Raw genomic sequence first — 243,793 nt, 5'->3', positions numbered from 1 at the left:
AGCTCCCCGGCCCCCCCCCCCGCCGCGGCCGCCGCGCACCGCCCGCGCCCACTGCGCGCCCCCCCCGCGGCGGGGCGGCCCCACGGCGGCGGCCGGGCCCCGGAGCCGCGCCGCCCCCGCCGCATTGGTTTGCGGCCGCGCCCGTCACCGCGGCGGCGCCGAGATTGGGCCCCGCTGCCGGCGCCGGGGGCCCCCCCGGGCCGCCTCCTCCTCCCCCCTCCTCCTCCCTCCTCCTCCCTCCTCCTCCCTCCTCCTCCTCCTTCTTCTCCCTCCCCGCCCGCCCGCCGAGCGCCGCGGCCGCGCTCGGCACAGCCGCTCCGCTCCGCTCCGCTCCGCTCCGCAGCGGGGCTCGGCGGGGGCGGCGGGGGCCGGGCCGAGGCGAGGCGAGGCGAGGCGAGGCGAGGCGGGGGGGGGGCCGCGCTGCCCCGCCCGGCAGCGGCGATGTGAGCGGCGGCTCCGCTCCGCTCCGCGCCTCCGCGGGAAGATGCTGAGCAGGTGGATGAGCGGCAGCAGCAGGAACCTGGACCGCGAGTACAGCTGCACCGTGCGGCTCCTGGACGACAGCGAGTACAGCTGCACCATCCAGGTGCGGGGCTGCGCGGGGGGGGTAGGGGGGGTCGCGATCCGAGCGGGACGCGGCGGCCGGGAAGTTGCGGGGGGGGGGGACGGCGCCGCGCCGGGGCTCTGGGGGCCGGTGGGGGCCGGTGGGGACCGGTGTCCCCCCCCCCCCCTTGGCCGGGGACCGCGGACAAAAGGAGCGCGGCGGCTCCGCGGGCGGCGAACAAAGGCGGCGCCGCGGCGGGAGCATCGCTGGCGGCGGAGGGGCTGCCCGGCTCCGCGCCCCTTCCCCTGCGCCTTCCCCTGCCCCTCCGCGGCCCCTGCCCCTCCGCCTTCCCCTGCCCCTCCGCGGCCCCTCCGCCTTCCCCTTCCCCTGCCCCGAGTTGCAGCGCGGGGGACGCGGGGCTGGGGCGGCGGGGAGCCGGGTCCGCGCCCGCGGAGCGCCGCGGGGGCTCGGAGCGGAGCGGAGCGGGGCGCGGGGGCCGCCGCCCGCACGTGCGGGGCGCTGCGCTGGGCTGCGCGGACCCGCGGTTGAAGAATAACCTGGCGAACCGCCCTCGCCCCCCGCCCCTGCTGCTCCCGGGGCCCCCGGCGCCCTCTCGCCCCTGGCCAGCGGCCCGCTGGGGCACCGCGGCTGCTGCCTGCCGGTCCCGCCGGCCCCGGTCCCCTCCGCCGGCAGCGGAAAAGCGGGGCCGGTTTCGGGTGCGGGTGACTCAACCTGCAAATCGCGGCGGCTGCCCCGGTCCCCGCCGTCCGGCGCCTCCGCGGGGGCGGGAGCTGCCTCGGTCACCGGCAGGGACGTGTCTCAAACGGTAGCGTTGAAGTCGGGTTACGGCGGGCGCTGCCGGCTGCGGGAGGCACCATCGCTTGTGCTCAAACACTCTGAAATAGATAAATAGGGTGTTTTGTGCAAATAACAGCTGAAGGGTGCTAATGCCGCTCCTTCCCCCCTCGCCTCCCTCCTGCGCTGTAAAGTGTGACCCAGTAAACAGCGATAATGGCAACCTGGTTTATTCTGCATAAGCAAAACTAATTTGTCTCTCAGAGGTTGTTTTTAATACAAATTAAATGGAAAACTGTAGTTTAGCAGAGAAAGTGTAGGCAATGCAGTTTAGAAAAATCTGGATATTCTGCCCTTACTCTGGTTCAATAAGGTGTCTTTCTTTTGCACGTCCTTTTTTAGAGAAAATACTACTTGATCACGTATTTCAGGGACTTATTTTGTGTTTAGCATAGTGAAGAGTGAATCCCGATATTTGGTATGCATGACTTAAGGTATAAAGAATTATCCCGTATTACCCTCACAATCAAGGTTGCCACAGTTAAACATTTGTTTTCTTTTGCTTTCATGCTGCCTTAAAAGCAAAGTATTTATAGTCCATGCAAAATTAAAGCGTACATAGTAGGAATGTATAATGTCTCGCAAGTGAGAAAATCACCGTCAACATCCAGGCTAGGAGCAGCGAATGAGTTTTGAAGGTCATTCCCTCACGAGTGCAGATATTTCACGTCTTGCTCGGACGCGTAGTGCTTCTTCATCTAGGCAGCTTTTAAGCCTGTTGTTTCTAATTTACGCATTTCTATTTTTACTTAAATATGGAGAAACCATCCAAAACAGAAGTCGTCCTTTTCGTATGCGGCACTGTTAATCACGGCGCACGTCTGTGGCGTGAAGCCGCTCGGCGGAAGTTTGTAGCGTGCGTTTTTGCTGCTGTACCCGTGTGTTTGTGCGGTTCGTTTCGTATCAACAGCGGGTGCGTGCGCGTATGCGCTTTGCACCCTCCTCTGAGCTGCGCCCGGTCGGGCACGTTATCGGGCTTCTCCATTGCTGGGGGAAAAACCCCGCTCGGAACCAGGTCTGATCTTGAGAGGTCTTGTTTACGCCTCAGACAATGGCCCGGGTTAAACCTGTCCACAGAATTAACCTCTGGCCGCGCTTGATGAAAGGCGTGCGAACAGGGCTTGTGCGCTGCCAGATAATGGCTGCGAAGAGTCGTTTCTAAATAAAGCCTTTTTTATTTGGTTATCCGGAGTTTACCTTGGTAATATTCCAGCGTTAATGAACGGTTCATCGGAGCTCAGGTGAGTCCTTCTCCTCCTCTGTCCTCGTTTCCGCTCCCAGACATCCAGCCCGGGTGGGCAAGCGGCTTCGGAAGGCTTCCCGGCTCCTGCCCCGTGGGGGACGCGGTGCCGGTGCGCTTGGCACCGCGCTGCCAGCCCGGAGGCGGCCGAGCCGGGGGGATCGGGCCTGGGCCGCCGTAATTCTGGAAATTGTCAGATTGGTCATTTGTGACTCTCTGGGGGCAGGAGGAGGAGGAGGACCCTGCCCTCGCTGCCGCCCCTGCCGCGCTGGGGAGGACGGCTGCGACCCTGCAGGACGCCGGGGCCCCGCGGCAGCTACCCGGCAGCACGCGGCGGCTCGGGAACGCTTGTGTTTTAGTAGTATTACCCGCCCCGAGGCACCTCTTGAAAGCAGTAAAGGCCGTCGCTTGCCGCCGCTTCCCCGCGCGGGGATGGTGAGGTGTCGGCGTGTGCCCGGGCTCTGCTCTGGCTCCGCTCCTCGGCAGCGTTCACGGACACGACTGGTATTGAGTTTCTGTTTCCCACTTCATGCTCCGTGGCTCCGAACATAAGAAATAATTTACCAGAAATGCAGTTTTATAACATTTAGAATAAAGCTTGCATTGAAAAAAATGGCAAAGGCTTTTGCCTTGCATTTTTTGTCGGGCCGAGCTACTTGTCTGAGGAAATGTTTTAAATTCTTCACTGCAGCGTCAGTGTCAGTATAAAAGCCTTAAAATAATTAATGATTTGCCATTGCCTGATGCCTCAAGTATTTTCCTGAGAAGACAGTGGCATTTTGTTTCAAAAATCAGTAGTATTACGAGAACTTGGGGATGCGGGAAAATAAATGTGAAAGTAAGGTTTCCTAGACTCCAGATGGAACAGTTTCTTATATAAGAGTAGAAATAGTGGAAAAGAGTGCTTGTCCCTGCTCTTGGACAAAACCCGTGTTTTCCCCATGAAGCAGAAAGTTCATTAGAAGACCTGACAGGATCATTAATAACAAGCAGTCAACACAATAGCGAAACCTCTCTCTCTTTTTTTTTTTTTTTTTTTTTTTTTTTTTGCAGCACTGGCTGCTGTGAAGGTTATTTGTTCATTATCTTTTTATCTCCTGATAGTTTCCAATCGCTTTTCCTGGGAAATGGGTTAGCAGACCGCGCTCGCCCAGCGGGGCTGCTCGTCCGAAGCGCGGCGCGACGGCGATGTGCTCCGCGCCCGGGGTTCGCTGCCGCTGCCGGGAGCGCGGGCAGCCGCGAGGCACCCGCCGCAGAGCTCCTCGGTTCTCCTGTCCGCTGCTGGGCGCGTGGGTCCGGGGGGGCGGCGGTGGGCGAGGGCAGACCCCAACCCGCTGCGGGTCCGGGGAACCCGCCGCCGCGGAGCATCCGGCCTCGCCGGCTGACGGCTGCTGCTGGTTTCCTATTGACTCTGTTAAAAAGTAATGTGTTTATTTATGGCACTGAAGACGTATTTGTAACAAACCCATCGCTCTTGCCCAGCTAAATCTCTGCAGACCTGAATGCTGTCTGCGCAGCAGCCTAATTCCCTTCCCAGGCCGTTAAACACATATGGTCTGTGCGCTCAGCGAAGGAGGAGAGCTGCACGAAACGCTCAGTGAGTTTGAAGACAAGTAATAGCCAGAACTGAAGGTTTCTTGGTTTCATCTCCTTTTTCCTTTTTATTTCGTTCCCAAGTGTATAATTTTGAACGCGAAGGGTACAAAAGGCAGCTGGTGAAAACATCCACTAAAGGTCCGCTGCGAAGTTGGAGACGCATTTGCTGTGGTTTCCGCGGGAGGCAGAGGCGCGAGTTGTTATGGATACCTGTTGAAAATATTTCTGGCGCTGCCATTTCTTCAGCAGCAGAAATGTCTATTTTCTATTAACTTTCTGCACTGGCCCCCGTTTGGGAGCCGGTTTCCCCGGAGAACCGCTGCGGTTAGCGCCTTTCCCGTGCAAGGTGTTGCAGACATGTATAGTCGGTGCTGCGGCTGGGGAAGGATCCCGGCACGGGGCGTCACGAAGGGAGGCGTTCGGAGGTATTTTCTGCTCCTGCCGCGCGGGAATTAGGCGATGCTCGGTGGGAGGCCGGGGGTGATGGGGGCCGGGAGCCGGCCTGGACCGCGCCGGAGCCACCGCTGCCTGCAGCATCTCTGCCGCTCGGGGCTCGGACCGCGGGCTGCCCGGCCTGCCGGAGGAGGAAATTAAATTAGCGTAGAAAAGCCCCCAAAACCACCGCGCTCGCCGCTTGCAAGCAGCAGAGGACGCGTGGCAGCGCCGGCGCTTGCCGTAATGACGGTACGTTACCGTGCAGGCAGGAAGATGCCACCCGAGAAGCAGCGCTGTGTTTTATTTGCTATCAATTTTGTCAGGAATAGATGGTGCCTCGTTAGCGCAAAGGTCAGAACTGGTGCTGTTACAGTGCCGTTACAGCACTAACCGGGCGATGCCTCTGCCACCGGCCGCGTGGCTGTGGTCACAAACCCCGTCGCCGTTTGGCTACAGGAAGCTTTGGAGCTGTCTCTGCAAACAAGGAGGCTCCAGGTCAAATTCTTCTCTTGGAAAATTTTCCGGGGTAGATTATCGCAGCGGTGTGAAAGCGGTTTCCTGCTGATGCTCCGGACTCGTCCGTGGACGGGGGTGGCCGGGGCTGCGGGGCCGCTGCCTGCGCGACGCGGGGTGGCTCGAAGGGGCGGCACCGGCTCCCCGGCTGCGGCGGGTCTTTATTTTATTTTTGCGCTTGTCGATGGTAACAGCCTCTTGGAAACTCGGGAAAACCACCCCGATTGGTTTTTCCTCAGCTGTCTCTGTGCCTCTTTCCCCTCGTGCTCGGAGCGAGCCGAAGCTGCCGCGGGGGCTCGCGGCGGCGGCGGGGGGGGATCGGAGGCTCCGGCATCGCCGCCGGCTCGGAGCCGCTCTCTGGTGGCGCCCGTAACGCCGGCGTTTCTAGAAAGCAGAAATGTTGGTATTAGACAGTTTCATCTATTTTTAAAGCGTTTTGCTTGTAAGAAATGACTAGAACTGGGATGAAGTCCCCCGAAGCGCAGCCGTGGGCAGGGACGTCCCCGCGCGTGGCTTGGCCGAGGCCCCGGCCCGCGGGAACGGCGGCGGCTGGAGCGGGAGGCGGCTGGAGCCGGGCAGGACGGGCGGCAGGCGAGGCGGGATGGTGAGCTGCTGAATCTGGGAGTTTTTTCCACCTAAGGAATATGGTTTATTCCACACACAACGTGAGATGCCATCATCCTCTCTCTTGCTTGTCACTTATAGAAAGACAGCAGGGATAAAACACGGTGAACTCTTATTTTACCCAGTAAGGTCGGCAGCGGTCTCTCCGGTCTCTCCGGTCTCTCCAGACCTGCTCTCCGTGGCAGGTGCTTTGGGTTGGGAAAATGCAGGATTTCCCTTTGCTGGCCGACTGTGCCGGTGGCTGCTGGAGGGGGCAGAGGAAGGGTAATTAAAGCCGTTACTTTGCAATTAGGTACTCGGTTATTTGCAGAGCCAGATGAGCGCCGTGGTTTTATTCCGGCGGGGAGCGTTTGCCCCTGCTCCCGCTCCCCCCACAGCCGCTGGCCCCGGCGCTGGCGGCAGCTCCCGTTTCGCAAAGCCGGGGTGGGGTTGGACGTTTCCAGCCGTTTCCCACCAGCTCTCCGTCTCTGGAAGCAGCAGGGCGCTCGATGCTGCACGTGGAGGCTGGAAAATGCCACGGCGAGAGCAGGACGGGGACGGTCCTTGGGACGGCGCGCGGGGAACCGGCCGCGTGAGCGCGGCGGTGGACGGGGCTGCTCCCACGTTTTTCACGCGTTTTCTTTCGGCTCCCGAGCCGGGGCGGCGGCGGGGAAACCCGTTTTTCTGCCCGGGTTTCTGCACCGACGGGGCATCTCCTTGGAAAGCCAAGGCTGGCCCATCGTTTCATCTTTCCTGTCCGGCCGTAGAGGATAAAATCACCGGGCTCCCGAGCACAGGGAAAAGTCTTAGGGGGGTTTGGGATGCTGAAAAAATCTTAGGGGGGTGTGGGATGCTGAGGGGGGGCGAAGGTACCCGCCAGCGCTCACCGCCTGCCTGTATCGCACCAGATACGTGGGGCGAATTCATAAATAATAATTAACAAAGGCTTTGTGGCACTGTGGTTTGTGAGTCCACGGAGACCTTAACGAGTTAAACTTCGATGTCAAAATTGGATCAATGCTGCAGCTGGAGGTAGGATGTTTTGGCTGCATGACGTCCGTCACCAAAGACTTTAATTATAACGGTGTATCTGTCAGGTCTGGGCGGTTTTTCTGTTTTTCAGCGGGTTTATAACATGGCTGTTTCAAATCACATTGGCTTCTAGCTTGGCACATAAGCTGCGATCCCAACAGTAATATCTGTCTAGCTGCCTGTGTGAAATTTTCTTTAATAAAAAAATTACAAAAATTGATTAAGCCGTTCTGGAGCTAGGGAGAGACTTTAGGACGTATGGAGTGGGTGGTTTATAGCGATTCTAACTGTATGCTATCCATATAGTTAACTCACAGTGAGGACAGCTTATTGGGACTGAAAAAAATGCCAGAATCCAGTTATCTTTGAAAAACAGACAATAACATGCTGAGCAGGTACTTTTCATGAATCAATTTAATTCTCATTAGCATTGCGCTCTACATCATGCTGACTAATATTTCTGGCTGGCAAACAAGGATGGATTTCCCAAGGAAACGTGTAATGAGAACAGGACGTATCCGGGATCTGGGATGCAGGAGGTCCTGGGGCTGCTGGGGATCGGGACCGCCGGGAGGAACCGCTCCGAAACCTCCCGGCTTCCCGCATCCCGGCAGCCCGGGGCGTCTCGGAGGGGCCCGGCCGCGCTCAGCCCCTGCCACCCGCCGCGTGCTGCCGGCTTCCCTCCGAGCACGGCGCTCCTGGACCAGTTTCCTGCCGAAATCCTTGTGTTCCTGCCTCGTGCTTCGACATTCGGGTCCTTTTCCTGTTTCTGGGCATTTTCTTTTCTTCTGTTCCAGGTCCTCGTTACTGCTCTCTTGCCTTTCACCTTTCTTCCACCCCATTTTTTTTTGTCATAGAGGTAAATAAGGCATTAATAAAGAATTCGTTGCAATGTGCTGTGCCGATGGTGTTTCGCACCTTCGCTCGCTGGGTGCTTTCCGCCGTTGCCGTTACGATATCGCCCACGTGGGGAAGTGCCACGGAGCTGCGTAAAGCTGCAGCCGCTGGGGCCGGGAGGAGAGGGAGAAGGCCGAGAGCCTTCCTTGGTCCCCCGCACCGCGGCAGATCCCATCCCCGTGTCCGTGGGGCTTTTTGGCAACGAGGGGCGTTTTGCTCCGAAGGTTTCGCTGCGCTTCGCAGGGAGCGATGTCCGTGCGTGCGATTCCCGCGCGCCGCTGGGCTTTTCCGGAGGAGCGGGGAGGCCGCGGGCGCGGGGTGCACGGGAGGAGAGGGGCTCCGCGAGCATCGCCTGCTCTTCTGCTCTTCCTTAACAGGCCTCTTCAGCTGTTTGGGGCAGGGAAGCGACCCGCCGTCGCCGGGACGCGGCTCCCAGGCCAGCTGCCCCGCCGCTCCGCGACTCTCCCGGACTTAAATTGGGAGCGCGGCGTGGCTGCACCCCGGGACTGATGCGGGCGCGGGGGGATCTGCGTCACTGGCGCCAGGGGCTTTGGCTCCTGTCTAGTGCGGAGGACGAGCGCCCCTGATCTCGCCCTTCTCCCTCTTCCTCATTTATTTCATCTGAAAGAGGCTTGGTTACGGCTTTGTGCGTGGCCGGGCCGCCCGGCTGCCGGGAGCGCGGGAACGCTCTCCGGGACGAGCGTGGGAAGCGCCGCTGCTCGCAGGAAGACGTTTCTTCGAGGTCTGTGAAGAGCTCCGACCTGCACGGCGTTAGCCTGGTTCAGCAAGGCGTTAGCCTGGTTCAGCAAGGCGCCAGTGCTAGACTACGCTTCCGCAAGCTGTGGCCTTTCAGCTTCTTGAAACAGTCACCCGGGCTGAAAGCACCACGGAGGCAGACGCAGGGCCTGGAAATGGTGTTTCTTCCACCGTTGCAATCGGATGAACGGCAGAGCAGCTCCGCCTCTCCTCCAGCGGAGCAGATGCTCCTTGAAGCGTTGTCGTCCCGGCGCAGCGGGGCGTTGGGGACGCGTCCAGGAGGAGCGACGCTGCTCGGTGCCGAGTTCCCCGTTCCGCTGCCCGTGCGGTGCCGTGCCGGCGGGACGCTGCCCGGCCTCCGAAACGCAGACCTGCGGCTGGGAGGGGAGGACTCGCAGCACGAGGGGTGGAGTCGCCCGGAGAGCATGTCTCACACGCGTCCGAGGTCCGAGAGCCGCGAGCGGGGCCTCCGCCGAGGCTGGGCGCGGGGCAGACGCCGACGCGCGTGTCCGAGCCAAGGCCGCCCGCGCAAGCGCAGCTGCTGAGTAGCAGCCTTGAGGCAAAGCGGGGCAGGATCCAGCTGAAGCAGGTAAAAACAAATGCGTAAATAAATAAATAAGCAAGCCCTTTGCACGCGCTTTTGGAATAACGAGATATGCAGCTCTAAGCTGACGGTTGTCCTGGTGCCGTGAGAGCTTCGCTAAGGCAGCGCACGTCGAGGTCTCGGCGAGGTTTGGGCTCGCTGGCAGCATGTGCAGAGGCATCAGACGGGAAACATGTCAGATGTCGTCTGTGTTCTTCGATGCACAATTTTCCGTAGGTTCTGCGGCGCCTGTTTTGAATTACGGCCACCGGACAGTGACTATGACGGTGCACAGAGCTCCGAGCGGGACGGCACCGGGGCAAACCACACGGCTTGTTTTGGCAAAAGGTGGAGGCCCCTCTGAACGTGCCTGGAGAAGGTCGCGGGACAGGGGTGCTGGACGTATCTGCCCCAGCTTGGCCAGCGGCTGGGGCAAAACTCCCCACCAGGCAGGACCCGAGCAAGGACGGGCGCGTGGACCTGATGCTTCAGGGCTGGGTAACGTCTGGAGCAGGATCTGCACGTTTTGCACTTGACGGGTGCTTGGCTGTGCTTGTTCCTAAGGTGTGAGTTTGTCTTCAGCGTTGGCCAGAACTTGGCCCAAAGTGTTCCTGGTGACTGTAATAGCTTGTCTGTAAGTAATAGGGTTATTTGAGATCTGCGACAGCTTCCTGGGCCAACTTGTGCTGATGCATCTCGTGCTGCGCGCTGGCAGCGTTGGCGTGTCGGTAGCAAAGTGCCGTTGCTGGAATGGCTCTGCAGCGTCCTTCGCCGGTGGCTGCTCGGGGCAGGGGACGAGCTGCCGTTGTGCTGCCGCGCTCCTCCGAGGGAGCAAGCGGGCGTGAAGCAACCCGCCATGCACCAGGCCAGCACCAAGGCAGGGGGGTTTGTGGCACGCTGCCTTTTAGGTGTGTTAGGGAAATAAAATCATCTCACGGACTGCAGGAGCCAAAAGAGACTGTTTTGAGTGCGCGTGGTTCTTCTGCAAGTGCTGCGGTTATTCTGGTCCTTCTCAGGTCGGTGACGGCGACAGCCCCGCGGTGGAACGCGGACCGCGTCTGCTGCCGGGGGGGCGGCGAGGGGCAGCGAAGCTTGAGACAAGGTTAGCGACAGATTCGCTGAAGCTCTTGAAATATTGATGGCGTTGTAATCCGTACGCATCTGAAGTATATTTGACATCATCCTACGCTGCTCTTGTATCTGTCATCGCTCGTGAGGCTCCAGGGAGCATCCCGGGAAGGGTGGTAGGTGGCAGCTTCGGGTGGCAGCGTGCCACATGCGTTTTTGTAGCCGGGACCTGGAGAGGAGGCGTCAAGCCTGTTCCTCCGGAGCGGTTCACGGTGCAAGGAGGGATTTTGCTCCGACGCTTGGGCAGGCACCTGCTCGCGCGGGACGTGGGTTGGGATATCGGGCGCGGGTGCCGGCTCTGGTGCTCCCCGGCGCGGGGCCGCTGCCGGCGTGGCGTGCAGGTGGTCCAGGAGGCCCCGCCGGTGCTGATGCGCTGGAAACCCGGCCAAGATTACTCGGCAGGAGATGGGCTTTAAAATAAAAAAGAAACGGAGCTGGAAATCTCAGTATCTCCTTCCTCTTTGCCATGGCACAACGATGCTTTTTTTTCCATTTAAAAACACTCTGGATCTTTTTCTCTTCTGGTTATTTCTTTTTTTTTTTAAGCATCTCTCTAGCCCAGAGCAAACCCTTTTATGTCTGACCGCATCAGACGTGCTCCACCATCTCCCTTGCTCCTCCGTGCCATGTCGGGCTCTTCTGCACCGCTCTCCTCCCTCCCGCCCGCCCCGTCCGCCGTGCCGGGCCCGCGGGACGCCTGGGCTCCCCGGGCCGACGTCTGCTCGGTGCCGCGCGGGCTGCGGTGCTTCTCGCGGTGCCGCGGGGACGGCACCAGCGCTGAGGATCGGGGAGGGGACCGGGGAGAGCTCCTTCCTCCTGCCCCCCGCTCCTTTGGCAGCGACGTGTGGCCAAAGCCCCTGCTCCCGTGCCGCGGGGGGGAAGGTCTCCTCCTCCGTCTTCTCCTCCATCCTCCCTCCCCAGCCCAGAGCCCCGGTACCCCACGTGCCCCGGGATGGTGATAATGGCAGTCGCCGTGGCAACGGGGGAACCGGGGCTTTTCCTTTCCTCTCCGGCCAGGGCTCCCAGGTGCCAGTGCCTGGGGGCCCCGGCGTCCGGGCCCGGGGCTCAGCACCCTGCCTGAGCACCACTGCCGGTGCCTCAGCTCTCCGGAGGGAGAACAACTTATTTTCCAGCCAAAAAAAGTCAGTTTTAATAAGCGGGCTGTCTTGCTGCTTGAGGGATAATTCTTGTCAATCTGCCGCTTCTTACACTGGCTGCTAAAAATAGCGCATTATTTCCAGGCAGTAATTGCACATCCTGTCGTCGCAACGAGCTCTTAAGGTAATTACCGTGGGGTGGGAAGGCGCTGAGGGCCGGGTGCGCGCGGCTGGGAAGGCCGGGCCCGGCGAGGTGCCCGCCGGCTCCGCGATGCCCGGGAGGGAAGAGCATCCCGCGGCCCCGCGAGCTCCGCGGCCGCCCCGCGCGGGAAGAGGCGAAGGCGCCGTCGTGCAATTCGAGCGACAACCTTGGAGCCTCGTTATCGGCCCGTAACGAAGCCCGGGTGCTCCGGCAGCGCTTCCCGGCAGCACACGTGCCGCGGCAGCGGAGCAGCGCGTCGACGGGTCGCGCGGTCCGAGCCGTCGGAGGACGTGGCGATTGCACGCGTTGGCTGCACAGCGCTGCGGATGCAGGGGTTACGGGCCAAGGCATGAAATCTTTATCTGTTAATTGGTTAACGCCATGTTGCAGCACCTAGCTGGTGCGGGACATTAGCGGTAGTTAATCCTAATGAGCGTGCCTGCCTGAGCGGGTTGCGGGAAGCTCTTAGTCCCGTGCACTTTCCTTCCTGAGTTTTACTGCTTCATTTCAGTCCCGACTGCAAAGAGAAGTGCGAGGTGCCCATGTCCGTGCTTCACCCGGGGGGGCCGGGGGCTGCTGCCGGGTCCGGCGCCAGGGAAGCGATTCGGGAATGACGACCACGGGCTGCTCTACGTAGGGTTTTTTCCCGCACCTTATCCAAAGCGGCTTTGTGCCGGCGTGCTGCTGGGCGCTGGCGTTGTGCTGTTTGGGTGCTGCTTTGCTCCCGAAGCACCCGCCGCTCGCGAGCACTCGTCCACCCGGCTGGAGGGAGCCGTCCCGCGAGGGATGAGCCGTGCACGCGTGGCCCGCCGGCGTCCCGGGAGCAGCGCGAGCTGGGCCGGGCCACGGTGCTCCCCGGTGCTGCCCGCGGTGCAGGAGGGCCGCGCGCTCTGCAAGCCTTGAGGGCCAGCTGAGGGCTTTGCACCCCTGAAAATCGGTGTAGACACGTGCATCTTGGCAGAGGCTCCACGTTAAGTCTCGGGCAGTGCAGAGCCGCAATTTCCCTCTCCAAACCCCGGGAACTTTGTCGGAGGGATGGACAGCGAGCGCTGGAGCTCGGGCACGGCGAACGGCTTGAAGACGCGTTGCGGTGTCGGGCCCGAGATGCAGACTCGCTGGCGGGAGGAGGCCCAGCTTTGGTTCTGGGGAGCCCAAATCCCTAAAACCGGGAGGCAAAGCTCCCGTTGGACTCTCGCCCGCGTGCGTGTTTTTGGTGTGCCATCAGCCCTGACCATGCGGCTGCCTTCGTTTTTTAGCAGCTCAGAACGGCAGAATGGTGCTTCCTCCTCTCGCTACTCGTCCATCCCTTTCTGCAGAGCAGGGAGCTCGCTGAGTGCACGATCCATGGGCCAGCAGCTGAGAAGGCATCTCACAGCGCGCTGTGGTTTGGGGGAGCTTTTCCTCCGGGGCCGCGTGCAGCCTGTGTGCCGAGAGCCCCCGGCGCGGGGCCGTGGCCCCGGGTCTCTCCGGAGGGAGCGGGGACGACGCCAAGCCCACGGCAGCATCTCCATCGCAAATGTCCGTGTTCCGCTCAGAAGAAGAAAGATGCGTGTTGGACCCCGCTGCAGTTCATCGGACCTGGGTCTCGCTCGGTCGGGCGTGCTGCTTGGCGAGACGCGTCCCGGGAGCGCTCCCGCGGCTGCAGCTCGCGACCACGGTTAGGAGAGAGAGATCTCGGAGCAGAAAAAGGCTCCGTGTAGTGACGTGAAACACGGTTACGTCGTCTGATCAGGCAAGTGACCGACACAACTTGAGAAGCCCTGAGGGTTTCCCAAAGGTCGTTAACGTGAAACACGTAACCGCGCCGCGCGAGTCCTGCGTGCTGAGCTGGCCTTTGCCGAAGCCGCAAGATCGGCGACTTGCGTTTTTTTTTTTTCTTTTTTCCCCACCTTTCCCGCTTGTGCACCAAACCCAACGTCTGGAGATGGATCCGTGTTGTCCAGGTGTCGCAAACGCTCCTCACGCTGCCGCGAGGCTGCACGGGGAGAGGCGAGGAGCGCGAGGAACGCGTCTGCCTCCTCCGCTAGAGCCGCCCTGGCAGCGCGGGACCGTCGCTGCGCGGGTAGAAACCGCCTCGATTTGAACAGGTTGGATGAAATGAAACACCCTGAACATCCCGTGCGTAAATATAACCGACCGAGGTCGGGGGGTTCGGCACGGGCAGCAGGCGTTGCCGGTCGGCGTCTCCGCGGGAGCCGGGGCGTCGCGGCGAGTCGCGGTCCCCAGCCTGCCCGCCTGAGCCGAAGCTGCGCGTTTTCGGCATTCCTCTAAGCTCGAGTGCTGCTTTGGCGGCAGGTTTTGCACGCAGTGACGGCTTTAAGTGCCGATCGGCCCCGGGAGCGCGGTGGTGCCCGCCGCGGGGACGCGCTGGGGGGGCAATGCAAATACAGAGCCACTTCTGTCTCTTTGTCCGCGCCCAGCGCCTGGGGTGTGTGTATTTGCACAGAGGCACGCTGGTGTTTATGCACTCGCGTTGCGAAAACGCACTGTTCATCTTGGGAAACAGAGACGGTGTCGGGTCTGTCTGTGCGCTTTATTAACCCGGTTGTTCTCCCTGTTAATGAATTAGAGGTTCATACCTCCCTGTGGCTTTAATTCTTCCCTCGTTACTCCAGTGCCGCTCGCTTGGTGTTGCTGGAGATATTCCAGCAAATGTCTCCATGAGCGAAAGTCCCCGTGTCCGCAGTGGCTGAACGCGGGGCCGCTGCCTTTCCGCCTCCTTTAGCGACAGCGGAAAAGCCCTCAGCCCCCTTTCCCGGCTATTTAAGCCCAGATTCTTCTGTAGAGTTTCTGTGGGTGGGAAACGCATCCAAGTAGCTGAAAAGGTTTAATACAGCTGTTGAGGAGGAGCAGCCATGCAGCAACGCGTCTGGTTCGCTGTAGGACCACCCGTAGCGGCGCTCGGCTGCGGTTTTTACCCGTTTTCAGAAACAGCATCTCATTTTGAAGAACTGCGGCTCGCAGTTTTCTCGTGCTGTGGTTTCCCCCAGATACGCTGCTGGCGTCCCAGCGCGGGGTGCGGCTTTTTAGCTGCGCGTAGGAATAAAGGTCGCAAGCAGCTCCTCTTCGTTAGGAGCGAGCACAAAGCTCCCGCGAAGACGGGGAGCGCCCCAGAAGATGGGGCTCGGAGATGTTGCTCTGTGAAAGCGTCAGGGAAAAACCCTAAGTGGGAGCAGAACAAAGGTGTTTTCTGCCTTCCTTCTCCTTCAGTAGGTGAAAAATTATTGCAAAGAAGGAGGAAATAGGTTGCACTCCGCACGCAGCGGATAAAATAAGAAATTACGTGCTGCAGATGCAACGAGGGAGATGTAGGTTGGAGACGTGGAGCAGGTGCATGGTGGGGAGGGAGCGCCGGGGATGGGAGGCCTGCGGTGGTGGCCACGGCCGTGCCCCTGCCTCCGCTCCTGCCTGCCCCCCGGGGGGGCCTGGAAGGGGAGCGCGGTCCTCCGAGAGCTCCGAGTTTGCAGGAGGCCCCAAAGGGCGCGAGGCCATCGGCCGGGAGAGGCACTGGAGCAGGGAGGGGAAAAGAGACGAGAGGGAGCAAGGAGACAGGGAGAGGGAAAGAGAGACTGCTGCAATTTGCAGAGCCCTTGGGACGGTGCCCGAGAGCTGTGAGTTTAGATCTGGTTGTGTTCGAGCACAGAAATCCTCCCCGTCTCTGAAGGCATCGGAGTGTGATGCAATGCCAGGGCAGCGCGAGGTCCGGGGGCTCCGCCGCGGTCTCCCGCTTTCCCGAGCGAGTGCGTGCGCGGCTGCCGCCGGGAGCGCAGGAGAGAGAAAAGCGGGATGCAAGCGTCGTACGTGTCTGCGGGCAGACGAGAAGCCGTTCGTGGGTCGGCTTTTGGCTCTGGGCGGGTGACCTCAGCCCTGCCGCATCTCGGTCCTCGTCTCAAAACGAGCCCAGAGCTGCTCGCAGACCCGCGGGGCCGCTCGGGTCTGGCAGACGCAGCGGTCCCCCCGCTACCCACGCCGGAGAGCGCCCGGGCCCCGGCTGTGCGTGCCCAGAGACCCCCAGCTTCACCCTTTTTGGCCTGTTCTTGCAGTCCGCCCTGTTTTTGGGACGAGCTGGCCTGAGCCTGGGAGCGGAGGCGGAGGGTTCGCAGCCGGCCGTGCCAGAGCAGCGCGCTTGCACGCTCGTGCGTTAAATACCCTTCCGCTGGGGAAATACTCGGGGGTCTGGCAGCGTTCCTGGGACGAGGGACGGCTCGCGCGTGAAGGGACGCGGTCGCCCGCGCTCGCGGGGATGCTGCGGGCAGAAGCCCCTCGCGGGGCCCCGGGGCACCGGCACCGCTCCGCGGCCACGCGCTGAAGACCCAGAATCTGGTGCCAGCTCCAAAACTCGCCCTGCTCCTACGTTAGCGAGGAAAGCAGCCCGCTCCCCCCGTTGTAGTAATTTGCGCTAGAGGCAGGTGCGTTGGAAAGCCCTCCCTGGGTCCTGGGGGCTCGTTGCCGTGGGGGACGTCTCCTTTCTTTTTGGCTTCTGCGGGAGAGCATAAAGACAGGAATTATGCACTGCAATAAGCTGTTGCAGTTCTCTGTCGCCAGCAGCACCTCAACTCATTAAGCCTGAAATAATTTTAATTGCACTGGGAATTCAGCAGGGATCTTTCCCGTGCCTCTGTGCTTCTCCTGCTCCGCGGGGCTGGACTAGCTGCTCCGACGTCGTGGCAGCCGTCACGGCGGCGGGGGACGCGGCTCCTCTCGGCCCGGGGTTACCCTCCGCGGTGCAGCGCGCCGTGCTTCTCCTACAGCCACTCTCATGTAGTGGGAAGATGGCGAGATAAATGTTTCTGCTTCCTTCGGAATAGGTGAACACCGGCTGAAAAGCTCTAAGCTGTTTATTTAAGTTCTTGAAATTATTTCTCCGGTTTATTGTAGAGAAGCTCTTTTGATGCCCTGTTCACAGTGGAAAAAAGATCTGTATCTGTGGCGGAGACGTACCTGCCGGTCCTTCTGGGATTGATTTAGGTATGTGCGGAAGAGATAAAATTTCAATTAAAATTTCAATTGTGTGTCCCAATTAAAAATGAGGCATTTATCTTTGCAAATTGAAAGATAGATCAGTGCTTCACCCACACAGATATTCTTTTCCAGTTAATGTGTCTACAGAGTGCATGTGCTGCTTAAAATGAATTAGGCGTTAATCAAACAGAGATGATTCAGTGCATTCACTACACAGAAAGGTGGGGAAAAAAGTAAACATGAAAAATTCCATTTAGATAGACCGGCCCAGGAATATTTGCAGGCCATCATGCCGTTTTGCTCCGTGTAACGGCGATGAAAGGCTTTAGCTTCTTCTGCACGTCTTGGAGACGATGGCGAAGTACTGCAGGAAAAATCAAAGCTGCCGTGTGGCTTAAAAATAAATTGTAACTTCGTATAGCTCTGTTGTGCTTTCAAAATGGTGTTTGTGTAGTGGTTAGTTTCCGTTCCTTTACCTGGAGAAGTAAAGCCGTAGCACCAAGCTCGATAGACTAAGCATGAACGTTAGCTTGGGATATGATCCTTAACGAAAGGGACTCGGGCTGGATTTCTCCTTGCCGTAGGTGTTGCTCTTTCCAAACGTTGTATAACGAATGTTTTCTTACTCGTGTTGAGAAATGCCTTCCACGGGAGGGCTGTCCCTGAAAGCTGAATTTTCTGACCCTCCGCTTGCTGCGTGGGGTCTTGCTCTACCCGGCACCGTCTGTGCGGGAGCAAATCCCGCCCGGTGCCTGGTCCGTCATCCTGCCCCGGGTGCTCGGTCCACGCTGGCCGGCGGGCACGGCGTGAGCATCCCGCACGGCGAGCATCCCGCATGGCGCGCGTCCCACGTCAGCTGCGGTGTCGGCAGCAGGTTTGCACCCCGCGGCACGGCGGGCGGAGGGTATCCCCGGGGCATCGCCGCGCTCGGCCGCAGAGCGGATTTATCGGTTTTCTCAAGTGCCTGCGCCCAGCGGTGCCGCTCGGGGGGGGCTGCCCCTTGCTCGGGCGCCTGCGTCCTGCCGATAAGCAGCGAGGGGAGTTAGAAGCTGCAATCGCGTCGGGAGTCCCTATCTCGCTTTTCCTCTCGCCGCACGAATCAACAGGGTATAAAACAAGCAGAAACACGAGCGCTGGTTTAACGGCTGCAAGATGCGACGGCTGCCCGGTGCCGGTGCGGCAGGGTATTTACCCAATACAGCTGTACTGACGGGGGGGTGGCAGGGCGACCTTTCTTGCTGTGATCAACTGAACTTCGTAGGGCACCTGGCGAGAAACCTGTCGCGGGGAAACTCATGGCAGTTTGCGGGGCGGACGGCGAGCTTGGTCGCGTGCCTGCGCAGGGAGCCGGGAGCCCGGCGTGGGAACGGCTCGTCCCGGCTTCGCTTTCCGGCACGGCAGCAGCCGGGGGCCGCTTCAGACGCGCGCGGAGGAGCCGCGGGAGCGTGGGAGATGCGGCTGTGGTTGCCCAGGGCTCTGGTGTCCGAACAGCGCTCGGCGTTGACGCCGCGCTGCTCTTGGCTGTTGCGATGCGGTGGTGGGAATGCGGTGCCGCGGGGCGCGCGGCTCCCGGGACAGGCGCAGCGGGGGGGGACGGAGGGGGACGACTGGGAGCCGCGGGGCGCGGGAAGGGCCACGGGGGTCCCAGGAGCGCTTTGCGGCATCGGAGCATCCGGCAGCTGGCACGAAACGGGCTTGGAGTCGAGAGCATCGTTTTGCGCACGGGCTCCGTAGCTGGTGCTTGGTTGCCGACGCGCACAGTTTTCCTGCGCCCGTGCACGTCACCGGTGCCGGGGGGGACGCTGGGGACGGAGGATGGTGGGGAAGTGAAACTGGGGCACGGGAGTGGGGACGGGAGCAGTGTGAGCAGTAGCGAACGGTCTCTCGGTCGAAGGAGAAGGAAGGGTTGTAGAGAGGGACGGGAGCGTCCGGTGAAGCAAAGCCTGGACCAGCGCTCTCCCTCCTCCTGGCCTCACCGTGCCAGCCCCAGGGTATTCATCTCCTCTCTGCTCTTTTTCCCTGACTTTCTCGTAAGTACCCACTTGTGCTGTTGCTCAAGCCATGGGCCGGTGTCCCTGCCGGCGCGTGACGAGCCCCGGCCCCGCGCGTGGCCATGAGCCGAGCGCCAGCCCCAGCGCTCCCTGCTCCAGCCTGTTTCTGCTCGAGGCCGTCCGCAGCTTTCCATGCTGCGGTGGCTGTTTTGTCCCTTTTGGAGCCAAACGCCAGCCCAGCGGAGGTCACGGCTCCGGCAGCGAAACGAGACGCCGACCGCGCTGGAGCCGCAAAGAGCAGCTCGAGCGGAGCCGAGTTTCCTGCGCCGGCGGCGGCTGCTCGCGATGGAGGGTGACGAGCAGGACGGTGATGGGCCAAGGGGGACCTCGCGGTCAAGCCGGAGGAGCAGGACTCGGAGGACGCGGCTGGTGCCCTGCTTGGCTGCAAACCCCCTCCCGGCCGTCGGGGCTCCTCTGCCCCTCGGTGCCGGGAAACCTGCCGATCTCAGGCCCCGGCGGTTGGGTAGCGAAGCTCGAGCCTTTGCAGACCATGGGTTTTGGGGGTGCCAGGCGCGGGGGTGACGACCCGCGCTGCCGGGAGCAGAGGATGGTCCGTCCTGCCGTGGAAACTGGCCCTCGATCCCAAACTGAGTCACTAAAACCGTGGCAAATTCGAGAAGTGTGTCCTGAGCTGACGGCGGTGCGTTTCATCCGAGCGAAGCCCTCCGGGGTGGCGGTGCCGGTGCCGGGCAGTCCCGGCTCTCCGATCCCTCCAGCAGCCTTGGGCACGCACGGCCGCCCAAGCTGCCTCTCGCGCACGAGCATCGTTAGACCCAGGCGTTCTCCTAAACTTACTGGCTGCCTGTGCAGCTGCGCGGAGGTTGATGAGCTGTCGCAGGCTAGCTGGCGTCGTCTTACATCCGACATTAGCGTGGTGACCGCGATGGCGCGGGTGCCCAGCGCTGTGTTTGCTGTTAAAACAACCTGTACGGCCCCCGGGTCAGAGATACCTCGTCCCTTCCGCGTCCCGCGGCGGTGCGTGCCGATGGCGATGCACCTTTGCTCCGTGCTTTCCGCTCGCACCGCGTGCCGATGCCGGGATCTGCTCCGGAGGAGCGAGAGCTGTTCGTGCCGCTGTGGCAAAGATGGAGCTAGTTCATGTTCACAGAACCGACTCCTCCTCCTCCCCGTGTTACTCAGATATCGCAGGGGAGGAGGAACGGCGTTTTCCATGTTGCCCCCGTGGTTTGGGTGGGTAGTGGGAGCGCGGTGGGGGCTCCGGCGGGGCTGGCCATCGCCTGCGACCGGCACGGGAGCACCGCGGACTTCGTCTCCTCCGACCCCCGATGCACTCGGTGATGTTCGGTGGGTCCGTCGTTTCAGCTACGTCTTTGCTCGGAGGACGCGTGTTGGGCGCGGCCGGAGCCCGCGGTTGTGCTGTGCGGGGATTTGCACCAAACGCGAATCGGCGAGAGCGCAGCCCCGGCTTTGCCACGTGCGCGACGGGCTTCTCGGGCGGCAGCCGCTTCGGCGGCAGGGCGGCTGCTCACGGCAGCCGAGCAGGAGAAGGCGGCCGGGACGCACACGTGCATCATCTTCACCACCTCCCTGCTGGAAAACACTTTCCCAGCAATTACACGGTAGCTGGAGCTGAGTGGCTTTGCTGTGGCCTCACCTTGTCTCTGCTCCTCGTCTCTGCTCGGTAGCATCAGGCTCGGGTTTTCCAGCACTATCACAATATGAATGTCAGTGCTGCAGACAGCCGGGAAGCGCCTGACGCATCTTCACACGGCTGTGACCCTTCTCTGCTGCGTGGTGTTGCTTCTGCGCGTTCAGGTTCTGGGGATGAAGATGGGCAGCTCGTGGAGGGAAGAAATTAAGCATTTCCTGGGTTTGCTTTTTGGATGATTTCCCATCAACCACAGAGTAGTGGATGTGACGAGACTGCGTAAGCAGCCTGCCAACTGTGAGCGCCCACCCCAAGGCCATTTTGTGCTGTTACGAGCCCAAATCAAACTGGCAAATCTGTTCAACTACTTTATGTTTCTGGAATTTGAAATCAAAACCTTTTTTGGTAAATACTTACATATTAAAAAAATTCCCAGGGCTGAGATTTTCTGCTGCCGGTTTCGTTCAGCGCGAAGGCTTTCGGTGACTCCTGCAAAGCTGTTATCTCCAGCACCGATCGTTACGCAATCCTCATTCGCATGCTGCAAACGGCTTCATTATGAAAACATAACATCAAAGCAGACCCAGAAACAGTCCAGTTTCTGTTGAGAATCCAAAGCGTTTGGGAAGGATCAAGAGTTCAGTCTGGCAAACCGCTCCAGCGAGCAGGTCGGCTGCTCCTGGGAGGATGAGGAGCAGCTTCCTCCCCTGCGTCCCGACCAAAAGTTGTGGTTTATCCTGGATTCGTAAGCAGGGGTAAATGTGGACGTCCTTGCGTGGTCCAGCAGGCACGCTGGGTTAACTGGGAGTGAACGTGGATCGTGGGTGACACGGAGGGACAAGCAGCCCCGGGACTGCTGCGCGGGGAGGGCAGAGCTGGGGCGCGGGGGGAGACCGCCCCGTGCACGTCCCCGCTCCACGTGCCGCCCTCCACGCGACGGGAGCCTTCGGGATCTGCCGTCGGATACACCCCTGTCCGACGGACGTGTCCGCAGCTGCAACGCGCAGCAGCTCCGCAGCGTCCGGAGGTGCCCCGAGGGGCTGCTGGTGCCGCGCTCGCGGCCCCGAGCAAAGACCACGTGTGCTGTGAGATCTTTCCTCTTCCCCAGAGCCGTCGGAGCATCGGCTGCTGGATTAACGCGTGTTTTCTGGTCCTCCTTAACCAGCCCGCTTGCCTCCCTGCGTGCTGGGCCGCGGAGCTGCTGCTCCTGCCAGCACCGTCGTAAATCCGTATCTCCGCAGCCTTCGGAGAGGTCGCCGCGTTCCCGTCAGGGTGGCCGAGGAGGGTCCCCATCTCCAGCCTTGCCTTAGAGCCGGTTATGCTTAGCTAGAGACGCATCGCAAACAAAAAAATGGGAGTAACTGCTCTCTTTTCCTCCAAATTTCAGGATTTCTGATTGCGCGGGAGCCCAATCTAGGTCATCCTGTGCTGGCTTTACCAAACCATTTTCCCTCTGGCAGTTTTGATGAGACTGAGATTTTTGGAGTACGCACGTTGGATCCAACACGAGTACTAACGATTTGGCATTGCTCTTAGTAAATCTGTGTCATTTCTCCTCTTCCTCAGTGTAGCACAGTGAAAAGGAAAGAGGAATCGGAGAGGGAGGGAGTCGGGCATGATTTTAAAATGTTGGAAAAGAGAAGCAAGCAGCACAGATGGGAGCAGCTCCTACGTGACGGGTGACTCAAGCGCGCGTTGACCTCGGCAGACCGCGGGGCAGCCCTTGCGCGAGGGCGAGCGCTCAGCACACAATGCCCACGGTGTGCGCGGCACAAAGCGCCTTTTCTTCCTCCAGAGCCTGCGCATCCCCTTGTTCCAGCTCCGTTTTTCCCCCGCCAGCAATGCCAGGAAAATCTCCCTCCGTGCCGGCGCTGGACTTCCCGCGGGCGCTGTCGTCCCGGCCCGGGCAGGGACCGCCGGCCGGTTCTGCACCCGGACCCGGGGTTTTCGCAGCCTTCCTTGAGCACCGCTGTGCCGTGCAACGACGGCGGCGGGTGGAGGCTTCCCGCAGGAGCCACTTCAGCCTCCGCTCGGGCACCGGGGCTGCGCTTTGCCCCCGAGCGCGCGGGAAGCGGCCGAGCGTGTCCTCGGTCCCGTCCCCTGCAGCCGTATCGCGGCAGACCGTGACGGCTGCGGTAGCGAGGCTGGCGCGCGCTGGGGTTGCGCGCTGGGACGCGGCTGGTGGGTGCGGGGCAGAACTGGTCCCCCCCTCGTCCTCGGTGGCTCCGTGCGACGTTCGCGTCCTTCCTGCAGGCAGGATCTGGCCAAGGGGCCCTGCTCTCCTCGGAGCCGTAGCAGAGTTCCCGCTGAGCTCAGAGGCGCAGGGCCGAGTCTCCAAATCAGTATTTAAGGTGTGCAGATGGTGACGCAGGCGGCTTGTGTGCCCTCCTGTCCTGTGCGAAAATGGACAGAAAACTCATGGTTTTGCCACGTTATGCTGACCGGCGCTGGGAGCGGGACTTGGCTGCACGGAGCGCTGTCCCGGCAAAGCCCGGGAGCTCCTGCGCCCAGGACACCCGCCCCGGGTGCCCGGTCTCCCCGTGTCGCCTGTGCCAACAGGCTCCGTGGAAGCTCCGCGGTGGGTCGGTGGGTGGCCCAGGCTGCGTGAGGGCGGTGGGTCCCTGTGCAGCAGCTGGACGGTGGGGACAGGCCGGCGCTGGTGCATCCCGTCCGCAGCGGGGTGGTCGCGGGGGAGTTGATGGAAACGTTGCTTGATGCATCAGAGGACTCGGCTCCCCGGTTTCAGAGCAGGGCTTTGGATGGTAATAGCAGGAAGAGCATCAGCGGTATGATGATGATAATGATAATAATTAATGAGAAAGCTTTTTCGTCTTTAAACCTATTCCTTTTATCTCGCTGAGTGCTTTGCACACATTAGCTAGTTAATGCCGCCAGGCCCCCGCTGCGCTTCCCGCGGGGCCCCGGCCAGCTGTGCCCGCGGGGCTCGTGTCCTGCGGGTTACGCGCTGCCGCTTTTATGTGTGGTCATTTTGTTCAGAAGCTTGGATATTGCACTAGATATGACAGGCTTCGTCTTTAGTTTACTTTGTGTTTTTGAGAAATTTATTTAAATAAATTGCTAGATAAAATGCTGCTTTCAACTCACTGACCTGCTGAGGTATTTTAGCCTCGCAGCGGTGCCGCCTGGGAAAATCCAAGCGTCAGAAGTTTGCCTGAGATAAATGAATTGCATTATAGGTGTTTTCACATATCGAACCCGCATTAAGTGCAAAGTGGGTCTCAGTGACTGTGTTTGTTGGTTTAGAAAAGAAAAGGAAAATCTGAGTTTCCTCGGAAGCCTGAATGGCCGGGACGTTCACCCCGGCTGGTTTTGGCTGGCAATGAAGTGGGAAGCTGGGAACGAAGCGTAGGGCTGAGGTATAACAGAATACGGCAAAAAGCTGAGTGCAAAAATGAATCCGGTGCCTGATTCCTGAGGCTGGCAAGAATTGGCAAGAATTGTACAGAAACCTGTTAATGGCTGTGATTAAGAGCTGCTTAGGATATGAACATGTAGATTAGACGAAATACATTTTTAGAAAAGTTTTTAGGTGCTGTTTCTCTGGAGCCCTCCTCAGGGTGATGTTTCTAGACCAGGACAAGGCGAGCGAGGTTTCGGCTGCATTAACCTGCCTTTTGGGCCGTGCCTCGGCCAGCCCACGGTCTCCGGGAGAGCGGGAACGCTCGGCGGCGGCCGGTTCGGAGACGCCGTGTGCTGATGGGGCTCCCGGAGGTGGAGGAGCTGCCGCCCCGTTGCCCTCCCTCCCGCGCGGCCCCTCCGTCCAGCGCTGACGCAGTCGTAACCGCAACCGGCCATTTATTTTCCCTTTTCATTGCGCTGTCAGACCTGGGCATCATTCAGGGCGTCAAAGCGGGATTTATGCTCCTGCTCGAAGGCCCTAAAGCCAACGCTTGTGTGATGTTCATCCAGCAAAACGACTCGCAGAAGCAGGGCGCTAACTGAAATAAATCACATTTCATGGTAGCACGAACGTAACGTTTATTCAAAGACGTTCGACGTGTTTAAGCGCCCACTTTGCACTATTTCTTGGCCCACTATCATTTACCCGGCGCGGCGTGGAAGCGGACGTGGGCCGTGCTCGCTCAGGCTTTCCCAGCGCTGCCCACGTGCAGCCGTCGCTCACGGGCAGCGTTTTGGCGTTTCTGGGGTGCTTTTCTGCCCGCAAAACAGACAATAACGGAACAGGAGAAAAGGCAACAGAAAAGGAGTGTGCTGCCGTGTTAGATACGGCACATGGCCCTTCATGCGGTCCCTCGGGAGAGCGGGACTCCCCTCGCCCTCTTGGTGGGCAGGAAGGGGCGAGAGTCCCGGGAAGGTTGGCCAACGTCTCCTGTTGCACGCTGTGAAGTCAATGCGTCCGGAAAAGCCTTTGGGGCCGTGGCATTCGGCTGGACCAGATTCTTTGGGAAGTGCTGACTTCTTGCTCTTAATAAACTCAGATTTTGTTACGAGCTATGTAGGCTCTTTGCTTGAAGCCGGGGAGGCTGGTGGGTCGCCAGGCTCCGTTTGCTGGCGGGTCCGGGGCGAGGCTGCATGTCGAGAGCCGCGGCCCGGAGCGGCGGGGGGCTCATTGCCTCTGCCCCGCGCGGCATCGCTCCTGCCTTCCCAGGGAGCGGCTGCGGTAGAGGTCCAGGATCCCAGGGAGCAGTTGCCGTAGAGGTCCAGGATCCCAGGGAGCAGTTGCCGTAGAGGTCCGGCATCCCGGGTGGACGGTTTCCATGAGGGTGTCAGGCAGAGAGGACTGCATGCACTGGGGTTGAGCCCTGCTGACGCCAGTAAGGTTTTGCAGTTCCCTTCACACGGGGAATAATTTAACAGTACAGAAAAAGATATTGCTACATTTATAAGTAGGAAAGTGATTCCAGGTTTTACTGGCATGATTTTGCTGTTATAGCGGGGGTGCACTGGGTAGCGTTTTGCGTAGAGCCAAACCCTGTTGCTCATCATCATCATCGTCAGTCTGAAGTGACTCTTGCACAAATCGCTGGGCTGCGATGCTGCCTGTGCCACCTCGGTGCCGTCTCCATGCTGGTTTTGGCGCATTTAAATCAGCAAAAACTGGAGGCCCCTGGGGAAGCGGTGGGATGTTTAAGCTGCGGTGTTACTGCAGCAGCGTTTGCAAACCTCCGAACGTGCCGCGGTCTCAGGAGAGCGCGTGGCGGGACGTAGCTGAGCATGAGAACCGGTCGCATGTCCGAGCTTCGGAGAAAGCGCTGCATCGCGTGCGGGCGGTCTGTCCGTCCGTCCATCCATCCATCCATCCCCCCCCCGCCCCGGGCTCTCATTCCCCCGGCTCCCCGGGCAGAGCCCGTTAGAGCTCAGCTTCAGATGCATTCAGGGCAAAATGGCACAAAATGGGGCGTAATGGGTTGTTTGCAGCTGTGCTGTTACTAATCACCGGTCAGGTTACTGGGTTTGAAAGCGTGTGGGCATCGACGGAACTGCCGGCAAGGCAAAGCACTTAACTCGGAGTTTCATTTCTGGCATCCGTTCTCCAAGGAAATGCTCTTTAGGTTTTCCTCGAGAGCTCATTAAAGAGACAATAAAGACACATGATAAATAGGATGCAGCGGTTATGAACGGAGTCCCTAGAAACCGGCCTGAAAAGCTCAGCGCTCGGACGATGAAACCGTGGCCCTGGCTTGTGCGGTGGGGCGGTACGGCCCGTTCCCGCGGCTGCCGAACCGGCCGGCATGGCCCCAGCCCCAGCAGTCGCGGCTGCTCCAACCGAGCCTCCGCTCGGGTCCGTAGCTTTTGCGTGTTTGTTTTTTGGTGCATTTGCGTTTTAACGCACCGGGAACGCCTTCGCTGACAACCACGGGACCCGCAGCCGTTTTACCGAGAGCTCTGCTTTATTGCTGCTGCTTTTGCAAATCCCACGCTTAACGCGGCCGGCGGAGCCTTCCCCGAGGCGGACCGCGAGCGCGGTGCGAGGCGAGCGGCAGAGCCTCCCGCTTCCCGGGCATCCCCCGCGCGCCCGGCCGGGCCGCCGGGCTCTCACCGCGCTGCCTTGTGCCTCTCGTCCTTTCTCTGGAAAAAAAATTAGCAAAAAGTGACCCTTCGATTGCACAAGCAGCTGTGCAAAGCTGCAGGCAGAGGCCGCAGCGATCGGCTCAGCAGGAGGGATAAATGGATTTCAGCTGAGCTACACGGCTCTGCGCCAGCCAAGTGGGACCTAACGGGCTTCTCCCGGGTACCGTATCTGCGCAGGCTTCAGCTGCGCCGACGTCCCGAGAGAGGCACCAGCCTGTGTGATCCCACCCCGTCACGGCCGCGGTTTCCGCTGGTTGCATTTGGGTGAGGAGGTGCAGGAGAACTGCTCAGAGCCCTCTCTAAAGCAACACGCCAGCTTTCATCGAGCCGCTGAGACCCGCGCTTGGCTTGGCCTTGACCAAACACCAGCTGAAGACCCCCAGCAGCATCCTGCAGGGAAGCGTCTATGGAGGAAAACTGGATTTCAAAGTGTCTTTGCACTTTTAACCTGGAGCAGAACATGGGGGCTTTTGCTGCCTTTCCCTTCTGTTCAGCGTTGCTCCGGTGTTTCTTGCCAGATTTGGTGCGTGTGGGTCCGGCGACGGGGAACTTAGGTGCCCTGCGACCCGGGAGCTGCAGCTCGGCGCTGCCCCGGCGAGACCCGCTGGCTCCCAGCAGCTCCTGGGAAGAGCTCCACGGGCTTCCCGCTTCGTTTTTCTCGATTTTCCCCCCTCGTTTCTAGCACAAAGCGCACAGGGATCAAGCGCTCCTGTGCACCGGACAGTCCCCGTCACCGTAGCTGGTTGTTTCGTGCTGCCGTGCCGAGAAGGCTGCGAGTCTGGGACGGCAGCTGGGGAGTGGAGCACGGGCAGACGGGGATGTTTCCCTGCGGCCGCGTTTGGTTTCCGTGGGCAAACCTCTGCCCGGCTGTTCCCTGCCGCAACGCGTATCGTCAGCGCCCGTCTTCCCGTGGAGCACAGGCGCACCGCGTTGCCCTGGATGAGGGGCAAATCACAAAAATGTAGTAGACTTTGACTAGAAAAAGGTCTCTCTCCGGTGGAGGGCTGTTGGCAAACGGCTGCGTTTGCCTCCGTCCGAGGCACGGAGGTTTGCAGGGCTTCTCCCGCGGTGCTGGGCGCGGGTTTTCCACATACCGGTTTTGACAGCGTCGGTCCATGGATCTGCTGCCGTTTTGCCCCGCTGCCCTGGTGCAGCTCCCGGCTGTCGGCGTTGTGTTGCGCGGTGCCGGCGTCGCCCGGGTCCGGCTCGGCTCCTGGTTCCGGCCCCTTCCGCCTGCCTCTGGCTGGACGGAAGAGCTCGGCTCAGAACGAAAGCTCGCGGTGATGCTCTGTGCTAGAGAAGAGACAGAAGCTCAGCAACCAGTCGTTTCAATCAAACGCACTTGTAGTTTGCTTCCAGACCATGAAGGCAAAAAGTAGAAGGAGTAAATAGAAAAGATGGAAAGTGGAAAGAGCCAGGGTCAGGGACATCGTTATCGCTGGGGGTGTTTTGCGGCGGAGGGGACGGGAACGCGGGCGGCTCGGCAGCAAGGAGGGTCCGTGGGATGCGGGGCCATCTCCGTGGCTGGGCTCGCGGGACCGCTGCTCCCGGCCTCGGCCCCGGGTTCTTGAGAGGCCAATGGATTTGAGTGCAGTTTGCTGGAATTAGAGAACAGCTACCAGCGAGGACAGCGATAGCTGCTCCCACGCCGCGGGCAGTGCCGGAGCTGCGCTGCCGGGCAGCGGCACCGTGTCAGGCGGCGGTTCAGGTCCCCAGCTCCAAATCCATCCACCGGAGCCAGCAGAGCTGCCGGGAGGCTGCTCTGCCCAGGAAACCTCCCTGCGTCTCTGCCCGGCACCTCCCGCTCGCCTGGGAGCTAGTGATGGGCTGCTGCGATGCAAAGTTTCTGTTTGGGGCAGAAATTGCTATTGATGCATTTGCAAAATGAAAAATGAGAACAAAAATGTTGCCACATCACCTGCACCATTCCGGATTTTGGCTAGCAGAGATTAAAAAAAAAAAGTGGAATTCACAGGTGTATCGGCTTGGTGTCTGTGAACTGCAGACACATCGTTCTGCAGGGTCCAAAGCGTGCGCTTGAGACCACCCAGCCTCGAGCAAACGGACAGGAAAACCCAGTCGCTGCCGCTTTTTGAAGCGGTGCCTGGGCGCGCAGCGTGCCCGGGCCGGCGTGCCGCGTACGGCGAGTTTGCCGTGCTCGCAGCGTGCGGCACCTTGTCCGCTGCTGACGGCGACGCTGCCCTTCCTTTCATCCAGACCTAGCAGCGAGGCAAGAAGATACACGGTGGTTTTAGATGTGTCGCTGCTCAGGGAAGAGGCGTGCGACAAAGCAGGATGTGTATCGGGGAGGAGCAGAGCGTCTGCCTTATTAACACAGCGCTTGCAGACCGCTTCTAATTCATCGGGATCTCTGCTCAGTGCGTGACTTCGAATTAATGCTTGGGAATAGCGGTTCATCCGCTGGGGATTCCCAGGCCGTGGTCTCATTAGCTTTGGACTGCTGATACATCTGATATTTCTTCGGTCGGGAATTTGGTTTCAAATTCACAGGCAGTGATTTCCCTGCATCCCTCTTAGTTCAGCTGTGAGCGCTGGGCTTCACATCGCAGCCTTGCGACGTTCCTCCGACCCTTTCCCATCCAAAGGGTTTTGTTCAGGAAAGCAGTGAAGGTGAAAATTTAAAGCAAAAGAAAACACAAAGAGAGCATTGAGAGCAGGCAAATTGGAAAGGAGACTTAGTGGAAGGCTGAGAAAAGGCCCCAACATACAAGGAATTGCATGGTCAGAAATAGAGCTAAGCGAAAGGCGAGCTAGTTGCATGTTTTTCCCCAAGAGAGTTAATTAAAGGCTAGTTCCCAAATTTGGGGGGGGCTTTCTGCATTTCTCTGCCCACACTGCTCCACTGATTTTACGGAGGGCCGGCACCGTGTTTTTGGAAGCGCCCCGGAGGTCTCGGAGCGTGGCTCGGCCTCCGGCACCTCTGGAGGAACCCGCGGGCAGGGAGGTTCCCGCCTTCTCCCCGCGTCCCGGGAATGGCTGCTGGCTGCCACCGCATCCCGGCCGGAGGGCACCCGGGAGCATCCTGCGGGATGGGGTCACGCTCCCCGCTTTGGGTAAAACAGCCTAGGATAAGCAGTGCCTGTCCCAGACGGGTGCTTGAAGCGCAGACGAGGGCTCGTCCTGCATCCACGTCCTGGAAGAAAGCGCTTGCAACGCGGGACGTGGGAAGAGCCAGACGGCCGAGGATGGGGACGGAGGAAGGACGTAGCTTGCCCGAGCGGTGGCCCGTTGTCGTGGCCTCGGAGCGGCAGCACCGCCGTGCGCCCCGCGTTAGGGGTTGGGGAACCTCGTCGCACCCGGCCTTGGCGCCGCGTTGGGTTTTATTGAGCCTCGCAGCCCGGGATGAATCCGGAAGGACTTGGTGTCTCGCGCTCTGCCGTCAGCCCCGGGCACGCTGCGAGCGAGAGTAACGCCGGTGGAAAATGGAGAGCGCCCAAGCCCGAGGGTCCTGAGCAAACGTGAAAACCAAAAGAAAGCGAGGACCTAACGCTGAATCTGGCCAGGAATGGGTGCGGAGCACCCCGGGCTGGGCTCCTTCTCCGAGGGCTGCCGCTGCCCGGCGGGATGCGGGGGGCTGGGCGCGGAGCGGGGGGGTGTCGGGACCACGCCAGGCTCAGCTCCAGCGCCGGGCTCTCTCCCAGCGCCGCGTGCAGCCGCCCTGGGGCCGGGCTCTGTTTATCCACTTCTCCGTGCGGCTCATTGAGCATCTGTAAATGCCTTAAAGGAAAAAATCTGTAAAGCAAACACGAAAGCGCTAGCTCGAGCGTGCGGCGCGTGGGGAGGGTCCTGCTCCGTGGGGCGCTGGGAGAGGATCCGGCGTGGGCGTGCGGCGGCTCTTCCCGGCGGGAGCTGCCCACGGAGGTGGGAAATCGCCGCCCAGGAGGGTCTAAGAGCTGGTTAAGCACGGACTCCCCTGGTCCGGCGGAGGGGTGGGCAGCCGTGCCTGGACCTTGCATCTTCTGGAGGGCTTGGCCATCTTCTTCTGCATGGAGATGCTGCTGTTGGCTCGACTCAGCTGGCCAGTGCGGCCCCCTCCTTTGGGGCTGACGCTGGGATTTTGCTCCATACCAGGGTGGGTTTTGGCCGCCTGGAATTACGCTTTGGCAGATCCGGGTTGGTCCAACCTCGGATGAGAAGGAGGGAATAAGGGACGAGCTCGCGCCAGGGTCCCCTGCGCAGACCCAGCGCTCGGCGCCAGCCCTTCGCCCCCGGCGCGGCGCCCGGCATCCAGCATCCGCTCGCCGGGGCGGCTCCGCGGCCGCTTCCCACCGCGTGTCCCGGTGCCGCCGGCCGTGCCCAGCACCTCCGCGCGCGGCCGCCTTTGCAGCGCTGCCTCCTGCCCCGGCCGAAGCAGCAGGTTGCTGCGTGACCTTGGCGAGACGGGGGCTCCTCCGCCGACGTCCGGGTGACATGAAGCAACGTGACACTTCTGCGCCCGATGTCACGCTCGTACAAAAATACTCGTGGCTGTCCACCGAGATATTTGTACAGCAGCAGCCGGCAAGAGCCGAATCTGGGGCATCTGCAACCGTGTTGCCTAGGGCAGTGAATTTCCATATTGTCGGGTGCAGTTAGTAATTTTATTCATCCCGAGCCCTTTTCCCCCAGGAGCGAGAGGTAGACGGAGGAGGTTTAACACTGCAAGGCCTGAGTTTTGTCAGTTGTTAAGACGGACCGAGAGATGCTCCGATCTGTGGGAGCCGTCCGTGACCGGGCAGGATGTCCGAGGGTTCGGGAGGATAAATGAGAGCAACTTGGTTGTATCGTCTGCTGGGGGGCCGCAGTGTCAATTATAATTATGCATTAAGAGGACGCTTTCAAGGCGAGTAAGCTGCAAATATGCTTTTGGTCTCTTTTTGTATCTTGCCATAGTCGATGTTTGCAAGCGAGTCGCACGTTTCAGAGGCTGCGCGTCGGGGCGATGCGCGGCGTCGGGGCGCTCCCCCGGCCCCCAACCTCCCGCGGCCCCCGCAGAGCCCGGCTGGGGCTGCCCCGCGCGCAGAGGGATCCCGCCCGCAGCAAGCGCAGACGGAGCCCGTGCGCACGCGTGTGCGAGCAAGTCTTCCTCCTCCTCCTCCTCCTCCTCGCAGCTGTACGAGGGCGGCGTTAGAGCCGCTGCCGCCAGCCCGGGGAGAGAAGGGGTCCAGAAGAGCAAAGATTTCATTTGCCAACTTTCACCCTAAAGCAAACTCGTGTGCCGATTACAACAGCAGCTAATTAGGCGTTTTTAGTGGGAACGGCACGTATAGCGTGTTTGCCGGCCCTGCGGCAGACAAGCCATCAAAGAAAGAAGGATCTTTAGGCTAAGCTGTGGGCCACAGTATTGTCTGCAGTTTGTCCTTGCTGGTGCAAGAGAGCTAGTGACGGCAGAGTTCGTGTTTGCAGCGGTGCCCCAGACCTCGCTCCCCGTGGGAGGGTCGTTTTTTGGCGCAGTACCACGTAGCCAAGCGAAGCCAACGTCCCTGAGCGAAACAGCCGGGCGAAGATCCCTGCGAAGGCTGCAAATGAGGCCAATAACCCTCTACGGCAACTTCGTAATTGCTCCTTGAAATCGCTGTGAAATTGGAAATTATACGTTATTTTCTGATTACAAGATACAGCGGCAGGAAAATTGCATTTTAACAGGAAAAAGCGTCGGTGTTTCAGGGTGTAAAAAGCCGGTTTCGGGTGCCCCGGGGACGCACCGAGGCGCTGTGTCCCGAGCGGCTGCTTCCAGGCATTTGCAGTTTAAGTCTTACCATTTTTTTGCCACAACTCGTTTTGCTGCGAGGTGTCTGAGGAGGGGTCAGGCTTCTTTTGCTCTGTACGGCTATCCTAAAACTGGATTTACTGTCTCAAGGAGCCGTGGCTCCAGCCCCTCGTGCTTCTGTGCCGATGTGCTTGGTAATCCTCGTCCCTGGGGATCTAATGCCTGGGGAGTGCTGCGAGGGGTGATTTCGTTATTGCCGGCATAACTGGAGTGTAAAGTAAAAAAATAGCACAGTTTCCTATCAGAAAGTCTCCATTTCAGTATTTCAAAATTTGAGTAATTCTGTTTGACCGTTTTTTCTTTTCTGTGACTTTTTATAGCAGTAATTAGTCAGAAAGTATCGCGGTGATGACGGTTGGGCAGAGCTGCTCCGGGATGCTCATTTGGTGCTTGCACGTGATGCTGTGTTGCACGGGAGGGCCGCATCCGCGCCGGCTTCGGAGGGGGCCGCGACGACAGCAGACCGCGATGCTGCCAGGCTTGCGTGCTGCAGCGTTGCCTTCGGAGGGCAGAAACGTGGGCCTGCTTTCCGCGTAAGCGTTGCACGAGCGTTTTAAGGCATCTGATGTAGATGTCCAGAAAATACAGAAAATCCCCAGAAAATGTAGATCTCCAGAAAATACAGTGTAGGGGAGGCTTTAGTAAAGTACGTTGTTGCTATAAGCGGTAAAAAGCTCGGGTGAAAGGGAGCACGCCGCTTCCCCCGGGCGCTCCGGCGTTCCTGGTGCAGCCGGGGCTTGCAGTGGCCTTGGGGAGCCTCAGTGGCGGCAGAGCTGCCGCGAGCAGAGCAGGGGATGTTCTGCAGTCTGCAAACGGTAGCACGCACGGCTGCGTGCACATCTGTGTGCACATCTGTGCTTTTGGCCTCCTCCTGTCTGAGACAAACCTGCTGTTCGGGGTTGCGGTGCGGGGGGGCCTCGCGGTTTGCGGCAGAAGGGACGCGGCTTTTCCAAGGTGGCAATTGCAGGGTTTGCCTGTGCTCCGAAAGGCGCCCGACCTTCCTTAGCCTGCTGCCGCCGTTCCTCCTCGGGTTTCACAGAAGTCACCACGTGCTGGCTGATGCCGTTCTCCAGAACTGGCGGCTCGGTCCGGACCGATCCGTGTCTCTTAGCCGGGGTTTGGGATTGCACGGATTAGCGACAGCCGGCAGCGCCGAGATGATCCCAACTCCTGCAGCTTCGGTCACAGCAGTTTCCTGGTGCTGTCTGCAAGGCAGATAGCGCAGGTGCTTCTAAGGCTGTGGAATAAAAGGAATTTTAGGAAGGAAGTGGCGTTAGATTAAACCATTTACTTTTGCTTCCAAATCCTTTCCTGTGTGCTTTTAACTGCTGTTACGTGTTGGAGAGACATTTAAGTTAGAATAGCTACTGAAGAGCCAGTAAGAGATGAAATGCTCTGACATCCTTTGAGCCTGGCTGTTTAATCCATCACAGAAGTGATTATTACACAAAATGGCCAAAAAAAAAAAAAAATTTGAAGCCTAGAAAATCCAACTTAAGAAGTTTGGTCTGGCTGAGCAAGTGGAGGAAGGTGGAGGGATTTGGGGAAGATGCCAGATATTAATTGGGTTTTTAATCCCAGCTAGTCGCCAAAATACTACATGATATGGTCACTGGGAGCTGCAACTAGATGGTGTAGCGTTGGGTGTATAGTGCATTGTTTTTAACAGAAAGCGTCAATAAGTACTGAAAGAATTTACCAAGGGACATGAATTGTCGTAGACTCTCTGTCTAATTCAAGTTATATAAAGGCCTTGGGCTTAGTTCCGCCATATGTTGTTGGGTTAATGCATGTGTTTCACTTTGTGATTTTTTTTGCTTTTGTTATTCAGAAGGTCAAATTAGGTGATCAGAGATAAAAGAGATGAGCCGGAATGGAGTCTGAGTTGCCTGTGGTTTCCTTGGGAAAGCCTGGATGGAGTCAGTTCGGTTTGCTGCCGTCCGTTCGATGCTTCCCGTGCCGCGCGGAGCCGCGCCTGGCTCTGCGCCTGGGTTTGCTGCCGCGGTTCGCCGCGGCGGAGGCCCGGTGCCCGCTCTGCGTGCCGGCGCGGCGGGATGCCCGGGGAGGGGGTGGCTCTGCGCCCCGGCCGTGCCGCTTCCCGGTGCCCTAGCAGTTTGTGTCCCTTCTCCTGCAACCGCAGCGGGACACGTGGTACCATCCCTGACGTCAGGAAAAACACCTCCAGGGAGACAGAGCCTTCCTCTTTATTAAAAATACACAATACATTTACATGTGACCCCCCCATTTTGTGCTTTAATTTATTTATTGCCAGCCTGGCCTCCCGGCTCCTCCGCCAGCGTTGCCCTGTGAACAGGGCTACCACGGCTGAGACCCTCTGCAGACGTGCGGGATGCACCAGGGCCCATCTCCTGCGCTGCGCACCGATGTCAAGTGCTAGTAATAATAAAATAATGAGGGGGGTTAAGAGTAACTATAAAACGGGTTCATCATTGAACAACATTTCTCAGCATTCCCTTTTAAGGGACTTCTACGGTGGAGCAGAAAAGCTGATAAATAATAATCTGTGCTGGTGATGGATGATGAAGGTTTGCTCAAGATGGAGTAGAGCTGTTTTAAAATACTGCTTAATATGCAATTATTGCTCGTGGCCATATGTTATTCTGAGTGTAAATAATGAGGAGATATTGTCATCTCAGCTGCGGGAGCGCAGCAGTTTGGCACCTCTGGCGTCGTATCTCAGTCTTGGCAAATATGCAGAAAACGGAGATCTGCAAAACACAGACGGTTACAGCAAACAGTACTTAACGGTCCGCCGAGCGTCACGGGGCCCGCTTTGCGGTTAGCCACGGTCATCCTCGCACGTGCTGGAAACGTTGGGTGTCCTTTGCACCATTTACATACAACTGGGTATCTTACGTATCGCTTGCATTCTCTCCTAAATGTCTGCATTCTCCGCACTGTGAAATCCCTACCGTGCTTCATCCCAGACAGAAGTGTGGTGAAGTGCTTCCGCCGGTTTCAGGGTAGAGCCGTTCTGGAAGATGCTGGAATAGATGCACAGCCTCGGTGCAGACTGTGTGACCATAATCTACATTTGGTTTCTGGACAGGGAATATAGCTTACTTCTGTGCATTCGACAGTGTTATCTTCGTTTCCGTGAGTGTCATTAGGGTGTGACTTAGGGAAAGCATCGCGTTCATCTTCGCGACATATGTTGACGTTGAGGTTCGGACCTGAAAACCCTTCCCCTGAAAGCGAAGGTGGCAGTCGCAGTGGATGACTACAGGAGCCCTGATGCCACCGTTAGGGCACGGGAGATGGGGAAACGCCATTGGGGCATTAGCTTCTTTGCTCTTCTGTCATTAACGGAGCTGAGAAATTCTGTTTTACCCCGAGAAAGATTCCCATTTGTGTGCACACAGTAGCTTTCCTGTAATGTACAATATATCAAGGTGAATTGTGAATTGACATTGCAACTTGCTGACTACCGCAGGAGTCCCCAGGAAATCAGAGATGAACCTCTGCTGAATGTTTATGGCTTTTAGGCTGCTCGTCAGCGAAACCCGAAAGGCGACTGTTGACGAAATTCAGAATCGGGGGTGAGATGCAGAAGCAAAGGAGGGAAATCTGGGGATGAGAGCTGCCGTCTGCCAGGACGTCCCGTTGGTGGGGGTCAGTACCCCCGCGCTAGGCGGGAGCACGGCAGGATACCTCGGGGGGTTACAGCCGGCCGCGGTGTCCCCGGAGCTCCGTGCGGCCGGCGGTGCTGCTGCCGTCCCGGCCCCCTGAGCTCCGTGGGGTGGGAAGCCCTCGGGGACCCCCGGGTTTTCGGCTCCGGCGGTGCTTGGCTCCGGGGCGCGACTGACGCCGTGTGCGGTGGTACCGGCCTGGGAAGGTGCCCTCAGCAACCTCGTCAGGCTGGTGGTGGGTCAAAAATACAGCGAAAGAGCTGAATCCTCGGAGATTTAAGTGGCAGGAAGAAGCGTCGGCCCCACCGAGGCTGCCGAAATTCAGCATCGGTTACCGTAAAGGCAAAGTGTTCGGCTTTTTTTTCCCTCTCTCTTCTGTTTTTCTGTCTTCAGGACAGTGTTTGATGCTGAGTCGCAAGTGTCTGGGTTTTGGTAAGATTAAAAATAGATCTTGAACGCAGCGACCTCCAGGTTTGCTTTTGTGATGGCCGCGGGTGGCTCGGGCCCCTCCGCCGCTCGCTGCGGGTTTGGGTTTCCCCGACGCTCGTGTCCAGCTTTGATCCTGTTTTTGCGGGGAGAGATGGATGCCTTTAGCTTTGCAAGAAGTGGGCGGATGGGATGAGCAAGCAAATGCCTCCTGCTAGCGCTGGGTTATACAAAGCCCGGGAGGGATTTCCCGGCCTGCTGCTCCCGGCCGAGGTCTCCCGTGCTGCGGTTCGGGAGGATCGGCGAGCTGGGCTGGCGTTCACCGCACGCAGCGGTCACTGTGTCCCCCGTCCCGAGCAGCACCGCCGTCCCGCGGGTCCTGCCTGACCGATTCCAGCCACAACGGCCGGCCGGAGGCTTCTGCTCGCTCTTGCTTCGTCTGCGCTGTTTTTTCTTCTGTGGATGTTAAAATCTTTGCTCTAACTTTGACTACAGAAATCACTCACGGTAATCTCCCCCAAACACACAAAACAGCCGTAATATTTGCATTTTAGTCAAAATAAACTGTGAAGAAATTTGAAAACAAAACAGAAACATGCCCTGGGTGTAAACGTCACGGAAGTCCATGGCTGCTGGCAGCTCCTCGGAGGACGTTGGAGCTCAGCTTTGCATCAAAAAGGATGAAATCCTAATGTTGATGGGGATGTACTTGTGGAGGTATCAGCTCGTGAAAAGAGGCTTTTAAGGCTCTTGCTCTTTCTCTGCCGTGGCTTCCGCACGTGTTCGTGTGTCAGACCCTTCCCCTCGCCCGTGGGTAAATCAGCACCGGCGTGTCCCCTGGCAGCCCTCCGCCTTCCCCCGCGTGTCCCCACGGCCTCCCCGGGCATCACCTCGGCGTCGCCGCCTTCCCCCCCGCTGTCCGTCCTGCCCCTGATTCTCCTTTGGTTTTGACAGACGAAGTGCCGGGAGGTCTCACCGCCCTTGCGATGTGCTGTGGAACCGGCTCAGCTTTAATTCTTTCGGTGCAGAAAGCGTCTCTTTTCTGAGCCCAGCTTTGATTTTTAATTTAAGTGCCAGTCTGATGTTTTAGCACCCTTCCAGGGAGACCTTCCTCCAAAGGTGTCCCCGGAAGGTGAAGGAGCTTCCTGCGGATTGATGGCTGCTTATAAGATGGGAGGCAAGGCAGAAGCTGTCGTTTTCCCGGAGGGAGGGATGGAGGGATGGAGGGATGGCGGCCGCCGGTGGGATGGGGCGAGGGTGGTGCCCAGAGGCACGTGGGAAGCGGCTGGCCCAGCGCGGACGCTGCGACGGTCACGTTGGCCGGTGCCTTGAGCAAAGCGAGGGCTTGTGAAACGATGCATCGAGGTCTTGTTGCCACTGCATCAAGGTCTTGTTGCAAGAGCCTGGAAGCTGAAACGGCGAGAGAAATTCAATGTCGATAGGCGACAGGGGCTCGTAGAGGGGAAAGTGTGTCTGCACATTGGTAGCAGCCTCTAAATCAGCTGTTATTACATGTAAAAGAGGGTTGGAACTGCTGTGGGAGCCCTTAAAATATGAGCTGAGTCCTCAGTGACAGCCAAAAAACTGTCACGATGTGGATGCTGAGGTTACAGGTCTAAATGTGACTGTTTAAGATGCCCCCAAGCTGTTGACTGCTAGAGGCTGGGATGGAGCAAGCGGGGGAGATTGACCCTCTTTGCTGTTCCCCGTGTTCTCCAGCCAAGCGTTCGTGTCGGAGGCAGGACGAGGGTGGGCTGAGGCTCCGCTCTGGCCCAGGACGGATAGTTTGGTCCTTGTGACGCTTCTCTGGGGCTGCTGAGGCTGACGGCAGTCACGCAAGCGCCAGGTACGAGGTAGCATCAGGTCTCAGCTCCCGTGCTCCCACCACCGACGGTCTCCGGTTCCCTGTGCCCTGAGACAGGGACTCGCCGTTACCTTAATGGAGAATATCTATGCATGCGCTTCCCGTTCCCAGATGTGTGCACTTCATCGGGCAGAGAGAAAATATTTATTTTTTATTTGCATTTAGTTTACCGAGCAATGCAGATTGCCCTGTATCAGTGGCATAGCGTCTTTGCTGTCTGCTGCTGTGTTGTTTGTATACTTTATTAGCAATGGGCTTTCTTTTCTTGTACGTCTTTGAAAAAAAATCTTAGGAGTGAGAGCTGTTTTATGGAAGATCCGTATTAGAAACACCTGCTCAATTATTTTAGTGCTCTAATTGCATTTCAGACATTTAGTCACCTTTTAATCCATTTAATGTGTCATGTGGATTTTGTGTCATTCTAATTTTTAATCAAAATGTCATGCAGTACCAGGTTAAATGTCTTACGGAAGTCTAAATTTATTAAATCAACACTGTTGCCTTTATTAACCAATTTTTTATACTCATCATAAAAAAATCAAGCAGTTTTGACAGGGTCCATTTTTCATAAGCTGCATTTAGCTCCAGTTCTCCAGTCACAGTGGCTTATATCAGCATTTCCCTTATTTTTTCCATCGTCAGAGTCAGGCTGGAAGGACAGTGGTTACCCATGCGGATGTTTTTATCCTTTTTATCAACTGGCAGAATTCTGTTTTTCCTCAGACTTTTGCAACCTCGTTGTATAGAGGAGCAAAACGTGATGGGTTCCCGAAACCCTGGCAATCTGCATGCCTGACCAGCCGAGAGATCCTGCTCTTTGAGTTGAAATGTTTAAATTCTGCGACTGAACGCAGACCTGTGCGTTGGGTCCTCGCTGTCCGCGGAGGAGCAGGAGGAGGCAGGAGCCCGTTCCCTCTCCTGCCTCTTCCGCCTCGCACGCGTGGTGGTTGCAATCCCACCCCGGACTAATTCATGATAATTATTTTTAATATTGCTTTTACGCGGCAATATATTGTTTTAATTTCATAACAATGCAGCGTCTGATATTAAGCCTTTCCAGCTTGACTCACAGGATATACAAGCTCCCCGAGGCGATATTTATTAAAATCTGTTTTTCCTCCATATTTCATGTTTATTATTGCCATCTTTAATTAAGAGACGTAAGTATTGCTGATGCGGGTTGAGGAGCCTTTTTAGCATGAATAATTGGAAATACATCCAGTAATGGAAGATGCACCCGAAGTGGGGAAGGAGCTGCCAGACCTTATTAGCTGCCTCCTCCTGCACCGCAGCAGGACGGCTGGGAAGCGGCACGGGTCGATGCCACCAGCCCGGCACTGGGAGCTGGGGACTTTTTACAGGTAATGAAGAGGTTTTGTCGGGAAGGTGATTTTTCCTCCTAGGTTCTTTGAATCTCTTGAAACTGCTGTCTCAGCCGGGGGACGAGGGATAGCCCGGAGACACTTCTACCCGTGGATTTTGAGCCTTTAATTATAAACCTCTCCTTTCCTTTGCAGTTCTTCCCAGGAACAGCCGCGTGTTGTTGCCCTTTGAGCCATTTTATTATGAGGCATTAAAGTAAAAGGCAAAAAAGAGCGGAGCTTGAGGTCTGCTTCTCGCAGAGGCGCTCCTGGGTGTGGAAAGCAGCAGTCTCGGAGTTTGGGTTGTAGCAGATTTAGTTTTAGTGAATTCTTCCAAATTGTTCCTTGCTAATCTCCGGAGAAGCTTTCCATGTAATTCTCTATCCCGTGTTCACACCCCCAGTTGGAGGAAGGAGAGGGGAAAACAGACCTGAATCCGATGCAGTATATTGCTAGGCCCTTTTTCACGATGCATCTCCTTAAACCGCTCCTCCTTTCCTTTGGGTAACGTTTCTGCGACGCGGGAGCCGGCAGAGGACTCAGCGGATGGGACAAGGCTTCGCGCGGAGGCAGAGCGGGGCCCACGCGGCGCGGCGCGTTTCGACGCCTCGGGACGTTGGATGGGGCCGCGCTGCTGTTCCTCCCTGCCTGCCAGCCTCACGTTTCCCATCTCTCACTGATGGAGCTGTTTGTTTCCTGAAACTGTCCTTTTTCGAATCGTTTGCAGGTGACGAGCGGTACGCTAGAAAAGGAAATGGGAAATGGTGCTGTTCAGCAGCTACAAGGACTGGGTTTGAAAAATAAGATCAACTTTTTCTAAGATAGATTCAATAATATCTGCTGCGAAGAGTGGTTTCCTCACATTTCTTTTCTTGTATTTGAAGTGGCACTTGATCTCTGCATTCAGATATGTTTTACTGCGTTATAAAACTTCTCCAGCACCCATTTCATTAAGTAGGGAGCCTTCCATTGGAGTTAATGGGTTTAACTTTATGCTTTTCATGCCAACGGCAGTATATAATTGCAGGTTTTCTCATAATTGCACGGATTCTGGGATGTGTTTTGGCGTCCACTATTCATGCTGTTGTTTTTTGTTGTGGAGAAAATAAGATTAATTTGTATTCCAGTAATACTTCAGATCCATTCTTTATAGATTTGGATAAAGGAGGAACCTTTAGGGAAACTGTCAGATATTGCAGAGCTTGCACTGAGATCCTGGGTCCTGGCCTCATTGCCATGGTGATGAGCATCTTGGCGTATTCGTAATGAACTGTAGCGAAGACAGATCAAACTTAATTCAAGTGTAATCTCGCTAGCTTTGGTAGGCTTTCACGGGGGATGATTTTGTCCTCGTAAACCAGTCACAAAAAACAGGGCCCCAAATAATAACAGCACGCTGTGAAAATTTGCAAGAATGAAGGTTGCTGAAAGATGGAGTAAATCAGCTTTTCCCAGCTATTCTTTCTTTGCAGGTGTCTGTGTTGTTTCTTGGGGTTTTTTTTTCCTAAATGTGGTTGTCTGCATGCAAAAAGGAGAAACCCGCTTACATTGCGGCTCGGTGCCGGCACGGTGCCGTCGGCTCGCGCGTGCCCGCGGGAATGTGCCCGGTGCGCGGGGCTTCGGGGACATCGCCGTCGCGCAGGGACGCTGCCCCCAGGTCGACTGTCCGGGATTGGCGGAAATCTGCTGCCAGGTGTTTGCACATCGGTTGCCCTCTGCAGATCCCAGTCGTGAGAGATTTTAATTTGGAAAATGTCCTTTGGGGCCACGTGGGTTCTCGTTTGCGGCGTCTCTGGGAGGTGATGTGGGAGCCTGGGGGGTGTTCGCGCTTGCCTGTGTTCAAAGGAGAGGGTTTTTTTTTGCCTTTTCCGTTTTGGGCCTACAGAAGTGGGTTTTTCCCCCGTTTTTTGTTGCGTTTCTCACATCCTCGCTGCGGGGATGCTTTGCCGAGGCCGAGCCCCCGTTCAGTCCGGTTTTCCCTCTCGCTCGTCTCCCCCCGCGCTGGGCAACGTGACACAGCTTTCCCGCGAGTCGCTCCCTTTTGGGACATCCGTCCCGGTGCCGGAGATCGGCGGGGGGTTTTGCTGGGACGGGTCCCCGGCGGGGCGAGGGCTCCGCGCTGCTCTCCCGGCTGCGGTGAAGCGGGGGGCAGGGGGGGCGGCGGGGGGGTCCGGGCTGGGCGCTCGCTGCACGGGGCTCTGCTCTCAGCCCAACGCTGCGGCGCGGAGGAGACCGTCCGCCTTGGGGCCTCGTCTTTCCTCCAGCCTTGGAATAGTTAGACTTGATAGTGCAGGCGCGATGGCTTCATTTCTGTAACTGTTTTCGTTTCCACTACGCCGAGGCCTGGGGCCGCGCGCGAAGACGCAGCCCGCGGCAGCTGCCCGGCTCATGCCGCAGGGCTTTCGGACGGCAATAGCCCACGGACTTTTGAACTAGCTCCTATAAAAGTTATTTTTCTTAAATGAAACGGTGTCCTCCTCAGGACAGACCTGCTGATGCTGCGGACCGGTCTGGTTTAAAGGGGAGAAGCGGGAGACTGAAAGCTCTCCTGGCAGCACCGCAGAAGTGCCCAGGCTGCAGTGACTCATGGGCTGCTGCTACTCTGAATAAGCAAATGCGATCCGTGACTGTGCTGTTGATTTCATTCCTGAGTTTTCCGTGCATTTGCGTGCTAACGTTATAAGAACAACTTGCGCACTTTATTAACAGAGCCCGAAAGCAGCCGAGGAGAGGGCAGTCCCGGAGGCTGGGAAGCAAGGCGCTGCGTTCCTGCACTGCATTCCCATGCTGATTCCCGTGGGAATTTTGGGGTTGGGATCCACTGCCGGGCTCGGCTGCGGAGAGCTGCTCGTGGTCAGAGCCCCGCGGACTCGCTGGGCTGGCGCTGGCCTCGCTGCCGCCCCGCTCGGCTGCGGAGAGCTGCTGGAGGCTCGGAAATCACAGGGCCGGGAGGGACGAGGGAAAAATCTATTTACTATTGAGCTGTGGCTAGCGGAGTAATCCAGCGTTTCATATTTAAGGTATTCAGCTTACATTAACTTCAATCAAAGGCTCTTATGGGAAGTTTCCTTCCATTAAGGCGTGCAATGCTCATCTGCCGATCTTGGCTATGGCAATGCTTGCACAGGCAGCTGCGCCTAAAACAGTGTCTTTTTTACATTAATCAGAAAAACCTTTCTGCCTAACAGCATTGAGGAATAATTCCGATAAAATGCGAGTGCAGGGGGCAGGGGCCGAGCTCGGGCTGCCGCAGCCGTTTCCGTGCCGGGAGCTGCGGGTCTGCGTCGCGGTGCGGCGCTGGGACGGCATCGCTGGGACGCGGCGGTCGCGGCCCCCGGGGTCCCGGGCGTCCTCCCCGCTGGGGGTGTTCGGGGACCGGCGCGTCTCCGCCGGCGGCTGCCCCGGGCAGTGGGACGCAGTGGGGCACGGTGAGGATGAGGATGCTTCCCAGTGCAGAAGGGAAGTCTGTTTTCCACAGCCCCCAATTCCACCTAATTTGCCCACGTGCCCTTTTTTTTAAATAGCAGGACTGTGACCCCAGAAAGTGGTACTGTCAGCGGAAATCTGTCCTAAAATTTGGGTTTGCAAAAATCCAGCTTCTGCTGAGCTTACAGGACCGCTGAGGAACCTGCTTCTGTGCTTATTTTTAGCTATAAATATTAAACTCTCTCTAAACAGCATTTAAAACTGATAACGTTACCTTTGCAGCAGTGAGAAGCAGACTGGCCTGCTTTGGCCGTCCAGGGGACTGTGGAGTGGAAACAGGAAACCTGGATTCTGGGAAGTGAATTGAGACTTTTAAGCGTTTGTTTTTCAGGATTGCAAAAATCTGATCTTACGAGCGATAAAGTGATTCGGCTCGACTTGCCGGAGTCTGGTTAACGAAGCGGCCGGATTCAGCCGGGACGGCTGTCGTGCTGGTCCGAAGCTCCCGCGCGGTGTCGGCCAGCCGATGCCCGTGGCGCTCCGGAGCTGCATCCCGGCAGCGGGGCGGGAAGCGCCGCTCGGCAGCACGGCCCTGACGTTCGTGTCAGGGGAATTAGTGCGATTTATGCAGTGAAGGTTCAGATGACATCGCTGTCGTTTTGCAGTCGTGTTTTTAGCCAGGCAATAAAACATTGCAGTAATTAAGGACGACCTTGCTGGCGCGGGGTGGTGAAGCCGGCTGTCGAGCTCAGCCTGGTCCGGGGAGCTTCTCCGTGCGCTGCGCTGTTGGGCTGTCGGGCACCCCGGGGGCATTTTCCTTTCCTCCCCCGGAGGAGGAGGGTGGAAACCCCCCCTCGCTCTCAGGAGCTGGGCGCGATGCAAGCGCAGAGGCTTGTCCAGGAGCACGCGGGAGCTTCACTATCTTCGTGGTGATAAAAGTCGTTTCTGGGTGAACGGAGGTGCGTGTTGAGCAGGGGAGCTGGGGGACGGCGCGGCGGGGACGGCGGGATGATGCGTGCTGGGCGGCAGGGCTGTCCCCGCAGCCCTGGGACGTGTTCACCCAGTCGTGCCCACCAGAAAGCTTGCCTTTCCTCCTCAAAATGTCACTGGAGGAAGCATTGCCTAGATTTTTATTTCCAGATTTGCATGAAACTTGATATAAAATAAATGCATACTTTGGATTTCAGTTTAAAATTAAAACCTCCATGACTTCTGAGACATTTTTGCTCACTCCGGAGATTTGCATTTGCTCCGGAGATGCAGCTGTAGCGGCTCGTTAGCAGTGTCCCTCGCGGAGCTGCCCGAGGCCCTAACGAGGGGTCTCGCTGCTGCAAACCGTGCTCGTGGTTTGTCCGGGATCTTCCATAGCTTCAAGAAAGGTGCTTATATGTCACTTATAGATGCAACGTAAAGTAAGGGAATGAAATCACAAGAGCTTCTATCATTTTGGCGACGGAAGGTGCAGGAGCTGCCCGAGCGGTGACTGGTGGCTGCTCAGCCCTCCGCTCCGGTCCCCGCGCAGGTCCGGGACTCGGTGCCTCCGCGCCCATCCCTTGGTTGCCGCCTTGGCAGAGCAGCTTCATGCTGCCGTTTTCAGAGTATTTGCTGATTTTGAGCGCTGTAGTGCAGTCGTTCGTGCCTGCATGCGGGTGAGAGCAGGGCCCTGGCGATGCTGCAGCTCGGCCGGCCGGGGGCAGGTCCAGCCCTTGCGCAGCAGCAGCAGCAGCAGCAGCAGCAGCAGCTTCCCCTGGGGCTCCACCCAACCGGACCAGGGCTTGGAGCGGGGCCCCGCGCCGGGCGGACGGGGATCGCTGCCACGGGTGGGGAGCGCGCGGTGCTGCCGAGCCCGGACTCCCCTTGCTGAGCCGGGAGACCCGAGGATTCGCTGCACCTGCAGCGCGCGGAGCTGCGCGGACGCCGAGCTGAGCTGCTGCCACGTGCCGGCTCGGCAAGGAGGGTTCGAAACGAAGCGCCACGGGGGCCCCGGAGCCTGGCGCGTGTGGTTCTCTCTCTCTCGCAGGTGGTGGGTTTGTTTTTCTCGTTTGTGGCTTTTCCCGTCACGCGTGCGGCCGTGCTTTTACGGCGGGCTGCGTGTTCCCGAGGTTGCAGCCCGTCACTGGGAATTGCGCCTGTTCTCTGGTCTTTCGTGCAAATGCAGCAATACCGTTCCTTTAAAACGTCAGCCCACCTGCCTCTACCGACTGCTTCTCACCTCCGGACACGATGCCTTGTCAAATGCTTTTTTATTTTTGAGTGGAGAATCTTTTTTTTTCCGTCTTGTTTTGCAAAGTAAACAAGTTAATGCGAAAGCATCTTTCCAAGGCACTCTGGGTCTTAGCATGCAGCCAGACTGGGCCTCATTTTCTTCTCAGCCCTCATCCAAATCCACGCTGTGGTCTTTAGCATTCAGAAGGCATCGCGTGTGTGGTGCCTGCTGTACGTATGGAATTAGATTATTATAGATGGTGATGAAAGGAATATACTGCAAGAAAAACGTCCAAGTCATTAGCATGGATTAGGTCACTTTACACTAACATGGGAAAGTGCTCTCCTGGAAATCGAGGCTGGTCTGTGTTTGCTTCCTCCGTGCATGGCCCCTTGCTGGAGAACGCGGAGCTGCTTGAAAAATGCGCAGGACGGCGGTTTTCCGTCCACTTCTCCAGGAGTTTCTGGTGGAGGGTGGCACATCCTCCGTGCAGGTCTGAACTGCAGATCCAGCCTAAACCCGCAGCTTTGAGTATCAAACAAATGCCATATCTGGTTTTTAGCTTGTGTAGGAGCTGCTGGTTTTTTCCCAGCTGGGGTTTATCTGGGCTGCGTTTGGGTCCCCGCAGCTGGTGCCTTTGGGTGTCCCGGGAGGCCTCGCTGGCCAGGCGGGAGGGAGCCCTTTTGGGCTGCTTTTGTTTGCAAAACTCCTGCTTTTTCTTGCATTTCCCTCTCTGGCTTTGAGCTCGAAAGCGCCTGACGCTTGCTGACATGTTTTCAGCGAGTTCCTGCAAATACCAAGCCTCTGTTTCCTGTGGGTGTTTGCAGGGGAAGATGTCAACCCACATAACCATTCCCCCAATCACGTATTATCAAGTAAGTGGGTTTTTTGCCCTCTCGGGTTAATCTGAAAGGTCATGTGTGACATTAGCCTGTAGCTGCTGGCTGGAAGGGTTGAGGTCGTTGTTGGGCTTTCTTTAAAAAGACAAAAAAAAAAAAAAGCAACAGCTGGCCAAGCCCCTGTTTGCAGCTGGAAACGTCCCCCCGCGGCGTTGGGTGCTCGGCGGGAGATGCTCGCCGGGGAGCTCGGCGCGTGGTTGCACGGGTGCCTTCAAACGGAGCTGCTGAGCTGCGGCGTTTGTCCGGATTTAAAGGAGCGTGGTCACATGCTAAGCAGCGGAGAAGTGAAAAATCCGGTGCTAGATGGACTTCCCGGCTTTTCCGCTGGCGGGGTGAGGGATGCCGAGCCCAGGTTGCCTGGAAGCCTTCGCGGTGGCAGCCGGCCCGTGGAGGAGATGGAGCTTGGTGGCCACGTGTGGCACCCGCTGGCTTTCCCCAGCGACAGCGCGGTGAGATGCTGGAAGAGCCTGGGATGGGAAGATGCCTTGTTCGTAACGCCAGCCTGGCATGGGGCCGATGGAGAAGGAGGAACCCACGGCAGGTGGAGGAGCGCCAGGTCTGGTCCCACCTCGGCCGTTTCCCGGGGCTCTGCCCCCCTCCTGGAGTGGGGGGGGGGGGGGGCCTGCCCCATCCTTCAGGGCCTTCCTTTACGGAACAAAACACAGAGAAATGGAGACTAAATGCGAAAGTTCAGTGTTCGCTTCAGCAAAAGCTTTTGTTGGGTCTCAGGTGAAGCCAGAAATTTGCATTTAAATGAATATATATTTTGAAGCATTAAACCCACAGGCAAAGTAAAGGCCTTGCTGAGATGACCAATATATCACTTTGTGTGCTTTTTGTGACATTATACCAACCAGCCCTTAGAAATAAAACCATGTGCCAGCTAAAGTAATTTTTCTTCCTTTTATTTACTGAAATCCGTAGCCTATTGTGAGTGCTTTATTCCTCATGGGGACCCGAGCTACCGAAATCTGAACCGGCAGAAGAGAAGAAGCGGCTTGGCGAGGTCTTTGCTGACGTGCGGGGAGGTGACCTCGGAGCCGGTCCGCAGCGCCAGGTCACCTTCCCTTTGGTCATGAAATCCTAATAAACAGAGAAAAACGCGTTTAGCAATGCAGACGTGGGACGCGGGCAGGGTTACGCGGGCAGCGGGGCCGGGGCTGCCGCGCTGGCTCTGTCCCCTCCAGCCCTCCCGCCCCGCGCTGGCTTGTGCTTAAGAGCTTTCTTAGCTCTTTGGGTGCAGCCTGGAGCCCACCCGCGGCTTAGTCCTCAGCAAACCGGGCGAGTAGAAGTACGGAGAGCGCGTGCCCGAGTCTCCCCAAGGTCCCCCCCATCTCGCAGGTCTTCGGGGGCGAACGGGCCGCAGGACCTCGGGACCACGGCCCGGCCGAGTGCCTGGATGGACCCACCAGCCCTTTTCGGCTCGTGCCCCCCTCGTTGCTGGAGGCCCGAGGAGGTTTGGGGTAACGAAGCTGAGCCTCTCCTGCTGGGAAGGGGCGTGAAGCTGCTCCACAGGCATCTGCTGCTGCTGAGCAGCATTCCTGGGAAGCTAAGTCACAGAGAAGGCTGAGGTCCACCGCGTTAAGCAGCGGGGAGCTGTTGGGATGCTCAAGCCGGAGGCGGTGCCTTGTCCCGGATCCGTCGGCTTTAGGCGCGGACGGCAAAGGAAGCTGGGGGCAAGCGGAGGCCGGGGTAGGTGCAGACCGATGGCCCGGGCGGGCTCCGGGGAGGTGCCGGGGGCCCGTCCTGACCCCCCCGGGCATCGGTTGCAGAGCGAGGACGCGGGGCAGCGCTCGTGCAAAGCAGCGCGCCTCGGGGACCGGCACCGCCACGGCACGGCCACGGGCTCCTCTGCCGTCACCGGTCCTCGTCCGCGCGTGGTTTTATCCCGGACCGCTGATGGGAACGGGGCTGCGATCAAGCGCTCCTCCCGTCCCCCTCAAACCTCCCCGAAACCGTCACCAGCAGGCGCAGAACTCAGCCGGGGCTGCTGGGGAGGGAGACGTGGCTGCAGGATCAGTGCTGAAAACCAGACGGGGAGAAGGGACGGGCAGAGACGGGAACGGGGTCCAAGGGAGGGGCAGGAGGGGGCGTTTTCGGAGCAGCAGCAAACGGCCTTTACGACACCGCTGGGGCAGGGCGAAGGGGGCACTCGGCAGCGCAGCCCCGTTCCGGCGGTGGCTCCTGCCGGGCTGCTCCCGGCGTCTCCGCGACGGCCTTCCCCTCGGCCGCCCGTTTGGAAAGCGGGTCGCCAAAGTATTTCCCCGGCTTCAGCTTTTGCAGAGCGAGGTGCAAAGCGAGCCCCAGCGCGGAGGCTCCTCTCCCGGGGCGAGCCGAGCGGGAGGGGTGCTGCGAGCGCGCTTTGCAGGAGGGTTGCAGCACGTTTTTCCAATATTTATTCTAAAGTGTCATTTTACTTCTTTTTTTCTGAAGGCAGTGTCAGGTTTATTGGAAAGTTGCTGATTTCTTCCCCTGTGCCAGTTGGATTATTTGTCTTAAAATTGCTCTACTCTGTTTCCCTGGATTGCCTTTTTGGGAAGACTGACGGTCTTGCAGTCAGCTGATACCTGCAGTTTAAAAAAAAAAAAGCCTCTGTTAATATTCGGTGAGAAATGCAGCGTCTCTGAGGACAAAGATCGTGGTATTGCTCAGTAAATCAGGGTTCATTATCATGTTAATCCTGCTGATTGCATTCTCCCAGACGGATCCTACATACGGTCAGTTCTGTAACACACAAACAGCATCTGCTTCGCCGTAAGGCCAGGCTTGGGCTCGTCAGCTCCTTTTCTGACCATTTTTATTCATAAACTGCATTCAGGCAGATTTCAATATCAATTGCTTTTGAAATTGCTTTAATTTTGATTCAGAGTCAGGTTTTTGAATTTGTAACTTGTGTTTGGATTCAGGATTTGTCCTTTTTATTTCTTTGGGTCTGTAGATGTGCTACTGGTACCGGTTTCCCCTCTATCCATGATGCCGCACAAATGAGCTTCTTCCAGGGGAAATAATTCTGGGAGAAGTTATAAACCTTGGCATTAGTATTGGTAGAGGATAGGGCGCAAAAGGGCTAATGTTTAAATTCAAGCTTTTTATCTGCTTACTCATACGTCTTAGAGAAGCTTTTGGCCCAGGGCTGTTGAGTCTAATTTCTCATATCAAGTTATTTCAAAGGCTTATGCAGCGCAATAGCAGGTGCTTTGTGGACACTCGAAGGGTATTACCAACAAATTAAGCGGCTTGTTTCATCGTTCTGGGCATGGTTTGGTAGTTCGGGTTGTGGCAGCCCTGTCTGCAGGACGTGAAGCCTGCAGAGTTGTCCCTGTCCCGCATCAGCCGCGATCGGGAGAGGCCGGCGTCATCGCGGAGATGCTGCTCCGTCGCTCCCGGGCCGGCGGCGGCTCCGCTTCCGCGGGCTGCTCCAGTGGGGCTTAGCGACTTCCACGTTGTTTGCAAGCAGGGTGAAATCTGGAGTCAAAACGTGGACTGTGAATGCAGATAATGTGTGGTTTTATGTGAGCGATATGGAAGAATTATCCGTCTTCCTTAATTTGCATTAAAAACTAAGGCACGATCCTTGCAAAGCAGAGAAAAGCTCTTAAATGCAATGAACCCCACAGAGGATGGGTTTAATGCAACAAACTATGCTTTATTCAGTTGTCGCTGAAGATCAAATTACATTCATATTTCAGAAACATAAAAGGAAAGGTGACCAAGCTGCACATAGGTAAATAGGCTGCTCGAGCCCAGGCCGGCTCGTCGGCAGCACTGCAGCCTCGTTAGCGGGGACTGTCCCGGTGCCGGTGGCCTGGAGCTGCTAAACGCTCCCTACGGCGTCTGGCATTGCCGCATCCTCTTGCTGCTGGCACGGTGGATAAGCCAGAAGAAGAGCTCAGCTCGGCTTTGGCTTTACAGGGTGTTTTTGTACCTGTTGCCGCTGTGTTCTTCCTAGCGCCTCAATTCACTTTCATGAAAAGTAAATTTTTTATGAACCATTTATACTTTTCTTTCTTTTCTCCCATGAGCTTTTTGCTGAATTCAGTTGCTAGCAGAAAAGCAAGCTTCTTGGCAGGAACAGTGCCAAGAAACCTAAGGTGCCTGTTTTTCTGCTTGTGAGTAATACACATAACTTCGGTTTTTTTGGTTTTATTTTATTTTATTTTTATCCGTTGTGTGTGCAGTAGCATTATCCACAAAGTGCTGAGCTCATTCCTGCGAGGTCTGGCAAGGGACACGGCTCCGAAACGGAGATTCCCTGGAGGACCTTGCAAATCCCGGTCCTTCTGGGCCTTGGTCCTGCAAACAGTAACCTCCAGGCTGGCTTATGCCAGATTTTGGGGGGTTTTCACAACACCTCTACGCTTACTTGAGGCTTACAGCAGTTTAAATGAGAAGATGCTCGGGCCTGACTGATTGTAGTCGTTTCTGCTGCAAGTGCCTTCTCTCCCTCATAAGGTCCAATCCAGTTTTGCTGAAGTCGGAGGATGCCGAGCCACAGCCGATGCTCCTGGAAAATACGGGACTCAAATCCAAGAATTTGGTATCAGTTTATACTAGCTGCTCTACAGCCAGAGTAGCTTCCAGGCGTAAATGCAGCAGTTCAGGTACAGCATTACTTGACACCAGCCGCAGGGGAGTCTGATAATGCCTTGGAGATCAGTGGAAGCCTGCAGAGTGGGCACCAGGGTTTCAGTTGCTTCTTATTCTAGTCTGAATATGCAACAATCCAGTTTTTTGTTTGCAGAAGCAAAACTAGACACCACTGCCATTCACTCGATCATGCAACCGTTGCAAGTGAAGCTGTAGCTGAAGCCTTTTCAGTCGCAATGCACTACAAACAGCAGGGCTTGCATTGACAGTATATCTTCTTTGAATGTAGCAAGTGGGGTTTACTTTTTGACAAGGCAGTATTCATCATGAAGGGACTACTATGAATGTGTTTATCAGCCTCCAAATAATGCATATCGAAATTAGTTGTACCAAGGATGTTTCGCATGCTAATGGAAAAAGCGGCAATTTAAACGAGCACACATGAAGTCCCTCCAAACGTTCAGGAATGAAAAAAGTGAGTTCGAATTACAGGAGAAACCAATTTGCTTTTATGGAGAGATGTTTTCTGTGCCTCTAAATTATGGATTTAGAAATTCTGAATTTATTTCATGGAGGTTGTACAGCAGCAATAAGTAGCAAAATGCAAGGTGACATGTCATCAGTCACCGGGAGGTAACGTCAGGGCCGTGCGCCGGGCCGGGGAGCTGTGTGCCTCGTCGCAGGCGCTGTGGCGGGACCTGTGCTGGTGCCAGCATGGATCTTGTCACTCCCGGGCACGATTAGCAGGCGGCTACGTCCCGCCTTGCGCCGAGCGATGGCTGGATGGACGGAGGAAGTGACAGTAGCAGTGACGGAAGAAATCGCTGCCGCTCTTAGAGTGATCCAGGGGCTCCAGGTAACCCCAGAAGTGTTCAGGGAAAACACAGAACACTGTTTCTCACCTTAAATTCATCAGGGTAGGTAGCTTCTTCACAAGACAAAATTAAAGTGCCTCAGGCTTTCCAGAGTAGAATTTGTTTTGTTCTTAGCCCCACACGTGTGTGTTCAAGTTTTCCATTGCCGCGTTGCACACCACGATGTTACAAGGGAATCGCGTGTGAGCGGCGTGCGGCGGCGTGAGCGGGGTCTGCAGTGGGATCTGCACTGGAGGGGAAGGACCCCAACCCCACCTGACGCTGGGGGCAGCTTTGCATGGGACGAGGGCTGGGGATCAGGATCCCTAGATTAAATCTCCGGGGAACAGATGGACCAGCAAGAAGCCAAAACGGCAGGTCCTGCAAGGATGTCCCACTGGCTGAAGCTGGTCTTAAGTAATATTTGTGATTTGTGCTGGTCTCTCTGCACGGCCAACGTCACTCAGAAACCTTCTCCAGTGGCCCCAAAGGACACTGCCTGTCTTTACATGATGGTCTGAACTCCTCCTCTGTCATTTTTGCGTTATCTTGGTGCAGAACAGTTCCCCATCTCCTGTGAGCGAGTCAAGCATAGCAGCTCACGTGTTAGCATCTCACTTTCACCCTAACTGGGTTTCCTGCTCTTTGGCTGCTCGATAACTGAAATGATTATCCCTCAGGGTGTTGCAGTGGCCAAGGTTTCCTCCGTGCCCACCAGCTCTTTGCCGTCTGTGGCGGTGGAGAAAAGCATGGGTCTCCTTGTCCCCATGGTGGCTGGGCACATCCTGCCCAAGGACTAAACCTCGCCGCTTTCCCCGGGTCATATCTACCCGACACTAAAAATGAAGATGGGCTGTTCACAGCGAACTTCCTATATAATGTCTTTTCCTTCTTCTCTCCCAACATGGAGTGAGTAGATGCAAATAAAGTTGGTTTGCACAAGTAAAACCAAAGGTTTCCAGGAGAGCGATTCCTTGCTTTTCAAATGAGTTGGCAAATTGTTGGGGAAGTAAACGCTATAATAGCTCCCATTTACCCGTGATAGTATCTTAACGATTGAAGTTCTGTTCTGGTACGATCTAGATTGGCACAGAAGGACTGTGTTAGCCTTTGGGGCGTAATGAAAGATCCCTAAGTAGTAAGTAAAGAGCTGCATACAGGCTTGCTCGAGTCAGTGTTAGTGCCACGGAGGTGCTGGTGGGAAACGTGCACTTTGATCGGATACCTTTGCAGTTTGTGCCGGCTGCAGCCCTTAGAAATAGCAGAGCCGGATGGGATGCATCAAGTTATTTTTCCTCAGTGAAAGGCGCTTATCCAACCCTATTTCCAGTAGAATCACCCTCCAGTGATACAAAACAAGGGGAATGTAATTGCTTTAGAAAGGGAGAGCAAGAGAAGTTCCCATCTGTGGCTTTCCAGCTGGCACGGGCCGGCTCTTATTTTCTGGCTCTCTCAGCAGCCTGCGTGTTGCCAGGCTGTGCGTGTTACCAGGTGCCTCGGGATATGTACACACGGGTAGCGAAGGCAGCAGCCTGCCAGGGTCCCCGGCCCAAAGCGCTTTAGCTAGGACGGCTGCCCAGGCAATCCGGAGGCGTTTGGGGGATACAGTGCTGCCCTTCTTCCTCAGCCCCCGGCAGCACAGGGTGGTCCGTCCCGTGCAAGCTCTCGGCTCCTCGTTGCTGTCCGCCTGCCGAGTTTTGCGCTGCGGCTGCTCTGGAGGAGAAGGGGCTGATTTTGGTGAGGCTGGGATCCGTCGTGGTGGAGGCGGCCCAGGGGCGCGTGCCGCTTTTCGCAGGGCCTCGCGCTGCCCGCTCAGCCGCCGAGGAGCCGCGCCACGGCCGAGCCGCCGAGTGCCGCTTCGGTTTTGTGCGGCCCTGGAGGCATCGCCTGTGCGGGGCCCTTGCTGCGGGTGAGCGTGTGCCGAGCAGCGCTCCCGGCTCCCGGCAGCACCCGGATGGAGGTTTCGGGGTAAGCTAGCTGAATACTTCATCCTTTAATGGAGCTCGTCCAGATCATGCTAAAAATAAGTAAAAATAACAATGGGGTTTTCATTTAAAAATCAAATACAGCTTTGAGAGTCAGACGTGTCATAGGGGACACAGATTTCCATTACTCAATATTAACTTCCCACGTCTCTTGCATATATTACCAACCTGGGTTTTAGCAAAGATAAAATTTCCCTGCTCTGGGTTTCATTTTCAGAAACAAGACTGCTAAAGATCTAAAGTACAGCTTGGATTTCTTCTGAAAAATTCATCACCATCTCTTGACATTATTCTTTAAAACTGACTGTGAAACAGAGCTAACCAGAAACACGGGTCTGCACTGCGGGGATCTCGTTACGGAAAAGCGGTCTCAGCCGGGAGAGGGTATCTCCGGGGAAAGGCGCTAGTGGAGGGGCGTGCCTGCTCCCGCGGGCTGGCTCCGCATTTGCATGCCTCCCGCGTGGACTGCGGCGTTGCTGGCAGCCCTCTGCTTACCTTGTTGGTTTTACAGCAGGCCATCTGGAAACCGCGAGTGAGTGCAGTGTGTTTGTCAGAATTATTTTTTAAATTATATCTAATTTTTTGTGTTAAATACTTTTCAAAAAGCCTCTGTATTTAATCCACGGTTAATATTTGAATGGTGTTAGATTTACCATTCTGGCAGAAACTCGTGTCATACTTGTCCTTAATTGTGATTTGTGGAAGAGTGTTTTGATGTGAGAAATAGCAAACAGATGGCCCTGTTACAGGCAGCGGGGAAGCAAGGCTCGAGTCTAAAGAAAAGACGTTTCTGATGGAATTGCTCAGGTTTATTTTGTTTTGCATAAAAGGTAGTCTCTGATCACTAGGCAAAACTGAGATGCAACCCAGTAGCGTGCTGCGGACGGGCTTAGCTCTTGATGAAGTAATGGCAGTATTTGACTTGGAAGCTGGTCTGATGTCTCCATTTGAGCATTTTCGAGGAACTGGAACTTGCAAGCACGGGATTTCCAATGGGTGAAGAGCTGCCGTCCTGGAAGAGGACAGTGGCCTCAGCAGTGAGGCGTCTTTTGGCCAACGTGGGTCTGTCCAGGGCCTTTCCAAGCTTTCCGAGGATCGCTTTTGCGAAGAGCATGGCCAGCGGTGCAGAATCGGTGCCTGCGGGTGTCTGATGGTGCCTCTGCAATGCAGGGGCTGCGAGGATGTGCTAACTTCACGAGGGAGGACGGAGCGGTGGGAGGACAGAGTTGTTCTGCTGTTTCTCCTCTCCCGGTTTCTAGCAGCATATTCTGCCTAGCTGAAAAAACACCAGTTTCATAGTAATTGTGCCCCACTTGCTCTGGTGCAGTCCCTGTTACTGGGGCTCTGTAACATTAGGGGAGGACAGAGGATAAATTTTCAGAATCCTTTGGGAAGGTAGACCCGTCAGAAAAACGTTCTCATCAAAAGGGAAGGTAAAAGCTTGCCAGATTAAGCAATGAGATATGGCCATGTTTAGAGCCATTTTGTTTGATTCGCTGCTGGGATGCTGGCATGTTCTAGCAGAATTAAATCCCTGATTCTGGAGGATTTTTAAATGTGCTTAGTTGCTGTCCCGAAGCAGAATGCTTTTTGAAATTCAGACTTAAGTAAAGAAGTACCAGCTGCTGAAATTCGCAGTGATGAGATCTGTGACGGACCTTTCATATTCACCAGCATATCAAAGGTTTTTAAAAACCTGTTTGTGGATTAAAACAAGGGATCTCTAATCTGGAGTTTAAGCCTCCAAGAGCCACTTCATTAGTAACATTAATTCTCAGAAGATTTCTGAACTTCTAGAGAAAAGTCCCGTGGTGAGTCTCGAGGACAGAAATCGTGCCGGTTAGGAGGAAGGATTACAGATAGCAGGGAATTAATCTGGAAATGCATATGCTGTAACAGGATTACATTTGAAGTGCTATGTAAAACCCCTCTTCCCATACTCCCAGTCTGCTCTGGTGGCCTGGGTAGCCCTGCCGCTTCTCGTGGTGAGTCCTTCCTGCACTGGTAATGTGCCCTGGTGGAAACACGCTTCATGGTTAGCAAAACGCCGCGCCTGCATCGCCACGGCTAGCTGCTTTGACTGCCGTTTGCTCATCAGGTGACTCTGCTTCTGTTACCGTCTTGGCTAAAATGGCTTTTCAGCGGGGAAGGTGTTTCTTCCTTCGAGTGGCAGGTTGTTTTTTGCTGTTCGTGTTTCATGGAGCCTGTTTGTGGAGCACGTACGAGCCGTGGGGGCTCACTAAACCCCGCGGGTGGACGGCGGCTCCGGGGTGTCCAGCTCCACGGACTAATCCCCGGCGGATCGCCGCTGCGGCTGGTGTGCCCGTGCTGCCTGGGTTTCTCGCCCTGCGTGCTGCCCCGCAAAGGCTCGTGGCTCCCGCGCTCTCCTGCCCGGAGCTCCTGCCTCCGTGCCCGGCTGAGCCGTGCGCTCCTGCCCCAGACCCCGCTTTCGGCTTCCTCCGTCTCCTTTCCGTGCTTCGGGGGCAGCGCCGGCGTGCGGGACGCCCCGGGATTTTGCATCCCGGTGGGAGATGCTTCTGTTGCCTCCCGGCTTTTTCCACTGACTTCACAAGAGGGGCCAGCGCTGGAGACGAGCCTCTTGCGAGACGAGGAGGCGGCTGATGTGACGGAAGGTTAACGGTGCAGGACGCCTACGCGCGACTCCCGCGTTGAGACCATTGCGATGTTCTCTGCAGGGCCGTGGGTCGGGCTGGTCCGTCAGCGCTGCCGAGGCGGGGGCTCGCCGTTCGCCTGGGCGCACGCTCAGCAGTGCCCTGGGAAGGGCTGCGTTTCACATCGACTCACGTCAGAGAAACAGGAGATTTGCAGTGGCCAGGAATGCACCCTGATTTTCCCTTTTTTTTTTGTTGATCTCTGCAGCACTGTCAGAATTAATAGGTGGCACAGCAGTGAAAATTGTCTTCTGCCTTTGCTCCTTTGGGTCTGCGTGTCCCTGTTTAAAGTCCTCAAGAGCCACCTGATTTTTTTCTGTGCCTTTTATCCTCATTTTCCCCGCAGGATGCTGCTCGCCGGGGCCGCGGTTCCCCCATCGTGCAGCTCAGCAAGACGCTGAATTCAATCCCCGCCAGGCAACGCATGGAAATTAGTGCCTCTGCGGTGCTTGAAATCAGAGCAGCAGGACTGGACCGACGGCCTCTGGATGGGTTGGGAGGGTCCGGTGTCAAAGTCCAGGTCAAACACGGCGTGGCATCAGCAGAGGCCGGCTTTGTCCTTTTGGGTGGTTACCTCTGCCCTGCCCGGAAAAAAGGCTTTCCGAAAGGACAGACGGAGAAACCCGGAGATTTGCTACAGAGCTAGGAAGACTGTGCTCTGGCTGTCCTGGCACGTGTCACGTCTGCGCCAGCGTTGCCCGTGCCACCTCGCGTGCAGGCCAGCCCGGGAACACACCTGAAGCGCGGCGAAGTGCCGGTGCCCCGCGGGCCGCCGCTCCTCCGGGCACGCGACGAGTCTTGCGGGGAGCCTTGGCCTGGAAGGGAAGCCTGTCCACGCTGGGGTGCTGCAACGACTGTGGCTAAAGCAGGATGTATTTTTCCTTGTTTGGGCTTATAAAATGATTTATATCAGGTGATACGTTACTAGTCAGTTAAAATCCTTAGAGATATATTTCAGGGTGCAAGCAGGTCTAGGCTGGGGATCCAACAGTTCATTCTCCGTTTATTACCCACCTGGAAGATGTGCTGTTCTGAAGAGGCTACAAATTATGTTCGCTGGGTTCACAAGGGCTCCCTTTATTTCTGAACCTTCTGCCTGGGTTCTCTCTCTGCTTGCTAAAACTGTGCCTGCCTACAATGAAATTAGAAAGAGGAGAAGCTGAAGATAATTCACAGGTTGTCACTGAAAGGTGGTGAGCGTTAAAGATTTCTTAACACGGCACCAGAAAATGCAGCTGCAGCTTAAGCAGTTTGCAGAGCAAAAATGTCCTTCTCCCCTTCACCAGCCCTGGGCTCAGACGTTTGTCTGGAAATGTGCCCCTGCTCGTGGTACCTCTCCTCCCAGCTGCAACCAGCTGCTCGTGGTTGTGTTTCGTCCCCCTTGAGTCTTCTCAGAAACCAGGAGTCTGTCTTCCAGTGAAACCATCCCTAGAAACATGCTCACTCATTTTCCTTAGGTGCTAACTTCCAGAATGGCTTTGACATCATCTTCCCATTGACTTTTAATGACATTTAGGCACCTGGTATTTCTAAGCAGTTTTGGAAACAGGGCTTAGCTCCTGCTGCAGCACGCTTGAACAAGTCATCCTTGTGCTTGGTTTTCGCTGTTGGCCAGGCGATCTGCATGTTCCAGCTGGAAGTTTTGCTTTCCAAAATCGCTGGTACCTGCAAAGGGTGGAGAGCTGGATCCCTAGGTAGGGTGTGATGCTCTGCCTTTGGAGGTGCTGCATCCTTCCTCCGTGTCTGAAGACAAGCTGCTGCCCCTTCCCCTTCCCGCTGACGCATCGGCACCCAGCAGCGGGAGCAGGGAACTGCCGTCCTCGAGCGGAGGATGGCAGAGCATGCCGCAGCATCGCCCGCGTCGCCTCTTGGGGACTGCGGTGGGTCGCTCAGGGCAGGGGCCTGTGATGGTCTTTGCAGAGAGATAAATGTCACCGTTTACAGGGAGCAAGTGCATCAGATTAACATGAAAGTACCAATGTGAGTAGCTAACTCCGAAAGCCTCCCCTAATGAACATATTTGATCTTTGTTTTTTGTTTTCTCCTGTAAATGCAGCAAATCATTTTTCCTTGCTTTGCTTTTTGGTTGCTTCCCTGCAGATGCGGTAGGACAGCTGACTGGAAACCGGCCTAATGATATCTAGCATCTGACAAAGCCTGTTTCCCCTCCACGGTTCAGGGCTGTCTCTCGGGTTACGACACGTGATTGCAAATGTCCCTCAGCCATTTCTGCGTGGCACCGTGTCAAGAAGTGACTTTCAAAATGGGGACTCTTGTTTGTCAGCTCCACGCAGATTTTGTGTAGGTGCTGGCTGTGCACGAGTTGGAGGAGAAGCATGAAGAGAAGCCTTGTTCTTTTTCTGAGATGATGTGATTTCAGCAGAAACCAAAATAGTCAATAATAACTCTTCTTTCTGAGGCAAGGAGCCTCTGAGCTTCCCTCTCCCTGTCTGAAAATGAATATTCTCGAACATATTTCTGTCCATTTCCTCCTTCTACTGCAGTTCAGATTAGAAACCAGCTTGCTTTAAGGGCCAGCTGAGAGAGCTGTCAGTTAGGAAGGCTTCGTCCTGCCTGCAAATTCAACATTCACTTTGTCCTAGGGATAATAAATTCCAGGCTCACACAATACAATATAGAATTTTGAAAATGAAACATTTCAACTGCAATATTGCAATCGAATTGCTACTGAAAATCTCTTCATGCTGGCAGAGGAATTGGTGGGTCTTTGATCTCTTCCAGCTTAGATGTTGCTGCCAAAAAGATTTAAGCTTAAACTTCACTTTGTAAAATAGACTTTTTTTGACGGTTTCCTTTAAAAAATAATCTCCTAAGCTCTTGAGGCAGGGGAGGAATGGCCAACCCCACAATGAGATTTCAAAACCCAGTAGTGCAGAAAGGAGTGGCTTTCAACTACTGCTATTTATTTCCTAAATCCTGTACTTAATCCATACAGTTTTATGTTTGGATAATTCATCATTTTGGCTGGAGGAGCGCGGGTGCTGCGGGTTTCGTTAGTCCGGCGGGATGGGGCTGGTGCTCGTCGGGGCTGGGGGCTGGCGGCGTTGGCAGACCCGCGCGGGGCTCTGGCTGCTGTTGCTCGCCCAGGTTGCGGGTGCAGGAGATGCTGGCGGCCTCGGTGCCTCTGCGGAGGCCGATTTGGGGACAGAAGGGACACGGGTGACCGGATTGCAGCAAACCCCACTGCAACCGGGTGCAGCCTCACTGGTGCTGTTCCTCCCCGCGCCGAGCTGAATCCGGCTGACCCCGGAGGGTGAGGAGCAGGAGATGGAGGACCAGGCATGAAACCCGGATGGAAACTGCTGTTTCCTACTAGCCTTTGGGGATGGCGTGAAGCCACTTTAGTGCTGAGGCCTGAGCTGAGCCTGGCAGGTTGTGATGCTCTCGCGTGCCTAACGAAGCCCGTTCTTGCTCTTGCCCAGCCCTTTTTAGCCACATCTGTGGAACATATCTAACCCTCGGCAGCTCCCGAGGGACGCGTGCTCCGTTAGCAGAGCTGCTTTGCTCCGAGCCTCCTTTGTGTCCCGGGCAGCTCGCGCTGCGGCACTCTGCCTCTCCCGTTCAGCGTGCTGCTCATCCCGTTCCCGGAGCCGCGGCACGACGTGAACCGCGTGCGCGCCGACAGTCACGGCAGAGCAAAGATCGCTGCGAGTTTCCCTGGAAGGAAACACGGAATTAGGACGTTGGAGGGGAGAGGGAATCCACTATCATGCCGCTCGGAGTGGTTTTGGGTGACTTTCTCCGGTAGTTAATTGGGCTGAAACGCAGGTACCTGTGTTCAGCAGCTTTTCCCAGCCTGCACAGAGCTGTGAGCTCGTCTGTGCTTTTGTGCATCCGCACCGTGAAGCCGGAGAGGCTGCAGCTCTTCCCCGTGCCCGTGGAGCTGCGCTCTGCCTCCGCGCTCGTGCCGGCGTCTTTCCTGCTTCCCTGGGAGAACGGCTCGGGAAGCTGGGAGAAGGCAACCAGCCAGCGCACCGGGGTAGGAAATGCGCGGAGATCTCTGTATGGCCGAGTCGCCTCGCTGAGGATCCTGCCTTGGGAAGCCTGGTGCTGAAGAAGAGTTCAGAATGAGGGATTTGGGGCCATAAAGGCTAAGAGGAGCCTCTCGTGTCTCCGCCAGCAGTGGGGGGTCTGTTCACTGGTGTCTGGCACCAGCGGGATGTTGGGACGGTCCAGTGTCCGGTTCTGGTGTCCTTATCTTAAGCGGATGCATTGGAGAGGTCTGGGGGATCTGCGGGAACGACCGGAGGATGCGTGCTTTACTGCGATGAGAGCGGGAGCTCGGTCTGACTCTCAGAGAGGCTTCGACCAAAGATTTCGGCATCTGGGGATCCGCAATCGGATGGCGGTTCCTCTGCTGGGATGGTCCCGTCCCGCGACACGAAGCGCTGCTCATCACGGCGTGCATCGCTGTCACGTCGCGTTCCGGGGCTGTCTTGTGAGCAAATGGGAAAAATTAATTGTGCTGTGTGAGCAAAGCTTGTAATGGGTCTGTCAGCTAAGAGCCAAGGATAGTGCAGAGCGGAAGAACACGCTGACAGATAACAAATCAGGTGGCCTGAAAGCATCCGAGCCGTCTCCGTGGCTGTGCGCGTTCCCCGTTGAAAAGCGTGCTCCCAGTGTGCGCGGCTCGGGGGCTCGGGGGCTCCAGGTGCCGCTGCCTTTCGGAGCGCGAGGAGAGGGACAGTGCGTTAAACAGGCTTTTCCACGAGGGCATTAAATTGAATGTGTGCCACCAATGCATGGGTGAGCAGTTTCCTGACACTGTAGTACCGCTTTGTCTAATTTATTAAGTGGTGAAATGTAACATATTTGGGCGACTCAGGGGAGTAATTGAACAAAAATAAAACTATTACACGCACAAATGGTGTAAAACAGGAAATTATGTAGCACTCTGGGCGGGCGGGAGGGAATGGGAGACCTCGTCTGAGGTTCGGTTCTGTTTCTGTCTTTGTCCTTCGCTGGGCAGCTGGTGGCACTGAACATAGATGCCGTGAACTCGTGTTATTTCGGCTAGTGGTCTCGTCTCTGCCGGCCCAAACTGGGCAACAAGGCGGTGAGTTATTCTTCTTGCGTGCAAGGATCCGTTAAACAATCCGCTTTCCTGCGTATGCGGTACCAAGACCGTACAGCTTCATCTTCATCCCGGGTTGTGATCGGTAGCAGCAACGGTTTGGTCTTTTTCTAGCGGTCCCTGCAGCAGACGCTGACACCAGGCTCTCCCAGAAAGTGGCATCCTGCTTGCCAAGGATTTGGGAACGAACGCAGCCTTCCCCCTTGGAGCAGTGAGCTCAGCGGATCAGGGCTGTGTTGGCTGCAGGAGAAGGGGGAAGCACGAGGTCAGGCCAAAATGGAAGCACAAATAACCGCAAAGCAGAACCACCCCGTCCTTCCAGGCTGCCGTGCCCCTCTCCCGCACCGGGGGCTGCAGCAGCAAGCGTCCGCGTCCCTGCCCCGTCTCCAGCCCGCGGGAAGCGGTCGAGTCTGGGGGCTCTGCCGCCTGGTCGGGGTTCGCGCCGGTGCTTTACGCAGAGGCCCGAAGGCGGCTCGCAGCAGACTGCTGCGTTAGCGCTGCCGTAAAGGTGCCGTGCCGGCAGCTGCCAGGGGGGTCTTGGCGGAAAGGGGCTATCCCAGGTGGAGCTTGGGCTTTTCCTTGAAAAGCAAGCAGCCTCTCCGAGTCCTCCGGGCTCTGCCCACCGCAGCACGCGGGGCAGCTGGTCACGGTGACCCGCAGGCACAGGTTGAGTTCGTCGTGTTTTGCTGGTGCAGGTGCTGTATTTCCCCAGTTTTGCAGTTTAGCTGATTTGAACGGAAACACCCCAGATGTTTCAGCACCTCCCCGCAGATGACACTGCTCTAGGTGCTTTTAGGTTGTTCCCTTTGGGACGATTGCCCTGATCCTCCGCAGATGCCTTCGCGGGCTGCTCACCGCCCTGCCTCCTCCCCTGCACCGGCAGCTCGCGGCTCGTCTCCCCCAGGCTCGGCCACCGGCTCGGCGAAACGCGCTGCGTGGGCAGGAGCAGCGACACAGAAAGGAGGATCTAAGCCAAGCTGCTGTCGTGTTCTCCTGTGCCCAGTCCCAGAGTTTAGACTTAATTGAGGACAAAGACTGACCACACCCAGAAAAAAACGACCAAACCCCAGACAACAGCCCCCCTCCGACAAACTCCCCGGCCCCTTTTCCAGAAAAGCAGAACATTCAGGGCACTGTGAAAGTAAGAGCTGTTGAGTATTACCTGAGCCGTGTAATAAAAAGGGGGGAACGTGCTGTGTAAAGGGACCGTATTTAAAGCCTAACTCGTTAATCTACATGGGCATTGGTCCTTGTCAGCACTACTGTGAAAGGCTTGTCCCGGAGTTCTGTTCCACATCTCCAATCAAAATCGCTAGAGAAATGCAAACGCTTGGCCCTTGCCCTTCCGAGTTGTATTGAAAAGTGCAAAGGTAGCCCTAGAGAGGGGCAGAAAGTAAAATATACCCGTTTGCTCGGCGTTTCCTTCTAGCTAACTCGAGAGGGCTCAGCGCCGAGCGCGTGCAGCGTCCGACGTGCAGACCCTGCGTCCCCGTCGCTCCGTCCCTGGCGGCACGAGTTCCCAGCTCCCAGCTCCGCGTTTCCCACGTGCACGGATGTGCTGCTGGAGAGCCGCCGCGCTCTGCAGGACAGGGAGCGCTGCTTTCTAAAATGAGGCCTGTCATTAATTTTTAGATGAGTTGCTATTATTAATTCTCACTTTTATAGCTGTGGATGACCCTAATTTTGGCTAAGGAGCTTAGAAAAACTAAGAATGCAAGGTTACTTTAATCTTCTTAAAGTTTAAAAATCATCTGGGATTCTTGTGTTTGATAGAGTTGGAGGCATTTATCTCCCTGCAGAAGCCTTGCTTCTATTTTGTAGTAAGTCATGAAAAACTTTTTTGTGGTGACAAGTTAACAGTAATAAAGTGCCAGCGTCAGAATTTTGCAGTTTGTGCAGTCTTCGTCCTAAGGAAATTTCATGTCATTGCGACAAGGGGCTGGTGGGACTCTCGCCGCAGCGACGAGAGGGAGAACCAAGACCTGGAGCTGACAGCGTGCGTGCTGCAGCCCCATAGCCAAATCGGGCAGGACGGGAGTTTTTTGACCTCTTCTAAGCAGCAGACCATTAGTTCCTCATCACAGCCTTTGCTAATACATAAATCATTTAAAGTTTCCTCCGGGTGTGCGTATGGTGGGAGAACTAGATTTCCCTTGAACTGAGGCTGGTTCGGATAGCAGAACTAATGAACAGCTATTAATCTATACTGGACTTCATCTTAAATTCTTGGTGCTTCTGTTATGCAAACAACCCCTCACTTTTGACTGTGCAAATACTCTGGATTTATCCGGGCAATACGGTCGCTGAAGGTGTTATCGCACCCCTGGGTAGCTGGAGGTGCTGTTGCATCCCGGGTGCAGTGTCACCCGGCGCAGCATGGTGTGACACCCGCTCAGCTTGGTGTGGCACATCGTCACGGCCTGATTGCTGCGTCGTGAGATGAGCCGGCTCCCCATGGGAATGGCTGGCGTGGAGGTGTCTCCCCTGCACGGCTACCGACGGGACGAGCCGAGAGCGCGGCGTCGGGCGGTTCTGCGGGCGTTTCGTGAGCCGGGCTGTCCCTTTGCGGTCCCGGGGCCTGCGGTGGGTGGACGGTGCTGAGGTGGGATGGGATGTTCCTGGTCGCGATGCCTCCAGCTACCAGAGTTGTAGAAAGTAATTACAAAAGCTGCTGCTGCGACACCAGCATGGATCTCATTAAAAATTGCATAGAGAACAACTGAGTCATGGCTAGGAATATTAATGCAAGTTTGGTTGTGAGATGCACATGAGCACATCGCTGCCTGGTTGAGGGACTGGGACTGGGAGTGAGGAGCCGGGCTCAGCCCGATGCACCTGCACCGCGGAGCGGCTCCGTTGTCCGGGGAGGAGCGTGCCCTCGGAGCCCCCGCGGCCCCTCCTCGGGGACCAGCCTCAGCCACCGGCACTTCGTCGGCTGCCGGGGATAGCGCGTCCGAAACACCTACTTTGACTTTTCAAAATATCGTCCTAGACGTAAAATTGAATGAATGACGCTGGAAGCCGACCCTGGAAACAGCCTTGCTTTGAGCCGTTGTATTTCCACGATGAGTCCTGTCGTCGTCAATACGCATACGCGTTTGTGAGGGCGGTAGGGCAGGAGCAGCGCAGCCGTGGATGGAGGATGGTCCTCTGCCAAGGAAGAGCTGGGCTGGTGAGCAGTGCCCAGAGCGGCGGGCAGCGACTGCCGAGCCACTGACTTGGTGACCGAAAAGTCACGGGAGGCCCTCGCTGCTGGAGGCACGGCAATGCGGGTCCCCCTTCTTCTGTCTTAGTTTATCCTCTCTAAAAGGGATCGTAAAACCTGCTCGAAGAGGTCATCCTGCAGCCGCTAATTTATATTCGTCTCCTCTCCCATATGGAGAATAATAAATCGCCCTATTGAGCTATTACCGACATTTTAATGCTAGCCGGGCACCTCGTAGAGATGTTTAGGGCTTGAATGTGTCTGCGAGTGCTTGGAAGATGGGGAGCACTAATAAGCTGTTATTACGTGTTTCTTTCACGGATCCAGCAATGCTGCTCTTTTTTTGTGTCAGCTCCTGTTGCTCCCGTCTTGAGCAGGTTCCTACTCGTTGGGAGTCACAGGGTGGTTTTGTCGTAGGTGCAGAAGGGCTCCAGCGTGATGCCGGACAAACTCCCTTTTCAAGGGGGGTTTTAAACCACCAGCAGATGAATTTGTCAGCGCTGTGCTGGAAAACAGGCCCCTCTCCTGGTCTGCAAGCTGCCTGCTGTATCTCCAGGCAGGAGCAGCACTTTCTAAAGGGCTTTTGCTGTTGTGAAGTGTTTGTATTTATTTAGTGTGGCAACTAAAGCGGAGATCTTCCCATTCCACTTTTCCTCTTTTATTGCTGTGATTTTTTCAAGCAGATTTCATGCTTTTTGCATTTGGATCCATTTCTTTCTGCAATAGGAGTATTTGCCGCCATACTGCTGTTCACTTAACCCCTCGGATATTTCCTCAGAAGGATTTTGAATTGACCTAGTTTTTCCAAAAGTCTTAAGGAGACTTGTGCTATCTTCTCCGCGATGTCGCAAGCGGAATCTGCCTCCCTCGAACACCTCCCTGTCGCTCCCTGCGGCGTCTGTGCTGCGGGAAGGAGGCTGGCGAGCGCTGAGCCACCCGCGCTGCTCCGGCACCAGCCCGCGGCGTAACCGGGAGAGAAGAACAGATACTTCTAGCGGAGCACAAAAGCACTGATGAGCTCCCCTCTCCCTGGGACTCTGGTTGCAGATTGCAAGAGATGAGGCTTGCGCGGACGCTGTGACGCTTCTGCACGGTCTCTGCAGCCCGTCTTACGTCTAGGCTGTAGTCTCGGTGCAGCCCTGGAGGAAACAGGGTCCGGCCCCATCGCTGGTGGGCAGGAGATCGCTCAGGAAAGGCCGCGGGCAGCCTCATTGGGCAGACGACGTTTCCTCGTGAACTGGGCAGTCGTGAGGCTCCCTGAAGGACCTTGCCACTTGATGTGGTGGGTTTGACAGGTCTGTGAAACACGGTTCTACCCACTTTTTTCCAGAGAGGAGGAGGAGAAATGATGCATAAGCATCTGCTGCTTTGCTAAATATTATCTGTGTCGTTGTGCTAGGTAATCTCTGTGCTCTCAGTCTCTGCTCAGTCCCATGTAAGATGCTTGATAGAGGACCAGCGCTTGCTCAAGCAGCAGTTGTCTAATCCTGCTGTTTTCTTTCATCCCCTAATGAAGGAATAATAATGAACAGAGACGTGAAACCCTCCCGCCCCAAACACCCACGTACACACAGGGTGGGGGATTGGTCAGGTTCATCTCTATTTTATAAAGGAGAGAGGTGTCACAGCTGTGTAATTTTTTTTTCTTTTGAGATTGTAGACTCAAAGTGACTTGAGCCTGGAAAAGGCATGAAGGGAAGAGCAAGGAAATCGTTGCTCGTCACCTACCCTGGTGGCAGGAGATGACTGACAAGCGTCTTGCTGAACTGCTGCACCAGCCACCAGCACAGCACAGCAACGTTATCACGGAGGGTTCATCTTACTCGAATATACAGTTTGGTGAAAGACTCCGAACCAAAGGCAGGACAGACAAGGCAGTGGCACTTTGGATCGCTGTGTGTAGCTGCGGTCCTGAAGGCTTCTTTTGCCTTGGTTCGGCACAAGTGCGATTACGTGCGGAGGCCGAGCCGAGCAGGGCGCTGGCGTGGCGTGGCGTGGGACCCTCCCGTGCGTGCCGTGGGGTTTGGGTGCTCGTGGGACCCTCCCGCGTGTGCTGTGGGGTTTGGGTGCTCGTGGGACCCTCCCGTGCGTGCCGTGGGGTTTGGGTGCTCGTGGGACCCTCCCGCGCGTGCCGTGGGGTTTGGGTGCTCGTGGGACCCTCCCGCGTGTGCTGTGGGGTTTGGGTGCTCGTGGGACCCTCCCGCGCGTGCCGTGGGGTTTGGGTGCTCGTGGGACCCTCCCGCGCGTGCCGTGGGGTTTGGGTGCTCGTGGGACCCTCCCGCGCGTGCCGTGGGGTTTGGGTGCTCGTGGGACCCTCCCGTGCGTGCCGTGGGGTTTGGGTGCTCGTGGGACCCTCCCGTGCGTGCCGTGGGGTTTGGGTGCTCTGCAGCAGCGCGGGTGCAAAGCGGGACTGAGACGGTCTGCGGCGAGGGTGGCCGAGGCTGCGGGGCAGCCGGTGTCGGCGCAGGGCGAGCTGTCAGTGCTCCCTCGGGATCCGTTCCCTCCACGGGGTTCACCCTTCATCCCTTCCTCCTCGGAGAAGAGACTCCTCTTCCTTGGCGGGGGCGGCGCAGCGGGAGCACATCCAGGCTTGCCGTTGTCGGAGGTGGGCAGGATTAACAGAGCAGAGCAGAACGAGCCCTGCAGACGCCTCTGGCATTTGCCGTTAGATGAATCCGTGAACAAGCTTGGTGCTGTACGGACACGGAGCGCAGCTGCAGAGAGGTGTTGCTGGTGCCCCGGAGGACAGCGGGGTGGCTCTGGGTGGCTGGCGGGTACCGAAAGAGGGACGTGAAGCTGGGTGAGAGCTGGGACGGTGGTCCCGGCTGAGCTCTCTGCTCTGCAGCTGGACCACAGCAGCTCACCTGCATCCCACCGCGGGCGCAGCAGCGAGCGCGTGTGGCTGTATCTCGAGACAGTCCACGATGCTGAGACTTTCCAGCCTGAGGTCGGTCTTGTTCCAGAACCTGCTCCTGCTGCTCTGTCCCCAACCCCACCTGCAGCCCTGGCAAACGTGGAGCCGGTCTGCGGAGGTCGAGCTGGGCTGCGGGACGGGTGCTGGCTGCGCGCTCAGGGCTTGAAGGATGCAGCGCCAACGGGATGCAGCGAGGTTCGGTTTTGTCCAGAAAAGGAAGCTGTTGGTCTCGGTGACCCCCCAGCAGCCGCAGCCGGCAGCGCTGAGGACGCAGGGGCCGAGCCGGGGGGGGGGGGTCCGGCTCCCCGCTGCGCTGCCCTGCACTGCAGCCCTGCAGTATTTCACCGCAGCAGTGAAACTTTGGGTTGAGCTCGTGCTTCAGGGCGGTGCTCCGCACCGGCTCTAGCGCGCCTGTAAAGGATGCCGTTCGGCTGAACAGGCCGATGGAGACCGCTTTGCTGCCGCGCAGCCTGACCTCGCTGGGCCCCGTCTGCCCCGTGCCGTCAGCGCGTCCTGCGAGGAGCAGCGCGGCCGCGCCAGCTGTTCCAGCTGTTGGTCCCTGGGGCAGAGAAGAGCGTGTGCCGCCAAGCTGCCGTCGCTTCCCGCTTTCCTCAGCCCCGCCGGGGAGGGCAGGGAGCCTGTCCCGCTTGACTTTAAAAAAAGACCATTTTTTCAAAGTAATCCTTGCATAAAATTTAATTCAAGAATTAAAGGGGCGAAGCATTCTGCGAGCTAATTGGACACAGAATTTGTTACTTCAATTCAACAGCTAAGAACGATTCTCCCACATTAACCATGACAGAAGAATTCCCAAGATGGTATTAGGCAAAGAAGCATTCCCAATGAGGACTTTTTAATAGACAAATTATACCACCTTTTTAGAGAAATAAGTTTGCAGATTTTATGACTTAGTGTGCCATAATGCAGCCTTTTGAGAACAGTGGCACATTTTTGCCTAGTCTTGTGTTAAATGAGATGAAATTAGGGACTATTATGAATCAGAACAATTCAGTATGGTATGTCATGAGTGATTGGCAATCTGTATTATCCTTAGCAGCTTCTACGCTGAAACCAACAGCCAGCAGAACAGAACTAATAGAGCTGTGTGGGCTCTTGGCGCACCAGCTGTCTGTGTCTGCATCTGTAAACGGCGTTCCCGGTTCAGGCCTGTTTATTATCTTGTGTGATTGCACAATTGAAATTAATAATAAGACACTGCCCTACAGCTTCCAGATGTATCTGAGATATCATGCCATGTTTATCTGTAGTTCCTCAAGTTTTTAAATGTAACATGTTTAAGATGGGAAAAATCATTAGCAAGTATTAGTATTCAGCAGCAAGAAATTCTGCGTGGTGCATGTCGGTTTAGCGTGGGGTATTCCAAGTGTGCAGGATCGCCATGGATCCAGGGCAGAGTAATTCGGGGGGAGAGGGTGGGGAGAGGGAAGCTGCACGTTTTTATTTGTTTTCTTTTTTTTTTTTTTTTGGTAATGGTAGATATATCCTTTCCATTAGACTACTGCACCCTGAAAGGCTGACCTCAAAAAAGCTAGCAAATATTAAGACAGATATAAGTCTTACTTTATAAGAACATATAAAGATCAAAACACAGAATTTTTAAGCTGATGTTATGCAATAGGCAGCTCTTTTAAGTTCTGATTTGTAAAGACAGTTCAGATAATTTCCTAAAAGACATACTCATTATGATTAATTTAGAATATGCTTAATTCAAGTTAAAGAGATCAAAGAGAAATTTTTTTCCCCTGTAATGCCATTTACTTTTTTATACTTTAGCCATATTTCATTGGACTGGGGGAAAAATGTCTGATTTGTTCTTCATTGTGATTTCTATACGTGTCGAAATTGCAAAGGAAAGCGTTCTGCAGATGTCAGTGCTAATTTGGGGCAGGGTTAGCGCGCGAGGACAGCCTGTAGCAAACCCCTGCAGAAGATGGCTTGGGGCGGGGAGGAGGGGAGCGATGCTGGGGGGGGAATCAGCTCCTATGCTGTTCCTGTCTAGCTGGAAATATTAATACTCCTTGCAGTTTCCTCTGGCGTTTTTCGTGTCTGTTGTCTGTAACAGACTTTTCTGAGTGTGAACGTTAAATTAACATTAATATGACAGAGTTAAAGCTGCTGTAAAGCAGTCGGTGGCGTCCATGGCTCCTGATCCCGGCTCTGCCTCGCTGTAGCGCACGTTTCCAAGCAGAGCTGCTGGATGTGTTCTGCACCGCTAGCAGCAAAGTGCCAACGGAAATTACATTTGTTGCATGAGCTGCTTCTATTTTAACAGCTCTTCAGGTCTAATTTGGAAGAATTTACAAGTATGTCTTTATTTATGTAATTTCTGTTATGTAATCAATTATTTTAACTTCTGTGGCTATGTCGAAGGTACCTTTAATTCAGACTGAGAAATGATCTTTTCCATCAGAAGAAACGAAAATTGGTGTTAATTTCTAAGTATCTTGGTTACAACGTGCTGTGGGAGGAGGTCTGTTCTTCCTAGCATACATAGCACACATGATCTTGGAAGGTTATTTCGTGCGTGATACTTAAGCAAGGCTCCGATGTTTTACTTCTCAGAAGATGTTGCTGGAGTTTTTCTCTTCTCAAGCTCCATGTTGTTCCTTCAGTTCTTTCACTGAAAACATAAATATTATTTAACTAAAGAACAGTAACTTGCTCTAGCCCAGGCAGGAGGAGTTTAGACGCTGGAAGGTTTTGTTATTCCTTTCCGTCCTGTGCCTTTGTATCTGAGCCGTGCGAACAGCCTGTGCCGGGAGGTGGTTGAGTTTGACAGTGATGAATAATATACTCAGAGACGCAATTAGTCTATTAATAAAGCAAAATCTAGGCCGCAGGTTTCCGAGTTAGGCACCTAAATCCATACTTAGGCTCATAAATGAGTGGCCTCGTTTCCAGAGCGGCTACGGACAGACCACGTTTCCCGCGGACGGCGGGCCGGCGAGCTCGCGCGCGTTTTCGCTGGGAGCTTCTTGCTCCAGTTCCTTGAGTGCAGCTGCAGGAGGGAGGTGGGAGTCGGGGGGGACAGACCTGAACCGGCGCGGTCCCCGTCGGCGTCGCGGGCGGTAGGAGCTGGCAGGTAACGCAGCAGAGTGGAGCAGCCCGGGATGTTCACAGCCGCTTTCCCGGCTGGAGCAGCGGCTAAGGGGGGCTTAAATAGCGATGCACCTGCAAACCGCTGACGTGGTGCAGGAGCGCGAAGCGTGCGTTCAGGGTGCACCGTGGAGGAAAGGAAAGGAGCAGGAGAAGAACACCAGACTGCTGTAGAAGATACACCAAGATATCCATAACTTGGGAGAGGCCTTTCCTTGGAAGAAGGGTTGCTTCCCAACCCAGAGGTGCTACCTGGGCCGGGGCGGAGGCGAGGGAGCTGCTGCTCCGGTGGCCCGTCCTGCACAGCCGCGGCCGGCTGAGCCCCGGGAGCAGCGCCCCGGCCGTGCCCGTGCCCAGACCCCGTGACGGTGCCCAGCCTGCGGCTTCGTGAGCGGCTCCTGGGCTGCACTGCCGCGGCTGCAGGGGCGTAGCAAGAACTGGCTTAATTGCAAGGCTGGAGTGGCTGACTAGCATCGTTAATGCAGCCTGGTGATTATCCAGGGAGAGGGGCAGGCTCCTGCTGGTGTTAGCTGAAATATTAGTCTCGATATCTGGATATGGAAATGTGAGTCTCTCTGCCGAGCGCGCCTGCGAGCGACGGGCCGGCCGCCGGTGCTGAGCCGTTCAGCGGCGTGGCAGCGCGCTGGCAGTGGAGACGGGGCGCTCGCGGTGCCGAGGGCTCTGCAGCCGTGCTCGGGGGAAGAGCGCGGTGGCAACAGTGGCGAGGGACTTGCACAAGGTGCCTGATTCGTCATCGAAATGTTAGAGGGGAGAGGTGTTGGTGCTGGAGCACCGATAGACGTCATCAGCCACAGTACAGGTTGTCAGTGCTTAGTAAGGTAATCCCAGACGCAGTGACGGAGCATCCTGTGGCAAGACATGGTTTTCCTGTTGAAGTTCGCATCACCTATGGTTACATCGGTCATTTTAGCACCGACAGGCTGCTTGGGCTGGTATGACCCGTGTTTGTGCGACCGGGAGGGTCATCTGTGGCTGAACTTCACGAAATCTCTTGGAAAAAATGCCTTTTGCCCTACTCGCAGTTTGTGATGCCAGGTGACTGCTTGCATTTACTTGGCACCTTGTGCGTCCCGCCAGATTTGCTATGCAAAACCCAGGAGTTGCACACTCACCATGGAGCTTGAGTGAGGGCTTGAAGCATCTCTGCCATGCAAAGAGACGGGAGTCTCCTGGGTCAAGTCTCTTGGTGACTACCTGCAGCATGAGAACTCTGCATTGCTCTGCAGTGCAAATGGTGGTTATTTAGATTTACTTTGGTGAATGCCCATTGCTTGGAGTGGAGACCTGCACAGTGCAGGCTGCATTTGGACATTAGGGAAGTATCATAGGTCGGTGCCATTAAGCTTTCACTCATGGCTGTTACCATCCTGTGCTGCTCCTCTTCCAGCCCCTGCTCACACAGATGGGCTGCTTCAGAGGGATCGTGTACTCACCTGGGCAGGAGCTGCACTGTCAGATTAAGAACAATTACAATAATTAGTTGAGTGAAAAGGCTCTTCTTTTTCTTTTAATTTTAAGTGTTAGAGTTATTACCGTGTAATAGGCACTCCATTTTCTCCAATTCTCCTGTAATTTAAACTGTTCTTAGATTTATTAGATTAATCAAACTAACCTCAGACAAATGAATTGGAAGAAATTACCTGGCAATGTCATCCCTTGTTTTTCACTGGCACCTCTCATCGCATTTTCAGAAGCGGGTTCTCTGCAGCCGCTGCTTGCGAGGTGGCGAACGCCCGGCCCCCAGCCCCGGGCCCAGCTCGCCGGAGCTGCCTCGCTGCCGGCACGGCCTCTCCAGCCGTCTGGCAGCCGGCGCTGCCAGGGACTTTGCCGGACTTGGACCCCGGTCACCTTCGAAGCGGTGCTGCTCGCAGCCGCCGCGGGCTGGGGCTGGGGCTTAGCAGGGTCTCGGCCTGTCCTCACGCCACCAGCAAAGTGGGAGCGAGGGAATATAAACAGCCATTTTAGGTGCTTTGTGCACGCCTGGGTCATTTTGCTGTGTTGTGCCTATGAAGAAAAGGATGGGGAGAAATACGCCCAGGAAGATGATGACTGACAGTCAGTTTCTTAGAGTTCTTTTAAATGGGAATTGTGCTCTGTGCTGGATGAAACGGCTCCTTGCGTTATTTCTCAGTGGTGCAATCGTGTTATCTTCACAGAAGCAAATACAATAGTCCGGGGAGAAAATAGCACCTCCACGTCACACGTTTGGACCTGTCTTTCCCCTTGCTCGCAGCCCACGCTGGTGTTGTTTGCTGCCTTGCTGAGGGCCTTTGGGGCTGGTTATTGCTCAGGGCGAAGCCCATCTGGTTTTTATTATTGCATGTCTAATGGACAGGTAGGTGGTTATCAGAAGTGATGAACCAAGCACGGCAGTAATTCAAACAACTTGCTGCTAGCACTTTTACAGGGGCTAATAGCTAGTAGCTAATAGCAGGACAAGTCATATTTTATACTCTTTGCTTTCTGAAAGCGTGTTGCAAACATTCGCACTGCAATGGGCAAGCAATATTGCTCCTCTCCCTGCTTTGTACATAGATAACAGGAGGGGAAATTCTGCCTTTCATGCTGATATAAATTCAGAGAAATATGAGGGCTCCACCAGGCTCAGTGATGTCAGGGAGACCAGAATTTAGCCAACTATTCAGTAAACATTTTAATAAAGTATCGAGATGCCTGAATGTGTCACCAGGCATCTCTGCAGGTTAGAAGCCTGGTTCCCACTGACGTCCTTGGGCTTTAACGTGAAACCCCCCAGGATTTTCAAATGCATCGGCATATGTTTATGGGCATCTCAGCACCTTTGAAAACCTTAGCTGTCTGCGCTCGGTCTAATGAAAGAACCCCTCCCAGACCCATTTATCTTTTCAGGAAATAAGTATAAACTGGCCTGTTAAGTGGCTTTTTCCACACTTGCACCATTCAGTTTTGCGCTGTGCCAGCTTAGTTTCTTTGTTCAGGGTGAGCACTTGGCTCAGATGTTTGGCCTGGGGAGGGCAGGAGAGGAGAGTGGGGGGGGTGAAATTTTGAAATTTTAACCCCCATGTTGTTGGAGCTTTATTTCCATCAGATGGCAGAATTTTTTGCCTGCAGGGAGTTCTGTTTGTTTATGGTCTCAGGATCTTCCAAGGACTCAGATGATTTTTGGCAAGACCACCGCATGTTCAATTCCAGATAATCTCCCCCCAGCTATGCTTCTGCTGCAAAATGCTTTAGCTGCTTCAGATCAAACTCTCATGATACCACTCTCAAAGCTCTTCTACTATTTCACCTTCTCTCTGCTAAGAACAGCTGTCTCAAGTCTCCGTTTCCACAGCAAGGAGAATCACTTAAAAATTCAGTAATAAATTGGGGAAAAATGCGAGTCAGATGAGCCGAGCTGCTGTTTCACTGCTGTGCCCAGTGAGCAGCTACTCTCAGCTGCAGGTTTTGCAAGCAAGCTTTTGGCTTCTCTGCTGTACGTCAACAGCAGAGCCCCCAAACCCAGTGCTGTGTCACTTCAGTGTGAGCCAGTCATCAGTCCTTGTACCGTCAGGCTGCAGGTTCAGGTTCATCCAGGTGAGAGTGAGAACGACGTGCTGCTCCGTGGTGACGGGGTGGCAGCCTAGACAGCGTGAGGATGGTTGTCTCATCGTGTGCCAGGTAGCCTCATGGTCCCAGGGACATCGATCAGTGCAGCAACCACGGAGCCTTGGCTGCAAAGAAAGGCAGAGGGACGGGCAGCGAGGGGCCGGGAGAGAGAGGACTGCAGTGAGAAATACCACGCTGTTGCATGGTGGCATGTGCACCAGCATGGTGGGGTCGGCAGCCGGGAGGACCGCATCCCCGCTTGCGTGGCAGGAGGGTGTTTTGGGAGAGTGTAGTGGCTCACCAGCCAAGGGGCAGAAGGGCTTTCCAGGCTGAGCTCCCGCACGGTGTCAGTGAAATGGATGAGAACAGCATCGTTTGCCTGCCCAAACCTCATCTGTGCTGGTGGTCTCCTGCTTCTGCAAATTATGCACTGATTAATTTATGCATTCGGATATTTGTGTTGCTCTGTGTACCCTCTGCACACCTTATCACTTTTGTTAAGTAATTATCATTTACTAATTGCAGTGATTTTGAAAACACATTAAGTAATCTTAAATTACACACAACTAAGTAAGAATCTATTCCTAGCCCTTAGTTCCACTGGTTACGTATTCGGCTTTGATGCATTGATATCTTTTGTCTCCTTACCTTCAGTCTTAAACGACCTCTGTACCACATAGCCAGAGAGGGGAAAGTGAGGTCCCTGAACGGAATTGCTTGTCCTCTCGCTCTTTATGCATCTCGTCCGCATGTGGTACCTTTGGGGTGAGAGACTCTAGTGCCCAAGGCAGTGTCCATCCCGGCAGAGGCCTGTGCACCCCAGGAGTACGAGGGAATTATAACGATGCGGGGTGGATGGATGAGACCAGCCTGGGGAACGCAGTGCAGGCTGCAAGCGTCGATCTTAGCTGACATCCCTGCCGCAGCAGGAAAACTCTTTGCTCACTCAACCCGCTGGGGCGCTGATCGCCCTGGAAGTGTGGGAGCTTGGGAATGGCAAATCTGTGCTTCACCCAATGAACAAGAATTGCAAGTTATTTGAATATTTTATTAGATTGGAAACTTTGTTCTCTAGGGCACTGGGGGGTTTTTTGTTGTTTGTTTGCAGAGGTATGAACAGAACATAATTACAGAAGTAAGATCACACTCTTCAAAGAAAACAGAATTTTTTTAGCTGATATAAATGTGTAGTATTGCTCCACATACATGTCCTTGATCCCTGTTATTTTTAAGATGTGTACAGCATGGCTTGACCCAAAAGGCATACATTTTATCTGTTCTCTTTACTTAAAGATCAAACAAAACCAAGTTTCCCCAAAATAAACATTAGCCATTAACAGAAGAAAAGCAGCCCACTCTCCAGGCAAGCCTCCACCGAGGTGGGAATGGACTTCACAGCCCTGGGGGTCACTTCCCAGCGCTGACACCGCGCAGCAGGTAGGAAAAGCAGTCCATGCTGCAGGTGTGTGTAGGGTTGGACCTGCAGGACCTGGAGCCCCTGGGACAGGGAGGAGCTGTCTTGGGCTAAGCTGCTCCCTCAGCCTCCCCTGCTCTTTAAGTGCTCCCCGTACATCGGTGCTCGTTTTTCCCTTGCTTGAGGCACAGGTGTGGCGGTCTGGTCCACAGCTGATGCTTGTGTCGTCTTTACTCCCCTTTTCTTTAAGTAGCATGCACGAGTCGCAGCCAAGTTCTTGTTGCTGCTCTGTGAACTGGGGTGTCCATCCTTTGGCAGCTCTTTGATGGCACGCAGCTTCGAGGTCCATGTTTGTTCCTCACATAAAGCATCGTCAGTCCTGAGAGGGCTTTTTATTCCCGTGCACGCTCCCAAGCAGGCGGGCTGGGTCCTCCGGCACGGCTGCCCTGACCCGGGCTGCCCCCCTCCTCGGAGGAGGAGCTGCTCCTGCTCCCCGTTGAACCCAGCGTAGCCCCGCGGCCGCGTTAGCACCCCGGAGCAGGCGGCAGAGGACGTTTCCAGCGTTACAGGCGTGAATTTGCGCATCCCCACGGAAGAGCTTTCCTGGGGCCTCCACTAAGCTTCGCTGCCTCCCCGCCGGCACGCGCCAAGGGGCACAAACCTCTCGTTCCCCCGAGCCCCCTCGACCGACTCGTGGCTGCCGTGGGGCGGAAGGACGGACGCGCTAAACGGAGCTGTGACAAGATGGACGCGCTGAGCCGAGCCGCCTGTTACGGCAGCGCGGGCGCGACGGCCCCCCACGGCCGCGGAGCCGCCTCCCTCCTGTCCTCGCCCGTGGATCCCGCTCCTGCCCGCGCTGCCGGGACCCTCCACAGATCCTCCCCCCGCCACAGGACAAAGTCAAAACTCACTGAAAACAGGGAGCGATGGATCCGGCTGGGCGCGGGGCCGAGTCGGGCACAGGGCCGGGCCTGCCTTCCTGGACGCAGGCCGCGCGACATGGCCGCCGGGCTTCTCGGAGCGGGTGGATTTCCAACCCGTCCCAGGTAAACGGGCTGGAAGGAGCTCGGCATGCTGCCCGCGGGACGTGCCGTCGCACGGCCTTCGCTGAAGGAGAAACCCCGCGGCCCGCTAACGGAGCGGTCCAGGCAGAGCGAGGCCTCCGGGCCCGGCTCTGCAGCCGTGGTGGCTGGTCTGAGCGGCATCGGGCCTCAGCCGCGCGGCGTCGATGACTGCCGGCCATCGGGCGCGGGTGGAGGGTCTCCGCGGTGGCAGGGCTTCGTGGCTGGGATCCGGTGCTGGTGTGGCCAGAGGTAAGATTTCATTTGTTGTTTTGATGAGTGCAGATATTGTGGACTTGCTATCCTTGCTCCTAAAACGGTGTCTTGCTTGGAAACGTTTTTTTAGTATATATTTTTCCTCGCCTCAGGAGTGTAGCCTAAGGGGAAAGGGTGAGGCTGGGGAGCCGGGCGATCCTGTCCAGAGAATTCACCCCCGGGAGCCTAATTCCCTGATATTCTCGGAAAGTTTTAATCCTTCTGCGGAGCTGCCATGAACCTGCCCAACCACCTTGCCCTGGAGCATGAAGTGCCCTTGGCTTTGGCATCGCTTCTGGTGACGTCAGGTCCAAGCCAAGACATTGTGGATCCGGTGACCTCGTCCAAGGACCCCTTGGTCCCCGGTGGTGTTCCTCTGCGGGGCTGGCCGTGCTTAGCCAGCCTTTCCGCCGGTGGAGCGGGGAGCGTCGAGGGGCCGGCAGCCGGGAGGGGATGGCGGCCCCGTTGCAGGGGCACGTGGTGTCACCCGGGCTCCCGCCGTGGAAACCTGCCTGGGAAGGGGCCTCTGGTTCCCGGCGGAGATGCTCCCAGCGGAGAGCCTGGGTCCCGCTGCGCAGCTTTGGGAGGTTTGCGTGTGCCCAAGCCTGGGTCTGGCCGTAGAGGTGTGTGGTGCTGGCTGCTGGAGACCCGGCGTGACGGGCGCGCGGGTACCGCTGCTGTCCAGCGGACATCAGAAATGCAGGAATACCATGCTTTAAGGTAAAAGATACAGGAACGGGAGACAGTGGGGAGAGATTTATAGATGTTTAACTTGCCTAATGAATTTCTGTGGTGCCCGTAAATAGAGCAAAACGCTGAACGGTGCCTGAGCCCAGGCTTCTGCGTGCGTTGCCTCTGATGCGAGGAGAGGATGGATGCTGGGCAGGCTGCACTGGGGGGGGGCTGCAGCCCCGCGTGGGCTTCACAGGTGCCTGCAGGAAAAAACAAGAAAGCAGCGATCACGGGGACCAGCGTCTAGCGTGCTCCCCGCCAGCCGAGGCTTCGTCGCGTGCCCCAGCAGCTAGGGCCCAGCTGGGTTTCTGCCCCGGGGAGCTGTCGGGAGCCGGCGGGCTCGACCCCGGGATGGATCCTGCAACTGGGGTTTATGGCAAAGGGGGACGGAGGGGCTCGGCATCCTCCCCGGGACGAGCTGTCCCACCAGGCCTGCGGCAGCCGCCTCGCAGGGATGCATTTGTCTGATGCCTGCTTGCAAGGGTGGAAAACCTCGATTTTATCCTGTGCGAGGTTGAGCACAAAGCTGAAAACCTGTTTATTGGTACCTAGGTGTTTCTATACGCTGCATAAAACTTGAGCTTTGCGCACTGCTGCCTGGGTCACTCTGTGCCTGGCACGTAGTGAACAGCGTGCAGCGCTGCTAAGCTCAGCCTGCCGGGGCCCACGCTCAGCTGATCTCGCGGGAGGACCCGGCTGTTGAGGCTTTAGTGGGAAGAGTCTTGTCTGCTCGGAGGAAGCTCTTGCCTGTGTCAGTTTTTCTCTCCCCGTACACACACCGTGTAGAAACACAGCCCTCGGGCTAACGAGGGGGCTCTATTTAACCGGCAGAGACGGCACTTCTGAAAAGCAGTGATCTTGCTTCTCCCCCTCAGCACAGCGAGAGTCAGATGCTTAAATATCCCGGAGGATTTGGGCTTCAGTTATGTTTTGAACCACTCTTTAACACTGTGTGTTTTACAGTGCATCAGCTGTTATATAAAAAGCTGTCCTTGACAACATCACAGACGGATCAAATCAAACACGCTTGCAAGAGGAGGCTTTTTAAGACTTCATTTAAACTTAGCTAATGACTGTGCAAATCCCAGGCTGTTCTGCAAGCGAGGAAAGGGTGGAGGACGCGAGCAGGAAGGTGCCTCGACAGTGCTCGGAGCTCCGAGCGCCGTGGTGGCTCGCTCAGAGCGGCAGATCGGACTGTGCCCCGGGGCTGACGGCTGGGAGACGGCCCCGGGGGAGGCCTGGGACTGCAAGGATCAGCCTTGGGGGCAGACGAAGGAGCCGCTCCAGCGCCTGGGAATGCTTCAGCGATGCTGTCATGTGCGTGCCGCGAGCGCGGAGCTCGGCTCCGGGGAGAACCGTCTCCCTGGAGCTTGAGGAAAATGCAAGTATCAAAGGAGAAGGAGAGGCTGTGCCGCGAGGGCTGGAGGCAGAAAGGAGATGGCGCGGTTACAAGGCGGGAGGGTCGGGGCACAGAGTCACCAGCTTCCCAGCACAGGTTTCCAAAGAAGGCTTCGAGTCAGCAAGCACTTCAAGGTCATCAGCTTTGCGGAGCAGCCGAGCAGCGCCGGCACCGATCCCCTCGGCAGCCGAGCCCACCGCTGTGCTTTGCCCGGGCGGCGCTGATTTTCCTCCCTCTGTCACTTGGCCCGATGCAGGGGCTGATTTTTCCACTTCTGCTGTTTTAGTTGTAGCAGGATCTGATGTTTCACTCCCCCGTCTCAGGCAGAGCCCTCTCCTCTTTGCTGCATAGTCGTTTCTCACTGCTGACTTCTGTTTGCGACTGCCCAAAATACTCGATCAACCTGTTACCGCTGGCTGAGCGCCAGCTCAATGCAGCAGCCTTGCAAGCAGGACAGACCTCCGCTTGCGCTTCCCCGTACAGACGCAGGGCTTTTGGTGCGGGGAGCGGGACCAGCCCTCCCGCCCCTGCGGTCGCACACCAGATGGGTTCGTGGAAGACTTGTTGCTAGCCCCGGAGACTGCTTTGCTGTTGGTAGAGGTCAGACACCTCAGCACTGAGGGCTTATGTGAAGTAAGCAAGTCATTTTAGCATTTGCATAATTTCAGCCTGAACTTCATGGCTGTAAACGAAGAACTATTTATTTAAAATGCAGTGACATTTATAATGTATCAAACTGCAAAAATGGGTTAGTGCTAGACCTGCAGGGGTTCCCTGATTGCATGGTCTATTTCTGTTGAGTGATTATTTGATCAGATAGTATATGCATTAAATGTATTTGTAGGCAAACAGAAACCTGTGTTATCTTACGGAAGCACTGTCGGCTGTCAGGAGCAACATTTGATCTGCGCGAGATGAAACGCTGTAAAGCAGGTTTCACACTGACTTCAGAACAGGCAAGCATGTCGGTTCCTCTGCTTGGTCGCAAAGCAGACGGTGCTGGGTGGCTCTCCGGGCTGGCCGAGGAAGGCTGTCGGGCTGATGGACCAGATCCTCTTGGTTTCGTCAGCGTATCCATGGCAGCCCAGGGGCTCCGGTGAAATTCCTTCAGATTTGCCCTGCTGTTAAGTAGCCAGAGACAGCAGGAGTTGAACTGTTTTCACCCTTCTTCTCTGGTCCCAGGCAAGAAATGTTCACATCTGAAATTTTTCCAAGGCCGGGTAACATGCTTTAAGCTTTTCAGAAATAAATAGGGATTCTGATGCTAAACCTGAATACCAAAACGACCTCATTCTCGGTGAGTGCTGAACACCTGCCTCCGAAGGCGGGACCGCTCCAAATGGAGCATCCACGTCTCTGGAGACAGCTCCCGTAGGCGACGTCTCTGAGCCTCGAGGGCACTTACCGCATCTTGGGGTTGGGTCCCCACATTCTGGTGTTAATTAGGTAAGGTGTGAAGTTGACAGTATGGCTCCATCTTTGCTCTTAACTTTGATTTGTGAATGCTACTGGGGTGCTACAGTGCTTTGATGTTATCTAAGGAAATAAGTGCGTAAATCAGCGACCTGCGTCTCAGACTGCTCGGGCAGGGGTGAGCAGGGACGCGTCCCGGCGCGGTCCCCAGCGCGATGGGGCTCCCCGTCCCCAGCTCCATCACCCTCCTCCTCCGAGCGTGCAGTAGGAGAAGGCGTCCGAGCGCGCTGCGGCTGCCGGGAGCGGTGGGATGGAGCGCGTGTTTTAGTCCGTGCATAGTGACAGCCTCCTCCTTGTATAATTTTAAGATACAGCATCTTTTATTTCCTCTTTAATGCTTATTCTCATGATATCTGTAGAGGGTACAAATTCTTAATTATTTTCCCTTTGGTAAAGGGTGAGGTCTTTTCCCCCATGATGTTCACAAGAGCTAGAAATTACCTGTGGCCCTTCCTTTTGGTCCTTACGCCAGTATTAGTGGAAATGGAGAAGCACACGAGCAAATCGTGGTGCTGCAGGCGCCTGCTTCATGTGTGCCTGGCACGGTGGAGGCCACAGAGGTACCTGAATTGTGAGGGTGCGTTTTAGGTCTTGTCCACGCACTAAAAGTTAGTGGTTGATTATAAATTGGATTTAAAGCTTTGGAGTAGTTAAACTAATTTAATGTAGGGCTTTTATACTGAAAGTTGCACTGCTTTACAATTAACCTGTGTAAATCACACTGCTGATAAACCAGCTCTCATTTGTGAGCTCAGCATCCCTTATGTACACGGTTCTGGAGAGCAGAGGAAGTATTGAACCAAAAAATATCTGCGTAACTCCTTATCCTTCTCAGCTTCTTGACTTCAAGCCTTTAGTAGGCGAGTAAGCCATTTCTAGAAAAAATGGTGATCATCTCTTCGAGAGAGGTTACGCAGCCCATCCCCAGCAGTGACCTCGGCCGCCGGAGGGGCTGCGAGTGGCCTTTTCCCGTAGTCCTCGGGACTCCTGGTTCTGCCGCGTGCTGCTTTCCTTACCAAATACGTGACACACCGAAGTGTCCTGGGCACAGTAACGCACTGCAACGGCTCGGAGTGTGCTGAATTATGTGGGTGGTTCAGTCTTTGCAGGCCTGGAAATTCAGTTTTTAATAATTTGAGATATCTCAAATTTTATATCCATAATACTTTAAAATTCCTCTGCAATGTTTGATCTGGTTCTATCTATAAATTGTACCGGCACACAGGCCCTTATCAAGCTGTGTAATTTTCACTGCTCAGACACATTTTTCTTTCCACAGTCGCTGCCCCAGCCGCTCACTAAAGCCGCTGTAATGTGTTTGATGTATTTGCTGCAGCGGTTGTGGAGCGAGAGGGCTGTGCTGCTTTGGAGCTGATTAAAGAAGCTGGCCAAAAACAGGGCTAATTTCCTGAGACAGTCTAGCAGATGTGACTCAGTGCAGGGGACTGGATAGCAAAATCCAGAAATAACACGCGGTATTACTTATTCCCCTGGCCAGGCCTGCAGGGAATGTGCCGTTTTAGACGTGCCAGGGAGCAAACCTACTACGTGCCCCTGTGGAGGTGAGACTGGAGCTCCGGTACTCCTCTGCGGCGGTCCTGGCCCTTCCGCAGCGGTAGCTGGGCACGGGGGGCATCCCGGGCCTCCAGGGCAGCTCTGCAGCGTTCAGTGGCGCTTAGCTGAGCGGCAGAGCGCGGATTAGCTGTTTCGTTTAGGACCTGGAGTTCCCGGTTTCTCCAGAATGGAGTTCTGGTAGCATAAGCTGGCCCTGGAAGAAGTATATCGATGTAGAGTCCTTCTCCCACAGCACACCATACTGCAAAACCACCAGGGATAAAGAAAAGAGGTATTTTTCCTAGCCAGTCAATAAAAGAAAAGGGCAAAGAAGAAATGTGCTTAAAAATAAACAGGTTAGCACTGGAATCGTATAATGGTGCAAGGCTAAAGAAAGACTACTTAACATAGCCAAAGGAAAGCAGAAGTGAGTTGACCGTGATCTGTGCTGTGTATACTGGAAAGGGATTTTAAGTGACAGGAAATGTAAAATACCGTGACCTTGCTTATCTGACTCCCTAATAACAGGGACCAGAAAAGTGGACCAGAAAATCTTGCTTTACAGCTTCCCTATCGAACTCTTCACTACTATTAGAGCTGCAGTGTAATTTTCAGGAAGACCTCTGGCCTTGCTCATAGTTTTCGCTTATGCTCTTAAAATAATTTGAGTGTCTTGTTATTCTGGGCGGTCGTTTCTCTGCTCCCGTGCTCGCGTGGCTGCTCGGTGATGGATGCTCCTGCTGTGCACCCCAGGCAGCTTTGCGTTCATAGCGGTCTTCAGATCTGTCTTGTTTTTACCACCTGGAAGCAGATTTGTTGCAGAAGCGTCAGTATTTTTCAGGCAACGTAGTGATCTTGTGATGATCCCCAGTCCGTCTCGGCAGGCTCGCCTGGGCACGGCGTTTCAGGCCGCTGTGTGCGGAGCGGGGACCAGGGAGTTAAACCGACCGAGCGTTAGCTCCTGCTCCCGGCCGCTTTTGCGCAGGATATGGTCTGCGGAAACAAAAATATCACTGGAGGAGCTCGAGGGAAGGTGGGGGGGTTTGTACCTTCCTTGGCGTGTCCTCGCAAGCCCAGCGCACGTCCCCTTGCAGCAGCTACGCGGGGCTGTGGGGTGCTGCTGCGGGGCGCGGGGGGCACCCCAGCTCTCCTCCCCTCGGCCGCGCTGCCCGTGCCGGTTTGTGAACGCGGTGTCCTTGTCTTGCAGAGAGATGCCAAGGGTCAGTACCTGTTCGACCTGCTCTGCCACCACCTGAACCTGCTGGAGAAGGATTACTTTGGGATTCGGTTTGTGGACCCTGACAAGCAAAGGGTGAGTGTCGTCCCCGGCGCAGGCGCGGGGCTGCACGCGGGCATCGCCGGCACCGACGGATGCAGCCCTCCTGCTGCCGGAGGCCGCGTGGTTTGGGTCCGTAGCACTTAAAAGCTGTCAGAACTGCTCCCGCACCATGACTAAGAGCTAGCACGTGAAGCAAAGGAGTAGATAAACGGCAAAAATAGAATTCAGTTCAGCTATTGATGAAGGAAACTTTCCCAGAGATTCCTCCTGCCTCTGCTGTTCAGCAAAGGCACCGGCCAGAGCGGTTACCTGCGCCCTAAGCACGGGGCGAGTAGCCTTGCCCGTGTGAAGAGCAGCTACTCGTTTCTGCTCTGTTGCGCCCCAGGGGAGACCCCCGGCCCCTCCGCGTTGCTCCCGAGGACAAGGTGTGGGGTGGCTCTGACGCCGGCATCCCAGAGACCGCGCAGCCCCAAAACAGGGAGCGGGATCTACCCCGGTTCACGCGTCAGCAGCACTAGGGCCCTGGCTCCAGCTGACGAGTCCTCCTCACCGGTGGGGAGGTGAGAGCCAGGAGGAGCTCGACGTGGCTCCGATTCCTGCGCGAGATGGTAAAGTGTCTTGTGTTTGTAAAGCGAGAAGATCTGATACTATAGCAAGGCAGAATAGTGAAATCTGACACGGGTTTTGCAGGATTATTTCAGAAGCAGAGCCACGTTTTAACACAGATTAGGCCATGCAGCCCTGCTGCCTTTGTACCCGCAGTGTTAATGCTTGCGGATGTTGCCTTCAACAACGGAGAATGAGACAAAACATCGCAATACGTGGCCCTGAAAGCTTCTGCGTTAAAACCTGGTCTGATCCTGCAGCGCAGTCTCCCAACGTTGACCTGTCCCCGCATGTAAAGTCCCGTCTGAGTTCGTGAGAGACTGCACGAGGTCTGAAGGAGGATGGTAGCTGACCCTGTTGCAGGAGCAGAAGCCGACGAGTCTGCCCTGTGTGCCGGAGCGTGCGTCACAGTCTGACTAGTTGAATTTACATGCGATAGATATGAATGAGCTCTGCCACTTCTTCAAGGTCAACTTTGCACTTCAGATTAGTCTTTCAAAATGCACACAGAATGCAAACCCTAGACAAACATACGTTAAACCACTATTTGCCATTAAGTGTCGGAAATATGTGAATGAAAAGCATTCCGAAAGGACTTGCAGACACAGCTGTATACTGATCTCGTGCTGAATTTCCTGCTGATTAATATAAGCCCCCATAACAGATAATTTCTGCTGGCAGAGTGGACTCAGGGCTCAGGCTCAGCGCTGCTGCCTTGGGAGCAGGCTTCCCTCCCGCCCTCCTAGAGCCAAGCACCGACACTCGGGTGGCTTCTCTCGCCCTTGGTGCGGTAGCCTGCCTTCCTCCTGTTCCCCCCTTGCTAAGCTGCGGCGGGCGGCAGCTGGGCCGTCCTCCTGCCTTTCCTGGGCTCTCCTGACCGGCGGGCTCCCAGGGCTGCCTCTGCCCTCTGACTTGTTTTCTGCGCTCTCTCCCTTTCAGTCGTCTTTCTCCAGTCTTTCCAGAATTGCCTGCTTAAATTTGTTGTCGACACTGATGAATAACCTCATTTGAGGGGGCTGCTGAATTTGTAATAGACTGAAGTGGTGGCTCTTCAGTGCTGGAGAGCCGCATTTTTCTTGCAGCGATACTGACTGATCGTTAACTGCCACTCCACTTCTGTTGACTCTTTGTTTTCATCCATTTTGGTGAATAGCCTCTTTAAATATATGTACAAATAAAACACTGTACATAATGCATTATTATGCATTGTCTCTATGGGCACGGTCATTGAAAGGAGAGCACTGCGCTGAAATCAGCATTTGCCAAGAGCTGCACAGTGTTTGTGAGAATCTCGCAGTACAGCTGCGACGTGGAGTAGGGGAGGCTTGGGTTTTGCTTTTCCTCGGAGCATCTTGTCGTGAAGCAAACAAACGGACAGATGGAGAGCACAGGGTCCACGGTTTGTCTGATCTGAAATATTATGTCAGTTGATGCAAGGAGAAAACATGTAGCTCTGCTGTCATTTGTAGAGGTGTTAGAAATTCCGGGCTAGGATCCTGCCCATTGCTCCTGGTAAGCTCTGGATTAAAGCCCCCAAACCAGTGGGCAGTGGCTGCCTCCGACAGATGTGTGAAAGCCACCCGAGGAGAGGAGGAGAGGGGCCATGGAGGCCGAGCTGGCACCCTGTGCGACGCTGGGGAGTCCTTTCAGTGGTGCTTTGCTTGTCCTGCAGATGAGCTGATTCTGCCGAGGCCGTGAGAGCCGGGGCAAAGGCCATCGCTGGGCTTTGAGCAGCGTTGCCGGATGCGGTGGTTTTGCGCTGATGCTGGGGAGATCCTCTGACACGAGACCCAGCCCTGTCCCGGCAGTTCATGGGACGCTTTTCCCGTCACAGAGCTGACGAGCTTCTAAATTGTCTCAGTTAAAAGTGCTCCATTTAAGGCAGTGACGAATTAAGCTGTCTCTTCAGTCCATTATTTCTGGTGCACAACTAAATATTCCTTATTCGGAAGTGGAGTGCCTGTGCCCTGCTGCGTGCCTGATCTGAAGCACGGGTGGCGGCAGGGACCGGGGGGCTGCCCGGGCAGCGGGGGAGCGAGCGCGGAGCGCTGCTGCCGCGCAGGAAACACGGTCCCCGGCCCGCGGCGAGCTCCAGCCTCAGCTCGGGTCTGTGCCGGAGGGGCGGGCGGTGGTTATGAAAACTTGCTTTTAACCATGGCCTAGGGACTGCTGCAGGGGAGGTGTGTCTGTGCAGAGCACAGGGCTGTGGACAGCAGAGATGTTCGAAAGCAAAGAAAAAGGGGAAAAAATCCTTCCTCCTCATCAGTCTTTTCCCCGGTGTTCTGTTTCGCCTCTGTCCGAGATCCCTCGTGCTGGGACTAAAACCGTTCCAGTTCAGTCCAAAAGACAGCGCTGCTTCTTCACGGCATCACGGGGCCCGTCACGATCTGGAGGTAACCTCGGTCCCGAAGCCGGGGCGTCCCGGAGATGGGGCAGGTGTCCGGGGCCGGAGTCGCTGCAGGCTCCCCTTCCCGACCCCGCACCCCAGCACTGAGGACCAGCCGCTGCCGGAGGCCGGGCACAGCCTCCCGTTGCCTTTGGCCTGACCCCACATGTCAGTTCCTGCGAAATTTCCCTTCAGTTTCTTTGATTTGGGACTTCCCAGTAAACCCTGTGATAAAGGAATTCTGCCCTGTGCTGTTCATCATCGTCCAAGTCACGGGAGTTAGACGGGAGAGAGGAGACTCCAGGTAACAGGACTGCCGTGTCCTCCTCAACCATGACCGGTGATTTTCCCCGTGCTGACAACAGCCTGTCCGTACCGGGTGGCAAAATGCCCCAGAAGTGCTGGAGTGAACCCAAACCCAGTTAGGACATCCCTCCACCTGAGACGTTAGTTCTGGGTCGGGGCAGCAGGTCACGCCGGGGCAGCGCGGGCTGGTGACTTCTAGTACTCCTCCAGCAAGGCTGCTGCCGGTTTGGGCGTATTTGCACTGTTTCATTACATGATATGGGCATGCCCGTTCTGGCTTTACCTATTGCATGACTGGTTTTGCTTCCATGGTGGACATATTTAGAGTTTTGTATGGCAATCCCAGATTTTAAATGATACGTCTTTGTGGATTTGTAAACCTTTGTGCTAACTAGCCTTTGCCTTAATTGTAGTCAGTCATTTTGCTTTGGTATTTTGGGTTTACCTCTTCCCAACTTGCAGGCGTATGAAGCCACTTATTGATTCAAGAAGCACTTTTATTTCCTTAAATGTGCCTTCTCAAATGCTGTCAAATCCAAGCAGCAGCTATTGCAGAGACTGTGCTGCATGCAGAACTTAATGTTTTCCTTTTGAAGGCATAGAGGTATAATTTCAGAAATGTGGGCTCAAACTTAACCTTCCCCATGTCATGTTATAATTACAGATCCCGGGTTTTTGTTGAGGTTAGGTTGGGTGATTTCAATCAATTGTTCCAGGGTCTGTCGCATAGCAAGCACCGTTCCCCTGCAGAATCATGCTAATTGCACACTCCAGTCTGTGCAGCACTTCAGCGGCACAAAATAGGAGCAAATCATTGAGAACAACACTCAGCTGAAAGGCTGCTGTTTGGATGTCAGCAAGAAATTGGGCAAAACCCTGGGGTAGCTGGTAGCTCCACATCCTCCAGGGCGATTAGCAGGTGGAGGGTTTGCTTTATGCTTTTTTGTGTACAAGGCCTGCATGGTTTTGATTTAGACTTTAAAAGTTGCGTATTGAAGTGACCAGGTCGTGCGCTCTTGCATGCACACCATGGAGGACGTATGTGCAGGGATGTGACACCAGTCAAAGATGATTTCAGCACGTGGGGATTAGACCCCTCGGCAAAGGATTGGTAGCTGCTCCCTGTGCGTTCTTGTTCGGCTAGCTGCCATGCAGAGGTGCTCAGCCAGGCGAATGGAGAGCAGGAGGGTGCTCGGGCCGAAGAGGAATGCTTTTGGCGTGTAACTTGTCCAATTTGTCGTCACTAATAGAAAACTACACTTGACCTTGGGACATTGCGTCTTGTTGAGCAAGGGAAAATGCCTCCGGAAAGCTCCTGCTCTGCTCGGTGCTTCGCCAGCAGAAGCCGCTTCTGTCTGGGGCTGACAAAGGAGCTCTTGTTCAGCGCTGAGCAGGGGGAATCGCTCGCCCCGTGTCTCCGCACCGGCTGCGGCACCGCGTCGGACCTGATGGGGCCCTTAGAGGGGACCCGGTGCTCCCCGGGGAGGCGCAGAGAAAGGACCGCCGTGGCGGTGCCGCACGTAGGGCGGTGGAGCACCCTCCCGCCACCCCCAGCATCGCAGGCATGCCCACCCTGGGGAGAAAGGGCTCCCCTCCTCCTCCTCCTCCTCCTCTTTTTCCTCCTCCTCCTCTCTCTCCTTGTCACAAGGACAGAGGGAATAAAATGTCTTCAAAAGCTTTTCAGCTTCAGGGTGACATTGCTGCGGGGGGGAGCAGTTTCAGATGGTCTCCTGTCACCCTTGCCACAACTGGTGAGGATCCAGGGCCTGGCCCGTTGCAGAGGGCAATGCCTCTGAAATGCAGATCCTCCCGGGCATCCTTCCTCGTGCGTCTGGGATGGATGGACACGGGTCGCAGCTGCTGCCTGTGCGTAGTCTCCCTTCCCCGTTGCTTTATGAGCCCTTCTACTTTTGTGCAGCTTAGGGGTTCTTCCATAAAATATGCTTTTATTTCAAGCAGGGTTTTTTGTTTCTTTAATTTTGCCCTGAAGAGGCAATGTTATTAATTAAAAATACTGGTTAGTGAGTTATTTTAATTCCCTTCTTTTTTGTTTCAGCATTGGTTGGAATTTACAAAGTCAGTTGTGAAGCAGATGAGGGGTAAGTATGGCTTTTAGTGCATTTCAAAACATGCACGTGTCCTGTGGAGGTGGTGCATGGTCCCTTAATTTTACATGTATTTCCATTTTCTCCACTCATTTGGTTTTGAGGTGAATTCCCTGCACATCATTTAGAAAAGGGGCCTTTTTGTTTATCTGTAAAGCTATTCCATCTGGTCGAAAGTGAAATAACTCTCCGTAGGTCACACAGTAATCACAGCTGTAAACACTCCATTCTGCATATGGGAAACCTGCAGAAACCCTGCAGGTCGCCTGCACGAGACCAGTAAGTGAATGATCTGAATGAGCAAAGCGAGGCTTTGCAAGCGCAGTGGTCCATGTAGCAAGCGAGGGCTTTCCTGCGTGTCCGGCAGACGATGCCGTGGGCCCTTTCAGACCCCGGGAGCATCTGTTCTCTCTCGTATCCGCAACATGCCCGGCTCATGGAGTGCCCTCTCCTCTTCCCCTGCCTGCCGTGGTGCCCGGGGGTCGGCACGGGGGGCTGAGGTGCCCGTGGGGCTGGAGCCCGGCTAGCCCCAGCGGCGCTTGGCACATGGCGGCAGCCCCGGGGTTGGCAGGGCCCGTCCCAGCAGCAGCCCCCCGAGGCGGGACCTCCGCCTCTTCCCAGCGCGCTCGGGCTGGGACGGGGTTCGGGGTTAATGCTGGAGGGTAAAGCAGACGAAACCTGTAGTTTGACTGCGGCATCACTGTTCCCACTGCAGCCCAGCCTCCGTTCACCATGTGTTTTCGTGTGAAGTTTTACCCCACCGACCCCGCCGCGCTGAAGGAGGAAATAACCAGGTAAGGTGGCGCGCTGCCCCGCAGCTCGGCAAGCCGGCCGCGTCCCGCGAGGCACACAGCTCCCCGGGGCACCTGCTGAAGGTTCAGGTTGCTTGCAGGACCAAACCCTGTAAAGTTTTACTTTGTATTCGAGTTAGTGCAACAGCCATATGATGTTAGATATTTCTAAACAAACAACAAACCTGTACGTGTCTGAATTGTCACGACTGGGAAAAGGTATAAAATACTCTACATGTGTTTTAATAGCTTCTAGAGTCACTGTGCCTGGTGCGGATCATTAAGTATTGATTTATTTCCGCTGACTTGATCTTCAGCTGCAGATGGCTGTGAAGACCAAGTTTGCAGAGCAAAGTACTCAGAGTACAGTATATTTCATAATAATGTCTGGGGCCGTAATGACTTCTGTAGCATCCTGCCAAAGCAGACTGATTCCCATTCTGCACCATGCGTATTGCCATTCCCTGTAACTTTCCAAAGTCTCCGTCTCTCCAGTTGGAATTCTCCAGTCTTGGACAGTGCATGAAAGTGATCTTACTGCTTCTAGGTTCAGGCAGGAACAGCGTTTCACCTGTGATAATTAGTTTTTACTTCTAATATTCTTTCCACATTCTAAAGATGTTATTAATGCAACTGCTTGAATACATCCTCAGACTATTACTGCATGTGCTAAATCTGTTTTCAAGGCTCTGAGTGTCTCTAGTTTCCTTGAAGTCCCCTGAAAGTAATTAGTTGCATCCCTTTCTAAGTAGGGGGAGTGAATGCTTTAGAGGAAATGGATGATAAACTGTGATTCAAAAACTCGACACTGCTTCTATCCAGTTTCTATCTTTAGGGGCTCTTCATGCTGCTTTTCCTTCCAGAAGGAAGGGCAGATAAGCATGATGTGAAGAACACTTGGTGAAAACTCACGGAAGTTTGGGACAACAAAATGTGATTGTGAATTTTGGTACCAGAACAGCACAAGCTTCCCCCCAGCCTGCGTTAGCATGGAGATTCATATCTTCTGTGTGATAAAGCTGTGCTAACGATTTTGCTAAAAATTTCTGAATTCCCCTCTGGGATCCTTTTGCCACTATTACTGCAAATAATTTATAATTTTCTTTGCAAGGTCTGGGGTTTGTTAGGGAGAAGATTAATAAAAAAATTGGTGGGGAAAAAATACAGGGAAACAAAGGTTTTAATTCTGGCTTTTCTGTCCATTGGGTCAGATGCAGGTTTTGACTGTTCCTGGGTTTGCTGCAGGCTGTTTTTGTTTGCACAGGCACTTGGAGCTGCTGCGTCGGTCAGTACTGCTCGTACGAGCTCTGCTAGGAGAGCCCCCAGGGGATTGTGCCCCCCCCAGGGGATTGTGTCCTCCTGGGTCCCCAGATTTTCTCGGGTCCAGGCCTTGGTTAGGCACATTGAAGGGAAAATGTCAAGGGCACAGGACGTTGTCACGGTGTGAGGGCATCCCGCTGTTACCTGCGTGCTAGGGACAAGGGTAGTCATTTATTTTCGAGGCAGGACACCTTGCTCTGCTGGCAGCTCTTGGTTGTGATGACTCAGTTGCTGTTAGATCGAATGAGCGCTGCAGCCCTCATCCTTTTACCTGGTGCACGTTGGTGCAGTGGGGTGAGAATTGCTTTGGCCTCCTGATGTGCTGTTTGGATGCGCTGGGAAGGGAAGGGGCTGTGTCTGCTCTCGTCCCTGAGCTTGCTCTACAGCCTCCCTTCAACAGCAATAGCATGGATTTTATGTCTGTAAATAAGCTGGCTCAGGCGTGATTGTTTTCGAGCTGTCTTTGGTAAATGCTAGTTAGCCGGCCTGCTCCTGCAGCTGCCAGGCTGCCTGTCCGGGAGAGCTCGCGGTCGTCCGGAGGCAGCCACGCTTTGCCTGGACCTTGCTGACTCCAAACAAGCTGTGCCAGCTTCCATGTGGATCCTAAACACTGAAACCTGCTGGAGCCTGGACTGTGACTCTGCTTTTAAAACTGAGGCACTGCCTGTTGCCTGCTGATTAGGAAACATCAACTTTGCTTTTGATTTGCCAGACGTGACGGGTCTTGGGAGGGCAGATTCCATTAAATGCTGAAATAAAATTTGTTATCGTTGTTGGAAGGTGAATGTGGGGGACTTTGCAGAGAAAGATAAGGACCAAGCATGAAATGCAGTGTGTGAGCAAGGTGTAGCAAAAGGGAGCAAACTTTGCCAGGATCTTTAGTCCTGGGGGAGGGCCTCCACGTGCAGCAGGAGCATCCAACTCTCCAGGAACCCGGAGAGCTCGGAGGGCTGAGCTGACATCAGACACTGCATATGCATTTTCCCAGATTCTGCTACAAAAAGGAAAAGGGAACATACCTGTTAATCACAGTGCTGATGTGTTAGACCCCACAAAGTGCTTTCACATTGGCTTGCTGTCTGTGGGGTGTTAGGGAGGAAAGCTGAACCTGGCTCTGCTCACGGGCCTGCTGCTGCAGGTGCAGCTCTTGGGTAGGGGCTGCGGTAGCGGGAAGCAGTCGCGGGCTGCACCGGCACGTGAGCCCTACCGATGCGGAGGTCCGTTGTGGGTCTCTGGTGTCGCAGTCAGCTTTTAAAGCAAAGCTGGAAGTGAGTTCTTAAACTGTCCTTAGATATTTTCCAAATTTTCTTCAGAACCAGAGCAGAGACTCCCCACTTCCTTTCCAAATGGTGGAGGTACCTTAACTGCTCTGCTATCGTCTGGATTCTCACCTGGATCAGGGAAGTCTGAAATGACTCTATAACACTAAAAATGAAGGTGGCCGAATGGGTCGGCCCAAATGATCATACTGCCTCACGTCATGTCTCTGTCAGTGGCCCAGGATATAATTAGGAAAGAAGAAACAAGACTACAGTGATACTTTCTAGCTGTGCTTTGCCGGTCTCCAGTGGTCTGTAGCCAAGGGTTTCCTGAGCCAGAGAGGGCTTCTTGACGGATGCACACTTTGGACGTTCCCAGTGTTTGTGGCACGGACTCCACGGTGTAACTTGGCACCGTCTCCTGGGCTTCCTTCTGCACTCGTCCCTGGGAGTTTTGCATTTGAAGGCATTCTCTGTTCATCTTCCTTGTACCATACAGGGTTTCAAAGGCATCATCCCATTCTCACCTTTCCAGGCTCTGCCATTCCTCTCTCAGACGTGATCCCAAGCCTGGGATCTCAGTGTCCTTCCCTGGACCTTCTCCAGTTTTGTTTTGCCCTTTCTGAAGTGGGGCAGGAGCAGACTTGCCCCTTGCGCTCACTGCATGAACACACTGTAGATTTATCTGTTGCTCCTTTGTGTTCTGTTCTCTATTCCTTCTGTCCCAAGTCCTCTGCTGACCTTTTGACAGCTACTGAGCACAGTGTCAGCACTGCCACGGTCCTGGCTGTTTTAAGCCCAAGATCCTGGTCCTGTGCTACCTGTTCTTTCGCGCCCCATAAGGAGTCTTGGGATCTGTGGCAGGGGTGTTTTGGCCAATTAAAGGGAATGTCACCTTTTGCGTAGCAGCTCCTGCTCGCTGTCGTTCCTCCTCCAAAGTTGTGTGGAGACAACCAATACTTCATATAGGGCCCTCTCCACTTCTTGTGCTATGAAGATAGAAACAGGCTAAGGACACCTTGTTTTCCTCAGAGCACGTGGTCTTTGTTTGTACTTTCAAACACCTTAAATGTCCCTCCGTTCTTTGTCCATTGTATTGTGGAGAAAACTTGTTTCTTCTCTCAAGCTTCTAAGAACTTACTGCAAAAACCAGAGTGAAATAAAATGCTCAGCGAGGGGCTGGCAATGTCCCTTCAATGCTAAAACGTCTGCTGCACCCAGGGGAGGCTGGCCCAGCTCCCAGTGGCAGCACCTTCTGGCTTAGGGCTGGGAACCTTTCGCCATCCGTGAGCTCTGCAGCTGCAAACTCGGGCACACCCGACGCGTCTGCAGGGCGGTAGCTGCTCGCAGTGTCCTGGATCCTGCCCTGCCAGCGAGGACCACGAGGTGCAAGGATGGAGAAGGCTCTGGCAGCCCGATTGAAAAGCTTTTGTTGCTTAGCTCTGTTAGGCTAAGTTTCACCACGGTAATGATTTTAAGACTATTTGGCTGCTTTTTGCTGGCCACAATGCCTAGTGTGCGCATCCCGTCTGCTGAGGTGCCAGGGTCGAGGTGGCAGGCAGGGCAGGAGGTAAAGGATGTCCTTAATCAGCAAAGGCTGCAAACAGACCTTGCGTGATTATTTATGCCTTAGAAGCTCCATTTGCTCGCTCCTGGAGTGAGGCCATTTGTAGACCTCTAAGAAACTTATCAAATCAATTCAAAGCATCCAAAACTATTTGGGGGCAAAGAGCTGCTGGCTGCTGCCCATTTGGAGCTGGATCACCATGGCCGTCTAGGAGTCAAGTATTTCACTCTCCTGTCTGTTTTTATTAATTTACAGGTTTGTTTAGTTAAAGTCAAGGCTAGTAAGATGATCCAGAGAAACAACATGCGAAGGAATGACAATAGATATGTTTTTTTCCCCTGATTATCCCCTGGATCTAGTTTTCCTATGTTAAAGGACACAAAACCACTAAGGTCATATCTTCAGAAAAAATACACATGTAAGTGGTGCAGGCAATGCAGATGAGCAGGTCTTTGTAAACAAATCAGTCTGGGTGCAAATAAGGATGTGTTAAAAAACATTATTTTTTTGCGTGCAGCAGCAATGCTCCCCTCTTCCCTTGCTTTTACCTATGGCATGTGCTGCAGTCAGAGGCGGTACACTGACGTGCCTAAGGAAGAAAGCCCTCTGTGTTTAAAAAAAAAAAAAAGTAGCAGAAACTTTCTCCTCTGTCTTCAGAGCAGACTATAAATGGCATTTTGCACTGTGGACAGTGAGCTACTGCAAATTAAAGGACCACCAACCTCATCTTCTGTAGGGCCCAAATAGCCATCAAATGGTGACAAATATCGTGTGTCATTCACTCAGACTTGATTAGATTCAACAGCCTGAAGATGCATAGCTCTAAATCTCTCTAAACATCCAGGCCCCACAAAGTTGAGGTGTTATTTTTCATTTGGCATTGGAAGACTCACAGAACACAGGCTGTGTGTGCCATTAAATATTCGAAATGAATAGTTAAGGTCCTTGCTAAGCACATGAAGAATTAAGTAGGCTTATTGAAAGAGCTAAATATATTCCAGGATTTCAGTCTTTGGATTTTCTATCTATTTTTGCAGGCAGCAAATGAAAGAGGATCTTTGGGATTTTGCTGTCTTTTATACAGTGTATTTAGAATATACCTAGGCTAGGTTTTTTACTTTAGTTTTGCATTAATAAGCTCTCTCTATGTTTTTGTTGGGCAGATGAGTTAGAAAACAAAAAGTAGAGAATGGCGAGATGTGTCAAAAAAAAGTTTTCTGGAGTTTGCTTTCCTTACGGTAACGTACAAAACTAATGAGAGCTTCAGTTGTGCTTCGCAGTAAGAACAACAAAAACCCCCCCCAAACCTTAGGTGGTTGTTTGGAAGTCTGAGAAAGTTGTGCAGGGCCAGCTCTTCCCAAGCGTGGCTGCCAGGCCTGTGGGAGAGGCAGGTGAGGAGGAAAGCAGGCGTTCGTAAAGAGTGCTACGCTGTTTTGCTGAGCCTATTTAAAAGCATCTCCATGTCCAGAACACAAGCATTTCTGCTGCTACCAGGGCATGCCCTGCAATCAGCTTTCTTGGATGTGATTGATCTGTCTTTTTGTACAGGCACCTTTTGGGAGACCCACAAAAGTGTCCTGGAGTAGATTTCACGTGGATACATCTTGTTTTTCTTAAAGACTTTATTTAGTTTGCAGATTTTATGTTAAGTCCTAGCAACTGCAACAGTATGCAGTCATTAGGCCTTAATTTAAATGTGAAATGGCCAAAGACATCTCCCCTGAATAATGACAGCTATTATGTGGGCATTAAACTATGCATGCAATATGTTAATTATATTTCTTTTCTTTAATCAGAAATTAGCAAACATCTGCAGTTGTCAGGCACAATAAGGAGAATTGAAATGCAGTTCAGAGATTTACCCTTGTGGAGAGTGGAAACTTGGCCAATTAAGAGCATCAAAGACGGGTCCCTTGCAGAACCAGCAGTACAAAAGAGGCCGTATCACTTCGCATTGAGTCTAGAGCCGGGTGGGATCTAGATCGTTACTAAGATAAAATAGTTACATCTGTATGAGAGCTTTGCCTTGTGTGCGCATGTAAATCTGTCGTTTCTTCTGCCAGCGGTCCAAGGAGATCTGCTCTGCAGAGACAGTTCAGCAAAACTTTGGTCTGAAGGAAAAAAGCCATTCCTAGGCTCATGGCTGGGCGCTCCTCAGCCGAGCGAGTTCGCTTTGCTAGCGTTACAGGTCCCCCTGCAGCGGGGAAGTGGAAGAACACAAAAAGCAGGAAGGAAGGGAAAGGAGGAGGAAATATGTCTGAGTCTAGGCAAGTTAAGATACAGATGAATTCTGCCTGAAGAGGAAGAGTGGCGGGAGGAATTCCTGAGCCGTGACGCTGGGAATTTTCAAGCTTGGAAATATTCTGCATCATTTTCCTTCATGAACTTTCAAAAGGAAACCTCATCACGCAACCCAAGCTCTACGCTTGAAAACTCCCCTTTCGAGATGGATATTTGCAAGGTAGAAGCAACCTACAGCATATCCAGACATTGTTTGGAAAAACTGCGAAGTCTAAGCCCTGCAAGGTTTTTAAAGCTCGTTCTAGCTGTTCCCTTTTATTGGTAAATATTTTTTGTGTGTGTGTGCTTTTATTTCCTCATCACTGTTTTAAAAGGAAAAAGTGCATAGTGAAAAGAGGCTTGAGGTGGTAGGATGCTTGAAAGGGGAAAGACTTCCTCCGCTGCGGGTTCTCTGCAGTAGAGTGCTGCGGAGGCCGTGCCACGTTGAACCCGATGGCAGCTGTGACCCAGGAAGCTCCTGTGCCATCATCAGCTTCAGTATGCAGCCCGCTCCGGCCAAGCGCCCGCTCCGTCAGCCCAGCCAGGAGCTCGGAGCCGCTCTGGGCTGCTCGGGCTGCTTCGCCTCTCACCGTGTATTTTGGAAAATCAGCTCTTTGCAGCAAAGGTGCTTGACTGAATCAGGATGTAGCAATTTTTGCTGGCAGAACTTTTCCCCCCATCAAGTGCGGGATGCACACTCGTGTAACCACAGCTTGGTCTGCAGCAGCAAGATTTTATTGTCTACGTTTCGGTCAAAAATGAGAACGCCCCTTGTTTTTCCTTCTCCCAGAGCGCTGGGCAGCAGCAGCAGGTTCGAACTTCTATCAGGTTTCCCTGCTAGACCCATTTGTCTTCATCAGTTCCTGTGGACCGAGGGCTGCCACTGCTGTATATTATTTTCTTTTACATTAGCTGCTACTATTTAGAAAATCCTGATCACTGAAAGTCCTGGCTGCCAACTCATTCTGGATTGCCAGCCCTCCAGAGGTGATTAAATGGGTAGTTAGAAATAGAAGACTCTTCTCCCCTTCATGAATAACGGATTAGCTCGTCTTCATTATTGCAAAGCGACCTTCTGCTCCTGTTGTTCCCTGCGGTTGCTGTGTGAAAGTGGTGCCCCGTGCTCTCTGCCCGAGGCCTGGAGTCAGCAGCGAGGCGAGACCCGAACCCGGCGTGGGCTGGCCCTGCTCGCGGCACGGCCGGCTCTGCCGCTGCGGCTGAAGCTCGGGCTGGAAATACACTTTCCTCTTGTGCCAGGAGACGGACGGGGTAGTCTTCAATGGCTGGATTTATCTTTAATGTATTTTATCTGTGAAAATTAGTGGGTTTTGTCATCATAAAAATGGACTTGAGAAATCAAGCGTGACTGAGATATTGCAGAGAGCAAGTCTGAGCATTTATATGTATTTCTAAGCACTCCAATTTCCATTTTGCTGCTTAACTGTATGACTTACATTTTGTCAGGTTTTCCCAAATGCTTTGCCACATGACTGAGCCCAGACTGTTACTTAGGTTTAAGTTTATTCGAATATATAATTTTTCCAGCATATTTAGTTTATATTTTACTGGGCTTTGGTGCATGGAGATAGAGATAGACAAATGCAAGAGGCAACCTGCTTCTAAAGGATGCTGACTTATTATTAATTATGGGCAAACACTGAGGAGGTAAGTGGATGCTTACAGAGAGCCCTGGAAATATGCAGAAAGTTGGGGAAAAAGAGTATCTCGTTATACGAACGCCTGAACTGCAAGGCGAGAGCGCAAGAGGGGCGTTGCTGGTCTCGGCTGCAGGCGAGCTGTGAGCCCTCGCGTGGGGCAGCCCCGATCCCGCCGCAAAGGGGCCGAGGTGCCGTGGGGCGCTCCGGAGCAGGGCAGAGGGCAGCCAGCACCTCCCCGCTGATGAGATTTCTCTTTTCTGTTTTTCCCCTGGTGGAAACACTCATCTAAAGTACTTGTGTGAAAAAGGGAGCTCGTAGTCTCTCTGCAGATTTACTCTGCTTTTAATGGCTATGCGAGTGTGAAAGCAGCTTGGCGACAGGGGAGAGGTGACCGAGATCTACGTCAGGCCTGCGAGGTCCAGGCTGGCCTCCAAAATGCATACTGTGCCTCTGCTGCAGGCTTGAACGGGAGAGAAACGCCTAAATCAGCCCAAGAACTGACCTTAAATGGGGAGCTGCCTGGTAATTAGCACTTGTTAAGTCCTAGCAAATGTAATATCTTGTAAAGGGACTGCTTGGAGAGAAACGTTAGTGCAAGTGTCTTGTGCAGGCATTCCACATCTGCATTGCCTGTTTAGGTAATTTAAACTTTGCTTAATGAATGGAATCTCTCTTTTATCCTCAGGTATTTAGTCTTCCTGCAGATCAAGAGAGACCTCTACCATGGCCGTCTCCTCTGCAAGACTTCGGATGCTGCTTTGTTAGCCGCCTATATCCTTCAAGGTAATGCTTTTTGACAAGATAAATTTGCTTTTCATGCTAAGTACTGATTACATTATTTCACTTACAACAGATCACTGCACCTAGAATACAAATGTCATCTAGCCAATGCAGGGCTCATGCTTCAAGATTGTACTTGTGCCTTACTGTGCTGGTCTGAAAGAGAATTAGAATTGATATTGTGATCTAAACTGCACCAGAAGCAACCACTCTGCCATCTGTTCTCTCAAAGTTATTCTACCTGCATTCAGGTCAGCAGCATCTCAGTAAAAGGCCCCTTGGCTAATCTAGTGCGTTTCCTAATTTCGCGCTTGTCCGGTGGCTTTCGTCCAAGGATCACGAAGCCCTTCACAAAAACACATCAGCTCACTAGGGCAGGTACTGGGCGTTCGGTGAGGCACCTCGTGACCGGGGGAAATGACTCGGGACTTCCAGGTCATTTGCTGTAACCATGAACACCCACATTCACAGCTATGCAATGTTGGTGTGGTCAGAAACCTGAAATACCCAGCATTTCCAGTGGGCAGACTGCAAAGGAATTCAGCACAATTCAGAGAAACCTCCCTAGATCTAGACTGTTTGCCACAGAGAAAATACTCTCCCGGCCTGAGAAACGCCACGGGAATGCAGTTTCCGCTGTGCAGCCTGCCCAGTGCGTGGCTGCGGCTGCAGGTACAGCGAGTGGCACTCGGTCCCCTCCCGAGCCCCGCTGGGCAGAGCCAGCTGCCTTCCTGGGGCTGTGCCTGCAGCTGCAAGCTCCGGTGCAGCGTGCGTTTCTAGTGCTTGGGGCTCTTTCAGGGTAACTTCTGCCGTACATGCTCTGATCCTGTGCTGGGTGCTCCGCTGCCTTAAGGCCAAACAGACGCACAAAAGATACCTATGACAAAGCACTTCTATTTTCTGGGACTGTACGAGGCCTACGGTAATTCTGGCAAGCCCCAGCAGTTTGCAGTTATAAAGAGGGATCCGGAGTTAAATGCAGTTTTGCTGACTTCTCGAACGGATGAACACGTCCTTGCATAAGCTCATTTCTTGCTGCCGAGTGCCTTAGCTAAGAAAGTGCCTTTGTCAGCAAGTCTGTGCAGGCGCTGGTGGAGTTCAGAGCAGGACGGGGAAAAATTCTGAGAAGCATCTGCCCGGTCTGCTGTCCCTCCTGTTTCTGCTGCTCTTGCGGTGTGACTCTGGGTGCTCGTGCCTCAGCTGTCCCATCCATGGCACAGAGCACGGCGGTGGCCGGCGTGTGCTTGGTAGGCTGAGCCATCCGTAGCGCTGGGTGTGGCGGCTTCAGGCCTTTTGGAAAAGCTACGTGCTGCGGGCATGGCAGAGCAGCACGCTGAACGTCACTAGCGTTGCAATATCAGGCGTTCAGAGGCCGGGAATTTGCAGCGTTGGCACCGTGTGCGTGGCCCGGTGTCCGTCGGGGCCGGCGGTGCCCCCACCACGGAGATGCCCATCGTGCACGTCCGGGGCCCGGGCTGCAGAGGCACCTCGGGCTGCTCTGCTCGCACCAGGGTGAACGTGGCACGGTGCCGGGCGGTGGAGGAAACCTGGCCAGAGCCGGGCTGCTGCCTGGAGACCCGCCTCGGGGTCTGGGTCCTGCATTGCCCCAGCTCTCGCAGCCGGGGGCTTGTCAGCTGGGACGCGGCGCACGTGTTGAGCTGGGACACACGTTGAGCTATGGCTACCAAGCCGTGCTGGGCCCTCGGCCCGTCGGGTCTTAGCACAGCCTTCCCCAGTGCTCCCAGTTGGAGAATCGCGGTGCTGGGAGCCGATGAAGCTGGCGGCTGTGGCCGTGCTGGCTGCAGGGGTGGCCGTGCCGCTTGGCCCCTGCCTGGCCTCGGTCGCACAGACTTCCTGACCCGTGAGCACGGCACGTCGCGCTTTACTCATGCTCCTTTCGGAGGTCCCTCGATATGTGTAGCCGTAATCCTGGGATGAGTTAGGTAGATGCGCCTGAGAAATCAAAAAAGACAAATTTCAGCTCTCCAAAGCATTTTTGAGTTATTTCATAGCGCCAGCTTATTTCCCCTCTTTTAGTGTTTTAAGCAGGAAGCATAAAAATTAATGTAACATCTACATTTCACTTAGGACCTGAGGCTGGAGGGAATTAAATCAGAGCAAGGTCCTTTCGTTCCCAGCAGTGAGGCACTGCAGCTTCGGTGCTATTGTAAATCACGGGAGGAGATACGCAGCTGACGCGCGCTGCTCCAGCGTGAAATACAGCCGCCTGCAGCTGAAGGAGGGCCATTCTTTTCTCCCGTCTCTTCTCTTTTTTTCCCCCCTCTTTTTAGTACAGCTCGAGCCAAATTCAGATGTAATTACTGGCTGGGTCCCAGGGGGTGGTGGAAGGAGAGGGGAGGAGCTGCCTGTTCACCTTCAGCCTGCTCCAAGGAAAAATGGGTTTTGCTGGGCGCCTCGCCCTGCGCGCCCGGTGTTTGGTGGCCGAGGACCGGGTGAGCCGGGGGCTCCTTTCGGTGCCTGGGATTTTCTGTCCTCTCCAAGTAAGCCACCAGGGCAGTTTGTTCGGGGTTCGTGGCTCCAGCCGGGGCCACCGACTTTGTGCCGCCAGGTCTGCCCCGAGCGGCACCGACCTCTTGTCGCCTGCTGAACTTAGGGCATTTGCCAAGGGTCGAAACGGGTTTTCTGTGGGCAGGGATCCAGCCCTGCTGGGAAGTCCTGCCCCAGCCCTGCTCCCCGCACGCCCTCTGTGCCGCTTCTCCCACGCAGCGCGGACTGTGATTATCAACCTTGTCATTACACTCCTCCAGTCAACGTTTCCTCCTGGTAGCTAAAAAGCCAAAGGACCTCTTCTCAATGTCAGTTTAGAGGTTTCCAACTAATTAAATTTTTTCCAGGCACAATTACATCCACTGGGTGAGCAGAACTCGTTTGCTGCTGTGTTTCTAAACAGACCAGGCTGGTTTTGCTGTGCTGGGTTTGGAAGAAGATGGTTTTGACCGGGCGAGATACCTCTTGCATTTTGTTCTCGGCATTGGTGGCTGCGAATAGTGTCCCCTGAGTGCCCCGGGCACCTGGAGTGACGTTAATATAGTTTTCCTAGCATTAATCACTGCTTTATTTCACTTAACGTTAAAGATCAGCGGAAGCCGTGTGAGTCCAGGGGCAATTTCAAGATCTGTTTCCTTTCCTGCAAACCGTCTCGTGGCTGTGCTGCAGGAGGTGGCAGGAATGCAGTTTTTATTTTGGCAATGTTTTTGTTACAGCCAGTGAAAGACCCCGAGTTTCAAATCACGCAGAGTCAGTCCCTGTATTTTTCTCAACAGCAGGCTGAACACAGCGGAGCTGCACTAATACCGCAGAAAAACCTTCTCGGTAAATGCTCTCCCGCTGAACCCAGGCCTCGTTAGCTGCTGGGTTTGAGCAGTTTTGTACCGCAGAGGGTTTTGGGGCCACGACGGGCAGCCTCGGCGCTGCGGACGTGCCCGTGGGGCAGGACCTGGCGCTGCTGTCCTGCGGGGTGGCAGGTCCCCGCGAGCTGCCCGGCCCCTCGGCCGCGCTCGTGCGGAGTGGCCGTGCCGAGCTGCTCCCACGCCCACTGTGGGACCCGAGCAGCGCATGGGAAATATTTGGCAAATAATTTGAGGAATTAATAAGTTTGGGACGGTGACCATCTGCTCGCGGGTGATTCCCAAGCAAGCAGTGAAATTAATTGGGCACAGTTAATGCCTTACAAATGATTCACGCTGCTGCTAAGCCCAGACGCAGGCGACGCGGCTTTTCCCAGGCTGCCTCGCCTTGGCCCCGTGCTCCGGAGCCGGCCGGCCCCTGCTCCCGCGCCCGTCCGCGCTGAGCTGCTGCCGGCCTGGCTGCCCCTTCTGCCGGCGTCTGCAGGGCACCCGTGGGTGATCGGCAGGATGGGGAGATGCTGCTCCCTCCCTGCTCCCACGGGCCCCTTCTCCCGCTGTCGGAGCTGCTGTGGGCACCGGGAGCGGGGTGCCCGGCCCTGGCATCCCGGCTGCTTCCCCGTGTCCCACGTCTCGACCCCAGCTGGTCTCCCGGGAGCCCTCCCAGGGCAGGACAGCAGACTCCTCGCTCCCGTTTATCAAAATCGCATCTCAATAAACGAGCGTGTTCTCGGTGATGGAAGTGGTTGCTTTGTTATTCATCCGTTCTTTCCTTCCCCAGCGGAGATCGGGGACTATGACCCGGGCAAGCATCCAGAAGGCTACAGCTCCAAGTTCCAGTTTTTCCCTAAACATTCAGAAAAGCTGGAAAGGAAAATTGCAGAGATTCACAAAACAGAGCTGAGGTAAAGTCAGCACTGCAGCATAACACGCAGTTTTGTTTCGAGGGGATAGAAATGTCAGCTGATATTAGGGTTATTGATGTGCTGTTCTTGTTCCTATTTAGGGCTTTCAGTCATGCTGTGGGATGAGTACTTTTATAGCTTTTGTGTGTAAGATAAAGCTGAAAGCCAGAAGTTCTCTTGGCAGCATTGTTCACATGTAATAAGAAAAATAGTCTTTAAAGAATGTGTTTAAAAAGGCAGATGGTTTTGCTGTATTCAGTTAGAGGCATTGCAACAAATCACCGCTAAAGCATCCTGTGAGTAGTAAACAGCATCTCCTAGCAAACCTCTGGTCACTGAAAGAAAAATGTGATTGAACTGCCAAGGAAAGGTGCAGAAAGGGCACGTTAATAAACCAGATGTGCAGGCAGTGAGACAGCAGTGAGCCTCCCCCGCTCCCGCCTAGCACCCCTGGCCCCTTTGCCCAGCGCCGTCCCCGAGGCCCCTGGGGAGTGTGGCTGTCCAAACCTGCTTCTGACTTCTCCTCACCCGCAGCCCTTGGAGGAGGCTGTGGGGCTTGTTCTCGCTGAAGTCTCCCTTTCCCCCCCTTCCCAGGCTGTTCCTTCAGCTGGGCACAGCCCTTGACCGGGATCTCCACTTTCCTCCAACAGGACGTGGACAATAACCAAAATCCACCCTCGATAAATATTCTTTTACAATCCTCCCTAGCTGAAGAAATGTTGGTGGATGCCTGTGCTGCAAATATTTAATTCAGCCCCGAATTTTGCAGATGCTCCTTGATTCTGGTCCTTTCTCGTGCCGCTAGCTTGGCATATCTCCTGCTGAATCAAGCTGGCAGGAAAGAAGAACGGATGGGCTTTCAGTGCTCGCTTCCTGCCTCAGATTGATTGTGCTAACTAGTGTAACTCAAATATGCCATGACCGATCCCTCTTGTTGTTAATGGAAACCGTGAAGCTAATGAGTGACTTTCACATTCATGTCTTTCATGGAATTCTTTCTTTCTTTTTTCTTTTTTTCTTCTTTTTTCTCTGCTAGTGGTCAGACGCCAGCTACTTCAGAGTTAAATTTTCTGCGGAAAGCCCAGACTCTGGAGACCTATGGAGTTGACCCACACCCTTGCAAGGTAAAACTGGTTTCAGAAAGCTTTTTTTTGTTGTTGTTGTTAGATTTTTCACTCTGGCCGGTAGCAAGTTGCAAGGTACCATTGATAGGTTCCAAGTGCAGCGATTTATCACCTGCCAGCAGGTTTTGGCATTGACCGAGCCGTACTATGTGGCATGTGCTGCGTGCGGCTCGGTGGATGCTGCCCTCTTCCACGGAGCCAGCAGTGCTTTATCTAGACTTAAATAGCTTAAAACACAAATATGTGCATTGAGGGAAGCAAGGAAGATAACTGCTGTGAAATTCATCCATAGGAGTATTTAAAGAAGCTATCGGGAAGTGTTTTCATATGCAGACAACTGTAAAAGACGATAGCCAATCATCCTTTGCAAAAGCATGTAATTTTGAGGCAGTAACAAGGTCAGTAATGTGTCTGAGAAACCAACAAGTATTAATTTCCAGAGACAGTCTAACTGTATATTCTTCCCCGGGCAGTAATCTAGTTTTCTGTTTGAAATGCTCTTTATTGACTGCATGTGTCATCGCCTTTGGCCCTGTGTGGCCCCTTATAATCCTGTCATGCACATGGATATGGGATGCAAAGCAGACGGAGGATTTTACTGCAAAGGAGGTGTCTGCTCCGTGGTCATCCAGGGCTTTGAAGTGAATTATGCAGCATAAATACACGATCACAGTAAATATGTCTGGCTTGAGGAGGGGAGCCCTGCCCCGTTTAGTGGCGGTCTGTGATTTGTGAAGTGGATGCGTTCCCTGCCCAGAAGAGCCAGGGCAGGGGTGGAAGGGCTGCGCCACCTCGTCCCCGCTGCTGCCGCGGGGGCTGCCTGGCCGGCAGCTCGCCTTGCCCCGGGAGCCGCTCTGCGGCGCGGAGCTGGCCGGGAGGATGTTCGGGGTGCTGCTAAGGCCGGGTGCTGCTGAGCCTGCCGCCGTGGCTCGGGCAGGCTGCCTGGCCTCGGTCCCCTCCAGCAACGTGAGGGTAACGGCGCTTCCCGCCCCACGAAGGGAGAGGGCAGGGAGCCGCGCTGGCCCTGCCGCGGGATGCTGTGCCCTGCCGCGGGATGCTGTGCCCTGCCGCGGGATGCTGTGCCCTGCCGCGGGTTGCTGTGCCCTGCCGCGGGATGCTGTGCCCTGCCGCGTTCCCGGTCCCAGACCCCGCGCCTGCGGGATGCTCTCGAGCTGCTCCCTGAGTCCTTGCTCCGGGCGCCGAGCTCCCGCGCTCCCCGTCCCCCCCGCTGCTGGGAGCTCCCCGCGCTGCGTCTCTGCTCCCTGCTGCCCTGGGTCCTGCTCGTCTGGCCCTCGCCACCGCCCACCCCACGCTATCCGTGCCCCGATCCCTCCTCAACGCCTCCGGCACCCACCGCTTCCAGCCCCCTCCGTCCCCCCTGTGTCTGCTGCCGCCCCCTCCCCCTGCTCTGGCTGCTCTTCCCGGATGCCCCTGCCCCGCTGGCCCCCAGACCCCCCCGTCTCTGCCGCGGCACCCCGAAGCGCAGGTCTACGCCCTGCCCCACGACCCCCGAGGGAAGCCGTGTCCCAGCTGCTCGCGCGTTTGGACCATCCAGCTTCCACCCTCGGCTCGTGGAAGAGTTAAGAGGTGGCCCTGGGGCTTGGCCGTCCCTGAACAGTGACCTGCTCCCGCGCCCGCAGCGGGGTGAAACCCTGGAGACGAAGCCGAGCTCAGCGCGCGCCCGGCCTCCTCCTGCATCCCGGTCCTTCCCCCTCTTTTTCCGCCGCCTCTTCAGGCCTGCTCCGGGCAGGAGCGCAGCATCCGTCGCTGCCGGGGCGGAGAGGCGACAGCGGCACGTCGGCCCCCAGCGTGCTGAGTGCCGGCGGGGCAGCTCAGAGCAGACTTTCCCTTCCCCGGTGCCGAGTCTGCCGAGCTGCCTGACGCCTCGGTGATCCCGGAGCTCCCACGCTTGCTGCCGGCGAGGGAGGGCAGCAGCCTCGGCCGTCGGGAGAGCAGGAGCGGGTCTATTCGATGCTCTCTGTGGTATGCGGGGGCAAGCAGACTTTGCACCCCCCGGGGGGGTGAAGGGAGCTGGGTCAAACAGGGGCAAAATCAAAATCCTGCAAGAAGCCGGCAAACAGCCCTGCCACTCGCTGCGCAGCCCCCGGGTCGCTTGCTCCGTGGCAGCACATCTCGCTGCCTTGGACGCGGATGCCTGCAGAAGGCGGCTGGTAGCGGTCGGGCTCACAGATGCTCCAGAGAGAGTGAAATTCTGCACACTGCTGCTATTTCAAACTCTGATTAAGGCCTCGGGTCCGTGGCTGCAGCCACCGCAGAGAAAACGCTGAAGTCAGCTGTGCTGATAGCCCGATGCTGGGTGTGTGACAGTCGCTTAGGGAAAGGGCGGTGGGAGAGTTGCCGTTACCTTTTCCTATTAGCTAAGAAAGTTCACCCAGGACGCTTTCTGTTTTCTGACCGGAATCCACATTGGTGTTCCTCTCAAGAGGGATGGAAACAGCAAGAGAGATGCGATAAAATAAATAAAGATCAGTTCTAGCTCGGGGACTTTTACCAGGCTGGGAGGATCCGGGGCGACCTGCTGCAGGAGGCCCAGGGCAGTGACGCACGTAGGCCTGAGCAGACGGGGCTTCTGCCGCGGCCCTGGCCAGCACCAGGAGACACCGGTACCAGCTGCGGTGCTCCGACCCCGTCGCTTGCTCTGCCGGACAGACGTGGCAACACGTTGGGCAGAAGCAGGGACTGCACGGGAGGAGGAAGCTGCTGCTGGGAGGAAGGTGCAAAGTTGCTTTCCCTTTACAGAGAGGCATCATGAATTTGGAGACAGAAAGGAGAAGTTACCTTATGGGTTAAAAATTATCTCCTTTTTAGCATACTGGCTAGATTTAGTTATGCTTGGCTAAGTGCGTTAACAAGAAGTCTTGGACCGAACACACCTCCCTCAGTCCTTCCCACCTGCTGCTGATCTCAGCATGTTTCACCTCGGTTTTGTCAGTGTGCCAGCCACGCAGGAGAGATCTAATTGGACCAGCGTGGTGGTGGCTTTGAAAGATGCCCAAGGAATCCTCTTTGCTGGAATCTTTGCCGTGGGTTTTGAGTTTTTGTTCAGGATTTTGTTTCTGGAAGTGGAGTGCCCCCGGGGTGGGGAGGGTTGCCTGCTCCTGGGCTGGTGGCGGGGTCTGTGCAGATGTGCGGGTGGCAGTGCCCTGCGTCCCCAGTGCACCTGCATCCCCGGAGCACCCTGCATCCCCGGAGCACCCCGCATCCACAGTGCACCGCGCATCCCCGGTGCACCCTGCGTCCCGGGTGCACCCCGCATCCCCGGTGCACCCCGCATCCACAGTGCACCCCGCATCCACAGTGCACCGCGCATCCCCGGTGCACCCCACATCCTTGGTGCACCCTGCATCCCCGGTGCATCCCGCATCCCCGGTGCATCCCTCATGCCCAGTGCACCCTGCATCCGTGGTGCTGCGGGAAGAGGCACTGCTGCTGCACCTTGCTCCGCTGGGCTAGCGGGGCTGCAGCTTGTTTGTAACTACCTGGGAGCAGGGTACTTCGGAGAGTCAAGAGTTGATAGTAGAAGAAAAGTGAAAATTAAGCCTATGCATCTTATCACTTGCAAGAAAACCCTTTGGAAAGGCATCGACTGTTAACTGGCAAAAGAGTTTTATGGACAAGCAGAAATCTGGGAGCTGTCAGCAGTGCCCCCTTTACCGAGTTTGTCTGACTCTCCTTGGGCTCAGCCGTCACAGGAGGAGACAGCAGGACGCCCAACTGCGGAGATCGTATTCGTTGTGTTAAACGATAGCCCCACAACCCCAGATCTCTTTGCAACCCGGCCTGGTCCTGATGGCACCCGAATTCAGCGCTCTGGAAGGAGCATATCGCTCCTCTGGAGTTCCTCTGCTTTTCCTTTCCTGAAAGTTTTCCAGCTGCCTTAAACATCAGATGTGAATCAGAGCAACATGAAAATCAGGCTGTGCTGCACAAAAGTGTGTGTCATTCTGAGCTGCCCAGAGATTTGGTGACTGACAGGAATCGTGCTAACCCACAGATGGTGCATTTAATATTTAAAACATTTCAGAAATGCTGGACTGAATTCATGTTAATGCAGACCGTTCCCTTTCGGTGACTTCTATGTTTAGCTTCCCTTTCTTTTTCTAGCTTATCAGAATTTCTTTATGTTCTTCACGTTTCGGTCTCGATGCCACGCTGGAGGCCCTCGAGCAGCTCTGCAGGGCGGCCGGTGTCGCTGGGGCAGGGGAGGTCGGGGCTGGCCCCGTCCCTGGCGGCACGTGGGGCCGCGGCAGCAGCCCGCAGGCTGGGGAGGGAGCCGGGGGGGTAAAAAGCGCTTTGGCCAGCGGGGTCTGGAGCTGCAGAGGTTGGCTGCGGTCTGCTCCGGCCCCTCTTCTGTGCACTGTAGACAGCAGTGCTGTCACTGGTAAAGAGTAACCTGGTTTCTGCAAAGACGCGTGGAAATCTTTCTTCTTCCTCAAGACACGTCTGTTGCATCTCAGACATGATTAGTTTGGGGATTGATGTCTTGCTTTGTGCAGGATACTGGATTGAGGTTCAGGGCTCTTTGCTTTTGGCCAGTTACCCTTGACAGATTAAGACGGATTTTGATCTAATCTGGATTTAAAACCAATTTGCTCACTACTCAAATTCTGAAGATCTAATCAGGAAAACTAGCTCCCTGCGCAGCTTGACGTGTTCCAGGTAACTGTCTGTACGCAGTGAGCCTGGAGCACTGGGCTACAGATGTGGAAATCAAAGATCAAAGCCAATGTCTCTTGCCTCCTGGTTAGATCGGTGACTGCTGCATCAGGGGAAGCCGAGGGGGAGAGCCGTAACCCTGAACTGAGAGATGAAGGAAATCCTCGACTTGCTTTGGTCCGAACCGGGGCTTTGCTGTGGGAGAGATGACAGATGGCGGCTGTAGTTCCACAGTAGAAAGCAATTTAACGTGAAAGAATTGACCTTGTTTCTATGCTATCGGTTTAGGAGGTTTCTAATACTTTCTAAGTTTCCACTTGCCCCAAGATGCTGTTATTTCAGATGTAATTCATAAGCAATCCGCGTGACCCAGGCTGGGGTGGGCAGGGCCGGGCCTGGGGCTCCCCCGGGTCCGGCTTCTCCGGTGGGACGGGGTGGCCGGGTCCAGCCCCGTGGCTAAGGCAGGCTCTGCACGCCGGTGCAGAAAGCCGTGCACGCTGGGGGGAGGCCTGGGCTCAAATTCTATGTCTGCTTTTTTGCCAAATGAGCCAGAAACGCCATGTCTCGTGCTGAGCCGTGAGGTGCGGATTTCATTCAGCTCAGCATCCTTCTAGGGAAATCGGAGCGTGGGTCAAACACCTAGTGTCTGAACAAAACCCGGAGTGAATCTGAACAACTATCGAGCAGCCGCAATTGCTCCATAACACTTTTGAAATTCAGCGTTTATCTGTGTTTTGCATGAGCACCCATACAGTTAGCAATAGCTTCCCTGGCGTCTAGATGTTACGATTAAATTAAACTGCTGGCTTGCTCTGTACGTGACGCTAATTACTGGTTTTAAACTGACTCGATGCTGGCCAGCTGCACTGGCTATAAACGCCGTGCCGAGATCTGAGGGAGTCAAACGTTAAACAGGTCTTTATTGTTTTGCCGTCTCATTATTAGTGACAGAGTTGGTGGTATGCAGGGCACTATCTTCATGGTTTCGTGCTTGCTGGTGAATCGATAGGACTGCTGGAGCTGGGAGTTATATTGCCTTTTTTGCTCATTAGTTCTGCTGGACCAGCCTGTTCTTTGTGCTGCTGCAGATTCCTCTATATATATGTATATGTATGCAAGACACCACGGTCTAAATAAAACTGTCAAGAACGGTTCTGTTGGCAAAATTAAAGCTGAGGATTCATTAATGCCACCTAATTTAGGGCTGAGGATTGCTATTGACTTGTAAGCTTTGCCAGCTCTGCACCGCTGCGATGAGAAGCTGTTTTTGTGTTCCAGGACGTGTCAGGAAACGCGGCGTTTTTGGCCTTCACTCCCTTCGGTTTCGTCGTTCTGCAGGGAAACAAGAGAGTTCACTTCATCAAATGGTGAGTCCCCCTGACTTTGCCGTCTCGCTCCAGTCCGTCTTGCTTGTTTTAAGCAGCTCCCGCCAGCCCGTTTGTCCTCTCGCACTCGTAAGGTTCAGGAGGGGACGTGGTGGAGGGACGAGCGTTGCGCTCGGCACCGGCCGGGGGTGCTCCCGGGGCGCTGGTGGCCCCTGGTCCCCCCGTGGTGCCCCCGACACCCCGGTAGAGCTCCCGCTGGGTGCCCGGGTGATGCCAGCGCTGGAGCCTTCCTCGGGTCACGAAGAGGCAGCGGTGGGGAAGAGGCTGCGTGGCCCAGCGAGGGATGGGGCAAGCGCGGCTGGGTCCCCGTGTCGTAGCTGGGGGTGCAGGGCTCAGCGCCCAGCCGGGAAGGGGTGGGAGGAGAGGGAACGGAGGGAGCTGGCGCTGCAGGTAGCTGGAAAAGCCGTTGTGTGCCCAGCCCGCGTTTGCACCGGCACCCCCTCGAGCTCGCACGCCCGTTTCTCAAACGCCTCCGCGTTAGGTTAGAGGGATGCTGGGCCCAGGGAGGCCTGTGCCAACCCGAGCCGGTTCCCGTAAACCACCCTCGCCCTGAGCATCGCTGCGCAGCCCAGCAGTGACGCTGCAGAAAGCCCCTGCGTGACCAGTGCTGCCAGCTGGGCCGAGCGGGGCACGTGGGGGGGGTTTCTCAGCTGTCGTGAGTGGGGCTTTTCCCTTTCTGGCTGGGTTCCTGCCCAGCGAGCACCTCACAAGGGCGTCGCAGCCTGCTTGGTGAAGGGCTCCTGGCCCCCCTCGCGCTCGCCTCCCTGCTTTGCCCCCCGGGCCCTCGGTGTTGCTTCCCCTGGACACGTCTGTCTCGTACGCGGGCGTACCTCCCGCGTCGATGGCCTCGTCGGCGCCGTCCCATCCGTTTGCGGTTCTCCGGGCCGTCCCAAGATGTGCGTGTCCTGACGCTAGCGTCCCGCCTCCTGGCCCTTCCCACCTGGCTGGTGTCTTAGCAGCGCGCAGTTCTGCGGCCCTTTTGTAGGAGCACGTGGAAGGGGACAGCAAACAGTCGGGTTTGTGCCAAGCAGCCCACGGTTAAAGCCCCGTGCATGGCACCGCGATGGGCCCTGGTAGGCCCGCCGGCTCCGAGCGCTGCTCCGGATGGACGCGCCGGCCGTCGCAGGCTGCAGCCTCCCTCCGTAGCGCTGCTGAGCCCAGCCCAAGCCAGGCTGGGGCCCTGCAGGGAGCCGGGTCCTTCCCCTTCCCCTTCCCCTTCCCCTTCCCCTTGCCCTGCGCGACACCTCACACCCGCAGAGCAGCTCGTGCCGTGCGGAGGTTTCCTTCCTCTTTGGAGAAAGGTTCAGCTGCTGCTTAAGGAGTGGCTTTTTACGGATACGTAGAAGCTCAAGAAGTCAGATCAGAGGCCTGGAGAATAAGGTGCCTGGTGCTTTGGCAAACTGCATTTTGAGGCTGAAAAATGCTTTTAAGGTCTGTTCCTTAATGACACAGGTCGCTACGTGCAGGTCATCTGAACGGGGATGAACCGAGCAGGCAGTACGTACGAGAGGCGAGTGCTCTCAGGGCACTAACGAGTGGCTCCTCGTCGGGGCCGCAGGCCCGCGTGTGTTAGCCTGGTCGTGCTCTTCTCCCATGCATGCCCGTCGCTCCCTGCACGGTGGAAGAGCTGCAGAGCAGCGTCCTTCGGGTCTGGGCTGGGTTGGTGGGGGATCCTGTGAGCCACAGCGCTCTCACGCAGAAATCTTTGATAGCATCGTTAGCGTCAGCTTCCTTCGAATGTTTGTAAAAGATGGCTACACGTGTTAATAGTAACATGAAGCCATTCGGGGGGGGCTCAGGGAGGTATCTTCAAAGACTGCAAAACTGTGCTATTAATCGGTAAGGAGGGGCTCCTGCATGGTCTGAACCACAGGGGCGAGATCGTAGTTCTCCAGCGAGCGGTCACACCTGGGCAGCGGCGACCTGCAGCTCCGAGACACTTTCCCGGGCTGCCGTTGCCATTTTGGGGGCTGTGTGATTTGCCTCCGTGCAACGCAGACCTCATATAACCTGGTTTCTGAGCCACTTCCATCTGTCTCTCTCCTTTTCCAGTTTCCACTGCTTCAGAGAATGACATGACTATGAGATCTTCTCTTGCCCCCAAAGATGGGGGGGGCCAGGGCACAGCATATCTCATTAAACATCACGATAGTGGCTCGTGGGACAGAATTTGTGGCTTTCTGGCAAATAAATTAACTGCAATTTATAACTTCCTTTGAGATCGCCACGTCCGTGGGCACTGCCCCACTGGGTCTGGTCCTTCCCCCTCCAGCCCTGGAGTGCCAGGCACGTTCGCTTAGCTCATTTAGAGGCTGTCTTGCCTGGTTTGGGCTTAATGGATTTAAAAATTGGCTTGAAGTCAGCATGGTGGTGTCAAAGTGATCCTAGGCAAGGGTGAGATCATTATGTTCCTGTTCGGTTTAACTGACCCAGGACGAGAGGAAGTTTGACTGAACAAATTTAACTTTGTGCGAGTTAAACGGTCCCTTCCGTCGTGGTCGCTGGGCCGTGTCAGAGCTCTGCACGGTTTGCGGGGCTGCAGCAGGTCCACCGCACACAACCGCTCTGTAACGAAGCAGGCCCTGTCGTTCTGGCCATTTCATTACGAGACCTTTCCTTAACTCCTGAGCTCATCGTTTGCGTTTGTGGGTTTCCACAGAATTGCTCAGTATAGCTGATGGCATTGACCATAAAATACAGCTGTTCTCAAAAAAAATGAGGTTGCTCGCCATCCTCGCCCTTTTACGTCACCTTCTGCCCCTTGAAAGCCTCCCGCTGCTTCTGCCTGGGGGGGACTTGTAGGCACAAAACTGGGTCCGTGCTCTGTTGTGTGTTCGTGTGCTGTAAACCCACATTGCGGAGTTTCCGGGAGTGGATGTCACTCACACGTGGTGTGCATTCGTTTTGCATTTGCAAAGCCCTTGCTGGCGTGTTCGAGCGGGACGGGTGCTGCGTGTCAGCGTGCGGTGGCCCGGCGCGCGCCCGTCCGCGGTGTGCGCTCGCGGAGCGTGCCCTTTGCCTGACCGCCGTGCTGCATGAGCTGCTGGAAGTGGGTCACAGCTATGGAATGCAAGTGCTCTTCGGCAGTAATTTGTTGAGCACTCTGGAAAACGCTCTGTGTACAAACAGACATGGCAGTACCACGTAAAGGAAAGAAACAACTCCCATCCTAGCCGTGCACAAAGTATCTGTTAAACTTGGAGAGTTTTCCGAGACACGAGAAAGGAGACTGCTCTTTCTCCTGCAGCCGGGAAGCCGGGTCCCCCGGCGCTGGCCGTCACCGTGCTCTCCCCAGGGCAGGGGGGCTCTCCGTAGGAAGGGTGGCCCAAGCTGAGCGTAGCGGGTGATGTGCAGTTACGGTGTCACTTCTCTTGCTTTGTACTCTATCCCGCTGTTGGTGTATCCCAGTATCCTGTTTGCCTTTTTTACTGCAGCCATACACTGGGCTGATGGCTCCAAGGATTTTTCTACAATAACCCCTAAGCCCCTTTCCTGGTCAGTACGCTGCATGACTGTTCCATGTAATATGTACTCTCTATATTCGGTTTGTTGCCCCCAGACTTATTATTTTCTGCATTTGTCTGCATTAAACTGCATCGTCCGTGTATTGGCAGAGTCACCTGAAAGCCGCCCCCAACCCCTCTGAATCTGGTTGCATTGTTCCTCATTCTTTGCTGTATCTCAAATTTTGGCCTCATCAGCTAAGTGTGGTATCTCACATTTGATATTCTCATCCAGATAGTGCACATATGTTATAAGCAAAGTTCTCCAGTGACTCTTGGACACCCCACTGAGAATCACGCTTCATCCTGAGATGTTCCCCTTTTACAGCTGCTGGTTTCCTAGCCAGGAGTCCACTTATCACCATGTTACACTTTCGATGAATTGAAAAAAAATGTGGTTTTGAAACTGCTCCAAGTGCCATCCTTAAAATACCTATTAACTTTGAGCTTCCGACAAACAATTTGGCTAAAATTGTGCATATTACCTGATCCAGTTCCACTGTGCGGGGGCCGTGCATTAGCGGTGATCTGCTGGGGGTGATGGGCAAGGCAGCCTGGCACATGCATGTTCTTCTCCTTTCAGGAATGAGGTGACCAAAATGAAATTCGAAGGAAAGACATTTTATTTATATGTAAGTCAGAAAGAGGTGAGTGCATTTTCTTATCTTGGGGCTTACTGAACACAGACTTTATCTTTGCTTCAACATGTTAGCTTTTCAATGCATCTGGTAGGAAGGCAGCCGCCAGCGGTGCCAGCTTCTGAATTAAAGCCCTGGAGTCACCGTTGCTGGGACGCAGGCACAGCGACATGGGCTGCAGCCCGGGCCATCCGCATGAACAGGTGCCCAGGGCCTTGCTCTGCCCCTGGTGCAGGGCCCGTGCTGTGCCCCGTGCCGCTGCTTCCCCGTAGCCTCAGTCGTGCTGGTCTGGGTAGCAGTGGCGCAGCAGACCCGTGCTGTCACCGCGCGCTGCTAGGGTCAGCGCCCTGCTGACATTGCAGCCTTGATCTGGACGTTAAAGCATACAAATTCCGGGTTTAAAACAATGCGGTCAGTAGTCTGGTGTCATGCTAGTCTGCAGTGAACAGAAGCCTTGGATCTCAAGTACGCAAGATGTCTGCAGGGCAGAGTTATGTGCTGGACTTAGGATTTTATACTTACACTTATTTGTAATCACCATCCAGCTCCATCAGGTCAAGCTAGCTAAATCATTCTGAAGTTCCTGGCTGAAGGTGGTTAACATGTACACAGCAGCTAAGCAATCACCATTCTTTTTTAAAATGTATTTCTGGACACTCAGAAATGCAGATAAGCTGGGTGTCAGTGAATAAAGTGGTTAGCAGGTTACTGGTGTGCTTGTCTCCCCATCAGCTGTATTAGGTGCTTCTCCAAGGGTGTCGGCCAGTTTTTGAAAGTCTTCCATGTCTTGTGAGTGGTTTTGGAGGAGGGTTTTCACCGTATAAATGCAGTTTTTCAGCTCTAGCAGCCCTGGCATCCATCCATGTTTTCAACCTTCTGCCTATTGGTCACCACTCACTTGTTTCTGTATGGACTTCCTTTTTTTTCTGTAGGAAAAGAAAATTGTTCTTACATATTTTGCTCCAACACCAGAAGCCTGCAAACATCTCTGGAAGTGTGGGATAGAAAATCAAGCCTTTTACAAGTAAGTGCAAGGACGTTTAGAGGTGTGTTTTATTTTGTATTATATAGTCCTCCATGGGTTGATGTCATGCCCCTGTAGCAACCACCCACAGAACATCCGAGGGCCAAATCAAGGTAGCAGGGGCTCAGACGTCGGTTCCTCTGCTCCTGCCTGCAGCTCGCTCTGCCGTGGCCTGCGGCGTGGGACCTCCGTCCTGGCGGCACTGGGACATTCGGCAGCTCCCAAAAGTGCCCTGCGCCGGCACGGGGAGCCGCTGCCCCTGCCGGGCCCCTCCCTGCCCTCCCCTGGCTCCAGCAGAGCCGGCCCTGCCCAGCGCTTAAACGTACGGTGCTGTTCCATTGGCAACCAACTTTAATCTGGGGATTAAGCCTTTAATGCTAAAACTGGCACATGTTCTGTGCACAGCGACAGATATATTTTAGCATGTTCTCTGTTAATTGCGATGTCTTGGAAGAGCTAGTCCGTGTGTGAAGACGCTCAGCTGCCCGTCACAGCTGCAGTCCTGGGAGCTGCCTGTGCTGGTGGCCGTGAGGGTCTGTGCGGGCGGCAGAGAGGCTGGTGCTGAAGCTCAGGGAATATTTTCTGACCTCATATTCAAGGATGGGTTTTCCAAATGGCTTAGCATGGATCTGTTTGTGCTGAACCCAGTGCTGAATTTCCCACTGAAGTCAAACCAGTGCCCTGGAGTGCTTTTGCAAAGCCTGTCCTACAAGCTTTTAATTGTAAACACTCAAAACCTCCAGAAATAATCTAATCTGTTTGGAAACAGATTAATTATTTATGTAAAATGCTAAAAGGATTGGGGAGGTGAATTTACCGCAGACAGTTAATCTGGGCTGTAGCTGTGTTACTGAACGGTTCCTGCAGATGCCTCCGCAGTTGAGGCACCGTCCTTGTTGCCATGTACAGAGAATTGGATCCAAGGAATTCCCATTTTTCTGTATGCTGAGCCACTAATAACCAAAGCTCTCCTGGTGCAAATGCAGCTGAGGCAGGCGCTGCGCAGAGCCAGGGGCAGCCAGAGTGAGTCCTGGCTTCCCCCAGCACGGAGAGGGGACTAATCCTGCGAGCGGGGCTTGGCTTGTGTCCCTAAAGCCCCAAGGACATCAGTCCTTGGATAAAGTGCCTGCATTCATACTCTCTAGTCTGCAATTTCTAAATAGCTCAAAGTAACAGAAAGTGAGTATCTGCAAAGAGCTAGGAGCAGGGAAGGTTTTAGAGTGCAATCACTATTCTTTCTCAAAAGATGGAAAACTGTGGCTCCATTGTTTGTGCTAATCAAGCCAGTTTTCTGTTCTGTTCCTGTTTGACTAATCAGGCTGCCTCGAAACGGTCAGATTTTAGAGTAGAGCAGGTTGCAGGATGGGTTGTGGACTAGGCTGTCTACCTAAAAATCAGGGAGCTATCAGGTGGAACATTTTGGTTTTACCATACTGCTCTGTATTTTGCTTAAAAATAGACTGCTTTGTATTTTATAATGAGTTTTATTTTAATCAGCAGGATGTAAGATAAAGCATGCAATGTATTCTCTTTGGGAATACTGCAATCAGCAGCTGCAATCAGCAGGTTTCATTTCTCATTATATTAACATGGAATGAAATTGCGATATTGCTTTACAAATCTTTTTATGATTAATAATGTTGGTAAATTACCACTGGATTAGGCACCTGGTAAAATGGACTGTGGACTCAGTCGAAGCGCTGAGTATTTCTTGCTCTATGGGATAATGGTTGATTCTCCTGGGATGAGGAGGACAAAGTGCTGTCACCGCCTGTGTTTTGTATATATTTCTCACCAAAGCTGCATCCAGAAACGTGCAAGTCTGCAGGCTCACGGGGGGTGATTTGCACATCTAGACTCCCTCTTGCCCTTTGCGGTAAAGGTGGTGGGAAGGATTTTAGCGTACTTGATAGCTTCAGCCCACCGCAGCCCCGGAGCGCGTGCTGACGTGCAAGGCCCGCGTCCCCGGCGGCTGCCAGCCCCTCCTGCGCCGTTCGTGCCTGCAGAGCCGGACCCCATGTCCCCATGTCCCTGCTCTCCTTGGGCAAGGACCAGGCCAGCCGTCATCAGCAGTTTCCTAGTCACAGCACCTATCTTAAAATAGCCTTATCGCACCAGACTGCAGAACAAGCTCACGCCACCCGCTCCCCCTTCCCTGAGCTCCGGCGGCGTTTGAGCGGTAGCCAGGGCTGGGGCTCTCCTTCCGCCGCTGCAGCCCTTGCGTTGGAAGGCGTCGTTTTGTGACAGGTCTGCCCGGGAGCTTGGGGGACGGCTGAGAAACGGGTCTGCTCCGGTGCTCGGCAGGGAGGCAGTGCTAAGGGAGCAGGGCTGCAGCGCGGTAACACGGCAGTTCAGGTGCTTGCACCCCGCTAGCCCGTGCCACCCCAGCTCCGTAAGCTGCTTATTTTCTCCCTGATTGCGCTATGCGTCTCTGAGGGTTTGCTCTTTTCATTTTGCCTCATTGCCATTCCCAGGCAGTGTCCGGCTCCCACTTGCTGCTGCTCGGAGTCACATCGGGCAGGGTCTGCGTGACCGGAGAGCAGCGGCACAGTGTGACGTGGCTGCAGCTAGCGCTGGCTCTTTGCCTTCCTCCTCTCGTTAGCTCCTGCTGCATAGGGATAGCTCATTAATAAAGGGAGCTGTTTCTGCGATCCGTGGGGCAGTGCCGTCTCTCCGCTGTGCCAGCTCCCCGTGGCGAGGATGTCCCTTACAGCAGTCTCCTGTCCTCATACGCACGGTCACTGGGATGGGGCCAGCAGGCCGTTTGCATGCGCGGGGTCTCATTCTGCACGTGCCAGAGCACAAGCTGCTGCCTCCTGAAGTAGCTGCATTAGCAGAGACTTCTTGTGAGAGCAGCGACGGGTGAGCACGGCAGACCTTAGTAATGAGCAACGCGCTCGCCAGCGAGCTCCTCCAGCCGGGGCGCGGGGATGGGCGCACGGGACCTCGGGGAGGGCAGCGTCTCAGCTGAAGGCAGTGATGTTCCTTGCGGGTTGTTTGGGCTGCAGTGGCTCCCAGGAGAGATCGATGCTCGGAGGATTTCCATCATGATGGTCCAGCCAGGGGCTGCTGTCTTTCATGCCCTGGGTCTGGCTGGACCCGCAGCTGGGAGGCTGAGAAGGAATCGGGGACTCCGGAGCCTCCCTGCACGTGAGGAAGAAGTGATGCCCCAAGAGGCTGCTGCTGCGGTGGGGAGGGCTTCCCGGTCGGGAGGGCTTCCCGGGGCGATGCCGGTGCTGGCCTGCCCGGGGCTCGCGCACAGCCCTCTTCCGTGCGGGGGGAGGCACCCCCGGGGCCAGCCCGTAGCCCTGATGGTGTTCTTGGGCCGTGCAGGAGCAGTTACATCTGGAATTTAGCCTGGTACTCCTCCAGCACATCAGCCTCTCTCTCGGGGGGGGGGGGCTTAGGACAGCAGACTCCAGGGTTAGGGGCCGTTTGACGCGGGCTGCAGACCCCAGGACTGCTCGGGACTCGGTGGGAGCTGGTGCTGGCCATGCAGGGTGCACGGATCGGTGGCACCCGTGCACGTTCGTAAGCCGTCCAGCTTCCGTGCCCTTTCTCCTAACATCGGAGCTCGGGAGCTGAAAAATGCGTCAGTCCGGTGGCTGCAAGTGGTTCGCAGAGTCCACTGAGGGAAAACACACCAATCTCATCTATCACGCACGCCGCCCGAAGCCACGGCGGTCGATACTTTAATAGAATCAGCGAAACAATCAATACTAATCACTGGCAAAGTATATTAGAAATAAAACCACCCGCAGGCCGGGGCTGCTGCTCGGCTGTGAACTGCGGCCAGCCAGCGACCTTGGGTCCCGCAACGGCTCCGGCCGCGAGCGCCTGGCACGCCGCGTTCACGCAGCTTCCGATGCCGTTGCAGGTTGGAGAAGTCAAGCCAGGTCCGGACCGTGTCCAGCAGCAACCTGTTCTTTAAAGGAAGCCGGTTCCGATACAGGTAAATAATGACAGTAAGTAGCAGTTACTGCATATATTTTCGGATGCTCTTTTGGCTTGGGGAGCAGTTTATGGCTGCATTAGTTAGAAGACTTTCTAAAGCTCCTGCTGCTGTGGAGGGTTCTTACATCGCAGCGTTGGCAGCTGAATGAGGCCGTCATCTTTGTTTTCTGTTTCCTACTGACATTCCTCTCTCCGGCCCCCTGAGCTGTGGCTCTTTGGGGCGGCAGGGCTGGAGAAGGAGGGAGAGAGGATTTGGGGATGTTTTGTTTGTTTGGGGTTTTCTTTTGATAATAAGGAGCCCCCAAAGTGGCCTGTGCACACCGGGATGAAGTAAGGAGCGGGCCGTGCTCGGGGTCACGTGTGCAGTTTGGGAGCTGCTGCTTAGCGAGGCAGGGAGGTCTCTTACCTTGCCGGTGTTACTTCACGTTGTCACTGCTGCTGTTCTTGAACTACCTGCAGTGGCCGGGTTGCAAAAGAAGTGATGGAGTCCAGTGCCAAGATCAAGCGGGAACCTCCGGAAATACACAGGTGAGAGCACCTCGCCTCGAAGGGGGCTGGGGACCTAATTCCCTCGGGCTTCAGAGGAAGGCAGTAGGACCCTCAATGCCTTCGAGGATCTGGGCACGAGTGCACCAGTCAGTCACGTTTCGTCAGCCTAAGCCCTGGGAGGACAGCTCAAGTAGGATTTTATGCAAGCTCTTTCTTGTTTGCCTTCTCCAAGCTGCAGAGGAGCTTGCAATATGGGGTGCCATTAGCTGGATGGGTTCAGATACGTCTAAGGAAGCAGCCCAGTACGGTGACCAGCTGCTTGCACCCAAGTGCGGCTGGATTCCTGAGCAGGAGCCAGTGCTGGGAGCGGGGCTTCTTCCACCACAGCGGCAGTGAACGAGGCTGCGTGCAAGCCTGGCCTCGCCGAAGTCGCGGGGAGCGGGTGGCTGCCCTCGGCTCAGAGCAGGGCTGGGTGCCGGCGAGGCTCGTCCCGCGGCGTTTCTGGGGCCGGTGCTGACTCCCACCGCGACGCCTGCACCGAGCAAAGGGGTCCCCGGGGTCTGCCCTTGCTCCTGAAAGACCCGCTGGTGACAGCCGCGCAGGGCTTGATCCCGGCCCCAGGAGCGCAGCCTGCGCAGAGGCTCGGGGACGCCCCGAGGGGATTTCCCCCCCCCAGGCAGCCCGGCCACGGCTTCGTCCCCCCCGCCTCACCTTCGCCTTCTCTCTGCTGCAGGGCCGGGCTGGTGCCCAGCCGCAGCTGCCCCTCCATCACCCACGGGCCCCGGCTGAGCAGCGTCCCCCGCACGCGGAGGAGAGCCGTGCACATCTCCATCATGGAAGGTAAGAGACGGGGCCGCGGGTGCCCTTCTCCCTGCTCCGGGGGCGTTTCGGCCACCGTGGTGCCCCCCGTCCCTGTGCCGAGAGCCGGGGGCCGCCGCGGCGAGGCTCCCGCGCCCGCTCCAGCTCCCGACCCCATCCCGGACCACCCGGCGCTGCCGGCATCCCGTGCGCCTGGGCCCCTCCCCGGCTCGCGCTGGGCGAGCGGGGCCGCGGGGGGGAGCGGGAGAGCACCCGGGGTGACACAGGCCCCGACGGCGAGGGGCGTGCGCGGGCACGCAACCCCCCGCACACCCATGCACGTGTGGCTGCGATGCAGCTGTGGGTTCAGGCAGACGCGGCATCCCAAGCGTGGGTAAAGCACTGCTGAACGCGCAGACCGCTCCCACCTCCTTACCGGGATCCGCTGGGGATCTCGGCGCCTTAGAAGCGACGGATGGACTTGCCAGCAAACACCCGCTGAGGTTCATGGCAGTGGTCACGGCCCGCAGTGACCGAGTTTGCTGGCAGACACTTGCGTGTGGCTGAAGGCAGGATTTTAATGTTGTCATTTTGACTTCTGCCTGGAATTCAGCTTATAACTTATCGTCAGCTGAGCGGAGTAAGTAATCGATGCCAAGCACTGCAGCTGCCTCATGTATTCTCCTCTTCTCACTGGAAATTTCCTGTGAGCGGCATCTAAATTCCTCAGGTTTATTTGCTGCTCAAAGCACATCTCCAAGTCGCTCAGCGGGCGCCCCGTGCAGAGTCCGCTGCGGGTGCAGGGACCGCGAGTGCGGAGCTCCCCGCGTCGCTCCCTGCGCCCGGGCTGCAGGCAGACGCTGCCCTTGCGGTCCCCTGCGCTTCACAGCCGAAAACACGTTTTATTTAATATTCCCTTATGTTTCTCTGAATTCAGAGAGGCTTGCCAGTAAACTCATTTGCTGAAATATTTAAAGAGAAGGAAATAGAGACAGCACCAAATGATTTAATTTTTATTTGATCAAATATTTGCAGGAAAGATCTGATCTTTCCGCTCCGATTGTGCTCCCAGCCCTGGAAAGCTGCGGTCTTTGCTGATGCGTTAGCGTCGTGCAGCTGCCCAGTGGCAGAGACGGGATCGCCCTGAAATGGGTGTTTTCCTTCAGAACAGGCCTTATCAAAGAATAAGGACCACAGCACAGGACTATTAATCTATACCCAAAGAACTGGCTGAAAAAAAAAAAATCAGATCTTTGTACCCCCTCACACTTGTGTGTGAAAGAAGGAGCAGGAAAATTTCCTGAAATATGTGTTCAGGTTGTTAAAGAAAGGTTTGACAGCTCTAAATGTTGATTTTGCTGCTCAGGGGCTGATACGGCATTAACAGCTGAGCGAAGGCTAGGTGCAAGGCCGGTTACCGAGCAGACGTTTCCAGTGCGGAAGGAGAGCAGAGGAGATTTTTCTCAGCAGTGTAATCTGTATTAATTTTGAAATATAGCAGTGAAGACCCTCGGTTGTATTAATGCCTCTGGCCCAGGCGGGAGGTGAATGTGCCCTGCTTTGAAATTGCCCCTGAAGCGCCTGTGCCAAGCGAGCCAGCGCGCCTCGTTCATCACTTCAAAGTACTGCATTGATGTGAAAACAAATACAACCTGCTTGAAAAACCACTCAAGCAGGCTGGGTCCCGGCAGGCCAGGAGGAGCCGGAATGCTGCAGGTCGGACCTGTGACCGTGCCCGTAAACCCGGCGGGACTTTCTGCAAAAGGGGAGATTGTGTCCACCCGGGAGCCGTTCTGCGCAGACCCGGCTTTGGAAACGCGTGGGTTTTGCCGGTCTGCCGTGCTCGGGGCAGCGCGGAGGCTTCGCCCGGCACCTCCCCGGCGGGATGCAGCCGCGGGGGCACCAGCTGCCGGAGCACGGCGCTTTGTGGGGGATTTGCAGAAACCGAAACCCCGGGGCTTGGGGCGGAAAGCAAGGGACAGGGCGCGCTTTTGCTCCCGGGGCTTTGCACGCTCGTGTGCCCATGCCAGCGGCTTTCCACGCGGCACTGGTGCGGACAGGGCCAGCCGCGCTGCCGAGCCGTGCACACCGGTTCGGAGGGCTGTCGCGTGGCGGATGCAGCCACCGTCGCGGGGCACGTTGCTCCGGAGCCGCCCGGGCGCCCGGCAGGCCAGGGACATCGCTGCGCACCTTCCACACCAAGCACCCGCGCTGCCCGCGGGGCGGCTGCCGAGCGGAGGGCACTAAACGGTGTCACCCGGAGCGCGGCCCTGGCACTGGCACGTCCCGCCGCACCGCCCTGCCCGGCAGCTGCTTTGCTTCACTCGCACCTCAGCCGGGTACCGCGGCCGCGCGGGAGCCCAGAATAGCACCAGCACCCTCCACGTCAGCGGGGCCGGGCGGGTGGCCCCGTGCGCTGTCCCCCGCGCGCTGTCCCCGGGGCGGCAGGGCCCGCGCCACCATGGTGCGGTGCCTGGTGCGGATGAGGACCAGAGTCAGCGTCCAGCTGCGGCTCGTCAACCACTGCTGCCGGGCCGTGCGGCTCCGCGTGCTGGGCCTGGGGCCCCGGCTGCTGCCCAGGGCACTGGGGGCTCCCCGGGACGCGCCCGCCCCAGGTGACGCCGTGCAGGACGTTTTTATTCTCCGACCGTGGTTATCGCTTGCATCGGTGGTGCGGGGCGATGCCGGCCATCACCGCGGGGACCTGCCCGCCCTGCCCTCGCGGCCGTCGCCGTCCTTCCTCGCTGGGCAGCCACCAGAAATAATTTTGTGATGAGGGGGCTGTTTCTGGTTTCGTGTCAGCCGGCGGAGCGCGAGCTCAGCCCTGCCTGCAGGGCTGCAGGGGTTTGCAGGGCGTCCGGAGGGATCCTTCCCCCCTCCGTCCCCTCCGTCCCCAGCCTGGTCCCGGCCAGCAGCCGGCGAGGGCAGCGCTGCGCCCGCCGCCCCGGAGCCCCCGCTGCTGGGAACAGCCCCGCGGCTGCAGCACTGCACGTTTGGGGGTGGGGGTTTGGGGGGGGGGGGCAGTGGAGAAAAGCGAGTTCCCCTTTTTCTGCACCGCAGCGTGCAGCTGTGTTTCGACGGGCAGCGTCTGCAACGCCGGCTCGACTGAGCGTTTGGCCGCGCAGCCTGATTGTACGGTGCCGTTCATTCAGCTCTCTGCGTGTGAAACGGTTTGTTTGCTTGTTTGTTTTGGGGTTTTTTTGGGTTTTTTTTAGCAAATCAGTAGAAATTAACGCCGTTCGTTAGTGACTGGTGCCCTGCTCCAGCCTGGGAGCCGGGCGAATCCCCTGCACAGCTGGCGGCGGTGGCTTCACGCGGTGCTTGCCGGGGCCGTGTTGGCGGAGCGAAGCTGCGGGGCTCGTGTTCCCCGGCGGACGCGATCGCGGGGCCGGTGCCGGCACGCAGGAGCCTGTCGGTGCATCACGGGCTGCGGGTGCCAACGCCGGCTGGGTGCTGACGCCGGGCAGGAGCTGCTCCCACTCGGCTGCAGCTTTGTTACCCCCCCCCCCCCGCCCCCGCTGCCGGGAAGACCCGGCACTCGCGCTGCTGCCTGGCACGGATGCTCTCCGGAGCCACCAGCTTTTGCGGGTAGCGTGTAGATCCGGTGCCCGGGTGAGAGGCGTCGGGCGGCCGCGCTGGGAGCGAGCGCACACGCAGTCCTGCAGCGCTCGGGGCAGCGCTCGTCCTTCGCGGGTCCCGGCTGGGCGCAGCGCTGCGTCTCGGGCGCAGCCGAAGGTCGTCTGTGCGGGCGGCGATGCCTTTGCTCCGGCTGCAGCCAGGCTGCCGCTGGAAGCTGCCGCCCTCGAAGCCGTTGAAGCCCTCAGACGTGTCCGTGACCGAAAACAGACCCAGACCCGGGCGGGGGGGGGGAAACGTGGCCCGGGCTGGGTTGCAAGCTAGCGGCTGTGGGTGAAGGCAGCCGGGGGCCCGGCCAGCCCAGCTCCGGTGCTGCCGGTGGCTGCAGCACACTCGCAGCGGTCGGCACGAAACCTTGCAGGGGTTGTAGCTAGCCGGAGCGGAAAGGGCTGAGGAATAGCGGCAATCGTGTTATACGGAGCTGCAAGTCCCAAATTAGTCCCGCAGTTGCTCATCCCCTCTGCAGGACTAAAGCTACCCCCCCCCCCCCCCCCCCCCGAATTTCATGTAGAGCTGCACCTGCAGCACATGATGCTGCCTTAAAACCCCCGACCCTGCGGGCTGCTTGGGGCGCCCAGGCCCGGCCAGTGCTTGGCCCACACGGTGCTTTAACCCAGTTTGTGCAGTTCCCACGCCTGCTGCTGCTGTGGGGGGACTGGGCAGGACTGGGAAGGTCCTGCACCGGGGCCCAGGGGGGAGGGCTGGCAAGCCGGGGGGGGGGGGGGGGCTGCACCGCGCAGCAGCATCCTGCCAGGAGCCCCCCCCGCCCCCAGCCCTGCCGCCCTGACCGTCCCCCCCCCGCCCTTTGCTGTCGTTTCCCCTCGCCAGGCCTGGAGTCGCTGCGCGACAGCGCCCACTCGACCCCGGTGCGCTCGGCCTCCCACGGCGACGCCTTCGCCCCCCCCGCGCGGGGCGGCCGCGCCGAGAGCAGCGAGCGCGTGGCCGTCATCGCCGACGAGGTCTACAGCCCGGCCGACAGCGTGCTGCCCACGCCGGTGGCGGAGCACAGCCTGGAGCTGCTGCTGCTCGCGCGGCAGCTCAACGGGGCCCCGTGCAGCATCGAGGAGGAGAAGGAGTCGGAGGCCGGCACGCCCACGGCGGCCGCGGCGGAGGAGCTGGGCGGCGAGCTCAGGGCCTTGTGCCAGGGCGCCGGGGGCCTTGGCGGGACGCAGGCGGAACAGGTGAATAAGTTTGTTTTAAGTGTCCTCCGTTTGCTCCTTGTGACAGTGGGACTCCTCTTTGTTTTGCTCCTTCTCCTGATCGTCCTTACCGAGTCTGACCTTGACACTGCCTTTTTCCGTGATATTCGCCAGACCCCCGAGTTTGAACAGTTCCATTACCAATACTTTTGTCCCCTCAGGCGATGGTTTGCCTGCAAAATCCGCTCCGTGGTAAACCTGCTCATTGACACCTGAAGGCAGGAGCCGCCCCATAACTAGCCAGGCGGACTCGGAAGAGAGCTGCTGCCCGTTCCCAGCAATGGGACCTTGTGGCACCACCGGCACATACACTAAGTCCTTCTCTCATGACTCAAAGTGCAGTGCGACCTAGGACGTTTCTTTCCAAGCCGACGAAAGGGATAGACTCATGCCAGACCCGACACATTTCTTTACAGACCCTTTTTCCTAACACGCTCAGCTGGTCCGATTCCTACCTTGGAGCCCGCAGAAAGATTTAAGTTTTTAATTTTGGTTTTTCATAGATGCGTGTATTACTTTGGAAGTGTCGAATAAAGAGAGGAATTTATTTTACTATTACTACTGATTATTGTATTAGCATCAGCCAGCAGCTGAGACGCTAGAGATACTGTATTATGCAGGAGCTTCAGTAATGGTGCTACCGAGTTGTAATTTAAACACTCACGTATTGTTACTTTATTAAATCTGCCACTGTGCACAACACTACCACCTTAACGGTATTGCTTTGCAGAGATTACTCCTTGCTAATCAGCATTTCGTAAGTGGCAATTCATGGCTTAATTTTAATTGGAGAATACCCTGATTCGGTTCAGTCCCGTGAGAGTTTGTTTTGGCACAAATGACAGGCACGAAGCAGAGCCGTGGCGGTGTAAGTCTATTCCTTTACATAGCATAGAAAAGTGAACGTGACTCTTTAGCCTACTCTACAAACTCAGCCTTTTGTGACTTTTTCTAAACCTTGACCTTTTAGTGCTCCGGAGGAGTGGAGCTTTAGCTTAGAGGTGTCACCCCCCCGTGAGCAGGGCGTTAGTACCATCGTTAGTAGCCGTAGGTACTCAATCACGTTCGACAAAGTCTGAGTGCGTAGCCAGTAGTGACCACATTGGAGTTATTAGAAAGACATTTAGCCTCAGAAAGTTGTACTTGTTTTGTACAAAAAAAGAGACTGTTTCAACGTATATTTTAACAACAAAATGCTATTTTGTTATTGAATCTAATCAAGTCTTTTTTTACTTTATGGATTGGGTGAACATAGTGCGCTGTACAAAGTGATTCAAGTTGAGCAAATGGTTTGAGAATAAACATTTTTGTAGACTGGACTCCTAACATCAGATTAACCCATAACTAGTTTTGGAATAACGAATAGAGCTATAATTTTATGACTTTGCTGAAGGTAAAAAGGACAGAACTACAGAAGTAGAGGTAACACTGAAAAAGGAAGCCACTGGGCAGCCATCAATCTAGTTATCCTTAGCAAAAATACATAAATAAAACTGATTCATTTTACTCGCAACATAAACACTGGACTCGTTAGTTATCTGGGAAGCATAACAATCTATTTACAAAGGGAGCAATAAAAGCTAGTTCTATTAAGTTTTTATTGAGAAGTTGGACATACTTAACAAAGAAAATGAAAACAGATGAGCAAGTTTTATTTCATCTCAGGGAGAGATTTTATGTCAGCTGGGGCCATAACTGCAGTTTTAACAAACAGCCTGGTTTTCATGTCCGTGTCTTTGCGCACACCACCATCTCTCACCGCGCGCTCGTCTCGGCACGGCTGCGGAGGGGCGCGAGCCCCGTGCCGCTCCGAGGTCGGGTCCAGGTCTGTCCCAGCCTAGCGCATCGACACCTGGCAGAAGAGCACGACCGTGACACGTAGTTGCGAAGAGTCAGCTGGACTTTGATAGCTTGTCACTGCAATAAATAAAGTCCACTTTAACTACTGACTGTCAGGGAAAGAAAAATAAAGCAGTTGTGTCTCGCCGCTAAAGACCTAGCCATAGCCATCCGATTCTCACAAAAGCTGAAAAGGATTTTGCATACAATTAATAACTCTTTAAAAGACAGATTGCGTCATGAATGCTGCCAGGAGACGAAGGATAGATTTTTACATGATATACTGTTTTATGCAACATAGCAAAATTAACTTTTAGTGTAGTGTTCCTACCTCAGTCTGTAGTAAATGGTGTTTCTATGCAGTGAGTGGTAGTCTCAAACTTGACATTTTTCATCCCAGGTTAAAGATGCAGTATTCCATCGTTTTAATTGCTAATGCTACTGGTGTAACGTCCTAACAGCACAGCATTGTCATCCAGTGACACGTTCAGCTCTAGGTACTTTGTACGTTAGACATCTTCCTTTAAAACAGACGACAACATAGGAAGTATCGACCTTGAAAAAATCTTTTACATCAGCTTACTTTTAGAATAGCTATAAATGCCAAACCTAGTTTACCTCTGCAGTTTTCACCCAGCATTTTACTGTAAAACCATGAGAACTGATAACGTTTCTGTTGTATGTTTTTCCTGTATGTTCCATGTTCAGTCTTGTGTTTCACTACCTGTTAGTTTTACCTGTCTTTATATTAAAATGTTGTTTCCATGGATTCTTATATCAGAAGAAATCTCTTAATAGCATACTGCATCTTTAAGCAGTAGATGGTAAAATACCTGAAAATGTGAATTTCTTAGTTTTCATAAAAATCTAGAAATTAACCTTTCATGTGCCAAATACTGTAAGTTACATTTTCCTTCAAAATGTACCTTTTTCTACATATTCAATATCTTAGTTAGCATAAAAATCATTGGTGCCATGAAAAGTATTTTTAAATTTAAATAAATATTTAAATATCATGAAAACAAGAGTTGGTATTTTTGTCTTAGGTTAATCACAAAATTTGTTTCAAACTTATGGTGTCAGTAATATTTTTTTTCACTTGAGTAAAAACTGTGCCTCAGTTCAAAACATCTATGAGGAAATTGGCTTTTTAGCATCCCACTTATCAAAGTTACAAGAAATCTCAAACATCCACAGGCATGGTCTGGGAGCAAGTTTCACTGCAGCAATTAAAGCCTCTACCTGCCTCTGAAAGAGTCGACCCTCGGTTACTTACAGTCTAAACCTGAGCTGCTTTAAACCTGAGCTGCTTTAGGCTGGTTAACTGACCCAAAGGGTGCTGCAGGCTTCTTCAGAAACACGCATTGCTGCTGTGATGGAAGCTGACACTGCGCAGCACGAAGATGCATCCTGCAAATCAGAAACACACACACCCGTCTCCCTCTGCTCCCCCAGCCTCTCCTGCTGAGGAGGCTACGATCCAGGGCCTGCAAAGCACAGGAGAAAAAAACCCTAACTGCTGTTGAAACGAGCAGCAGCAGCACAGGACTGAGAGCCTCTCTCAGTTCTGACTTCAGGAAATAAGGTTACACCTTTTTAAAGCAGCAGCATGAGCTTCCTGCTATGAGCGTCAGCGTGCAATTGAGAGCAGTAAGCTGATGTTACCAAAATGACACAGATATATTCAGATTTATTACAGCTGAATTGCTTCTTTTAGAGCAAAGGAAAACTACATTAGCTGTTGCGCTTACTGCAAAACCCTGGCCTCAAGGTGACCTTATAGCGCCAGGCTCCTGCAGGACCCACTTGTCAACGCCAGAAGTGCATTTAACACAGGCTTATAAAAGCAGTAGCGGCTCGTAAGTATTTCATATTTAAAAGTGCATTTGTTGTCAGTGACACTGACACATGTCAATGACAAAATTTTGACCAAAAGCTCAACCGAACTATTTTATCATCTGGTATAACAGGGTCCTCCCTCTCGCGTGGGCTTACAGGTGGAGAAATGGTAGCTTAGAGGCACGTGCTCTATGATGAGTGGCCCAAGACTACATCTCCTCTTTAACATTGTTTCTGAATATCATTAAAGTGGCTGTGCCCTATTCTTGCCTACACCCCGACAATTGCTGTGTTCAGCTCATAACCGTATAGCTTCTTTAGCCTAATAGCATCAACCCACAAAGAAGATCTTATTAACTCCAGGAAGGATTTAATGAGGTATTAGACACCTTAACCGACAAGTTTTATTGAAGACACTGATACTGAATACTTACTGACCTTGAGAGAATACAGGAATGACACACAAAAACTGGTAAAGACTGAGTATTCCAGCTTATATAATGAAGGTCATTAAAAAGAAATGTCTCATACCTTTAACAAGCATCCTACAGATAATTTTTTTCTTTTTCTTCTTTTCAAAATATGGCTTATGTATTTGGGAAAAAAATATCTATTTTGAGACAAATGATTGATCACTGGCTGTCATAGTGGGATTAATATCTTTTTTAATTAAAGAAGAAAAGACTAGATATAGTTTAGAAGTTTTATTTTAAAGCTTTTAAAATACACTTTCGTCCTGAGAGAATACAGTTAGCTTAAAAAAAGTTTAATACAGATTAAACAAATTTCATGCAAAAGGAAAAAAAAATCTGAGCAACTTTTTTCATTCTTTGAACACATGAAGGCGACCACTGGAGTTGCCACCCACTAAGATATTCTTAGTGGGATGAACAACATTAATGGAACACACAGAGCCAAGGTAATCAACATTATAAAAAGAGTGCAACAATTTCCCAGTATCCTGGAAGACTTCTATTTGTCTTGGTCGTGCCATACTGCCCACCACAAAGCAGTCTTCCTGTTTAGGGTCCCATATTGCTCTGAACCTAGTTAACCAGCGTCCTGTGTTATTGTTATGCCTTCAGAAAAATAAAAAGGGAGAAAAAGAAAGGGATAAATATTTTCCTTATTGAATTCAGTATTTCTTAAATTGTCATTTAAGTCACATTTGCTTAAACCCATCTTTCTCACCTTCTAAGCCATGAGCACTGGACAGATAGTGCTACTCAGATCAATTCAGTGGAATGGGACAGAGACATAATAAAGCAAGAAGGCATACCAAAGCATACTTTGACAAAAATGATTACTTGTCAAAGTATTTAAACATGATGGTTGCATGTTTTAGTAAAAATAGGACAAAAAAATTGCATCAAGTGGCTTGATAAACAGCAAATCGAGAATTTTCAAACCAGTCACTGATCTAGTTCTAGTTCCTTAGTGATCCAAGCTTAACATGATTCACCCTTCTAGAGCACAAAATTGTTTTACAAATGTTGAGACTCTACTCAAAAACATGCTCTTTACCATTAAAAAGTAACCTTGTGATATTTAAAAAATGCATTAAAAAAAGTATTCTGAAACAAAACACATTTCAAAAAAATCACAAAACGGTCTGTTCCAGTCACACTGGAAGATATTAAAGCTTCCCTATACATTTTATAGACTCAAATCAGGCTATGTGCAAGTTGTGCTTTATGAACAAAAGCCATTTTAGGCAACTGTGAGGACCAGAGTAAGCTTTCAGTGTAAGAGAATATCGTGGCTGCTCTCACCTGAACAGCTGACGAGGACATTGGAGCTGCTTGGAAACATAATGCCGTGCTTTTTACCTATCACACGTGCCACAACTGCACTTGTCAAGAACTCTCATAGACGGCTAAATCTTTGGTCCCAGCGTGTTTAGCTTACCTGACAGTACTGAGAGCTGCAACAGTAGATGATAAACAGCTGGTGTCATAGGTCCTTTAAAAGAAAGTAGTATATTAATAAAATGTACACGTATGTTAAAAAGGCAGACTTTTCCTCAAAAAAGAGTATGCACAAATCAGCTCATACTAGGCAACACAAGATTCTGAAATACAGTAATAAATAGCACACAGACATCTAGTTCAGATATAAGCATTCACATTCTAACTGCAATTATTATATATTTTTTTTGAGTGGATTTGCTTTTAACCAGAATTGAATGTCATCCTAGCTGAAAGCTATTGTAAGACAACAATGGCTTACTAAGACATATCAAAGGTTCCTGCAGCCCAGTATCTTGTCTGTTTTGTCACTGCACAAGAGGAATGCCTAGGGAAGAATGCAAAAGAAGGGCAAACATACACAACAGTAAAGTCCCACCATTGACAGTTTCCAGTGTCAGGACTTCCTGAGCCAGGTGTGAGCTCTGTTTACAGAGAAACCATCAACAGATCCTCATTCTGCGCTCTCCTCCAGCCCCTATAAACTGTTAGATACCCAGCACCCTAAGGCAAGGAATTCAGCAAGTCAAAAGCTGCTAAGTTAAAAGCTGCTTTCTGTTTTCTAGTAAATAAATGATCCTCTGCCCATTTTCTCCATTCTGTTGAGCACAAATATTCTGGTTTACTCATATCCATTTTGTACTCCTTATTTGTTCTGTTTTAGCGCCAAGAATTTACACTTTTCTTAACCAGGGCTATTATGGATCATAATTTTGAGAACAAATATTCAAATAGCTATTGTAAATACACCACAGAAAAAAAAACATTACACCCATGTAGAAGAACTTTTTCTTGTATACCTGAAAGGGAAAAAAGAAACCAAATTTCCAGACAAAACATAATGCTATGACGATCATACCACATGCACATTCTTTCCAGAAGGCACGTAATTACCCCATCTTTTAAAAACACATGCAAGGGCCTGATTTTCAGCCTGGCATTAACTGGGCCTCCCATTTTGTAACTACTATTCTTTGGTGCAATTTATGACTTTTAAACATCTATACAGCCAATATGCAGAGGCAACCACATATTTACATAGCTAGATAACCTAAACTATGGTCACGAAATGACAAGAGAGAAAGAAAAAAATAGATCTCAAAGTATAGCTCACAGCACCAATGCAGTTTTAATTATCAAATGGCAGGAAATTTAAAAAAGCATGAAAACAGTAGTTCTTTTGTAAGTTACAACAGTCAAAAATAAACTGAGTTTATAAGCATTTTTATAAGCATTTTAACTGTGTTCGTATTCCTTAACCATTCATTTAAGCCTAACAGCGCCTGAATATATTACTGTTCACTGTTAAATATTCTAAAGGAATAGAAAAAAAAATCCTAAAAAAAAATCAAAGAAAAATGCAACATTAAAAATGTCTATACAAGAAAGTCTAATAAAAGAAATGGTAAAGGCAAAACATTCTCAATGATGTGTAGTGCATGCAGAAAAAAAACCCCACACTAGTTGGTATTTCCCATAAAGATTATTCCTTCCCACACCTTCTTACCTCAACTTATCATCAGCACACACTGTCACTACCCTGTTTCCAGTTACAGGTGAGAAATACGCAGAAGCAACGCTTTTTGGGTGTCCATCAAGAGAGCTCACTGGCTTGTTCCCATTAGACTTCAGGTATCGAACATCATAAATACAAACGTCCCTGTAACGCACACACAAAGAACACTTTACAAGGTGACAGTCAAAGAAAACAACTTGTATTTTTATTTTCTGTTTATCAAAAAACCCTTAGGAGGTCAGCATACGTTTTATGTAAGTTGTGTTTAGAACCTGATTTCAGCAATGCATATTAACAAACTCAACTACAAAGGCCAGTTGCTCCGAAGGATGAGAGCAGCAAAAATACCCCAAACCAACAACACAGCAACCCTCCCCCCACCACGCTATGATCTTGTCTCAAAAAACTCAGCAACTCATAAGACCATTTCAAATCCATTACCAAAAGGCGAAGGAAAGTCAAAGTATACCACATTTTATTGCTGGTTAGAAATAAAAACTTGTTTTCTAAAAAGATCAGAAAGTCTTGAATACACACTGAGGCTGACAAATCGTCTTCCTCAGCAGCAGCTGATCCTGCTCTCCAAACATGCCTTTTTTAGCTGACTTGCAAAAACCAACTCAAATGGAACACTTAAAGCACAGAATAACTGCAGTTTGTTTTGAAGTACATACACTGAACCAGCAGCAATGAAATATTGTTTATTCACTGGGTGAACATGGACTGTCCTTGTTCTTTTGAAGCCAATGTTTGCAGAAAGCTCTGAAGATGTTCCTGGGGTCCGTCTGTCCACAACAGTGACATTACCATCCCAGTGTCCTACTATTACAGTGGAGGCATTATCTTCCAAGAAATCAAAGGAAGAAAAGCTTTCTTCACTTCTGCATATCTGAGCATAGAAAAGGTCAAAATGAAACCAGCATTATGCTACTAAACACACTGTTATTCATAATAACCAGAATACTCTACAGGATGTAAGTTTCATGCGTTCACTTTTTAAATATACTAAAAATACTAATGAAGGCTACCTAATTTGATAGCTCCAGCCTTAGCTCTTCATTTAGGTAACCTTTCCATAAAACGAGTATGCTTCTCGCAGAGGAGATAATTAACCACCCGAAACAAAGCAAATGGAAAACAACATACTCTGAATTCTGTAAAACTTTTACCAGATCTTATCATCTCCATGTTTCAATAATCCAGTGGCTCTGATCCTTGAGTCCGTACTGAATGAGGAATAATGACCAAGCTCCTTTCTCCAGTGCTACAAAAACCTTTCACTGAGTGCACAAATATGAATTTGGCTTCCTACGATTTGGGGTGGGGGTGTTCAGATTCAGCATGTCAAGCCACCTTATCCCACAGCAGTTTCCCCTCAAATCAGTGAATAGCCAGAACTGTAACAACGCTGCAGGAGAACTTCTATGTTTCAGCTTTCTCTAGGTGAGCAGAGACTCTCCCCATTAACAGTCTTGTTCTTTCCAATGGCAGTAATACTCCTACATGGCCATGTGATACCTGTAATCTGGCAACAGGGCAAGCAGAGCAGGAAAACTGCAGTTCTCTCCTAAGAGCTCTCAGCACACACTCTTGCGAGCCTTTGTCTGTAAAAAACCCCTGGAACTTCCTTCCTGGCTTCCTGAATAACCAGTTGCAGGTATTCCCTAAGCAGCTGGCTGGCCTGCAGACCCCCACAAGATCACATTGCTTGTAAGGGGTTTGGAAAAAAGCTTTAAATTGCTGTAGCCTGTTATGCTTTCTAATGTTGGAGATGTGATCAATGCAGACATCTGTCAGAAAATAAACAAAGCAAGCAAGCATGAAGAAGCTCCTCAGTTACTCTGTCCAACTCACAACAGTTAGTCACAGCATTTGCTCATTTCAAGCCCGAGAAGAGCAAAAACAATTCATGTGTTTTATGATGGCTTTTTGTAAGATTTAGCTCTTCAAATTGTTTTCGCTTTCCTTCTTTAAAAGGTACTCTTTTCAAAAAGGAAAGAGGCACATATCGCTCAAGTAGGGAGATAGGAAACTAATTTCAGTATGAAATTGCAGCTGCCTCTGCAGGAAGGAAACTGGGAGTGCCCAAGCTGTGACTACGGTTTACTGACTAGGAAACCTCTCCACATTTTATAATGTTAATTAAAGATTACTTCATGTATCCTTGTAGAAATGGAATTTTCAACTTTCTTGTTAACAAAACAACTGACAAGTAATAATTTGGGTACAGTGAGATTAAAACCTCATAGGAGTACATACCGAGAGATTTCTAAGGAATCTGCAGTATAACCAAGGGAACACTTACCTCATCAAAGACCGCTCTAGTAACATCACCACATCGTAAACTATCATAGCTCAGAGACAGCAAGTGAGCAGGATTAAATGGAGAAAAATACATGCAGCTGACTGGATAATTATGTGGAATAAAGACATGTGCTCCTTCTTCAGTCTTACAGTTCTGAAAAACAATTGAGATTTGATGGACACAGATGCTAGCCATTATGGTTATTTCTCCTAATTAGTCCAATTTTCAAATTAAAGTCTCTATTTTGCAAATGTTCTCAATCTATTCTGAATAACTGTAGAGAGGAAGCAGTAGGGTGTGTGAAGGTGCTGGGAACCAGAATAGCTAACGCAGGCAGCAAGACTGCTTCTGTAGGACCAGCAGCACAAATCAACACAGCCTGCCCAGGCTGACATCTCACTGTAACGCAGGAGCCCCACCTCTGCGTGGAAGCGATAACTGTCCTCACGTGCACCATTCAACACGCTCTTGCCAGGCTTGGGTTCACCACTATGCAAGTGCTTTGGCTCAAAAGACCATTAAGAATTTCCATTCAATTTCAGAATTCTATTTCTTAAACAGGAAAAAAACTTCTTGCTGTAATCTAAGCGCAGTTCTATGTCATTACAGCCATCAATACTGTATCTGGCTAGGAATATCTGGTATCTATATTTCATTTTTTTTTCTTCTGACAGAATTGGTTTCTCAATTCCACATCTGAATTCCTCGCTGAAGACCAAGCAGATATACATATGCCATTCATATCAGAATATGTATATATTAGAATTAGGTTACTTAGAACTCAAGCTAAGTTACATTATCCAAAATTGAATGTAAATTATAAATAACCTATATCTTCTCTTCTAATACTGATACTATTGCAACTATGACAGTTTAAAAGAAATGGAATAGTCCATTTTGGAACAAGTACTAATTCATTTCACAAAGGTTACTCTGCTCCCAAACATGGTAAAGTCCAACTCATTTCAGTAAAGTAAAAAAAGGGAGAGCAAGAGGGAAAAAAGGAGCTTTAACATAGCTAGGCTACCACCTGAAATGTCTTCCCAAAGCCACAAAAAGAGCTTGCATCATTCAGAGATCTGAATCTACCAGTCACCAAATTGCAGTCCTTTGTAGGTAGTAACAGCATCTGCACAATCTGAGCTTTCTAAATTGCAATGAGCATTCTAGATTTTTTTCAGAACTGAATAAAAGTCTCATAGCTAAAGTTAGTCGACCAATTTCCTGAAGCTGTCAAAGCAGAAATGACTCTTGGGACAGATTCCAAGGGAGAGGCTAATGGCATTGCAAAAAATGAAAAGAAAATTTGCATTTGTGTGGACTACAAGCAGCTGGTTCAGATGACATGGAACCATAGTAGAAAACTAGGAGGAGGTTACAAAGCTGTAAAACAGGGACAAAAAATTCGTGCTGCAGAACTAAGACAATTCAAAAACCATAGTAAGACTATCTGCTCCCCAAAGTTTTCAAAGCTCCAACTGCAAAGCTATTTTTCAGAAACAATATGTGTAAATATGGGCCAACATGTAGTGGCATAACAATTTTATTTCTGCTTTCTGGAACAACGGTGACTTTCTAGAACTACCCAAAACTCATACAAACTCAAAAAAACCCCAGCATACGTGCATCCATCTCCCCTCATTCTCCAAAAACCACCTACGGCATTGTTACACTGGTACTGTAATCAGACCCTGAATCTTTCAGCAGTGAATTGTAATGTTAGTGCTTGCTGATAATATTCTTTCTGCTAGTGACTTGTCTTCTTCCCTTCTCCCCCATAAAATTAAGTGCAAGCTTTTCCTTCCATTAAACCAGGGCTTGCCAAGGACCAGACAGACATCTCAAACAACTTTAGTGAGCCTCAAATTAATAGACTTCCTGGCGTTACCCATGAGAGTGGGAAAAGCAGGTGACACCATTGCAAGACAGAAAAAATGCTGTTGCAGGCTGTGCCCCATTTGTGCGTCGCCCCGTCCTGCAATAAACAACTATGCCAGGTAAAGAGCACACAAGCAACTTACGACATTCCAGAGCCCAATCTGCCCCAACTTGTCTCCAGCTGCCACAAAGATGGTGCTTTCAGAAGGATGGATAGCCATAGAATATATCCGATTTTTCACAACCTTTTTAACGTTATCTTCACTGAGGGTCATACTGTTCAGGCTGGCTCGGTATCTAGACGTCATTAAGATATTAGTTATTCAAGACAAGAAAGAAAGAGAACTAGACAGTACCTAGTTTTTAGCTGTTGCTTTCAGATTACCTTTCCACATCCCATGTATGCTTTTCGGTATCATTAGGTTTCATCTACAGATAGAAAGGAAAATGCATAGACAATAGAATTAGATTACTCAGAACTCAAGCTAAATTATGTTATCCAAAAATAATTAATTAAAACTAGTAATACCTCACTTATCCTTGTCCACGTAGTCAAGATTTCCTCCGTCAACTTATTGTCCTCCATCTGATTTTCTGGAACCATCGATAAAGGTCCAGCTGGAACACGAGGCTGGAATGATATTAGTAATTTGCATAATTTAAATCAACTAAGACTATGAACAGGCTGAATTGTTAACTCTCCACACACAAGGTATTTTGAGAACGCATCTACTAGACTACAAGAAACAAACAATAAAAAGAAAAGTTTGTATCAAAATATCTTATTGAAAAGATAAATAGAACTTTGTTACACACAACAGCAAAGACAAATAGCTGCCCCATGATTTTTCCTCTCCTTCCTGATACTCCACAAACTTTATCTTCAAGAACCGTATTAAAGGGAGATACCTTTATTCTGCAGCAATATGCAAGATTTAAATTTCCATCTCTCAGAGCAATAGAATTTTTACTTGTTGCTATATAACTACTTCAAATAAGGTAGTAAATATTTCAAAGGAAGATAAACCATATCAAAAGTTACAGTGAAGTAACATTAAAACAGAGTAATAAAACTTGGAATTTACAGCTGCTCAGAGTACATGGACTGTTGAAAAAATGCATAATGTTTTACCTCAAGATCCTACAGATCATCCAAAAACATATTATTTCATCAATTTGAATCACAGAATATTGACTGACTTTCAAGAGAGGACATGAGAAGTCTCCTATTCAAGATGCTTGAGAGTGAAAGAATTTATCTTTTATTACTAATATTGTGTAACAGAGCTTCCCAAGTGGCTATAGGTTTTAGAAAAAGCCTGGTAATGACAAGTAGCATCAGTCAACTTTACCAGCACTTCAAAACACTTAACTTGGCTGTCTTGTTTCTATGAAGCTTTCTGTATATGTATGACTCCTTTAACCCCTCCCCATCTTACATATTCTTCTGCTTCTGGCTGGGCAGGTATTTCTGGCATTGGAACTCCTGATGGCTCTACTCTTTGTAAACGCATAGATCTTCGACGTACTGTCTCATCTTCTGCCTTTTTAGGCTTAGCCCTAGAAGAATTGAAACATTTCAAAAGTACACACACAATTAAAATAAGCCCTCTACAGTTAAGTAAAAGACCGCAAAACAGGTTCGCATGTATAGTTCTAGTACCTTGCCCCAAATTTATAACCTAAACAGTTCTGATTCACCCTATGAATGCTATGATTAATTTTTCCTTCAATGATAACAACAAACAGCAAAAAAAAAGACAAAGTGGTTTTTTTTACTTAGCAATGAATATATATTACATTTTTTGTTTCACTTTCAGTGCATCCTGCCACTGCTGCTTTTCTTCCCAGCCCTCTCCACCACGTTTCTATTCATTAGTCTAGTCTTCTTTTTCCACTTGCTTTCATCATGTATGTAACTTTATTCTGTACTTAAGCTCTTTTTTCTGCTTTGCTTGGCATTGCAAAAAGTCTGTTTTTCTACACCTTTTTCCCTTGTATCTATTTCTTCCCTCTCCTTCTTTCCCACTCCCTTTCTTATTATTCATTATTTAGCATTTCTTTTCCTTTATCCATCATGCAAAATATTGTAAGAAAAAAACTACCTGAAATACCTTAATATACATATCACAAAAAAGTAACTTCTGTTATTTGATAAAACATTCATATCGCCATTTTCTTTTTCAAAGGATAGCAGGGGAGAGACACTACCTAGAGATCTAGCTTTTCATGAATTCACAGAGCTTAAAATAATCAGTTACTCAGATACAGCTTTAGAGAGACACGAGAACAATGATACAAATCTCATAAAGAGTTATTTTTACCTTTTGGTGACGTGAGATGGTACTTTAGTTGCAATTTTGTGAAGTCTTGCAGCTGACTTAAAAAGCAGAAAAAAAAAAGATTAAGAAAAGTATGTAACAAGCATAAAAGAACAGCCTGTACAAAATAAAATTATCTAAAAGCTGTAATAAACTATGTTGTAATTATTTAGAAATCCCTTTTTATTATTGCATTATAAATATCAAGCTGTGCTGTTTCCGCTTTGCACTGGTCTTCCATGTGCCAGCAAGAATTCCCTGATTTCTGTGAATGGTGTATAGGAAAATAGCACAGCCTGCCTAGATGTTCTGTGGATATTTTCTTTATGAAGCAAAGAAAATACCCTAAATGATATGCAGCAGACAATTACATTTAGAGTAGAATCTGTAACCACAGAGGCCTCCATCCACAATTTTTTCTCTATTACATTTTGAAGACATGCATTATTTAGCTCATTTAGTCTCCAAGGAAAATACGTGCACGTTGCAATGTTAGAAGAACCAAATCACAAACACTACAGGCAGTCACACACTGAAACCAAGAGATAAAAACCCGCATCCAGGACAAACAGGCTTTTGTCCGAAACGCTGCTGCTTCACAGGCAGCTCTGAAGGAAAAGCTTGAAATCTCACTTCAGCATCTGTGCATGTACACAGACAGGAAGGGGCCTAAGATGCGGTGCAGGAACGCCCATGCTGCAGTCACAAACCTTCACCAAAGTGCAGTTTAGACATAGCCAGCCCACCAGTAAGACCACTGCTCCAACACTACTCGACCCAAAGCAACGTGAAACCTGGCATGGAATGATTTACCTGCTTCTTGGTTTTGGCAGCCCATACGGTACATGACATCATCAAAACCAGAATGCTACTAGTAACTGAGCTGACTACAGCTGCCTTTGCTATTCTTCACCACTCTGCAGTCACTGCTGTGACTGCAGTCAGACATTCCTGGTCTTTACTGTCCTCTCTGAGGACAACTGGAAGAAAAGGTGTTACTTTTATTCAAGTCTGAGTCTTGGTGGTAAAAAGTCTTAGTGCCTCCTAGACAGGCCCAACCATGTCCTGCAATCTGGCAATAAGCAAGCAAATGTGCAGCCATTCGAGGAAGGAATTCACTCCCTGCTGCCAGAAAAGGGATATATTATGAATTTAAAAAAACTAGGAGAGGGAAGCAGTGCAGAAAGAAGGGCTAAGAACTGGAAACACTCATACAGATAACATTTAAAATTCCGTAACTTTAACTTTCTAAACTACCTCTCCAAAACAGACAGAATTACAACACACGTGTCCACCCTATGACCCAGACTGGAACTTACAGGGGTGAAGGATTCCAGCTGCCTCTCAGACACAGGGCCGTGAGCTAAACTGTCCTGACAACCTGAAACCTGCCACACCTGGTGTCTTTCAGGCTCTGCAGTCTTTCAGTTAGACGACCAGGTAACGTGCACATCTGGAGACTAAAATGCAAGTGCTCAACCACCTGGATGGAGAATGCCAGTGCACCTGAAGAGGCAGGAGCACACGTCAGGCGAGCAAGCAGGATGGTGCATGTACAGCCCGTCACCGTGCCCAGAACACAAACACAAGCCGTGAAAGAAGATTATGTGTGTGTCTGGTTACCTAAGAGCCACCTCATCTGGTCCTACAGAGTCAGAGGCTCTGGGTTCACACATATGAGCACGGTTGGGTTTACAGAATATTGCATGAACGGAGTTTTTTTTTTCCTAACATCTTATGAATCTAACTAATGATTTCCCCTCTTTAAAAAAAAATCTAACTAGCGACATAAGAAACAATTCTTTAGAGACTAATTCAAGCAGAGTAGGAAGTTTTCATGGCTTTCCTCGCATACTTGTCACTGCTGACGAAGGGTTTCACAACAAGAACAATGGGTTCTTCCTATATAACAATTACCAAGAGAAAGAGAGAGAGAGAATATTGATTGTAGTCAGAATCTATACAAACCTCATGCAGCTTTAGAGAAGCAAAGAATTTAGCATTTTCTGTAATGTTCTTTAGTCTTTTCCTTTCATAGGCTGATAACTGCGAAGATCCATCCTACAAAAAGAAAAGCCAATTACTATTCCGTTAGGTAGCATGCTACAGATTTCCCAGATTTCTGAGAAGCGAGTCTCTAAATTATTTAGAAGTGGTTCAATATATTCATAATGAAGAACAACAAAAAACTCAGACTGGAGTAACCCCACATCAATACCAAAACCTCTGTCTGTGCGGGTACTAGTTTGCATTACAGAAATCATTACTAGCATAAATTACACAGAAAGGGCTAATTCCTCAAATTTTGCTAGAACTAAAACATGGTTATTTATTAAAGTGAATCTATTCTACAAAAAAACTTTACCAATAAGGTACATAAACAGACTATAGTCTTAGATCACTTTTATATCGTATAGGTGGTAAGGTGGATTAGACAACCTGAAAAGATGATTTTATATAAACGAACATTGAAAAAACATTCAGCTCCTACAACTTCACCCCTCCATAAAGAGCCCTGGAAGAGGGCTATCAGCAGCACATCCGTGCTTTTGCTACCAGGAGTTTATAGGCTTTGACCCATAGCAAGGGCTTTTTCTCATCCTTCAGACGTTCTGGAAGGGTAAGACGGAGTCCAATAGTCCCTGCCTGTGCAGGTAGAAGGATTCCATGAAGAGGAAAAACACCTTCCAACTCCGCTTTTACAAGCCTAACAAACACATGTCCTGAGAACTGCGGAGCAACTATTTCTTCCGCCACAGCTGAAGCGCAAACGACCGACGACAGTCCCGCCGCTGCTCTAGGAGAGCCCCAGGGTCGGGGAGCCCCCCGGCTCGGAGCAGAGCCGGCGGCAGGTCTCGCCGGCGCCCGGTACTCACCGGGGCAGCGTCCCCCGCGTCGCTGCCGTCGCTGTCCGCATCCCACGGGCCCTCCAGGCCGTTGCCGGCCTCGGCGGCGGGCGGCGAGGCGGGTTTCGGCGGGCTGGGCCGGGCCCCGGAGTCCGCGGGAGGGCTCGGCGGCCCCGCGCAGAGCCTCTTGCCCGCGGCTGCGCCGCCGCCGCCGCCCGCGTAGGCGCCCAGCAGGCGCTTCTGGGGCAGGCGGCGGCCGGCGACGGCGATCGGCGTGAGGAGGACGCGCAGCTGCCGGGCCGCCGTGGCTCGGCGCTCGGCGCGCTCCGGGCTCAGCCGCGGCTCGGCGCTGCCCGGCGGGGTGCGCTCCTGCGGAGGGAGGGAGGGAGGAAGGGGGGGGAAACGGCGAGCTCGGCGGGGCTCCCCGGCCCGGCCCGGCCCGCAGCGCCCCCGGCTGACGCCCCCCGTCCCGCCCGCCGCCCTCCCCTCACAGCCCCGCTCCCTCCATTCCCGCCTTCTCCTCACAGTCCGCTCCCTCCATCCCGCTCCTCTCCTCACAGCCCCGCTCCCTCCATTCCCGCCCTCCCCTCACAGCCCCGCTCCCTCCATTCCCGCCTTCTCCCCTCACAGCCCCGCTCCCCCCAGCCCGTTCCCTCCATTCCCGCCCTCCCCTCGCAGCCCCGCTCCCTCCATTCCCGCCCGCCGCCCCCCGCAGCCGAGGGCGGGCTGCGCGCCCAGGCCCGCTCCCGGGCGCCGCGTGCTCGGCGCTGCGCACGGCCCCTCCGTCGCCGCCGGCCGCAGCGGGGCCTGTCCCGGGCCCGACCTGCATCCGCTGGCGGCTGCGCGGCGACGGCTCCTCGGCCTCCACGGTGCCGGCCTGCGAGAGCGCCATGTCCGGCGGCGGCGGGCCCGGGCTCGGCAGGGCGGAGCGGCCGCTTCCCGCTTCGGCGAGGGGCGGCCCGGGCGGGCTCCCGCCCACAGCCCGCCTCCCGCCGCGGAGGGTCCGGGCCGGCGAACGGGGGGAGCCGGGGCGGGGGAACCGCAGCCCCCGGGCGCCCTGTTTGGCTTCCGAAGGCCCCGCAGCCTGCTCCCTCCTCGGCACCCTGCGGTTCGGCATCGAGCCCCTGTCACCTTCTCCTCAGTTCCTGCGAGGAGCCTCAGGTTCCGAGTCAAAACCCAAACTGCGCTCAGGCAGCCGGCACTAACCTCCTCACTGCCCGGGACCCTTGTGTAAGGGCAGCGTTAGCATGATTTGGGGGGTTAAGTGATGTAATCACAGTCTACAAGTACATAGTAGGGCAAAACTACAGCTTGACATGCTCAGGATAAAAAAAGTGTGTATTTTTAAGAGTAAGGTTAATTGAAGCAGTCTTGGGTGCACTAAAGTCACATAAGACAGGTAATAAGATAAGACTAGCTCTCACAGACTCATTGCTCAGACGAGCTGAAGAAAGCTGCTCCTGCGTTTGCTTCACAGGCAATCGGGACATGCTCTGTTCTGCAATTAAATAAACGCACCTATAGAAACAGATGCATGTCCGAACCCTTGCTCAGCATGCGTGAGGATTACCGTGCAAGACGGGAAAAGGGAAGCCAAGAGCAAGTCAGACACCCTTCACCAAGTAGTAATGGCACATGGTGACATGACCACAGAGCTCCACAGCTTTTATCCACACCTGGCTTTCCAGCAGGCTCTGCAGCCCCGATATCTGGGGCAAAAACTGCAACCTACAGAACTTAATTACATTGGATATGTAAGCTTAGCATCCCCAGACTTAAATTTTTGTAGGAACAGTTCAGCTATCTGGCTCTGAAGTACTTAGGCAACTGTCAAGGGAGAAGAACAGAGGCAACCAGGAACCATCCTCTTCGAGCATGTCTTTATGATTCACAGCTCCATTAACTGCTTTTGATTTGTGATCTCAAGTGTACCGAAGTTAGCTGTAAAGCAGGCTTACAATGATTATTTTCACTGAAACACTAGGGCTTCTAAAACTAATCAGAACTCATGTTTGTTTATAATGCACATACTCAGTAAGAAGGAAGTTCTAAATAAGCTTGAGTCTAAAAACATTTATTTAACACAGACTTCTGTATTTGCCAAAATGTACACATCTATTTCAGAAGGTTTAGCAAATGAAATAAAGGTTAATAAAAAAAAATGATTACATCTTAATGGTACACTTTTATACAGTATTTACATTTACTAGTTATAATACTGAATATGAAGGCTGAAGGAATTGTCTATTTTTGGGCTTTGGGGGTGCCATAATCCCCAGTTTTCCACCAGTTCCTTGCATGACGCTAACGGTGTATGATGCTGAACTATAGCCAGATGAAGCTGGAGCCTTGGAGCTGGATGTCTTTTTGGTCCTTCTGTACTTGCTGTAACCACTACAAAATTCAGGGAGAAATTACACTATTACAGTATTTATAGTATGTTATTCATTGTAAATTTGTACATGCGTCAAACATCTGGTTTACTTCCCATATTCCCTACCCATGGTGTATTTACATGGTTGCATACCACAATTAGATTTTCCAGAAGACTATATTTTCATTAAAAGAGGTTTTCTAATACACATGGCTGCATAAATATCTTTGAATTGTAAATCAAGTGTAGTTGTTACTCTGACATCTGCCTAAGGGCGAAAAGCAGCCTGAAACATGGACACAGGATGCTGAACCAACCTGACTCCTATTAATCCAATTAGAGTATCAACTTTAAATGACACTTCAGGGTCAACAGCATTTAATGACTAAAATTTCAGTAGCTAGGAAGGTGAAAAGGGTGGGAGTAAAACCTACTGAGCTGGGAGCTGTTATTTACTGCAAAATCCAGGACTAGAATGAGGAAAAATGGGGCAGAGGAGATGACACACTTGGAAAAAATAAACAGCAGCAGAAAAAATGAGCTTGAAATAAGGTAGACCATATTTTCTCTTTGATAATGAACACAACATTAAAGCTATAAAAAGTCATTAATACATATCAGGAAAACTTAATAGTCTTTAGAATTAGGCACAACTTCAAGTGGGGCTTTTGCTGCGTATTTTGGAGAAGCACACTATATTGTTCTTGTAAATGACCTGAACTCTTCCATGCTGAAATATAATGCAATTTCTATGATATGTATAGACTGCATAAAACCCCACTAAAAGAATGACTCAAGAAATGCAAGATTTCAGGTTGCCTGCATAACCACTCTTGCGCACTTCGTGTTCTCTGTCTCATACAGCAAGTGAGGGAGACTTTCCAGGCGCAGGGGAGAAAGGGTTACAGTTGTGCAACTTGACAGTGCCATAGTATTAGCAACTCTAACTTGCTTCCTTTTTGTGCAAAGGAAGCTATAAGCATGGCATATGTTTAAAAGGTATGACTATAAAAACCAAATAAGAATTTTTTGCTAGTGTTTTCTGATGTCATTTCCCCCCTCCTATTTTTAAAGAGCATTTAGGGAGGGTGGAAGTTCCTCAGCCATTATCCTTTTTTCTTTTGCTTCCTTCTCAGTGATCAATCTTGTTTCAAAGTATGAACCCTTCAGCACAGACTGTTACTACTTGAGTTACAAAACTATACAGGAATAACAAATGAACTAAAAAAAGGACTTCATCCCAAAGGATGAGGCCCAGACTGGCTCTTTCATTACCCTGTGATGGTTTGGTGATAGATCTACCCTAGAAGCTCAAGTAAGATGAGGCTCCTGGACCCAGACTTTATGGTCTTGATGCAGGTTTTGCCTTGCACGGTACAATCAGAGGGAGAAGCTCTGAATTAACAAGCGACGGTGCTCTGAGGCTCAAATTTTCCATCCAATCCTGGAAGTTTTAAGCTGTCTGCGTTTCCAAGTACAGCATCCAGTCAGTTTGCTAATAATGATTATGGCAGTATAATACCAGCACCCTGAAATTTAATGTGACTGCTTAATCTGTGGCGGTCAGGAAAGACAAAAGAAGGATGACTTCTAAATATCATTTTTCACCAGAAGCATTTTAAACAGAAAGTGCCAGAAAACCAAAGTAGAGGATTTACCACCAGCTGCCTGAATAATTTTAAATGCCGTTCCTTGTTCTTGTTCTCAGCTGAGGTATGCAATGTCTTGTACTTGGAACAGGTAAATTTTAGAGGGTAAGCACAAATATCTTTTCAAATTCAGTTAAAAAGTAAAAATGTGATCATCTGCCAAATTATGCTTCTTTCACATGAGCTATGCTAGGATATTTATGGCTACGCACCAGCTCTTTATAACTTCAGCATAGTCTTTGGAAAACAATTGTCAACACAAGAATAAAAACCACATGTGTTGCTGAAAGGAACTGTGAATAAAACTCCTGTTAAGAAAGTTACTCACTGGCTGACATAATTAGGGCAGAGTTAAGGTTGTCCAGGTAACATCTGTGCTTTCCAGCTTCCTTATTTTTCAAAATTAACATTCCCCTATGTTTAATTTTCTAACTTCTAATTTATATTCTTTTAAAATAGTTATGTGCGAGTATTACATAGTAAAACATCATCCAATATCAGAACATAATTCAGATTATTAAGAGGAATCAACTATACCAACACTTAAATGGGTTCATTTTGCCATTGACTCTGCTTTAGTAGAAGTTTAAGCAACACAGTCTCTGCCTCCAAACTGTGAAATAACTTAAAATACTTCTTCACTGCACAAGTATAAAATCAAGACTGAACAGCTACCTTTCATACAGAACCTGCAAAGCTGTTGACTATGCTTCCTTTTGTGCATGATGCCATAAACTGCATTGTCGGTGTAAATTTGCATAGATTTAAGAGCAATACCATAAGCATTATGCTTCACAAACAGCCCAGCAGGAGTGAGAAGAAAAACTACATGCCTACAGATGGCAAAGAGGACATGCCAAATAAGAGAAAACAATCCACTGTAATCAAACTTCAAAGATCATCTTGTAATCTAATTCCAGGTGAGTGAGAAGTATGGAAGTACACTGACAGTACACCTCTAATTTGCCTTCCATACCAAATATTTAAACAACGGAAAGGTACATCATAAGATCATGGCTTATTTCTGCAGCAGCTTCTACTCCCGATATAAATTGAGAAGCTGTATGTTTAATATGTTAGCTTCTGGGAAATAAAGATTTTGCATTGCAGCAGAGTAACAAAGGTAAACACTGGCATTAGTAGAACTGGTGTGGTGGTGAACCATACTGAAAAGCCCCAAATTAAATTAAATGTTTTTAATGAACTAGAACTAACCACAAGCAACGTACCCTTTGGAACGAAATTGCTGACTACCACCATTACTTGACTTTTTCCTCTTCGATTCTCTGAAGTTTGGCAGCCTTTTCCTTTTCTTTCCTTGGTTTGTATTATTGCGGAAATAACTTGAAGTTGTAACTGCATCTTCTGCTTCTTCATCACTCTCAAGCGTTCCAGTGCTTCCTGTAGCTGTGTCGCCACTTTGGCAGGCAGCATCATCTACAGATAGACAATGAATTAAAACCAGTGAAAACAAGACACTGCCTGGGGCAGTCAGAACTGTCAGCCGGAACACACTAATTTTACCAAACTTCTGTCCTTGCTGTTCAAAACCTCTTTGCACTGCTTTTATCCTCATGATGCTCTGGGCTCATACAAAGACCTTGCTCAGGTTGGTGTAAAGTAAAGACAGTAGGCTGTTTTGATTTAGCTCCTCATGACATACAAGTATGCTGGCCAACCCTATTTTCTCAAGCTTGGTTTCTCGTCTAAACTACGTTGCAACACTGGGCTTTCTGCCTTTATACTCTCTTCCTTGTATCAGTTGGACAAGAAGTAGGTAATATACCATACTACTACTGTCAAATACGGCACTTCTTTTTAAGAAAAGCAGCAGGAAACACTGAAGGGCTCAGACAGCTAAGAGCTCCTTCTCAATCAGTCATGATCAAGAGGGACATGATTCTTTGCACAAGCAGTAGAATAAAATACTTTTAAAAGAGTCAGGATTGTAGACATGCGCTTAACACCTGCAGTTATTAATACTGCAATAAGAACGAACGGCCTCCTTAAATGTAACCATAAATCACCTTAATATTGCAGACCACAATGTCAAATCTGATAGTCAAGCTGTATTAAATATTGGAATTACAATACAGGCTACAGTGCTATGCTTGCATTAAGTTATTAAATTTATTAATCTCAGGGCTAAATTCTCCACTGAGCTGCACTTTATGTTTTAGGTTATAACTGTGCAAAGGCACTGTAAAACACAATAATTCTGACTTGATAGTTTTTTTTTTTTTTTTTACACCTATTTTTGGAAGTTCTTTGCATTTGAGCAAGGACTAGTCAGTACAGATCTGGACTTGCTGACCTCAATTCCTATGAAAACTAAAGGGCAGTAGTTACAGATTACCTGTCATGCTACAACACTACCCCATATGTACTTGACACAAGCAGAAGCATATAAAGAAGATGCTAGACTTTTAACTTCAAGGTTAGAAGTCTCAATATAATTAAGGATTCTATAAATCCCAATAACTGACAGGTAACGAGCAAAGCAGCAGTCTGTTTAGTTTTTTATTTACTTCTCATTAGCCTTTTTCAGCTATGCCAAATTTTCTCTGCTATTTCCTCACTAAAGACCTTTGTATGCTCCAAAACATGCAATTGTTCCTTCTTTGTAATTACTGAATTGCAAGAGTTAGTGATTTGTGTTTAAAACAAGATAACCTTTTAGTGGAGCTTCTTACAGAGAAAAAGGGAGGGTTTTAAATAGAAAAATATACATACAGGTACAAAGGATACTAAACCTGGTTGCCTCCACTCAGAGTACTTATCCATCACTTTAATTATTTCTGCACCATACTTTTCCAGTTTATCTTCTGTGACACCATCAACCTGCAGCAAAACCTCCACATCAGATGACAAGGTTTCTATAAATAAATAGAATGTAACAGAATATGAATTAGATACATCAAACAAAACTGTTTAAGATGAGGTAACACCGGATGAAATGAGAAAATTCAAATAAGAGCACAGATAAGTTAAAAAGCAGTGTTCAGAGATGCATTTTTTGAATTTTGTTAAAATAAGAACATAATTGTTCCATTAGGAAAAATGGAGTTAGAAGTTCACATCTGCAGACTAAGTGAACAAAGTCTCAAATGCTTCAAAATTTGTTTCAGGTATTCAATAAGGAAAAAGAACTTGAGCACTACTTATGACCTCTGCCACGGGTTTTAAGAGAGATCATAGTAGAATATTCTGGAGGAAATTCATTCCTTTTAGTGCCATGGTATGCCCTAAGTCTCCAAGAAAGGAAGCCTTTATTCTAGCAGATTTACTTCTAGCTGGTTAGCACAAAAACTAGAGAAGAAGATTGCTCTAAAACTGCTTCAAAGTTTGGTTTGCAGTATTACTTGGCTGTCTACCGTACCTAACCAGCAGGACCTGCTACAGCACAAAATACACCTCCACAGGACCTATGCTATGTCAGCTATTTCCACGGGACTCGTTCAGTTATGTGTATTTAAACCAGTCCTCTGAAGATGTTAGAAATTGTAGATTTTGTCAGAAAAGGCTACAATTGCACATGCAGTCTACTACCTGTAGAGGTTCCAAGTAATGAAAAGCTGATCTTACCTGCTATTTTCTTGAGAGTTGAAGTACTGAAAATGTTGAAGTAATGCATATCAAACACTTTCCCAAGAGTTTTGCATGTGTCCGTAAGTTCCCCAAGGCACTTTTTAACCATCTCTTCCCGCTGTGACATTTTTGTTACAGAAGCTCTTTGCTTTCTAATGGTACTGGCACTTTCGGTTTCGTGGAACTCCACCTGTTAAAATAAACCAACCAACAACTTCCATCAGGGGAGTTTCTGCAGAACCATCATTAGAAGATTGATTGATCACACAGGAGAACAGTGAAGAAAACAAAGCATATTGTTCAACTGAACCAAAAAAATACTATTTATGCAGTACATATGATCTTTTTTATAGGTTACTTCATAAAGCAATAATTCTCAACTGTCCTAAAGTGTCTTCTACAAAGAACTAGTAAAGTGAGTATATACAACATGGGGGAGGGCAGGGGGGAACAAAAACAAAACTGAAAACCCAACACAGATAGCTTTGAGTAGAGGCCACTAGGTCTAATGCTGAGGGCTCTTTTCTTCTTCAAATACAGCACTAGTGTGGAGGAGACATTGCTTCAAGCAATTCTGGGACTGTTTCCAGGAACCTTCTTGAAGTGCATCTGCCTCCAGAGCTCACCATTTACTAGAAAAAACAGAGCAGAAAACACAGGAGAAGGTAGTGCTGTTCTTTTTCTCTTCTTAGCTAGCTCTTTATGTGTTGGTTGTAACCTTTTCTTCTTCTTAAGGTGGAATCAGGTGGAAGGGAGAAGAAAAGAAAGATTCAAGCCTCTCCTATCCTCTGAAATCCACCTTTTGCCTCATGGCATTATTAGAATACTGGAGTAGAAATTATGCTTGTTGGATTCTGCTCCCTGCATCTGTTAAAGATTAGCTCCACTACATCAATTTGTAGGCAAATTATACTTAAACTATCCTGGACTATATGCTGTATAAAACCTGTACCATGTTCCTTACCTGTAGTAATCCATCCAGCACAGCCCGTGCTTTCTCTCCTAGAATTACATATGCTACAGCTTGGTCATTAGCTGTGATATACAAGTCTTCATCCAGAATCTTGTCCAGGACCAGTTTTCTGAACAGTCTTTCAACATTATGCCTTGAGTAGGCAGCACCCCTCCCAAATATTCCAGACTGAATCTTCGCGCTCTTTGTACCTGTGCAATAGGAGTAACAGGATTAGCCTGCAACAAGAAAGCCTACATACATACATACATATTTACAGACTTGTGGAAGACTCCCAAGTGACACTGCATAGTCTGGGCACAAAAAACCCCCAAACCAAACCAAACAACCCCCCCCCCCCCAAAAAAAAACCCACCCACAATCTCCCCTCAAAAACACTTCCCCCCCAAAACAAAATAAACCATGTAAGCACTAGAAACTCTGAGTGCCACCAGAAAGCTAATATAACACTATAGCCACCTGAAAGCTATTAGAACTTTAGCTTCCTTGGAAAAATAACTTTGTCAAATATATCTTGTTTTTAAACCATTGTTGATGCTACATGGGACCTTCTGATGCTTAATCAAGATCTGATACAGCAAGTCTAGCAGTACTTACCTAAGAAAATGTCAACCATCATATTCAATGTGTATCTTCCAGAACCTGTATTTCTCTTCCCATTTATTCCTCCCATTTGTCCACAATGTTCCTGTACAAATCTTATAATGCTTTTCACTTCATCCGTTACATTTCTTGATTTGTAATCCTATTCAAATAGACTTGATTAGGAAAAAAGTGATTTGGTTCTATTCTAATGCAAATTGTAACTGACTTGTTTCATTATTAAGCTTTTTCTAGGCATGAATTAATTTTGCTCCAAACACAGAAATAGCTATTTCCTAGTTAGTACATGTACAGTGATATCGCATAGTCACGGGAATTCTGGATTAGATAATATTTTGAAAATGCAAGAAGATAAAGACATACCAACTGATTGCATATAATCTCTATTACATTAATTTGATACAGTGAGCTGCAAGATTGCTGAGTGAGTACTAGTAATCATGGTTAATTGTTTTTAAAGCATTCCTATAAGTATTCTACTGCAATGCACTAGAATTTACACTTCCAATACACATTAAAATGAGGAGACTAGACTGAATATACATTATCCTAGCCAATTTTTATTACAATCACAGATGTGTAGGGTAATGCTTCAAACACAGGACTGAGAAGCAACACCCTCAGCTATAATAGTACTGATCTGGTTTACAGAGAACAGTAGCCTTCCCCATAGTTTTCCCCATGTGTAAAAATGGGATCATACTATCCCTGTGACAATACTAGGACCTTTAGCATTTGGGTCCTTTCAGCCCTACTCAGTTTAAATACAGTTTAAATGTAAGATTAAAGTATGAAGTTTTCCAAGTGCTGGAGCACAATGCCTTAAAAACAAACAAACAAACAAACAAACAAACAAACAAAACAACCCCCCCAAAAGCTTAAAATGCCTAGAATACCCAATTCCATACCTAAAATTATCGAATCCTTGTTGCTGAATGTACTTTTTTCTGAAAAGATCAGATAATCAAAGATGGTCTAAAATCCTATGTAAGAACAGCAGGAGAAGATGAAGCAACTACTTGACGGCCACTTCAACAGCTATCTTCTGCTCCACTCCTGTTCATGCTACTGACTAGGTTTGCTTTAAACCTTGACACACAAACCCTGCTCTTTGGGCCACCTCCACGCAGTATCTACCCCCTAACATGGCATGCACATGCTACAAAGCAGCACAAAGCAGCCTTGAACACATCAGAATATACAGTTTCCCTTTAGCTATTCCAGTGGATCTTGTATTAGTTCCTCCCTCCAGTAGACACTATTACCAAAGCAGCCACGCTAGAAGAACATCCTTACACCTCATCAGTACTTCTCTCAGAAATAGGAGCTTAAGTTCATGGATAGGTGGTGCAATTCTGCTCAAGGTAAAACCACAGGAATAATTCAAAGCATCCAGCATCACAAAAATACAAAAAATCTCATTCATTTTCTCTATTTGCCTTCACAAATGTAATGTTAGCATTTTTTTTTAAGGCAACTATATAAAAATCAGTTTAACGACCCTCTAAACAAGAGCCACATTTTTACCTTCTTTCTACTGCAGTTATCACAAGATACTTCTGGGTGATCTTTACAAAAATTAGGATTAAAGTTAGTTTCCCCAAAGTAGGCCAAAAGCTGAATTCTCCGGCAGTCAACGACATTCTCACAGTAATGAACCATACTGTACAGGTTGTTAAAGTGGGTCTGTCTTGTGTGAGCGTTTCCATCTTTTTCCACTGAAACACAATAAATTCAATTGCATTTGTTATATCTGCACTTCTGTTTAAATATTATCAGACATACTTTTTTAGTATTTTGTTTTGTCTCAGCAAGTTAGTATAGAATAAAGCTAGTATAGATTTTTTTTTACCTCTAAAGATTTAAAGAATGGAAAAGGGAAAAGAGACCTAGAATGACAAAAATCAAGAAACAGCTATGTATAAAACAATTGGTTTTGACTAAAATTAGGGACAAGTGACAAAAATGTTTCAGTACAGAAATTGACTCAATAATAATAAAATTGACTCATAAATAATAAAAATGAAGATGCAGGGTTCTCCCATCTTTGCAGTACAATACAATACATGGTGCTTCTAAATGACAAAATAAAACAATCCAAATGAAAGAGACCAGTGACTAAGTAATTTGTTTACTATTGTGTTATTAAGTTACAAACACAAGATTTCACTTACTTAGTATTAGCCTTCTAAGTCTAGTTACATCACTATAACTGTAGAAAAGCAGACAGTGAGACATTTCACCATCTCGTCCAGCTCTGCCAGATTCTTGGTAATAACCTTCTATAGATTTAGGGAGTGAAGCATGGATAACATAGCGTACATCGGGTTTATCAATTCCCATTCCAAAGGCAATTGTTGCACATATAACCTACAACAGAAATAATAATTTGTTATATAAAGGTCTGAAAGCTATTTATGGAAAACCATACACCAAAAATAGATATGTAATCAGGCTTAGGAAACTGTGCACAATGTAGAATTTAAATTGTAATTGCAAGAAGACTACAAAATAGCAAAAATATCTCTGCTTCTTTCAGAAAAGCTATCCAAGACAAATTGAAAACTAAGAATTCTAGAGGCTCAGTATAATTTTCGGCAGCATGCCTACAGCCGTTGCAGAAGCCTCACACAGCTCGTTTTCTTCCTCCCCAAGTGTCATACCTCAGTGTAGTCCTGCAGCCTTTGGTTTGTAAAATTCTCAAGAAGAATAACACTAACATGTTTTTACAGATCTGATCAGTTATTTCACATTGCAACTAACTGGGCAAAAATATTACAAATCTTTGTTTTCATTTACTAGGTTAAGAGGGATAAAAGTGCTCTATTCACGTTTTTTTTCATTTGCTTTTCTTTTACCTGGCATCCTTCTTGATTAATCCACTTTTTTTGTACAAGATCTCTATTGGAGTCAGTGAGGCCAGCATGATAGGCAAGTGCAGCAAGACCTTCCTTCTGCAGAATGGCAGCTGTGGTATCACATTCATGCCGTGAAAGGCAATAAATTATCCCAGAGTCATCTGCAAATATAAAAAAGATTTGTGCTTTCTTCCCTTTCACTTGCTTTACCAAATACATTTATTCCAACAGGGAGAGGTTGGTAAGAGCAACTGTTTATAGAGAAGCAATTTTATTAACACCAGATGTTTTTGTTAATTTTTCCTCACTCGACTCCATGTTTTTTTGTGGGGTGAGATCAGGAGAAGATTTCCCGCTCAGTACTATGCAATCTGAGGATTTAAAATCCATAAATGAAGACCTACATGAATGGAGAGCTAGAGCAGTTTAGTAAATGATGCACTGGGTTACAGCAACGCAGAAGCTATGAAGGGAACTTGTTGTAGTTGACTCCCAGTGGCTGGTGCTGTACAATTCCAAGAGAGCCTGAACAGGTAGGAGTCACTGGAGATGTCTTCAAGAGGAACCACAGCTAAGCAGGCCAGCAGAATTAAACAATCAAAAACTCATGGATATTAGATGACCTTTATATTCAGGATACACAACAATAAGGATCTGACAACCTCTAGAAAGATTATTCAGGAGCATTACCATAATCATCTTTGTCATCTTAACTTGACAACCTAACTTTAAGATGTCTGTAAATCTGATTCCCATTATTAGCAATATAATTTGGTCTCCAATTTGTTCTTCTAAATATATTAGCCGTTTCAAGAAGGCATAAGTTTTGGGGGGTTTATAGTATTATAAAAGCTTTTCCTGCCTTCCTACCAAACAGTAGTTGATAAAAACCTATACAAGCACACTATGTTGCTCAGTACTCACATGGATGATGTTTTCTGATCCATTCCAAGCAATCCATTGCCACCTTTTTTGGCTTCTTGGGCAGTACATCGTATTTCAAGTTATGCCTGTTGAAGCTCATTGTAAACCTAAAATATGATATTTCATTGGTGCTCGTCAGTCTTAAGGCACAATAATCCTTTCAACAAGCTCAGAACTGACTGGAATGTCTCAAATTCAAGTAGTTACCATTTGTTCTGTGTATTTACAAAGGAATTACTGTTCCACTTTGCCCCACTGAGATTCATTTCACACAGACTTTGGATCTGAAATTATTTCATCAAGTGAAACATTCCTGCATTTTTCCTATAGTCATGAAAAAAGAAAACTACATTGCACCATGCAAATCATGAAGGAAGAAATGCCTGTAAATATAGCAAGCACACCGTGATTTGCCTGCCCTTCATTTTCCTTTTTAAATATTTGCGTCCACATCAAACCTTTCAAATTTGCAGAAGTGTCACCTCCTGTATCTTCTACCCTGAAATATATTTCTAAAATAAAAAATTTCTAATAAAACTGAAGCGTTTTCCTTTTCATCATATACAATGAAAACGCTACAATACAATCCAGATCCCAATGGTATCTCCATTACTTGTTACTTCCAGTGTTCGTTAAAAAACATACCTCCAGCTTTTGGACTTTTCCAGCATTCTCATGAAAAGCACCCTAAAATAAAACTTTCATGTCTTGTCAATGATAGACAAAATTTTGAGATGATATTTTCTTTTAAGAAATGTCTCTCGCCATGCCAGGAAGAGTTTCACAAGCTTTTTTTCCTCTCAATTTAATATTTTGCATTTGAGGCACATTACATTCCACATATACGTTCTCATTATATCAGATACAACTGTAAAACTATTTCAAATGGATCTTTAACGCTTTTCTTTCTTTCCTAAATTTTCCATTCCAAAGATGTTCTACAATTCATACAAATTGTTTCATGAAACTGCTGAACAACTTACACTTGTGGTTTTAGCATCTCGAGCTGATTCTGAATATCTTTTTGTACTCTGGGATTAGCAGTGGCAGTAAGAGCCATCATAGGAACAGAGTGAAACTTCTTGCGGAGCATATTCAGACGCTTGTAGTCTTTTCGAAAATCATGACCCCACTAATTTAAAAACAAAAATTTAAATATCACTGAATAAGATGCTCCAATTACAATATTTGCCATTGAAAAAAAAATGAAGGTGTTTACCTGACTGACACAGTGAGCTTCATCAATGACAAAACGTGATAGTAGTTTCCTGTCATACAGATTTTCTAGGGCAGACATCAGTCGGCCACTTGCACAAACCTAGGTACACATTCAAGAGTGGCATTAAAAAAAAAAAGGCACAGTGTCACTCTAAGAACACAGAAGCAATTGTTCTGTGCACCAGTTACTTTTGACTACATACGTAAAGCTTGAAAGCACAGAGGTGATGGCTATCAACCTCATTTTAATTGACAATGAAGCAGTTGATGTGGTATTGCCATAAGATTCTAGGATCAGCTATGCAAAGGTCCTATCTCAGTAAATTAAATGACTTCTATGTCACAAAAGACAGGAAAAGACAATGCTGAAGACAGCAATTTAATCAGCACATTAAACAGTCCCCTTTTACAAAGCACTTGTGGAATAATCTCTGTTTTTTAAAGGCAGCATATAATTAGTTACAAGATAGTCTTTTGATATCCACCTATTACCTTGGTAGTTAGGTATTTTTTCCCCCATAATATCCTATTTAGAGTAGTTTAACAGTTACTCCCCAGAAATTAGCTCCTAAGATGCATTAGGATATATTGAAAAGGATGGGCATGGGGGTTTTGATTTTAAACATTGCATACTCTACAATCAATTTTCATTCTTGGTTAACTATCTTTCTTTTTTCTTTGACTGACATTAATTACATCTGTATAGAGTCTTGCTGAATTCTCTAAAAATATTTACTTCACACTTTTTTTTTTTTGCTAGAAGCCTACTGTGTAAGTTCAATTTTTTTCCCCTCAACCCTTTATAGTAATCAGTAATCTTCCTATTGTTGCCTCCATTGCTTTAAAATTCAAATTAAGCACAAACCTTCTCAGGGGTAACATACAGAAGTTTTATTACAGGATCTTTTTTTGACAACTGCATATATATTTTTGAAGCATCAGCATCTGTTCTATCACCAGTCAAGTATGTTGCAGCAATCTATACAATACAAAAAAAGTATTAAGTTTTAACATGTGCTAAATGTAGAAATACCTCTGATATGTAGTCCAACATCTAGTTATAAACCAGATGAAGAGTTGAAAGTATTTACTATCATCAGTGAAGACTACACAAAGAAGCACTGAAAATGTTAATTACAGATAACATTTAAAGCTCCAGCATAGTGCAGACATCACAGAATTTTTCTATTGATAAAGCCAAGAGACTATAAACCAAATCCTATTCTTCTGCTCCCAATTTTACCAACAGACCAATTGCTGACGTAGGTGAGTCATCTATTTTCTTTGTACTCTTTCCAGTAAGGAAAACAGAAGGGATTCTTGTTTATTGCTCAATATGCTACAAGGTTTAGACTGAATACAGAAAGCAAACAGATCTTAAGATAAGAAACTAAGTTTCTAGGAAGCACAAAATCACAATAAATATCCTCAGTAACAGTGCCCATAGACATACAATAATATTTTGTCAGAAGAAATTGAATATAACTCAGAGCAGCAATTTAATATTAAATTTTAAAGTATAACTTACTATTCATGCTGAATAGTAACAAAGGAATTGGATCCTAAGGACAAAAATGACATAAGACCAGGCCACTGAATACAACCAGCCACAACAACAGAGCCAGTTCTGCCTGACTGTCTCTTGTTCCCCTTGCAAGGGGTAGCTACAGCTCCACAGAGGGAATTCCTCCAGTACATGCGAATCCCCAGGAGTCTCAGAGGTAGTTTAACTAGCTTTTACAGCACTGGCACCCTGGCAACCCAAAAAAAAAAGTGAAGAGCTTGGCCAAGCACAGAATTCTGGAGCAGTCATTAAGTGGCAGAAAACTATTCAAGGGCTGCATCTACTCAGATTATCACAGATGTACTTGACGAGGTAAGGATTTGTCGCAGCTTCAAAAAGCCTGCATCATAGTTCCTTTGATCTCACACCCCAAAACATCTCTGTATTTTTCCCCTAAAATGCATTATCTACCTTTGCTGAGAAAAGAGACACTTCCCTGAAACAAAAGCAGTTCATAACCGGATAGCTTCAGGAGCATATACCTTTTGCACTCGTTGCTCTTTCCTCTGTGTATTATTTTTCCAGAAATACTTAGCATCCCCAGAACCTTCCTAAGTCAGGAATTCTTAATGCCCCTTTCTTTTTTGGAGCCAGACCACTCCTATTTAGGTACCTAAATATAACTCTCAGAAGCTAAGAATCAGGCATCTGTATTTGAAAACTCCAATAACAAATATACACACACATAATAAATTTAGCAGTTAGACTGTCCATAATTTCTAGCTCATCTAATTCAGATCTTCCCAGATAACTTCAATAGGTATGTCCTTTACAGCTTCCAACCAACTATTTTTTGTAGTTCATATTTGAGAGACATAAGATTCATTATAAAATTTCAGATTGCTAATCCACTTACTTGCAGTTTAACTGATTAGATAAGCTGTTTGAACTTACATCTAAAGTCTTCAGTTTCTGAACTTGATCAATTATCAGCGACCTCAATGGAGAGATAACAATAGTGACTCCAGTAGAGACGCACGCTGGTAACTGGTAGCACAAACTTTTACCACCACCTGTAAGGGTTTGACCGAATGCAATATATCTTAGATATAGACGGGAAAGAGGCAGGGATGAAGAAGCAGTGAAAAAGGAGAGTCCTATTTCTGAGCTCACATTTCACAGCACTTTCAGGAACACTTACAAATAACTGTTTTTAAAGTTGATTATGATATCTGAAGGTTACAGACGAGTTATCAAGTGAAGTATTACAGAAGGCACACATGAAATCACTTTCATTCAAAATACCATGGTGCATACAAAATTCCGGAAGTCTTGCATCCACAAAATTCAAGCAACACAATATAACACTATCTCCATAAAGGCACAGAGAGAGAAAAAGCTTCTTGCGGGCCTTGCAAAAGGAGTTTCAGTTCTTCACTTCTCAAATGTGCACCAGACCTCAAAAACCTCCAGCTGCATGATATTTGTAGATACATACCAGTGGGCATTAAGATGAAACAATCTTCACTGAGAAGAGCAGCATTGATGGCCTCCAGCTGGTTTGTCCGGAAATAGTGCAAACCAAACTTCTTGTGAAAAATATTCATCATTTCTTCAGAATGGGAAAATTTAATACCCCTGAAACGTTCTAGTGCTGGATTATTAAGTGGATCTAGTACACAAAGAAAATTTATTTAAAGTTACAATATCAAGTTGCAGTACATCCCTTGCAGTACATCCCTTAAAACTATTTTAAATTGTACTGGAACTTGACTTCAGTGCTCTCACCTCCCCTGTTCCAATATCAGTCACAGAAAATACTGACCTACACCTGTCTACCAGCAGGATCAGGTTTGTTCCAACAAGTGTCCATTTCTGAACATTTTGCATAAAGAGAAAAAAAACTATTGTACAGCTTTGAATTAACAATTGCATCATTATTATTTAATTAAAAACACAGGAAAAACTCTAATTTCCAATTTTAGTAGCTTCATCTTCCTAAGAGCCTTAAACCTCCGTGGCAAATAAATATTTGAGAAGTTTGACATCACTCAAACAAAGAACATCCTACAATAATGACTTTGCAAAAAGACACCAAGAGGAAGTTCCACACAAACAAAATGCATTGGTGTCACCTACAGATAAGTTGTTCAGCTTTAGACTTTTAAAATAAATTAATAAAGGGTAAGACAGTAATCCTAGTTAGCATGACTTACCTGAAGAGTTTTTAGCTGCCATCAAGAAGCTTGATTTTGGAACAGTGGGATTTGATACAACAGCAGATCCTCTGGCCACTGAAGTTATCTTTGACCATAGCGATTTAGCAGGTGGCCCTTCCCTGACTGGCTGATACAATGGCGTAGATGGCTTTTCAGGCGCCGAAACATTCGCTGAATTCTCCCAACTCTCATCAAAATCATCAATATCAAAATGATCAAGATCAAAGTCTGTATCCCTCATATCTAAATCATCTTCTACATTAATGCCCGTAGGAGCTTTGTTTTGAGCTTTCAAAGCCGTGCTGGTAATAGGCCTCTCAGGCAGATGCCCATTTCCATTGTTTCTCGGCACTGGTTTTTCGCACCAGCTGTTGTTGAAAGATGTCTCAGACTGAAGGCTGAGAGAAGTTCTTTCTTTGACATTTATCTTGGAAGAAGAAAGTTCTGTAGTTTCTGGGTAGGTGATATCCCAAACAGTTTGCTTTGAAGCGTAAGAGGTATCCAAGGTATCACATATTTGAAATTTTTTTGTAGAAAAATTGCTTGAATTAACAGTCCCGGAAAACATAGATGGAAGTTCTGTGGGTTTTGGTGACTTTCCATCAGAACTTAAACTACAATTAGGGCCAGAACAAACAGCAGTATCATGATCTGTAGCAGTGCCCTGTCCCATACATGGCTTTCCTGTTCTAGCAAAAACAGTGTTTATGCTACTTTTGTTCAACTTGATAGAATTCGCTAACAATTTTCTCCTGGGAGGGAAAGAAAGGGAAGGAAGAAGGAAAATAAATATATCAGTCACAGGCAACAATAAACCAAGTTTTACAGCATACTTTAAAAATTTTTGTTTCTTTTTACCTCTTCAAAATATTAGCATTTGGCCATTAGGCTGTATTTTCTGCAACTGTATTTTTAAAATAATTAAAACAACTCTTGGGAACAGAGAACAATACCAGAATTTATCTGATTAAAACAATCAGAAAATGACTATATATTCACAGCAGATATTAAAATATAAGAATCTCTAATAGCTTGCCTCATGCAGGCAAGGTGGAGCATATAAAAGTTTTTAAAGGCACAAAACTTAAAGAATTTAAAAGGCATGAACTAAATTATGTTTTTATGTGCTTTCTACAGACCACAACTGACTACTGCAATAAGAGGAAGCAGGATAAGTTAATTTTACAGAGAACATTTAATAAAAGCACACGGTCACGGTCCAATAAAAACATAAAACAAAAACCCAAATCTTAAAACTTTCTCTGCATATTGTGTCATTAGATTATACAGAAGTTAAAGAAGCAGATTGCGGTAGCAATATTCAAACTGAAAAGTGACGTATATGCGGATATTAGGAGCAGTAATAATCACTATAATCAGTGATAACAAGTCTCAGAGGGAATGATAAATTAATCCTTCAGGTATAAGAAATCAGGAGGAACCCTAGAAAGGAGGACAGACTATACCACGTTACCCTGCTTCTTTGGAAGCATCTGGTGCCAGCTACCTTCCAGAAAGAAGATTCAGGACTATCTGTGCCTCAGCTTGAATGCAGAATTGGATTCTTCCTTCAGCTCTTTTGGCAGAATACTGAAACTCTTAATACTTTCAGCACGTTTGGGGATTTTTTTTCTAAAACCTCATTTGGTGAGCAACTTTAAGCCTTTAAAAATCACCCCGTACCATCTTTTCGGTGCAATGGAGACACCTACAGGCATGCTACTGCTTCACACAGAACATGGAAATACTAAGGGCTGTTTTTTAAAACCTACCTGAGATCTCTCTGCTGAAGAAGTTCTTTTGCACATGACAGATACTTAAGCTCATGAATTGGAATGGCATCTACCAATTTACAAATATCATCCATGACACTGTAGAGTTGCTGTTCCAAATGCAAGCCTTTATCTGCAAAATGTAGTGTATTTCAGCATAGAGTACTACTAACCTTTATTAGAACACAGTAGTAAGATGATACCAATCCACCAAAAGACAGAGTGAATTGCAATACCTAAGTCTAAATAATTTACTTTAACTGGTTCTGTGTACGTAAATTCAGTTAAGCTACATAGTTTTGTACTTGCCTTTTAATTAACTATCTATATATAACTTCCAAACCTTTTAACAGTGTTTTCAGATTTACTATGATCAAAAATCACTCAAATTTACATTTGACTTATCTCAAATTACCTCTCCCCAAAACCATAAAAACACGTTTTAATAACATATTATGTTGCAATTGTAGGACGTGCCTTAAAAAACCTCCTAGACATGAAAGTCAGTGCTTGTCAACTCGTTAACTTTCATTTCAGATTCGGTGCCACTGCAAACTATCCGGATTTTGACAATGAATTGCACTGTACCTCAAACTCCTACCAGCAGTGTGGTTCCTCAGGCTAAATTCTGGCCTCTGTTACATTTTCCTAACTGACTTACAATGATGGTGGGAACATTGTCTCTCACAAAAAGCTGAGAGTCAAAATAGATCAAAAATTTGCTACATGTATATACTAAAGTATAAAGAGATGGAAGTTAACTTGATCTCTGGAACAGCATCATTACGCATATTCTTTTTAACACTACTTTGGGCATTCATAGGCACAAATTTTAAATGATCCCATAGAACAGTACATCTTCTATATAACTGAAAGTAAAGTCTGAATTTGCAGTCTTAAAACCACGTTTCACACCCACACTTAGTAACTTTTCATTCTGCAAGTCAAGCTCGGATACATTTTAGTTCAGTATTTCCCAAAATCAGTACCTGTAGGAATCAAATGGAAGAACTAAACCAGCCCAAACTTAGAGTGAAATTTCTTTGTGTTATAGCTGACTTCAGGAACTATTTGGTGTGTCCATGCTTTTAAGTTCTGAAAGGGAAGTTTCTTACATGCCCTGTATGGTACTGACAATCCAGGAATCAGAATGAGACAGCACTTTTGAATCTACGTGATGTATATCCAAATTAAACGGTAAGACTACATCCAAAAATTCTGTACAAGACTCAATCCCCTGCTTCCTTGTCCTGGTCATTGTTAGCTAATGCTCTCAAACTACAAAGAATACTTAGGAGAAAAATAAGTTTCATATCATCCCCAAAACCTAGGGCATAAAATTTCAAAATGTCTCAGATACCTGCATCCTCAGTACCGGTTTCAGCAATAGGCTGCTTTGTGGCAATTTTCTCAGGCTTAGACTCGATGATAGGAGTTGTCGATCTTCCACCAGTAGGAGAGTCTTTGAAAATATTGCTGATATTAAAATGAAAAGTCATTAACATATGGGTATCTATAAATCAAAACATTTCCATAAGAGATGTTTATCTTTTGGAACAACAGCATTTAAGGCATGATCAACAAACGAATTTCTCAAAAGGCAGTTAAAATCCAAGTAAGCAGCTGAGCAGAGTTAGTCACTCCTCCTGCATGCCAGCTTATAGAGACTTGTTTCATGAAACATTTTTCCCCCACTATAAAAGGAAAAATAACCCTGCTTCTTCTGAAGCAAAAGTCATCCTAAACGCTGGCCATAAAAAATATATTTCATAAGACATTAACAGCAGCTGTCAACTGCTAACCTGAGAAGCAACAGTCACAGACTATCAACTCAATCAGTAATTTTTCAACAAGCACTAGTCCTTATGTTGGTTTTGGTAAGGTTTTTTTAAGCATTCCAAATGATACACAGTTTTATCAGTGAAATTCATTTTACCTGATGTTTTTTATGGAAGGTGAGAAGGAAGGCAACTCTTCCTCTGGGGAGGGTGGAATGACATCGCAGTAGTCATCCTCTTCAAGTTCAATGCTGGCGAATGGCTCATTGCCAATCTCATCCAGGTCTGGTTGGCTGTTCTTCTCACCGTTGCTTAGCTTCTGGCTTTCACCATTCTTGTTTTTAACATCAGCAGCTGAAAGAAGTGTATTAATATTGCTGGTAACACTGTAAACTCATTCCGGCATAAACAAAATGCAACTAAATAGCAGAAAAAAATACTACCCAGATTTCAAAACAGTAACTTAATGCAGTTTCTTAAATTTAAAGGACAAGGATATAGTTACTGTTCCCCTTTTCTCCCCCTTGGGGGGGAGTGGGGGCGCCTAGGGGGAGGAAGCACAAAACCCTCTAAGTGTAAAACTTACATAGCTTGCCTTTAACTACCTTTCCCTGTCAAAAGAGAAAAAAGACAGCTTCTTCAAACTTTGTTGAGGTTTATTTTCCTATGAGAAATTTTATAGAAAGCTATTGTTACATTAAATACTAAGTTATATTAAGAAGAGTAGAGTTACAACAGTAGAAAGCTTCACGAAGTAGCACAGTCCCTATACTGGAATTAGAAGATAAATCTACATATATAACATCTTGTAAGACAAGTCCTACTAAGTAAGGCCAATATCATTAATCTATTTTAATTTATTTCACAGAAATAGAAAAAAAAAGTAAGAGGATAGCCTTAAGAAGAAAAATACATGGATTTCAGAAATCCTTTCCCCTCTTCCCCATTTAGTGTACCAGTAGTGTCAGAAAATGTTGTTCAGTATTATTCAGTTGTATAAACACGTATCAACACAAGTAATGACCAAAAATTTCAAAAACTTAACAGGTAACACATACAAAATAGAAGAGCTAAGTGGAACACAGCTGCGAAGAAAGCACTCTGACTGATGTTTTTGAACTTTTCAGTCATAACCAATTTTTAAATGACTGTAAATCTCTGTTGTTTAATATTTCTCATCATTACATTTAGGCATAAGACGATTTTAGGTCTCACTTGCATGAATTATAGAAGTGCCATTCTTTCTATAACATTTCTACAAATTATTTATTTCTGGAATGTCATCTGGAGACTCTTGCAACTCCAGTAGCACCATGCAAGACTACTACTGCAACAACTTCTGCCACAGAGAAAGTGCTCCACTACGAGCTGCCGCACTTTGGTACATGGATTTTGTTTCAGTAAACCCCGTTTGCCAAAGACCGCTTTTCACACTAAGAGCTACGTAAAATCTACATTTCTGAAAAATCTCAGTGAGCAAACACGAATGTATTTTCTCCTAGTTTAGCAGTACTTTAAAATAAATCATTACCTGCATAAGCCTCTTCATCATGTGAAATCACTTCTGCAGATAAATTCTCTTGAAGATCCTCACCTGCAGTCTTGCTACTGCTGCAGGGAACTTCATCCCCAAGACAAATCAAAGATCTCTGAGATAAGCACTGCTGCTCATCATGAAGAGATATTTCATTATGCTCGGAAGTGCTACGCTTTAGAGGTGCCGTGTCATTTGTCACGGTCCCAGGTGACCCTGGTAGCTTGTTCACAGAGGAATGTGACCTCTGGGGAGTCTTGCCACTCGTCTGACCTTTGGGGGATAAAATTGATCTGGAATATTTCTTATCAATTCCTGATAAATCAAAGTCATCTATATCGTCCCATTCATCTTCTATGGTAATAACAGACTCAGCCAAACGACGGGGGTCAGTTTCCTGCGAGGGGGCATGGCCAGGCCTCCTTCCAGACGTACGTACGTCTTTCAAACCTTGCTCAAGATCCTCCAAGGAATCTGCAAGCACCTGGCTTGCACAGGACGGCTTTAACTCTTGTCCATTGGATGTCCTTGGAAAGAAGTCTTGGATTTTTGTTTTCTTATCCTTAGATACACTAAGGGACGAAAAGGGTTTGGCCAGTGAAGTATTAACATCCTTATCCTTCAGCGCTGAAATGCTCGGTGTGCTGAGGCACTCTCCGGACAGGGCACTGGCTGGCAAGGCTCTTTTCTTGAATGTAAAACCTCTGGAAAAATAGAGATCGTTCTGTTAGTTTATTTGCACATCTCCACGCTCCTGGGAATTAAATGTATTTTTCATTTAAAGCCACACCACGGTAACCAGGCAGGAGAGCAGCAGCACCGCAGCAGGGAGGCTGCACACGCTGCAGACTGCAATCATGAGAGAGACCGACAGCGACGAGACCGGACCGGGGCCTGGGCCCAGGACCGGGGCTAGGGAGTGGGCCAGGGCCAGGGCCAGGAGGGGACCAGACCAGGGACCGGGACAGGGCCAGGAACCAAGACTAGGCCAGGGTCAGGGCCCAGGACTGAACCGAGGACAGGGCCCGGGAGGGAACCGGACCAGGGACCGGGTCAGGAACCAAGACCAGGCCAGGGTCCGGGCCCAGGCCAGGGACCGCACCAGGGATGGGGACCGGGCCAGGGACAGCCCCTTCCCCGCGCGAGCCGCCTCCGCCCCTGCCGGGGGGCAGCGGGCCGGGCCGAGGCCCCGGTACCTCAGGGCGGCGAGGGGGTGACACTCACGCGGTGCGGTGCCGCGCGGCGGGCGGCGCGCGGAGGCCGCCGCGGGCCGAGTGGAGCCGCAGCTGCTCGCGCAGGTTGTTCTGGGGCACGGCGGCCATGGCGCGCCGCCCCGCCGCCGGGGGGCGCCCTCCACGCCGCCCCGCGCTCGGCGCCCCGCGCCCGCCGCCGCCTTCGCATTCGGCGCCAAGCGGCCGCCGCGCGCCTCCCCATTGGCCGGGGGCCGCGAGAGCGGAAGGGGCGGGGCGGCGCTTCCGCTTCCGTGTCGGGGCGGCCCCGCCCACCCACGCCCCCTCGCAAAATGGCGGCCGCTGCTCCCGCGCCGCGCACCTGCCGCCGGCATTTTCCTCGGAAGCGCCCTGGCCACGGAGCGCGGCCCGCTGCCACCTCCGTAGCTTAAAGGTGGCTTTAAAAGCTCGCTGCGTGACCCCGGGGGAGATTTTATTCTTTACAACCCCTCCCGCCCCTGCTTACGGGGCCCCTGGGGGTCTTGTCAGCGCAGCCGCTCTGCTTGTGTGCGATTTCCTTGACGAAGGAGTCAATACTGGCTCGTAATGAGAAAACAAAGACTCCAAACGTTAATGCAGCGTCTTCTGCGCTTGGTAGCGTAACCGACTGACATGTCTGTAAGGCGGGAGAGCGGGGAAAGAAAGCTATAGCACAGGTGACAAGTCATTTTTATTTTCTTCAGCAGTACACAGTAACAAGTCAGTAGCGATACCTTAACATGAAATAATATACAACAGAAATGCCTCCTGCTGATGTCAGGGCTTCTCTCGAAATTGTCTGATTTTTAAACTTGTTAGTATTAAAGCTCAGGCCTTTTCATTGATTCATAAAAGAAAAATCACCCGTTCAATATTTTCAGTAAAATAACTAATTTTTTATACAAAAATACTAAAATGGATTTAGTGAAAATAGATAAAACTTATAAATCACAGCACTTATCTTTCTTTAGTGAAAGGAAAAACCGCCTTCAAAGAAATTAGAAAAATCCCTATAAGTGGTCTGGTGAGTGGGGAACAGTCACCTCAGAAGCAGGGTAAATGTTGTTGCCACAGTATCTTAAAATTGGACTGGCAAAATGTGTCTGATAACAACTGCTTGGCATTTTCATATTTGAGGTGCTCTCTGGTCTAATCAGCCACCCTCCCCTCACCAACATGCAGTGTCAGTAGATGGTTTGTGCCCCGTTTTGGCACGGGGAGAGCAGGCACGCGATAAGGGCATCACAACTGGGATGAGAAGACGGGAGCTTCAGGCTCTCAGACCTGGAGGATCCGTTCAAGAGTGCACACTTGCTTCAGGCTGGGGAATACAGAAGATGGCGTAGGTCTACCTATTGTAAGAAGCTTTGTACAAGCAAAGGAATCTGCCTGCAGAGAACAAATTTCAATGATTTTGTTCTTTCTTGTTTTTCCTCACTTTATTTATTTTGAAAATTTAGAAATTCATACACAATGAATCGTTCCCTTTTCTGTGGCCACTTTCCCCAGCCTGTGCTCCCCTGTTACACTTGAGGGATTGGATAAGATGCGCAAGCAGCAAGACCACACATATTCTTTCCACGTTCAATAAGGAAGTACCTAAAAAAAGAAGCAGACGTGTATGAGTGAACATTCCCTGCCCTTTCTTCAGCAGAATTAGTACAGCTGATACAGGCATAAGGCAACTGCTGTCATTACGTACAAGTAAATTATTTTCTCATGCCAGTGCAAGGAACAAATACTCATCACAGAGTTATTAAGTACAGTGATCTCATCTATAAATTAGTTAACCAGGAAATGCCATTCTCTGTCCCCCTAGATCCAACTTGCAGCTGGAAATACGCTGACGTGATAGCTGATGTGAAAACTGTCCCCAATACACTCTGTTTTTCCTCCGTTCTTGTAACCCACAGAAGTGGCACTTGCTCTGTCGTGCCAGTTCCTTTGACGGCCAGGTGAATCAACTACACAGCAGCCCTGCACCTGTGGGCCACGTCCCTAGTAACATTAGCAGATCCATTCCTCTAAGGTTCTGATTAACCAGTCACACTCGGACCAGTTTTTAGAGCCATGTTGCTCACTGCCAAGGCTCAGGTAATCTCGCTGGCCTTTTCATAGATTATGAAACACCGCTGCCAGATTTCATCTTGAGAATAAAAGGAGGCTGATGAGGGTGGCTGATCTGGAGACGCATGCATATGACAGATTATTTTTTTACTAGATACAGGGAGACCATGATGGATCCAGTAGAGTTGGGGGTCTGCTTACCCATCCATGCCCCATAGTGGACCCCACGAGTTCTTCACAATCCAGTAAGGAGTCCCATTTTCTTCTCCATACCCCACAGCCAGGACAGCGTGGTTCACCTTGTCAGGAGTGTGCTCACATTTTGTGCTGCAAACAAAAGGAAAAATAATGCAGAATTATTACGTGAAAAGCTAGCCTATAATTAATCATGGATTAGCCAGCATTTCTGACTGCGCTCCAATTATGTAAAGAACTAACGGATAATCTTAACTTCTAATTGTGGAAACTAGACAGAGATGCCAAGAAAAGCATACACTGCTCTGTTTTCTCACTAAAAAATAACTATTGGCTGTATCTAAAGTCAGGGCATTGGGCTATAAAGACGTTTGATCTGCACACCCAGTCAGGTCTTTTCTTCTGAATTAATACCAATATTGTCGCACACAAGAACAAGCTACATTGAAAAGAACTGAGCAGAGGAAATTTTTGCAGTGAAAAACAAAAGCTCTTAGTGCATCCAGTAATGGCTTATTCTGCCCCAAAGTTCAGGGTCCAACTTTGGGGTCCAACTGCAACTTTGGTTTCATTTGTTATCCACAAGAATGTTCAATAAACTTTTAGCTGTGCTATGTTCCTGGTCTCTGACATACTGAACGGTGAGTTCCTGAATCTAGATACACATTTCCTTGTATTTCCTCTGAATTTCCAGCTTTTAAATTTCCCTTGATGAAAGCTGCTGCCTGTAATATAAAGCAAGATGACACAAGGTACACGCTTTCATCTCTAGATCAGCTGTTTTTAAACATTTTCAGTTTGCAGATCACTAAAAAGATCCATACAACACATTTACTTTTCTTGAATCTGTTAATGGCTGGTCTGTGGAACATAAGTGGAGCGTTAATTATTTTATATGCTTTTAGTATAAATCTATCTTTGACAATAAAGCTACATGATAACTTCACTTGATGTGCTCCTCAAACTGGAATCCTGTTACAAAATATCTTGATCATCTCCTGCAGCTGCCTGTTGCTGGCAGTTAACTTTGAGATTACTTTGTTTATTGCAACAGGAAAGCCACTCAAATTCCCAGTGCTGCCTACTCTTTCCCTTGCAGTTCCCTGGGGCAGATCACTCATGCTTAGACTCTTAGTTTAATTCTCCCTGCAGTTCTACGTGACTGAGGATTCATTACTCTAAAGCATTTTTCTGGTTCTCTCCAAACATGCATTTTTCCCAGTTCTTGCCTAATAGAAATTAATCTATCCTGTCACAGTCATTTCCAAAGTCTTTCCAAAATGTACCAATGAGCCTTTTAAGTAGCTTTTTGCCTTGGCTATAGAACTGGCACAACACTCTGGAGACGTTTCCTACTAGGTCACTTTACGTCTCAAACAAATTTTTCATCTTTGCTGCTTTTCTTACAGGTCCAGGTGCACAAAAGCAGGTAGGCAGCTACTGGGACTTGCGCGAGGTACCCACAGACCTGCCTGCCCTGCAGAGAGACCCTGCATTAATGCTGACCTGGAAGCGCATTCTGCACGCATACGAGCTCAGGTGCAGGGCAGCATGAATGCAGCCATGCATCTCAAACACACCCCGCCTAGGTCTAGCATGAGAAGAGCCACGTGGGTCCCACATAAAGCTTACCTTATCTAGCAGACACGTTAGCTGCAGTCCCTGGGCTGACCGAATGAAGCCTGCCACTCACCCACCCATAGCTCACAAATGCAGACACATATATAAGCACTGGGGTAAGTTTCCCCCAGCTTTGCTACGGGGCTGCAGAAGGCTCTCCAAAGCTCATACACCGACATGCTGAGCTTCCAGAATCACCCTTTGGCAGTTCCACGTACGCAGTCTGGTCTTGAGTCTGGACTGGCTCCTAGCAGTAAACTGCTTGCAAATACAGTGTAATCTCTTCCCCGCGCTGCCCTCTCATGTCCCTGGGAAATCAGTATTTTAAGGCCCAATTTACTTATATTTTCTATTTGCTGTTTAAAAGGAAGCAGCAGGATACGGTCGAGTCCCTGGGTCCAGTGCCACAAGGAAAATCCACACAAGGAGAAATAGAGGTGCCAGTGATTCCAGGCCTACGCTTTACCCCATCTCCCAGGTTCAGAAATACTCACTTTGAATAGACACCTTTTCTGTAGTGCATGAAGTCACTCGTCACCTCAAACGCAAAGCTCACCGGGTTGTGCTTCCCCACCGCTTCAACCATGCCATCCTCATCATACTGCAAGAAGAGGATTCCAGCGTCATTTATCTCCCAGTCACACTGGGACCAGTTAGGAACCCCCAGACCAGCAGCCAGAGCACAGTGGGGATGACTAATCCTGGCCTTCTGCTTGCAAGCAAGGACACAGGTGCATCTCACACACACCGAAGGACAAGAACCAAGAATTTTGTAAGGTCTGGAGAAAGCTGGCAGCAAAGGCCCCAGGGCCTGTATTTTGACCACAGCACTTTGCTGGTGCCACCCTCGGAAAGGAGAGCAGCACCTGAGTACCTAAGGCGAGAGAAGCAAGCCAGCCCACACGGCATGACCAGCGCAGTCAGGAATGCAAAGTGCTCCTGCCAGGCAACATAAACCAACCGAGAACAGCTTTGAGAGCCAGCCAGCACCACTACATCGTCCCTCCTTGGAGGCAGCGAGACGGTTGTGTGCTTTATGAGCGCTCTCTAGGTTTGGCAGAGCACACTGCAAGCCTAGCACGGGAGCATCACGCTGCAGAAAGGTGGGAGCAGACACCCCTGAGAGTCAGGGACAGAACCGCAGGTACAGCCTTCCCCACCCTCCGTCAGAGCTCTTCCAGGCAGCAGAACGGAGCCGCTTTTGGCTGAGAAGAGCTGTGCAGTGAGACTGCCCAAGCAGCCCTCCGCGCTGCTTCTCTGATGCTTAGCATGGCCATACAGAGCTGAACCCTGGCAGGACAGATGCCAGCAGGACGGGCAATCCTTGCACATCACAGATAACTTGATAACACAGGACAACAGCACTCATCACAGCAAGCAGCTAACATCAGTCCTGCTGCAATCTCCCAGGTGCCAACCATGGTCAGCGAAACCCAGCTACCCGCAGTACGTTAGTGCACAGGAAAGAGGAAGAGTACAGACGTTGGCAGGCCATCCTCTCCGAGGAGCAAGCAGGCTGCAGCTTGTGCTGCAGAGACCAGCACGTCTCGGGGCCCCTGGGCACACCCAAGGTCAGGCCTGGCACAGCGTTAACACCCTGGCAGTCTGGCAGTTTAACGCATGGGGACTTACCTCCGTGATGTTGACAACGTCTCTGACAAAAGCAATAGCCTTGTCTGGCTGGAACTTGCATGTGCCGTTCTGTGCAAACACAAAGGAGCGGGTTAAGAGCCTGCTCTGGCCCCTGCTCAGCCGACACAGCTGTGCCGGAGCTGGGCGGCTGGGAATACCTCAGCGCGGTACGGGTAGGCGTCCTCTCCCATGAGCCCTCTGTTGTACAGGATGTACTCAAAGGCTTGGCTTGGCAGGCCCCTGCAAAACACCGCAGCCACAACGCAGGTTAGTTAGGAGAGTAGCACGGCAGCTGCTGCAGAACGAACCCATAAAACTTCCCCAACTACTGTGCCCCCCCCTTCCCTCTCCCACCAGGTAGGGAGCAGGGGGAGGATGGGCTGCGTATCCTAGACCTCCTGCAAGAAGCTGCTTCCCTCCTCTGCCGCCCAGGGAGCGGCTCTTGCGGAGGCAACAGGAGGGGAGCGTGACGAGGATGCGTTCACAAGGAGAGGACCGAGAAAGTGAGGAGGCACTTAAAAACAAAAGTGTGCCAAGAATGGGTTTGCATGGCTCTCTGAGCATTCCTCAGGGACCACTTATCTTACAGAAAAGAGACAATTTCAAAAAGCTCCATTTCCTCCTTCTTTTAGCAATGCCAGCAGGAATTTACCAAAGAGGAAGCAGAGGTTTCTGTGGGTTCCTTAAAGCACCACGAGACGTGCATGACCCATGAGCAGAGCAATTGATAGAACTTGCCTCGCTTTTCTTGAGAGTGTTAAAGACTAGCTGTGTAGTTACCCACGACTGTAATATCAGAAGATATCATAACAAAATGAGTATCAGGAAAAAAAAGGTAAAAAACAAGAGGAACAACAGGGGCTAGGAAATGCTTGAGATTTAGTTAAACATTTGAACCTCTAGGAGGGAGAGATCAAAACAAGCAAACATGACAAAACAAAACAAAGAAAACTAAAAAAAAAAAGTTTTCCTTGACACTTCTCAGCTGAGGGGAACAAAAAAACATTCCAAGATCTGGAAGGATCTGAATACTAGATCCTGAGCAAGGCCGTCAATCATGGAGCATAAGCTATTCTTACTTCTAGACTTTACTACTTTATATTACTTACCCACTGCAGCCGTGGTTGTTAAAAGCCTGAGCACAATCAACTAATTGCTGTTCCGCCTACAGAAAAGTTTTTGAGTCAGTATGTATTCAGACAACCGCATTCAGAATACGAGAGGCAGAACGCAACACGCGTGGCAGGCGATGCAACACAGCCCTGGGCGCTGGGTTTGGCCGTGCAAACGGACACGCTACCAGGAGTCATGAGACTGAACAGACCCACGCTGCTCCTCCGCGAGGAGAGGTATCAGGAGACACAATTAACTTGGAGCAGGCAGTTACAGCATGCTTGGTCTGAAAGGCAGGTTCCTTTCGAGTTTGGCTGGAGGTTGCCTCACACCCACACGAACAGGGGTGAGATCCCTTTCAAAAGGTCAAGTTTATTTTTAACATTTATATGCAAACCTCAGGTATTCTGGCAAGTCATACAAATGGCCACCACCTTTCTGGTTCTTCAAGAATACAAACCATAGACCAAAGTCTATCAGTAAAGAGTATCTCAACATTTTACTTTCAGGAATTTGTCTTGCAGCAAGGAGTTCCCGGAGGAACTGGGCACTAAGCAACAACGCCTGCTCGCGGCGGCAGGGATTTGATGCTCAGCCCCTGCGCTCTCCTCCTCCTCCTCCGAGGAAGGCTCTGCAGCGAGACACTCGGCCCCCCGAGCACGGACGGTGACAGACGCACCCTGAGACGGGCAGACCCCACCACGCTGCCCTGAGCCTCGCACAGGGTTTCGCTCAGTTTATGGAGGGCTGCGAGGGGCTGCAGGGCCACGGCTGCACGGCCAGACCCCCGGGACAAGCCTCCGGCGTCGGCCCGCCCAGCACCGGTGGGTTCCCCCGCCGGGCGCGGGAAAGGGAAACCTCTCACCAGAGACAGGAGCTTTCCCGTCACTATTGCGATAGCCGACTCCAGGCACCCCGTGGTGGAGAAGGTCCAGCAGCTCCCGCAGGCGCCCTGAGGCGAGAAGCAGAGAGGAACCGGTCCAGGACGCGCGGCGGGGCCCCGCCAGCCTCCCCGCACACCCCGGGATGGCGCACAGCCCGCGGGGCCGGCATCGCCTGCCCACCCACGGCGCGGCTGCATCCTCCGCTCGGCGCCTGCCCGGGAGCAGGGAGAACCCGCAGGGCCCCTCGGCCTCCCGCTTCCCCCGAGCCCAGCGCTGCCTGGCCCCCCTGAACCACGGAGGGGCTCCCCTGGGGGTCCTGCTTCCTCGGAGGGCGCAGAGACCCCCACGCGCTTCCTCCCCAGCACCACGCCGGGCCCGGACGCGGCTCACCCCTCGCCCCCAGCACCGTGCCCTCAGCGTTACCCTCTCCACCCCACCCGGATCCAGCAACCAGCCGAGCTGCTCTCGGGGCGCTGCAGACGAGACGAGCGCCCTACCTGGTTTTTCACAGGCGTCACGAAATTCCCCTTCTTCCTCCAGTCGATAGACTCAGGATGCGGCCCGGAGCCGCGCAGGAAGTTCCCCTTCGTGGCCGAGCAGTTCTGCGAGGCAGGCGGGAGGGCGGCGATGAGCGGCTGCGCGGCCGGGGAGGGGGCAGCCCGTGGACGGCAACGGCCGGGCAGGGACCGGGCACGTCCCCCACGGGCCTTCGGTCTGCCCCAGCACGGCCCCGGCCCCGGCCCCGGCGCGGCTGAGCAAAGGGTGCTGGAGGCAGGGCAGGAGCAGCCAGACGCCGAGCTACGCTGGGTGCAACACGGCGCACGGCCCTGCGCGGCGCCCGCCAGCCCGGCGGCCCTGAAGGGGTCCAAAGTCCTCCCGGACGCGCGGCCTCCCTGCCCTCGACGCGCCCGCGGGGCCAGCGGCGCCCGCGAGGGGTTCGGACAGAGATTTACCTGAGGTGCGTGCCACAGATACGTTTTCTTAAATTCTGCAAAGGTCATATCTGAAAATTGGTTCAGCCCCACTAAAAAGGAGGGAAAAAAAATTTTATTCACTGAGAAACTGAGTCAAAACAAAACCAAAAGATCAGACCGGCGAATTAAGAGAACTTAGTTCCTACTTTCAAACGTGTAATTCCCGGCATTGTGCTTATCGATTCGCCTTTTGTTGCTGACAAAGATCTGCAGCCTGTGGTAATACTCCTCCAAGCTGTACTTCTTGTTATTCTGGCAAGACAGATACAAGGGCGAAAGACACAAAACAGAAGTGAAAATGCATCGACTGCTGCATTGTGCTGACACTAGACAGGATTTTCCTAAAAAAAAAACAAAAGAAAAACAAAAAAAACCCAAACCAAACATACAGGGCCGGTTCAGAGAAGCCCCCAAGCCACGAGCTAATCCCCCAGCTTTCGGCGCCGGCTCCCTCCCCGGCCCCGCTCCCACCCAGGGCCCGGCTCTCCCCAGGGCCCGGTGCCGCCCCTGCACCAACGGTGCGGACCAAGCGCCGGCGCCGGCCCTGGCGCCCCGCAGCCACCGGCACCGCGGGAGCCGCAGCCGCAGCCCGGAGCCCCCGGCGCCGCCCGGACCCCGCGCTGCCCCGGGCCAGGGGCCGCTCCGGGCACCCGGGGGGGCAGCGACCGGCATCGGCGGTGACCGGCTCCGCCGCCTCCAGCCGGGCCCGGCGCAGCCCCGGCCGCTCCCGCCGCCTTCCCGGTGAAACGTTTCCCGTGCCCAAACCCGGCGTCCGGCCGAGCCCCGTGTCCTCGCGGGCAGCAGCCTCCCCGCAGCCCCGCGATGCTCAGCCGCCCCCCGGGGGGCTCCAAGCCCCGCCGCCCCCGGACGGTCCCCGGTCCCGGTGCCGGTGGCAGCCGGACGCGCCCGCGGGCGGCCCCGGGCAGAGCTTTACCTGCAGCATCCAGGCCTTGAAGAGCAGCTCCTCTGCGGGAGAGAGGGGGGGACGTCAGCGGCGCCCCGGCCCGGCCCCGGGACGAGCCCAGGCACCGGAGCGGGCCGGTGTCGCCGAGCCCCCCCCCCCCGCGCCCCGTCCCCCCGTACCTTGGGCCGCCGGTGCCGCGGGGGCGGCGGGCGCCAGCAGCGCGGCCGCGGCCAGCAGCAGGGCCCAGCGCATGTCCCCGCCGCGATGCGCCCAGCCGCGCCGGGGCGGTACCGGGGAGGCACCGGGGCGGTCCCGGGGCGGCACCGGGGCGGTCCCGGGGCGGTCCCGGGGTCGGGGCCAGCCCTGCGGCGGTGCCGCCCCCTCCACCCCCCCGGCCCGGCCCGGCCCGGCCCGGTTCGGCCCCGCGCAGGCAGCGGCGGCAGCAGAGGGGCGGCGGGGCTGCCCCCAGGGAAGAGCAGTTCCGCGGACGCATCGAGAGCGGATGGAAAAGGGTCTTGCTGGAACACCCGGATCTGTGGGAACACCGTCGCCGTAGGGGAGGCACGGCCGTGCTTTCCGCCTCTCCGCAGCGAGCCCCCGGCACGGCTGAGCTCCGGCCGCTCGCGCTTTGCCGGCGGTTCTGCTCTCAGACGCCGCCGTTGCAGCTTTCCCCACCGCTCCCGGCGCGGAAAACGCTCCAAGTTTCGCCCTCCGCTCAGCGGAGACGCAGCATCCCGCTGCCCCGAACCCAAACCCGGACCCCGACCCGCGGGGCAGGACGAGCGGCCCGAGAAGAGCGAGCGTTCAGGCCCAGACCCCTCCCCAAGACCCCCGACGGACAAGAGCATCTGAGAGCCGACACTTGTAATCGCTGAAGTCAGGTTGACAGAAATGCCACAAGTCCTTGTTCACCCTGAGATAGAATAGATTTATTAGCAAGAGGTAATCAGGAAACATATATTTTTACAAAAATGGAAATATTTTTCCAAACAAGCTGTAAGTTGAAATATTTTAGGGCTTGAAATAGAATTCTCATACCACAAGGTATTGCTTACAGCAAAAGTTCTCGGTTCGTTAGAGTGGAGCATGCCTGCCACTGTAAAGTTAAACTGTGTTTATATACTGTACAATGTAAAAAATACATGGTAATATTCACAGAATAAGCACTACATTACTATATTCCTGCTAGAAGGTGGTTAGACAGGATTACAGTATATGTAATAAAAACACTTGGTCATTTCTTTCTAATTCTACATCAGGTTACTAATAGTCGGCACAAGGTATACAGATTTATAGCATATCAACAGAAGCTTGTCATGAGCATTATGCAGCTAAAATAGTAAAAGATCCATCTTCGTTTTCCCTCCTTACAGGGAGCCCCGGGCAGCAGCAGAGCGCGGAGCGGTGCAGGCCACGCGCGGCACCCGCCGTCCCCGGCCCCGTCCTGGCCCCCGCGGCGCGACCAGAACAGGCGGTTTGGTGGCACGGGGAGGGGGGGCAGCTTCATATAACGGGGTAAACGCTAATTTATACCGTCCTACTGCTTTACAAAGTGGAAACACACCTCTGTATCTGCTCGACTCCACACGTGTGCGGTTCGGCTGGGACAAGGACCTGCCACGTGCCGGGCGCCGGGCACCGCGGGGGCAGAGGGCAGGGGACGCGGGGGCAGAGGGCAGGGGACACGGCAGAGGGCAGGGGACGCGGCGGCAGAGGGCAGGGGACACGGCGGCAGAGGGCAGGGGACGCGGCAGAGGGCAGGGGACACGGCAGAGGGCAGGGGACGCGGCGGCAGAGGGCAGGGGACGCGGGGGCAGAGGGCAGGGGACGCGGCAGAGGGCAGGGGACGCGGCAGAGGGCAGGGGACACGGCAGAGGGCAGGGGACACGGCAGAGGGCAGGGGACACGGCGGCAGAGGGCAGGGGACACGGCAGAGGGCAGGGGACGCGGTGGCAGAGGGCAGGGGACACACCGTGCCCGCGGCTGCGCACGTCCTGCTGCCCGGCCGCCCCCGGCCCGGCCCCTCGAGAAGAGAGGACAGAAAGAACAGCGTCGGAAAGAAACCGGGACTCCAGCGACGGTGTCTATGCATGAAACCTCAAACAACGCGGGGAACTCTACGCAGCCCTACGGCGGTCTAGCGACGAGGGGTTGGTTTTCTGGGGGGAGCAGGCACGGGCAGTCGCTCGAGGGCGCCCGACAGAACAGCCGGTATGTACAGGACGAGAGAGCGTGTGCGCAGCGGCGTCGCCGCGCCGGCCCGGCCTCACGAAGGCAGCTTGGGCTCGATCCGCAGCGAGGCTTCGTACAGAGCCTCTTCATCCATCACGCACGACTGGTCCAACAGGTACTGCGTCACCTGGACAAATGAGAGTCGAAGCATTAACGGTGAGGACTCACCTCCGCGTCTCGGGGAAGCCAGGGATAAACGCTGAAATTAGGCAACGATGAAGCCTCCGGCAGCGAGGAAAGGGGAAGAGCTGAACTGTGCAGAAGCGCCTGCAGCTCTGCCGACGGACGCAGGAATTGCACACGCTTAGCTCATGCAAAGGTTGCAGATTTTCGCATAGCGCCCAGTTGCTGTTCTGTTTTTCTCGCCTAGTTTTCCTCTCTGCTACTGTTTTATTGGCCGCATTTTTGTGCATTTCTCCTGGGAGAACACAAAATCCTGATAACTGAGTTATCGTTTTGGCGGGGAATGCACGTTCCTCCTCCTGCAGGAACGCCGCTGCGGAGTCAGGAAATCTGCTCGCGTTCACCGCGATGAGCCAACACGAGCTGACGCTTCCTGGGAGATTTCTCCAGGTGCCCGTCGTGCTCCCCGGCAGCGGTGTCCGCTGGCAGCCGTCACCTCCCGGCCGAGCGCCCCGGCACACCGCTCACCGCGGAGCCCCGCCAGCCGCGGCACACGCAGCGATCCGAACCCCAGCCGCAGCCTCCGGCTACGGCCTCTGCCCAAAGCGGTAACGAGCCTCCTGGGGAACTTTTACCTGGTTTTATCCCGCCTTTCCAGGGAAATGAGGCTACATGCAGCCACGCACTGCAGCACATTATTCCTCCCCATTATGTGTGGAATTGGCTATTTCCAGGCGCATCCCGGAGCCGCACTCGTGCCGGCCCAGGCAGCCGGCAGAGCCGGGGGAAGGCACCGCACCGGCACGCCGAGGCCGCCGGGGGCTGGGGGGGCTCGGGGCTGGGGGCTGCAGCCCAGGCGGGTGCTGGGGGATGGAGCCGGGCTCCGCGCGGGCCCTACCTTGGCCTGGTGCTCGATCTTGTAGGAGGTTTGCTGGAACTGGCGGATCTCTCTAATGATGTGCGAAATCTGTCCGGGCAGCAAGCAGAGACGCTGTTCAGGGTACGGCCGCAGCACCGCCGCGACGTCCCCGCGCCCGGGGGGATGCTCGGAGCGGCGGCCCCGGTGCCCCATCCACGCCCCGCGGCTCAGCGTCCCGGGCACCGGCTCCCTGCCCCAGGCCGGCCCGGGGGGTGCCACCCCCACGCCGCGGCAGCGCGTCTCGGGGCGCGGAGCTCACCATGCGCATCTTGGAGAAGTTCACCAGCCCGTCCTCCGTGTAGTTGGGCGTCCCCTCCTCGATGAACGCCAGGTCGGTCAGGTACATGCCCAGGTAGGGCACGCAGGGCGGGTCGCAACTGCGGCAGCGGGGAAGGAGGGAAGGGAGAAGGGAAAGGAGGGAAGGGAGAAGGGAAAGGAGGGAAGGGAGAAGGGAAAGGAGGGAAGGGACAAGGGAAAGGAGGGACGGGAGAAGGAAGGAAACAGAGAAAGAGAGTTCTTGCCCTGAGCTTGTCAGGGTTTTGGGGAGGGGAGTGGTTGGACTCTGCAGTTAGGAAACTAGGACGATTCTCTGCCGGAGCTGAGAGGCTCCGGGACAATAACGCATCCCCGGGCCACGTGCTGCCGAGGCCGTGCCGCGCGCCGGGGCAGGCTCGGGCCGCTGCTGGGGAATAGCCGGTGCGGAGGCGAGGTGCAGCGGGCAGGTACCGGGAGCCGGGAGCCGAGGAAGGCGCGCGATGCTGCCGGACGCGGCCCCAGGAGCAGCTCGGCATCCGCTCAGCGTCGTGGGGACGTCCCGCGGGGGCTCTCGGGGGCCAGGTCACGGCGATCCGGGGCCACCGGCTCTCGGCAAGGAAGCCCGGCATCGCTGCTGGCCGGGCTGTGCGGCCGGCGGCCACGGGAGCGACGCGGTCGGCTACCTGCCGCACGGTGCTCGGACTGGGAAGCACCAAGGGGGTTTGCTCCGCGTCCTATCTACGAAGCTGGGGGGGAGGTTTACTGGTGCCGGGCAGCAATCCCCCTCCCCACAGCCCCGCTTACTTCTTCAGGGCCTCGCGCAGGTTCTTGAACCGGCCCTCCGAGGACACCAGCTTCTGCAGCTTGTCGATCAGCGCCTTCGTCTGCAAGGGACCCGGAGGAGAGCAGCATCAGGAGAAGGCCCCGGCGGGGGGGGGAAAAAAGAAAGTCACCCCCCTTCTCCCGGGCAGGGTGTGAAGCTTGCAAAGCCTGCGACGCGGCAGGGCCCGGCCTCTCCTGGGGCAGGATGCACCGCGTTTGGGGTCCCGAGCAGCCCCCGCGTGGGGCAGGCTGCACCCCACTTCTCCTCCCAGCGCCTGCTTTAATAAGTTTAGCACCTTGCAGAGAGAAGGGAAAACCCCCCCCGGCCCCACCAAACCAGCCGCGTTGCAGCTTCGGCCCCGCAGCCGTCCTGGTGCTGCAGCCCTCGGACCCGGAGCCGGGCTGGGCTGCTGCGCGGACACGAGCTGCTCCTGTGCCAAATGAATCAACACACGAAGCAGTTTTGCTTGTCCGTAATTGGCCCGAATTGCCCCAAAGCCAAGTTTAAAGAATATTTTGTGTGCGTGGCAATAGTGTCTCTTCAGGAAGTTTCTTTAACTGCACACCCAACCTCCAGGGCGAATAACCCTGACAGCAGTGCAGGGCCTGGGCGATTTGCAAACCGTCCCCTCCTGCAGAAGACCCCTAAAAATCTTTTTCCATTTTCTAACTGCTCTTTCAGTGCACGTTTCTTGCACCATCCACACGCCATTTACGCACGTCCTTTCGAGCGGTCCCCACGCAGGCCTCCCCGAGGGGGCCCGGTCCGGTCGGGTCCGCGTGGCCCTACCTGCTTGGAGACCTTGAGCCACGTCTTCTTGAGCCGGAAGATCGCGCTGCGGTTCAGGGAGGAGGTGATCTCCAGCACCGCGTTGTAGTTGTGCAGGCAGCGGCAGATGTCCGCCACCGCCACCCACTTCTCTATGGCGCTGACGCGGGCGTTGATCTCCTCGTTCCGCAGGATCTCGGACGCTATCAGGTTGCTGACCTGGGGGGAGGGAACGCGGTGGGAGCCAAATGGTTTTTTTAAAATTGCCCTTCATTGCAATAGCTCTGGGAAGGAGCAAGTACATCTGCACCAGCTCTGTCTCCAGCACTTTGCATCTCCTGCAAGCGGCATGAAAACTTTCAGCAGAGAAGCGTGTGAAACACCACCGGCAAATCCCAAGCGGCGGCTGCGGCTGCTGACCGCGCCCGGCCCCGGCCGCACTTACGTCGTTGAAGTGCTTGGTGTTCTTCATGATGTAAGGGGTCCTCTCGTTCTTCTCCAGCTTCATCCAGCCTTGCCCAAAAAACTCCCTGCAAGCGACAACGCTCAGTTCAGCGTTTGCCTCCGATCGCCCTGCAGCCGCCGAGCTCTCGCCGGGCGTCGGGGAGCATCCGTCCCGTGCAGCCGCGGCTTCGGCTTGGGGCGGGCGTCCTCTCGAGGGGGGCCGGGCGGGGGGCTCGCGCTCACTCGTAGGGGATCTTCTTGAAGACCAGGTGGTCGAGCAGCGTCAGCTGTTCCGCTATCTCCAGAGCCGAGTGGTTCTCGAAAGGCTCGGCCTTGACGCCCTCCGCCTGCGGGACACCGCAACGTTTAGGGCTGCTTAGGTCAGAGCGCAGTAAGATTTCTTTATGTTTTACATTTCATGCACGCACAAATAAAGCTAAAGTCCTCGTTGCTACCAGGCAATGCGCTGCCGGGCCGGCCGAGTGCTGCGGGGGCTGCCGCACCGCGCCGGTCCCCGATGCCGAGGGGACGGAGCCGGCTCCCCGCCGCCCCCGCAGCCCGCTCCAGACCCAGCGCTTCGCAAGGCGCCGAGGACCCGACCACCGCAACTACGTCATCCTCTGCGCGCGTGCACGAGCGCAAGATTAACTAATCTTTGCTGTTTGGGTAATTAGGTGTCAGCTACGAAACAGATCCAGGCGTGCTGATTTCTGTAACCGCTGCCTTTTTGCTCCACATCCATTTAACATTAATAAAGCACCGGGGAATCTCGCGCACCGGATCACCCAGCCAGCGGTGCGCAGCGCTGGTGCGACATGGTGGGGGTCAGCAGCGCCTGGGGGACCCCTGCATCCGTGCGGGCCGGCGGGGGGGCAGTGGGAACGGGGCACCCCGGGACCCCCCCGGTGCTTCCACCCGCGCTGCGTGTCCCCGGGGCCCCGCTCGTGGCCGCTGTGCCCCGGCACCCGCTGAAGGCGAGGAGCGTTTACCATCTGCACCACCTCCTCCAGCGTTATCTGGTTGTCTCCCGGATCCTCCTGCGTCAGAGTCCTGCGGCAGGGAAAGACAGAGCTGCGTTAGCTGGGAAAGCGGGAGAGCCGGGAGCCGGGCGCGTCCGCCCCGCAGCCCTTCACCTGATGATGTTGGCCGCCGCTTTCCTCTCCTGCGTCAGGAGCTCGGGGTCGTGAATCACCTCCTCCAGGAAGCCGATCACCCGGAACTTCAGCTCCTCGTTGCTCTCAAAGTCCTGCCGAAACCGGCGCAGTAACGATTCTCATCGCTTACCCACGTTATCGCGCGTTGCCGTTGGAAACCCCGGCGCGACGGGTGAGCCGGCTCGTGCCGCCAGCGGAGCAGGGGGCTGCCGGCCCCCGCTGAGCCCCGCGGCCAGGGAGCAAAACCCGGCCGCCCCTCCGCTCTCAGAGCCCCCCGCCCTCGCGCCCAGCCGCGGGAACGGCCGCGGGCCCAGGCGTCCTGGCTCGCACGCCCAGCGCAGCAATCAGCTCACCGAGCAGGAGGAGGCCCCAGCTCCCCGCTGAGCAGCGCCCGCCTCCTCCCCGCGACCGCTCGCTTGCTTAATTAGAAAAAGCGCCGAATGGTCCTTGAAGCCGGAGCCTCGCTGAGCCGCGAGGAGCTCGGCCGAACCCCGGCCCCAGGGATGCACCTGCGAGTGCTTGGAGACCCAGTGGCGCAGCACGTTGAGGACCCTGTTGGTCGCCGCCCGCCGTATCACGAACTCCTTGTCCCCGTTGCGCTGGTCCGTCGGGAAGCCTGCAACCGTCACGGGTGGCAGAGCACGGCTCGGCTCCCGCGGGATGACCGGGAAGGGGGCTGCGGGGGGGCCGTCCCGCGGGCTGAGCCCACCTGCGCTGGCCAGGGACATGCGCCGGTACTTCTCCTTGGCGGGGGTGCCCTCGTTGGCGCCCGCCGTGGCGATGGCGAAGGCGGAGGCGGCCGACAGGGCGCTGCGGTTGCCGTCGAGCTCCCGGCAGGACGTCACGACCACGCCGTTGTTGTAGGAGAACAGGGAGAAATCTAGAGGGGGCGAGAAGGGGGCATCACCCCGGCCAGCCCAGCGCCCCTGCCCCGCAGGGCCGGCGGCCGCGGCGGCTCCATCCGCTCGGGACGCGGCTCCTCGCAACGCCGGGATGCGGAGCGCCGGGTCCGGCCCCGGCGGAGCTGCTCCGTATGGAAAACCGCCCGGATTCTGGAGAACCAGCCCGGGCTTCGACAAAAGAGACGAGCAGCCCTGGACACCACACCGCAAGGCTGTACCCAGCACGGCTTCAACAGAAATTAAACCAACGGGCTGCTACAGGAAACGCCAAGACCGCCGCAGGCAGGATCTAGCGGACAGACGGACGCCCGATGTCCGCTCTGCCCCAGCACCGCTCCCTCCCGCGCGCGCCGGGCCCGCGAGCCGCCGGGCAAAGCCCTGCTCCTTTCCACGTTCGCTTTGGTTTCAGATCCGCGTGTTTTGGCAGCGAGGGGCTGGAGGTGCCCCGGCGCGCGGGTACCTGAGGAGTTTTTGCACTTGATGGACTTGGGCGTAGTCGGAGACTTTGTTGGGGAGGTTTCGGCGTCTGCTTCGTCGCTCTGGTTGGGGTCAGTGTCAGACTCTTCCCTGACGGACACATCCGAACCTGCGAGAAACAAGGAGCCGTGTAAAATCGCCACTGGAAACGTGCGGTTTTTGCCTTGCTTTAGCCTTCCACCTTCCCCTAAAGTGGGGTCACAGCCCTCCCCAGGCGGACACATAAGAATTGAGCGTGCCAAAAGTACTGTGCTCTGCAATTACTTTATTATTATTATTATTATTACTACTATTATAGGCTGTCCAGCCTCCAGGGACCGTGTTGCCGGCGGGACGCGGATGCTCCCCGTGCCGCCCGCCCCGGCACCCACCACCGCCGGCCCCGCAGCATCTTACCTGGCTTGTTCGCAGGTGCCTCCTCCTGCTTGTCCGCGGCGGTTTCTCCTTCGTCGGTGATTTTGTTGGGGTAGCTACCGGACACGTAGAGCTTGTTGATGTCCAGGGTGGTCTTGCTGAAGGGCGCCATGGAGGAGTACATGCTCGCGTAGCCGTTGGAGGAGCAGCTCAGAGCAGCGAGGTCCAGCGCCTTCCCGCCCGTGATGATGGGGATGTTGAGGGAGAGCTTCCTCCTCCGGCTGGGCGACGACGACTTGGTGATGGAGAGGGGCGGGGGGGAGGAGAACTTGCGGTTGGCCCTGGGCGACTTGGGCGGCTCGCCGTAGAGCAGCTTGCTGTTCTGGCTGCTGGCGAACAGCAGCTCCAGGGACCTGGACGGGGCGGCAGGAAGGGGCGGGTTGGGGGCCGCGGGGACCCCTCGCCGGGGGGGCACCGGGCTGGGGGGCGCGGGGGGACCGCGAGCGGAGCCGCGGCCCCGAAAGCCCCGCGGGAGGAAGCCTCACCGCGCGGGGATGGCGCTGATGGGCTTCTTGTAGATGGTGATGAGCTTGTCGAGGACGACCAGGGCGGTGGTGAACACGCGGTACGAGTGCAGGAACGTGTTCAGAAAGTCGATGCTCAGGAACCGCAGGTCCGTCAGCCTCTCCAAGAGCCGCTCCACGCTTGCATAGCGGATCTGCAGGACCTTGCAGGAATTCATCGTTTTACTGAACCTAATGTCAACATCATCACAATACAAGCTGGCGTCAGACCTGCAGAGAAACAAGACACCTGTGGTTCCAGGCCGGCACGCACGCGAGTGCCGCTCGGCACGAGCAGCCTCCCCGGAGCGCATGCGGGGCGCGGAGAGGGGGCTGGGGAGGCTCGCTCGCCCCTGCACGCAGCGCGGCGGGGAGGCTGGGGGGAAAGCTGGGAAACCAGCCCCAAAATGGGCAGATGCCCCCCCCCTCAGCAGGCAGAGGTTTGCAGAAAAACGTGACGCGACGCGCTGACCCCCCTCCCCACGCCGGAGCGGGGCTCAGCCGCCGCCGGCCACGGCCCCCTCCCACCGCCTCGACACGGCGGCAGAGGCAGCGATTCGAGCAACGTTTGGATGTTTGGTGCCCGCGGGAGCTGCGCGAGGCTGGGGCAGGGCTGGAGCCCAGCCGGGTCCGCCCGGGAGCGGAGCGCTTACTTGATCATCTGGGGAACGGTGACCTTGGAGTTCTCCTCGAAGGCGTTCATCATGAGGCCGTTGCAGCGGATGTTATCCACGCACTGGAAACGCAAGGGCTGGGGGTCGGGGGGGGCGGGCCGCGGGGGGCTGCCATCGGCCCCGGCTCGGGGCCGCAAGGGCTGGTGTCCGCGTGGGAGAGCCTGCTCTCCGCCTCATCCCGACGGGACATCCTTGCTAAGGATGCATCCGCAGCATCCCTCCCGCTTCGCTGCTTGCTCCCCCCAGGTGGGGACGGTTTATACCCCCTCTGCCTCCCGGCGATCATTTACATCTTGTATATATGTGTATATATGCACTATTTAAGTGCACAGAGCTCGGCGGGAGCAGACCTGCGCTCTGGTTTCCGGAGGCGCGAGACCCCCCGCCGCGGCTGCTCGCCCCGGGGCCGCGCGCTCGGACGCCGGAGCCGGCCGTCGCACCTGGCTGATGTCGCTGGTCCACGCGGCCTTCTCCTGCCTGGACGACGCCACCAGGATCACCGTAAAGGACGAGGAATCTTTCGGCTCCACCACGATCTTGAAATCAAGGTGGTCGATGTCCTGCCCGGATGCTTTTGCTTTGGAACAGAAAAAAGCAGCACGGTGATTCTGCGGAGCCTTTCCCACCGCCTCCTCCCGGGACGGCTCGCAGCACGGGTCTGACGGGCTCCTCGCACTTTGCAGGCTGTTTGTGCAAGGACACGACGGGTTTGGTGGGCAAAGGCTCTGCGTTTGGAAAGCAGGACCTGCAAGAGCGGAGCAGCCGCGCTGCTGGGGCCCAGCAGCCCCACGCACCGCAGCACCCGCCTCGCGCCGGGAGAAGCCAGCTCCGGATTACTTTTGCTTAAAAACTTTTAATAAGGACAAAAAATAGGAAACCACTTTTTTGCAACAAAAGCCGTAATGAAGCAGGACTGGCTGAAAAGGCCCCGCATCCTTCTTGCCTTTCTCGACTTGCTGGCACTGTGCTGCGTGACGCTCGCCGGCTGCCTCGGGAAGGCTTTATTTGCATAGATGTGCATCTGTTTTGCTTACAGTAAATAATTTGCTTAATTAAATCCAGCCAGTAGATCATGACTTCCTTGAATCTATTTGCTATTTGAATTGGCTCCATGAGCTGTTCTGCCGCTGGTTTTATGCCCTGCGGATTAAGCGCAAGCGTTTCCAACGAGGACGCGGCATCAGTCACGGCGACCAGCCCCAGCCACGAAACACGGCCGCTGCCTCCAGCCCGGGCAAACGGCTCTCGGGAGCAGCGGGAAGAGGGGCAGCAGCCAGGGAAGCCCCGGCTGCCGGGACGCCCGTGCACGGCGCAGACGGGGCGGCCCCGTCCTCGTGCCGAGCGGTCCGGCATCTCCCGACGCCCGCAGCACCTACCGTCCTCGTCGGTGCTCTCCTGCTCCTCTATCAGGGTGCAGTCGATGAGGGAGATGACGCCGTTCTGGGGGGACGGGAGCCGGGGTCACGGCGGTGGAAAGACAAGCCCCCAACATGCACCAACGTGCACGCACCCCGCGCGCACCGAGGAGGAGGAGGAGGAGGAGGAGGAGGAGGAGGAGGAGGATGGCTGCAGCCTCCCAGCTCCTCCAGCCGGGCCACCGCGGTCCGACCACAGGCACCTGCAGCCATGCCAGCTCCCATTCCCATGCCAGCTCCCATTCCCACGCCAGCTCCCATTCCTGTTCCTGCACCGGCTCCCATTCCCATTCCCACGCCAGCTCCCGCTCCCATTCCTGCACCGGCTCCCGCTCCCGTTCCCATTCCCACGCCAGCTCCCGCTCCCGGTGCGGGAAGGGGGTGACTCCGCGAGGGCTCGGCACTGCTGCACGCACCCCCGGCAGCGCAGCCGGCACCCGGACGGGCGGGAAAGCAGCTCCTGAGCGCTGGGCTATTGCGATTTCCCTTGTACAACCGATGGACTAATTTGTTTATAAATTATTTAATATGAGCTTTAAATTAAATTTCCCCGAAGTCTGTTGTTGTAATTATCAACTCTTCGCTACGGACCGTAATTTTTCAAACTGGTAATTTAATGCCAGTAATGAGCAATTTCTCCAAGATTCTTGCTCAATTAACCGCAAAACTTCCCCCGACAAAAGCGGGAGTCTCGGGAACGGACCGGAGGAGACCGTGAGAGTTAGGCACAAGTCTAGGCTGTAATTTAAGTTTCTCGCCGAATCGACTGTCGGCGTTTCTGCAGCAGACCGGGATCACTTCTTTTATTGGGAACATGAGTTTCTCGGCCCGCCCGTGACTCAGAGCTCCGCGTGGCAGCGCCAGGACGCCTGGGCCCCCGGAATGGATGTGACGGCCCGCGGGTTCACGCCCCGACACCGACGGGCGCCGGCATCGCAAGATTTGCAGGTGTCGGTGACGGAGCCCGGCACGTCCTCCAGGCCCACAGCGCACGTAAATAGCAGCTGACAAATTGGGGTGAGCTCAGGGGGCGAGTTCCAGCCCAAAATTAAGGTGAGAAAGCTTGAAAACAGCCCAAAACGCTGATTACCTTCAAAATTGGATTGCCTTTTGGAAGCCGGCCTAAATTAAACCCGGAGATTTGCAGGCATCACCTAACGCCCGGGACAAGGGATCGCCCTGACGCCGGGGAGGCTGCCGCCCGCCGCGGCCCCCCCCCGCCCGGAGCCGCGGCCCCCCGCGTGCCCCCGCACCTTGGTCAGGTGGAGCTTGCCGCCGGAGCCGCGCGTGCAGATGATGAGGTGCTTGGAGAAGAGGAAGCACTGCCGCTCGCCCTCCTTCTTCAGCGAGAGGGACCCCAGCCGCCCCCGCGTGATCTTCCCCTTCTCCGACATCGGCACTTGGATGAGCGACCCTGCCAGGGAGCAGCACCCGTCCCGGAGCCGGCCGCGACGGGCGCACGGCCGCCGGCCCCGCGGGCCACCAACGCCCCGGCCCCGCGGGCCACCGCGGTCCCCAGACGCCGCGCCGGGAGGGCCGGGGCTCGGCAGGGCTCGGCGCCAGCCGCGGAGAGGAGACGCAGCAGCTAAACGCGGTACCTTGTCTTACAAAGGTCTGGCTGGTGTCCAGCAGAATCTCGCATCCTTCAATAATCATCCGCTCTATGGCCAGGTTTTTCCGAATGTTTTCCGTCTCGCTCACTTCGTCGTGCATTATCCTGAAGGAGAAGGGAAAACCGGAGCTGAATGCAATCTGCCTGACTCTTCCCAGCAGATCCTTTACCACGCTGGAGGCACTGCATCAGGTGAGACTGAAAACGAAGGAATATCGAGAGAATTACGGCAGTCAGCTGTGTAAATGAAGGCACACGCTGGCACTCGGGAGATAACCTGCAGATCTGGACTATACTTTGAGATTTCCAAGCACTGAAACGCATACGCGTCTCGCATTTCCACTCTTGCCGGGAAAGCACGGGGCTCGGGGCAGATAAACTCCCCTCTTCACCGAAACACCCGCCGTGTCCCTGCTCCTCGGGGACAGTCTCGGGGCTGAGGAGCCCCGGTGAGCTCTGCTCCCCCACACTCTGCCTCACTTCTCGGCCTGCTGGAGGAAGCACCAGAAACGGGGACCTCGCACGGCCCCGAGGGCTCCGTGCCGGGACGCGGGCGCAGGGGGACGCGCGTCGAGCCGGAGCAGCAGCAGGACCGGCCGGCCGCGGCTCAGCACCGAGGCAACGCATTTCCACGAGAAAAAGGGTTTTTGGAGCCTTCCCAGCCCGTGCCACGCCGGGCAGCAGCAGGCAGCTCTCCGGGGACCGACGGCCCACGGCTGCTCTCGGAGCCCGGTTTCGCTTTTGCCGGGTGTTGCTGGCGGGGCTCGGCTGGGCTCTGCGGCTCCTCCCGCGTCCCTCCACCACCGCTGCAGCTCGCTTCGTGCTCCAGGGCTCCCCGGACACCTCCTCCGGCCCCGGGCCGGGCTGGCGCTCGAGGTCCAGCCCGCCTCGGCGTTGCACATCGCCGCCGGGACACCGGCAGCCCGCGCTGTCCCCTGCCCTCGCGGCCGCGGTCTCACCTGGAGAGCTCCTCCAGCTTGGACTTGGCGTAGTCCAGGCTGTTCCTCTCCACGTGCTCGTGGGGCGTGTGGGCCAGCAGCTCGTGCAGCGTCAGGATGTACCGGGGGATCTGCGGAGAGCGGGTCAGCCGCGGAGCCGCCAGCCTGTGGTGCCCCCTCCCAGGTCCCCCCCCCAGTGCCCGCCGGCGGCCTGGGAGGCTCAGGGGCTCCAGGCCTCGTGCTCCAACGCGCCGAGGAGCGGGAACGGCCTCGGGTTCAGCCCGGGACCTTGCTGCGCCCCATCTCCATCCCGCCGTGCTGGGATAACCACGTCCCCCCTCCCGCAGCTCCTCCGGGGCGGCACGGTGGCACCCAGGAGCCCCGGGCTGTGCAGCACCGGCAACCCGGCACCTTCATTCGGAGGCTGCAGGTACAACCATGCCCCTGCAGCCCCCTCCCTCGGAGCCCGTGCGCCGGTTCGCGTCTCCGGGGCCGGTGCCGGCGGTCACCTGGAACATGGGGTAGGTGAGGAAGGTCTCCAGCGTCCTCTCCTCGCAGTCCGGCTTGGCCTCGTAGTGCTTCAGCAGCTTGTCGAAGTCGCGGTTCTGCTTGCAGTGCGCCAGGATCTGCAGGCTGTACTGGTGGTTCCTCACGAACTCCTGGTAGATGTTCAGCATGGGCAGCAGGATGTCGAAGAGGTCGGCTGCGAGCAGACGGGACGCGGCGGTTAGCGCGCTGCTCCGAGCCCGGCGCCGGCCCGGCCCGACCCTCCCACCCACCGCTGCCCCGCGACGTGCTGCGGCCCCGCGTCTGCACCGCCGCGGCCCGAAGCCTCACGGAGGCCGGCGACGACGCGCAGCGCGATGCGTTTCGTGCTACGGCGGATCGGCGCCTGGTCTGCGAGGTTTCCTTGGGGAGAATGAGGGACCGAAACGCAGCGAAGCGGCGGCACGCACTCACCCAGCACGAGCGTCGGCCAGCTGGATATCCTCGCTTTCAGGCCTTGGTAGAAGATTTGGTGCAAGAACATGATCGTTTCACTGCAAGAAAAAGCAGGAGGTGAAAAGGCAGAGGAACACGAAGCGAATCTTGAATAATCAGATCAAATTAGGAGAGCTGGTGCACGGGCCGGGGACACAGCGTGGTGCGGGAGGGACGCCGAGCGGCTCTGCGGGGCCGTGCGGGGGGCGAGGGGGGCTTTGGCGCAGGGGCGAGCTCCGGCCGGGCTCCTGGTGCAATGCCCAAAAACGACCCGCAGCCTCCCACAGAGCCTCGCCGTCAAACCGCCGGCTCGCCCCAGCTTCTGCCCTGCACGTTTCCAACCCCTAAACCCCAGAGCCACCCTCGCTGCCTGCAGCAGAGCCACCTCGCACCGTCCCCGGCCCCCTCTGCAGAGGGGCCGCGAAGGGGCCAAAGCACCGCTGGTCCTCGGTGCCCAGCGCCGGCCGCGTTGCACGTCTCCGTCCCCCTTGCTGCAGGCTGGAAGCTAATTAGGCTTTCCCCTTCCGTGTCGCTTCTCCTCCCCTTGGGAAATTTATGACTTTTGCTGGTAACCGCCACTCATCTCCGCTTGCCAACAACAAGGCAATGCATTTGTTTAATTTCCAGCCGTCGATAAATCACCCTTGCCTTCCCCCGGCCAGGCAGCGCGGCTGCCTCCCCTGCCCGGGTGCTCCCGCCGCGCTCGAGACCTGCCTCATCCCCCCACGCCGCTCTCCCCGCCCCGCCTGCTTCTCCCACGTCTTTACGGGGCTTTTTCACACCCCTGCAAACACTTCGGCACCCTGCAGACACCTGTTTGCGTTGCTCTTTGCTGTCCTTCGATACCAAACGCGCGCGTCCCGGGCAGGCTGTCCGGGCCGGTGCAACAAGGATCAGCAAACCCTTTGCACGAGGACCGGCGGGGCGCTGCGGCAGGGGCCGGGGCAGGAGCTGCTGTGCCGTGCAGCACCGTGCACCCGGGGCCGCGGCGGCCGGCTCTGCCCCGCGACGCTCCCGCGCAGGCGATGCATCCCCGGCCCCGCAGCCCCGGGGCTTGCCGACCGGGCTCGCTGCTGCGCCCGCGGGGGCCCGGCACGTGCCGGCGACACACTTGGCATCGCCCCAGCTTGGCCCGAGCCGGCGCTGAGCGCCGTGTTGCCGCTGCAGCCAGTGCACGGCTGCTGCCCGCGCGCCGGGGCGGCTCTGGCTCCGGCTCCATTGCACCATGGGAAAGATGCTGCCTGCTGTCCCCGTCCCCGTCCCCGTCCCCATCCCTGCGAGAGGCACCTTCTCCCCTCCTCGCTTCTCCATCGCTGCCCACGGGCTGCTGTCGAGGCCAAAGACACCGTCCCTCCCTCCATCACAGCCGGACGCACGGGAAGGAAGCGGCTCCTCGCCTCGGAGGCGGGACGGAGCGACGCGGATTGCCCCGGGGCCGCTTTGCACCACGCTCACGGCTCTGCGCCGCGCTCACCTGTTGAGGAAGATGCTGCTGACGTCGTCGTGCGTGATGGGCGGCTTCTTGGAGCTGGCGGCCATGCGCAGCGGCCGCAGGAAGTTGTTGACCAGGATGTGCAGCTGCTGCACGTACTCGGCCTCGGCCTCCAGCATGCTGAACACCACCTGGTTCCTCTTGCGCATGCTGTCGGCGTGCGGCGACCTGATGTAGTCCTGGATGATGGTCTTCCACTTGCGCCGGCAGAGCCAGCCGCGCAGGAAGCTCTGCACCTGCGGGGACGAGAACGAGCTCGTCGGGGGTCGGGGCGCCGAGGCGGGCAGATGCCCAGCGCCCTGCGGACACCGCGCGGCTCCTCGGCCCACGGGATCGCGGGGAGACGCTGCTGCGGTGCCCCTGCAAGGCAGCGACGCCTCGTGATGCTGCACCGGCTTTGGGCTCAAGCGTACAGAACGGTTTCTGATATTTGTACTTCTCTGAACCCTCTTGGCTGGGAAACGAACAGTAACTCATTTAAACGCCCTTTCTTATTGCACACAACGTCCTCGCTTCCCTTTACGGAGATGGATGCAAGTCTCCTAGGAGAAGGAGGGATGCGGTATTGACTGCTGACCCCCCCGCCGCGCTGGCACGACGCTGGGCATGAAAGTCCTCAGCTACCTGGTGCAGAAGCCTGGCCGTCCCTCCACCCGGCACCCGGCGCACCGGTGGGCTCGCGTCCCCAACGCCCGGGCAGCGATACAGAGATATATTGGGGTAGCTAGAAAAACCCTCTGATCCTTGGTCGCGCAGACGGGCAGCAGCCGCAGCCCGGCCCAGCCCTGCCCGCGTGTGCATCCGCACGAGCACCCGGGGTGCCAAACCTTAGCGTCACGCTTAGCTGATTTTCTGGTAGTTTTGGGGACACCAGAGCAGGGCGCAGCGAGCAGCGCTGGCACGACGCACGGTCTGCTCCCCCAGGGAAGCATGCGCTCCAGGGAAATCTCCCTGTGGGATCTCACGGGGTCTGTCGCTCCCCGCAGGGAATTCTGCTTGGGTGGGGTTTTTCCTTCTGGAAAATTGAAGTCTGAGCAGCAGCCTTTGCACAGGGGAGATGCGAGAGGCACCGTCTGCACGCGAGCCGGCCGGGCAGAGGGGCCTCTGCCCGCGGGAGGAGAACGGGGGGGCCCAAAGGAGCCCATGCAACGAACACAGGGTTTCAGTTTTGCAGAGCACGTTTCCCTGCAAAAAGCCTGTAAGGGGAGATAACTCCCCAAATACGTCTCGGTCTCCAAATAGGCGTTAGGGCCCCGCTCATCCCCGCCCGCCCCGACAAACCTTCTTGATCTTCCTGATGTCGCTGTCGTCGTCGCTGGGCGCGTTGCTCTGGCCCGACTGGATGCGCTCGTTGTCCTTGAGCAGGGCCGCGATCTGCGGGCAGAGCAAGCGCGTGGGCGCGGGGCGGCGCGGGGCCCCCCCGGCTTCTCGGCACCCCCGTGCCCAGCGCGCGCACCGGGCACCCATGGGAACGCCGAATTGACGGGAATAGCTGGAAACCCTGCCGGTCCCAGCGCAAGCCGCAGAGCTGTTCCCTAAGAGTCTGCACCTGCGAGTTGGTTAAAAAACGAGCTGGAAAGAAAACAGCAGGAAAATCTGGAGTCCTTTCCACCCTGCGACTTGCAGGCAGGGACAGACTCTAGTTTAGCCCCAGCTTTCCAGCACAGGTCGGACGGCATCCTCCCCGTTTGGAGCATTTGGAGTCTCACTGCGCCACGCTTGTCCTTTCCCCCTCCTTCGCTCACTTCCTTCTCCCTGCCCCACTTTAACCATTTCAAAAGCTGCAGGAAAGGGGAAGAAGGGGGGAAAAAGGAAAAGGTGCTATTTGCAAACTAAAACCAGGAAAAGTGTGAACTTTGATCTGATAGAAAATAATAAAAACAAATCTCAAAGAGTATTTTCCCAGGGGAAAAAAGTCCGGTTTTGGAGAGAAGGGAAGAAAAAAAAAAAAAAGGAAGGTTTTCATTTGGACATTTTGCAGTCCGGGAACCCTGCTTTTAAGCTAAGCTGGGAACTGAGAGCAATACTGATTGTAACACAAGTTAAGCATGTGCTGGTTCCTTTGGTATCTGAGCTGTTGCAAAGGAAAGAAAAATAAATGGGGACAAGACATGATGGCCTGGAGAAGGGGGACAGAGGGAGCAACTGCTCCTATTGCACGGTCATAGCCCACAAACGGGAAGGTATTTCCACAAAACTGAGTATTTTATATGAAATGTCTCTCTTCCAACCTGTAATGAAAAAACACTTTTTCTCCATCCCCCCCCCTCAAAATAAGGAGCTAGACAGGTCACTGCGACGCGGTGCAGCAGCGCTCAGCTCCCACCTTCCCCTCTCCAGGTCTTCGGGAGGGACCTGCAGCGCAGAACTGCGGCAGTTCTGCAAAAAAATGACTCGCCAGCTGCGAGGCCCTAATTAATTAACGATTAGGGCTCGTCACACACAGCCTATTAAAAACTAAATGAAATTACTGCGGGTTCCCCATCAATTGCTGCCTGGCAGCGGCTCTTCCCAGGGCCGGGGGGAGGCTGCGGCTGCTCGGCTGATAAACGGGCGGCCTGGGAAAAGGACTGCGTGTGTGTGTGTGGGGGGGTTGTTTGTATTGTTTTATGTTTTCTTTGTTTTCGTTTTAAATCGAGTAATCAAAATTTGCACTTTAAAGGAGAAGCTGATCATTTGATCTCTACTTCAAAGAATGCAGAAGAGTAAAAAAAAACCCAAAAAGCCAACACAAGGTGAAGTCAAACGTATCTGAGCACAGAAAAATGCTAATTAACTGCGACTCTTCGCCAGTCCCTGGATTATTGGTTGCCCGGCATTTCTAATCCGTGATCTGGGCTCAGGGTTTGCCCACATCTCCCGTTTTTCCTTGGCTGGAAATGTCAATAGGCGGCACCGAGGCCTCGACCCCGCTGGAGAAGCATGATTGAAAATTTGACCCGGGGTGGATTAAGAGCAGAAAAGGGACGTAATTAGGTCAGCTCACAGCACGCACCGTGTTGGAACGGGGAAGCAACTGCATTTTTGCCTAACAACCCGCATGAGCCATTTCGGGTGATGCCGTTTGGCTGGAGAGCGGAGCCGGCGGCACCGAGCCCTGCGGGAAAGCTGCTCGCAGCCGGGGAGACCCACGGGAGCTAATCCCGCAGCCGAGGCGATCCCGACCTTGGGGCTGAACCTGGTATTACCGTGCACCTTCTGTGCTTAATCCACACGGTTAAATAGGAAGCGCTGAAAATGAAATATCCCAAACTGCTCCTGCCCCCACGGCTCCTCCCTGCCCAGCTTGTCGTCCGTGGGAATTTTAAGTATTTCAAATTTTTGTCACAATTTGAGGTTGAAAACCACAGAGTATCTCAGAAAGCTCCGAAGGGCACAAAACCAGGTGCCGGCCACCTCTAACACCGAGCGGCTGCAGAAGCCCCGGGCTGCAGACGATGCCAGGCTCTGGGGGCCGGTGCTGCCCCCGCCGCACCGCCGGCCCCCCGGCCCCACGCAGCGGCCCACCCGCGAGCTCCGGGCACCGGGCTGCACGCACCGAGGCTGCTCCCGTGCCCGGGACTCGGCCGGTCCGTCTGCAGCCCCCTCTGCGTTACCCCGATCCCCCGGCGCCTCCGGCAGAGGCGGGTTCCCCTCCGCGGTGCTCCCCCTTCCTTCCCTTTTTCCCCCAGCTTTGGGCCACCCGGCGGGTTTCACTGCCAGGTTTGCACCGCAGAAAGGGGAGGCTGATCGCGCCACGGGTAATGCAAACAGGGAAGGCAACACACTAAGATAAGGAGTCTCCATCCCTCTCCCGCAGCACGCACCTCCGGAACCGCGGGAGCGCCTCGCCGGGGCAGTCCCCAGCGCTCCCCGGCCGGCACCCGAGCCCGGCCCGAGCCCCGCGGGGCAGGACGTCGCCGGGCCCCGGGAGCCCGCGAGCTGCACCCCACCACCGGCCGCTGCCGTTTGCACGCGGAAAACCTTGAATTCTGCCAAAACCATGATAAAGCGAAGCCTCTTCGCGATGCATTCAGCCCCTTTGCACGAGCTCCTTGCAGTGCAGCCCCGGGGACCCCCCGCCCAGACTGCGACGTCCCCCCGGGGGGGACACCAGCCCCCTCCCGCGGCCGCCCTGCACCGCCCGGCCCTTTACCTCGGCTTTCAGGCGCTCGATCTCGATCTCCCCGTCCTCAATCTGTTGTCTGAGTTGCTTGGCAACAGTTTTCTCCGTTTCCACGATCTGGAGGAGATGGAGGTACTTCTGCATCAAAGCCTCGTGCTCCGTCGCCAGGTTCCTGTAACTGCGAGGCCGGCGGCACCGTCAGCGCGTTGCAGGGGCCCCCCCGGCCCCGCCGCCCCCGCCGCCATCCCCCGCGGTGCCCCGGCTCCCGTGCCCGCCCCACGGCTTGTCCCGGAGCGCTCCGGCGCGGAACCGGCCCGCAGCCCGTTCTCGCAGTTCGGGAACGGCCGTAATGCCGCTCGGAGCTGACTAATCCAAAAAGGGTTCGGATACCACATGGGGATTAAAACTGAAACCGAATGCGCATTTTAAGGAACTGGTAGGATGCTAAAAAAATTAAAAGACCAAGTTTTTCTCCCCATGGCCTTCCAACAGCTTCTCCCGGCCACGGGAGCTGCCGCCGGTGCACGGGGCCGTGCCGACATTTCCATGTTGGAAAACGCGCTTTGAAAGACCATTTCTAACCGGTTTTGTTATTTTGGAAGAAACTCGTGCAGGATGCCGAGACCGGGGGTTGACCACGGCCTCTCGCGGGACCCGCTCCCGCCCGGCTTCGCCCTCGCGGCGGCGATACCTGGCGTGCGCGATGGCCGCGACCCACTCGTCGCAGTCCTTGGCGTCCTCCGTCCTCAGCTCCAGCGTCTTCTGGTTCTCGTGGTTGAAGTTCACGGTGAAGTAGTGCTGCAAGGGCAAGCGCAGCGCGGCGTCACGCGCCGGCTCCCGTGGGTGCTGGGACCCCCGTGCCGTGGCTGGGCACGGCCGGATCCCCCCCCCCCGCACGCAGAGCCCCGCCGGGGCGGCCCCGGCACGGTGAGACGCGGCGCGGGGGCTATATTTAGCCTCCCTTGACATTTACAGTATTTGTGCTAATTGTGATCACGGTGGCAGCCGGCACCGGCTCCGGGTCTGTGCTGTTCCTGTGCTTCCCCGGGTCTCCTAGGAAACAGGTAATAACTGCAATGCCGGGTACCACCGCGGGTAACTCAGCGGAGAGGAGGCCGAGGGAAGCGGCTCGTTCCCACGCGAGCCGCCGCTCAGCTGAGCCGGGGCCCGAGCTCGGCGGGAGCAGAGCTGCACCGCGGGGATGAGGCGCCGGCAGCCCGTCCCTCCCGCGAAGGCTGCCCCTCGTCAGGCAGATTTGGGGGGAAAACACCGAAGGACAGGCAGCAGCCAGAGCCGGCCCGTTCGGCCGCGCCGGTCTTGGGCACGACCACGCGCCGCGGCTGCGGGACGGCCCCGAGCGGCTGGGGCTGCAGCTGGGTGCTCGTGCCAGCTCCCAGCCCCGGCTCCCGCGAGGCATCTGCTCCCGCATCCCTTTCCTTAGGGACACGGCTAGAAAGCGCCTGTCAAAGGCAGCTCTTCCTCGGTGATGCTCCCGGTGCGGCAGGGACACAAGGTGCCGGCATCGCCCAGGAGACCATGGTCCCGGCATCCCCGCGCGGCCGGCAAGCACCTCCGGGAGCGAAGCCTCGCCAACACGAGACCCCGCGAGACCCCATCCCCTGGCGCCCCGGGCGGTGGGAAGGGGCCGGCGGCTCCCGGCTCGTCCTTCCCGCGAGCCCCGGGCTTGCGGCAGCGCCCGTTCCCGCGGCCCCGCTCCCCCCTGCCGCCTCGCCGCCGTTGCCAGCCGAGGACCCTCCCGGCGGAGCAGCCCTTCTGGCAAGAGCTGTCCTGTCACACGGCTCCCGGCTGCTCCGCTTTTAACCTGGAAGCACGGCCCAGCCGGGCAGAGCAAGATCGCCCCGGGAGCCGCACAAAACCCGTCCTTCTTAGCAGCGCGCCCTGAGCAGACGGCCGCCCCGGGGAGGCTTTTGCCTTGCTGCTCCCTCCTAAAGGCTTTGCAAAGCGCAGCTTAAACGGCGCCCGCGGAGCAGAGCGGAGGCTGTGGGGCTGCACGCTGCCCCCCCGGCTGGGGACACTGGGCTGCCCACGCTGCCCCCCGGCCGGGCCCGGGCTCGGTGGCCGCTCCCCATAGCCGGCCCCACACGGGATTAAGAGGGAGCTGGCGGAGCCGGGAGCCCGCACGCGCCCCAGCTCACGGCGTCACGCCGATCTGCTCCCGTACAGCTCCCAGGAAGCGCGGCGCCTTCGGAAGGAGGAAGTTATTTTATATTTGAATAATAAAACTCCCACTGCCTCCCGTCTCCTCCGGAATTACATCCCGCTCTGTTGCCACGCTGCCGCATCAGCCGCGACAGCCGGGAACGCCTCCGGGGCAGCACCCGCGCCGGGGCCGCCGCTCCGCCAGCCGGGAGGGGCAAAGCCCCCCGTCCCGAAGCCCCCCATCCCGAAGCCCCCCGTCCCGCCGCGGGAGCCCGGCCAAGGCCGGGGAGGGGCAGCATCATCCCTGACCTGCAGCATCGCCCTGGCCGCGGCTCTCGCCCGGCGCTGGGCCCCGGCAGGACCGAGCACCCCGCTGCAATCAAATGCTCGGCAAATCCTGCTGCCGGGCGCCCGCAGGTCCCCGCAGGGCTGCTGCGACCTCGCTCGGAGCTTCCCTAAAGCAGAGCAGGCGCCAGCGAGGGCTCAGCTCCTTCCTCCAGCGCCTCGAGGCACCGAGGCTCTGCGGGGAGGCGGCTGCGAGCGTTTCCCGCAGGGGCCAACGGCGCGTTTTGCTTTAGTCTCCGGAGCAGCCGAGCCGCTTTAGCCCAAACTTTTCAGGGTGCCTGAGCCCGAGGCAGGCGCCAGCCGGAGAGACGGCAAAGTCCGGCCGGCCGGGCAGGAGGCTGCGTCAGCCCCGGAGAGCCGGGCACACCGCCCTGGCAGACCTCGGCGCGCCGTGCACGCACCGGGAGCCCCGGGCGGCATTTCCAACGCCGCTCCCCGGTCACACCGCGGACGTGACTGGTGTGGGGGGCCCTTTCCTGCACCACGCGAGCGCCCTGGCTGGGCGCCGGGGTCCGTCCGAGCCCGCATCCCTGGGGGGACGCGCCTGGCTCGCCACGGTTTTCCAGCCCCAGGTCTCGGTTTGCGCTTCCTTTCCCATCAGGTTTTTAAACCGATAATCAACGTAAAAGCGTAAGAGTTGGGGCGTGCATCTGGCATCCGCGGCCCCGTCCCGCGGTGCAAGCGGCTCCCCCAGCGTGCAGCCCTGCCGCTGCCGGCGCGGCAGGAACCTCCCGGGGGGCCAACGGAGGAAGCGGCTCTCCCGGCTGCAGCTCCCCAGCACCCCCTCCAGAAAGCCCTTTTGCTCCATCGCTTTCCCTGCAACCCCCCCGCCCCCAGCATCAGTTTGGCTATTTTTACCGAGACGGGCGCACACGATAGCAAAACGCTGCTCGGGAGCTATTTCTGCTTCCAGAACCTCGACGAACGACTTTGCACTAACGGAGGAGACAGCGCGGGTGATGAACGCGCAGGGACCAGCTCCGCGGAAACGTCCTCCCTCGCGGCCGGCGGCGTCGGTGCCGCAGACAGCTCTGCCCTGCTGCCGCGCAAAACCTGCGGCTGCGAAACCTCCTCGCCCCCGACCCCGTCGGAGGGCCACGCCGAGGAAGGGGCTGCTCGTGGGTGACCCGTGCCAGCCGGGCCCCGGAGCTCCCCACGGAGCTGACCACCGGGGAGCCGGCGCCGGTCCCCGCTGACCCCGAGGCAGGTCCCCACTGCGCCCTGAGATGTGGGTCCCTGCCGACCCCGAGATGTAGGTCCCCACTGACCTCAAGTCATGGGTCCCTGCCGACCCTGAGTTGAGGATCCCCATAGATCCCAAGATGGGGTCTGCAGGGATCCATATTTCAGAGTCAGCAGGGACCCCCAAGAGGTACGTCCCTGCTGACCCCAAAACTTGGTTTCCCACTGACCCCAAGACTTGGGCTCACACCAACCCTGAGATGAGCATCCCTGCTGACCCCGAGACGTGGGTCCCTGCCGACCCCGATTCGCCGTGGCTCACGGCCCAGGCAGGTGCTGCAGGACGCGGTGCCTCCCTCGAGCCCCCCTGCAAACCCCGCTCCGGCTTTCCGTGGGGCTCGGCCGCGAGCCGGGCAGCCCGGCGTCCCACCCCGCAGCACCGGGGCATCGCGAGCAGCCCGTCCCGGCTGTGCACGTCCAGGTGCCCGCGTCCGCCCGACGCCGGCGTTCCCACCCCCAGGCAGGGACACCCGGGCTCCTCCATCCTCCGCTTCGAAACACAAGGAAAAGCGATACGGAGAGCGCACGTCCGCCGCGGCCCTTGGGGGTCCCGCACCAGCTCTTGCTGGGACGTTTCCTTACAGCAATTCTCGGCGACGCAGCCCCCGTGTCCCCCTCTCCCCGGGGGCAGCGATCCATGCCGTGCATCCGCGGAGGCGTTCAGGCATTGCACGGGAGCTCCCGCACGCTCCGCGGCCAAACGCACTCTTGCTCCCTGCTCGATTTACAGCACGCTGCTCCGGTGGCTTCACCAGCCTCCCCCCCGCGTCCCCCCACCGTGCCGCTGCCGCAGCCCTGCCCCGGCCCCGCCGTTCGGCTTGGCGAGGTTTCCTCCCCGTCCGCCTCCCGCGACCCCCCAAACGGCCCGCGCAAGGGAGCCGCACCCCCATTCGGGGCCCAGCTGCAAAGGCTGCGGCTAGCGAACGCAGGCGGTGACGAGAAACCCCCGAGGCAGCAGTTTCCCTCCTCTGCTCCAGGACGTGCCCCAGCGTCGCTCACGCACGGGCACCGGGGCCGAACGCAAACCGCGTCCGAGGGGCCGCGACGCCCGTTCCCAGGGGCCGGCAGCGGGATCCCGCACGGGGTCCGGGGCTCCCTCCGGAGCGGCCCGGAGACCTTCCCCCGCGGGAACACGACCCTTACTGCTGCCTTTCCGGTAGCAACATGTTTCTAAAAGCTTATCATTTTTTCCCTCTCTGCAATATTGATTTTCAGTTGGTTTTTCTTTCCCTTCCGTTGAACCCTCCCACCTTGCCCCTCTCGGCGTGCACACAGACATCGCCACTGCCACCAGGTCTCCGAATTCGCAGGAAATCTGCAAATCGTGTGTTTGCCGCTGAGAAAATCCACCCCGGTCCCCTGAACTGACGGGGCTGCGTGAGGAAGAAGAGTTCCTCCTCCCCTCACCCTGCCACTGCGGCCGATTTCACAGGTCTGCTGGGTGAGAATGTCTGATAAGGGGGAAAGGCCTGGCACCAGGTTTAAACCTCCAAAACTGGCAGGAAAGTACGTGAACTTGTGAGCAGCGTAGGTTTGAATTCACAAACTGTGATTTGCGTGCCAAAATCCAGATTTCCCGCGGACACATTTAGGTTTCCAGCGCTCCTGGTGCGCAGGCCGAGTTACTTCCACGTTCAAATCGCTGCAGAAAGCCTGGCTAGAAGTACCTGAGCCTAGAAAAAGTTAAATTTAAAGGTTATAAAGCTCCAGCAGAATAAGAGGCAGGCTGTCGAGGCGAGGACCCAGCTGAACAAACCAAGGGGAACTGAGCCGATGGGAAGAGCCAAGCAGCGTTCCTCAAGCCAAGAGATCTCTTAGTCAGAAATGGTCCATAAATTTCTGCCAAAATAATTCATTTTGACAAAAGTCCCTCTCGACTTTTGAATGCTGTTTTATTTTTCAGGGTTTTGCTCCTCTCTCACGTGTAAACATCAGCCTTTTGCATTTATCACAAACCAAGCTCTACTGACTCCCAGTCTTCGGCAACCCAAATATTCCAACAAATATTTTTTAATCACTTCAACTAAGGGTTTTGATGCAAAAACGCTACACTTTTTCCTCAACAGTCCAGCAACCTGACAGCTTATCTGATAATATTCTCCCTTCCCCAAATGGAGCATTAATTAAGCATCCAGCTGCAGAAACTTGAAGATTAAGTATTTGATCTTGAGACATCCATGTTTAAGGACTGTGGGTCTGCAGGATCTCAGAAAAGTGTTTAACAGCGGCACCTCTCCGGGGCTTGGGACAGCTAAATATTTACTACTGACCATACAACAGCACCTGCACTTGGGACGACATCCGCAGACAAGGGCAGCCGTGCAAAGACACAGAATTTGTGCTTCTGGTGACGTACGAAAGGGAGGTATTGATTATGGTGGATCTGAGCCCTTTAAAAAATGATCTGTCAACATTTAAAAAAACCACAGCCCTGAGCACGAGTGGGGGATCAGTACAGTTAACGTACCTTGCTCTGCTCAGCCCCCAAACCCCACAAACGCTGCTCCGGTCTCGCTGCCGCAGAGGTCTGCGCTGCAGCCGAGTCTCGGGGGGCAACAAATGCGACCTCCGGCTTCGCTTCCAGCTTGCAGCGTGCTCCATCATCGCTATCAGCTGTGCTGTGTTTACAGCTGAGAGAATAATTTGTGCAAAGACTTTAGCTTCTGTGTTCACAGAACACCTGTAAGAAGGCCGCGATTTCCAAAAATCTCCTTATTTGGCTTTACATGACAAATCTGGGGAAGTTTCCACCTGGTGACACAGCCAGCTGCCGCGGTGGCAGGGGGTCGGGCGCTGGGGCTCGGAGCGACGCCGCTTCGTCGCGATCAGTCACAGCGATCACGTCGCGTCACTGTCCTTCGCCTGAACAAGCAGAACGCGGATAACCAGAACGACGGTGACCTGCCAGCAGCGTGCTCGGGGGCCCAGAGGACAAACCAGAGTCTTCCAGAAGGTGAAGCACACGGCACCTTCCTGGGCACAGCACGTTTCGGGCAGAAACCCGGCTGCTGCCGCCAGATTCAGAGTGCTGCGAGCACGAGCCCTGCCGCGCAGGGAGACGCTGGGCTCCTGCACCTGCATCCTGCACACAAGCGCTGCCCAGGGAGATGCCACCATGCAGGGAGACGCTGGGCTCCTGCACCCATGTCCTGTGCACACGAGCCCTGCTGTGCAGGGAGACGCTGGGCTCCTGCTCCCGCATCCTGCATGCACGAGTCCTCCCCTGGGAGATGCCCCTGCGCAGGGAGACGCTGGGCTCCTGCTCCCCGTCCTGCACACCAGCCCTGCCCGGGAGATGCCCCCGCGCAGGGAGCAGGGGCAGGACCAGGGCCGGACGCGCTCCGGAGGCGGGAGACAGACTCGTTCCCAGAGGCGCTGCTGGGAGCCGTCTCCACCAGCCCTCCAGCCACCAGACCGGGCGACCACGGCCAGGCACCTCGACCCACCGACCAGCCGTCCTCAGCTTTGCATCGTATTACAAAATATCCCCTCGAGCCTCCGCTGCCTCCCTGAGAGCACGGACAACGCATTTTATGCCTATCGCTGGCAAAAGTTTCAGAGATGGGGGAAAAAAATCTGCAGTTATCTACTGTACGTCCACAAAAGCAGCCTGGGCTTTGTGGGAAAGAAAAGACTCATTGCTTCGGAGTGCTTCTGAGTTCCCAGTCAAGGGTTTTGCTCAGCGCTGCCACTTGACTCAGCATCATGTTGGCTCTCGTCTGAGAGGCCGGCGGTTAAGAATAGCTCGCGGCACCAGGGTACGGCCTGGGAATCCGCCTCCGATCCGGATCCGCGCAAGCCCGCTGCCCCGCCGCGCGCGAGGAGGGATCCCGGGCCGAGGGGCTCCGCGGCGCAGCCCGAGGGGAGAAGCCCGGGGGTCTGCGCCCACGCGGCCGGCACGAGCGCGGAGCCGGGGAAGGGATGCGCTCGGAGGCTGCTGCCGTGCAGCCCAACGGGGCATCCGCCCGGCCGGGCCACGGGCTGAACCCCCCCCAAACTAAAATCATCTGCAAAATCAAACTGCCTGGGAGAACATTTAATCTGGGGAAAAGCAGAACATAAACAGAAAAGAAAGTTTCCAGAGGTGTCCGAATCCTTCGTCCAGTGCTTCAGTTTTTCAGATCACTTTGTTCCCCCAGTCTCGCACGTGCTGTATGCTACGAACACACTGCATTGCTAGCACGGAAACCCCACGGCAAAGCAAAACATCTGAACTTTAAAAAAGGGTTTTTTCCAAAGACTCATTTTTTGAAAATTTCTCCTTTGTGGAGAAATTGAAACCTTCCAGGTTTTATTCCAGTTAAGAAGGAATCTAAATCTGAAGCTCCTCTGCTGAAGGGAATACTGTCCTCATAGTTCGAGCTATAACTGTCTAGATGGATAAATGTCCTCAGAAAACAATTAATGGTGATCAGTGACAATGATGGAAATTTCCTCAGAACCCTCCTCGCAGAGAGCGGCGATGCTAAACACGGCTCTGTACCAGGCGAGCTGCAAGAAAACATCGTATCTGTTGTGCAGAACTGTGACACCTTTCTTTCAGAAACCTGCCGGCTTTGCTAGCCATTTTCTTGCTTTTACTGTCCTGGCCAGGCCGTGCTGCAGATCTGCACCATAAATATTCTGCTGCTTATCTCATCTGGTATGCAATTAATTAGTTTGCAAAGCAGTGGGCATTCAAGTGTTTGAGCACTTTCATTTAAATTTGTCTCAATGAATTATACAAAATTATGAGCCAGATGCTAAACCTTTGTAAATCAGCGCAGATCAGTGGCCTCGTAAATATTTAGTGTGAGGGCAGATCTGGTAGGATCGCACCGTGCTGTGGCAGCAGTCCCTCATTTGCATTGAGGATAACTCTTCCAGGTGCCTTCGGAAATCAGGAGGGATTGTGAGATCCTGCCCTTGATGCTTACGTGATGTAAAACTCCTCCTGTATCAGCAAGAAGAGTGGGAACGGGGCCGGCGAGCGCGATTTGAGCCCGGCGAGGACGCCCACCAGCGCCTGCTGTGCTGCTCTCCGAAGGGACGAGTCTGGCAGCACAGGCCGACAGCGCGTCCCGCCGCGCAGACACTCACCCGCGGCTGCCCGGGGGTGACGGGCGCGGAGCACGGGAGGCTGCTCCAGCGCAGGGCTAGGGCTGCCGGGAGGCACAGCTGTGCCAAAACCGGTATTTCCGTCTCCACAGTGAAACGGTCCAGCGGTCCTGGTGGCATTGCACCGCTTTGCTGCCGTAGCGGGGCTTTTTGGCGAGGTTAGCCGGAGGCAATTAATTAAAGGTGGCTCACGTCCTTATAACGGTCGCCCGCCTCCGGCCGGCCTCCCGGTTCCCGTCCCGCAGGCCTCCGGGCAGCGCTCAGCAGCGTCTCACCGGCAGCTCTGCTCAGGCAAGAATTATGCAAGAGCCGCAGCGCCGGACCCGAAGCGCGTGGCGGCTCCCGCGAGCCGGCAGCCCGGGCTCTGAGCGGGCAGGAAGCCCCTGCCAGTCCTCGCGAGGGGCTTCCGCGCCTCCTCGTCCCGGCGGGGCGGGCCGGGCCGCCGCGCTCGAAGCGCGCCGTTTGGGGGGAGCTCAGCTGCGGCGAGCCAGCTCCTGTCTACGTTTGCCAGGCTGGAGGTGATCTGGGAAACGACGGCAGCGATGGGCAGAGATTTATGTGCGTTCCCAGCTGAGAGCCTGTCCTTCCCCCCTCGGTCGCCTGGCGCACACACCGCTATGGACTGAGCACCCAGATGCGCCCGAAACTCCGGCGAACGACTCCCAGACCGACTGGCCGGGGGTTCCTCACGTTTCACGCAACGCTGCTCGGTGCCACCCCGCGCCCGTCGGAAAGGTGCGCGCAGGTGACGGAAGGCCGCTCCGAGGCCTGCTTGGTTTTGCCGCCCCTGCCGCTCGGTCCTGGGGCCCCGCGCGGCAGCCGGGGGGACGGGCACTCGCCAAGGGCCTCCCGGCACCTCTGGCGTGTCAGCGCCGTTCCCACCTGCAGCTATTAGCATCTGGCACCGCAGACCAGCAGAGCGCGGCGCGCGGAGCCCTGGGCTCTGCTCCCCCCGCGGCCTGGGCGCAGACGCGCTGCTCGCCCGCGAGCGACGCGCAGACGGCACCGGCCGGAGGCAGGACCCGGGCGAAGCCTGCGCAAACCAAGGCCCCGCGCCTCCCCCGTGCAGCCGCTTCCGAAGCTCGGGCGTTGCAAGCGTTTGGGGATTCGCATCCCCGTAAACCCCGGGGCCGCGTTGGAGCCGGCGGCCGGGGGGGGGGGAGAGGGCCCCCAGCCCCGCGGCCCCACGCGCACGCACACGCCCAGGGACCTTGCGCCGGGCTGTGACACTGCACACGGCGCTCGCAGCCACGGCGCGCCCGGAGCCCCCGCTGCAGCCCCCGCCCGCCGGGCCGCCTCCCCCGCGGGCAGCGGGGATGGGAACGGGGCCGGGCGCTGCGCCGCGGACACGCGTGGGGCGCCGCTGCGGAACAGCGCGGCCCGCGGCCGCCGGGGGGCGCCCCGCGCCGCAGCGAGCCGCCTAATTAACCGCGGCTAATTAGCCGTGGTGGGGACGCGGGGAGGGGGGGGGGTCCCCGGGCAGGGCCTGGCTCCCCGCTAATTAACGAGCTCGCCGCCGCGGGGAGCGCGCTGCACGGGCCGGGACCGGGACCGGGACCGGCGGGCGGGGGCATCGCCCCCCGGGGCCGCGCAGCCTCCCGGCGCGGCTCGGCCCGGCTCGCCCTCGGGCGCGGTCACGCGTGGGGCAGGTGGTGGCGGCGGCGGGCAGCGCTGCAGCGAGGCCCCGCGAGCGGTGGGGAGAGGCCCCCCCCCCCCCCGGCCAGAGCCCCCCCGGTGCGGGGGCGCCGAGCGGGGCCGGGGCCGGGGCCGGAGCCGGAGCATCGCCCGTCCGTGCGGCGGGGCCGCGTCCCCCCTACCTGCTTCTCCAGGGAGTCTCTGGCCGAGAGGGAGGGCTTGGGGGAGGGCGCCCGGTCGCAGACGCAGCCCTCGAGCAGGTAGAGCCCGGAGGGCCTGGAGCTGGAGTCGGTCTCGAAGTAGAAGAGCATGTTCTGCAGCAGCGCGAACCACTTGGTGTGCCATTTTGTGTTGTCGGAGCTCCGCTTGCTCAGGTAGCCCTTCCTGGCGCCGTCCTTCTTCGCCAGCAGCCCCAGGTAGGTGACGTGCCCGTCATTGAGCCGCATCCCTTTCTGCATGGTGGCGGCACCGCCAGCGCCTCACATGGTCCCCGCCGCGGAGCCGGCGGGCGGGTTCCTGGCGAGCAGCCGCAGCCCCCGCGCCCGCATCAGCGGCGCCCGCTGCCCCCGGAGAGCCGGCGGCGGCGGCTCATGGCGCGGCCGAGCCTCCCGCGGAGCCGGCGGCGGCGGCGGCTCTGCCGGGGAAGCGGCGCCGGCCGGGAGCCCCGTCCCCCGCCGCCGGGCGAGTCATGTGACGCGGCCCCGCGGACGGCGGCACCGGGCGCCCCTCAGCACCGGCCCCGCGCCGCGCCGGGGCTCGCCGTGCCTCGCCGTGCCTCGCCGTGCCGCCGGCTGCGGGGGCGGCCCGCGCCGCGCTCCCCGGGGCCGCCCCCCCCCGCCCCGCCGCCCCCCCGGGCCGCCCCCCCGGGCCGCTCCGCTCCGCACCGCGCTGCGCGGCCGGCGGGGTCGGCGCTGCCGCTCACCGACACGCGGCCGCCGCCGAGCGCCGCTCGCCCGCTCCGCGCACCGGGAGCCGAGAGGGACCCCCGGGCCGAGAGGGACCCCTGGGCTGGGTGGGATGCGAGGCCAAGCGGGACCCCCGGGCCAAGCAAGATCCCGGGCCAAGCAGGACCCCTGGACCAAACGGGACCCCCAGGCCGGGCAGGACCCCCGGACCAAGCAGGATCCCAGGCCGGGCAGGACCCCCGGGCTGGGTGGGACATGAGGCCAAGCAGGACCCCCCAGGCCAGGTGGGACCCCCGGGCCGAGCAGGATCCCAGGCCGAGAGGGACTCCCGAGCCAAGCAAGATCCCGGGCCAAGCAGGACCCCCAGAAGGAGGGGGATCCTGGGCCAAGAAGGACACCAGGCCAAGCAGGACCCCCCAGGCTGGCTGGGACCCCCGCACCAGGCAGGACCCCAGGAATGAGTGGAACCCCCAGGCTGAGCAGGACCCCTGGGCTGGGGGAGACCCTGGGCTGAGCGGGACTGTGGGGTCGAGCAGGACTCCCACACGAGGAGGGACCCCCGAGCCAAACAGGACCCCCAGCTCGAGTGTGACCCCCGGGCCAAGTGGGACCCTTGAACCAGGCACAACCCCCGGGCTGAGTGGGACCCCTGGGCCAAGTGGGACCCCCGGGCCAGGCTGGATCCAGGTGGCCGGGACCTCCCCGGCTTGGCACAGAGCGGTGCGGGGGCCCCGTGTGCCCGGCTGCCCCTGGGCACCCCCTCTTCCCCGGGGCCCCCACGGCCCTGCTCTCCCTGGGAGCTTCCCCCCATGCCCAGCGCTCAGAGCTGAGCGTGGGACATCGCTGCCGGTGGCCCCCTGCCCGGCTGCGTCCCACGCGCCCTCCCGCCCCACAGCGCGGGGCCGAGCCCCCGGGCCTCGCACGCCGCGGTCCCCAGAGCCGGGGACGGCCCCCTGCGCACCCGGGCGTCAGCGCCCTTCGGCACCCTCCTCCCTCGGGGAGGGCCCGGCGCTCCCCGCGTGCCACGTCTGCGGCTGCCGGCGCCTGCGCAGCGCGGGGAGGTGGTCAGAGGCCGCGGTGATGGGCACGCGCGAGACCCGAGCGGTGCCCTGCAGCCAGCCTGCGGCACGTGGCCGCTGCGGCGGAGCGGAGAGGAGCCAGGCCGGGCCCCGAGCGAGACCGAGCCTCCACCCATCGGGAGGGAGTTGGGAAAATGGTGTTAATTAGCTTTGTTTCGGCTGAAAATGTTGGAAGCTCTCCGAGGAATTTAGTGAGGTCACAGGTTGCCATGGGAACAGCAGGGAATGGTCTGGAATCTGGGAAGGGTGGAGGGCCGGTGGCATGGGCACCTCGGGGTGCCCGGGGAGGGGGGGATGCCAGGACGGGCGCTCCTGGGGCTCCCTCCCCGCCCTGTGTCGCGGAGCTCATGCTCCGGCGGGGCTGCCCGCTTTTCCGACCGGGACAGACGGGACCTGCCGCTTCTCCAACGGGGCGGTCGCGCAGGGGAAGATCCTTCGTGGCAGCTTGCGGGATCCCGGATCCAGTGAGCACGTGGAGGCTGGCGCTGCCGGCAATTCCCGCGCTGGGCAGATGCGCAGGAGAGGAAGAGCGACCCTGTGAACGGGCCCGGGCAGCAGGGCAGGCGGCCGAGCCGCCCGCAAAGCGAGGTCTCCCTGCTAGCAGGAGCCCTGGCAGGTCGGGGTGGCTGCTGCAGGGAGCTGATACGGGGGTCTAGCTCCTCTCCGTGAGCAGGGGACGAGGGTGAGGCCCCCCGCGGCCCGGAGCGCGCTGCCGCGTGCCGGTGATGCTGACAGCCCCAAAGGGACGCGGCCTTTGGCTCATCTGGAGTTGATACCGGATGAGACAGCGAGACTGCATGCCCTGGACGCGTGATGTTTAGCCTGGACTCCACCTCAGAGGTATGGGGGGTAACGGAAAGAATAACTGACAATCTCCAAGGCTAGAGCAGTTATGCAAACTTTAACTCCCAAACCAAAGGGAGGCATTTTTTGCATTTGATGCATGCTCTGACCGATTCTGCCACGTGTGCAGCGCGATCTGCCTGGTTTGGGAAGGGAGCTGCAGTGTTCATCACTGCTCCCGCTGAGGAGCACCGCGCGGGAAGAGCCAGCCCTGCTCCTGGGGCGCTGCTGAGACGGGCAGGTCTTCCAGAGTTGAGGTTCCCCATCGTTTCCAAGGATTTTAATTGCAATGGCTGCTTCTCTCTCCATTTAAGTGTTTAATAAACATTGTAGCAGCTCCTATGGGCATCCTGCTCAAAGCCAAGGCTTGAGCCTGAACGTAATTATTTGTGGCAGCACGGGAAGGCCGGGCCCGAGCTCCAGACAGGTACGTGGGGACGTGGCTGCTGCCAGGTATCAGCTCCCCGGGGAACCCACATCCTGTTATTCCCACGCCAAAATAACCAGCCAGGTGAAACAAGGCGCTGGCTGGTTTTAGCCCAGCCTTTGACCTTCTGCGTCAGCTGGGCTCACGTTGCTGCTGCAGACGGCAGGCAATCTTTCCTACGCCAGCATCTTTCTGATCAGTTCGGTTCCAGCATCTTTCTGATCAGTCCGGTTCCCGTGCAGTCTCCTCCCTCCTCCAAGCCTGGGTAGGAGAAATACTTTGTCACTGTGCATCCAGCTAAAGCGGGGGTACACGAGCCGGGGTGCCAGATGGCTCGGCATCCACGGGCTGACACACGCGCTCAGCAGCGTTAGCATTTTCCCATCGTCGTGTGAAAACGCTCCCGATGGGGCTGGTTTTGGCGCCTGCCCTACCTGGCCGGGGGGAGAAGCGCCCTCGAGCCCACCCCGCGCGGGCCGGTCACCGGGCTGCTGCTCAGCCGCTGCCAGCGCGAAGCCTCGGTGCGCAGACAGCCGCGCCGCAGACAGCCGCGCCGGGCCAGGGCTTGCAGGTGCTCCGGGCATCGCGGATGCTCGCTGCCCCAACGGCCCCTGAACGTGTCTCCCTGGCTGCACTGCAAACCGAGGGTGCAGGCGCTAAACGCGTGCACAGCAGAAAGCAAAGCCCCCGCTCACGCTGCTGGGAGACGCGGAGAGCCGGTAAGTCACAACCGAGATGGTGACAGCCCCAAGACCAAGAGGGGAAGGCTGTGCTTCGAGCGACGACTTCGTTTCCTTCATTTGCGGTTGGAAGTAGGACGGGCGGTTTTATGCAGATGGGCTCGGTGGCGTCACCCAGGGCGGTGGAAGTGGCAGAGGAAACAGGACAAGTGCTGGCGCTGGTGTCAGTAATTTTCCCGGGACACAGATCCCAACAGCCAGGCACACCTTCACTCTAAACACTGGAAGTGGAGGCTTGTTCACGCCTCCGGAGAGATTCGCTTACATCCCGGGTGCCGTGCTGGTACGCACACAGGGAACTTCAGTTCTTGTAAAGGGCCCGGTATGTTGGGCTGCACAAGGTTATTGGATTTTCCAAAAGCAATTACCGCCAGCTGTACTCAAAGCCGAGTCCATGGACCTGGGCTCCTAAGTCACATATACGGGCTGGGAAGTCCCATCCTACGTTAAGGAAGTTGAACCAGCGCTTAGACCATTCAGAGAACAGGTGCCTTGGTTATAAAAGCAAGATTTAGCTGCAGAAGATACACGCTGGGTGTACTTCCAAAACGCTTCACGTGCAACACCAAGGAGATTTTGGTTCACCTTGCAGACGCTTCGTGCCGTGTACCGTGCCTAGACCGGGCTGAGCAGAGGCAACCGAGGGCGCAGAGGGCAGTTCTGCCGATGCACAAGCACGGCTGTTCGGTAGCAGGGAGCAAAGCAAAACAATTTTTCAGAGCAAAGCTAAGCAAAGTTCATCAATTCTTAGTTCAGCAGCAGATTTGGAGGGATCAGGAACAATAAATTTGCATTTGCTTCCGAGGCGTGCTGGTGCCTTGGCAGAGTTGATAGTGCACCAGGTCACTCGAGGACAGGGCAAAGCGACCTGATTCAAAACGCACCCGCGTTCGGAGCTGCTCTCGAGTGTGCCCTCGATTTTTATCGGGTTCCTCCGCAGTGCTCCCGCGCGCTGCCCCGTGTCCTCGGCAATATTGCCAGGGCAGCAGGAGGACAGGGGAGAGATGTTCCAAGCGTAGGTAGATACCCGTTATGTTCACGGAAAACGTCGGTGCCGCAGGCAGGTGAGCGGTGCTCGCCGATCCACGAGCGTCCCGAGAGACGGGCTCAGCACTGCACTGCGCAGACAGTTCTCTGCTAATTGGCCCCATCCAGTTTTCCATTTTGGCAGACGAGATTCACATCACCAGCATCGCGCCTCTAACCCTCCGTGGCGGAGGCGGCTCCAGCGCAGGGATAAAACCTGGCTCCGGGGGACAATCGGCGAGCACAGATGCTCGCCTGGCCCCGCGGAGGCTCGGGGCCGTCCCCTGCCCTCCTCCGGGTTGCTCTGCAGGGACCAGCAGCCTCCTCGCGAAGGAGCCGCGACCAAGCGTTTGCGGAGACACGGCCCGATGCTCCGAGCGTGCCGCAGCCAGAGGCAGGCCTGTAACGCCGGTCCTCCTCTTTGCACGCTGGCTTGCCCCCTCCTCCGCTGCCGTTTGCCGTGTAACCCGCTGCGTGCCCACAGCGTGGTTTTATCAGCTCTCGAAGCTGATGAGCAGATCGCAGGAGAGGGCACCCCGAACCAGCGAGAGCTGCTGGCTTTGAATCTGTAACACACACGATGCCCAAAAATAAACGATTGGATGAACACAGATTCGCCAAGCGATTTACTTGGGAAGCGCCTCTTTTCCCTGCGTGTTATGGATCCATCAGTAGTTACTGGTTTCAAAAGAAAACGGTCCTGGAAGCCTACCAGGTACTTCATTTCGAATTTTACTAGTTCAATAGCCAAAGCAAACAGGAGTCAGTGCAGAGACAGATCCTCCACAGACACAGTGGAGTCAGAAGCAGCCTCCTACCTGTTTTGCAAAGCATCTCATAACATTATGTAAAAATGCAAATAATGTCCATGCAAAGATGCACACTCTTAAGTGCCCAGCACAGAGCCCCAGTGAGGAAGAACCCGTCGCTTAGGGATGCGCGGATCTCAGATCCGAACAGCTCGCTGTGCAAGCGTTTCCAGCGCGATGGGCGTTCAGTGGCCGTAAAGGGCCCTTCACGCGGGGTCTGTGCTGTGCCAGGGGGGTGATCGAGGCGAACCGCGGCTATGGCACCTGCTGCCGCGAGCACTTAAAGGCTTTGCAGAACTTAACGGCTGGTAGGAGAGGCCCATCGACTCCCTGCTGAAGGAGCCCGCAGGCTACCCCGAGCCCATCGCCCTCCCGGCGCGCGAGGGGCCGCAGCTCGCGGAGGCGAGCAGGAGGTGCAGGGATGCTCCGGCTTGCGGGGCATTTGCCCGCCGGCGGGGAGCGGGGGCTGCCCCCAAGGTGCCCCCCTGGCCCGGGCAGCCCCCGCCCCGGCTCAGCCACGGGCGCTTCTGCACCTCGCCGCGCGCCGGCGGCTTCCCTGCTGCCCACGCGAGTTGGCTCCCGGTGCCAGGAGCTGCGCGGCCGGCAGCATCGTCCTGGAAACGGTGCAGCGCCAGGCGCACGCCGCCGCACCACGCGCAGCCGGTTCCCGAGCGGGGCTTGGCTTCGCCACGGAGGAGCCCGAAATAACTTGCTACAGGAGGAGGAAATCCAAGACGCTCAGGAGCGGCCGCGCCGTGCCCAGCTGCAGCAGCTCCCTCCCGACGGCAAAGTTTTCTCCCATCTAGTGGCTAAAATAAAAACTGTTCGCGCAGGTGGCTGGGCAGGGTGATGCGCTGGGCTCGCGTTTGCATCGCCGCGACGTCCGCGGGGCCCGCGAGTGCGGCCGTCCCCCCCGACCTGCTCCGGCAAAGCCTCCGCCGCGCCGGTCCCGCTGCCAGCGCCCAGCCGACGGCGCCGGAGCCGAGCAGACGGAGGAGTGACATTTGCGCGAAGCGCTGCGGGGGAGAGGGAGGTGTGAATCAGGACTCCTCAGCCCCACGAGGATGCTGTGAGTTCATCAGGCTAATTCGTCGCTTGCAACCAAACCCGCTCGCCCGGGCGTCGGGAAGCGGCTGGCTGCACGCGACCCGCGGCCCCAGCGAGGCAGCCACGCCGCGCGGATCATGCGTTTGTTGGCTTTTTTTTTAAACGGAGCGCTTAAGAGCTGTTATTATGCTGTGCAAAATTATTTCAGCAGCCCTCTGAACCGCAAAGCTCTTCTCTCCGGGAGTCTCAGCGCCGGGATGACAACGTGGTAATTTATGCCAGCATCGCTGGCAGAGCGCGCGGAGGGGCTGCTGGCACGGCGCCTCGCTCCTCTCCGTGCGGGCCTGGGTGCCCCCGTCTGCCCTCCAGGTAGGGGGAGGAGAGAGTCGCCTGCTCGTATTTCACCAAATAACGACCCGTTTGGGGCCTTTGGGGAGATGAGCAGCCTCGAGCGCGGCTGCGGTGTTTGCAGGGGGGCTGCGTTTGCAGGGAGCTGCTCCGAGGCATCTCGGACCCCCAGGCACCGGGACCGCGGCGCAGGGCTGGGAGCACCCGCCGGCTCCCCACGCGGTGCCCTCGCGGCCCGGCAGCAGCTCCAGCGAGTGAACCCTGCGGTGGGGATCGCGGCACGGCGGGGGAGCATCCCCGCGTCACCCGTGCCGCTTCGCCATTGCTCACGCCGTGCGGCTGGGCCAGGCCCTGCACTGCGCTGGGGGCTGCCAAGGGCAGCGATAACCAGATTACCGGCTAATTATCTTGTCTCCCAGCTCAAGGGCTCCGCGGATTTGCTTTCTCCACAGATCTGCTGCTGACCCAGGTAGCTGCAGCATCCTTCGGGTAACGAGGAGCACGGCTCAGCGCGGTGCCCGCTGCAACGGCCCCGGGCACGTCACCGCGGGGTTTGCAGAGCTCCTCACCCCGCCGCTGCCGAGGCCTCAGCGGGGCCGGACAGGGCAGAAGGACGATGCTTTGCCTCTTGTAACCGATATTCCCGCTGCTGCGCTCACAGCCGCTGCTCCTTTGCCCGTTCCCCCCGAGCATCGCCCCACGGCCCGCTTGGCACACATGCAGCAGCGATTTGGTAACCAAATGTTATTTTTAGGCATTTCTGAGAAAAGCTGCAGTGTTTTACCAGCCTCCCTGAATGCATTACCGCTAAAATGTATTTTATATATTTGTGTGATCCTGTGCTTCCCAGGCCAGGGGTCCCTGCTGTTACGGGCAGTATCTGCCACACGATGGACACAACAACAGCGAAACCTCCCCTGAAAGTCACAGCTGCAGACTTAGAGACATTTCCTGTCCCTCCAGGTACAAAGTGTTTTCAGGTACAAACATCCCTCCTCACCCTGTGGCTGACTTCAATACTCTGCATTCGAACGGCAATTCCCCTGCTGCAGCCCAGAGCACGTCCAGCCCCTGTGCAAACGGCCGGAGACGGAGCTGCGCTTTCCTGCGGGCGCCCAGCCCCGTGCACGGTGCACCAGCATCCTGCATCCCGGGAAAGCATCCCGTATCCCTGGGAAAGCACCTTGCTCTCCAGGAAAGCAACCTACCCCTGGGAAAGCACACTGCATCCCCGGGAGAGCACTGCAGCACGTGCCGGCCTGGCAGAGCCCCTCCAGCCCCGGGACCGGGAAGGAGGCGGCCGTTTCCACCTCTCCACCCCGACAAGGTCAGCGCTTGGGCTGCTGCTGGCAGCGCTAAAGCCTCTGTCAAACCTCCCACGGGGACGAGACTAAATATTAAGGGATTGCATCATTTGCAGCAGACTACAGGCTTTTTTTCCTATCAGAGCTCATGAAGACCTGCTGGAAAGGAAGATGTGAGCTGAAAGAAAACGGGCAGTCTGAAGCTTCGGGCTAAGCATGGTTGTTTCCCAGATTTGGGGAACAGATAGCTGAAACCGGGCTTGCGAGGGCTGCGCTGCCTGCGGCTCTGGCTGCAAAGCACCACGGGAGCACTAAGCCGGAGTGACAGGGACGATCCAGGGAACGGGAAAAGCCCCCGTGAGGATCCCAGGCACGGCAGCCGGCACGCTGCCGGAGCGAGGGGGGCTGCGCCACGCCGGGACCACTGCCGGGGATCCCGCCTCGTGGGAAGAGCCGGTCGTCCCGGGAATGGGGGCGCGGAAGGAGGTTTGGGGCCGGTCCTTCCTCCTCGCCCTGTGCCTCGGCATCCCGGCAGACACCTCCCCGGCCAGGGCTCCTCGCTGGCGAGCGGGGCTTCACCTGCATAACCCAATATTTCCAGGGCTTTCAAGTGAAAGCTGCTTCCCAGCTCCTTCCCGGTGACGGCCAGGAAACCTGTGCTCCCAGTGCAGCAGGAATGCTCAGAAAGCCGGCAGGAAAACGCACAGCATGTTCCAGCTCTGCCAGTGGAGGTCTGATAACTTGTGGGTGCATTCAGTCAGCAGGAGGGCTGAAATCCTGCTTCTGTATTTCAATTTTGTCAGTAATACGAGGGAAAATTTTAGACGCTTCGATATTTCCTGCAGGAACAACAGGTCCCAGCAAACAAGCACATCGTGCTCAAGCTGTACCAGGCTCCTGCCAGGCCTCGGAGCTCGTCCCCCTTCACGGTGCCTGCACACCTCCCTTGTGCCTGCCTGGCTGCCGCCGGCCCCCAGCGCGGGACACCGTTTCCCAGCAGGATTCCCCATCTCTCCTAGGCTGCACTCAGAGCACATCAGGGGACATTTGGCTTTTTCCATCCTGCAGATCCAGGCTAAAGCTGCCCCTTTACCTCCCTGAGCACATGACATTGAGACACATGCAGGTGGAATAGCCCTGCATGTTTTCCCTTATTAGGTTTCAGAGTCAACAGCACACTCATGCTACTCCAGGTTACTGCTGCAGGCACACAACACTATTTGCTCTAAGCTGAAGTTTCAGGGGGGCCTGTGCCCCCCAGCTGCCAGGTTTGCACAGCTCCTGTGCCAGCGCCAGACAGACGTCCCAGTGCTGCCGTCCGTGTGCTCTGTGCCTGGGGCAGCTCCCGGCCCGGAGCCTCTTCCCCGGGGCCAGGGCTGCCCGGGCTAAGCGCAGGGAGCAGAGGCAGCTCCGAGCACCTCCCTGCACTTCGGCTCCGAACAGGGAGCACGCCACTTTCTGTTCTCTAATTAAAGTAATATTGCATCTTACTAGCAAGGAACAAGTAAACAAACAATTAAAGACTTGATGAGGTGTTAAATGCGACACTGGCAGGAACAGCAAAGGGGCTAAATAAAACAGCGAGGCCTCCTCGGCGGCAGGGAGGTTAATGCAGGGAAGGGTGACCTGGAGCTGCATCCCCGCGCTTTGCCCCGCGGCACGGCGCCCGGCCTCGGGCAGCACCGGCCTCCGGCTCCCGCCGCAGCACCGAGCACCTCCGCTCTCCCGAACGCTGCTGCGCGCACGGGTCCGTGGCAGCTGGGGGCTCTGGCATGCGCGAGCACACGCGTGTGTGCATGCATGTGTGCACGCATGTGGGGCATGGGGACGGACGCAGGGCTGAAATCCCCTGGCCTGATCTAACGAGCATTCAGAGGAGGTATCGCTGGCACAGGGGGAGAGGCAATCTGGCAAAAACACCCGACGAACGCACTCTCTCTTCCCGTTCCAGCGAGCTCACAAGACAGCCCCAAAATAAGAAACACGCATGAAAGGTTTTTTCCCCAATTTGCTGCTTCTATGAGAACATGAAGGTTCTGCTCCTGCCCATCGCCGAGGAGCATCCCAGGCTTCGGTACAGCAACAATACAGGCAGATCAGGCAAAGGCTATTTTTGACACCCCCCCGGACACTTTTGGAAACCAATCTCCAGTCTCGGAGCCTGGAAGGAAGGAAGCAGCGAAGCTCTGCCTGGCACCCGCCCGCCTGGCGGGTGATCCCACAGGACCTGGGGCGCCCGGCAGCATCGCCTGCTCCACGCGGAGCGCTCCGGAAGGGAAGGGGGGAAGCAGAGTCGGGCGTCCTTCCCCAGGACGTGCCCGAACGGAGGAGCCGGGCTCCAAGCCTGCGTCCGGCCGGCCACGGGCAGCACCTGCGTGCACGGGGGGCTGCGCCGGCTCCTCGCGGGTGCACGGGGCGGTTTTGGGGAGGGGCACGGCCACAGCCCGGGTTTTGGACTCGGCTGGGTGCTGAAACCCATTTTTGCAGCCTCACCTGGAAAAGGCAGTTTGCAAGGTTCCTGCAAAAACCCCGTCCCAGCCGTCTTCGAGGGCAGCCCCACGTGCTCAGCACAGCTGAACCGCTCTCGTATCGACACCTAAAAGCTGCAGCCGGGGTTTTCAGTGCCCCCCCAGCCCGGGGCAGGCCAGCAGCTAATGGCACGGGGCGGGGGACCGAGCAAAGCTTCGGGAGCCGCAGCCTCTGAGCCGGGGTGCACTGAGCTCGGGCACGTTTCGGTGCCGGACCACAGCGCTGGGTCACCCCGGACCGCCTGCCATGGAGCCCAGGCCTGGGGTCCCCAGCCCCGGCAGGACCAGCCCAGGGAGCAGGGGCATTGTAGTGTTGTTATTATTATTATTATTATTAGTGCAGGTGCTTGCAGGAACAGACCTGCCACGTGGGAGCTTGGGTTTCTGTTCTTCTACATTCTTAATTAGAGATGGGTAAAGTGTAACAACCAAATCTCAAGAACCAGAGAATTAATTACTCGCCATCACGGGGAAGTGGCTTTTCCCCTGTCTCTGTACCGGCGGGTTGGGGAAAGGACAGAGCGCTCGTGTTTCTGCTGAGAGGGAAGGGTTTGCGGGAGCCCCGGGGCTCGGTCCGAGCGGGTGAACCGAGCCCTGCCGGCAGGTCTAACCGGGCCGGGCCGTGCAGGCAGCTGTGGGCAGGACGTGGCCGTCGTTAGCTGAACTAGTTAGTTCCCCCCGAGTGGGTGGCAAACGCTCCGCGGTTACAGAACGATCAGCCCCGCGCGAGCCGCTTAGGCGGCAGGTGGGATTATCTGCAGCAAGGGCACCGCGGCTGCCCCGGCAGCACCCTCGCAGCCCCGGCAGCACCCACACGGTCCCTGCACGCATCCGCTGCTCGTCACCCGGCACGCCCCGCTTCCAGCGGCACCGCTCCCCCCGCCGTGCACAAACCGCCTGTCAGGATAATTACGCCGCTAAGTTATTAATACTGCGAGAGGGCAGGGCTTTTCGGAGCATCCCCAGCAGGGCAGGGCAGGGCGCCCGCAGCCCTCTCGGTTGGCCGGGTCGGCTGGGCAGAGGCAGCGTCGCCCGGAGCGGGATGCTGCCTCTGGAGAGCGGCCGGCTGCAGAGCTGCTCGGCCCCGGGACGGAGACGTGCGCAGCGGGGAGCGCATCCCTGGCAGGGGCTCTCCTGCATCCCCGGGGGGACCGCTGGCCCCTCACCGCTGCATCCATGGGGAGAGCGCTGGCCCCTCGCCGCTACATCCCCCAGCAGCTCAGGGCTCCAGCGGCAGCGGGGAGGGCTGGGGCCGGGCTCTGCTCCCCCCGTCCCGGGAGAGGCGCGAGGCTGGGGATGCTCTGGAGGGGCAGCAGCTTCTCCTGCAACTGCCTGAGGAAGGAGGGGGGTCCCGGGCACCCGGGAACCATCCCAGGGTCCAGCAAAGCCACCCCAGCAAGGCGCCAGCACGCACAGCCCAGCTCCCGGGGGCTGGCAGACACAGCACCTCCGCACGGATGCTTCCCGGTTAAGTCCCAGCCGAGCGCACAGTGGTCCCAGCACCGGGAGGGCCGATGCCGGGCGGCTGCCCTCACGCTCCGCCCCGCCGCAGGGCTCCCCGCGGCACCTGGCACTGCGGCCGCCGGATGGCACGGCCAAGCGAGCCGCGGCCCCGTCCTCGTCCTGGGACGAGCGGCCTCAGAGCTACCTGTCCCTGCAGTGCATCAGCCACGCGCGGTCTCATCCCGCCTGCTCCCAGAACAAATCCGGGGATTCGCGACTCGAGCTACACTGCAGGCAGCCACCGCAGCAGCGAGCACGCACTCGCTGTCCTTGCAGCCCCCGGCAGCACAGGGCTTTCCACCCCCAAATCCACACCCTCAGCCAGGAACACACATCTCTTTTTGGGAGCAGGGTGGGTTCCCGATGCCGGGAGATGCCACCCCAACACACCGCACACCCAGCCCGGCTCACCTCCAGCCTGGGAACGACGAGGAGCCCCGGCCTCCTGCAGCCTCCTGGCTCGGGGTGCGAGTTTTAACCAGGGCCCTGAGCAGAGCAAGCCCTGTGGCGCCTCCTTTTCCCTGATGCAGGAATAATCTAAAACATACCTCCATCATTCAGGCTTTAATTAGCTTGTTGCAGAGGGCAGGGTCTCCCTTTCCACCCTAATTCCTCCTCCTGAGAAGCCCACACTGCCAGGGCCCAGCCTCGTTAGCTTTTTGTTCGTTAGCAGAACGACCCTGAGTTGCTGCACCTGGCCAGGCCCAGCCGCTTTCCCGCTGCTCAGCCCGGCCTCCTGGACGCCGTCCCTTGTTTTACCAGGGTAAAACTTGCTAAAGTTTTACTCGTCATTATGATCGTTTTACTCCTTGTTATGATCCCTCAGCAATTTTGCTGGGTTTTTGGCCGCTGAACAGAGCTGGTGTTTGCAGGGACGTGGCGGGCGGCCTCCTCCTTCCTGCTGCATTTCTCATCGCCTGTTTTTGGACAGACCTATATCAGTGAACCGATTTACCCAAGGAAACGCGAGGACTCGTGCAGGGAGCGTCCTGCAGAGCCAAGGCGAGGACCCGGGTCTCCCGCCCCTTAGCCAAGCGCGGTGATTTGTGCCCGTGCCAGTAAACGGGGCTGCCGATACGTGAACCCGTCTGACCCTCCCCGAGCCTCCCTGCAGCGGGAATTAAAACCTTTCCTGAAGTTCGGCAGGGGAAAAGGTGCAGCAGTGAGGCAGGGGCCGCTCAGCCCCGCACCACAACAGGATTTGCCGCAAGAGATTCGCATCAGTCGCAGGAGAGAGGCAGATTTCTCTTTAATCAGATTAAGCACCTGCTGCCGGCAGGGCGCATCGCGGGCAATAGGGACTCAATCGCGGCCCTTGTTAAGTTGTTCTAATGATGCCAGAATAAAAGAGGAAACGTTTAGGAGTCGATTTGTTTAATTTCAGTTCCAGGCACCGGCCTGTGTATGTCCCGCCTGCTCGACCAAAGAAATGTCTGTTCAGTGTTTTCTGTCTCTAGTGCAGAGACGTCAAACGGATCAGCTCAACCTTCAGTCGTCTCTGTGGGGGTGAATAGATCTCCGTCCCTCAGGCCTTCGAAGCAGGCTCAAGACTCTTCTCGAACCCGTCTCCACATTTCCAACGTCCCCGACACGCAGAAACAGCCGTCGCTCCGAGGAGGGTTGCAGCAGAGCTGGGCAGGGGCGCGACGAGCTCCGTAGCATCTCGCGCTGCCCCACTTGCACGTGCAAAGTCACTTCGGCTCTTCTGGGTACCGCGGTGCCTCGGGATCTCGATTCGGCTGCACGTGCACCGGGATCCCGCCCGGAGGTCCCGCTCTGCGGGACGGGAAAGTGGAAATGGTTCCCTCCAACCTGCTTTGGCGGCTCCCGCTCATTAAGTGTGTTGTGTCACCTGCAAACATCCGTAGCAATGATTTCCTATTTTCTTTTCAATCATGGGCACAACGTGTTCAGCAACGCGCACCCAGAACCTCTCCCAAAGGCCCCGTCCTGCTGCTCCGTGACAATTCCTCAATCACGGAAACCTTCCGGATCCGATCACCCAGGCAGCCCTTGAGCCTTGCTGTCTGCTCTGCTGCTTTGGCGTCGTCCCCGTTGCCCCGAAGGCTGAGCAGGAGCCAGCGACCCGCCTCGCCGAGGTCCGTCCCCCTCCCTCAGCCGGGGCTGTGATCCCAGCAACAGACACCACTGGCTTTATCAGACCTTGCTTCCAGATAATGAACTCGATTGACATTAATTACTTTACCCTCTTTTAATTCGTGATTAATCAAGTTTGTTGTCAGGTGCTCAGTTACTTCGCCAGCTCCCCGGGCCGGGCTGGCCCTGACCGCGAGCAGCCCAGCGAGCGCATCCGTGGTTTCCCACGCTCCGCGGTGTCCCGGCCGTTCGGCGCCGACGCGAGCTGGCCGCCAGCGCGGCAAGCTGCTGGGACGTCCTTGCTTTGACGGCCAAAATCCCAGTGAAACGTATCCCACACCAGAGCCTGGCAGAAAATGTATCACTGACACTTTTAAAAAATTAGACACTTTTTGTGTACGGAGCAGAGGCATGCACCGTTCCTTCCCCGACCTCGGCAGAGCCGGATGAGCGGGTCCCGCGGAGGGACTCGTCCCCGGAGCAGCGCGGTGAGCACCCGCCGCGAGCATCCCGCCCGCCGCGAGCATCCCGACGAGCAGGAGCGCGCTCCCGCTACGCCCTCCACACTCCTGGGTGCTGATGAGGGCGTCTTCGTCTTTTCATGCGTGGAAACAAATAGATTAATGAACCACTCCAGAGCAGCGACATTCGTTACCCTTCCCAGCCTGAACAGCCTTGTCCAGCTCCTGTGTTTGAAGATTAACGAGGCATTTAGGCACAGCTAGAAAGCTCATCAGGGACAAGCACCTCTTGCTTTTCCCCTGGAGGAGCAGGGACAGGAAAGGCCGGAGCGCCGGGGGCCTCGGCTGGGTTTTTTTCTGGATTGATACGCTCCGAGCTGTGCCGTCCGGCGCCGGAGCGATGCCCCGTCGGGTCCCCGAAGGGCACCCCGAGGCCGTGCGCTCGCCAAAACCTGGCCCACTTGGCATCAGCACCGCTCGACCTTGTCTACGCAAATAACTTGTCTAGTTAATTTTGACATTTTTCTCCAATCAGTTAGTCAAAGTATCCGCTTGCTTCCTTCGTGCAGCTCTTTTAACCCCTGCGGCTGTTTTTGATTTCCACCTTCCTCAGCCGTCCCAGGCACGGATACCTCCCGCACCGCACGTGCCGCTCAGCGCCGAAATCCAGAGCGCTGCCTCCCCCCGGGCTGCACGAGCGCGGGAAAGCGCTGGGACCGCAGCGCTGGATTGCCCCGTATTCTCCTGAAGGTCACCAGAAAAGCCCTCAAATATGTACTTTTGAGAAGTATTTTAAAAGATGTGATTTCCAGCTGTTTGGGGTCAAAGATGCCAGGAGAGCTTCGTTAGGTAAACGCGCTTTAATCACCCAGCATGCCTCCGCTGCAAGGCTCTCCCCTCCTTGGAAAACCCGACGCAGCGCCTCGCTCGCTGCAGTCCCGGGGGGTTCCGTCTCCCCGCGTGCAGCCGTGCCGTGCACGGACACCCGTCGGGGAAGCCCCACGTCCTCGCGGTAAATAACTGCTGTTAGCAAAGCCAGAACACAGCGGGGCTCCGGCGGGCAGCGTGATTAGTTGCATTATCATGAAAATTAGCGTTCCTAAAATTCATACTTTGAAATGCTGCATCAGCCCCCAGTGTCACCCAGTGCCTGACACACAGCTGGGTTACACAAAGGACAGTTTAGTGACAAAACATCTGGATTTGTCACATGTGCAAACTTGAAGACAAAAAGAACATTTTTCAAATATTACGGCTGTTTCCATAGCTCACAAAATATATATATATATATTGCTCTTTGCAGTGGGTGAAAAACCGATGATAAAAATCTCCATGAATACTTCATCAGGCTGCCTGCTTTCCCATGGATTTTCTGTCGTAAGCAAAGCGTTTCCAACAGCCTGCTGCTGTATTGAAACCGGGGCCACAGGGGAAACCAAATCAATTGCATTTGAAAGAGGGAATTTTCTGCTAAATCCTGCTGCCGCGGAGAGCAGCACACACCCAGGAGCTCCTTGGCGGCGGCTGCAGCCGCGTTTTTTCATCCCAAGATGCAGAGTGACGGGGTCTGGGTAGGGCACCGGGCCGGGCTGCTGCCGGCGAGCCGAGGCCGTGGGTGGGCTCTGCTGCCGGGGTGAGGATGGGCCGCCACGGCCCGAAATTGTAGCTGGAAAGATTCGGCTGCAGAGACAAGAAAAGCTTTTTACGCTGCAAGAAGCCCCAGAGCCGCGTTTGTCCCCGGAGGTTCGGAGCGGGAGGGTCCTGCCGCGGGGCTGAGCGCTGCTCCCGTCCCCTTGCTCTGATCCCGGCAGGCTCCGGAGTCACCTCCTCGGAGCTCTTCGGAGGGCTGTTCCCCCCCGTCGCACCTGGACACGCCGGCCCTCACGCACCCCTGCGCCTGCGACCGCCGTGCCGGCACCGCGGCCGAGAGGAGCGGCACCTTCCCCGCGCTCGCTCCAGGGGAAGCGGAGCGGCAACGAGGGAGGAGATCCCACTCCTGGAATAAACCGGGAGAATCGCGTCCTTATGACCCTGCGTCCACCTGAGCAGCCGCTGAATGACACAGCAAGCCGGCGTTTAAACTAGCTGAATTCCCCGGTTTAGCAAAAACATTGCTCAGTCCTAAGAAAAGGAGGCGGAAGGGGATCTCGCTGCCGCCTTGGGTACCCCATAGGCGGGTGTGAGGAAGATGCGCAGTGCAGGACCAGGGGAACGGACACGGGCTGCCGCAGGGGAAGCTCCAGTGAGATGCACGGGGAGAAACGTTCCCAGCGGGGTGGTCAGACACCGGCACGGGGCCGGAGAGCCGGGAGGATCTCCGTCTGCGGATACTCGAAACTCACCTGGCCAAGGCCCTGGGTAGCCCAAGACAGCTTTGAAGTTGCACCTAACCTGGAAGCTGGCCCAGCTTTAATGGGAGGGTTGGACCAGGGATCTCCAGAGGTCGCTTCCAGGCTGGGTCATTCCATGATCGCCCCAGACACTGCTCTGTAAGGAGTAACACTGCACCGCCCGTTAGCCAAGAGCAGAGAAAGCCTTGGCTCAGCACTGCCACCGCCGTAACTCTTGCAGCATGTTGGGGGTGGCCATGGGCTCGAGGCTGTTTGTCCCCGTCTCGACCCCGCTCATAAGGAAGGCTCCGCCAAGGGCCTCTCCTGGTCCGTCACAGCGGAGCCAGCCCTCGCCGCAGTGACGGCTACGGCCCGCGTCGCGTGACCTAGTTAGCGTGAACGGCAGCGAGACGCCGCGCCGGGAGACAAGCGAAGTCCGTCCCCAGCCTGACAGCGAGCCCGAGGCATCCTCCCCGCCCCGCTGCGGGAGCACCAAGGTTTACTTCCCAAAGCGCTCCCAGAGCGGGGCTGGCTAAGCCTTTCGGATGGCCCTGCCGCAAGGCCGGTCTGCTCTGCGAGCCGGGCTGGAGACCACGCTGGGCTGCTCCTTTGGATCCCGGTTCGTTCGTGTCCCGGCCCTTCACAGACCGATGCTCTGCCTTGCAGGAGGAAGCACCTGCTAGCGCACGTGGAGGCTGCTGGGTTCCCAGACCGGGAGACACCGCTGCGACGGCCAGCCTGGTCTCCCGCCAGCCCCGCACCCCCGGGGGGACATCCAGCACCCTGGCTGAGCCGCAGCACGGCTTTGGAAAAGAGGTGCCACATCTGGACCAGAAGACCCTGGTGATGGAGAAACCCTGACCCGTGAGTCAGCAGAAGGCTCGTAACGCTCGCTTTGGGAACCGTATGTTTTTCCTAACCCAGGTTACCTGGTTTTAGGTTCTCATGTTAGATCTTGTTCTGCCTTTTTTCACCGAACTGAAGGGTCTTCTCCTACGCTGAGCCCTGTCCCCGTGTCAGCACTCACAGCCTGTGACACAGTCACGACTTCTCCAGCTCTTCCCAATTGCATGGGCTGAACCCTCGCTTCAGGGCTTGCTAACATCAAGTGATTTTCGTGGGTCTTTCCCAAACCTCTTCCTATTTCAGGTCTCCTTTTTCGGAGCACAGGCATGCAAATTAGACTCGCTTTCCAATAATGCACTAAGCGCCGTATCCTCCCCCACGCTTTCTGCGTTGGCACTCCTTGCCCAGGCAGGGCTCCATTAGCTCCCTTATCAGCTGCATTATTCAGAGCAATATAGAGTTTGCTATTTCCCACAGCCTCGGGATCTCTTTTAAATCACTGCTTTCCAAAACACAGCCCACTATCAAGACTTCTTTGTTTCCAGGTGACTGGCTTTATACTCCTCCAAGTCAAAACATACGTTCAAACAAGCCCAGTTATTGTGCAACCTCGATCACCCCACCAGCGTTTGCATAACCTGCAAACCTCAGTAGTAATGACGTGCTTCCCTCTAAATTGCTCATAAAAAAAAAAAAGATTGAAACACACTGATTGCTGCAAGCAGATGCTTCCCCAGGGTATTGATCCCTGCTTACGCCCGCCTTTGGGGATCTAGCAGAGAGCACACTTCAGCTTGCCCGGCTGCACAGACCTTACCAAGTGTCGGCTTCCCCTGCACTGGTAAGGAGTGCTGTGATCCGTCAGGCCCGGTGAGGCTGTATTGGGATACGGAGAGCAGCAATTACCTCCCAGAGAAACATATTATTCTTCCTATCCATCTTATACAGAGAGCTAAAACCTAAACTAGAGACAGAGTCCTACAGGGCTCAGCAGCACCCTGCATCCGTGGTCGCTACAAAACCCAGCAGGCAAAACACCGATTCCATGGGAAAACTCTGGCTAGCACAAACTAATCAGCATTTCCCTTCCCTGCTTCTAAAAATGACCCAGGAACACCCACACCAAGGTCCCCTGCACTTTCTTTTCTGTGGCTCAATGCCCCTGGGAGTCAACTGCTATTGAGGGACAATTAGCCCTCAGCTCCCCTGCTGTGGCTTCCCACGGGCCGGTTCTGCCCACCGCAGCCTCAGATTGTGCATTGCCCACCGCAGCCTCGCATCGTGCATTGCCCAGTCGGTGCGTTGTGACCGGGCTGCGTCCCAGCGGAGCAGGAGCCAGCCTTCTGCAGCGGCACTGGCACTTTGGGGACTGTGGCACAGGTTAACCCCTTGCACTTTGGGCCGTTTCCCAAAGGCTTGAAGCTCGCAGCTGAAAGCTGAGCTCTTGCTTCCTTGGGTGCTGAGCTCTTGGCTCCCCACCTATACAGACTCATTAACCTGCAACTCTTCCTAAAGACAATTAGCAGAGGGGCGGGCAGTTGGCTTCCCTTCAGTTTTGCAATCGTTTTCAGTAGCTTGGCCAAGAGCGTGAGCTTGCACGCTGCTACGGGTCAACCCCGACGCTACCGGCAAGCGCAGGGCTCCGCGGTGGCCTGGACGCCGGCAGGACGGCGGGTCCGAGAGCGGGGTCTCCCAGGCCCGCTGCCCGGCCCACGCATCCCTGCCCACGGCCATGGAGCCGTTTGGCAGCGGCCGCTCCAGCAGCAGCTCTCCCAGCCACGCCGCGCTCCCCGTTCTGGGGTAACGCCTTGCAAGAGGAGCAGCCCGACTCCGAGGCTCCGGCTCCGCTTCCAAAATAGCTCAGAAATCACGCGCCGAGAGCAGCAGCTCCCACGAGGCGTCCCGCGATTTGCTGGCTGCTCGGCGGCTTCGCAGAGGCTCCGCAGGCTGCCGGAGCCACGCGGGGCCCGTGCTGAGCGCCAGCTCTCCCGCGCGTTTTCACGTGCGAGGCGTCCGCGCGCGGCTCTCCGCGTGCAGACAGGAGACGTCGGGGAGGGGTCTCCGCTCGTGTCGCACCTCGCTGCGGGGCTCAGGTGCCCGCGCGAGGGAAGGGGCAGAGACATGGGGCCAGGCAGTGGGGCAGGGATGTGCATGGGGCAGGGATGCATGCAAGGCAGGGATGTGTGTGGGGCAGGGATGTGCACGGGGCAGGGATGCATGCAAGGCAGGGATGCATGCAAGGCAGGGATGCATGCAAGGCAGGGATGCGCGTCCCTGCTGCGCTCGCAGCCAAAGCCCTGGGCATGGCAACCAGGGTCCCCCAAGCCGCCAGATCGCAGGCACGATGGCAGGAAAAATAAAGCTCAGTTCCCTTCAGCAGATGATTTCCAGTTACTCCACCGCAGTGGGACCCAAGGGAGCAGAGGTGAAACAACCAAGGGGCTGGATTAGGGATTTTGGGTCACAGCAGCAGTGATACAAGTCTGCAAACGTTTAAAGAACAGCTTCTTCCATCACTCCAGGGTGAATGTTTTACCTTAATGCATATTGCAGCACTTCAGAGATAATAATTTAATACATAAATTAATTTTAAGAAGCTAAACATCAAACAATCTTTTTAAATTTCACATTTCGTGTGTTTTAGGTGTTCAGAATAACGATATAATGACTATGCATGCATCCATTGCTTATGAATATACGTGGGGAGCAGAGCTAACGTGTGGGTATCTGAGAGCTCCCTCGGAGCCTGGAACCACATGGACAATCCAGATTTCTGCTATTTTGAAGCCAATTTTATTATTACAGCACAGAGATTTTTTTTTTCATGCTGGTTTGTTCATAATGGTATGAAGCTAGAAAATGTAGGAATTCCTGTGCTAAGAAACAGCAGGAAAAATATAGTATAAAGGCATAAGGTTTTGCCTGGCAGTGAAATAAGAGAGTTTCAAATGTCAAGCCTGCTGAGTTCTGCTGCCTATGAAAGAGCCCTTCCAAGCTGTCTAAGATCTCACAAATGTTGGATTTTGTCTGTGTTCCAACCGACTTCAGTAAATGGCAAAAACGCCTTTAAAATACAGCAATCGGCAATATTGGCTGCACAAATAAATAAGCTTGTCATCATATTCATTTTTTCATTTTCTAAGTTAAAACTCATCTCGATGCCAACTGCGGCTCTTCGGACTGATCCATGTGTACACACAATTAGCAGCGACAGCGGGACTGGAGCGGGACTGGGGGCGGCGTAGACAGGACCTCTGAACCTGTGCACCTTGGCTAGTTAAAATGCATCAAAAAAGAGAAAAATAGGTTGGCCGAGAGTTGAGCAAAGAAAACATCTACGGGAGAACGGGTTTGGAGGCAGGGACAGCTCTCCGTGCGTTCAGGGAGCCAGGCCACGTCTACCGCAGAGAAACACCCCAGCGAGGTCGGACCAGGGAAGGGGCTGGGACTGCAGGTCGGCTCCTCGCCGGGTCAGATACGCGGTTGGTTGTAGAGCACCAGGAATGGTGCAAACACACTGCTGCCTGCAAAGGCAGTAATATATTTAGCCCGTCTCCGCCACAAAAAGACTACCATGGATTCAGAACAGCGTTTTGGGTTGCATTTACATTTGCTAATTTAGCAAAGGACTGTCAAAGCCATTTATCACCAAGTGTTGACTGTTGTGTAGAAGCTTGTTAGCAAGTTGTCAGAGCAGATACTGCTGTTGAATCTGAATAACAGATCAGGTGTCGATCGCTGCAGAGTTGTTTGTTTTGGGATGGATTTAGAAATTCAGCTGAAAGCAAAGGAGCTGTCTGTAACACAAATTTTATGATGTCAGTACTCAGCGAGGATTTTGCAATTGCAGCGTATAATTTTACAAAGCTGCTGCTGCTTCAGAACTTACATGGAATATCCTCATCCAGGAATATCCTCATCCAGGATGATGCTACTCAAGAATAACAGGTTACTGCTGCATCTCTGGTGGTTGCTCCTATTTAAAGGAAAAAAAATAAAAAGGAGGGGAAAAACACGCAGGCGAAGGCCCTTCCCATCCTTGGACGGCCCAAGGTGCCCGCGGGAGGCTGCTGTGGCACCGCGGGCCGTTGCACCACAGTCACCATCTGCCTCTGCCCCGCACGAGGCAGGCAGAGACGTGCGGGTGGGAAGGGAAGGGCAGGACAAGCCCCTTCCCGGCGGCTCCCACGGGACTCGGCAGATCGGAGCTGAGCAGGGCTCTGGCTGCGGCACCAGCGCTCGTGTTTGACACGACCGGGCCTTTCCTCCGCTCGGGGACAGATGCTCCCTCGGCACCTGCGATGGAGGCGATCACAGGTCCCTCCCGTGGGCCAGAGCTGGGGACCATCCGGGAGTGGCACCTGCACCGAGAGCGGGACAAGCATCGATTTCTTTGTACACCAGCCATCTCCTGATTTCACCCAATAAAGATCTAACAGAACTCAGTTTCTTGTTCTTTAAAGTTAAATAATTATTCTCTGCAGAGTCAACCTTTTCAAAAATGCCTTTTAAACATGTTTTAAAAAAAAAGGTAGTTTTCTTTTAATCACGCCTTCTCCCAGCTTTTTTTAGCCAAAGTCCCTCGGCCCCTGGACACATCCCCTCGGGTGCACGGTGCTGTGCCGCTGCCGCCCCGCCGGGGCCAGGACCCATCCCGGGAAGCCCGGGCAGCGACGGCAGATCGTCACGCTCCGTCTCGGAGCTTTCTTTGCTTGCGACCGAGCGTGAAGCAGCACGCTGCAATGCGACTGCTGCAGCCAGCCCTGTTCTGCACCCAGAAGACGTTTCATCACCGACTTTCCCAACGGCTTCCATCTTTTCACTATTCTCCTCCAGAAATGTCTCCTTCCAGACCACTAATTCCTGTTTCACTTGACTCTGAGTTGTTTGAATGTATTTTGCAACCAGCTGCGGCCTCCCTTGGCTGAAAGCTGCGGCTCCGGGAAGGCGGCCACATCGGACGGAGCCTGCGCTGCACGGGAGATGCACCGGTCCGTCCGTCCCTCCCCTGCAACCGCACTTCTTTCTTTTCCTTTTTGCAGCTTTGCAATAAGTGGTGACTATAAAACAAAAAAAAAAGTCATGATCTAATTAGCAGCCCTTAGCTACAGCATTGAATTAGCAAAAGAGAGAGAAAGCAGGTTTAATTAAAACTGTTGCTGGAAGAGAATTTTGATTAACTGATGTAATGCATTAAAATTGCAAATCCCAGAAGCTTAAATGACAGATAAAGTAGCACAAATGGTTTACAAATTAATTTATTTTTTGAAAACAAGCATGCTGCATATTATTGGAAATTAATTAGTCACAGAGTGAAGATCTCACGCAGAGGTTACAGTCGCACAGACTGTGGAGACAACACACATCCATTTGTAGCTGTTTGCTTACCGGCGCCGTAGATCTGAGACCTGTGTTCATGCCGCAAGTGGAAGTTCATGAGCCAGTGACTGTCCAGATGCACCAGCTTTCCTGAAGGGAAACGAGAGGGCGACCCACGGAGCAGCGCTTTGCTATTGCCTTTGCAGTAATCCTTCCAGCACGTGCATAGGCCAACGCTTTAAAGGCTGGACGAGTTAATAACTTGCACCCGGCTCTGACACAATGTCCGAGCCCGGATACGTCAATGCACCCTGACTTTGCTCACGCCGGGGCCGGGACGGGAGCGAGGACCGCGGGCAGCTGCAGTCCTGCACTGCTGCTCTAGTACCACCCAACGAGCAACACAAGGATGCAACCAAAACTCTTTAAGAACAGCAGCATTAAGCTGTTTATCAGCACCAAACCATATATTTTTTAATTCCTGTTTGACACAATTTGATGATGTTTCTGTACCTAGTTACCACGGCGACCCACCTTAGCCTCCCCGCTGCCTTCAGCTCCGCCTGCCCCGGGACCTTGTGGTGGGCAGCGGGCACTGGGCAGAGCCCGGCTCGGTGGCCGTGGGGCCGTGGTGCATAGCAGGCTGCTGCCAGCAAAGCCTCCCCGCAGCAGCCAGGAGATGCCGAGGCCACCGCTACATCCCGCCACCGGAGTCCCGCTCCTGCATTCCTCCTCCTTCACTCAAAATCCCCCTTTTTTTGAGGGCCGGCACGGCTGCCTCCACGCCCGCTGGTTTCCTATCGCACCCGGCTGCTGCCGCCGCGCAGGGGATGTGCCGGGGCACCGCGGCGAGCGTCGGCTCCGGGGGACACAGCAAGACTGAGATGCCAGGACGCTGCTGTGCAGCAGGGGCTCGATGCTTCGTCCCGTGGTCAACGCGCTATGGTTGGTCTCTGCAGCTGGAGGAACGCCCGATCTTCAGAGAATCCCCTCGAATTGGCAGTAATCTGCCGTTTCCAGGGCGGTGATCCCGGCTCGTGCTGCCGCCCGTGATCTCCCCTCGGTCACCGTTGTTCCCGTGCAGCCGGTCTGCTCCGGGCTGCCCCGTTCCCACCCAACGCCAGCTCCCGGGCAGGCGGCACAGGCACCACGCACGGACGCCAAGGAAGATGCCAAAACCCGCACAAGCCACCAAAAAACCACCTCAAATTCACAGTTCAATGCCTAAGTGACCTGCTCTCAGAAACAGCTCAAAGCAGCCCAGCACATCTAGAGAAAGGCTCTGCCCTCCTGTAACGACAGCTACACGTTGAGCAACACTTGCTGCCCTGTACTTAGTGCAACGGGAGACATCAGCGCTAGGTTTTGCCAAGTTTCCCATGGTATTTTGTTATGCTTTTAATACACAGTTACACTGAAGGCATAGGACTGTCTTGTTTCAGGTATCTCGCTAGCACCGCATTTTACCTGGCTCATTAACTGATTCGTGTGCGTCCTTGGGACGTTCACAGGCATTATTTCTACCAACAAAATTAGCACTAACAAGTAGGATATAAAACAGCATCTAAAGTAAATCTGGCACCTTCTTGTGCTGCAGGAGTCACAGCTCAGACAAGATTTTAATTGTACCCTTCAGGCTTCTAATAAAGTTTTTAAAAGATACAGCAAAACATAAAGCAATGCAAATTTGCAAAAACATTGCATTTCTCATTGAACACAGTAGGGGATTTATGGTTGGAAAACGGAATATCCTCCAAGAAGAAACACGTTAACTGTTCATGGGCCGATTTGCTGTGCGGCCGAGCTGCGGTTGGCGTCTGCAGCCTCGCGGAGAGGGTTAGAAGTCGCTGCTGGAGCGGCGGAGCGAATTCGGGCGGGTTTCTGCTGCATTCCCAGCCCTGCCCCTGCCGAGCGTGCCGGCTGCCCGCCAGCGCGGTGCCGGAGGTGAGCAGATGGGCTGCCGCCGCGTGCGCCTGGCTCAGCCCCGCGCAGCGCAGACGGGGAAGCGTCGTGCGAGGGACGGCACAGCGCGGGAACGCCGGGAGCGCGGCCGGGACACGTCTTACCCCAACGAGACAGCGTCCTCGCAGGCCCTGTGCTCCGGGTTTCTGCTCTGCAGAAACGACCCCGTCTCTCAGCAGCACAAAACCTAAGGGACAGCAGCCAAAACGCAGCAGATTATCCGGAGCAGAGCCCAGGCGTCGGAGCCAGGCTGGGCCCGCAGCAGGACAGCCGGGATCGGGAACCAGGGAGCGCAGGGCTGTTTGCACAGCGCAGGATTGTCCCTGCCAGGGCTGGCCCTCCGCCCCGTGACATTGGGCACAGGAGCTGCTCAGCAACCAGGAGCCGGTGCCCAAAATCCGAAGCCCTAACCGCATATCCCAAGTGGATCCATGCCGTCTCCGAGCATTTCCTGGGAGTGTGAACATTTCCCTGCCAGCGAAGGCCTCGCCAGGTCCCTGAGGTCCCCTCCTTGCACGGAGACCGTGCTCGAGCCCCACAGCCGCGGTGGAGGCGGCTGCAAGACGCACATCTCTGCAGCGTCCGCTCAGCCCTGTGCTTGGCACCAAGAAACCTGCTTCTGCAGGTGAAAAGGAACCAAACTAAAGCCAGACTAACGCTAGACACAGCAGTCGCATCACCGCACGCTCACTGCGGAGCCAGACCCCTCGGCTGCTTGCACAACTCAGGGAACGTTATCAGCCTCTTGCTCTTAATCTAAGAGCGGGGCAGCAGCAGGTTGCCCATCGCCGCTGACCCCGACGAGCCGAGCGGGGCCGGCTCCCTCCACCACGAGGAACTCGCTGCAGCTCGGCAGCACCGAGTGGCAACTCCAGCCAGCTGATCTCCTTCATTACAGGTTACACAGACGTTCCCAGGAAGACGGGCTGTCACGTCTGATCTCGTTACACGTTCCCGGTGCGTTCTCCCCCCGCCCTGCCGAAGCAGTCGCACCCGGCAGCCCGGGCAGCAGCGCAGGCGAGCTGTGCGGGAGCTGCTGCAGAAGAGTTAATACACCCCGGGCCGCGGGCACGCAGCCCCCGAAGGCCACTGCCGCCCGCTCAGGGTCCTGCCACCACCCACCTCGAGGCGGCAGCAGCCCTGGTGTATTTTGCTGGGAGATGCGGGCGCTGTGGGCGCTTGCAGCTTTTCCGAGCATCATTGAGCTGCTGCCTGAGCCTGCGGCCACCCACAACAAAACACCCCTTTTACAGCCGGCCGGACGCTTGTTCCTCCAGGTGTTTCAGCCAGCGTCTCAGCCCCTCGCTTGTTCCTCCAGATGTTTCAGCCAGCGTCTCAGCCCCTCGCTTGTTCCTCCAGATGTTTCAGCCGGCGTCTCAGCCCCTCGCTCATCCCTCCAGGTGTTTCAGCCGGCGTCTCAGCCCCTCGCTCATCCCTCCAGGTGTTTCAGCCGGCGTCTCAGCCCCTCGCAGGCAGCGCAGGCGGAGGAGCAGCGCTCGTGTCCCTGCCTCGAAGGGCGCCCGGGAGGGACCGGAGCAGCTGCCGCGGGGATGTCCGGGGACAGCAAGGGGCGGGCGGCCACGTCTCCTGCACTGGAGCTTGCGGTGCTCAGCGTTGTTTTGGGCAAAGCTTGGCCTTGGGGAGGAGAGAGGGAAGAGAGAGCATGGATGTTACACGCATGAGAAGTACGTTATCTATCTGGCTGCCACAGCAGCTGCAGGTGAGGACAGACCCCAGCAGAAGTGACCCAGCCTCTATCACTGCATGTTTGGAAAGCAAAAGCCAGCGAGGCCAAAGCTAACACAATGTTCTTGAACTGGGTACCTGGGAGCAGCTCATGACCATTCCCCAACCCCGCCGCACTGCTCATACACCCGGGGCACCTTCGCACACGTTTCTGGATGCATGTTAGCTCTTGCACAGGAGGGGTCTCTTCTGTTCCAGGGCTTAGGCTCTTAGCAGCTGCTGTAAGACCAGATGGAAATTCAGCCTTGCTCCTTGCAAGCACCTCTTTGAGGAATCACATTTGGGGACTCAGTTCGTGATGGATTCACAAACTCTCCTCAGCTTTCTTCTGCCCGTCTGCTCCCCCTGCTCTCCAGCTGCCCATGCCGTGCCCCCCTTACCCACCTCAGCCACTGCTAAGCGCAGTCCCACACCCTGCCCGGGACACAGCCACCGCTCCCGAGCCACTGTCCCCGCTCTGCGCTTGCTCACTTGCCTCTTCCCGACCACGTTCACAACCCACAGCATCCACTTTCTGCTCAAAGCTACACCCGACTTTGAACTGTTCCCAGAAACTACGCTCGGTCACCCTTTGCTGCTGGTAGACAGTGCAAAAATGTGCCAGGGTTGCTCTTAAAAATCAGGCTAGCATATGTCTCCGTTCTTTCCAAATGGAAGTCCCGGTGCTCAGCAGCAGCACCCTCCTGTACTGGCTGTTTCTAATCAGGATCCACCCAAAAAAAGGTGTTCTGCTAGCAAACGGCCTTGTCCTCATCTCCTGGGACTCGAAGCTGTGCCCGCAGCTGCCCCAGGCCGCTTCCTCCCTGCAGGATGCTTCCGACCGCGCCGGCACCCAGCCCTTCGCAGCACACTTCCAGGCTCCAGGAGCTGTCAGAAAGCAGCCCCTCGGGTCCCAGCAGCAGCAGTTTGGCAGCAAAAAAGACAAAAAAGCTTTCCTGAAACGCAAGGAGGTGAACGTGATGCTGACAGCGCGAGAGGAGCTGTGCACCATGCCAGAAATAGCGCAGCGCCGAGGGCAGGGGAAGAGCCGGCTCTGAACGGGGAGCGCGGGGGCCGGAGGCGGCCGTTCCCCAGACACCGCCCGCCTGGAGGCACAGCTGCCCGTCCCTCCTCCCGCCGGCACGCGTGCACGTGTCTGCTCCGTACGTCTCGCGAGCAAACATTGCACACAAACATCACACCTTGCAACGAGCGCCTGAACCTGGCCCTGCTGGTAGGATCAGCTCACGATGCCTGGTCTGCTCCTGGATGCCACCTGGTCCCCTCCCAGATGCCACCGTCCTCCAGAGCCAGGCAGCACGTGCCTGGTCCCCTCCCGGTTGCTGCCTGGTCCCCGCCATCCTCCCGAGCCCCACGGGTTCGCAGTGCCCATAGCCAGCCGCTCAGCAGGATGCACGTGCTTTGAAATGCAGGCTGTGGCTGGCTTTGGCGGTGCTTCATTCCCACCTGCAAGGGTTTAGTCCTCAGGATCCCGGCTGCAGTAAGATTATCGTTATCCCTGATAGCACAGGGTTGGAAAGCGGCAGTCTGGATCACCACTATCGCGCTCCCCTGTGTTAGCTAATCTCACTCAAAACCCCCCATCCCTTTTAAAACAGTCCTAGGCTGTTTGCCTGGGGGCAGGGTGCCTTCTCTTGCTGCACAGCCAATTCCCACAGCAGCTCAGAGGCTAAACAAGGCGCAGGGGTGGGAGCAGAGCCGGGACCGAGGGCTTGGCCACGGCTCTCCCCAGGCAGTACCGCCGAGGGCACCTCTGGACGTGCAGGCGCCCAGAGTCCCCGGGCTCGAGGGCTGCCTGTGCCCGGCGGGTCTCGCTCAGCTGCTGACCCTGGGAAAGCTTCTACGCTTTCCAGTAAAACTTGAATTAACCAACAAAGCAAACAGACAATCGGACCAGGAATCGGGTGTTGGCAGATCTGCTGAAAGGGCCAAAACATGCAGTCACCTCTCAGGCAAATCCCCGCTCGCCTTCAACGTGGCTTTTAACTAAGCTGAGCCCTGCAAGCTGTCCTCTGCTCTGCCCTCGCAGCGCGTGCACGGGCTGGGCTCGAGCACTGCTCCCCGGCCCTCCGCTCCGGAGGGAGGCTGGCGTGGTCCCGGCCGTCGGCACTGGGAATCAGTCACGCTGGGAGCACGAGAAGCAGCGCGTATTTTAATCCCATTAAAATTTTGCTAATTGCTGACAGTTATTTTTCAGGCAGCACAGATGTCCTTTCATGTTCACCATTTCCTCCCTGGCACTGACGGGGATATATTCGGATGACACAGCTGTGACAGCCTGCACTTATTTAAGTACACCTGCAGCTGGATCCGGCTGCCATGGCAACCGGATTTGGGGAGAGCTTGCTGGGCACAAATTCCAGTTTGTGCCTCCAGCTCCCAGCCCTGCCATATGGGGAGGTGCGTATACCTGCACTGGGAGAGGGAGATGTCACATCCAGGGTGTCATCTACACCTGCTATGTTGGACTGATGAGAACCACCAGAATTCGGTTCACAGGAAAACCTGCCAACATCGATTGTGCTGGGAGAAGAGCACTTGACCCACTTTTTAAGCCTGTCTCAATCCAGTGCTATTTTGCAAGAAGAGCTTGCGAGAATTTGGGAGCAAGCAACATGATTTGTTTCTACAAATATCTTCTTGCTAGAGCTGTACACTCCACGCAGAGCTGCAGCCTGAGAATTGGCCGCATTTCACCAGCAGCCCAGCGTGTCTCAGCGCCTCACCCGCAGGACCTGGGCAGAAGGGACGGTGGGCAGTAACAGGGCAATGCCCGCTCAGAGAACAGGGTAAAAACCCACAGGGGAAAAAACAAAACCGCCTGCACCCAAAAGAGATAATCAGCAATAATTCATGGCCCCCAGGCTGCAAGTTTCATTAACAGAGTTACCTGGCGAGCATCATGCTCAGAGGTGCCAGCATCCCACGGGGCCGGAGCTCAGGAGGCAGCAGCAGCCCCCGGGCAGCTGGGCTGGGCACCACAGCCCTGGGCATCCTCCCTCCCGTGGGAAAATAACACCGCGAGCCAGAGGCAGGTCACCCGCACTCAGTGCTGCAGGCAAGGCGGCCTGGTGAAGGCAGGATTCACAGTCCCCAGCCCATGCTGAGGGACCTCACCGGAGCCCCATCTCTGCCACGAGAAGCACGGATGCGCTGGCCGCGTGTCTCCGCGCACAGCAGAGCCTCCCCCGGGACAGGCACCCCGGGTGCACAGCACTCAGCAAGGACAGACAGAGGGACAGACCCCCGCCAGGCCAGGCCAGCCCAGCCCAGCCCGCAGCTCGGGCTTATGTAGCTGCTGTGGGCGGTGACTGCAGAGCAGCAGCCCGTGGGGCTGCCCAGCTGGCCTGCATTTCGGGTGCAAACGATGGAGCCGAGGAAGGACGACCATCACCCTCCCCACTCCCAGCTGTGGTGCTCCCCCACCCCGTGAGGCGCAGCCAGCTCTGCCAGCTGGGTCAGGCTGGGTCGGCTGTGCCAGCTGTGCAGGATGTGCCAGATGTGTCCAGCCATGTCATCTGTGTCCAGCTGTGCTGGCTGTGCTGGCTGTGTACTGATGCACCAGCTGTGTCAGCTCAGCCAGATGTGCTGACTCTGTCCAGATGTGCTGCCTGTGTTGACTGTGTCCTGCTGTGCTGCCTGTGCCAGCTATGTCGGCTCTGCCAGCTGTGCCCAACTGTGCCAGCTGTGCTGGCTGTGCCAGCAGTGTCTGCTGTTTGCCAGCTCTTTCCAGCTGTGGCATCCGTGTCCGCTGCGCCTGCCATGCCAGATGTTCCAGATGTGCCAACCCTGCTGGGTCTCTGGCTCTGCCAGCTGTGCCAGCTGTGCCCTCCATGTGCAGCCTGGCACCCCTGGGTCAGACCCGCTGGAGGCCCCACGTTCGCCCAGAGCCGGGAGCAGCTCGGAGCACGGACGGGCGATACCCCGGCGGGGACAGCGCTGCGGCATCGCCCCGCGCCCAGCAGCACGAGGGCTGCTGTCACCCCGCTCCCCGGGCAGCCGCCCCGCCACGGCCCTTTGCCGGCGCAGCGCGGCGGTTCGGCTGTGCCAGGCGCTGCAGCCCGTCTCCCCTCCCTCGGCCCCGGGCTGCCGCGCTGGAGCCGCTCCCGTCCTCCGTCCTGCGCCAGCGCGCGATGCCCGGCACCGAAACGCCCGGCCGCGGCAGCCCGTCACGGGGATGGGAACGGCCCAGGCGGGACTCATGCAGAGCCCATTCGCCCTCCGCGCGCTCCGGCGGCCGCTCCGGGCGTTCGCGTTATGCGTGGGGAAGGCAGCGAGCGGCCCGGCGAGCCGCGTCGCCCCGCCAGGATCAGGATCGGGATCAGGATCAGGCCGTGTCTTCATGCCTTTGAGCCCCTGCCAAAGCCGAAGAGAGCAGCAGGCTGACAAGTCGCTTAAGCGGTTATCCGCTGCCCGTCTATCCATCTGTAGAGCACATTGCCCAGATGCAAATCAGGAGACAGTGACACGCATCTGTGGCATCTTTCCTCTTTAGCCTAAAACAGAAAATGCTGTTTATTTCCGCAAACAGTTCCTTCTCCCTCTGTTTTCTGTTGCTTTGGCAGCAATCTTTCACAGAAATGCTCAGCCACCGCTAAGTCGCTGTGTATACATGTGGGGCAAGTATCCCCTGTGCAGTTAATCCGGTGCCTGCCGAAGTGGGGGCGAAGCACAGCTCTGCAGTCCGCTTTCTCTCTGCAGGCGCTTCGCCTCCCCGTGCTGTGGGTTACCTGGGTACCCGCTGCCCAGAGCAGCTGAGCTGCGAACACTCGTCTGAAATTGGTGACTTCCGTATTTGTCTGTTTGCGAATTTCCCTGGCCACACATGGATTCTCACTACGAACAAAATATCCAGATGGTTCAAGCACTCACTTCTCTAAAACTAACTCCAAGGAAATGTTTTTATCTTTCCCAAGAAACAGAAAGATAAAAAAAGGGAAGGAATTTGTTTCTTCCCATGAAGAGGAGGAGCCAGTACGGGCAAAGCAGAGGCAGATGGATGTAAAACCCCTGTGCTGCGGCCCCAGAGCAGCTGCAAAAAGCAGTTGTTTTTTTGGCCAGTTTTGCTCATGGATAGAGAAAACCACCAAAGACAGGTTTCACCCTGGCCCAGAGGGAAGCACTTCTGCAATTTCTTGCTAGAAACGCTCTAAATGCACCACTTCTCTAAATCCCCCCGGAGATACTTCTGCAAACAGAAACCACTGGGCTGCCACCTGTGAATCTAAACTACAGATTTTCATTTTTGCCTCCCATGTGGTTGCCCTTTCCAAGGAGAGTCACGGCGAGGTCGCTTTGCCAAGCCGTCAGCTTTGCTGGAGCCTGCAGAGCCGTCCAGGCTCCCGGCTCTCTGTCCCGGGAGCAGGTCGCTCCCTCAGCCCGTGCGGGAGCAGCAGCAACGGACAAAAGACGAAAGCACGAGCGGCATCATTTTTGTGCTGTAAACAGCGGGAAATCCCGTTGGTGCCGGCTGCCTGCGACACGGCCTCCCGCGGGCACCGGCCGGCTCCGGGGCACCGCGCTGCCGGACCTGGCGACGCTGCCGGCAGCAGCACGCTCCCGGCAAGCCCTGCCCGCGCCTCGGCCACTGCCGGAGCCCGCCGCCCCCCGACACGGAGCCCGGAGCTCCCCGCGCCGCGGCCCCCGGCATCCCCCCGGCGGGACGGCGGGCAGAGCACGGGATGCCCCGGGACCCCCGGCACGGCACATCCCTTCTTCCCGCGGCTTGGGGAGGGGGGGCAGCGGCAGCGCCGTGAAGCCGGAGGTGCCCGGGGCTGGGCGGCACCGCGCACCCGCTCCGCGCTCCCGCTTTCACAGCGTACGTGTTTTTCTAGCGTTAGCTGCTTAAACAGGCTGTTTACGAGCTTGGCTCCGGCGCATTAAACAAGCAGCCTGGATTTGAAAATAACCAATCTGTCAGCTACATTCCGGAGCGTTTTTTGGAAAACCCTGCGGGCAGGTGCAGGTGCCACATCAATATGTCAGTGCTCTAATGACGAGTTCATAATATTTTCTGCTTGCATTCCACTGTCTCTGTGTATTAGCAAACAGGCTGCTCCCCAACGCTGCTCTCCAGAGCCAGGGGTTGCAAATTTAATAACAAAATCATCGTTATAAATCATTAGTTGGTGATTCAGCATGGAAATACCTCATTATCACTTAAGCATGTGCAGTATGCGACTTATGAAAACCTCTGAATTATGACTAATTAAGTGCAGGCCAGAAAATAATGCCAGATCAGAACTATAGTCATCTGCTGCAAAAATAAAATATTTGAGGCCGAGAGAACTGCTGGATGTCGCAAGGTAAATATGTGCACAAGAGCTTTTAACCGAAACCTGCACAGAGAGGAGGAATGTGTTGCTCAGAAAGCTGTTTCTGTCCTGAAGCATCAGGATCCTTAGCAACCTGAACAGCTAATTAACTGAATTTTTTAAATCCGCACCATGCTAATTAATTTCTACATTAATCACAGGATCTTTGAAAAATGGCAGATTCAAAACCTCTTTGAAATAAACTCATCTTGCTTTGCCATAGCTAAGCCCAAAGAAACCAGGAGCCATGTAGACGCCAGGAATTGCAGGGAGCGATCCATAGCCGCCGGCGGGCGGCAGGGCCGGGATGCTGCGGGATGCCGTGGGATGCCGTGGGATGCTGCGGGGCGCAGACACTCGCCCCCTCCTCAGCCTCCCCGTGCGGGCGGCAGGAAGCGGGAGGGGACGGAGCCGTTCCCGGAGGAGCCTCTCCTGCTAAGAATGGCTCTAAAAATAAGCTTTTATTACATCCTTGCATCCTGTCAAGGCTTTAAATAGCTGTTTAGAGCTCAAATTTTAAAAACTGTTGAGCTCCAATCATTTATGACAACTTGGGAGCCAAAAATAAACGGGAGCGAAGGCGGAGGAGGAGTCCTTCCCGCGCGGCGGCCGCGGAGCAGCGCGGTGACACCAGGCCCGAGCCGCAATGCTCCCGGGTGCAGCGCCCGGCCGTGCCGCGGAGCAGGATCCTCGCACCGGCCATCGCAGCCCCGCCGGCCTGGCGCCCGCATCCTGCCCCGGCTCCCGCGGGAACCAAGCAGGCAGAAGCCGCGCCGCTCCTCTGGCAGCGCCTTATCAGCTGAAAACGGCAGCGGTGGCCTTGGCATTCCCGAAACGGGGAATGCTTCCGACTCCCCGCTGCCCCCGTGCAACCCGCGAGACGCCAGCACCGGGTCCCACGCATCCCTGCGGAGCCGGGCGGGCGAGCGGCATCGCGGCATCGCGGCATCGCGGCACCGCGCACCGGCATCGGCACCAGGCGCGGCCGGAGCGGGCAGGAGCCGGGCAGGAGGCGGAAAGGCCGCGGTCGCAGACGTGAGCCGTGTTTACCCTGCAGGGCAGAGGGTGGCAAGAACGCTTCTGACTAGCAGATGAAGTCAGAACGACACAGAAGTCAAGGCAGACGTGTACGTTTGAAATGCCAAGTCACCAGAGGGGCAATCAGACTGCATCAGGGTCTCCTAATTTGGGGCAATTACAGTGATGTTCTTTCACCATGTGACATATTAGACCCCGTTTTCAAACAGTTTGTAACAGGAGAAATGCCGGGAACTCTTGCTGGTCTCATTCTCCAAAGGAACAGATCTGCAGAAGTTACTGCACATTTCCTACGCTTTTTATACATAGGATGAGCTGTCTTGTGAAGACGGCAAAGTGAACGGCCTGCTCTATCCTGGGTTAAAATAACAAATTCTGGTCTAACATTGTAAAAAACAAGCAGTTTTGACCCAGCATGTTCTGTGGAAAAAAAGTTATTGTCTCTCACCCAGCGCACGGACCAGAGCAAACGCCGCAGCCGGGGGCAGGAGCAGGCTCGCAAGCGGGGGGCTGCTGCTGTCCTGCCTGCTACGATTTAAGGGCAATTTCAAATCGATGCCATAGACCAGTTGGGAAAATGCTGTTTATGAACCTGATATCCCAGGTCCTCTAGGAAAATGATCAGTTCCCAGTCAGACATGAAGGATATCTCATCACGCCCACTTCCTTTGGTAAGGATCTATATAGTCTATATCTCATATCTAAGGAAAACGCGGAGGATTCAGAGTCCAGTTTGGGAAGACATCCCGCACCAGGGCAGAGATGCCCAGGAGCCTCCCAAGCTCGACCCGCAGGTCTCCGAGGGCCTCGGGAAATTCTGCCTTTTCCACACCTTAATTCTGCCCCTGCCACACGCGTCCCCCTGCTCCCTGCCTCCGCCCGCCCGGGGTCGGTCCCCTCCTGCCATGGACGTCGGCGTTAGCACACTCGCACCGCGCGGGCCGGGGCGAAGGGGAGGACCATGCCAGGCAGCCCCGCAGCCCCAGCCGTGCAGGACTGGTTTTCCAAACCCCGGACGTGTCCTGCCGGGAGAAGAGCCTCCTTCCCGCACTGATTTGCATCTGCTCGTCTATTAACGGCGTTGGCACTTTATTGCTTTCCCAAAATAGGTCCTTAGCCGTCACGGTGTCAGCAGAAAGAGGCGCAAGCGCCGCGCTGGGCAGCCGCGCTCCCGAAGCCGGGGCTGTGCTGGGGCAGCCCCCGGTGCCGGGCGGGAAGGGGGCAGCGCATCCCTGATCCCGTCCACCGCTCCCGCCGGAGCAGCACCGGGAAGCGCCGCCAGCGCTGGTCCCCCCGCCTGCACCGTCCCCCTGGCCACGCATCGCGGGCGGGCTGCGGGTCGCAGGGAGACGGGCTTTGCCCCCTTCCCACGGCAGTTTCTGGCTTGATGCTCCCCGGGGAAGCAGCTCAGGGCTGAAGACGCATCTCGGAGCAATCTATTTTAAACCGAACTGCAGCTAGGATGGGTTTTTTGCCGTAGCTTCGGGCAGCCCCGGAGGGTGTTCAGGAGCATCCCGTAGCAATGGTGCGCTCAGCAGCGGCACGGAGGGCCGTCGGCCTGCGGCCCGCTCCCGGCAGCTGCCTGGCTGTGCGGTTGCTGTGGCTCGGCTGCTGCAGCTCCTCGGGGACGTTTCTGGCTGCCCCCGGCCCCTCGGCCCCGAGCGCCCACCCGAGCCACGTGCCCTGCTCCCGGCACAGGCAGGCTCCGGAAAAAGCCGGGAAGCACTGGGAAACCTCGTGGGAAACCTCGCGGGAAACCTCACCCGGCGCAGCAGCGGGAGCCGCTCTCGCTGCAGGCGGTTTCGGGGCTGGGAGCTTATGTCTGGGGAAAAACGTCCTCTCGGTTGCATAGCGATACCCAGATCTTTTATCACATCTTGTTTTCTAAAAGATCACTCGAGGGCAACGCTGATTCCTACGTTATGTGATGCAGCTCTTCCCCAGTGAATGTTTTTGTCGGTCAGTTTAAATCCGCAGCCTCTCCGAGGGGCGAGCTGGCATCCTTCCCCTCGCTGTCTGCTGAGCCGAGCCCAGCGAGATGTCGTCGCCTGCGATGTGCGCTGGGCTGTAAGCAATAGTTGCTCACGGGCTTTCCAGAAATATTCCGCTCTCTTGTTCACTGAACTTTGATCTTTTATTCAATTTTCATTCTTCTGGAAAACTAAGAGATGAAAAGGATGCCCCGATGCTTTCAGCCAGGGAGGAGGGCTGTAAACGGTGGCGGTGCTGACTGCCTGCAAAAATAACAGAGGAGGCCGAGGGGTGAGGTGTTTCTGCAGCACAGGGCCAATTATGGCATCTTTTCTGAACTTTACAGAAGCTGACACCTCTGCAGTCTCTGCTCCCCAGCTAATTCGGCAAATGAAGCATCTCAGCTCCCTCCCTGTGCTGGCAGAGGATGCTATCGCTTATCTGCCGCATCGGGCCGGCCTCCTCTCGCTCGCTGTAATTAGCAGGAGGAAGCAGAGTTGCAGCTCTGTCTTCTCTCCTAAAACGGCTGAGTAGGAGGCGATGGAAAAAACATGTTTTCTCAAATCTGGCATCTCGGCTGCAGCGCCTGGGCCTGGTCTCCCTGCGCCCTGCGGCACGGCTGGCGGCGCGGGCTGTCCCCTCTCGCACACGTGCTGTCCCCGAGCCGTGCGTGCCCCTGAGGTGCAAGCTGCATGCCCAGCCCCTTTTCATCACGAGAGGGGTTCTGAATAACAACCAAAAATGTGCGGGGATTTCTCTTCGAAAAGCCCTTGAGGGAGGCCCCGCTCTGCACGGGTTCGCCGCTCCCGGATCGGCCGCTGCCGAGCTGCCGGCACCTCTCCTGCCGCTGGCACGGCCGCCCGACGCCTGCAAGGGGAACCAGCTAGCCGAAACCTCAGCCTTGTGCTGCCCTGCAGCAACCCCCCAGCTGCGTTTAATCAGCATTTTCCTCGGTCGTATTGGAAACCTTTCAGCAGCACAGCTTTGTCCCTGCTTATTTGTGTGGAATTGCTTTTAGGGGGCTAATTCTCGGAGGTGCCCACGCGGGCGCACGCGAGCAGGGCGCGGGCGTCGTGGGAACGGGCTGCATGTGCAGGCAGGGTGAAGACATCAGGGAGCTGGTGCTCGGAGAGAGAGCCGGCCTCAGCGACGCAGTCACCCGCGAGAAGCAAGGCGAGTCGCCGTGTCCGCACCCGCTGGCCGGGCGTGCACCAACCCGCAGCCGGCGAAGCGGCTCCCGTGGGCTGGGCCGTGCGTTTGGCAGAGCGGCAGCCCTGCCCCACGCGCCCGCCGTGCTGCGGGACACGGTGCCGAGCCCCCGACGTGGTGCCCACCCGCACCGCCCTGCACCCGCGCAGCCACCGGACAGAGAAACGCCGGGGATCCCACGCAGGGGACCCGGCACCATCTCTGCGGGAGGGCCCCTGTCCCAGCGCCACCCTTCACCTTGGCTGCCCAGGGAAAGCAGACACGCATCCACGGAAAGTGAAGATGCATCCCACGGAAAGTGGACACACGTCCCATGGAGAGTGAGCACCTGTCCCCGCATGTGCCAGCCCACCGGAGCATTTCTGAGCCTAGCAGAGCTCAGTTTATCCAGTGGCAGTAGGACAGAGCCCTTCTGCTCTGTGCCGCCGACC

At 54.7% G+C, this 243,793-nt stretch overlaps 5 protein-coding genes across 8 annotated transcripts; 1 reads left to right on the top strand and 4 right to left on the bottom strand.

Annotated features, from left to right (window-relative positions):
- Positions 1 to 256: 256 nt before the first annotated feature.
- FRMD5 (FERM domain containing 5) lies at positions 257 to 127,562 on the top strand. Of its 3 annotated transcripts, XM_064517796.1 has the most exons (15): positions 257 to 586; positions 82,872 to 82,976; positions 88,298 to 88,340; positions 89,062 to 89,140; positions 97,907 to 98,004; positions 102,148 to 102,271; positions 103,308 to 103,395; positions 109,351 to 109,439; positions 113,544 to 113,607; positions 114,531 to 114,622; positions 118,500 to 118,574; positions 119,036 to 119,104; positions 119,799 to 119,905; positions 124,328 to 124,680; positions 124,860 to 127,562. In XM_064517796.1, exons 1-15 carry the CDS (start codon positions 485 to 487, stop codon positions 124,905 to 124,907), a joined length of 1,536 nt encoding a protein of 511 aa, XP_064373866.1. In that variant the 5' UTR covers positions 257 to 484; the 3' UTR covers positions 124,908 to 127,562. The 3 variants fall into 3 exon arrangements, with proteins under 3 accessions (XP_064373866.1, XP_064373865.1, XP_064373867.1); XM_064517795.1 differs by having other exon boundaries at positions 124,328 to 127,562; XM_064517797.1 differs by lacking the exon at positions 257 to 586 and adding an exon at positions 47,356 to 47,451 and having other exon boundaries at positions 124,328 to 127,562.
- A 1,503-nt stretch (positions 127,563 to 129,065) lies between these two features.
- Positions 129,066 to 142,172, bottom strand: WDR76 (WD repeat domain 76). Its single transcript, XM_064517794.1, has 13 exons — positions 142,033 to 142,172; positions 141,240 to 141,578; positions 140,332 to 140,424; positions 138,367 to 138,422; positions 137,482 to 137,602; positions 136,572 to 136,673; positions 136,428 to 136,471; positions 136,186 to 136,339; positions 134,165 to 134,317; positions 132,534 to 132,748; positions 131,851 to 132,003; positions 130,285 to 130,338; positions 129,066 to 129,455 (listed from the first exon to the last, which is right to left on the bottom strand). Exons 1-13 carry the CDS (start codon positions 142,099 to 142,101, stop codon positions 129,200 to 129,202), a joined length of 1,809 nt encoding a protein of 602 aa, XP_064373864.1. The 5' UTR covers positions 142,102 to 142,172; the 3' UTR covers positions 129,066 to 129,199.
- A 1,095-nt stretch (positions 142,173 to 143,267) lies between these two features.
- On the bottom strand, positions 143,268 to 165,660 carry BLM (BLM RecQ like helicase). The gene is made up of 21 exons (XM_026108034.2): positions 165,428 to 165,660; positions 164,201 to 164,907; positions 162,828 to 163,023; positions 162,252 to 162,367; positions 160,892 to 161,024; positions 159,117 to 159,871; positions 158,399 to 158,572; positions 157,855 to 157,973; positions 156,262 to 156,375; positions 155,398 to 155,496; positions 155,162 to 155,310; positions 154,179 to 154,285; positions 153,255 to 153,415; positions 152,571 to 152,766; positions 151,924 to 152,114; positions 150,391 to 150,538; positions 149,785 to 149,984; positions 148,818 to 149,010; positions 147,986 to 148,108; positions 146,462 to 146,669; positions 143,268 to 143,603 (listed from the first exon to the last, which is right to left on the bottom strand). The coding sequence occupies exons 1-21, from the start codon at positions 165,523 to 165,525 to the stop codon at positions 143,420 to 143,422; spliced, it is 4,371 nt and encodes a 1,456-aa protein (XP_025963819.2). The 5' UTR covers positions 165,526 to 165,660; the 3' UTR covers positions 143,268 to 143,419.
- A 425-nt stretch (positions 165,661 to 166,085) lies between these two features.
- Positions 166,086 to 175,128, bottom strand: CTSH (cathepsin H). The gene is made up of 12 exons (XM_064517792.1): positions 174,980 to 175,128; positions 174,831 to 174,862; positions 174,043 to 174,148; positions 173,876 to 173,946; positions 173,420 to 173,524; positions 172,904 to 172,990; positions 172,035 to 172,090; positions 171,084 to 171,165; positions 170,926 to 170,994; positions 169,788 to 169,894; positions 167,680 to 167,805; positions 166,086 to 167,010 (listed from the first exon to the last, which is right to left on the bottom strand). The coding sequence occupies exons 1-12, from the start codon at positions 175,050 to 175,052 to the stop codon at positions 166,935 to 166,937; spliced, it is 990 nt and encodes a 329-aa protein (XP_064373862.1). The 5' UTR covers positions 175,053 to 175,128; the 3' UTR covers positions 166,086 to 166,934.
- Positions 175,129 to 175,704: 576 nt separating this feature from the next.
- On the bottom strand, positions 175,705 to 206,183 carry RASGRF1 (Ras protein specific guanine nucleotide releasing factor 1). Of its 2 annotated transcripts, none has more exons than XM_064517790.1 (27): positions 205,693 to 206,183; positions 195,723 to 195,829; positions 195,062 to 195,209; positions 192,208 to 192,300; positions 190,909 to 191,162; positions 189,414 to 189,493; positions 188,963 to 189,156; positions 188,475 to 188,584; positions 187,502 to 187,620; positions 187,157 to 187,317; positions 185,865 to 185,928; positions 184,929 to 185,065; positions 184,468 to 184,550; positions 183,797 to 184,045; positions 183,294 to 183,664; positions 182,881 to 183,006; positions 182,228 to 182,398; positions 182,028 to 182,134; positions 181,498 to 181,610; positions 181,354 to 181,414; positions 180,608 to 180,711; positions 180,366 to 180,450; positions 179,942 to 180,139; positions 179,134 to 179,213; positions 178,334 to 178,451; positions 178,054 to 178,122; positions 175,705 to 177,159 (listed from the first exon to the last, which is right to left on the bottom strand). In XM_064517790.1, exons 1-27 carry the CDS (start codon positions 205,966 to 205,968, stop codon positions 177,067 to 177,069), a joined length of 3,771 nt encoding a protein of 1,256 aa, XP_064373860.1. In that variant the 5' UTR covers positions 205,969 to 206,183; the 3' UTR covers positions 175,705 to 177,066. The 2 variants fall into 2 exon arrangements, with proteins under 2 accessions (XP_064373860.1, XP_064373861.1); XM_064517791.1 differs by having other exon boundaries at positions 183,797 to 184,006.
- Positions 206,184 to 243,793: the final 37,610 nt, after the last annotated feature.

Source organism: Dromaius novaehollandiae, chromosome 10, assembly GCF_036370855.1.
Source record: "Dromaius novaehollandiae isolate bDroNov1 chromosome 10, bDroNov1.hap1, whole genome shotgun sequence".
In the NCBI taxonomy this organism is placed as follows: Eukaryota; Metazoa; Chordata; class Aves; order Casuariiformes; family Dromaiidae; genus Dromaius; species Dromaius novaehollandiae.
This window is presented reverse-complemented; position numbering and strand designations above follow the sequence as displayed.

Bases quoted from the DNA above. Each gene is read 5' to 3' on its own strand.
- FRMD5 (XM_064517795.1), top strand. From the start codon at position 485: ATGCTGAGCAGGTGGATGAGCGGCAGCAGCAGGAACCTGGACCGCGAG. The intron at 88,341-89,061 runs GTAAGTATGGCT...TTCCCACTGCAG, and splicing joins AGTTGTGAAGCAGATGAGGG to CCCAGCCTCCGTTCACCATG. The intron at 113,608-114,530 runs GTGAGTGCATTT...TTTTTTCTGTAG, and splicing joins TATATGTAAGTCAGAAAGAG to GAAAAGAAAATTGTTCTTAC.
- CTSH (XM_064517792.1), bottom strand. From the start codon at position 175,052: ATGCGCTGGGCCCTGCTGCTGGCCGCGGCCGCGCTGCTGGCGCCCGCC. The intron at 174,863-174,979 runs GTACGGGGGGAC...TCTCTCCCGCAG, and splicing joins CGCGGCACCGGCGGCCCAAG to AGGAGCTGCTCTTCAAGGCC. The intron at 170,995-171,083 runs GTATTCCCAGCC...GTGTTTGCACAG, and splicing joins CCTACCCGTACCGCGCTGAG to AACGGCACATGCAAGTTCCA.
- WDR76 (XM_064517794.1), bottom strand. From the start codon at position 142,101: ATGGCGCTCTCGCAGGCCGGCACCGTGGAGGCCGAGGAGCCGTCGCCG. The intron at 136,674-137,481 runs GTAAGATGGGGA...ATATCATTCCAG, and splicing joins AGCCAGAAGCAGAAGAATAT to CCTCGTGTTCCAGCTGGACC. The intron at 136,472-136,571 runs GTATTACTAGTT...TTCTATCTGTAG, and splicing joins CGTGGACAAGGATAAGTGAG to ATGAAACCTAATGATACCGA.
- BLM (XM_026108034.2), bottom strand. From the start codon at position 165,525: ATGGCCGCCGTGCCCCAGAACAACCTGCGCGAGCAGCTGCGGCTCCAC. The intron at 155,497-156,261 runs GTTTGTGCTTAA...ATGTGTACCTAG, and splicing joins TGTATGTTACCCCTGAGAAG to GTTTGTGCAAGTGGCCGACT. The intron at 152,767-153,254 runs GTAAAAGAAAAG...TTTCTGTTGTAG, and splicing joins TTAATCAAGAAGGATGCCAG to GTTATATGTGCAACAATTGC.
- RASGRF1 (XM_064517790.1), bottom strand. From the start codon at position 205,968: ATGCAGAAAGGGATGCGGCTCAATGACGGGCACGTCACCTACCTGGGG. The intron at 184,046-184,467 runs GTAAGCGCTCCG...GTTTCTCTGCAG, and splicing joins ACCGTTCCCCAGATGATCAA to GTCTGACGCCAGCTTGTATT. The intron at 180,451-180,607 runs GTGAGCGCGAGC...TGTCGCTTGCAG, and splicing joins TTCAAGAAGATCCCCTACGA to GGAGTTTTTTGGGCAAGGCT.